The 288,358-nt window shown below is 46.8% G+C and overlaps 2 protein-coding genes across 4 annotated transcripts in view; one reads left to right on the top strand and one right to left on the bottom strand.

Moving 5' to 3' along the window:
• LOC138498066 (cytochrome P450 11B, mitochondrial-like) overlaps nt 1-21,053 on the top strand; it is a 187,871-nt gene extending 166,818 nt beyond the window's left edge. The window contains exons 8-9 of the mRNA XM_069621913.1: nt 18,706-18,897; nt 19,442-21,053. Of these exons, the coding sequence (XP_069478014.1) occupies nt 18,706-18,897; nt 19,442-19,552 (303 nt within the window). The 3' untranslated portion in view covers nt 19,553-21,053. The remainder of the gene's footprint in view (nt 1-18,705; nt 18,898-19,441) is intronic.
• A 24,018-nt stretch (nt 21,054-45,071) lies between these two features.
• LOC138498065 (TBC1 domain family member 20-like) lies at nt 45,072-287,486 on the bottom strand. 3 transcript variants are annotated; one of them, XM_069621911.1, is made up of 9 exons: nt 287,351-287,444; nt 243,329-243,493; nt 242,831-243,019; nt 204,289-204,369; nt 158,747-158,933; nt 158,372-158,473; nt 157,735-157,876; nt 72,039-72,223; nt 45,072-50,158 (listed from the first exon to the last, which is right to left on the bottom strand). In XM_069621911.1, exons 2-9 carry the CDS (start codon nt 243,336-243,338, stop codon nt 49,906-49,908), a joined length of 1,149 nt encoding a protein of 382 aa, XP_069478012.1. In that variant the 5' UTR covers nt 243,339-243,493; nt 287,351-287,444; the 3' UTR covers nt 45,072-49,905. The 3 variants fall into 3 exon arrangements, with proteins under 3 accessions (XP_069478012.1, XP_069478011.1, XP_069478013.1); XM_069621910.1 differs by lacking the exon at nt 243,329-243,493 and having other exon boundaries at nt 287,351-287,486; XM_069621912.1 differs by lacking the exons at nt 242,831-243,019; nt 243,329-243,493 and having other exon boundaries at nt 287,351-287,470.
• Between the last annotated feature and the right edge of the window lie 872 nt (nt 287,487-288,358).

The following is a 288,358-nucleotide window of genomic DNA, read 5'->3' as shown; positions in this document are numbered from 1 at the left end:
AATCTTTAGAGGGCAAATTAATATTTGATTTTCATAATGCATTAACTTACAAGTGGGCCGCTTCAAAGCACTTGCGTGACATATGAACAAAGAAGAGGAAGCATGGGATTTGGTTACACATCCAAGTAGCCTGCCTACTTACAGTCAGTATCCGATATTTGAGCTGGTAGTTAAACTTTATAGTATGGGTGACGCTTTTGGTAAGGCACAATGAGTAACAGAAATTCTGGCGTGTGAACGTTTTTCATGTTACAACAAACATAAAACAAGTGGATGTAGGTATACGTCTGTTAACCTTTTGCAGAGCCAAGAGAGGAAGAGTCAAGGTTGTCTGGTAATATCTTAATGTACTCTCTGGCAGAAGTTAGAGTCATAAGGTTAAATTGTGTTAGAATCAGGTTTAGGAGTGATGGGTGGGGAGGGAACATTTTTGGTTAATGTGTGCAGACATATCTTGGTTAGATTCTTATGTTCATGAAGTCAGTTTTTCATATTAGTTTTTAACCTCTTATGTTGTATTTTGCTGTTATGGAATTAGCAGAATATCAAGACTAGTTGCTTATTTTCAGAGAGAACATTTCAGGTAATTGCTGTGGCTTGTACCTTATTGAATCTTTTTGAATAGGTGAGAATTGTCTGTGTGCGCTGCTAAAATTCTTCTGAGCGGCACCCAGAAGGAAGCTGGGCAAGCGCACATGCGCACGGCTTAGAGGGAACATTGGTCGTAACTGCTAATTACTGAAAGATTAGCCGGAAGGCATTCGTATGGTGGACACCATCCCTCCCCTCAAGGTGCAATTAAGGTCCCAAAAGTCACAGAAGCAAAGGAGAGCAGAGACTTACAAACACTTTTCGCCTGAGAAGGCGCGCCTCCCCCGATCCTCTGGGAACACACAGCAGCACACCGCTGCGCTCCGCACCCTCAGGGAGTATTTCTCGCTTGTGCCGATACTGCCGCCTCCTCCTCCATGCAACAGCGAGTGAAAGCAGACTTGCGTACTCCAACAAAAAAACAGCACAGCAAGGAAAAGAAAGTCACAGGTCTCACGGTAACACACAGCAGCACACCACCTCTATTTTGCTGATACAACGGGATCCTGTTGATACGAGTCAAGAGACGTTTTGCAGCATCTGATTTACCCAAGATAATCCTGAATCTTATTCCTGGTCCCCCCCAATTGTTTCTTTTGATGACAGGAGATAATTCAACCTATCCTAGGTGCTATATCAACTTACAGATATATTTCACCCCTCCTCCTGTACTGTTGCTCTGACTTAGGTTGTAGCCCAGCTCTGTAGTTACTGTGAGAAACCTGAAGGGGTCTCACCCGCTAGCCCACGGGGATCTGTCACCGAGGTTCCCAGGACACAGACATCGCTTTTCTATCCGGTTCCTGGGGGTGGACCAGTGCGGGAGGATCACCTGGATGGGGGTGCTTCGGGAAGTGGAAGTGGAGCGCCGGACTGTGAGACATGGTATGCCCTTGCCTGTAACACCTTTTCCCCATCCTACCAGGTAGGATACCTAGGAACTCACCCCAGCCCCCTTTCCCAACACAAACACTTTCTCACAGACAGTTCACCGTGATCGACATCGGACTAACACCAATACCATGGGCAGGCAAGGTCAGGCAATTACTGATCATTACACACACCTGACTTCCATCACACTTCCCCACACGGATAAAAGGTGGAGCACAAAAGCACACTCTGAGCGAGGAAAAGCACACGAGGAAACAGCAGTTCCAAGATGGCAGTTTAATACAAGGAGAAAGACAGCGAGACCAGAGAGGGAAATTCCCTTGACCTTTAAAGACCGTTATGTTCACAAACCTTGGAAAGTAAGAAGCCTAAGACCGGGAACTAAAGCTGAATAAACCTACACTGTACACCGAAGGTATCCGGGGGTCTCCCGCGGCAATAACCAAGACAGCGAGGAGTGATTGCTGCCGTGGTACTGGCTCCTACAACAAAGCAGCGCCAGTAAAGACAGCACAGCCATTGAGGCGGAGAGACTGATACCAAACCAGCTTGTGTTTGAACCAAGGTTGCAAGCAGCAATATTGTATGAAGAAATCCAAAGAGGATGGTGTGTGAAACGCATGTGATGAGCGATGTGAATATAATTGGAAACCAAAGGAGTGAATGAACTTTGGGAGGCCAAGTAAGATACCGTATACAGAGTGGTCTGGTGCCACATGGGTGCTCATTCAAAGGTCTCTATTAGGTATCCAAATGAATAGCAAATGTATCAAAATGGTCCTGCAACGGGTCAAGCTAAATCCTGTGCACATTCAAAAGCCTTCAATAAACAAAGGTGAACTACAATTGGTCCGAGCCTGGCTGAGGGAGATTAATTGGAAAAGGGAAAGGATCTGAACCCGGCTGAGGAGGATTCGTGGTGAAGCGGGAGTCACCCGAGTAAACAAATATTCTCGGAACTTTGTAATATCAGCGATCTGAGCCCGGAAGAGGGGGATCCGCAGTAACAATTGTAAAATAACAGGGATCTGAGCCCAGCTGATGGGGCTCCAGGGTAGAGCACCAGAGTTAAATACTTGTAAGAAGAAAATAACTGTGTATCTTCATTTTTTTGTACATTAGGCCCTCTGAATCAAGAGACTTTGATGAGAAAAGAGACTTGGGCACAGAAAGCATTGTTGCTGGAAATCGAACTGTATCCTCGTGTCGAAGAAGCCAGAGTGTGTGCTTTGCTCAAGTGAACCGCTTTGCCCTGTGCTGAAAACATGGGGAAGGGAAGCCAACGGCCCGAACATCCTGACATATCATCTTGTGAACACTTCTTTCTTTTTCATGAACATTACCCTACACTATTTGTAAATCAGCGGTAAGGATTGGCAATATGTGTTTTTAGTATAGGCCCTTTTATTTTGACAAGACTCCACTGGGACTGTATTATTACTCTTTGGTGCTTCCATCTGTAGATTTAGGTTTAGATAGGCATTTATCATACCATTGTGAAAGTTCAATAAACACCCTTGAACTGTGTTCACTTGTGTGTGTCTTACTGTTGATATCATGCCTTCCTTACATTATTTAGTTAAGTAGCTTCATGAGTTACGCGCTCTCAGTTGAGGTCTGTGTGCAGCCTGTGGGTTTCAGGTTTGTAAGCTCCCAGGGCCACCTCCACCTTTCATCCTTCCTGGGTCCACACATTGAGTTCCATTAAACTGAGTAAAAGTATCATCTGTCATTGGCATGAATGTGAAATGCTGACTGTGATAGGAAGTGCTGTATCCTGTAAGGGTGTAGACGTATAAGACAGACCAAGAGGCTTAGGTTATAAACTTATACCGAGCTTTGCAAAAACCTATCTATCCTAACTCTATAAAGGGTTCCCTTGCCTCAACCTAAAACTAATGAAGTGTCAGAATGTCTGTCTAATATTCACCGTTCTTGTCCAAAACCCTACTTCTATCCCTTACAACTAAACCCAAGAATGCTAAATAAAGTAAAGTCGTCCACCAGGAGAATGTCTCCCTTCTCCTGGTACACTCCTGGAAAATGTATCTTTACAAAAAGGCACAAGCCAGGGGAATGACTCCCTTCCCCCAACATTCTGTTGACTTCTATTTTTATTCAGCTTTCGGATTTCTCTTTACAAAATGGGCAAGCTATTCACCTTTCAGATTTTGTTACCAGAAGAATGACTCCATTCTTCCTATGGATGTATCACAGTGTCCACACACTTTGGACCAGGGGGAATAACTCCCTTCCTGTGGTTCTCAATATATAACTTTTAATGTTCCGTTGGCCTCTGTTCACAGGCTTTTACAGTGCCCCTAGTCTTTCTATTAGTTTCATTGATGTCCCTCTGGTCACTGAATTGGGGAAGGTTTTCCTTATGCTGTATTGCACTTTGCTTTGGGTTCCAGAATCTTATCCAGTATTCTGTGGTCTTCCTCTGACCACTGGAATTAGGACGTTTTCCTCTGTTGCTTCTTTCAACTATTTTAGGAACCTGGCCCCTTCTCTGGTGGTCAGTGGTTTTGCTGTCTCCACTGAGACAAGGACGTTCTCCTCGGTTGCACTCGCTATTCGTTATAGGGTGCCCGATCCTTCTTGGCCCACTTTCAGGCTTTGCAACATTGATGGCTGGAACCTGAGGCCCCTCAACTCTTCCCTTGTCCCCACCGGACCGCCCATGCCTCCCGTTACCTGTTGGGAGCTGCTTGCACTTTGCCGGTTCTTCCACAACTGACGTCGGTCTCTTCCTGGCTTCCAGCGGGCTTTGGTGGTTTCGCAGCGTTTACATGTCTGTCGGCTCCCTGCAGTCTCAGCGTTGTTATAGAACTACATGGCCCACCCCCTGCGGGAGGTCATGCCACTGCATCGCTTTCTTCTGCCGGTCCTTGGATCTGCTGCCATCTGGCCCACTGGAGACGCTCTCTGCTTCCTGCTCATGTTCTCCAGTCTCTGGTCTTCACCACTTCTGGACTCCTGCGGTTGGAAGCTTCCTTGCCTCTTGCTACTCCTGGGCTGGCTTGACACAGCTGGGTTTGACAGTTTGTAAAGTCCTTTGTCTCTTCTTACACTTTGTTACCAGCTCCTCCCTGGCAGAAAGTCCTTTGTTCTTTATGCCTCCTCGGGGCCACCTTGTACCAATACTTGCCTGACCAGTACTTTTCACATCTTTTGTGATCTTACTCATCCTAGTCTTTTCTACTTGTGCTGTACTGAAGGTATTACAATAGTACATATGTTTATCCTCAAGAAAGGGGATTGTGATGGAGGAGGGGGCCAGAAAATGTTGGGATGTGACATCATTTGTGGGCCTATACCAACTTGGGTCCATCCTCTCTGCTATCTTTTTCTCCACATGTGGTGTTCCCCACGGGTCTAACCTCTCTGCCTGGCTGTTCAATCAATACCTGGCACTTCTTGCCCACCGCATTGCCTCCCTCTGCCCCAACTTTCAGTGCTATGCAGATGGCACTCAGCTCATTTTCAGGCTACTTTCGGCCACCTCTTTTCCGTCTCTCATCACTGACTGTCTGTCTGCTATCTAGGAGTGGTGGGCCGCCAACAACCTCTGCCTTAATGCCAGTAAGACTGAGATTCTCCTCATTGGCACCCCCACTCCCTCCTTTCCTGTCACTCTCTGGCCGGCCTCTCTTGGCCCTCTTCCTGCTCCCACCTGCGAGACTAAAAACCTCGGGCTCATCTTCGACTTCACACTCTCCTTCTTTCCTCACATCTCTGACATCTCTAAGAAGTCACACTACCAGCTGCACCTCCTCAGAGGTATTCTTCCTTTCCTCTCCTTGCCCCAGAAGCTCACTGTCTCCAGAGCTCTGGTTCTCTCTAGGCTGTATTATTGCAACTGCCTCTTTCTAAATCTGGCTGCCTCTACTCTCCGCCCTCTGCAACTCCTCCAGATCAGGACTGCGAGACTTGTCCTTGGCCTCAAGCTCAGGGATTGTATCTCTCCAGGACTGACATGGTTACCAGACATTTGGTCGAAAAAAATTGGTCAACCAGACAAATGGTCGAACCAATTTTGTCGAAAACCAAATGGTCGAATTTTTTTTTTATTTTTATTTTCACTCCTTTTTTTGGGGGGGTGGGTCCCCCCGGGTCCCCCCCCCAACCTCCTTTTTTTCTAAAAAAAAAACTTTTTTTTAAAAACGAAAACCCGAAAAATAAATATATAATTTAATAAAAAATTCAACCATTTGGTTTTCGACCAAATTGCGTCGACCAAATGTCATTCGACCAGTTTTAATTTGACCAAATGACTGGACACCGACTGACATGTCTCCCAGTGGCTGCAAGGAATTACTTCAAAGCCTTCTGCATTGTCCACAAGGCCTTCTGGGCCCTGGGGCCTCAATACCTTCAACTCTCTCTTCCTAAATATCTTCCTTCTCGATCTCTTCGCTCATCCACCTCCAACTCCCTCAGGGTCTGTCGCTTCTCCAAGCAACGAGTTGCTGGTAGATCTCTTTCTTTGGCTGCTGCCTCCCTCTGGAACAGCCTCCCTACCTCCCTGAAACTTGAGGAGAACCATCTCTGGTTCCGGAAGCACCTTAAAACCCTTCTCTTTGCTTCCGCTTTTTCTCCTCTTCTCCCCAGCTGACCTCCTGGCTGATCTGAAACTGCACCGGTTACCTGGTCACTCTCTGATCTCGGGCCCAGGTCCCTTCCCGGCCAGTCTCACACACCTGCGCTGCCTGCCTGGCAATCCCCGCACTTGAGGACTGTTCCTGTATCCCAACAGTCCCACTACCAGCACTTGACACCTGATTTCTGCACTTCCCTTTGCACTTGCCACTTGCTGGCCGTTACTTGTTGTTATTATCTATTCCCATGTACTGCACTCTCCCTTCCCCCCTTCCCATGCACTTGCGTGATCTGTATGACACTTGGCCGAGTGGGATCGTTCTCTGCTCTCCCTTCGCCCCCCCATCTTGCCTCGCCGCGCCTTGAAACACTTGTGTATAGGCGTGTTACAAATGCCATATCATATATCATATCATATACTAGGTGTCATACTTGTCCCCAGGTGGGGTGTTCATTCCCATGAGGTCCTCCTGCATTAAAACACCCCAAGGGTGAGTATTGGGTAGCGGCCTTACCTCCCTAGCCTCATGGGAAGGGGCCCCTCCTGGGGAGAAGGGACAACATCTAGTGAATCATCACAATACACTATTGTATTATTATTATTATATTTTTTTATTTATTGGGTGTTTATAATGCGCCTATAAAGCAAACATATTTTAGGGCAGAGGAGGGGCCCCTGGGTTAGGCGAGTGCTTATGTTATGTTAGGATTTTTCATACCGAGGTACAGCGCAACCAACACCCAAAGTCAACCTGGCGCTAAGACTGAGTAAGTGCTATTAAAAGAAGAAAAAGGGCTCAGAAGAGTAGAGTTTTCAGAGCCTTTCTGAATTGCAAATGGGCAGCCAAAGAACGGAGAGCAATGGGTAGGGCATTCCACAACATAGCAGCCTTAACAGAAAATGAACAGCCTCCAATTCTAGCATGACGAAACCTAGGGACAGCAAGAAGGAAGCGATCTTTAGAATGTAGCACACAGGCGGGAATGTAAGGTCGAAACTTCGACTGCAAATACTCAGGGCTAGCTGCATAAAAAGCCCTATGCACCAACAAAGAGATTGGAAATTCACATGTTTAGCCACTGGCAGCCAATGCAAAGCATTGAGAACTGGAGAGATAGTGCTCCCGGATAGGAAGCACCAGTGGCAAAACGGGCGGATGAACTTGGAAGAATTTGAAGGCGGCATAACAGGTAGATAGGTAGAGCCAGATAAAGAGAATTAAAATAATCGATCCGACTAAGGACCAGAGCGGAGACCACCGAAGCCCACAAATGAAAAGGAATAAACTGTAAAACCTTTCTGGGTATCTTCAGCTGAAAGTGACCAGCCTGACAAACTGTGGTTATCTGCGAAGTCACAGAAAGGGAAGCAGGCAGCGTCAGACCCAAATTCTTGATCACAGGGAGTTCAACAGGAAAAGAGCCAAAGGAAGAGGACCAGAAAGACGAAGTCCAAGGAGACGTGACAGCAGTAGAACCCACAACCATAACCTCAGACTTATCCCCATTCAATTTGAACCAACTGTCGCTCATCCAGCACCCCACAGCAGACAGACAATCTCGCAGTTGAGTGGAATGGGCCAGATGGAAAAGGTCCAGCTGAACAAGGATCTGAGTATCATCAGCGTACTGGGAACATCTGAACCCATGGGAGCGGATAGGAGCGACCAGAGGATGGATGTAAATATTGCAAAGAGTGGGAGATAAGGCAGAGCCTTGAGGAACCCTGCACCCCAGGGCAGAAATAGCAGAGAGAAAGGGCTGGAGTGAAAGCAGCTGCAAACGATCAGAGAGAAAAGAATGGAACCATGAAAGAATGGAGCCAGACACTTCAGCCGCTGATCAGGATGGTTGTCATCGCCAGAATCAAAAGCGGCAGAGATTTAAGACGGGGATATTGGAGGAGAAGGATGTAATAGAAGGATTACTAATATGACCCAATTTTTTTAGATTAGTGACAACTCTGCTGGTCAAGGGATTGTATGGGACAGTTTTAAAGCAACGATCAAAGGTCACATGATTGATTGGACCTCTCACCTTAGGAAGGAACCCTTGAATGATTTCAGTATGTTGAAGGTGAAATTCAGAATTGCAACAAAATATGCTCGATTAGGAAGAGCTAAGGATTGGTCTGAGATGAATCTTGTTCGAAAAAATCTGGCAAATGCAACCGACTTGATGGCAGAAAGGGGTCTTTTTTCACATAACAAAAGTATTGGGAAACTGGTGACAAAAGCGATGATTATTGGGGAATAGGTTGAAGAATATGAATGGTAGATCTTTTGTTCAGGGAATTGAGGACGAAAATAATCAATTAGTATGGAAGAATACTGAGATTTGTGCAGGCTTTAAGAATTATTATAAAACTTTATATATGGAAGAAGAATCAGTATCACAACAAGATCTGGAGAGCCTGTTTGAACATATTGATATTAAGAAACTATCATCGGATGATAATAGGGTGTTGGAAGCAGTTATTGAAATTGATGAGGTTTTATTAGCAATCAGGCAACTCCAGTTGGGAAAATCTCTGGGTTTAGATGGTTTGCAAGTGGAGTTTTATAGGAAATGCGATATTTTTTTTGCCCCAATTTTATGTAAACTGTTTAATTCATTTTTACGAGGGGAGGGTCTGTGCCAATCAATGACTGAGGCCATGATTACATTAATACTAAAAGAAGGGAGAGACAGTAAAAAGTGTAAGAGTTATAAACCGATATCTTTGTTAAATGTAGATATCAAACGTTTTACCAAAATAATGGCAACTAGACTGAGTGGCTGTATTGGGAAAATAATTCATGAAGGATAGATTTGGATATGACAATATTAGGACATTAGTGGACATAATAGGTCTCCACCGAAATGAACCTGTCAATGCCGATGTGGTCTTTATAGATGCTGAGAAGGCATTTGACAGGGTAAACTGGGCCTCTCTGAAAATTTACAATGAAGAAAATGGGTTTTGGTAATAGATTTGTGGGGATGGTTCATTGTTTGCAGAGCTCATGTCTTGGTGAATAATGAGTTGTCGGATGCTTTTAGTCTTGCTAGGGGAACGAGACAAGGCTGTGTTCTGTCGCCATTTCTATTTAATATAGCCTTGGAACCATTGGTGGCCCTGATACGGAATGAGCAGAGGACCAGTGGACTGAATTTTGCGGCAGATGAAGTAAAAATTGCTTTCTTACGCTGATGATATGGTACTGGTACTCTCAGATCCAGAAAGCGGCAGTGTTGTTCTTAAAGAACTCCTTGAAACGGTGGGCAGGTTTTCAGGTTATAACATCAGCTGGGATAAGACAGTGGTGTACCCGCTTTCGGCAGCTGTTTTGCTGAATGGAATTGTAGGTGGTCTGAGACGCATGTAAAATATCTGGGGATCTTCCTTATTAAGAACATACAAAAGATGGTTAATTTAATGTGACTAAATTGGTAGAAATTCTTAGGAGAGATATTAGGAAATGGTCAATGTTGGTCTAGGGATCTGGGCAAAGATTAATACAATTAAAATGTCACTCTTACCAAAGGTCTTACATATAATGCAATCAATACCCCTTAGCTTCTCAAAGAAATTACTTAAGGAAATTGATCAGGTTTTTCAAGATTTTCTCTGGGGAGAGAAAAAGACTTCTAAGATTCCAAAGTTTATTTTACTACGAGACACTAAAGAGGGGGGTTTTGGATATCCAAAATTGGAAAATTACTACAGGGGATTTATTCTGAAGAAGGCGGCCCTATATGTGACAGCACGGACAGAACAGGAACCAATCTGGTTGGCAATTGAGGGAGATGCTTTGTTACAATTTCGATTGGACAGTATCTTTTCAATGGAAAAGCTATCTAGAGGGACTGTTAAATTACCAGCTGTTCAGGTGACTAAAAACTTGTTGACATGGTGGCTAATTAATTTTATTGGGAATATGTTTTTAAACCACAAATCGTCTATTTGGCATAACCCTGAGTTGCAGCTGGGGAACAAGATTCTGGATTTCAAAGGGGATTTTGTCAGTAGGGGATTTAATGCGTGATGGATGCTTGATGTCTTTTGAGGAGCTTCAAAGGTTGTTCCATTTAGGTAGGAGGGAAAGGAGTAGGTTTGGGGAATTGGAATGTCTCTTGACCCGGGTTTTCAGAATGTTATCTGCACCAATGGAGAAGGAACCTGCAGGATGGACCATATTTTGTTTGTTGCCGCGCAGAGTCCCTACGTACTTGAATCTCCTGCCAGAGAATGAGTCAGTGTTAGAATCATGGAATAACCTGAAACGGAAGTGGGAAGTGGAAGGTTTTGTTATCATGGATGAAGTTTGGAGGCATTTGTGGCGGATTGGGCACGGTAGTAAACTGGATCTCAAACTACGACTTATTCACCAAACATTTTTGGGACGATTGTATTGGACACCTGAGCGCATGTGCAAATTAGGGATAGTAGTTGATGATATGTGTGAAAGAGAAGGGGACGTTACTCCATATGCTGTGGTATTGCCCCCAAGTCCTATCCTTTTGGTGTGAGGTGTTAGACAGACTGGATATGTTCTTGTCTATCAAATTCCCAAGAAGAGCGTTACAGGTCTTAATGTTAGCAAATAGTGGACATTGTTTAACGGCTCGTCTGTATGGGTCTTGGATAGCTAGAATCCTAGTAATAGCAGTGAAACAGATATTGAAAGTGTGGAAACCCAAGAAGAAACCACAAGTTGAGGATTAGATTAATGATATACTGATATTATCTGATTTTGAGCTGGTCATGTTTCAGAGAAAGGGCAAGGAGGAAGCTTATTGGATCTTATGGGAACCTTCTATTGATTTGTATGGCAGTGGAACATTAGAATGAATAACTCATTAATCTAGGTGGTCAGGTAATGACAAAGGTGAGGTATAGTATTTGTTGTTGTTAATGTGTGTGTTGGTTTTCTGTGCTTTTTTCTTTTGTCTAAATGTTTAGAAATACGGACAATCCTTTTGTAGTTGAATTAATGTTATTAGGATTTGTTATTATTGTCCCAAAAAGTATGTATACAATTAGTTTATGAATACATTTTGGGGCTTGGTTGACTTTTAATAGTTATTAATGCTAAGATAAGCATTTTTTTGAAAAATAGATGTTACTTTGTATTGTAATATCTTGCATATACTTGTTGGAAAATGACAAATAAAGATGTTAAAAAAAAAGCGGCAGAGCGATCCAGCAGGATCAATGCCGCCACTCCACCCTGATCAGCAATGAGTGCCAGGTCATCAAGCACCGAGACCAGAACAGTCTCGGTACCCTGTCCTGACAGAAAACCCAACTGAAAAGCATCAAACAAGGGCGATTTTTCACAGAACTGCCCAAGCACCGGGTAGACTAAGGATTCCAGCACCTTCATAAAAAACAGCAGAAGTGAAATGGGGCAAAAGTTTGCAAGGACTAAAGGGTCCATGGAGGATTTCTTTAGCAGGGGCCCATTTTAGAACAGGGAAAATGATCCTCGTCGAGCAGCCATGATGTTAGGCATAATCAGAGGCAGAATGGCTTTCACCATTCACAAAGGAATGGCATCAGTAGGAGAAGCCAAATTCATTCTCTAAACTGCTGAAGTGATATCCGCAGCTGTGAAGAGCGGAAAAGAGTCCCAGATGGCACCAGAAGGTAAAATAGGCTCCGGGAACAAAGCAGAGGATAAACCTGGCGTCACCACAGCCGATTGCGGGTGGCGGAAATATGATCCCGAATATTGTCTATTTTACGGACAAAGAAATCGGCCAGAGAATCACAACGTTCTTAAGTCATCATCGGAGTAGAGTCATTAGAAGACTCTTTGGCAGACAGAGAACACACTACCCTAAAACGCTCTTTAGGCTGACTGATGAAGTTCTCAATTTGGGAGGTGAAGAACATTTGTTTTGCCTGTTTGATGGCCAAATGATAAGAAGAGGTGATGGCACAGAAAGCAGTCCTATCCCCGCAGAGTAAGAGGACCGCCATTTACGTTCTGCTTGTCTGCGTTTGAGAGAGAGAGCCTTGAGGTAGTCACTAAAACAAGGCTCAGACGGCCGACCACGTACCCGAATCTCCACCAGGAGGGCCAGTAAATCAGCTGCAATGGTAAATATTTTGCAAAGAGCACCAAGATCCAACCAAGAAACAGCACTGCAGCAAACATTAATTTGGACTGCAAGCAGAGAAGGATCGAATGATCCTGGCGTGCGATCGAACAAACGAATGCCAGCTGCTCCAAAAAGGAGTGGAAACAACCATCAGGTCATGTTTAGCAAATACCAAATCCAGACGATTGCCAAGGATATGTGTCGGCTCAGTGACAAGATATCATCCATAACGGCAATGAACTTGGCAGTAGCTTTATCAGAAGGGTAATTGCACCTATTGTTAAAGTTGCCAGCAACAATCATATTCGTTTATTGAAGCTGTAATTAAGCTACAAAATCAGCAAACCTATCAATGAAAGTGGAGTCAGAGCCTGGAGGGCGATAAGCCACTAGAACGTGAACAGTCCTAGATGCAGAAAGAACCATGCGCTCCAAAAGTGCTTCAATCTTACTGTGAACAAAGGAATTGCAGTAGATGCACATCTGTATTTAAAAAAAATGGCAACGATACCCTCAGGGCTACTGGCAACGCAATCAGATCTCAGGATATTATAACCGTCAGGGAGCATTGCTACCACCGCTGGTCCTGAAGACTCAGAGAGCTAGGTTTCACTCACCAATAAACTATCTGGTTTGGAGTCAGATAAATCAAAACAGTCCGCAGCATGGGCCACCAAAGACCTGGCATTGCATAACAGACAGGTTAGCCGATAGGGATTAGGTACTGGCCCAGTAATAGTAGCTGCTAATTTGACGGCCAGAGTGTCGGGCGGGGCCAGGGCAATACGCTGTACCTGTCTGTCAATAGTGGAAGAACCAGAAACAGCCTTACCAATTAAGGGGGAGGAGCCCTGACCCAGCCCGAACCCGGGGATAAGGGCAGGCCAGGTGGACAAGTCACAGGAGAAAGCAGAGAGTGCAAGGGAAAGAAGGTCCACATGCTAAGCGCGAGGGACGGGGCTGGAAGGACTCAATGGGGAGCAGGCCCAGCCAGGCTAGTGCATGGGAAGGGAGCCCGGAAGGGCAACTGCAGGTTAGGAGGTGAGGGCATAAGGGGAGACCAAGTGCTGGGGTAGACTGGTCGAGGAGGGCCTGGTGTCCTATACGAATCAGAAGGAACCAGACACCCAGTCAAAAGAAGGCAGAGGGGATATTAGTAGGGGAGGGGGAGAGGGAAGGAGGTTCTTGAGAAGCTTCTGGAACTTAAGGAGATCCAGCTCAAGTCTGAGAGGGGCAGGAAGGCCAATCCAGAGGGAGGCACGTGCAGAGGAGAGAGATCTACCCCCCACTCTCTGCTTGGAAAAGCGTCTGATCTGCGGAGAGGTGAAGCCAGAAGACCGAAGGGCTCTACCAAGGAGGTATTTAGGGAGAGTTGGATGTAGCGGAGTCCTAGGCCCCAGAAAGCCTTGTGGATAATGCAGAGGGTCTTGAACTTGATCCTTGCAGAAACTGGGAGCCAGTGGAGGGATTTTAGGGCTGGAGAGATGCAGTCCCTGGGCTTGAGGCCAAGGATAAGTCTCGCAGTCCAATTCTGGATTAGTTAAAGGGTGCAAAGGCAGGAATTAGGCACATTGAGTAAGAGGCTGTTGCGGTAGTCCAGCCTGGAGAGGACCAGAGCTTTGGAGACATTGAGTTTCGGGGGGAAGGTGAGTAAAGGGAGAAAGCCTCTGAGGAGGTGCAGCTGAAAGTGGGCCTTCCTGGCAAGGTCTGTGACGTTGACACAAAGGTTTTTTGCCTCACAGGAGGTGAGGGGAGGGGGGCCCAAGGAGGGCGGCCAGAGAGTAGGAGGGAACTGGGGTCCCAATGATAAGGATCTCAATCTTACTGGCAATAACGATTGTTAGCAGTTCACCATGCCTGAATAGCAGTCAGACAGTCAGGAATGAGAGAGGAAGAAGAGGAGGCAATGGAGGGATGCTTGAAGGAGAGCTATGTGCCATCCGCATAACACTGGAAGCTAAGAGAGAAGGTGGAGATCAAATGGGCTAGAAGGGCATGGTAGATGGTGAAGAGTCACAGTGAGAGGATAGAGCCCTGAGGGACACTACAGGTGGAGAGTGTGATGGAGGAAAGAAAATGGCCCAGTTGAACCTCGGTCAGAGGAAGCAGGTCAACTAGTCCAGAGTCTGGTCCGTGATGCCTAGGGTATCACGGAGTCGAATTATAAGGGTTACATGATCGACTGTATCAAAGGCAGAGGAAAGGTCAAAAAGGATGAGAATGGAAGGAGATTTGGAATCGAGATTAGAGAGCAAGTCTTCACGGGTGTTTAGGAATGCAGTTTCCGTGCCTCTGGCTGCTCTGAAGCCAGACTGGTGGTTGTGGAGACAACAAACGGCTTCAGTGTGATGGATAAGCTGGAAGAGGGCCAGCTTCTCCAGAGTTTGCCCAGGAAGGGGGTAATGGAGATAGGGCGGTAGTTAGCTAGACAGGAGGGGTCGGCAGAAGGTTTTTTTGAGGAGAGGGTGCACAAGGGAGTGCTTGAGTAGTAGCCGGGAAGTAGCCAGTGGCAAAGTAGTGATTGAAGAAATCAGCCTAGACTGGCGCAAGGGAGGCAATGTTGTTCTTGATAGTTCTGTCAGCGAGGATGGGGGTCAACCAGTGCGGCACAAAATAGATGTCTATTATCTCCCCCTCATCCAATCAGTTTTGTGGAGTGCAATTTAATGAGTGCATGGTACTCTGAGAGCTTGCAGAGGAAAAGTCTTCATGACTTAATTTTACTGTTAAGTTTTATTTAAGTTCCCTTCTAGGGTCTGCCAACACATTACAGAACCCCCTGTAAAGAACTCATGGTGGACACAGTAAAGACAGACAGAAGTGATCACAGTTCAAGGGTGTTTATTAAACTGCAAAGGTAGGTTGAAAAAACACATAATCTAAACCTATCTCTAAAATGGGAGAAAGATTTGCCCATCAAAAGAAAATTAAGGCAGTCCTAGTGGCGTTGTGTCAAAATAAAAAGGCCTATACTAAGAAGAAACCTATTGCCAAACCTTACTCTAAATACAAAAAGAAGTGTGGGATAATGTTCTTAAGAAAGAAGGAAGTGTTTGCAAATGATAAGTCAGGATGCAGTACTTGAGGTCTCCCTTCCCCATGTTTTCAGCACAGGACAATGAGGGACTTTGGAGCACGGCACACGCACAGGCTTTCCCAGCACGAGCTAACAGTTCCGTACTAGCTATCAGGTTCTTCGATGGTTAAATCTCGTTTAACAAGAGTCTCTTGCCTTCGAGGGCCTGATGTTTTCAACAAACAAACACAAAGTTCTGTTCCACATATACTTTGGGCGTGATGGCTTCAGCCCTGGGACCCCCTCTTCCGGGGGCAGGCCCCCTGGATCTCCCCCTTTTGGGCTCAGACCCCTTTTAAACATCAGCCTCCCTACTTCGGGTTCACTAAGGCTTTTCTTTCATTCACGTATCACAATGTCCTTTCAAACAATTCTTCAGGCTTTCTCAAGCGATTAGCTTCGGGGTGATGACTTTCCACCCCTGGATCTCCCTCGTTCGGCTCGGACCCCATTCAGACATCAGCCTCCCTCCGCCAGGTTCACGCTTGCCAACTTCTGTAATGCACTGTTCATTCGCCAATTTCACCTAACGGGATTAATTTCCCTTCGCTTCACAATCATCTGTCAGCCAAAGCCTTTCGACTGCACAGTGGATTTTCAAGACCTCTCTATGACCACTTTGACCATCTCTTTGCCTTCTTCCAAGCCCTTCTAATTATCGTAGTTTCAATAATCGGGTAATCGTGAGAGTTTCCTGAGTGAGCACCCACCTGGTGCCGGACTCCACTGTTGCTGGTTTTCTCCCCCTCTAGCTTCAATAGCTCTTTATGCTTTCACAGTTCAATTTGCCGCTTTTCACCAGCTGTGATTACCCGCTTGGCTTTCTTTTTCTTTGGAGTCAAGGTCAGTACTCCGGAGACCAGCATCTCTCCCTGGCTTGGTTATCAGCGGAAGAGGGTCTTGTGTACCGTTGACCTCTGCTGCAACATACACTAGCTATTGCTCGTGGTCTTACGCTTCCTTCTTGTGGAGGTTTCACAGGCCTTCGACAGAAAGGGCAAGGTCACTTCTCTCTTTGTCACCCTTTCGGTATGCGCCGTCTTTCTCCTCCTCTTGAACTGCCGTGTTGAGTTAGCTCTCACGTCGTGTGATCTGTCTTGCTTGTTCTATGCTCTCACGCTCCACCTTATATCCCAGTGGGGAAGGGAAAGGGCCGCCAGGTGTGTGTGATTTTGGTCAATTGCCTGGCCCTTGTATTGAGACATGTCAGGTAAAATGGCTCTGGTGTTAGTACGTCGTCTTTTGTGTTGTGTGAAAGTGTTTGTGTCAGAAAAGAGGGGGGGGCAGTGTTTTGGAATATCTTAAATGGTAGGATAAAGAAAAGGTATTCAAAGAAGGGGGAAACCGCATCTCACCCGTCAGTGTCCCACTCCCACTCCCCAAGGACCCCCCATCCAGGTGATTCTCTCTCATTGGTCGACCCCCAGGAACTGGATCCAACAGAGATGGCCGTGTCCTGCCGACCTGGATGATAGATCCCCATGGACTAGTTAGGGAGACACCTTCAGATTTCTCACACCCCTGACATATTCCCAATTTTACTGTTCATAAATACAAAACTCATTTTCCAGTTTCCTTTTACTACAGTGTGATTCATATAATATTAATACCAATTTAACACAATTCATTAACATATGTCATACCTAGACAGTTTAGCTGCCAAGTTGGGCAACCACAGAGGCTTCAGGGCATGAAGTCCTTTGGCATCACCAAGGCCACTGTGCACTTTTGAAATGAACAAAACCACACCAACAGGATGAACATAGTCTTTCAGACGCTCAACCTTTTGTGACCCCCATTAACCCTACAATCTAGACACTATGAAATTCTTGAAGGATTCTGGGACCTATTTATTTAGTTTTTATTAATTCATATACAGGAGGCTCAATGCTCTTGATCACAAAAGAACATAAAATAGATGAGAAATCAGATTTGACTGGAAGTGGGCAGGGGTGCATTTGAAGGACATTCTGATCAGGTTGTGGAGGGAAGTAAATGAAACAGTCACCAGGGACAATACATGGGTGGACATACATAGATTAAGGACAATCAACATTGGACATTTTTAAGTGCAGGTAGGTGGTACGGCCAGCTGTGCTCGGGAAGTGGCCATGATGGGTGAAGGGCTAGAGTCGAGGAAGTGAGGGACAAGTAATTTGAGGTCTGTGACTTTGCAACCTCAATGAAATGTCTTCTGGTGAAACAGAATAAACTGGTATTTGCACTTTCGACCATGTCATAACGCACACATTCCTCAAACTATCAAAAAATTGCAAATCTCCAAAGAACGGTCAAACAGCTTCACAATTTGCCCAAACAGTTTATGTGAAGGTGTTGAGAGAGAGAGAGAGAGAGAGAGAGAGAGAGAGTGTGTGTTATGGGATTGGTTGCTGCCCACACTAACTCAGCCTGCATTAGTCTATTATATGATATGATAGTTCATTTATATAGTGCCCCTACACAATGTGTTTCAAAGCACTTCAAGGCAAAGGAATTGAAAAAGGGAAAATACAATGACATTTTTACAGGCCATGAACAGTAAGGATGTGAAATTAACTATCGTACTCGGTCTGACGACATTTCAGATAGTGCAAGACATAGATAAGGAAGGGAGGGAGAGAGTGGGAAGGAAATGGAAACAGACAGGCGACTACCATACTAGACCTGATGACATTTCTGGTAGAGCTGGAGGAAAACAAAAGGTGAGGGAGAGGGGTGCATAAAGGGAGGGGTGGAACAAAACAAGCGACTATCTTACTAGGCCTGACAACATTTCAGACAGTGCTGGATGGTGGGTGAGGGTGACAGTAAGGGGAGGTGGGAGGAGACAGACGAGGTTGCTATCATACTAGGTCCAGGGACAATTCTGATAGAGTAAGTGCATAGAAGAAAGTAAGGGGAGGAGATAGGAGAAGGGAGAGGAGGGGGGAACAGAGAGTAAGCAGTCAAAAAGAGTGGAGAAGCAAGAGGGGAGAGCGAATACAATTGCAGAAGTCAGTAGTAACACATCATGTTGCAAACCAGGATACAAGATGATGACGGGAACAGCATGATTCTGGGCCACCATGAGTACAAGATGCAAAGGAAGTCCAGCATGAGAGTTGAGAAAGGGTGACGCACCGTGAATCAATGAAGTCCATAAAAGTCAAATCCAGCATTGGCCACAAGACGGTGATGGTGAAACCAGAATGTATCAGGACAGACTCCTGCAGAAGTAGGCTGGAGAGGGCCAGGGGGGGAAGCCGGGTAGAAGAATAAAGCAAAACAGGCAACATCCGTGTGTGAGAAGGGGGGGGCACAAGGGAATGATGGGGGGGTGTGTGTGTGTGTGTGTGTGTGCGTGTGCGTGTGCGTGTGTGTGTGTGTGTGCAGGTCTGACTCAGAGGTGAGCACGACCAGATCTAGGGTGGCGTCATCCTCCAAATGGTCACTTCCTGTTTCCGCCATTCCCTTAGACGTTGGTGCAAGTCGGCCTTTACGCAATGGGCCGGAGTCCAGAGGTTTTCACCAAGCCTGAACGCTATGACCCTGAGCGGTGGCTGAAAAAGGATGACAACGGCTTCAAAGCACTGGCTTTCGGATTTGGCTCACGTCAGTGCATCGGGCGCCGAATCGCAGAAATGGAGATGATGCTCTTCCTGGTCCATGTGAGTCCCTTGAGGGCAGGAGCATTGGTTTTGCAGTGTGGGGGGTAGGACGTCTAAATATCAATAAAAGGAAAGCTCCACGGATAACCCATAACAAGGGAACTCAACACTATTATTTCATCATACGATTCTAAAAACACATATTCATTATCATAAAATGAATTTTATTAAAGACATATGCACACAATCATAGAAGACATAAGCGCAGTACACGTAATGTCCACATTTTTGCTCCTTCACTAGCCCATAAGGTAGGGAGGCTATATTCTCCCAAGTGGGGCAGCCGTTTTTTTCCTGTTGGGGGTAGGACGTCTTACATGGTAGCCCATGTATGGAATTACTGGCCATCAGGGTGGCAGTGAGTATCTTGGCCTCCAATGGGGATCGGGCAGATATTGTCTTCTAGGATTGGGTATTGCTATGACAATGCGATTGTGCTGGTTGAGGGCTGGAGGGGGGCAGGGTGTATGCTGAGATGACTACTGTGTTTCCCTCCCATGGGTTGGTATATTTACTCACCAGTTTTCTTATTACTTCATTTCAGGTTTTGAGGAACTTTAAGATTGAAACAGCTTCGAAGGCGGACGTAAAGACTGTTTTCAGATTCATCCTCATGCCGGAGAAACCCCCACTGCTCACCTTTCGACCCATCTGACCATATTGACCGCAGGCGGTCTGTTCTCCAGACCTTTCTTCCAACTCTCAGCTCATCTGTTGACACACAGTTTTACTAGGTTTCCTCTCACAGTCCATGTACTAACCTGTCAACCTCACCTAGCCAGTCAATCCACTAACGTTATCCACTGCACACGGCCTGGTCTCCAGGTTTGTCCATCCCCACCTCCAATCTACTAACTCCATCATCTACATCCAGGTGTTTCATCTACGAACACCATCGTTTAGATCCAGGGAATCCATCATCCAACCCTATCAGCTACACCCAGGCGGCCCATCACCCAACACTACCATCTACACCCTGGGTATCCATTGACCAACCTTATCATCTACACCCAGGCGGTCCATCACCCAACATTACCATCTACACCCTGGGTGTCCATCGGCCAACCTTATCATCTGCACCCAGGAGGTCCATCACCCAACACTACTATCTACACACAGGGTGTCTATCGCCCCACAAGACCATCTGCACCCAGGCGGTCCATCGCCCAACACTACCATTTACACCCTGGGTGTCCATCGCCCAACCTTATCATCTGCACCCAGGAGGTCCATCGCCCAACACTACCATCTGCACCCAGGTAGTCCATCGCTCAACACTACCATGCACACCCAAGGTGTCCTTCGCCCATCACTACCATCTACACCCAGGGTGTCCTTCGACCCAATGCTACCATCTGCATCCAGGCAGTCCATCTCCCAACACAACCATCTACACCCAACGTGTCCATCGCCCCAACGCTACCATCTGCATCTGGGCAGTCCATCGCCCAACACAACCATCTGCATCCAGGCAGTCCATCACCCAACACTACCATCTGCATCCAGGCAGTCCATCACCCAACACTACCATCTACACCCAGGGTGTCCATCGCCCAACCCTATCATCGTCACCCAGGTGGTGCATCTACTAATACTTCCATCTGCACCTGTGCAGCCCATCTAATAACCATCTGTCATTTACATCCAGTCAACCTAACTATTAACCTAACATCTACACTGAGGTCACCCATCACTTAACCCCATCATCTACACCCAGGCAATCCATCTGCTAACCTTGCCATGTTCACCCATACACCACATCTACTAACCCCATCATCTACACAGTCTATTTACTAAATGTATTATCGACACCCTATCACTTACACCCAGGCAATCTATTGTGTAATCAGGATTACCTATCTTCTACACCCAGTCCATCCATCTACACACAGCCTGTTCTCCAGATGTGAATATCATCGAGTTGTGGGGCAAAAGGCTAGTGTAGCCTTTATTCCTTCAGTACATGATGTTTTTTAATGCCACTGAGATGTACCTGTAAGACTGTCATACTGCTTGAATGCAGTGTCCTCCGCACTCCTCTCCCTGGTGGGTCTGCTGGTCTTACTCCCAGGGATCCATCCTTCCCTCTCATCCCGGCTATAACAACACGGGAGTGTTTTACGAGTGACATTAAAAAACATTTTTTATATCTCCTTCTTGTGCCCTATTTCTTTCAGAGTCAGTAAATTGGTGGGAACATGATCGGGTTCCAGTGCTCATATTAGTTCTACCTTTCCTACTATGGCGGCAACTCTGGCTTCGCACAGTCGCAGAGCAGACGCGGCACCTGTGTCTCCGTCCAATCAGAGATCGAGCCAGGAAGTGTGCCTTGGTACAACCACTATTGCTCTCCCGCATAGGAGTGAATGGACACTACTAATTCCATTTATTATGATGCTGTAGCGGAGAATTGACTTCATCCAAATCTTCCCCTTCCACCATCCTCTCCTCCAATCACACTCCGATCAGGATAACTGACCGCATTCAACAACAAATGGACATATGGTTCCTCATGCAACACTCGGCAACAACTCTCACCATTCTTCAACAGTCTTATGCCAAAACCTGGCAGTTCCCTTTGATACCTGCAATGCGCTCAATCACACCAAGCGCTTCCACTTCCTGAGGACCAGCATCTACCCAACTACTCACGCTGTGTGTGTGTGTGTATACGCGCAGTTACAAAAGGGCGGGAACGGAGCCCCTGCGCGTTCACCTCACGCTGTGTGTGTGTATATGCGCAGTCACAAAAGGGCGGGAACGGAGACCCTGTGCGTTCACCTCACGTTTACCTCAGGGCGTTTACCTCAGGCCTACGTGACCCACAGCTCAAATACATACCAACATGTTGCAGCACCAGGAGGAAGATTCTGCTACAGAAACAAGGAGAATTGAATTCTCCCATTCGATTGCATTGCGGTACTACTTATTTTAGGCTGGAGAAAGTAAATGCATTTGTGATATAAAAAAAAAATCAGGAGTCTGCTGCTTAAATACGAGGGTTGGCGATGTATCTGGATCTTAGTATTGAATTGTGCGGAAATTCCTTATCCTGCCCCTTTGTAAAAAAGCATGTGGTAGGCATAGCTCTCAACTCACCCGCTTTTTGGCGGGTGTCACCCGCCTTGCAAAGGGCTGACTCACCCGCCAAACCTCCTGCACGCCCTTTCATTCCAATGGGCGTCTCACCCGCCAAAAACAAAATCGGGTGATTTCAACCGCCGTTGTGAGACAAATGGTTGAGAGCTACGTGGTAGGGGTGGGGGTAGAGTAAAGGAGCCACTCGTAAGCAATGTTTTGGGAATCACATAGCTCTCAACTCACACGCTTTTGTTGGGTGTCACCCGCCTTGTCAAGGGATGACTCACCCGCCAATCCTCCTATACGCCAATTCATTTCAATGGCCCTCTCACCCGCCAAAATTAAAATCAGGTGTTTTCACCCGCCTTTGTGACACAAATGGTTGAGAGCTATGGAATCAAGAATGACTGTCAGTCACCACCTTCCCCAATAGATGGAGTAGATGGTGATCTGGAATTTCCCACTAGGCTGCCAGCTGGAGGCACATATGGCAAGCAGAGACACATAAAAACGTGTCCACAGGCCATGGGCCCACGTCACAATACCTTAATGGGAAATAATTATTAAAAGCAAGCTAAATGGCACTGTCTCACATACATAATACCCGGATGGCTCGGGGATTCTTTTATGTTCCCCGGTGCTCATTCGGCACACAGCCAATTCTTGCTGTGACACTCCTGTCAGTGGTCTGCCTTTACGAGAAGCCCCTCTGGCTTTCAGCAGGAGGGAATCCACTACAATTATTTGGTTATTATCCCCACAATTTCTAGGAACTCTTGAGCACTTCTCAAGGCTATCGTGTATCCCCCAAAATGACAAAACGTAATATCGTCATCTCATTTGGAAATGTCTCAATGAAGGTTCTTGCGGCTCAATAAGGGAAGCACTGGCACCTTCTTTTCATTACAATTTCCTCTGGGCAAAACACTAAACTATATTTTCTCCCAATGACCACTATCTCTTATACTTATGTTTTCATCTCCCTACATGTTGTGAGTTAAGTCTGTTTTTTTTCTCCCTCAATTCTCCCATTTTGCCCCCTTCCTATTCTCTTTGACACTGTTTTCTTTTCACCCCACAGTCTGACTGCCACCCTGGGCCGGTCCACAATTTGCTCTAAGCAAGAAAGTTTCAGTACTTTAAGACCACCATGGTCATAAAATAACTTACTTGTGATCTAAACTGCAGTGAGTCTTACTGTTCCTCGTCACAGCCTTAATTTTGTGAGGTGCTTCCACCTTCGGATTACACCCTTTTAAAGCTAATAGAAGATCATATGTTTCTTGGAAGCACCAACTAAAGATGCCTCCCGATGGAAGGTACAAGTATCACACCTCCTGCTTCCAGAAATCTGTATGCACAGGCGTCCACCCTTGTCATAAACTGGTGCCAAGGCTGGCAATGCTACAGGAGGGTAGGGTCGAAGGAGAAGTATGACAATAAAAATAGGGACTCAGTGAAATAAAGGTTACTGCAAACCCCCCCATCAGCTATTATTCATGTCCTGGTCTCGACTACATGAGGATGTATCAGGCACTCAGGCATTGTGCCAATTGAGACAGACACTGTGTATGTCTGTCTTAAATGTCTGCACTGAAAATGCTGTAAACGTCTATTTAATAAAGTCTTAATTGACAGTGCTCAAGATTGCTGAGCTGAAATTAGGCTCAACCAGAATCTAGGGCCTCCAGTCTGTAATGGTAATTGGATATCGAGGTCCATGCCTAGCCAACAGCCTCGCACATTTCAGCCATTGAGACACATCTCAACTATGCCCAGGAGGCCTCAGTGGCCTTATTGACAGGCCCTTTGATTTTCTTGGGGTGGGGAACTTGCTGTTTAGAGAACTAAAACGAATGTCTGCCTGACCAATCTACTAAGATTAGCAGTGGCATGCTTCTTGGTTTTATGCTCTGAACCAAAAGCTACTAAAGGAGTGTCAGCACAGCAAAAAGGCATTCAAATCAATACAGACTCCCCCTTCCCACATCCAACAAATGAACCAACTCATCATAAGGGTGGTCTGCTGGACAGAAAGTAGCAAGAATAAGCTCCTTAAGTTAGACATTATCTTGTGTCATGATTCCTGCCCCTCATGTCCCCAGCCCTCCAAGATGTCAGGCTGGAGCCAGGCCACGATCTCCTACATGGCCCTCAAGGGCCTCTCCATCCCTCCACAGACACACTTGGAGTCAGACTTGGCGCTTGTGGCACCAGACTCACTCACTCCCATAGGATAACATTAGGGTTTGGACTTGTAGTGCATTGATTGGGACAAGATGGATGCCCTCACATATTTCGGTTCCCAGAACTGCATGTGCAGTCTAGTCTTTTGGGTGTGGTTCAGCCCAGAGACACCTGGCGTGTAGGGCCTTGCTGCGAGTGGAGCTCTGTGCGTGTATGCGTAGTCACAAAAGGGCGGGAACGGAGCCCCTGCGCGTTCACCTCACGCTGTGTGTGTGTGTGTATGTGCGTAGTCACAAAAGGGCGGGAACGGAGCCCCTGCGCGTTCACCTCACGCTGTGTCTGTACCTGCCCAGTCACAAAAGGGTGGGAACGGAGCCCCTGCGCGTTCACCTCACGCTGTGTCTGTACCTGCCCAGTCACAAAAGGGCGGGAACGGAGCCCCTGCGCGTTCACCTCACGCTGTGTGTGTGTGTGTGTATATGCGCAGTCACAAAAGGGCGGGAACGGAGCCCCTGCGTGTTCACCTCACGCTGTGTGTGTGTGTGTATGTGCGCAGTCACAAAAGGGCAGGAACGGAGCCCCTGCGCCTTCACCTCACGCTGTGTGTGTGTATATGCGTAGTCACAAAAGGGCAGGAACAGAGCCCCTGCGCCTTCACCTCACGCTGTGTGTGTGTATATGCGTAGTCACAAAAGGGCAGGAACGGAGCCCCTGCGCGTTCACCTCACGCTGTGTGTGTGTATATGCGTAGTCACAAAAGGGCGGGAACCGAGCCCCTGCGCGTTCACCTCACGCTGTGTGTGTGTATATGCGCAGTCACAAAAGGGCGGGAACCGAGCCCCTGCGCGTTCACCTCACGCTGTGTCTGTACCTGCCCAGTCACAAAAGGGTGGGAACGGAGCCCCTGCGCGTTCACCTCACGCTGTGTCTGTACCTGCCCAGTCACAAAAGGGCGGGAACGGAGCCCCTGCGCGTTCACCTCACGCTGTGTGTGTGTGTGTGTATATGCGCAGTCACAAAAGGGCGGGAACGGAGCCCCTGCGTGTTCACCTCACGCTGTGTGTGTGTGTGTATGTGCGCAGTCACAAAAGGGCAGGAACGGAGCCCCTGCGCCTTCACCTCACGCTGTGTGTGTGTATATGCGTAGTCACAAAAGGGCAGGAACGGAGCCCCTGCGCCTTCACCTCACGCTGTGTGTGTGTATATGCGTAGTCACAAAAGGGCAGGAACGGAGCCCCTGCGCGTTCACCTCACGCTGTGTGTGTGTATATGCGTAGTCACAAAAGGGCGGGAACCGAGCCCCTGCGCGTTCACCTCACGCTGTGTGTGTGTATATGCGCAGTCACAAAAGGGCGGGAACCGAGCCCCTGCGCGTTCACCTCACGCTGTGTCTGTACCTGCCCAGTCACAAAAGGGTGGGAACGGAGCCCCTGCGCGTTCACCTCACGCTGTGTCTGTACCTGCCCAGTCACAAAAGGGCGGGAACGGAGCCCCTGCGCGTTCACCTCACGCTGTGTGTGTGTGTGTGTATATGCGCAGTCACAAAAGGGCGGGAACGGAGCCCCTGCGTGTTCACCTCACGCTGTGTGTGTGTGTGTATGTGCGCAGTCACAAAAGGGCAGGAACGGAGCCCCTGCGCCTTCACCTCACGCTGTGTGTGTGTATATGCGTAGTCACAAAAGGGCAGGAACGGAGCCCCTGCGCCTTCACCTCACGCTGTGTGTGTGTATATGCGTAGTCACAAAAGGGCAGGAACGGAGCCCCTGCGCGTTCACCTCACGCTGTGTGTGTGTATATGCCCAGTCACAAAAGGGTGGGAACGGAGCCCCTGCGCGTTCACCTCACGCTGTGTCTGTACCTGCCCAGTCACAAAAGGGTGGGAACGGAGCCCCTGCGCGTTCACCTCACGCTGTGTCTGTACCTGCCCAGTCACAAAAGGGTGGGAACGGAGCCCCTGCGCGTTCACCTCACGCTGTGTCTGTACCTGCCCAGTCACAAAAGGGCGGGAACGGAGCCCCTGCGCGTTCACCTCACGCTGTGTGTGTGTATATGCGCAGTCACAAAAGGGCGGGAACGGAGCCCCTGCGCGTTCACCTCACGCTGTGTGTGTGTGTGTATGTGCGCAGTCACAAAAGGGCAGGAACGGAGCCCCTGCGCCTTCACCTCACGCTGTGTGTGTGTATATGCGTAGTCACAAAAGGGCAGGAATGGAGCCCCTGCGCCTTCACCTCACGCTGTGTGTGTGTATATGCGTAGTCACAAAAGGGCAGGAACGGAGCCCCTGCGCGTTCACCTCACGCTGTGTGTGTATATGCGCAGTCACAAAAGGGCGGGAACGGAGCCCCTGCGCGTTCACCTCACGCTGTGTGTGTATATGCGCAGTCACAAAAGGGCGGGAACGGAGCCCCTGCACGTTCACCTCACGCTGTGTGTGTGTATATGCACAGTCACAAAAGGGCGGGAACTGAGCCCCTGCGCGTTCACCTCACGCTGTGTCTGTACCTGCCCAGTCACAAAAGGGCGGAAACGGAGCCCCTGCGTGTTCACCTCACGCCGTGTCTGTACCTGCCCAGTCACAAAAGGGCGGGAACGGAGCCCCTGCGCGTTCACCTCACGCTGTGTGTGTATATGCGTAGTCACAAAAGGGCGGGAACGGAGCCCTGCGCGTTCACCTCACGCTGTGTGTGTGTATATGCACAGTCACAAAAGGGCGGGAACGGAGCCCCTGCGCGTTCACCTCACGCTGTGTCTGTACCTGCCCAGTCACAAAAGGGCGGGAACGGAGCCCCTGCGCGTTCACCTCATGCCGTGTCTGTACCTGCCCAGTCACAAAAGGGCGGGAACGGAGCCCCTGCGCGTTCACCTCACGCCGTGTCTGTACCTGCCCAGTCACAAAAGGGTGGGAACGGAGCCCCTGCGCGTTCACCTCACGCCGTGTCTGTACCTGCCCAGTCACAAAAGGGCGGGAACGGAGCCCCTGCGCGTTCACCTCACGCCGTGTCTGTACCTGCCCAGTCACAAAAGGGCGGGAACGGAGCCCCTGCGCGTTCACCTCACGCTGTGTGTGTGTATATGCGCAGTCACAAAAGGGCGGGAACGGAGCCCCTGCGCGTTCACCTCACGCTGTGTGTGTGTATATGCGCAGTCACAAAAGGGCGGGAAGGGAGCCCCTGCGCGTTCACCTCACGCCGTGTCTGTACCTGCCCAGTCACAAAAGGGCGGGAACGGAGCCCCTGCGCGTTCACCTCACGCTGTGTCTGTACCTGCCCAGTCACAAAAGGGCGGGAACGGAGCCCCTGCGCGTTCACCTCACGCTGTGTGTGTGTATATGCGCAGTCACAAAAGGGCGGGAACGGAGCCCCTGCGCGTTCACCTCACGCTGTGTCTGTACCTGCCCAGTCACAAAAGGGCGGGAACGGAGCCCCTGCGCGTTCACCTCACGCTGTGTGTGTGTATATGCGCAGTCACAAAAGGGCGGGAACGGAGCCCCTGCGCGTTCACCTCACGCTGTGTCTGTACCTGCCCAGTCACAAAAGGGCAGGAACGGAGCCCCTGCGCGTTCACCTCACGCCGTGTCTGTACCTGCCCAGTCACAAAAGGGCGGGAACGGAGCCCCTGCGCGTTCACCTCACGCCGTGTCTGTACCTGCCCAGTTTTCTAGGCTTTATCCTTACTCCCGGAGGCATGAGGATGGACCTGCACAAAATTGACAGCATTCTGAAGTGGCCATCACCAACGTCAGTAATAGGAGTGCAAAGTATGTTGGACTTTGCGAACTTCTATCGCCGGTTCATACCAGACTTCTTCTAAGTTGTACACCCGATCACCGTATTATTACGAAAAAATAACAAAAAATGTGCCTGGACCGAAGAGGCAGAAAAAGCTTTTCAGAAACTTAAGAAAAGGTTCATCTCAGCGCCAATCCTGATACATTCACGTCCAGATCTTCCTTATATCGTGGAAACGGACGCTTCCAGTATAGCAATGGGAGCTGTCCTCTCACAAAGAGATCCTGACACCGGCCAGCTACATCCAGTGGCCTTCTGGTCGAAGAAGTTTTCACCTCCAGAAGTAAATTACGCCATCACGGACAAAGAACTCTTGGCAATCAAATCCGCCTTTAAAGCTTGGCGACACTACCTTCTGGGGGCCAGACACACCATTACAGTTACCACTGACCACCGAAATCTGCAATATCTTAAAACAGCTAAAGCCCAGTCTTCACGCCAGTTGCGGTGGGCTCTTTTCTTCACCGAATATGATTATGTCATTACATTTCGACCAGGGGTCAAGAATGGAAAAGCTGACGCACTCTCTCGTACTGGCACTGATGACATAGTTTATACAGCCCCAGACCCAGTCCCCATCATACCCGAAGACAAACTCTTAGGCCTCACTACGGCCTTAACCCAAATGGAACTGGGAAAAGAAATTCAACAAACCATGAATCCGGATACCCTCCTTACATGGCAAGCGCAGGGGGAACAATATTTCATCAAAGATCACTTACCCTTTTTTAAGGGTCGTCTGTACATACCCACCAAGGACTTAAACAAATCATTTCATCTTATCACGATTCTTTGATCAAAGGGTACCCTGGAATTACCAAGACCTTAGCCAAGGTAAAACAGAACTTCTGGTGGCCTACCTGGCATAGAGATGTCATCCAATACATTCAGTCTTGTGGAGTCTGCACACAAAACAAGTCGCAAAAACAAAAATCATCTGGCCTTTTGAAACCTTTGGACATTCCTCCTGCACCATGGTACACTCTTTCCCTCGACTTCATCACTGACCTACCTTCCAGTCAAGGGTTTAACACCATTCTTGTAGTCGTAGACCTATTCTCAAAGATGGCGCCCTTTATTCCGCTCAAAGGCCTCCCTGACGCATCCACTCTAGCCAAGGTATTTCTGGACGGTATTGTTAAACTACATGGCTTCCCAACAGTCCTGATCTCCGATCGAGGTAGCCAGTTTGTCTCTAACTTTTGGAGAAAGTGTTGTGCAATGGCGCAAACTGACGCCCAGCTATCCACTAGCAATCACCCCCAAACGGACGGTCAGACCGAGAGAACCAACCAGACCTTTGAGCAATACCTACGATGCATGTTGGACCATGAATTAAGAGACTGGAAGGACTTACTATGGATAGCCGAGTACGCATATAACAACTCCTTGCATTCCAGTACCGGACAAACACCCTTTTACACCCTATATGGTAGACACCCACGTACCTCAGAACTGGATCTCCCAACCAGCTTGGAAATGCCAGTAGTAAAAACCCTTCACACCAACATCACTCAGGCTTTCAAAAAGGCCAAAGAACATCTAATTCGCGCCAAAGACAAGCAAAAACAATTTGCCGACCAACACAGGAAAAAGGCCCCAGACTATCAAGTACCGGACAAGGTTTGGCTGGCCGCCAGGTTTATACCCATCAAAGGAACCCGAACCTTTCAACTCAGGTACTTAGGACCCTACACCATCAAGGCGATTATTAATCCAGCAGCCGTCAAATTAGATTTACCATCCAATCTACACATCCACCCGGTATTTCATGTGTCCCTTTTAAAACCAATGCAGCCTGGTACACGGATTGGAACACCACCGAAACCCATTCTTGTTGACGGAAAACCAGAATTCGAAGTTAAAGGCATACTGGATTCTAAGTACTCAAGGTGGAAGCTATACTATCTAATTGATTGGAAAGGATTTGGACCCCAAGATAGATCCTGGGAACTCTGTGAAAACATTCATGCACCACATCTGATCAAAAACTATCATCAAAACTTCCCAACTAAACCCGGGCCAGACAGGAGGAACACCTTGAGAGGGGCATTGGGGGGGGGGGGGTAAGTGCTGACACAACCCCCATCCAGAAGACCCCCTGGCAAGCCCATGGGCCAGGAAGGGTTTTGACTCGGGTCTCCACTAAAACCAGGCATCCTTGGCCTAGGCCTTCTTGGGGCCAGTCCTGGCGCCATTGGCGCCAGGCTCATACTTGATAAAGGACTTGTATCGGGAACTACTTTATTTCAGTGCCAATCAACATGGAGGCATCCACATAGCTTGGCTCCTTGGAACCAAGTTATGCGGTATAGTATTTTTGGGTGTGGTACCATAGGAACTATTTTACCTGGACTACTTTCTTGAAGCTATTTAAACCACACCCGACTGGGATAACACGCTTCGCGTTACTTTGCAATTCTGCAACGTGACGCTCACCGTGGTCAGCTGCACCCGCGAACCTCGGAAGAACAGCATCTGATAAGGAGTAAAAGGACATTGTTAGCAGCAGCAGCTTACCTGTAATTTCATCGTTAGCTGTCCACGGCTCTTGCGATCAGCATCCCGGAAACAGCGCTCCTCCCGAACCGACAGGTCTGCAACAAAGGAAGAAACAAGTCATTGGACATTTTTACAATTTAACGAACGGTGCCGAAAAGCTTACCGCGCAAGCTGCTCCTCGACCAGCCTCGCCTCAGGAATTCCATGCACTGGGTGAGCACCGCGACCTGTGGGGAAGACAAGAGAACAGGTTAGCAAAAGGCAAGGCATCATAGCGCTGCACTTAGCGCCTACTCACTGCATCAAGGCGCTCTAAAAACGCCATTACTTACCGGCGAGACCCAATTCAGTCTATGCCAAATATTGGACTTCTGTGCACCTAAGGAAGAGAAAAGACATTAGTTAAACCAAAAATGCATGCCAGGACAACAATATACCACAGCAATAAGACCTACCTGAAAGACTAAAAGCGGGCCGGCATCAGTGAAGTAACTTGATCGCAATCGCCCACCAAGCACAATGCGCCCCTGCCAAGAAGGTAGGATGGAGAACACACTTGCATTAAAAACAAGGTGAGGAGAGGTCCAGAGAGGCCGCGGGTATATGGGGTGGTAGGGGGCTGTTTACCCCAGTTGCCCAGTCTTGAACATTGCCCACCTGTATTCCAGGCAGAACCCTCCTGCTGGTCACACCTGGGAACCGCAGAGAAGGATACCTGAGTCCCAACTGCTGGGTGGCGTCCTCGTGGAACCAGGTGAGCGTAACAGGCGACTTTCATTTAGACAGAGTAATGGATGGGGATTTGGGAGAGGGCTTACCTGCTTCAAGCTTCCCCTTCCTTTCCCGCAAGGCCTTGACAGTCATGGATTGACACAAGCCACTGTTGTCCACCTTGTGGCCAATCCGCAAACACACAGACAGACACAGTGCGGGTCAGTGATGGACATTTTTGCCCGACAGTCTGCACACTGCTTCAATAAAGTCTTCGATGTTGATGACATGTCAAGTAAATATCGAATCGACTTGATTTGTAGTGAAAACGCAATCGAAATTTCGCTGAGACAATAGCTCCGAAACGCACGCTAGTATGCAGGAAAAAGCCAGAACCGGGTTAACGGTCACTGCGCGTGCTTCATATACCAGCGTCGACGTCACAGCGAGGGACGATAAGGAGGCCGTCAAGGGTGATGACTCGACGCCGCACGACGCTCGAACCGATGAAAAAATAATTCCGAAGCAAGCTGCAAGCAGGCTTGGATACATCAAAGATGAGAAATACATTGGAAGACACAATCTACTCGAACTATGATTTTCAATTAAATTGAAACGCTTTCTTAGATCTGAAAATGTACATTCAGAATAATCAATTGCAACAAAACTATTTCATAAACAAATCTCAACAAACACAGTGTTCAATGCAACAAGTGGTCGCAGAAAGAGCACTGTTGTGAAGATCTGCCAATGGGATTGATAAGTGTGAACAGGACCAGGGATTTGGACTCTAACTAGGACACTGTGTTTTCTTAGAGTAGGTCCTCACACTTGTTTTGCTACACTTCCAACCTGACCCCATAATACAAAGCCGCATCCCTCTTGTGTTCTAGTTGCAACTCCTAGTCCCTGCTGGAATTCATCAAAGACATAATACTGAAGCCCAAGGTGTGAGAGTAACCGATTGGCTGAGCTCTTGATAACGCACATAAAGTATTACCTGGGGTAGTCCAATCCTCTGTATGATAACGGGTCAATCACAATGTATTAAGATTACAGCAAACACACCTGCTGCTTAAATGTGCTTCACTTAGCCACCCCATACTGAACAGGTCCTAATTATTTGTAGAAATCCCAGGGAATGGTGCTAAATCAACCCTCTATTTTAGAGGTAAAAGTCTATGATGCGTATCTCGGCAACAGGGTTTCCTGTAAGCTTTCCACAGCTCATCCAGTGGTAGTGGTGGCTGAGCAGAGAAGGTTGACTACTAGTAGGGGAGCAAGGGGTTTCCAATATACAGTATAACATATAATCTGAAATAAGAGACGGTCCACACAAGTCATCTTCTGTGAAGGTAAACAAAATGAAGTCCAGGTTACAGGTAAGTAGACAGTGGTTAAGTGATTTTTAGAATGCAGGGGTGTATTGCTGGCCAAGAGTGCACAGACAGTTATTTATCACCAGTACATTTGCAGAGCAAATACCTTGAATGCAGGTAGACGAAGCAATGCCTCACACCCACACGCGCAATTAGAGGATAAGGAGCACTTATACGGCTATTTATTCATAGTTAAATATACATAAGCAATAAGTGATAACACAGAAATAAATCACAGAAAAGATAGTAAGTTAGCAAGAATACATCACCATGGGCGTAACTGAATTCCTCATCTCGCCAGAAGCGGCTGAAAGACCCCAGTAACAGCCAGGCCAAGAGCATAACAACCCACAGGGATTTCGGAACAAGGTGTCCCCCATCCAACTGAGGTCCTTGGGCTTTTCCCACCTGACCTTTCCAGAGCTCTGCATAAATGCATTCCTCAAAAGGGGTGGCAATTTCTCGAACCTTCTGGCATTAGCGCTTGCGCATTGATGAGTGACCGCTGGTTGCCGGCCAGGTCAACCGACAGTAACCCCAAGTAGAAAAGCACTTCCCTCTCCTAAAGCACCACGGAAAACAATTCCATAACTCATCTTCAAACTTGGCACCTGTGGATCCTAGCTTTCCCAGTGCTGTGTCCTTGGATGAGGCATGCATACCAGTTTAAGCAACGAATAACGTTGAAAACATGTTTTTCAGCAAGTGCAGCTTCCACTGAGGCATGGAATAAATATCCAATATGGCTCTGAGTGCCCCCAGAATGCACTGCACACCAGCGCCATGTTTTAGCTCAAGCATCACAATCCACCCTTGGATATTTACTTTCCATAGCCCAGTGGTAGAGGAGCCGGTCTCTGAAATCGACGAAACATCAGAACCAAGTTGGGAATACATTGAATAAAACAACAACCAGCTACTCCCTCGACCAACGCCTAGGAGGGCCCATCCGCGCATCCTGCACCGCTGCATGAGCAGCCCGACACACCTCAGCTGAGCTAACAGCTTGGATGTAAAAATCCCATGATCTCAGACCGAGAGATGCAAAGTTTGGAATTTCAAAATCCACTCATGAAGATTTTCAGCCTACTCCCTGCAACACTTATGGCCTTCTAAATACCACAGAGCACACCAATACCTGTTTTGCACGTTTTTCCCTATTTTCCACGTGTGCCAATACGAAAATCCTATGCAGCTCGAAATCACCGCCGAGTAACGTGTAAGCCTCTGTTGCCTGCGTTACCCCGACAACATCATCTGCCTTCCTATTGGCTGCTGCATCCGGCTTAATAGCCAATCGAATCGAATGCACCGACAGGCGCAAGCCGGCACCAGCAAAGGCACCAGATAAGGCTCCTGTCCTGAGCCTGTCCAGACCTGCCAGACGCCGTCGCCAGGAACCGCTGCTCAGACTCGCAACAGTAACGATGCTCTGTGGTTTCCCCGCACCACAAGGTCAGTCTGGCTGCAGTTTGAACACCACGCTCAAAGCCTCTGCCAAACCCACTTAACAATCAACGTCAGCCCCATCCACTATACGAGTCAGACGCTCCAATATTGCTGTGGCATTATGGAACTCTAGCACCATAGTGCCCACCCAACACACCCGTCCAGAACTTGTTACGTGCTCCATAAGATCGCTGCCTACACTCCCATGACCACAATGTCAATAACTCATCTGGCGCTATAGGACTATGCATACTGCTTGCTGTAACCCTAAATGTTTTCCTTGTTTATGTTTTTCTGCTGAAACCTACTCCGTTTAAACCCCGCCAAAGCACAACGTGCCCACCCTCCATTTAGGTCCCGGTACCAGCGCAACTGTTCCCCACCATGTGTGACCATACTCGCCCGCCATAGCATAACAGGCTGTACCAGCCTCCTTGGTATGCCCTACACATGTACCCAATCCCTCACGTGCATACTGGTCCTATTGTATGCTCCTAGCCTACTGTAATGCTTAATATATGATATCACTGCTAACAGGCATACTGCCCAGGTTATGTATACCTAGCCCACTGTCGTGCCTAATAAGCTTACTGGCCCTGCTGTGTGTACTTAGCCTACTGTAGTGCCTATTATGCTTACTGGCCCTGTTCTGTGTACCTAGCCTACTGTAGTGCCTAATATATGCTATCACTCCTAACGTGCATACTACCCATGTTATGTATACCTAGCCTACTGTAGTGCCTATTATGCTTACTGGCCCTGTTGTGTGTACCTAGCCTACTGTAATGCCTAATATATGCCTACTGGTTGTGCCCACATTTGTGTTTACCCTAATAGACAGATTGCTTATCTCAAAGTGCTCTTTACCCACTTCCGAACCTTACCACCAGGCTACATCATCCTTCGCAAAGACAGAACCTCTAGTAACGGGGGAGGGGTTGCCAAATTCTCAAGGCGTCTCTAAATGCCAGCCAGCTAAAAAACGCTGAGGCTGACAACTTTGACATGCTCTCAGTAAAAATATCTCCTACACCAATGGACACCATAACATTATACACTGTCTACCGGCCTCCAGGCCCAACCCACGACTTCCAATCTAACCTCACCCATATCCTAGGGGACAACCTCAAAACCAACACTAGAGCCATCCTCTTGGGTGACCTCAATTTAGGATTCAAAGACCCTAAAGACAAAAAAGGCAAAACCCTTGCCAAAGCAATTCAAGACTTAGGCTTTACACAACTAAGTAACGACCCGACCCACACGAAAGGTCGTATACTAGACTGGATTGCAGACCACAACTGCGTGGTTGACATTAGCTCCAACACCCCACGCCCATGCACTGACCACCATCTACTGCACTTCTTCATACCCTGAAAAACAGGAGGGAACCCCAACACACCCGCACCACCCACCCAAGCTAGATCCAAAACACTACTCACCGCCGAAAGAATCCTCCCTCAGCTTGAAGCCTCAGCGCTCGCCCATCCCACATCTAACAACCCCAAAGAGCTGGTAGAGATCTACAACTCCACTCTGAAAGAGTTTCTAGACGCAGTAGCCCCACTAGAATTAAAAAAAGCCAAACATATATTTCATGCCAACTCATGGTTCACACAGGAACTCAACGATGCTCGAACAGCAAAAAAAGCAGCATTGAAATCTTGGCAAACTAACCCCTCCACCACCACTAGAGACACTTACCTCACAGATGCCAAACAATACAAGCTGGCCATCACCAAAGCCAAAGCCGCCACCTACAACTCCAGAATTGAAAAAACAAACTCCCAATCGAAAGAACTGGTTGCCATCTATAACGAACTAACAATCCCCCCTACTTCCACACAACCCACCGAGAAAGACGAAACATGGTGTAACAACATCCAGCACACTATGCTAAACAAAATCAAAACACTTCAGACCAAAATCAAGTCCCAGAGTTTGACAAACTGCCCAAAGCGCCACCACCCACACCAAAACCTCCTCTAATATAACGAACTCTAGACACCCCGCCGGACGTAAACAAACCCACACTGTTTGCTTTCAGACAAGTCACCATCCCTGAAGTCCTAAAGATCATGAAACAGACTAAACCGTCTCTATGTAAAGGGGATACATGCCCAGCTAATACAGTCAAAGACTGTGCCTCCGCCCTAGCCCCTTTCATCACTACCTTCATCAACGCCTCCTTCGCCAACAGACCAGTCCCGCTTGCCCTCAAGGAAGCTTGGGTACGACCGCTACTGAAGAAACCTACCCTCGACCCTGACAACTACCATCCAATCACAACTGTACCATTTTTGTTGAAAATTCTTGACAAGGCAGCCTACCCACGGATCCAATCCTACCTGAAATCTCATAACATCCTAGGTAAAAGGCAATCCGGCTTCCGCCCCCGTCACGGTACGGATTCAGCCTTATTAGTTCTCAAGAACCAACTACTTGCAGCCATGGACAAAGGCAAAAATCACTCCTATTACTCTTGGATCTATCGGCAGCCTTTGACTTGGTTGACCATAAGATCCTGTGTAAACACCTCATTGACACTGCCCACTTCTCACAAGAAGCAACTGCATGGATGACCTTGTTCCTAGAGGGCAGAGCCATGAGGGTATTCTCCGACCAGGCCTCAGCCTCAGCATCACCCATTGAATGCGGAGTTATACCTCCCTAACTCTCTACAACCTATTCACCCTTCCTTTGTTCAGTGACTTAGAAGATTTCGGCATAGCTTTTACCAACTATGCCGACGACACTCAAATTCTTCTCCCACTAACAAGAATCTATGAACAAGATCTTGACACCCTCCAGAAGACTTATGCCCACATCCAGGCCTGGATGGCAGCTAATGGTCTCTGTCTAAATGGGGAAAAGAAAAAAATATTACTGGTAGGCCCAAAAGAATTCCTAAAAAAAATAGACGTCAAATATAGTTCCTTCACTATTGAGAACTCTATCATCAGAGCCGTCACTGCAGTGCAAACTCTTGGTGTTTATTTAGATTCCACCTTATCTATGGACAGACAAACTAGTGCCATCTCATCCTCAGCCGCACTTACTACCAAAATCATAAATGCAGTAAAACCTCACCCATCACCAAAAAACTGCCTTAACATAGCGAGAGCTACCATTGGCGCAAAACTCGACTACTGTAACATCTTACTCCTAGGCACTTCTGCAAATTACATCAATAGACTACAAATGGCACAAAACAGCATCCCGAGGCGAGAGCACATCACAGGCAAGGAAAGACGCCCACTGGCTCCCTATAAAGGAACGCATTACATTTAAGGCCCTCACTATCACCCACAGATGCCTTGCCCCGACAGCCCCGGCATTCCTAGCAGAAAGAATTCACCAAGCCCCGGTACACAGACCAAAACGTAACCAATACGCTCATCTGCTCTCCGTCCCAGCTTTCAACAGAGCCAAAGCTGGCGGCACCAGCTTTGAAGTCTTAGCACGAAAAGCTTGGAATGCGCTCCCACGCAACCTAAGAAATGAACAATCCCTCACAACCTTTAGGAAGGTGCTTAAAACTAATCTCTTCAACTAGTCTATTGCCAAATGTACTGCCTCTACCGTTCCTATGTAACCTTGGAACGCTGTCGTGTTTTTACCTGTAGCACTGCCTATGAATTATCTGTACCGTGTCATAAGTGAATATCCTGTAACAGCGCCACAATGCCCTCGGGCCGCTGGGCGCTTTATAAATCCAAATAAATAAATGATAATAGCTAATATAATACAAATGCAAGCAAAGGCGTAACTCAGTGTACCCCCAATATCAGGAATCCATGAAAACAACCAATCCCACCAATTCCCAGTATGATCTTGAGACACCTGGGAAATGATGTCCCTCAAACCTCTAATATGACTTTCAATGGATTGTGAATGGTCACTTAGGTTGAAACAACACATACCTTCAACTGCGTTACAACCCAAATTATGTTTCAGCAATAGATAATCAACGGCAGCCCTGTTTTGCAAAGCTGCTTTTCTAATAACTTTGCTATCAAGGAGCAACTCTTCTAATGCTTGAGAAGTATGATTAAGTCCTTTTACAACTAAACATGATAGTTTAATTAAAGATTTGTAACCCCCAGCAGCTAAACCCCAAATTCCCACTAATGAAAGGGCTAATGCTAAAACCTCAGTCTCTGATAGCAAATGCAAATCTGAATCACAATCTGGAGATAGACCCACAGATTCGAAAGTTGAACTTTTGCTTCGAGACATTGCTGGGTGTAAAGGGAACATCATTAGTCCTAATCGAGTTAAGGCACATGGACCTCCGGAAATGTTAGCTGGAATGTAAGTGTATGTGATGTTGCCACATGAGAAGAGCCATCCTGTTGGAAGCTTCACATGATTTAGATTACTGGCAGCTATCACTGTATGATTGCATCGTGTGTTTGATGCGGTGCAAGTGCTAAACAATAGGCCTGTGAATAATCATGAGACTCCATTGTTGCGACTAATGACTCCTGCTTTACAGATTCAAACCAACTCAGTTAGAGAAACTCTATTGTACTGGGAAATTATCCCGGGTTCTTTAACTCCCTATCGGGCAACTCTAGAGTCAGCAGGGGTAGACTTGCATTCTCATGAAGAAATCAGATTAGACCCGAGAGGGATTGTTGTGATTGAAACAGGGATTGGAGTACAAATTCCTCCAGAGCATATGGGATGGATTGCCCCTAGGTCTGGATTAGCATTGAAGGGAGTTGAATTGCGGGGAGGGGTCCTTGATGTCGATTATCAAGGCGAGATCAATGTCATCTTAATGAATAGTGGGGACCAAGTGTTACCGATTCATAAAGGTGGATAGTATTGTTCACACTGGTACATGTGCTTGGAACTTGTGAACACAACCTTTTCTCAAATGCAGTTTGATTTTCCTTTTTTCGTTAAATTCAACTGTTGGCATTTGCCAATTTCACTCGGTCGACAGGTCATAAAATAAAAGACATCTCCTTGAGTCACATTTTAAGTTATAATATGAGTCAGGTTTCTCCATTTGCGATCTGTTTCCTGGCAAAACCTACAGTACTCGTAGACAGAAAAGGACTGTCTGACGTCGGAATCTTGTACCGCAGAATCATGGTGCATGACGCCAAAAATGTGCTTTAGAACCAGAACTGGCGTCGGCACCACTACCAAACAAGTTGTCGGCAAAGCTTCAACATTGGGCACGTCAGTAAGGCAAAAGTGCATAATGTTCAGTACTTGTTGTGCCAAATATGTCCACATATTCTCCATTTGGGTAATCATCGGGGAATATCTTCACTGTCCTAAAGACATCTCTTGCATAGCTGGCATCAACGTTGTTTGCGCTTGCACCTTACATGTTTGCCGCATTCCACAAATCCATTTGTTCGGTCTGGCTGGCTTTTCGGCATCGGCATAGGGCTGCTTTCAGACATCAATGCTCATCATCATCGGTTTCCCATGGATCGCTGGCACAGATGTGACATTTCTCAAGGGTAACAGCATGCCTTTTGACACTCTTAAACTGAGTCTATTTAGTCCCACAATTACACCAGCCAGACACAGGATCTACAAGGCAAACCCAGAAAAGAGATATCAGTGTTGCAAATCACTCTCTTAGGTAACATTTGTCTGCGAGCACATACTGCCATTTCTCTTTGCCGGGTCCATTACTAAGACTACCTGGTCTTTGCCTGATGCAATAACATCTGCGGGCACCGGTGGGCCACTTGGCCTTTCGACCCACACCTTTGCACCCGGTACCATACTGTCTGAAGAGCCAAAACTACGATTCCCACGAGTAGTTAACACTGTGGGAGGCTTCCCCTTTTTGACCATGGACAACTTAACAGGAACAATAATCAACTGGGCCACTCGATCGCCCTTATGAATTGGTAACACTTGGTCCCCACTATTCATTAAGATGACTTTGATCTCGCCTTGATAATCGACATCAATGACCCCTCCCAGCACTTTAACTCCTTTCAATGCTAATCCAGACCTAGGGGCAATCCATCCCATATGCTCTGGAGGAATTTGTACTCCAATCCCTGTTTCAATCACAACAATCCCTCTCGGGTCGAATCTGATTTCTTCATGAGAATGCAAGTCTACCCCTGCTGACTCTGGAGTCACCCGATAGGGACCTCAAGAACCCGGGGTAATTTCCCAGTACAATAGAGTTTCTCTAACTGAGTTGGTTTGAATCTGTAAAGCAGGAGTCATTAGTCGCAACAATGGAGTCTCATGATTATTCACAGGCCTATTGTTTAGCACTTGTACAGCATCAAACACACGATCATGCCAGCCTGCTACTGCCATTTCCAGATTTGCGCAGCTGTTCTTTCAACAAACCATTGATCCTTTCAATTAATCCTGACACTTTGGGGCGATAGGGGACATGGTAGAGCCACTCAATACTCTTTTCCTGACAATATTCCTGAATTAATTTGCCTTTGAAGTGTGACCCATTGTCACTTTGGATTTGCAAAGGCACTCCGTAATGCAACGGGATCTGATATAACAACTTAATGGTGGTCAGTTGTGTAGCACGTTTGCATGGCAGAACCATCATATAGCCAGAGTATTTATCCACAATGGTGCATGCATACTGACAGCCTTTGCTGATTGGCAGAGGACCGATGTAATCAATCTGCCAAATTTGAATTTGGTAACTTTCCTCTCTGCAACGTGCCTTGGGCAATCTGAGGGATAGGCCTATGCTGTTGGCACACCGGACATTGCAAAATGATGGTTTTCACTACCACTAAAGGAATACTGATTCCTCGAGCTTGTGCCAACCTGATAGTAGCCTTTTCTCCAAGGTGCCCACATTTCTGGTGAGCCCTTTTGGCCAAACCCTCCAAATAGTCTTCCTGGCCTCCGCATCCACAGATGAAATCTTGGTGTGTTCATCTGCAACAGAATTAAACCAACGTTCTAATGAATCTGTAGCACAATGCGCATCCACATGATACACAGTGACTTCACTTTGTGTTAACATTTCTGCAATATCTTGCCACAGTTCTTTTCCCTGAATGAATCTTCCACCCAATCTTTTGCCAGGTTGGCAGCCACACCACCAATCCATTCACCACTGACCATGAATCTGTGTACAAATGACATCGACCAGGGGTCTCCCGTTTCAATGCTTGGTAAACTGCGTAAAGTTCTGCAAACTGACTGCTCTTCCCTTTCCCTGACGTTGTCAAAATCTTTTTAGTCTTTGGATTGTGTGACACTGCTTTCCAGTATCGCTCGGTTTCCACATATCGAGTCGAGCCATCTGTTAACCAGGCATGCTCTGTCTGCTCTACGGTCAGATCGCCATAAAGTACTCCCCATTTCATGGGAGACTCGCGTTCTTCAGACACTTCCGGTGGTATGTAATCTGAGGGTGGTATGTTGGCTACTTGTTCATGTCATTTTGTAACCCCACCCTTGCCTGATTTAGCTCTGTCTTGAATGTACCATTTCCATTTAATTATACTGGCTTCTTGAGCGTGTCCTATTCTGTATGTTTTAGGAGAGCTCAACACCCATTGCATAATCGGGATTTCCGGCCTCATCAATACATCATATCCCACTGTCATTTGCTCAGTATCGACAAGGGCCCAGTAACATGCCAGCAATTGCTTCTCGAACGGAGTGTGTGAATTAACAGCATCGGGCAACTTACGACTCCAGAGCCTCAATGGTACACGTTTCTTGTCCTGTTTCTGCCACACACTCCAGTTAGTGTAATTGTCTTGCACAGACACATTCAATTTCACTTCGCCTTCCTTCAATGGCCATCAATCAAGCACCTGCTGCATGGTGTCTTTCGCCAAATCAAATGCTTTTTGCTGCTCCTCCCCCCACTGAAACTCATATTTCTTTCGTGTCACTTTGTAGAGGAGGGCCAGTATCTGCCCTAAATGGGGAATGTGCTGTCTCTAAAACCGATACAGCCCTGTGAACTGCTGAGCTTGCTTTTTGTTCATTGGAGTGGTGAACTCAAGTATTTTCTGTCAGGCCTTCGGCACCATCTATCGATGCCCATTATGCCACTGAATCCCTAGGAATATCACTGTCTCAGCTGGCCCTTGAATTTTGTTCAGGTTAATCTCCCACCCTTCCTTCTTCAATCCTTCCATAATAACTTCTAACTGGTTTTGCACACTTTGCTCATCCCTGCCCTTTATCAAAATATCATCAATATAGTGAGAGATTTGTATGTCAGGTTTACACGGTATCTTGTCTAAGTGCTCTGCCAACAGCCGGTGACAGATGGTCGGGCTATGTATGTACCCCATAGGTAACCTCGTGAAGGTGTACTGACGCCCGCTCCAAGAAAATGCGAACTGCTCTTGGCACTCTTCAGCAATTGGCACAGAGAAAAATGCATTGGCTAAATCTACCACTGCATAACAGGTCCCCTCAAACTTTTGGACATTCTCAATCAAGGTAATGGCATCTGGGACTGCGGGCACGAAGCGAGGAGTGTATTTATTTAACTTGCGGTAATCCACGGTCATCCTCCAAGACCCGTCCCCTTTTTTGACAGGCCAGAGAGGGTTGTTCCACACTGTAGTAATAAGGCGTAACACCCCCCGCCTCCATGTACCCTTTCATGGTGTCTGAAATTTCCTTGTGCCCCCCCCGTGAATGCGGTATTGTTTCATCGCTACCTGCATGGTTGCCACAGGCACCTGCACTGGGGGCATCTTCAATTTGCCTACGGTAATGGGTGTGCAGGTCAATGCACTCACCCCAAACTGATATGTTTTACCTCCAAGTCCCAAAGTCAATCCTTCTAGAATGTCAAAGCCAATTATGTACTCAGGTATTGGGACAATCAACACTTGGTATTTCTGCCTGGTCAAATTGCCTATTTTCATCTCCACCTCAGTTTGTACTGCAGGGGTCTCCTTCCCCCCTAGCCCTGTAATGGTAAAGTGTCTGCCTTTGAATGGTGTTGGATTTCCATGAATCAGAGAGGCCTCCGCTCCGGTGTCTATCAATACTCGCACCCCTTACGTATTTCCCAGCCCCCAAAAAATCTTAACATTAACATGGGGCTGCCGATCAACTTGTTTGCATAGCAGACGCTGCCGGAGCTTGGCCGTAACCCTAGTCAAATTTTTAATGAGTGTAACGTGACTCTGCCTCTAACATTGCACTCACCACCTTCCTTAAATCAGCATACGTTAACTGGTATGGGGAAGGTGTCCCATAGGCCCTTCTTCCTGTTCTTCCTCAGGAGGGGCGTAAGGTGAGGTGTCCCTCTGTGGCTTAGTCACCACCTGCTTCTGTTTATAGCGCTCTTCGGCTGCAAGCCCTCTCTTTACGTACAGTTCATACATTACCCTGGTTTCAATGCTATCAATTTCTTCTCGTGGCACACCATCTTTTAATAAGGCCAAAAACATGTCCTTCCTGGACACTCGGGAGTCTCTACTATCTTGCCTCCTGCCTTCAGTTCTTCTCTCACTATGCCCCTCTCTCTCCCATGGCTTGTCTTCACTCTTGTCCCACTCCCCTAAGTCTGCCAGTTGCCGAATGGCATCCACTACTTCATCAGTGGGTTTGCCCATCATACCTACAAGCAAAGTCATAATGACACTTTTGTATGCGGCGGGGCAGTTCTTATCACCATATTACTGCTTGAAACTGAAAGCGGCACGACCCCCATGTGTCCTGGTTCATCTACATGAATTGCCTCCTTCACGGCATGCTCTCTGACCTTTTGTATTGCCTCTTTCAAAGTGCACACTTCTTTTCCTTGCTAGGCCAATCTGTGGTAATAGGATACTTGCGGTTACATGCCTGGGCTGCTAGGTGCAACAAAGACACCTGTGAAGCTTGCTCATTATCGTCAGGGGGCGGCCCTACCCTTAAGACCTCCTGTACATTGGTGTCAGTTGACAAAGGCAAAAAGCACAGTGAGTCTGTGGCATCTACCAACAACCCCGTGGCGCCCCCATCTAGCAATCTCACCATCCATGTCAGTAAAGGTTCCCCTGAATTCTGCCTCAAACGAGTAATGATTTCCCCAACCTCCTGCTGAGTGTACTCTTCCAGCGTGGTTAAATCCACAACCCCGCCTGCAGGATTCTGCGGGTGGGGTCCGGCACGGCATCTTCTAACTGGCTTAGCCGCCACTGTCTTTTGATTAAGTTCTGCTTTGGAATCTGATTCATTTGCTGAGCTGCTCTCTGGGCTTGTTGAGTCAAAAATGTCTCCATCCCACTTATCAGGGTCCCAAGCCACACCTACGGTAGCGATTACAGCTGCCACTTTTCTTTGGTTGACCCCCACTCGTCTTTTCCTATATTTGTATCAGGCCACTCTAACTGCTGCCCTCTCTGCAACAGCCTGATATTTATCAGCCTTGTCTTTAAAAAGCTTCATTTGTAATTGCTGCATTAATGCAATCTGCCGTTCAGCAGACAACTCTTTGTCTAATTGCAAAATATGCTCTTTCATTTCCACATTTTTCTGATGTACTATTCTGTAGGCATGCAAAAGAACCCAACCCCACCTTCCTACTGTGGCACATTCCTTTCCTCTCTCTACTGAAATCTGTTGTAAACAAAACATTACTTCTGACAGAGCAGCTTCTCCTAAGCCATTGTCCCATTTTTCACTCAAGCCAGCGCCACATGCCCACACTTGGGCCAACTTATCATATGGGTCCTTAGCCCACCCTGGAATCAGAACATCGGGACATTCATCGCCAGCGGGAATGCTCTTTTTCCTGAACAAACTATTCATCATTACAGTAATTTACAAAACCTCTTTTTCTTTCCTCTGCAGTCACTCCTTCACTCGCGCAAGCATGCACATAGAAAACGCAGATTAATACAGTCTGACACTCACTGCCAAAATGAAAACAAACTTTTGCTTGCAATGTGAGTGGAGCCTATCTTCGTTCAAACAGATTATTTAATATTTGGAACAATTCATCACAAATATCCCATCCTCGTCGCCAAATTATGTATTGCTCGCCAAGAGTGCATGGACAGTTATTTATCACCAGTACATTTGCAGAGCAAATACTTTGAACGCAGGTAGACGAAGCAATGACTCACACCCACACGTACAATTAGAGGATAAGGAGCACTTATACGGCTATTTATTCATAGTTAAGCATACATAAGCAATAAGTGATAACACAGAAATAAATCACAGAAAAGATAGTAAGTTAGCAAGAATACATCACCATGGGCATAACTGAATTCCTCATCTCGCCAGAAGCGGCTGAAAGACCCCGGTAACAGCCAGGCCGAGAGCACAACCACCCACGTGGATTTCGGAAACAAGGCGTCCCCCCACCGACTGAGGTCTTTGTGCTTTTCCCACCTGACCTTTCCAGAGCTTTGCATAAATGCCCTCTTCAAAAGGGGTGGCAATTTCTCAAACCTTTTGGCATTAGCGCTTGCCCATTGATGAGTGACCGCTGGTTGCCGGCCAGGTCAACCGACAGTGACACCAAGGAGCAAAGCGCTTCCCTCTCCTAAAGCACCATGGAAGACAATTCCATAACTCATCTACAACCTTGACACGGGAATAACATACCTTCTTATCGGGTACCAGCCGGCACCTGTGGATCCTAGCTTTTCCAGCGCTGTGTCCTTGGCTGAGGCGTGCATACCAGTCTCAGCAACGACTAACGTTGAAAACATGTTTTTCAGCAAGTGCAGCTTCTGCTGAGGCATGGAATAAATATCCATTATGGCTCTGAGTGCCCCCAGAATGCAATGCGCACCAGCGTCATGTTTTAGCTCAAGCATCACAAGGGACCATAATGCTCAACCGGGAATTCCAGGCTGGTAGGAATTACTGGAAGAGACACATCACTTCTAATTATCTTATTGGGATAATATACTGATGCTGCGCTACTCAAACTCTGAAATTAAATAAAGAGCTTAATCCCAAAGGTTTGGCTTGGCAGTCAGTAATGTGTGGATACTTCTGACCACGGATTGTCCAAAGGTCAACAGTGGTTGACTCCATCACCTGTTAGTGAGTGACCATACCTGTAGCAATGATGAACCACTATGGACGATGTTAAGGCAGCCAGATTACAAACTGCTGAAACTGGGGTATGGTGCAGCTGTGCTGTTTACAGGGGTACAGTTTCAGTTGATGTAGTCAGTGTCCATCGATTGCAGCTCAGGTACGTTTATGGAGTAAAGTAATACTTTCAATGTTCTTCGGTGTTGAAGTACATATGTAAAAGGCCACCGGCTTTGTTAATTACCAGTGCTATGTGTGTCCAGTGCTCCTACCACTTCATGACAGTTTTGCACAGGGACGAGGAGCAAGACTCCTTCAGGGAGCAGTGGATCCTTCAGGCTTACCCGACTGTAGCTACTGGATAAAGTGGAAGTTAGTGCCAGTTGATTAGTCCCCTCTAGGTGAGGAAAAAGTTAATTGTACTCGGACAGTGGCAGAGCTTGAACATCAAATCTGTCTTCGCAATGTGCAGGCAGAGCTCTCTCACAGTCTTCTTCAGGTAGGCTCAGCCCTAAAGATAAGGTGTGTATCATCCACTTTTACTCCCTAGAAATAGGCACATACTCCCAAAAAATAAAAATGGGTAGTACAAATACTCCCAACAAAAAATGGCAAACAGACATATATGACCTTGTGCCCCTGCTTTCACCCACACAGCTCCATGAATATGTTTGAACCAGTAGTTCACGTAGTACTACAGGAAGAAACTTATTATTACTGCATTATTAGAAGAAGTAAACATGTATTTTTATGGGTTTACATAACCAGGTGCAAAGAAGTTATCATCACAAAAACATTTTTACCCACTTATAAAATACTCTCATTGGGAATTGGACTTACATTTTATACTCCCTAAAAAATAATTTTACTCCCAACTTTCACCATCCTTTCCCCTCTCTCTCTCTAGTCCGCCTCCCTTGGCCCTCCTCCTACCCCTACCTGCGAGGCTAAGAATCACGGCGTCATCTTTGACTCTGCACTTTCCTTCTCCGCACACATCTCTGACATCTCTAAAAAGAAACATTTCTTACTGCACCTCCTTAGAGGTACTCTGCCTTTCCTCTCCTTCCCTCAGAAGCTCACTGTCTCTCAAGCTCTGGTCTTCTCTAGGTTGCACTACTGTAGCAGCCTCTTTCTAAATCTACCTGCCTCCACTCTCCGCCCTTTACAACTAATCCAGAACAGGACTGCGAGACTTGTCCTTGGCCTCAAGCCCTGGGAACGTATCTCTCCAGCTCTGAAATCCCTTCATTGGCTCCCAGTGGATGCAAGAATTAAATTTGAAACCCTCTGCATTGTCCACAAGGCTTTCTGGGGCCTGGCTCCAAAATACCTTCAACTATTCCTCTGTAAATACCTCCCCTCTCGAGCCCTTTGCTCCTCTACTTCTAACTCCCTTAGGGTCAGTCGTTGTTCAAAGAAACGAGCTGGGGGTAGATCTCTGTCCTCCGCTGAGGCCTCCCTTTGGAACTGCCTCCCTGCCACCTTGAAACTTGAGGAGAATCATCTCCGGTTCCGGAAGCACCTCAAGACCTTCCTCTTCGCTTCTGCCTTTGCCCCTCTTCTCCCCGGCTGATCTGTGTTCTCTCTTGGCACCGTGCACCTGGCCACCCTCTGTCCTTCGGGCCCAGGTCTTGCCTCCCTCCTGCACTGCCTCCGGGCCACCCCTTGCACTGGGATCTGTATTGGTACCCATACAGTCCACCACTTTTTTTCTGTGCTTATCAGATATACCCTATCTGACTAATTCATGCACTTACCACTTGCTGGCTGCACTACCACTTTTTCATTGCCTGTATTTATTTATTTCACTTACTATTTCTTTTTTCTCCTCTGTTCCGCACTTTCCACTTCTCCCTCTTCCATGCACTTCCCCATTTACCATGCACTTGCATGTTCTTAATGTCACTTGGCCTAGTAAGATCGTTGTTTTTGTTTTCCCTTGTTCCCCTCACTTGTGTACCAGCAAAATATAAATAAAATATCATAGCATAGCATAACTTTGAAAAATAGGGAGTAAAATACTCCCACTTCAAAATGTTATCTGGATCACTGGATAGGCTTCATCTTTTTGCCGTCTGTACTGACCGCCAGTCTTTCATCTACAACATCCATGGTTCAACCAGGTAAGAATGCAGACTTGTGTTTTAAAGAGGCAATATAACAGTTGGATGAGCACATGGAGGCCTCCTTCCAAACACTTGGCAGCCAACCAATCACTTAGGGGTTGCCACATTGAAACATTCCCAAACTTCACCCTGGGATATCACAGAGGATGTGTATTTCAGCAAGGACTCAATCCAGACATCCATTATCTGGTTTTGGTCTCCACACCACTCACTTTCTGAGGCAAGAAGAGGCAGTGGCCATATGTGACAGCATCTGTATACCATTCATTAAGAGAGAACAAAGTGTTACTCAGTACTGGCCTCAAGGGCACCCCAGGGGTACATCAGGATGTACCCTGAAATAATCTGGTACCAGGTAATGGAGCCTACACAATGAACTGTGCAAGATTACCCACACAGGACACAGGGTGGCTTTGGGGCACCCAAACACAGAACCTTACGGTCTTTCAATGGGCACGGTACAGAATTGCTTCCCTGATAAGGCCTTGGCTATGCTAGTTCAGGGAAAAGGTCAAAAGTGCAAGGGCCTTTCACCAGATGCACAGTTCAGAACCTTTGACTTCACAACGGGCACAACATTTGACTGAAGTAGATATGAAATAAGTTTTCTTTAAAAAAAGCCTAAGAAAGCTGACCAGATATAATCCGAAACTCCTGCTATGAATAGTAAGTGTAGATGTGTGGACCCAATAACAAAGTTCCTTGTAAATAAAGGAGTCCTTTTTACAATCAGGCCGCCTTATTTGGCACGGTTGTCCACATATTGAAATCCAGCTATTTTCAGGTTTATACTGTACATTTTCAGAATGTTTCTATTGTCTGTAATCAATATGCTCTCAAATATATAGGTTCAGATGACTGATTTGTAGCTTTGGATAAAGTTCCTGGTAGTACTCACAAGACGGTGCTACTCCCACTGCTGGTGAATGAAGGAGGCAACATGTATTCCAGCAGAGCAGAATAGCGAGCATCCAGGGCCCCTCGTAGTAGAACACAACAAATGTTGCACACATCTTTAATTCGTATTCTATTTACGTGCAATGGATTACACATTCTGTAGCTGTGCTCACATTCTACTTTCCCAGGGACCCCAGCCAAAACATCCAGACTTTCTCCCAAATTCTGAGGCTGTCGGGATCCCATCCACACCCAAAAGAAGGTTCTGTCACACTAAAAAGGCAGGATAAGGATAGCGTCAATTAGTGCAGTAACGCCAAGTATTAGCAAAAGGATCTCCCATACTAGCAAGAACATACAACATCAGCTACATGCAGGCAGTGACAATACAAAAAACATATCTCAATGAGTGTATCCTTTAAAAAAAATTCAAGTAAATTTCATGTAATGCCTCCACAGCGCTCTAAATACTTCACCTCCCCCAAAAGGTTTGTTGGAGCACCTTGCGTAGCCTCATATCTGGAAGAGTTGGAGAAGGACATCTGGCACCCGCCCCAAGGCAGTTTAGGTCAGTGCCAGTGCTCTGCCAATATGGCAGAGATTTCCATGCCTAGAGAGATGGAGCTGGAGGTGTGGCACCTACTCCCAAGGAGGCTAGTTCTGCAGCCAGTGCGGTTAGTCTCATCCTGGTGAAGATTCCGGTGTCTAGCACACCTGGAACTGAAAGGTCGGAGGCCGTGTGGGACAGTCGGCACCAACAACGGCCCCAGGGCCACCAAGCTGCCAGGGCGTCTTGTCTCTAGGACAGCTACAGTAATCACTCAGATGTCCACTCTAGGGTTGTTTGTGGCACCACTAGTGATGCAGTACCCACCATGGCACATATTCAAGTATCTAGAAGAGTTGAAGCAGGAAATCTGGTGCCCACTCCAAAGCTGTCTGTGTCACAGCCAGTGCTGCAGCACCCAAAGTGGCAGAGATACCCCACACAGCCATTTTGATGAGTTGATTGCTTCCTGTGGCAGGAATGGCAGGGTTTCCGTTTTCAAGATGCAAGTGCCCGTGGAGATGCTGCTCCCGTAGAATGGAATCGGGGCGCTGGTGCAAAGTGGCCTGCTGGAGCTCTTGGAAGGAGGCTATAGCAATACTGCGGATAGAAGAGAGGGTGAATGATAATGGGTTAGAAGGGTTTCTTTGCTGCATCCACATATACACATATATATATATATATACACATATACACACACTCACACACACTCAGCTACAGTTCAGGAGTGATCATTGTCCTGCACACACATGCACATTCATGCACAACTTGTGGGAACAACAACAAGGGGCCTGGGGATCTCTCCAAGCTGCCCCAGAGTGGTATGGAAAAGATCACCATGTCAGCCTCAATTAAGACTCTGTAATTGGAAACAGTCCTAAGCGTGATAAAGATACCAATTAACAACCCCCGGGACCTGGCAGCCCTCAACAAGAGTTTGGCTGCTAACGAGGATCTGCTGCATGCATGGACAGGCAGGAACAAGGACTTCTAAACGGTGGACCCGCCTCTACACCAATCCTGTGCATGGATATACACTACACCTGAGGTAGGACAGCAACAGTAATAATGATACACATGTACAGGCCCGTTCCAATGGAAGAGTTGCTAGAATATGAAAAAGGAGGGGAAGTGGGGTTGTTGGAGAAGAAGGATGTGGTGGAAGCTTGGTGTGAATTGGCAGTTCTTGAAGGGGGCAGTGGCAGGAGTCTGGTGAGACTGGCTATGAGAGGGGGATTAGAGTCATCAGATGAAGCGTAGAAGTCATTAGGAGGTAGATGGTGAAAGTTGACAGGAGAAGGCTGGTAGACGAAAGGAAATACAGGAGTAGTGAGGTAGTAGCTATCAAGAGTAGGAAGGAATGAAGGGGCACATTTATCCCAAGGTGAAGGTACGGTTGAGATGGCGAACATAAGGAGTTAAACCCACACTGCGGTGAGGAACACACAAGAGTGATGTCAAGGAGGAGAAGGACCAGATAAGTAGAGAGGGAGTGGAGAGTTAGGATATACGGCCCCTAAAATAGGTGAGCTAATAAGGCCCTCTTAAGCACAGTTATGGAAGCTGGGGCGGGCAAACTCCATTGGGACACAGCAATGTCTACAGGACTCACAAGGAGGAGCAGTGGTGGAAGTATCCCACCATACACAGACAACCTGGAAGAATCTCAGAGAGAAAACCCGAGTAGTGGGAGTGCTGCAAAAAACCTTGACACTATTACAGGGAGCCCCAGAGTGTTGGAATTGTTGAAAAGAGATTAGTCTGACATTTTGTCCTTTGGGTGTTACCTAGGTTTTGTGGTAAATAAAATCATGTCTAACCTGATATTGTGATCTGACACTTTGTGGACTCCACCCAGCTATGATGTCAGAATTAGGATCCACAAAGGCTGTTGTGAAGTCTACCCAGGAAATTCAGTGCTCAGAGTATGGGTGGTCTGTACATCTAAGATGGGCCAAGAACCTATGTAGCCCCTCGTATCAGCTGGGGTGGATATGTATAGTATCACAAATGTGAACACTCCACTGTAAGGGAAGGCCCTAGTTTCCAAATGCCTGAAGTGACTCATGGGAGGATCACTCGCACGTCAGTCCTAGCAATTAAATACGTTTCTGATGTGGGAGCTAGAGTAATGGATAGGGATTATAGTTTGGTTATAAAGTACTTTGTGTAACCATAGCTCTGAGACAGTCATAGTCCTAGAGGCAGTAAGCTAATTAGTGAAATCTACACCCAACCTGAAGAAATAGAAGAGCTAGGTGAAGTCAGGTTTTGGTCTTCATATTTTCCACAAAGATCCCTGTGACAGGGTCAGAGGCTTGACAGGGACCCCACTACAACTACATATACCAGAGTTGATCCTATTCCACAGGTGGTCGGAGGGAGTTGGAAGGTCCCCTGTGTAGTGACCCCCCTGAGTGTGACCCCCCCGCTGAATGTGCCTTGAATGATACCGTTGGTAGCACTGTCTATCACCTAATGCCTTACAAGCCCATATCTGTCTGGCATAGTCTCTTATTTGATCCAGGGCAGTATGTTCTAAATTGCTGTGTGGCAGCGAGAGAACAGAATGCGTTGTTTTACAAATATATATCACTGATGTCTGCAAAGGCAGACAAGCATGCTGAACCAACACCAAGCAGAAAGAATTGCAGGGGCTACGCGAATACCCAGACGCAAAGAGGCGGCGTGGCAAAAAGTTTATAAGAAATTGCCCTGTGCTGACCCGCCCCAGGGGATAAGTGCAAGATAAGATTGGCTTTTAGACACAGGCGAGTCACAGAACCAACAGAAAGGGGCATTATTGAAGGAAACAGGAAAACAGGGATATAAATGACCCACAGAGACAGAATCGAGTGAAAGGTGTTTGGTTGAGATTAGGAGGTGTGGACGCGGACCGAGAGACCAGGAGCAGGTCAGAAGGTGATGCAGAGTGCTGAGGAGTCTGAAACAGTGATGGACAGTAGCGCAGGAAGTGGTGAAAATGAGTGTGGCACCAATGGAACAACTGAAAATGTGACTATACGAGTGTGTGTGGGAGTAAGTGTTTGAGGTAAGTGTGTGGGAGAGTAAGTGTTTATGAGGGAAAATAATGAAAGAGTGAGAAGGGGAGAGAAAGAGAGAGTATCTAATGCAGGCACCATCTCCAGATCTTGGAAGAAACATTATGAAATGCCAGCGGGAGTAAGACAGAAAATGCCTCTGCCTTTAGTCCCTCAACTCAAGCTTAGGTTAAACTAGATAGTGGGGATTACCAATCTCTAGCCTGAAAACCACACTTGGTGTTAGGGAAGCCTAGGTTAGGGTCTAGTGGAGGGAGCACACAGGAGGTCGAGGGACAAGACCGGGAAACCAACTAATTTGGCCAACCGGCAATCTAAAAGGATCATTAAAAGAAATTTGAGTTGTCAATAAAAACCATTGATTTTTAGATGGTTATTTGATGCAATCTGTGAAATGCCTATGCCTCTGGGAAGAAAGCAGAAACAGTGAGACTCTTAATGGAGTGGATACCTGTCCCAATGTGGGTCAGAGAGACCTCCTTCAGATCCTGAATTTCCTCTGGCCCAGATGAATGACCTCCTCTCCCTCTATTGGTGCCACCATATTCGCAGAAGATGGTGAGTGACCATGTCCTATTTTCTAGCGTAGAGGGGTCTTTTATACAGCGTAGTGAATAATGTGAAGTGTGATAAGAAGGGTAGGTATCAGTTGTTGGTTGTGATGTCCCAGCAAATGAATTCCACAAAAGCTGCTAGCCCCACAAAACCCAGTCAGTCTCTAGCTGGCTTGTAACACAGCCCTCCTGTAACATCTGACCCCTTACCGGCATTCCTATTAACCCATTGTAGTAGAGCATTCTGTTACTTCTTAAAGTTAGGACTGTGCCCAATACATTCCCAAAATAAAGTGCTAGATAAATGCACTTCCACCAAGCAGCACTATCGTCTCTTCTCATACTCTCCACTTCGAGCGTGGAAATTGCACCATCAGATTTTAGGTAAAGGACTAGCAGCCCTTTTTTCTTCCCATATAAAACTCTTAAAATGGCCTTACGGGCCATATTCTCCAACCCTTTTGGCGCAAGCGATGAGATGCGCTAGCACATCTCCTCACTTGTTCTCAAAATATGAACAGCAAAATTCACAAAGTGCATCTGAAGGGGCGCATCTTGGACGCACTCATTTGGATGTCCTTCCCCACACTGCGTGTTTTGGAACGAACGCAGGCAGGGGGTGGCGCAAATCATGACAGGGTCATTTATGATTTGAAATGTGACAGCCATTGTTAAATCTGCGGAAGTCACACAATTTCCATCCCCCAAACAGGGATAGAAATACTTTTTTTTCTCTGGCATGTCACAGAGATGGGCAATTTAACGTCCCATCTCAGTAAAAAGTGCTCCCGGAAACTGAGTTGTTTCTAGGAGTCTCTCATACATTAGCGTCAGGAGCGCAATCCTGTCACTAATGTATGCAAGGGGGCAGGACTGCAAGTCCATGCGCTACTGTCCAGCCCCTCCTGAAATGATCAGGTCACTTTTGTGACTAAGGTGACGTGAGCATTTCAGCAATAGTGCAAATGAAACAAGGGCATTCACTGCACTCCTTTCATTTGCGCTCATTATTGAACATCTGACCCAATGTCTCCTTCTAAACCCCAACTATCAATAACTATTGCAAATTAAGAAATCAATTCTAATCTCCAGTTTGAGCCCCCTCATGGGTCACATGGATGCCCACCTTTACTCCAACAGTCCAGTTTCCTTTTGGAGTCTTTCAGTTGTTACGCTTGATTCCACAGTTAACTAGAGAGGGATTTAAATTCTCCCACATTGTCTTTCTCTAATACTATATAAGAGAAGACTTCTGCTTTATTCAGCTCTCTTCTCAGAGTGTTTTATTAATCTTGTTCCTGGAGATGGTTGGTTTCTCTTTTAGATCCTCGTGCCTCCTACATTTTTGTGCACTGGCGGCTACACATCTTTGCCTTTAATCTCTTTGTGCAGGAACATTTATTTCTCACTACTGTTTGTACACTGAAATGCACACTAAAAGAACGGCAAAGACTGGCTAAAAAGAGACATTAACCTCTTGCTGCAAATAACTACTTCTCCCTACTGCTCCTACTGAATAAATACCCACCCTTCGAAGGGCCAACCCCAATCATCTTGCACTCTTATTGATCTGTTTGCTCCTCAAACGTTCATAGATTTAGGGCCTCATTACAGGTTTGACAGTATTCCAGCGGTAAATCCACTGGAATACCACCAAATGAAATGACTGTCACCGCCACTTGGTCTGACGGAATTACCATCAGATTACAAGTGGTGGTAGGCAGTGTTATTCCCATTTATTAAAGTCCATAGGACTCCAGGGGGATTTCATGGAATCACCGCCGGTGGCAATTCTGATGATTGTTGGCAATAAAGTGGTGGTGAATCCTTCACTTCATCACCTAACTTGCAGTACAGCGGTGCAGTAATGTGGCGGTAACGGAGGTACCAATCCGTTACCTACAATTTTTACTGCACTGCCGTACTCCTAATGAGCCCCTTAGTTTCAATCATCTACCAGTATCTCTGTGAGGTCTTTAAACTCTAGCTCCACAGCCTCCTTGAAATCTGCAACTGATTTGCCCCTTTTAAAGAAACCCTCTGCTGACCCAAATGTCCCTGCAAACTATCGCCAAGTTTTCCTTCGTCCCCATTATTCAATGGTCCTTGAGTGGGTGGTCTTAAACTAGATGACGAATGGCCTTGAAGATATACTTCAGTCTGGCTTCTGCAGAAAGCACTCTACAGAGAATGGAGCCCACCACTCCAAACTCTCTCGTCAGTACCCATCCTTTTGACCGCTACCCCGCTTTGCACACTGTGAACCACTTATCTTTCTTCCTCAGTCTCAAGGACCGTTAGTTTTTCAAATCTGCGCTTACCTGGATCGCCTCCTACTTGGAAGTTTGCACCTTCCTAGAACTTGCAAACCTCTAACCATCACATCTTTCTATGTCGGCTTCCCCCAAGTAACAGCCCTTCAACCTCTGCTGTTCACCCTTTATACCTGGAAGACTTATCCTGTCCTTTATTTAGCTTTCACTACAACCTCTTCGTGGACAACACTCAAATCTATTCCTCCTTTCCTCATCGCAGCCGGAATATATTTTCAAATATCTGCTTCTTCTGCCTAACGCCCCGGGAGGATAGCTCAGCGGCAACATGCACGCCTTGGAAGCAAGACGACATGAAGCAACACAGGTTCGATCCCTGTGTCGGCGCTTAAAAACCTCTGGGTGTTTAAGCGCGTTATAAATACACAACTAAGACAAAAACAATTATGCAACTAAAAAACAAACAATTCCTGTAAGAGCGCCTCGATGCCTGCGGGCTGTGTGAGCGCTTTAAAAATGTAAATTAAATAAAATCAATAAATAATGCTGAAATCTTAAAAAATGGAAGTCATCTTTCTTCCAACTTCCAAAGCCATCCCACTCTTCCCCTCCTATCTACTTTCTGTTTCTCTGCTTTAAGCTCACCCATTTGAGGCCCCTTTTGTGGCTGCCTTTTTTTTCCTTTCAATTAGTGGTGTGTCCTCTCGCCAAACTTCTTGCCACCAACCCCACCCAATCTTGCTTGTTTGCCCAAGGCTTGCAACCCTGGGGTCCTTTTTAATAGCGACCTTTGACTGCAACAATCCATCACCACCACCTCTGTTGCTCTTATTAACTTCCCCACCATTCAGAAAATCTGTCAATTTCTTACACACCACTCTGAAACGTTTAATCTCAACCCACATACTCAGAAAACAAGACAACTGCTCAAACCTACTCTTTGGCCTTCCTCTCTACTCCTTCAACCCTCTAGTCAAAGTCCTCAGCTTCGCCACCTGCACTCACTACAACCTACCCAGATCATTCCCCACTTTTACCTACCAACACCAAGCTGTTGGCTCTCCTGGCACAACTGCTCCCTTTTGAAGGTCCTTATCATAGTTTACAAATGCATCCAGGGTATTGCTCTACCATTCCCTGTCTGACTGTATCTCTATCTACTCACCATCTCCTTCCCTCTGCTCCTCACACACTTAACCTAATTGTCCCATGCCCCCTTCCGCTCTTTCTCCCTACTCACCCCACTCCATTGGAACAAGCTGCCCATCACAATCAAAACCAGCCTGAATGTGGCTCTCTCCAAATCTCAACTTAAACTTCACTTACTTGCCAAGAGTAGAAAAAAGTTAGCAGGCGCCCCTCTCTAGAAAGTACATGGCATAATAACCTGTTCTGTGGTTTTTCCCACTTTGAGAGACCGTAGCCATTGCTTTTTGCTCACTGTACTTTTCACAAAGGAGAAATATCCATTTGCATATCAGTCTTTGTCCTTTGTCCTGCCCACAAGGTCAGTCCAGCACCGAAATGCCAGGCAAACCTCCTCTGAACAAGATTACCATATATAAATGTATATAAGCAGAAACGCATGGTAGATGAGACATATAGAAGCTTGCTGCAGAGGAAAACATAACATGGCTAGAGCGGCCATGATGGAAAGATGTACGTCGGACACGTACTAAAACAAACTAGGGCTGCAGAGTCAGGAGACACTGGAAAAACAGCTTTGTGTTATTAGGCAGAATCCATCCTGTGCAGTTCCCTTAGGGAGCACTACAGAAGATTAGGACTACAGGTGAATGCAATAAATCCCCTTTGGTATCAGTCTGTACCACAAAGATTTAGTTGGTAGCTGTGGCTGAGCAGTCAGACTTATCTCAAGAGGGAGATTAGCAGTATTCAGAGTGTACACAATAGGCCTACAGTACTATGGCACAAGAAAACACTGACCAAAGCTTTGTATTAAAAAATATATATATATTTATTTTATACACTTCTAGTTAAACACATCTATCACAGTTCTTAAAGTTAAATTCAGTCTAAGAAAGTATACACAACTCCCTAGTTAAATTGTAGACAAGTTTGAGCAAGAGTGAAAACTGAGCAAAACACCAGTGTAAACCAAACACAAATGGCGCTCTAGCAATTTCTCACAAGGGAGGGAAAACACAAGTTATACAGAAATATCTTCTTACACACCCTAGCAACACTTTCCATACGTTTGTGAACCAGATTAAGCAAGGTAGTGCATCAGTATAGAAAATACTTAAATGAAAACAGAGCAAAATGGCATTTCACAGGGTTTAAAAGTGGGAAGGAAAGGGTGGTTATAAGAAGTAGGTGCACCAACACATTTCCAGTTGAGAAGCAATCTAGAGAAGGCAGTTCTAACAAATTTAACCAGACTCAGTAGGCCTGTGCCAGAGTCAGTGGTACAGGGTAAGGGCCCAGGAGCAAAATGTTCTTGTAGCTGCAGTCAAGTCTTTGGTTAACGAATTGAAAAGGTGGATGCAGAAGTTGAAAGACAATGTTAAGAGAGAGGGGCGGCCAACCCAACAGGTAGGTAAAGGATTTAAAACACCTTTAGTGCTACCGCGAAGAAAGGGCTTCCTGGTGGAACAATGTACCTTTAAAATGAAGAAGTGGCTCCTGCAGTGGCGGTTGTTGCTGGTAGTTCCTGCAGTTCGTGGGATCCAGCAGAGGAAGAGAGGCTCTGGTCGTGGAGGATGGTTCGAGTTACTGCACTACCCACGGATGAAACCAGCGCGGTGTTGCCCGACGAATAAAAGGTACGCTCCTTTAAAAAGCGGCACCCGGCCTGGCTATCCGGTCTCCAAGTACAGAGTACTGGCGATTCAACCAAGGCAGGTCCGGGAAGGCGATTGGCAAACTGGTTGGGCCCACCAGCTCAAGGGAAGAAGGCTCTTGCAGATGAAGATCTTCTCTCGTTGTGTGGTGAAAAGTGGTGAGACGCTGCAGCAGGGCTTCACCGGTGGTTCAGTCGTTGCAGATGTCTTTGGCTTCTCTCCTCTTCGGCTTCTTAGTTCCAGTGGCGAAGTCTTGCTCTTCCAGTCCTCAGGACCCTGCTTTTATGCCAAAAGTCCCCCATTCATACAGCCTAGCTGTCACTCATACAGTGGAGTGGTCCTTCTTGGCGGGAGACCCTCCAGCCTATCAGGATAGAATGCGACATGGGTTGCTGAGGCAATCCTGTCCAGGGGTCCTACTGCCCCTCCCACACAATGGTCCCACCCCAGACTCAGTGGCGCCGAAAGGAGGGCTTCTCGGCAGAAGCCCGCCAAAAGGACGAACAAAGGATCCCCGACCTGTGTTAGGAGTTTAGAGAAAGACACGAGAAAGAAGTTGTATTAAAGTTCTGGCAAATAAAACCTACCAGAGTAAAGTTAACATTAAAATACACCGGCGGTATGTTAGAGGATGTCAGAAAATGTGGTAGCCTCGAACAATGGGAAAATCCCATAGGGAAATATTTGCGATCGAATATTTAGGGTAGTAACCACTGCCACCAGCCAGAAACATTTGAGAGAGGTACTGTATGGTACCCCCTCGAAAATGAACATAAGGGAAAACTATTAACCCTTCCCAGTACTTCCATAGTAAGATGGGCTGTAATGGTTTAGTTCACAAAAATTGACTAGTAAAGTCAATGGGGACTTCACATGCCCTGGGAGACAGTAGTGAGTCCCAGGGTATGGAGTCTATGTTTGGGGGTCGTTACAACACCCCTGTGTCACTGCATGTGAATAAAGCTGGTTCCTATGGAGGGAAGAGAAACTCCATAGGCATTACACACAAAAATAGCCTAGAACACACATAGCAAGAATGCCTAAGAGTGGGAAAAAGAGTCTCACTCTGAGCAGGAGAAAAAAAAAACCTTCAAATCCAGCAAAGCTGCTGGGGGACTCTATAGGTAAGGGAAAATAGCCATAAGATGATAATTCCCCCTAACATGTGTAAAGTCTATTGGCCTGGGTTCAACGATGCTACTTCAAGGAATAATTTCACGTCACAAGGGAAGTCAAATGGATAAGCCATGTACGTAGACTAAGTGAAGGAGAAAACATTTGCAAGAGTCAAGTGTTAGACAATTAAAGATGCGGAAAACCTATGTAAGATGGAGTGAGCAAGTCCCTAGAGGCCAAGACGGATAATGACACCCAATTCACTTGAATCAAATAGCAGTAAATAGAAGGTCGAGATGGAGACATTTGTGGTGTCCTCACAAGTGATTCTGAAGTTGAAAACAAGGGCTATTCATTAAGCCCAAACCAAGAGAATAGTGTGCCTACATTTCCTTTAATGTCCCAAAACAGAGAGCAGGCTTCGAGGTCAACGACAAAGGAGAAACCTTGGCTTGGGTACTGACCGATGAGAGACAATGGACTAATTGGGAAAGTGGGGAGTAGGTGGACGTTGCTTGCAGCAATTGAGTTTTGTTTTGCTTACGTGCTGCTAACGAACCGAAAGTCCAAGGTTGGGAAAGCATGCCAACCAATCAGAGCAGCAACATGTAGCGAAATGCTATACAGTGTTGTAAAGACCAACCCGCTGCAACATATCCGCTATAATCCATATTATACGTAATTAGAGGTGGTTTGAGGTGTGCCTACCAGATAAGGGGCAGCCAATGAAGTTATTAATATATATATAGTTTAGGTACGTATGTTCCCTTAACCAATCCCTCCCTTCAATAGGTTTTAGTTTGCCACGTAGGGTGACATCATAGATGACACACATCGAGGTATAAAACCTTTGAAGAATCACATTTGGGTGCGAGTTCGTGAATTACTGCCTGTTATTCGCCAGATAACCTTACTTTATTGTTATGCTGATAATAAAGTAGTAATTTGCCATATTCTTTGAGTCTGTCCGGTTATTTGCGACCAGGATCATTATTGGTAATTCCATCTAGCACATGAGATGCTTCAAGGTGCTAGAGCACACTTTATAATATACAGAAAAGTGGTACCAGGAGATAAGGAAACACTATAGAAAGAGGGTAAATGGATGCATGAAACAATTTATCATTTTCATTTTATTTAGAATACATAAAACACAATGTTACAAATACATTTAGATCATTATAAAAAACCTTTTGCTACTCAGACATTCAAAAACATTCATTCAACTAATTTGCACATCTAAAAGTTTATATAAATATACTAAAGTGCCCTAAGAAATGTCATTTATTTCATTGGTGATTTCTTTTCATTGTGAACATAATAATTCAAAAAACAAAAAAAAATTTTCAAAAAAAACGCAAATAACAAAATTGTAGTTCATTCCAGAAAAATATATCGACTATTGGTGCCTTAACAAATCGTTCTTCTTTACGAAAAAGCTTCCCAGTTGGTAAAATAGTTTCGACTTGACAGATAGTGTGTGTCTTCATCAGGATTGGATGAACATTTAACAAATATTTCTAAAAGCAAACAAACATACAATAGATAAATATGTTTTGTTTAAAATTGCATACCATAATCACCCCTCTCAGTGTTTCCTCTCAACAATATTATATACAACATCCGAATTTAAAGCATCCATATGGATTTAACTCCAAGGTAGACATCTCATTTATCCACCATTTCGTAAACATAATGGAATAAATCTAACCAATTTAGACTGAAACTCTATACTGACCTAATCAGTCTAGTGTTATGTGAACCTCTAATTGTAAGATTCAGAAAAACTTGAAAAGAAACAAATCTTCACTTTCTCATTAGTGCTGAAAACAGCCCACTCCCGTCACACTCCCCTCCGGAGTGTGACGGGAGTGGGCTGTTCCCGTCACACTCCCCTCCGGAGTGTGACGGGAGTGGGCTGTTTTCAGCACTAATGAGAAAGTGAAGATTTGTTTCTTTTCAAGTTTTTCTGAATCTTACAATTAGAGGTTCACATAACACTAGACTGATTAGGTCAGTATAGAGTTTCTGTCTAAATTGGTTAGATTTATTCCATTATGTTTACGAAATGGTGGATAAATGAGATGTCTACCTTGGAGTTAAATCCATATGGATGCTTTAAATTCGGATGTTGTATATAATATTGTTGAGAGGAAACACTGAGAGGGGTGATTATGGTATGCAATTTTAAACAAAACATATTTATCTATTGTATGTTTGTTTGCTTTTAGAAATATTTGTTAAATGTTCATCCAATCCTGATGAAGACACACACTATCTGTCAAGTCGAAACTATTTTACCAACTGGGAAGCTTTTTCGTAAAGAAGAACGATTTGTTAAGGCACCAATAGTCGATATATTTTTCTGGAATGAACTACAATTTTGTTATTTGCGTTTTTTTTAAAAACATTTTTTTGTTTTTTGAATTATTATGTTCACAATGAAAAGAAATCACCAATGAAATAAATGACATTTCTTAGGGCACTTTAGTATATTTATATAAACTTTTAGATGTGCAAATTAGTTGAATGAATGTTTTTGAATGTCTGAGTAGCAAAAGGTTTTTTATAATGATCTAAATGTATTTGTAACATTGTGTTTTATGTATTCTAAATAAAATGAAAATGATAAATTGTTTCATGCATCCATTTACCCTCTTTCTATAGTGTTTCCTTATCTCCTGGTACCACTTTTCTGTATATTATTATATGTCTCAACCTCAAGGTACCAGTGATTGTTGAGGTTCCCACTTCTTTTGGGTTTGTTTGCTAGAGCACACTTTGCCAAAGACAGGGGGTAGGGATGAGATCCCAATATAAAGAAGTTAAACCAATGAAGGAAGAAGCATGTGGAAAGACGTTTAGGAGGAGCATGATCAGAGGAATGTGAAGGAAATCTGGATCCTAAGAGATGGAGATGAAGTCCCTCTTAAAGACCCCACCTTGCTCGGTCTTAGAGTTGAAAAGAAGCTCCAGTTATACCTACAGCTCGTGGTGGAGATACATTTACATCTGCAGGACCTACAAGGAAACCAGAGTTGGTTGCATCCGAATATCAACGAGACAAGCCGGAAGAATCTCATAAAGCCGTAGAGACTGACGAACGTGGGGCGTACTCTGCAAACCTCATGAACTATATAAGGGACTCCAAACTGTTCACACTGTTGAAAATACTGCCCTGACATTGTGTGTTTTGAATTTGACACAGAAGGAACTTTTATGTTAAATAAAACCTGTTTTGACCAGAGATGGTGTTTGGCTGATTTATGGACCCCCCCCCCCAAGCTACTAGAAGGCTCAAGAGAAGCAATAAACACTCACCTCTGGAACAGACTCACCTCAAACAAACAGGTAACGTAGCACCCTTGGCCGACTCAGGCTCCTCCCTGGAATCCCTGTCGATGCAGTAGAACCTAGTGAAGGTATGCATGGACCTCCACGTAGCAGCCCTGCAGATGTAGAACAGGGGCGCACCAGAGAGAAACACCACCGTTGCTGCAATGGCTCTGGTGGAATGAGCTTACAGTGGGTCTAGTAGCAGCCTGCTAGCCAGTGGAAAAACAAGTAAGGCTGCTTGCAAGACAGGACCTAAATCTCCCTGACCCGTCTGGCTGAGGAAAGCCGTCTTCCACAAAAGGAAATTTGAGCGGAGCCTGATGCATAGGTTTGAAGGGCGCTCCCATGAGCTAAGTTAGTACAACATTGACCTCACAGGCCAGGGCAGGAGCCTTCACTAGCAGGAAAGTCCTGAAGAGCCCTTTGAGGAACTCCTTGACGAGCCTGTGAGACCACAGCAAAGGTCTGCCTGACAACCTGGTGTACCTGGATATGGTGGCGAGATGCACCTTGATAGAGGGGTAAGCCAGTCCCACTTTTGCCAAGGAAAGCAAGTATGGTGGAAGTTGCGGGACCATGACACGCGGAGGGGCAATTTTATGAGTCTGGCACAACACGGAGAAGCGTTTCCCTTTATGCCGGTAGGACTTCAACATTGACGATGCTCTGGTCCAGGCCAGGATGTCCTTATCTTCTGCGGGTAAAGCATTGCCTCCAAACTCTAGGGCTGCAAAAGCCATGCCCTCAGGTTCAGAGACTGAGTCGTGATGCAGAATCACCCCCCCCGTACCTTCTCTGGATACCAGAACTGCCTCGGCCACGTCAGAGCAACGAGTATCATCATGCAGTGGCACTGTCTGAGTGTGTTGATCACACGTAAGAGAAGTGGACACAGTGGGAAAGCGTATAGGAACTGACCCTCCCACAGGAACGAGAACACGCCCCCAGGCTCCTCGGTTGAGGGAAACTGCAGGCGAACCACTGGCACTTGGTGTTCGCCTGCCATTGCGAAGAGATTAATCTTGGGTCCTCCCCATTTGTCAAACAGCAGATTCACCTGGTCTTGGCGAAGCTCCTATTCGTGGCAAGAACGCAGTTCCCTGATGAACAAGTCCACAATGGTGTTCTCGACTCCCGCAGGTGAAACGGAACAAGGAACATGCCTGATGAATGGCCTACTGCCACAAGTCCTGAGCCTCTTTGGAGAGTGCCGGAGACCAGGTTGCCCCCATGTTTCCGGATGTAGAAATTAGTTGTGGTTTTGTCCGTGAAGATCCTTACCACCTTGTCCTTCAATTACGGCGGAAAATACTTGAGGGCCCAGAAGATGTCCTGCAGATCCAGGACGTTGATTTGTAGGTCCTTTTCCTGTGGTTGCCAGTAGCCTCTAGCGTGCAACTGTCATGTGTGGGCTCCCCACCCCTCTAGAGAGGCGTCCGTGGTGACCGTCTTCTGGTAAGGAGGAACCTGAAACGGAGCTCCCTGGACCAGGTGTTGTCGCACACCCCACCATCGAATCACACGTCGGTATTCTTCATTGAAGGCGATCTTGTCCGTAAAGTTCCCCGACACTTGCATCCACCTCGCATCCAGGAACTCCTGGAGAGGTATCATGTGCAATCTCCAGAGGTGAACGAGGTTGATGCAGGAGGACAACATTCCCAGAAGTGATTGATGGATCACACCGTCGCCACCTGGGCCGACAACAAGCGCTGCACCTTGCCTTGTATGGCCTCCACCCTCTCCACTGAGGGGGATGTCAAGCACATCACTGTATTGAGTCGTGTGCCCAAAAATAGAGCATCCTGAGATGGCTTCAAGCAAGACTTTGGATAGTTTATGGAGAACCCCAGCTCTGTCAGCAGACGTACACTTTTGCCTGTGTGCTTGCTTGCCAGAGACTGTGAGCGGGAATGCACCAGCCAGTCGTCCAGTTAGGGGTATTCGTGGATACCTTGCAGACGAAGATGTGCCGCCACTGGAGCCAGGCACTTTGGAAATACCCTTAGGGCTGACTTCAGGCAAAAAGGCAGAGCCTTGAACTGGTAATGCTGACCCTGAACTATCAATCGCAGGAACCTGCAGTGCTTTTTGTGAATGGGGATGTGGAAGTAGGCATCCTCCAGATCTAGCGACATCAGAAAATCTCCCTGTTCCAGCTGACCAAGCATGTGCTGTAATGTGACCATCCATAATTTTTGTGATTTTAAGTACTTGTCGAGACGACGAAGATCCAGAATCGGCATCCAACCCTCTGCCTTTTTTCGAACTAGAAATCATCTGGAATATACTCCAGAGCCCCAGATCCACTGGGTGACGGGCTCTATCGCCTGATTCTGTAACATGGACCGCACCTCCTGCAGAAGCTGTGAGATTGGAGGGATACGAGGACACTTGTGTTGGAACTCCAAGGTGAGCCCCTGTCCGAGAGCATCCAGCACCCATCTGTCTGTGGTGATCTTTTCCCATGTGCTGACAAACTTCGCCAGCCGACTCCCACTGGAGTTCTTAAGTGGGGGCGCTGAGTCGCAACTGGTTCAGGCCTGCTTGGGAGGGAGGCGTTCTGCCTTACGGGCAGCCCCGCGCTGACCTTCGCTGCCTTGAGAGTGCCCCCTGTACACTTCCTGAGAGGAAGAGCATGAAGGCTGCTTGTCGGGGGTACTCTAACCCTTTCAAGATCTTCCTGGCTTCCCTCTGGAGGAGCGAAAGGACGAGGATCGACGCTGTTGCAAAGTTCTGAGGGAACGTGCTTTCTCTGTGTCAGTCTTTATTGCCTGTAAAGACTCATCAATCGCCTTTCTGAAGAGGTTCTCCCCATTGAAGGGCATATTCAGCATCTTGGTCTGAACGTCCTGACGGAAATTTGTAGCCTTCAACCAACTTGACGGTACAGAGAAACACTTATCCCCATCTGGCAAAAACCCATGTCTGCGATGTCTACCGTGATGGCGTGATCCGAGGCCACTTCCCCTTCCTGAAAGAGTGCCAGTGCCTCAACGTTCTTGTCTTCGGGCAGGAAGTCCAGGATAGGGCCCAGCTTGCACCAGAGTTCGCGGTCAAAACGGCACAAAATGGTTAGAGCGTTTGCTGCATTGATGGTAGACGTTGCCGTGTAAATTATCTTCCTGCCCATAGCATTCAGCTTTTCCCCCTCCTGATCCAGAGGTACCATGGCTGCCGATGACGGGTTCGCAGAGCACTTCCTAGCTGCGGCCAAGACCACTGAATCCGGCAAGGTCTGAGACCTTCAGCACCTGGGAGCCAAAACGGGTAACCTGTACTTCTTTTCCAATCCGTCCCGCTTGGTCGGGCCATACTTGGATTCTTCCTTAGGGCTAGGCCATCCTCCCATATGTCGTCCAAGAAGGGAATAGACATGATGGTCTTCCTCCTCCACTCGCGCCTTTGGTACAGGAAGCCGGCCTTCTTCGTCTACTCGGGAACCAACTGAAACAGTTCTGAGGCCCTCGAGATGACCGAATTAAAAGATTCAACTTCGTCCAGAGGGAAGGTCCTATGGGGCTCATTCGCGTGCAGAGTCTCCCCGTCCGCTGCAATGAAATAGTCGTCCTCGTCGGTGCAGTAGCCGTGGTAGCTGTGTCCGTGCCTGTGTCCGTGTGTGGATCTGGAACTTCGGCAGGAATCTTGTCACGATGAGGTGGTGGCGGCAGGGGTGTCGGATGACGCTGAGGACCCGTACCCGCCTTGGACTTTCTTTTCTGCAGGGGAGAGTTTATCCTCAGAAGTTCTGGAGGTGCCAGGCCCGATTGGTGGCATCGTTTGCTCGATTTCTGTGACCAGTATGTGCAAGGTTGATAGAATGTCCAGAGACACGTCCCTAGGTCTAGGGGTAAACAGAGCCAACAGCGTAGGATCCAGGCTAATGAGTCTCCTCTACTGTACAGGGGACTGGGGCCCTCTCTCAGGCCCTACCCCTCTGTGGTCTGAGCAGCACCCATTGTGTGGATCATTGTCCTCATCAGTACTTGAGTAGATCTGCTCTGGTCTATCCTCAATATTCTGTCAATCCACATAAGTGGGAGGCTCCCCAGGTGGGCACTTTCCCTCTTCCTCTCAGGAGGCTGTTGGGTCGGAGCGCATGGTCTTTCCATGGCCCTGGTTCCTTCGCTGCTGCGTCCACTGCTGTATCTCGCCTTCAGCAGCTGCCACTTCTTTCCTGGAACAGCTCTCTTTCAGAGCCATGGTGGACATTGTTGACTTAGACGGTTGATCTTGTGGCTTGTGGCTGCCTTCGTCAATGGTGCTGTCATCGACTCTATTGACTTGGTCTTGGTGGAAGCCTTAGCTGGCTCCGATGAGTCCTCCCTGGACTTTTCCCTTGTCGGAATATCCAGGGACACACAGAGTTTTGACAGGGTCATCGATTTTCTCTTTGAAGAGGCTCCCTTCGTTGGTAGGCTCACTGTGGAGGATGATGGTGATGACCAACGCCTTATGTCGCATCCAGCAGAGCTAAGGTCGCAGAGCTTCGCCTTCTCTTGGACCCCCGCAAGCGGGGCGTCCAAAAAGGATCTCAACCTCCTCCCAGAGGGAGAACGTTCTCGGAACGGCCGGTCCTGGATGAGACTTGACCCTTGACCCTTGGGGCCTTGCTCGCCTTGACCCACGCCAACAGTCTGCTGCATCAGCCTTTTTTGGTTTTCTTCGAGAAACCACGGCACACCTTGCATCCCTCTGTGGTTCGGATGCAGGCAGTACAAGCATTTATGGTGTCAATCTTCCACGAAGATGTTTAAGCCACACATCGTGCAGAATTTGAAGAGGCTGCAGCCTTCCCTCTTCTCCTCCGCCATGCTGAAAGGGCGCGTAGTAGGCCCAAAGTCTGGGCCTTCACGAAACTTCGATGATCCGATGGTGGATGAAGATCTTCGCTGGTAACGGAGCCCGGCTGCCGGTCTCTATCCTTCCTTGAAGAAGATAAAGCAAAAATCGGTAATTTGCAAAAAGTTTATGAAAAAACACAAAATTAGCATGCAGACCAACTTCAGGACTCCCAACACTGAAGCATGCTGTAAATATCTGAAGATGGCACCCGGGGTGGAGCTTAGAAAGAGGACTGTCATTGGATGGGGGCAGTATGAACCAGAAGACAGTGATAAGTTTGGAGGAGAAATACAGTTTTAAAGTGAAGTGAAACTGTTTTTCTTTTTCCGAGGATTCCCAGCCTGACAACGGGGAATATTCATGAGCATGTGAATCCATGCCACACCCCATGCTAGAAAACCTGTATTGCATGTGGCAATCACCAGAGTGTAATCAAAAACACCAGTGTGTTTCTTGTTATGCCAGATGAAATACTTAAACTTGAAGTTGTGAAGCAAGAAACATTATCAACTTGTTGAAGACGCTAACCTTTAACACAGAAGCACGTGCAGTTTCTGTCCTAGCAGGACAGTACACCAGAGCAGAGAACTTTGTAGTAGTAGGCCTGGCAGGTGAGTGGACCAGGTGAAAGTTATTGAAGTACTGTGGTGTGGTTAAATGTTTTGAAGAAGTAGTGACAGACCCAAAAAGATGTTTTGCTGAATTGCTACAGAATCATCCTGACAAATTAATATTATTGAAGCAAGTGTGGTGTAAACTGCTGCAGAATTATCTGCGATTGTCAAACACGTGTTTTTATGAACTTCTGCCGAATTATCCTGACCAAGACATTTTTGTTGATCCTAATGAACTATGGAAGTATTCTTGGTTTAGGAGAAAAGGAGATCAAGGGGAAAACCTTGTTGATATGAGAAGAAGTAGCCTTGAGCTCTTTTCTCACAAGGAAAAGAGGAAAACCTTGTTGATTACTTTTGAACTGTTGCTAGAATTCAAGTTGGAACAAACAAAACTATATTGGAATCTTTTGTTGTCAAGTGGAACCAAAAGACACGATTTGTAACTTTATTGTAAAACAGAATTTCCCTATCTTTTTGGAAATGTTAAATAGAATCCTGCTTGAATCTGGAGAAGGGGAATTCACCCAGATCAAAAGGAGAGACAGTTACCAGATTGTGAATTTAACTTATATTTGTTATATTCGATCTGCCAAAGAGGGCGCTAGAGAGCCATCCAAGATGGCGGCTCACTAGAGAGCTCCGTTCAGTGCCCAGACATATCCTGAAATAGCAGTGCCATTGAGATCCTCTACACTCGTGAAACCAACAGAATGTACAGTCAGCCATCCCAGAGAAACCCCGAGAACAGCCGGCGGCAGCCAGAATATAAGCTACCAGCACCCTCGTCACGGTGAGCGTAGCGCCACGCGGCCCAGCACCTCAGTTGCACCAAGGCAGCGGTCGGGAAGGAAGGCGGAGCCCCTCAGCAGTCCGGTCGTGTACCCAATTCCGGCCGCGCTTCAGGGGTCTTTCTGCACCGGAGGGGAGGAGCGTTGGCATCCCGACCGGGAACGGACTGTGTGCTGGGGCCGCCAGACCCCGGAGGCGGTTTGGAGCCCGTCCCGCAACGTCCGGTGGGCCGCCGCCCGGACCTACATGCACCCTGCCTCACAGCCACGTCAGACTTCGGAGCAGCTGACAGCGGACCCGGGGGGCATCGGCGGTCCGCCAGCGAGGATAAGCAGCACCAGCGCACCAAGGAAGAGCACGATCTGCAGGCTCGGCTGGCCCCGCAGGCCTGACAGACTGAGACTGCGAGCCTCTGACCTCTGGCTTGGCATCCTCCCACCTGCGGCCAGAGCAGGAAGAAGCACAAGGAGCCCAGCAGATCCCAGGTTTAGCGGGGACCCCATGAAACACCCCTGCGGGATCCCATCCTCTGGAGCCACGTCAATCTACCTTGGTGACCGCTACAGCAGCCCACACCCCTCTTTTTCCATCGGAGGTGGCGGTCGCTAACTCCGTTTCAGAATACAGACAGGGGGAGTCCCCTGGCCTCCCGGGGGCCGTCCCATCCAACCTCACAGTGTGCCTTTTCCACTGTTATGGACGCTCTCAGGGGCCTGGGGCTTTGTTAGACATCTCCAGCAACTTCTGGTGCCCATCTGACCTGCTTGGAAGCATTTGTGACCTCCCCACTAGCCCCAGAAGCCAGCTTTGCCCAAAAGACATACCCGAGTGACATACCGGCAGGCCCTTACAGGCTCAAGGCTAACACATCAGAGTGTTCCGGAAGAACCCCCCCACAGTTGCATATTTTTCACCCTGGGGCGAACCCATCCCCTCAGCTCGATACAGCGCCTCCCCCCTTCGGGCAAACTCGTCTCAAGCATCTGCAAAGAATTACTTGCAACAACACAACCCCCGCCAGCCCCTAAATCCAGGTGGGAAATAACCCTAGCAGATACCATAACGAAGACTGGCTCTACATACAAAAACAAACGCAAAAAGTTGCCCTTAACTCGAGATTCAAGCTGGTCCATTTCCACTTTCTCCATCAGACTTACCTTACCCCGAGCAAACTCCATCGGCACCACGAATCTATATCCCCAGCTTGTGAGAGATGTAACACAGTCCCGGTAACCTTCTTTCATCTGGCCTGGGAGTGCCCTCCTTTCAGCCATTACTGGGATGAGATCCTGACCACGACCTCAGCGATCATAGGTGAACAGATCCCGAAGGGCCCCATGGTAACCATGCTGGGGTGTACACATAATCTACCTTCCGCAATAAGGAAACTTACGAACCTACTGCTGGTGTTAGCACGACGCCGAGTCGCAATGTCCTGGGGCAGAGGCCTGCCACCATCACAGAGACAATGGCTACAAGACGTGACTTACTGCCATGATGTTTAAACAAACTTCATTAAAACTCTGCCGCTCCATGCCGGCCCTCCAGATATTTGGGGCACATACGTAAATTACCTGCTGACCCAGGTTGACTAGAGGGGGAGGACCGGGCCTAGACCAGTGACTATGAGAACAGGGCCAGCCCTGAGGCCCCACATCTACTAACTGGAAGCATCAGGGGGCATAGATAACTCAAGTTGTGATGCATTGGGGTAGGATAGAAAAGAGGCGGGGTGGCGGGTCAGGGTGAGTCGATTTTCCATGCTGTAACTTCTTTTGTGGTTGGTTTATGGTTCTTTGTTTAACCTGGTTATTTGTTTTGGCAAAAGAATTAAAAATAAAGTTTAAAATAAAAAAAAAATCGATTTGCCATATATTACTTTATTGAGTTGTTGTATGTATAGGTGTGAGAGACAGAGACCTTTTGTTACAGTGTTTCCTTTACTTTATTTTAGGCAGAGAAGTCTCGTCATGATAGGGACAGAGGCGTTCATCCAAACCTTTGAGTTAAAAAAATGGCATCTTTTGAAAAATCTTCACGAAGTTGTCCACCCCACATTTTGCACCCCTCACACAATGTAGATAAGACTGGACCGAGCCATCCTACACTTTTGAAAGGACCTTAAGACTGTAACCTTCAAAGAACATCTCATCAATCGCTTCATTCACCCCTATTCTCTCATCGACAGTCCCTCTCGTGCCTGATCCCCCTACCCATCCCAGCTCCTTTGCTGCCCCTGTAACTTAAATGTAACCCCCTATTTGAGTCCCCTGTGTAGAGTTCTCTGTTGGTGCTCAGCTAGGTTGCACATTATAAACCACCGACATACATACACGCACATTTGCCCTTTCTGTTTTTCTTGCCTCTTAGACTCCAGTGAGCAGGTCCTTCTGAAAGCAGATCCCCACTCATGCACTCTTTATGACTACGACTAAGGTTTTCTAAAGTTGGTGGGAATGGTGAAAGCCTCATGCCAAGAATGGGACTTCTCATGGCTGCTGCTGCAAAAAAAAGGTTCTGCTGAGACTTGCCTATTATTTTCAGGCCAAAATTTGCTATTAGAAAACCGGTTGTCCCTTTTAGAACTACAGATACTGAAGTCAATCTACTTTTTCTTGGGTCCCATAATGTTCTATTCTGGGGTAAACTCCCTGAAAACTGTTATCCGTTATAAAGAAGCCTTGTGCCCGTTCTGTTACCATGGCATGTATGCAAAAATGTGGCTACCAAAAGATAGCAAATGTTCTGAGCATGAGTCAGGATTGCGGTCTGGTCTGTAGAGACAAAAGAGCCCCTCATGCCATTTAGCTCTAAGAAAAGTTGTTGCAACGCCAACATGCGCACACAAAGGAAAAGCTCATGATGAACGGTTACAGAAACAATAACTCTTTCACAAAATGCACATGCACACATGAATGTGTGGCTCACACCATACTTATGCATATAGAAAAGCAAACTCGTCACACGTACAATGACATGCTTGACTCACACAAGCATGAGTGCCAAATACCCCCAGTTCCAACTCTGAAAACACACTGCCCTGCACGAATAGAGATATCCATCTTAACATGCACCCAGTCTCACCTCTTTCTATGCTGCAGGGCTGCTTGCTTGGCCAACACTGATGGAGGGTGCTGTAAGAACAAACAGTCTGCCCGTGAGATGAGAGCCTCGTATGGCAGGTCTTGAGGGATGCCCGACAGCAGTTGGTGGATACTGGGCATGTCACAGTCACACTGCAGCACTTCCTCGCGTCGGTGCAACACAATCTGCAAGGAGAGGACATGAGTGGAACAAGGCAACATGTCGCATCTTCATCCATCAGCCCACTAGCAGCACTGGGATGGATCCCATTTCTGTGTGCATCTTTCTATGCTGGTCAGAGCAGCTTGTGCAGGCAGGAGAAGCACTCTCTCATGCATTTCACTTGATATGATTTGATATTTTATTTGTATCACGCTCGTACACATGTGTTCAGAGTGCAACGAGGCAAGGGAGGGGAACAAGGGAGTGCAAAAATAACGATCTTACTATGCCCCGTGACATCGAGAACGTGCAAGTGCATGGGAGACGGAAAGGGGAAAGTGCATTGGAGGGGAGGAGAAGTGGAAAAAGCTGAGCAAAGGAATACAGATAAATAATAAATAAATAGTAAAAGGCAATCAACAGTGGTAGTGCAGCCAGAAAGTGCTAGGTATAAGGCAACAGACAGGGTGTGGCTGGTGAGTGCAGAAAAAAGGGGGGTGGAGGGACTGTATGGTTACAGATACAGACCCCAGTGCAAGGGATTGACAGGAAGCAGTGCGGGTGGGTGGCAGGGTGAGTAGGTACCTGGGCCCGAAAGTCAGTGGGTAAGCCAGGTGCACGGTGCCAAGACCGAGCAGATCAGCAGGGGAGATGAGGAGCAAATGCAGAAGCAAAGAGGAAGGTCTTGAGGTGCTTCCAGAACCAGAGATGTTTTTCCTCAAGTTTCAGAGTGGCAGGGAGGCTGTTCCAGAAGGAGGCCCCAGCCGTAGACAGAGATCTACCCCCAGCTTGTTTCTTTGAAAAACGACTGACCCTGAGGGTGTTAGAGGTAAAGGAGCGAAGAGCTCGGGAGGGAAGGTATTTATGGAGGAACAGCTGAAGGTATTTTGGACCTAGGCCCCAGAAAGCTTTCTGGACAATGCAAAGGGTTTTGAATTTAATCCTTGCAGTCACTGGGAGCGATTTCAGAGCTGGAAACATACGATCCCAGAGTTTGAGGCCAAGGACAAGTCTTGCAGTCCTGTTCTGGATAAGTTGCGAAGGGTGGAAGGTAGAAGCAGTTAGATTTAGATAGAGGTTGTTACAATAATCCAGCCTAGAGTGAAAAACCAGGGCGCGAGAGACAGTGAGCTTCTGGGGGAAGGAGAGGAAGGGCAGAATACCTCTGAGGAGGTGCAGTAGGAAGTTTGACTTTTTTGAGACATCAGAGATGTGGGCAAAGAAGGAGAGCGTGGAGTCAAAGATGACACAGGTTCTTAGTCTCGCAGGTGGGAGTAGGAGGAGGGCCAAGGGAGGCCGGCTAGAGAATGACAGGAAAGGAGGGTGAAGGTGTGCCGATGAGGAGAATCTCTGTTTTGCTGGCATTCAGGCAGAGATTGTTGGCAGCACACCAATCCTGAATGGCAGATAGGCAGTCAGAGATGAGAGAAGGAGGGGAGGTGGCTCAGGGGAGCCTGAAAATGAGTTGAGTGTCATCGGCATAGCACTGAAAGTTGGAGCAGAAAATAGCAATGCGATGGGCGAGAGTTGCCAGATATTGGTTGTAGAGCCAGGGTGAGAGATTAGACCCCTGGGGAACGTTGCAGGTAGAAAGGGAGATTGTAAACATACCAGGAATCAGAAACAATGTCCAGGAAAAGATAAACAGATATTTTCCATGCATTCTCGCCTCTGGCAGTATAGATTGTCTGTGTCTTAGGTATAAAATGGCAAGTTGGCACTCACACTCCCTCGCTTGTTCCTTTAGTATGGTATTCATAAGTGAAAATATGCGATTGAAATGGGGTTGATTTATCACGTGTTTGATGACCTGCATGGCACTGAATCCGCTCTATATAAAACCTGCTCCCATCGCTTCCGACTTATCATTGAATCCTTGCATTTTAATGTATAGATCTGACCAAATAAAAAGGGACGCTCAGTCAAATATTTGCTTTCAGGCAACCTAGGAACTAATCCCTTAGTTCGAAGCTCATGAGAAGGGGTTGAATGGAGAGTCCAAAAATTCCTTCTATGCCAGGTACTGAACAAGCTAGAGACACAATCCCCACGATTACTTGCAAGAAGGATACACCTAAATCTAATGGGAGCGGGGCTCCTGCAGAGGTTCTTCACGGTCCACGCAAGCATGCGTTCATTGAAAGAGCAGAGCAGCACAGTGGCAATGAAACAGAAGAAACATGCTAGATCCACACTTTCCCTATGCTATCCCTTCACACATGCCAACCCAGCACATCGCCCAAAAAAGACCCATAAATAGTATCTATGTAAATAATGGCCACAGACACCAAATGTTAAATCTTATTTTTTTAATCTTGTTTGCCTAGTGTCTATCTCCGGTCTGTGTTCCGGATAGAGACCCTATACCACCTAGCCTAATTCATCTATACAACTAGTGAAACTTGTAAAGGCACTCTAATTGCGTTTTAATGAAAGACAGAATGCCCTATTGTCCATCACTTCTTTTATTTTTAAATTGCACCACAGTGAAACTTGAAAAAAAGGGGATTTCTCAAATAACCCTGTGCAAATTATTAAAACTAAGACTGCCTATATATCACATCCATGTGCTGGATTTCCCCTCTCTGCTCCCCATTATTACAGCGTTCCCTCGCCATTCTGTGTTCCTAGTCGTCGTACTGCTGCCGGACTTATGAAACGATGTTTTGTGAATGGCTAATTAATTGCATCAGTCTAACCAAAACACAAAGACACGTAGTCTAACCAAAACACAAAGACACGTAGTCCAACCAAAACACAAAGACACGTAGTCTAACCAAAACACAAAGACACGTAGTCTAACCAAAAGTCTAACCAAAACACAAAGACACGTAGTCTAACCAAAACACAAAGACACGTCCTTGTCAAAACATTTCTTAGTTTCTTAATCAATTAGCCTTTGTTTCTGAAAGCAATCAATTTTGTTAACATGAAACATTGATTTCAATGGGAAAGAGGGCAATAAAAAAAATCCTACAGCATACTCTTAGTACAGGAGCATATATATAAAAAGCTTGCTCTGCAGGATTTTAGTGAAGAAAAGGTGGGGCTACTATTGTGTCATTAGAAACTAGCTATAGATTGAACATTTCCATGGTGTTACTCTATGCTACGTGTTATGTAGTACTGACATCATCAAGAGGTCTGCCAATGAAGTACATCAAATCTACAATATCGCCATACTTTACGGACAGATTCTAATTTCAATTTTTCAGGTCTAAAGAAGTGGTCCTTATAACATTTACTCTGAAGTCAATGGGGTCTACAAATGGTGATAGGTATAATAACAGCACCAGTGTTATACGTCCAGTTGTTGAATTTTATTATCGATTTCATTTCACCAAAGTTATGGGAGGTGAAATGCAGATAGATCAACCACCATCATCTAAACCCAAGCGCTCCAGTGGTATATGCTCATTTGCGTATTTTGTGCCAATACGAACAAAAGGATGCTTTAGTTAGACTAAAAACGACTCGATGCTGTAAGACTTTGACACGCGTGCAGTGATTGTAAACCTAACGCATAAAACTCTTGAGAAAACTGCAGAAGAAATAAATCAGTATAATGCAAGATGGCATCTCTCCTGTTACAATAAGTGCACACACACAAATGCAATCTTGATATACTACCGGCCAGATGCAAAGAACAACTGCCAGAACAAGAAGATGCTGGCGAGAAGAGGTATGGGGCGTGAAAATAACCAATGGCAACTGGAGCGGAGTGGGTGCAGGCATCCAAAAGATGTTCATGTATATGAGACAGTATGCAATGCCTTGCAAAGTGCAGAAAAAGCTTTCTGAAAGACAGCCGAATGTGCCAAAACGTGCAAGTCGGACAGAAATCAAAGACTGTTTGTTAGAGGCCCTTCTGGAATATAAGGTTGTCACATTAGCAGATGAGTGACATTCCAGTGACATTCCAAGAAAATGGGTAACTCACAAGGTGTTAAAGAGCAAGATGGGACAGAGCAAATACCTGGATAAGTATTATTCAGCAATTCTGCCTCGAAGAACCATTCCCATCGTATTTCTCTGAAATCAGTTAACGGTGCTGACCTTCCACATGAAGAAGCAAGTTCCAACATAAACTCAAATATTAAGGGGCTCTAGATCAGGCTGCTAAGTTACTGTGGAACCCCACCTGGGCAGAGGAGAGGGGGAAATTCACAGGTTCCATCAAACGGGACAAAGTTACTACAAACAGAGCGATGCTTTCTCCAGCGGTGTACAGCTAGGAGATAATGTTTGATAGCTTACAGGCCGGAAATACACATCTGCCCAAGACAAGTGCTTTGCTACAAACTCTTATGTATGAACGTACGTTTAACAGAAAGACAAGCATTATTATATGGTTCCTAAAACCTCAGTAAAGGTAAGACACACATGTGAACCTCCGCTTCTGGCTGCTTTTGGCCTAACTCTCAGCAAGTTATTGGTGCAGCTTATGCATGGCTGCGGCTTGACACAATCATAGGTTATGCAGTTCTACGCCCCATGGAAGATAACCGAGGAGTACATGTACCACTAAACCTTGTGAAAAGGAAATGTATATACTGTACTGCAGATTATTTCATTTACTTATTTATTTTGCGTTTTTAAAGCGCTCACACAGCCCAGGGGCATCGAGACGTTTTTACAGGAATATGTCTTAGTTGCGTATTTATAACGCACTTAATACCCAGAGGTTTCTAAGAGCAGACTCGGTGATCGAACCTGTGTTGCTTCGTGTCGTCTTGTTTCCAAGGCGAGCACGTTGCCGCTGAGCTATCCTCCTGGGACAATATGGAATTCCTTTAGGGCCCGCCTGATGGAAAGAGAACCCTTTGTGCAGCTTTGATTCCTTGTTTTCAAGAAGGTCATGAAAAGGATGAATCACAGTCCATAGCATTGTAGGGCACACACCTGCTGAATCATTCACTATAGAAACTACCCCTGTTACACGACAGACATCTCTTCCTACAATAAGTTTATCATGGATAAGTAGATTTGGCATGATTTCTATGCCAAACTGGAAGCATAGCAAACTCCTTGATTCACAGCACAGAATCTGCAAGCAGGACAATTGGCGCAATGGTTACAAACGCCTACATTAAACATAGGAAACCATGCATGGCTGTGTTCCAACCTGGACGTTTTTTCAATGCAACATTGCAAGAAGTGGCAAAGTAAATAACTTGCACATTTGTCCTGCCAGCCTTTGCCAGCTGCCCCAAATGAATGTTTAATTCAGTGGACGTTCTTGGCATATCTTGGAAGTTTAACAAAACATATTTGTGGAACGGATTCAGGTCTATATTGTCCTTTTCATCAAGTAATGCTATATCAACAGCGTCTTAATAAACGATTGGTCTTACTGTTACAATGGTATTCGAGAATCTGGCCTGGTGGACACATTTTAGGGGGCCACCCTAGTTATAGTGAACAGGGAACTCGGAGAGGTTAGCCATAACCCAAACAAAGTAAACGTGGAGAGCAGTCAAGGCTATTCTCAGGAGAGTGAAAGTGGGGTCCGGGATCCACAATGAGTCCACACAGTATGGCACAGAATAATTCAATTTAGACAGGAATGTATACAAATACAAATATTTATCCTAGGCCTTAAGCACACACTAAAAAAATTAAACAAGCAGGTGATATTATCACACAATACTCAATGATAAACATATAGGATCTTAAATCGACACAGGAGGTAAGTAAAGTGATGCAGTAAAGATGAAACCAAGCCACAAGTGAATTCCCCTAGCTTCAGCAGTCCAATCCCCAAGAAGAATGGGTCCTTGTGCCAAAAAGTCACAGGAGCCACAATGCTTCTCCCCAGAATGCATCTGTAGCAGGTAAATTACTTGTGTTGGTGATAGCTCAAAGGACGAGATGTAATAAAGTTACTAGGTAAGTAAAATGTATTCTTATGTTTCACATGGTACCACCCAGGTTCCACAACCAAAAGGCAGTGGAATGGAATGGCACGATACAAAAAGACTGGCTCTCAATGTTATCCTATGGAAGACAGGGGGAGACAAATGCTTTGCTTTTACTTATGCCTCCCTGCCACTCCCGATTTTGCCACAACATAAAGTGTTGACAGGAGGTCGGATTTACTGCTGTTGGTTCTGTTGAGAGGTGCCCAGGAGCTGCGGGTGCAAGGATTTTTCCACAGGTCCAAATGCAGGATGCAACCCCTCGTGATGAAGAAATGCAAGGTTCACTTGATGCAGGCCTCTTCAGGACACTTCACAAGATGCGGGAAGGCAAGTTTCAGTGACAGCCACCGCACACAGACGACAGCAGGTGTGGTTGAAGAAGCTTTTTTCAGGACAGACGCCTTGAGACTGGGAGGCTGAAATTCACAGGGAATGCGACTTATACCAGGAGCTGGCGACCACCAAAGTTCTGGGTGCAAACACAGAACAGTGACGCTTCTGGCAAGGCAGCCCACGAGAGAGCTGATCAGTCCACTGGGTGGGCCGGGACACTTCCGAAGGCTGGATCCTCGAGAGCTTGTCGAGGCTAGTTGGCCCCGGTAGTCCAGGGCGGAATCACTGCTCAGAGCCTTCGGAGATCAGGGAGTCCAACAGGGCTTCACCGTGTCAGAAGCAGGAAGGAATGCCAGGCTGCTTCAGGAGTCTTATTCAGATCTTCTGCCGGCTGTTCGTCTACGAGGGATTCTTGGTTCCAAAGCGGTTCTGAAGAAATGGCTGCAGGAGTCCTCTTCCTATCCAAAATCCAGGCTAAAACCAAGTCCAAGCCCACCAATGGTAAGGATCTGCACCATTCAACACTAGTGATCCAATCAGGGACAATTATTGGTTTCACTCATGCCCCACACCCAGACTCTCTGGCACCTGTAACGAATCCCTCCGTGCCGTCACTTCTGCCCGGGAGGGGCACCCTTCCCAGGGGGCAAGGAAGGGGAGATATATACAAATGACTCCGAGTCAGAGACTTCCTTCTCCTGTCTTCGCCTGACTGCTTTTTAACACCATTTAGACAGAAACAATGTATTCAAATTACTTAATCCTATGGTATGAGTCCCTATGTCTAACTAAATGCCCCTATATTCGCTAATTGGCCCTCTCTACAGGTCAGGGGCTCACCCTCGGTGGTTACTAATATTACACCTGTCAAGGGTACACAAAAGCAAGTGAAGGCTATCCCTATCCTTGTTCACTACTTTCCTGTCTGCTAAATGTTGCACACATCATCAAGGTCAATATTTTTACTTTATTGTCATCTCCTTGGATCTGTGTGGCTTATAATACTCAAAGCCTTGATTTTACTAATCAAGGAATTTCTAAAAACCAAAAAACAGCTACCAATCTTGTTGGGGCTGCTTATCTTAAAAAGATGCTACTGCTACTATGTCTGTGCCGTGTCTACCACTTCCGTTTGTATCAAACGCGGGATCTACGTCATCACTCCTGGATCTGTTGTCTACCGGTTTCAGCGGTATCTTATTACTTCCCGCTTTCTTCAGGACATATACTGATTTTAGCGTTACTCGTCCCAATTATTAATAACAGAACAGCAGAGCAGAAGCTGCTAGGTGGACTTTAAGAGAATTGAAGGCCAACCCTGAATCCAACAGGTTGAGCATGTAAGTAAGAATGTGTGAAGGCATACACTCTATGGGGTTGATCTGTTTAGATTGGCACCAAATGACGAATCTCTTCCACTTGTGGAAATAGCAGTGTCTGGTGTTTGGTTTCCTTGCTTCTTTTAGGATGTCCATACACCGTTGTGGAAGATTGAGGTGTCCGAACTCTATGACTTCAGGAGCCATGCTGCCAAGGTCAAAGAGTGGGGTTGTGGGTGTATCGTCGTCCCCCCGTGTTGAGTCAACAGGTTGAACTGGTATGGGAGCTTGATAGGATCACACATTGCAGCTTGCACCGATGTGGAAACCATGGTTGTCTCGCCTACATAAGAGCAACCATGATGAGTGTCATCTGTTCCCTGTGTATTTTGTTCACTATCCTGCTGATTAATGGAGTCAGGGAAAAGCGTAAGCAAATATCCCTGACCAGTTCATCCATAGGGCGTTCCCCTTGGAGTGGTCTGGGCATTGCTTGTTTTCTTTTGTAGCGATCAAGTCTAGAGAGGGGTATCCCCAAAGAGAGAAAATGTGGTATACAACGTCTGTGTGTAGTTTCCACTCATGCTCTTCTGGTAGATGGTCTCTGCTGAGAGAGTCGGCTAGTGTATTCAGTATTCCTGGAACATGTAGGGAGGATGGGACATCCCTCGTCTGAGTGCCCACTTCCATATTTACTGTGCCAGTTTGGACAGTTTTGGAGAGTGTGTACCTACCTGTTTGTTGAGATAGAACATTGCGGTGGTGCTGCTGTCTGTTAGGACTTGTACCGACAGGTTCGTCAGGTGTTCCTCGAAGGCTTGTAGGGCCTTGAGGACTGCCAATAACTCCAGAACATTTATGTGTTTCTGTGCAGTCACTTGTGACCACAGGCCGTGTGCTGTGTGGTGAAGGTAGTGGGCGCCCCCACCCAGAAAGGGACGCGTCCATTGTGACGACCGCTTGTGCTTCCGGTTCGTGGAAAGGTTTCCCCTTGAGTAGATTTTCCTTTGAACACCAGCGTAAGTTCTGACTAGATCGTCCCACTGACCACTTGCCTGAGACATTGTTTAGCCAACCATTCCTGCATTGGTCACATGCGCAGGCGCGCGTGGTGGACTAGGTAAATGCTGTGTACGCTTATCCGGAGACCGGCTTGATACTGGGGTATTTGTCAAAGCATATTTTGCACTCTTTCCATGGATGGGTAGGCTACGCCTGTCTTTGTATCTAATACAGCTCCTAGGAACTGTTTTGATGTGTTTGGTATCAGACTTGACTTTTTCTCGTTTATTGAGAAGCCCAATTGGAAGAGAAGGTCTATTGTCCTTTGCGTGTTTACATTGCAAAGATGGTAGTTTTCACCCATGATCAGGCAGTCGTCCAGGTAGGGATACACTGGGATTGACTCCCTGCGTAGGTGCGCTGCCACCCCTACCTAAGGGTTTGGTGCGCATTATTAAATAAATAAACAAAAACAAACAAACAAACCACCGCCAGTACTTTGGTGAACACCCTTGGAGCCGAGGCTATTCCAAAGGGCAGCACCTTGAACCGATAGTGTTGGTCTGCTACTTTGAATCGCAGGAATCTTCTGTGCGCTGGGAACATTGAGATATGAAAATAGGAATCTTTCATGTCCAATGTTGCCATGTAAACCCCCTTTTTTAACAGAGGGATTACTTCTTGTAGCATTGTCATGTGAATTTTTTGTGGTTTTACAAATTTGTTTGCAGGGCGCAGGTCTAGTACCGGGCACATGGTCAGATCTTTTTTTGGAACAAGGAAGTACGTTGAATAAATACCCTTGTTTACCTCTTTGTGTGGCACGACGTCGATGGCGTCCTTGAGGAGTAGAGCTTTCACCTCTTCCAGCAGGATAAGTTGTTCCTCCTGCGATGGTTTCTTTTGGCGCGGGGGGAGGTTTGACAGTCTTCTTGAAGCTCTATACAATAACCCCCTGTTACCGTTGATCCTGTTCCTCTCTGCGTGCTTTGTCCTCGAAAGCGACGAAAATTATTACCACCTCTTTGTGGTTGTCTATTAGTCAGTTGGCCAAGGGATTTGAGGGTCTCATATTCATCTTTGGCGGACTTGAGTGCGTCTTCAACTGCTTTCCCAAATAATATGTTTTGCTCAACTGGCATATTTAGTAGGGTAGCTTGAGTTTCAAGTTTAAAACCCGACTGTCTGAGCCAGGCATGGCGTTTTAAAATGGTGGCTTCTGCAATAACGTGGCCAGTGTTGTCAGCTACGTCAAAGTTATTTTTTAAGAGGACACATGCTGTAGCTCTGCCTTCAGCAGCCAGAAGGGAGAGTTTAGCCTTCAGTGGCTCTGGCGCTGACTCTGCTAGTACCTTAACCTCATCCCACTGTGTGCAGGCATAGCTGGATAGTAAGGTGGAATTGTTTTCTATACGCGCCTGGTATGCTGCAGTGGACGCTATCTTCCTGCCCATGGCATATCATTTTTTGCTCTTCTTGTCCGGTCGGGCTTCGGAGGAGGACAAGGGGGTACCAGCTCTCTTGCAGGTGGTGGTAACGACCAGAGAGTCAGGTCGAAGATGGCCCTTTATATATAGGGGGTCAGAAGGTGCAGGTCTGAAGAGCTTCTCGATCCTAGGGTTTACCGCCCTGGTATCGTTAGGTTGTTCTAGAGAAGGTTGGATCCTTCTTTGGACCGATTGAGCAGGGGGATAAACTGGGCTGCCGGCTTTTTATCGGCTAACATACTCTGTGCAAAATTTTTGCCCTGTTGGACCTCTTGTGTCTCGAAGCCAAAATGCTCTACAGCCCTTATCAGTATATCATTGAAAAGTAGCTGGTTATTTACAGGGGAGTCTGGTAAAACAGGGTCTTGCGGGACTGGAGAGTCCATTGCAAAGACTATAGACTCAGAGTCTTCCTGGTCTTGGTCGTCTTATCCCCCATCGTCGTAACCCACGATATCCCCATAAGAGGGTTCCCCTTCCTCTAGGTATGCATCATCCTTTACATCCTGGTCGTAAAGGTCATAGGAGATACATGGAGTCTTGTGTGGTGGTTCAGTGTCCCAGTGAGTCCCTCTCTGTAGAGGAACTGGATTTGTCTCTCTCCCCATGGTCCCTGCTCTTTGAAGATGATTTTTTGGAGCATGGGGCCGAAGAGGGGGTTAAGGAGGACTCTCTGGGCTTGTCCCCGGATGTAGGCCCAACTTCGACTGCTTGGCGACTTTCGCCGTCGCGTGGCCAGGCAGGGGAGTATCGAGTCGGGTGACTTTGGTCTTAACGGGTTTGTCATGTGGCGGCAGCTCGGAGCACCCAGAGGACACTTGATCTGAAGATCTGCTTTTCACAGTTGATTCTTGGTGTGCGACCTTACTCCATCGCCGTGGGGTGCGTGTTTGTGGGGGAGTGTGGTGCCCTTGCCGCCGAGTGTCTTACCCATAACAGGGCCGCTGGCCTGTCTGTTAGGGTCGGGGGCTGGCACTGGGGAACGCTGGGGTTCCCGTCACCCTCGCCGTCCGAAGGGAAGGTGTCGCTGCCATTGTTGGATGCCTCTTCGACATCTATGGAGGCCTCAGCCTGCATGGCGTGATGGGCCCAACGTTTAGTTCGCCTGTCCTTAGGGTTTTCGGTCGGAGTAGTTTACACGCCGACAATGCACCTCGTTGTGGTCTCTATTCAAGTAGAGGTTACAGACCCTATGCTTGTCGACCCACGTTAACTTCCTATTACAAGAGGGGTAGAACTTAAAAGGAGTACACTCCATAATGTGTGAAGGCAGCGGGGCGACTATGGTAAAGGGTGGGAATATACATGTTTATGACCACCCCCCACTCTCCCTACTGTAAGGCCAAGGCCGAAAGGGCCTTCCAAGGCTAGACCTTCCAAGGCCGGGTGGTGCCGTCGAAGTCTCCGTCCGACGGTCAACTCCAAAGTCTTCTTCAGTCTTTACCACGTCAAGTCACGGCTTCGACAAAAGGACAGGAAGAAACACTAACTTAATTAATAAAGTTCAACGGCATACCCGGAAAATGGACTCTGCTTATATTTAGCGACCGCTCACGATGGAGGAAAAAAAACAATCTGGGGGACACACACGCATGAGGGATCTTGGGTACAGGGGACGTCACAATAGGGATAGTATTACTGGCACGCCCTATTTCGACGCCCATTTTCGAGTTTCGAAAAACAACTGTAATACTCTGCAGCTCCACTAGATGTCGGCTGATGCATAGCATGTGATCTAAGCAGATTAGACAAGCATCAGAATTGTATGTATCAGGCCACTAACACTATGATGACGAAGAGTGAATATGGATAACTTCAAAAGCACTGCCATGGGGAAGAGCAGGGTGATGTAGAGCCCTACGCGGAACCAACATGAACGTGCTAGCTATTGGATGCTAGAAAGAAGTCAAGACATAAAAACTGATGAGGAACTCCCCTCAGAGTCTATTCTGCCCCAGACCAGCTTCCCGGCAGGGAGCAGAACGCCGAGGAGAGGTCCTGCCACAGACCCGACCACCTGAAACAGAGGGAGGTGGAGAACAACAAGGCAGGAAAGCACCACGACTTACCTGGATGTGGGATCCTTCATCTGGTGGCAGAATCAAAGCCATCTGAGTGGTCCAGGTGAGACCCAACGCATAGAGGGAAACCAGCGTGGTACAGATACAGAGCGCCGAACAAAGACCGCGAGAGACCAGGGGAAGACAGCAGACACCATCTGGTGTTGCCGAGGACCGGGACCCTCGCAGACTAAGTACAAAGGTACGCGGAGGGGGACCGGGAAGGCACAGGGATACCCCAGAGGCTGTGGTTGGAAGTAAGTGCAGAGCCATCTTCCTCGTCCCAGTGGGACTGATGAGAGAGACAAGTGGAGAAGAGAGGGGTTGAAAGAGCACCCCAAAGAGACTGAAAGAGAGACCTGGCAGGAGAGTGAACCTGGCCCAGTTAAGAGACATTACAGAATTGGAAAAGGGGTCTGCAACCCAAAGAACGAGATGGAAGTCTAGGGGAAGAGAACCTTTGGCATAAAGCACGAGAAGTCCATGGGAAGAGAACCTTTGCCATAAAATACGAGAAGTCCAAGGGAAGAGGACTTTTGGCATAAGGCAAAAGAAGTCCAGGGGAACAGAACCTTTAGCATAAAGCACAAGAAGTCCAGGGGAAGAGAACCTTTGGCATTAAGTACAAGAAGTCCAGGGGAAGAGGACATTTGGCACAAAGCACGAGAAGTCCAGGGAAAGAGAACCTTTGGCATAAAATATGAGAAGTCCAAGGGAAGAGGACATTTGGCATACAGCACGAAATGTCCAGGGGAAGAGAACCTTTGGCATAAATACGAGAAGTCCAAGGGAAGAGGATCTTTGGCATACAGCACAAGAAGTCCAGGGGAAGAGAACCTTTGGCACCTTTGGCGTACGAGAAGTCCAAGGGAAGGGGACCTTTGGCATAAAGCACAAGAGGTCCAGGGGAAGAGACCCTTTGGCATATGAGGGAAGAGGACCTTTAGCATAAAGCACGAGAAGTCCAGGGGAAGAGGACCTTTGGCATAAAATACGAGAAGTCAAAGAGAAGAGAACTTTTGGCATAAAGCACGAGAAGTCCAAGGGAAGAGAACCATTGTCATAAAATAAGAGAAGTTCAAGGGAAGAGAACCTTTGGCATAAGGCACAAGAAGTCCAGGGGAAGAGAACCCTTGTCATAAAATAAGAGAAGTTCAAGGGAAGAGAACCTTTGGCATAAGGCATAAGAAGTCCAGGGGAAGAGAACCGTTGTCATAAATAACAGAAGTTCAAGGGTAGAGAACCTTTGGCATGAAGTACGAGAAATTCAGGGGAAGATAATCATTGGCATAAAGTACGAGAAGTACAAAGGAAGAGAACCTTTGGCATAAAGTACGAGAAGTCCAGGGGAAGAGAACCTTTGGCATAAAGTATGAGAAGTCCAAGTGAAGAGAACCTTTGGCATAAAGCATGAGAAGTCCAAGGGAAGAGAACCTTTGGCATAAAGTATGAGTAGTCCAAAGGAAGAGAACCTGTGAAACAAAGCACGAGAAATCCAGGGGAAGAAAACCTTTGGTGTAAGTTACGAGAAGACCAGGAGCAAAGAACCTTTGGCACAGGACACAGAAAGTCCAAGGGGGAAAGAAAGATCCCTTTGGCACAGATCACGAGAAGACCAGAAGAAAGGAGTCATATCCTTTAGCAGAAGACAGAATTGTGATAAAGAGAACCTAAGGAATGCTTGGGGGAGGGAGACTCCTTCTCAATACTGTAAAGAACGTGAGGAATACTTAGGGAAGGGAGACACCTTCCCAATGTTGGTTTTGGAACTTGGAACTTTGAACTGCCTAAAGCATCCCAAAGAAGGGAGTCATCCTGTTCTAAGCAGGGTGCAGTTTAGGTTTAGTTCTGTTGAGGTGTAAGGAATGGAAATAGGCTTAGGACATAGGAAAGTGGACTTTATATTTTTGACGGACATTCTGACATTATCCTTTGTTTTGACTGAGGAAACCCCTCTTAGTCATAGGGGCAGGAAGGGTTCTTCCCTATTTTCAGTTCAATAAAAGTCTATACCAACAAGCACACCACATTTGTGTCCTGACTCTGCTTCTGCACCCTTACACACCACAAATGTGGAGTGGCAAGTGACAGTCTCACCCACTTCCTGGGCCACACACACACACACTCAAAGGCAACCCTAGTCTGCAAAAGCAGCAGCTTTCCCAGGCGTGCTTATGATCTTATATGGGATTTCCTAACCTGGCAGGGTAGGAAGAAGGCCAAACTGCAATATGGCGAAATTACATGCATTTGTGCTATTGTACCTGGTATTCCTAAAATGTGAGATGGCTGGTACAGTAAAAGCACTGTACAACAAGTCATCATGGGCATACATATGTGACATGCCAAGCACCACACAAACAAACAGTTGTTACACTGCATGCCTGCTACCTCGAAGGGTTCTTCAAGAAGCATCAATTTGCAGCAATTCTAAGAGCTCAGGATAGTGAAGGCCCCAGGCTAAGCAAGGAGAAATGCAATCTGCCAGAAAACATGGAGGCGTTTGAAAATGGTCAAGGACAGTCTTAGCCTACATTTAAAATGATGCAGGATTGCATGGCAGCAGTGATATGGTGGTTGCAAATATAAAGGTCTGTAAGAGGTGGTGACTGGAATACACATGGTCAATCAGTGGATGGACTCATCAGGTATTTCTCTGTATTCAATTTACAGAATTATATGTAGAAATGTGTGTTTAAAAAAAGTCATTTTCTGCAATATGGCAAGCATTTAAGAAAGGAAACTGGTTGTGCGGAAAACTAATATTCCAATGTGTGTTCTTGGAGCCAATGAAATGATTGAACAACCAAACAGAGCTTTGAAGTTTACTGTAATTTAACTAGGCATAACACAACAGCAAGGGACACTTGCACACTAACTAACATGGTAGGGAGACCAGAGCAAGCAGAATCCTGCAAACATTACGACTCCAAAGAAGCAGTAAACAGCAAGGACATGGCCATAAACAAATAATCATAATAATCCATCATAATTGTTCTTTTATAGCGCGCTTACTACTGGAGACCAGTTTCTAAGCGCAATACCGGGATTCAAACCTGTGCTGCTATGCGAAGACTTGCTTCCAAGACAAGCACGTTGTCCCTGAGCTAACCTCCCAGCCTTTCATTGAACTTGGATGGATTGGACATCCGTTTTCATGCGATGCATCTGAACGTGTGAAATACACTGCTGGGGTTAAAACGCCATACTCCCATTAATGGAGTAAAAAGAGATAGCAAAGAACCCTGCCAGAATGATCAGCCGACAACAAGGTATAGAGCAACCAGAAAAATGAAACACAAAGGCTGATCACTTCCCAGAATGCAACTTCACATACCTCCAACAAGTGGCTGAGAGCGAGTGAAATATTGGAATTGTGGCACTGTGGTATACTCAACTTAGAGCATTCATGAAAGCTAGGTTTGCCTAATTCCCTGCACACGATGCACCACGTCGTGACTAGCAGAAAGCAAACAATTTATTTATTTGGATTTGTAAAGCGCACTGCAGCCCGCGGGCATCGAGGCGCTAAAGGTGAGCAAAAGAAGGCTTGATTCAGGGTTATACGAATGCTGCCCAAAGTTTCGTTAATAGTGAGTACAAGATAAAGTTACAGGTACTTACAATGGATACAGAGACGGTTACACTACTGACACAGCACAGAGTATAGTATACATAATACAGAGTAGTGCAGAAAACTTTTTAGACAAAGAGCCTCATCGAGTTGGCCGGTAACCCTTAAATCCGGCGGTAACGCTATTACCGCCGCATTTAAGGGTCAGCCGGATCACGTGTACAAATACCACCGGCACTATTACAGCTGGCGCACGTACAGCCGACTGTAATAGCGCCGGCTGTAATAGCGCCAGTATCCATTTGCGTTATTACAGAGCAATCACGAATCCGGCGTAGGCGCTATTAGCCCCAGAAAAGCGGCAGAAAATACGCCGAAAATACCCCTACCCAAATGCTGGAGGTAAAAGAACACAGGACACAGCAAAAAGTGCCCAGGTGAAACCAATGCAAATCAGAGGCCTACAAAGGAGCCACCCATGCACAACACACCCTCCCCAACACCATTACACCAGCAGGAGCAGGTAGGAGACAGCAATAAGGGCCCTGGTGAAACCAATGCAAATCAGAGGCCTACAAAAGACCCACCCATACCCAACACACACTTTCAAACACCATGCTGCCATTTGGAGCCGAGAGCCTAGAGGTGGACATCTATCTGCTGCGCCTGGAGCTACAGAGGCCAGCCAACCAGGCCAGGGCCCTGGGAGCGCAGGAGGTGGTGGGGATGAGGAGAAGGAGGAGGAGAGCAGCACCAGCAAGGCGGCCAGCCATCCCCAGGCCCAGGCCAACACCCTGTGCCCTGACTGATGGCCAGTTGGTGACTGAGTATAGGCTGGACAGGGCAACCATCACCCAGTTGCTGGACACAATCCAGGCTGACATCGGCAGCCATATGGCTATCAGCACTGCAGTGCCCCCGCTCGTGAAGCTTGTGTCCGTGCTACAATTCTTCGTGACTGGCAGCTACCAACACACCGTTGCCATGATGCATGGCATGGTCCAGTAACCTTCAGTGCCATGCTGGGACAGGTGCTGGATGCACGGCTGCTCCATGTGAATGAGCACATTGCATTACCAGCCACACAGGCACAGGTGAACCAGCTGAAGGGTCAATTCCATGCCGTTGCCTAAGTTCCGAATGTAATAGCAGCCCTGAACTGCACACATGCAGCACTCGTACCACCTCAGGCACATGAGGCAGCGTACAGAAACAGGAAAAATTAACATTCCATGAATGTGCAGATGACATGTAGCCCTGACCTGACCATCAGCTACTGCTGCGCCCGCTATCCAGGATCCACCCACGACTCCATGGTATTGCGCAACAGTACCCTGCCAGCGTACATGGAAAGGCACCGAGGCCAAAACACATGGATGCTGGGTGAGTACAAATGTAGTCCGTAATGCATGTTAAATGACATCTGATGAGGCTGGACATACACAGTGAAATCCCTGCATGCCAGCAGGAGACATAGGCAGCACCAGCACTGCAACATTCCCATGCATGTACCTCACACGATATGTGGAACACAGCCAGTCTTAATGGCAAAGACATGTGGGAGCACAGTTGCACGTGTACACAGGAATGGGGTGAGGGAGGGGAGGTTGACCAGACAAGGCTTGATTGAGAATTATTTTTGATACAGGTGATGGCTACATTTGACACATATCACTTGAACATTAAAGAGCACTTTATCACAATCATGACTGTCCATGCTTTGTATGAATTATGAAAGTGGTTTATTAAATGTTTGACAATCCCCCCTACCCCAAGTGAACACCCAGCACACAATATCCCCCCCAGTGAACACCCAGCACACAATCCCCCCTGCCCCCAGTGCACTCCCCAAAACAGTGCATGTAGGTGCATGTCCTCAGGGCACATACAACAATGCCATGTCCATCTGTGATGGCTGCGGGCACTTTCCAGGTTCTGGGCCCTCTGGTGTGTGGGATCTCAGGTGGCGCGATGAACGGCGCCTAGGTGAAGGCTCCAGGGTCCCTCTGTGAGTGTAGTGGATGTCGATGGGACTGACCCAGTGACCTGCAGCTGCTGGCGGAGAAGGTTATTAGATTCCCTCGTCTGCTCTGCATGTGCAGATACTGCCTCACACAACTCCCGTACCCTTTGGCCGAAACCTGTCAGGGCCGCAGTGCATTTCTCCACCACTTTCCAGGTGCGTGCATTGTCTCAGCCATGTACTTGCAGCCATGCCATATGGCTCCACTGATGGCCTTGATGTGCCGGCTGTGCACTTTGGCCATGGACTCCACTTTTGCCTGTTTGGCCTCTATTATGTCCAGCCGTCCATCACAGCAGCTCCAGTGACGAAAGGTACACCGGGTGCGGCTGGTACCGTGCTGGCAGCTGTGCGCTGCCTGGGGGGGGGGGGCTGCATGGGGACATGTTGCCAGCTGCGGTGGGGCTGCTGCGGTCCGAGTGCCTATCATCTGGGGTGCCTTATGATGGTGTGTCGATGTCAGGCTCGGGTGTGCGGACACGACGCACATGCACACATGGGGTGTGTGCTACTGGTGTGACTGGCTCCGGGCTCGCATGAGGTGTGGACATCCCTTCGCTCTTGCTGAATTTGGGCGAACACAACAGTCCTGAATGAGGTGCAGCTGTAGGTGAGTCTCCCTCATTGGGCTCTGCCCCACAGGTGGCTCCCTCCACATCGCGTGTCTGCATGATGGGTTGGGGTGAGGTAGGCGCTGACCCCCTGCGGAGATGTGGGTGCTGTAGCCGTCTGGTTGGGCTGCGGTGTGGTGAGGTGGGATGGGTCCGGCGTCGGTGTGCTTCCGGGTGGCCTCTTTGCGGGGTGGTGGTGCTGGTCAAGGAGCGCTGCCTCGAGGGCTGTGATGCGGTGGCCACTTCACCGTCACTGTCATCGTGTGGTGATCGCTGGGTGCCTGTGGGGGACATAGGGTGTGGATTGAGTTGAGGGCGGTCTACATTGGTATCATGCATTTCATGCCATAAAGTGGGATTGTAGACAGTAGCAATCATGCATTGCACTTGCATTGTGTTCTATCCCCATGTTGTGATTGGTGGAATGTGTCAGTGTGGAGGGACACTGCACGGACATGTTTGTGTCTCATCATCACATGCATCATGGGGATGCACCGTGCACATGGTGCTGGGGGTTGATTCATGCACACTCACACTCCACGTAGCAATGCCCTGGCCATGGATGTCTGTCCCCTGGCCCTTGTATTGATGTAGTGCACGTACAGGGGTGTCTAGGGGGTGCTAAGGTACGGTGGTACTAAGGCTCAGTTATGGATGTCTGCAGTGCCTCACACTCATTCCATGCACATTAATTCACTCAGGGTCTGCATGTGTGGTCCTTTCAGATTCATGCATTGGGGGGGGGCTCACCTGCAGCCTGCTGGATTCCGGTGCCAGTCTCCGCTCCGCCAACTCCCTCTATGGTGCCCATGTCGATGAACGCTGTCATCTTCTCCTCCCAGGGCGTGAACTCGGGTGGTGGTGGCCCTCCTCCAGTGCCCATGCTTGCACTCCTGTGCTGAGATGCCACATACTCTCACACGCAGGTCATTGAGCTGCTTCCGACAGTCCTCCCCATCCCGGGGCACGTGCCTCACTGCAGACACCCGCTGGCTGATGTCCCGCCGGATCTGTGCACGACGCTGCCCGCTTGTCTTGCGCTGCTGTGCACCATGTAGTTCATCATGGTGGGTCACTGCCTCCTCCACAAGTACAGCCAGCTCCTGGTCACTGAATTTAGGTTTCCGGACCCTGTCCAGGGCGGACTTGCCCCTAGTGCGCTCCTGTGACATTTTTCACTCTTCCCAGGGGTGGATGGCTTGCAGGAGCTGTGATATTCGACGGATTGTGATTTTCAAGATGGGCGCCGCTTTATTTCCTGTTCTGCTGGTGCCACATTTCTTGCACGGGTGTCGTGCGTCCTACTTATCACATCGGCCGTCGGAGGAGGTCCTCTAGGACGAAGCATCGACGCAGGACGCAGACACCGAAAATTTTCCGAAGCAGCACAGCTGTGGTGATTACTGTTATAGATATGGAATACATCACTGGACCATCCCATCGAAAGAACGTTACCAGGCAAGAGAGTAACTTGTTCTATTTGACTACTTGTCACTGTGAATCTCTATGTTGCATCTCCAAAGTGGCCATCTTCCCATAGAAGGAGTTATTTGACTTTTTTCCATCTGAATACAGGTCTCTCACTTCTGGCAAATCTTGAAATAGTTGGCGTTTACATTTTAAGTAGTGAGGGTAATCCAGGTGCAAACTCCTTACTGTCTGTGTCTGGAGAGACACAGCACCACAATGACACTTCGCTGATTATGCCCAGCATGGCAGAAACACATGTCTGGGAATGTTGTTGGCACTCTTGTTAAGTGGAACATTCTTCGGTGCTGGAATGTCCTTGTGGGTGGGACCAGACTGATATGTGTGATGAATCCAATGGAGTCATTACTAATTCCTCTGTGACAATCTCCTCCCACGTGGCCAGGGGACGGCAGCCGCTACCTGATCCAGACCCTGGTGGTGGTATTATGAGGGAGGATCATGTGGGAGGGATGACTCGGAGAGGAAGTGAGAACTCCATTTGAAGAGATTCAGTATGTCCCCCTCTCGTATGAAAAAAACCTGTGATGCCTAAAATTCTGATGGCATACTATCACTCTAATCAAGATACCATTCATACTTCACACACATATTACACAAACCTAACCTCTCCTGTTTCCAATGTTTTCTTAAGCGAAAGTTCTGAACATTATCACTGTAGAAATCTTCGACATTATGGGAACTCCAACTCCCATAAGGCCTCAGGTACTAAGAGGAAGAAGAGGAGTGAGGAGTTGATGCAGATAGAAGAAAACCCCAATCTGAATGAGCAGACTAGCTATTTTGGAAGATCACAAGTGTGCGGGATATTTAAAAAAGTTTGCACTCGAACTGCAGGAGATGGAAGCGATATACGAAAGGACTGCACCGTAGAAGAGCAAGAAGGCAGCTTCCAATTACGCAAGCTACTTACTGGCGTGGCGCGAGACCAGGAGAGACACTGCAGGTATTGCTGGAGGCCCATCAGAACACCGGCAGCCACAACAGAGCTACCGGAAATACGGTCACACTGAGAGGCAGCAGTCTTTGATCCCGGTCGTGGAAAGAAGCCAGTGGGTCAGCTGCGGGCAGAGCCGGAGGAAGGTCTGCAGAGTAACAGAGGCTTTCCCAGAGAGGAAGCTTCGTTGCGATGACGTGGCACAGGTCGGGAACGCTACGAAACACTGGTGAGTCCACCCAAAACCATAGGGGACGCTGTGGCGTACCGACAAAACAGCTAAGAATATTTAAATACAGAGCAAATGAAGTACAAAAGCAGAACTTGAAAAAGTCCCCATACATGGGATATCAGTGTGTGGAAAGTTGGAACAAGTCATACCTAAAGCAAATAGAAAAACTGTGAAGTGATACAACTGTGTTGTGTTAAAAGATATTGAAGTCCTGATAAAAGGAATATATCGGGTAATGAATATTTGGTAGCAAGATACCCGACGGGCGTATACCAAGGGATCTGAAGAGTCTACTAGAGGAGTCCTGGCAGGGGCGTATACCAAGTGATCTGAAAAGTCTACTAGAGGAGTCCTGGCATGGGTGTAAACCAAGGGATCTGAAGAGTCTACTAGAGGAGTCCTGGAAGGGGCGTATACCAAGTGATCTGAAAAGTCCACTAGAGGAGTCCTGGCAGGGGCGTATACCAAGGGATCTGAAGAGTCTACTAGAGGAGTCCTGGTAGGGGCATATACCAAGGGATCTGAAGAGTCTACTGGAGGAGTCCTGGCAGGGGCGTATACCAAGGGATCTGAAGAGTCTACTGGAGGAGTCCTGGCAGGGGCGTATACCAAGGGATCTGAAGAGTCTATTAGAGGAGTCCTGGCAGAGGCGTATACCAAGGGATCTGAAGAGTCTACTAGAGGAGTCCTGGCAGGGGCGTATACCAAGGGATCTGAAGAGGCTACTGGAGGAGTCCTGGCAGGGGAGTAAACCAAGTGATCTGAAGAGTCTACTGGAGGAATCCTGGCAGGGGCGTATACCAAGGGATCTGAAGAGTCTACTGGAGGAGTCCTGGTAGGGGCGTATACCAAGGGATTTGAAGAGTCTACTGGAAGAGTCCTGGCAGGGGCGTATACCAAGTGATCTGAAAAGTCTACTAGAGGAGTCCTGGCATGGGTGTAAACCAAGGGATCTGAAGAGTCTACTAGAGGAGTCCTGGCAGGGGCGTATACCAAGTGATCTGAAAAGTCCACTAGAGGAGTCCTGGCAGGGGCGTATACCAAGGGATCTGAAGAGTCTACTAGAGGAGTCCTGGTAGGGGCATATACCAAGGGATCTGAAGAGTCTACTGGAGGAGTCCTGGCAGGGGCGTATACCAAGGGATCTGAAGAGTCTACTGGAGGAGTCCTGGCAGGGGCGTATACCAAGGGATCTGAAGAGTCTACTAGAGGAGTCCTGGCAGGGGCGTATACCAAGGAACCTAAGAGTCTACTAGAGGAGTCCTGGCAGGGGCGTATACCAAGTGATCTGAAAAGTCCACTAGAGGAGTCCTGGCAGGGGCGTATACCAAGGGATCTGAAGAGTCTACTAGAGGAGTCCTGGTAGGGGCATATACCAAGGGATCTGAAGAGTCTACTGGAGGAGTCCTGGCAGGGGCGTATACCAAGGGATCTGAAGAGTCTACTGGAGGAGTCCTGGCAGGGGCGTATACCAAGGGATCTGAAGAGTCTACTAGAGGAGTCCTGGCAGGGGCGTATACCAAGGAACCTAAGAGTCTACTAGAGGAGTCCTTGCAGGGGCGTATACCGGGAAGTTCATCAAAGTTGTAAAAAGAAAGTTACTTATTTTACAAAGCACATGGTAAAGGAGTATACCAAAGACAATCTCTCCATCCGAAAGGAACTGTTGTTTGAAAGACACTTTTTGCCAACCTCAAGAAATTGTTGTTTGGAAGAGACACTTTCGCCATCCTACCTAAATCCAGGGGAAGGGAGCCACCCACTGGATCCAAATAGTTCTCCTTGAGGAAAATTGCTTTTATTGGATGTATTTATTTGTTTTGGTTATGAACACTTTTTGCCAAGGATAAGTTTAAGATATTTCTCCCACCCTTATTTGACATTTCCTACTTTGAGGGTCAGATTAGTATGTTTTGGACACAGGACAGACAGTTCATAAGTTTTGACGACTTGACACAATCTGATCTTTAGTTTTAGTTTCCTAGGTAGGGAAACTCTTTTTAGGATAGGGACAGGGAGGCCTTAATCCAACCTTTTTGTTTTAATAAAGATGTCTGATGTTGAGAATATTACAACTTTGTGTCTGCCTCTCATGTCTGACCCCTCACAAAAGTAAAGGGATATTTCTCGTCTAGTAAGGCACAATGCTCTCAAACGTGGAGTGCGTACCAAGTAAGTCTTGACTCTTACAATGGTGGTGTGACTACAAAGTCTGGATTTACTCTGTGGAATAGAACAGGGTGTGGTACTAAGATACATTTAGTCACACATTAACAAACAATAAAGGAAGGTCTACCACAGTAGATTTACTAAAGAATTACCTTTTTTTTATAATAAAGCTAAGAATCAATAACTATCTACTGTCCGGATAAATACACAGAGTAGGTAAAAGTGCCATAAAGACAGGAAAGTGCCTAGATGTGTCGCGTAGCCTCAGTTGTAATTTTTTCCCAGAACGTGTGCCACCAGTCTTCTGCCAGTCTGACACACAAAGCCTTGCGGAAATGTAAACTGCAATCGCATAAGAAATTCTGTAGCGGGGAAGGTAGGGAGGGAGCGATATGGAATACGTCGTCGGATCATCCTATCGAAAGAACGTTACCAGGTAAAAGAGTAACTTGTTCTTTGAGGGGATTGGGTCCTCCAACGTATTCCATATCTATGACAGACTCCCAAAGCAGTACTAATGCAAGGAGGTGGGAAAAGAATTTAGAAAACAGAAATTTAGCATGCCCAATCAAATTGCGGAGTAAAGGACCGCCTTGCCAAAGGCCAGATTCAGCCCTCGGATGGAATCGATGGAATAGTGACGTACAAAAGTATGTACCGAAGCCCAGGTGGCTGCATCACAGATGTTGCGAATAGGAACACCCCTCTGCAGGGCAGTAGAGGCAGCCATACCCCTGGTAGAATGGGCCCGCAAGCCGACCGGGGGGTCCTTACCCGCCAAGCGGTAACACTCAGAGATAGCCAAAATAATCCAAAATGTCCCAAACGCTTTCCAGCGTAACCAATAAAGAGCTGATCGTCCACTCTGACCCGGGACATGCGTGAAATATAAAAGCTTAACGCTCTCCTAGGATCAAGCCTATAGAGCCTCTCCTCTTCCTTACCAGGATGTGGAGGAGGATAAAATGCCGGAAGAACAACCTTCTGGCCTAAATGAAATTCCGACACCACTTTCGGAAGAAAAGAAGGACGAACTCTAAGGACAACCCTGTCCTTATGAAACACAGTGAAGGGTGGTGTCATGATGCCTACCTCCAAGGAGCCAGGTCCGACCCAGCAACCCCAGAGGCAGGCATCATTTCCCCCAGGGGAGTGCCAGCGGGCCCAAGCTGGGGCCCTTTGGACGCCGTCCTGGCGCCTTAGGCGCCAGGCTCATGTTGGACCTCTGTCCTGGCGCCTTAGGCGCCAGGCTCATAAAGCTAGACATGTGTTCAAGTGTTTTAATGTGCACTTACCTGATGCAGACCATGCTGCCACATCCAGGCCCTCTTGAGGCCTGAATGGAACTACTTTATCTGTGGGACTACTTTCCACCCGGGTGTGGTCGGGGAAGGATACATACCTGATCGGAGGAAGGATACACACTTGGGACTTCGTCCAAAGCTATTTAAACCACACCCGATCAGCAACTCACGCTTCGCGTTGTTCTGCTCCTCGCAGCTGGACACTCACCGTGTCAGCTCCTGCATCTGGACTTCAGCCACGCCTGTCAGCATCCTGGGTCACCTGCAAAGGGAGACAAGAGACCTTACCAGCTAAATCTGCACCACGGAGACATCACCGACGATCTTGAAAAGGAAGACATTATTTTTAAAAGCATTTCGTTACGATCGCTGCAGCGCTGCATTTCACTCACCTTTCCTGGGTTCCTCCATCTTCAGCAGCGATCATCCGGATACACAGCCACTTCCCAGAGCCTAGAGAAAAAGACAAGAATAAGAGGTGAGAGAAGGAAGGGAATAAGACTTACCTGTTGGGTCATTCCCATTTCATTTCGGGTCTTGCCGCTTCCAGGCATTTTCCGGACCCCGGCCCCTATGGGGAAAAAAGACAAAGGGCCTCATTACGAGTCCGGCGTTAACCGAGGCGGTAAAACCGCCTGGTTAACGCCGGACTTGTATTACCATTCCGCCTCCGTGATTCCCGGAATTACCGGGGCATCACAACCCCGGTTTTCCGGGAATCACGGAGGCGGAATGGTGTAAATCCCCATTCCCATTGAGTCCTATGGGACTCAATGGGAATCGGGATCATGGAAACACCGGCAGCATCTTGTAATGCTGCCGGTGTTTCCTCGTCCGCCTGCAGGCGGGCGGTGTTAAACCCGCCAGGTCAGACCTGGCGGGAACATCACCTCCCGCCTGCAGGGGTCGGGATCAGGCGGTCCGGAAACAACGGTGGCGGCGGGTTTACCGCCACCGTTATTTCCGGACCGCCACGGTCGTAATGAGGCCCAAAGACATTGAATGAGCGTATGCAAAGACAGTTCCCGAGCACTCATCCAGAACTAACCTGCCATTTACTGGAACTGGAACTGCACGTTTCACTTCGAGGTCGGTGCCATATCTCCGGCATTCCGAACCCCGGCCCCTAAGGGGAAAAAAGACATAAGCATTAGCGCTTGCTGCAAAAAGACAATGAACATTATTATTAAGCTTGGACTTTTGAACTTGCAACAGAACTTTTACAGAGCCTTACCTGAATAGTCAAGCTTACCTGAACTCCCATCAATCCTCAATCCAGTGAAGTAACTGGGTTTCAACGCGCCCCTGCATCAGAAGCAGGATGGAGAGCTCATCCTTCCTGACCCTAAGGTGAGACTTCACGGGGAATCGTGGAAGGGTATCGTGGAGGGTTGGAAGAGAGTGGGAGGCTTGAGCATAACTCAGTCAGTAGGTAATACTCCCTTTTCACGCACAGGGGAATATTCCTGCGAGCCGGAGAAGCCAGAGTAGAGGGCCCTTCCTGTTCATCTTCAGAGTCCTGCGCTTCACCATTGAAGAGGCATCAGCACTCGAAGCCAGACCTGCGCCTCCGTGGGAATCAGGTGAGCGTTACAGAACGCGAAGCCTACCCACAATTTCCCACCCGGGCGCTATGGAGACTTCCGAGACTGACCAGCTGGCCCAGCTTTTGGGGGAATTACGGGCAGAGGTGCACTCAGCCCGCCAGGAGACTAACGCTCTCAAAAGAGAACTGATCTTATCCAAGGAAAGAACAGATGACCTAGCCAAAAGGTTATTACAGGCCCAGGCAGGGCACACTCCTTTACCTAATTCCGGAGACATTTCCACATCAATGGGTTTGAGTAACCCGGTACAAATTAATCTACCTGGACACATGCCTTTGGCCCCGCCTGAACGTTTTGCGGGGGATCCCAAGAAATATGCCGTCTTTATGAACCAATGTCGTTTACACTTTCTATGCAGACCCGGAGCCTTCCCTAACGACCAGACCAAGGTAGCCTTTATACTATCTTACCTCAGTGGCAGTGCTGCCGATTGGTCTATTCCATTGGTAAATCAGGATGATCCCATTCTCCAGAATTTTCAGGGCTTCCAGGCCAGCATGGAAAGATTGTTCGCTCGACACTCTCAAGGACAGGCCCTTGATAATGAACTGCTATCCTTACGACAAGGTAATCAGGATCTTCTGCCCTACATGGCCACCTTTAATAGACTGGTTGTGGAAACTGGATGGCCAGAAAACAAAAGGATCACATTGTTTCATCGAGGCCTGTGCGGAGAGCTTAAGGATGTTCTAGCTCAAATAGTAAACCCACCCCAGGTCTGCGCAGACTACATTGACTTGGTGGTTCAGCTTGATCACAGACTTCAAAATAGAAAAGCAGATCGGTACAAGTATGAAAACCGAGCACCGATCAAAACCCACTCTAACTCCAAGAGTACCGACGTATCTGAACCTATGCAAATCGGTGGTGTTAAAGGACCATTAACGCAGAAAAAACGAGAGAGAAGGCGGCAAATGCAACTTTGTCTGTATTGCAGGACTTCCGGTCACTTTCTTCGAAATTGTCCAGTTAAACCACTTAAGAAGGTGGTTGGAGCTACTGATAACGAATTAGTGACACCTGATTCGGGAAACGACCTAGCCCGGCAAGCGTAGGGGTCCGCTTGCCGAGCTTGAAAACTAACTCTTTGACCTCGCATTTTGTCATGCCAATGGTGCTCGTGGACCCAAAACAGCCTCAGCAGTTGCATGCTATAAAAGCATACATCGACAGTGGAGCTATTGGAAATTACATAGACCGTGAATTGGCTTCCAGGATTAAGCTTCCTCTCCGCCCGAAAGTAACCCAAGATGTCATTACTACAGTAGATGGAACCGAAATAGCCTCAGGGCCTGTAACGCATTCCACTGTTGAAGTGACACTGGTGGGTCAGGATGGTCATAGGGAAGCAATCGTGTTTGATGTGATCAAGGCCCCACAATTTCAAGTAATTCTTGGAATTCCTTGGTTAGAAACACATAATCCCAGAATTGACTGGCGAGCAAAGAAGATAAGTTTTCCTGATTGTGAACCAACTTGTTATCCAAGAAATCCAGCTATGGGTCTAGCCTCAGCAACTTCCACCCCTGTACAGCTACCGTCAGAATACCAAGAATTCCAAGACGTGTTTCAGAAAGAACAGGCTAACACGTTACCTCCCCATCGGTCTTATGATTGCCAAATCGATCTGGTACCCAATGCTCAACTACCTTGTAGTAGGATTTATGCTCTTACGGAACCTGAGAACCTGGATTTGCGTCAATATTTAGATCAGTACCTAGCCAATGGTTTTATTCGCCCGTCCAAGTCTCCTGTCTCTTCAGCTCTGTTCTTCGTGCCGAAAAAAGAAGGCGACCTTAGAACGTGTATAGACTATCGCGCCCTAAATCAAATAACGATTAAGAATCGTTATCCTCTGCCCTTGATCCCTGAGCTTATCAACCAGGTGAAAGACGCTTGTGTGTACACCAAGTTAGATCTCCGAGGAGCTTATCACCTGGTGCGCATAAAAGAAGGAGACGAATGGAAGACTGCATTCCGCACCAAGTTTGGGCTCTTCGAATATCAGGTGATGCCCTTCGGTTCGTGCAATGCACCTGCCGCCTTTCAGAATTTTATGAATGATGTTCTTCGGGAACTTATCGATGTCTGTGTCATTGTTTACATTGACGACATCCTGGTGTACTCTTCTTCAGAATCTGATCACAGAAAACATGTTAGGGCAGTTCTTGAGAAACTGCGCCAGCACAGACTATTTGCAAAACTCGAAAAATGCATTTTTCATACCACAGAAGTTGAGTTTCTCGGATTCATCCTGACACCTCAAGGAGTCCGAATGGACTCACGAAAGGTGGATACCATCCTCAAATGGCCATCTCCAAGCTCGGTGAAGGGAGTTGAGAGCATGCTTGGCTTTGCCAATTTCTATCGAAGATTCATCCCGGAATTTTCCCGAACAGTCCAACCCATCACCGCTCTCCTAAAGAAAAACAAACGCTTCGAATGGACTCTTGAGGCCGAACAAGCCTTCCAGGACCTGAAAACCAAATTCACCTCTGCACCTGTATTGAAGCACCCGCACCCAGATCTCCCGTACATAGTGGAAACCGATGCATCCAGTTCGGCCATGGGAGCTGTCCTGTCGCAAAGAGACCCAAAAACTAACCAACCAACTACACCCAGTGGCCTTTTGGTCCAGAAAATGTTCTCCTCCTGAAATCAACTACGCAATTACTGATAAAGAGTTACTGGCCATCAAATCTGCTTTCAAGGCTTGGCGTCACTACCTTCTCGGGGCAAGACACACCATCACCGTAATTACGGACCACAGAAACTTACAGTATTTAAAGACGGCCAAAGCTCAATCTTCACGACAACTCCGATGGGCTCTATTCTTTGCGGAATTTAATTTTGTAATTACCTATCGCCCTGGCTGCAAGAATGGAAAAGCGGACGCCTTATCCCGGATTGGCATGGAAGAACCTAATTCGAGCTTAGAACCTGTGCCCATCATACCTGAGCAAAGAATCTTAGGCTTAACTTCATTGCAAACTATTAAGGATATCCAAACGCAAGTAAAACAACTTCTAGACTCTTCAACCTTACTGGAATGGAGTCAAAAGGGTCCTCATTACACCGTTAAGGATGACTTACCCTACTTCCAGGAGCGGTTGTTTCTGCCAAGTAAAGAATTGCAAGAACTTGTTATTGCCCATCATCATGAATCTTTAATGGAAGGACACCCTGGTATCGCTAAAACGGAGGAAAAAATCAAACGCCACTTCTGGTGGCCTTCTTGGAGAAAAGACATAAAGTCTTTTGTACTGTCTTGTGGAATTTGCGCCCAAAACAAGGCTCAAAAGAAAAGGCCAGCCGGCCTACTTCAACCCTTGGATATTCCACCGGCACCATGGCACACCCTGTCAATGGACTTTATAACAGATCTGCCTCCTTGTGCTGGTTACAACACAATCCTTGTAATTGTGGACCTATTCTCCAAAATGGCCCACTTTATCCCTTTAAAGGGTTTGCCTTCAGCTTCCACCTTGGCCAAGGAATTCCTGGAGAATATAGTTCGCATACATGGTTTCCCTTCCATATTAGTCTCGGATCGTGGAAGTCAATTTATCTCACATTTTTGGAAGAAGTGTTGCCAACTAGCACAAATAGATGTGCGGTTATCCACCAGCCACCACCCCCAGACCGACGGACAAACCGAGAGAACCAATCAGACTCTCGAGCAATATCTTCGGTGCATGGTACACCAATCCGAGTTAAATTGGAAAGACATCCTTTGGATCGCAGAATATGCATACAACAATTCAGTGCATTCTGGAACCGGACAAACCCCCTTTTATACTTTGTATGGTCACCATCCTCGGACCTCTGACCTAGATCCACCTCTGACCCTGGAAATGCCCGCAGTAAATCATCTGCATTCCACAATAACCCGAGCCTTCAAAGAAGCTGCAACTCATTTACAGCAAGCCAAGAAAAAGTATAAAGAAAACGCTGATTTGCACTGAAGTAAAACTCCTCCTTACCAAGTAGGAGACCAGGTATGGCTAGCAACTAAACATTTACCCCTCAAGGGCCCGCGAACCTTCAATCCCAGATTCATATCCCAGATTCATAGGACCTTATCCCATCAAAGCTATAATCAACCCAGTGGCCTTTAAACTGGATCTACCGTCCAACATGCGTATTCATCCAGTTTTTCATGCATCACTTTTGAAGCCAGTACAACCAGGAACCCGATTATCCAAGCCTCCAGATCCTGTTCAAATTGAAGGGGAATTAGAATTCAAAGTTATTTTTATTTTAGACTCCAAGGTGGTAAAGTCTAAACTCTTCTATCTTGTTGACTGGAAGGAATATGGGCCTCAGGAGAGATCGTGGGAGCCTAGTAACCATGTCCACGCACCTCGATTAGTACAAAGGTTTCACCGGAGATTTCCGAACAAGCCCAAACCCCCGGAGGGAAGAACCTTGGGAGGGGCCTTGAGGGGGGGGTACTGTCATGATGCCTACCTCCAAGGAGCCAGGTCCGACCCAGCAATCCCAGAGGCAGGCATCATTTCCCCCAGGGGAGTGCCAGCGGGCCCAAGCTGGGGCCCTTTGGACGCAGTCCTGGCGCCTTAGGCGCCAGGCTCATGTTGGACCTCTGTCCTGGCGCCTTAGGCGCCAGGCTCATAAAGCTAGACATGTGTTCAAGTGTTTTAATGTGCACTTACCTGATGCAGACCATGCTGCCACATCCAGGCCCTCTTGAGGCCTGAATGGAACTACTTTATCTGTGGGACTACTTTCCACCCGGGTGTGGTCGGGGAAGGATACACACCTGATCGCAGGAAGGATACACACTTGGGACTTCTTCCAAAGCTATTTAAACCACACCCGATCAGCAACTCACGCTTCGCGTTGTTCTGCTCCTCGCAGCTGGACGCTCACCGTGTCAGCTCCTGCATCTGGACTTCAGCCACGCCTGTCAGCATCCTGGGTCACCTGCAAAGGGAGACAAGAGACCTTACCAGCTAAATCTGCACCACGGAGACATCACCGACGATCTTGAAAGGGAAGACATTATTTTTAAAAGCATTTCGTTACGATCGCTGCAGCGCTGCATTTCACTCACCTTTCCTGGGTTCCTCCATCTTCAGCAGCGATCATCCGGATACACAGCCACTTCCCAGAGCCTAGAGAAAAAGACAAGAATAAGAGGTGAGAGAAGGAAGGGAATAAGACTTACCTGTTGGGTCATTCCCATTTCATTTCGGGTCTTGCCACTTCCGGGCATTTTCCGGACCCCGGCCCGTATGGGGAAAAAAGACAAAGACATTGAATGAGCGTATGCAAAGACAGTTCCCGAGCGCTCATCCAGAACTAACCTGCCATTTACTGGAACTGGAACTGCACGTTTCACTTCGGGTCGGCGCCATATCTCCGGCATTCCGAACCCCGGCCCCTAAGGGGAAAAAAGACATAAGCATTAGCGCTTTCTGCAAAAAGACAATGAACATTATTATTAAGCTTGGACTTTTGAACTTGCAACAGAACTTTTACAGAGCCTTACCTGAATAGTCAAGCTTACCTGAACTCCCATCAATCCTCAATCCAGTGAAGTAACTGGGTTTCAACGCGCCCCTGCATCAGAAGCAGGATGGAGAGCTCATCCTTCCTGACCCTAAGTTGAGACTTCACGGGGAATCGTGGAAGGGTATCGTGGAGGGTTGGAAGAGAGTGGGAGGCTTGAGCATAACTCAGTCAGTAGGTAATACTCCCTTTTCACGCACAGGGGAATATTCCTGCGAGCCGGAGAAGCCAGAGTAGAGGGCCCTTCCTGTTCATCTTCAGAGTCCTGCGCTTCACCATTGAAGAGGCATCAGCACTCGAAGCCAGACCTGCGCCTCCGTGGGAATCAGGTGAGCGTTACAGGTGGTTTAACTGAAAGTGCCTGTAACTCACTCACTCTGCGAGTGGAAGTGACCGCAACTAAAAATACAGTTTTCAGAGTTAACAGTCTCAAAGGGCATGAATGTAAAGGCTCAAACGGAGCACCCATCAGGAACTTGAGAACAAGGTTCAAATCCCACCCGGGCACCTGTATGTATGTATGTATATATATATATATATATATATATATATATATATATATATATTATTTTTTTTATTTTTTATAAAGCGCCGGTAGCCCGAGGGCATCAGGGCGCTTGAACATTACAACATAGAAGAGAAGAAAGCAGGCATAAAGAGACGCGAAACAGTTGGCATGGAAGACCTGACAGCCACTAGCGCTAGAGATCTTATCTGAAGAGGAGTATTTGTATTTGTATTTTATTTATTTCTATAGCGCACCAGGCCCAGGGGCAACCGGGCGCTTAACTTAGTTACAACAAGATGAAAGCATGACAAGGCAATGTGACAGAGTATTACAAGATTATTACAGGAAGATTTACAAAATTTACATAATATACATTCAAATGAATATCGATAAGGCAGTGATTTACAGGATAGTTAATAAGGGATGCAGAGTAGGTCAAAGTGCAAGTAGGGCAGTAAGCTGGTGTTAGCAGTCTTGGGCGGATAGCCATGCTTTGGTAAGGTATTTGAATTTCAGGAAGGAAGGTTCTGCTCTAAGGTCATTGGGGAGTGAGTTCCAAAGTTTGGCTGCCAGGATGGGGAAGCTGGTTCCACCAGATCTTTGGAGATTAAAACGCGGGATGTCAAGGCAGTTGGCTTGGGCCGCTCTGCGAGGTCTGGTGGAATTGTGGAAAGAGAATCTGTTTGCCAGGTAGCGAGGGGCTTGGTTGTGGAGGCATTTGTGTGTGAGAGCCAAGGACTTCAAGGAGATGCGCTGTGGGATAGAGAGCCAGTGCAGGTTGCGCCTGGTGTCAGATATATGCTGGCGCCTAGGAATGTTAAGGGCCGCTCTGATCGCATTGTTTTGGACAATTTGTAGCTTGTTTAAGTTGCGGAGATTAGTACCTAGATAGAGGGCATTACAGTAGTCGACCTTGGATAGTACAAGGGTCCTGGTCAAGGTTACGCAGTTGGCAGTGGTTAGGAACGGGCGACAGGCGGTGATGAGCTTGCAAGTATGCGCTGCTGCAGATGAGACTGCGTTGGATTGTCTAGTCAAGGATAGGGTTGAGTCGATGTAAATCCCTAGGGTTTTCGTGTCCTTAGCAATCGGGATGGTGTTCCCATCAATGGTGAGAGACTTGAAGGCAGGGTCAAGTTTAGTGAGTTTTTGTGGTGAACCAAGAATGAGGAGCTCTGTCTTTTCATCATTTAGGCAGAGGCCGTGCTGGGCCATCCACGCTTGGATGACCTGGTAGATGGTGTTGATGGCAAGGGAGTCAGTTGTGTAGTCTCCTGTGATGGGGATTAGTATCTGTGTGTCGTCAGCGTAATTGGTATACGTGACGCCCAAATGGTCCAAAATATCAAAAAGGGGTTTGGTAAACACGTTATATAACGTGGGCGAGACACAGGACCCTTGAGGCACACCACAAGAGACCGGAGCGGGTGGTGCGGCCGCAAGTGGGGAGAACACACGCATAGATCTATTATCCAGGAAGGATCTGATCCAAGTGGCGGCATTTTCTGAGAAGTGTGCGGCTGATTTGAGGTGATGGCAGAGAATTTTGTGATTGACAAGATCAAAAGCAGCAGAGAGGTCCAGGAGAAGTAATAACGCCAGTTTGCCTTTGTCTTTGAGATCTTCGATCTGCGTTTTTAAGTCAATAAGGGCGGTCTCAGTGCCATGGCGAGGCCGGAAGCCTGATTGCCTGAGTCCCAGAAGTTTATTTGATTCAAGGTATTCCTGAATTTGTAGGTAGGCCGCGCGGTCAAGGATTTTTAGTAAAAAAGGTACAGTGGTAATTGGTCTGTAGTTTGTGGGTATACTGGGATCCAGGGTAGGTTTTTTCAGAAGCGGGATGACCCATGCATCCTTAAGATTGTCCGGTACAATCCCAGAGCTAAAGGAGGAGTTGATGAGCGTAGTGATGAAAGGTGCTAGGTCGTGAGCAGCTTCCTTAATAATAGGTGCAGGACAAAGGTCACCCTGACAATTGGACGGTTTAAGGCTAGTGATGATCTTTTCCACTTCGAGAATGGAGAGTGGAGAGAAGCTAAAAGGAGTCAGAGAGTCTGTGATAGAGGGGTTTATGGTAGGTATAGGGATCTGTAGAGGGTTGGATTGAAGGCTAGATTGTTTGTTGTTGATTTTAATTTGGAGAGTGGCAATCTTACCTAGGAGAGCTTCTTGGATTTTGGAGCACCAGGTGCTATCTTTGGTACATGTGTCAGGTGGGGTAACAGGAGTTTCAAGTTCTTTTAGGATTTTAAACAATTCTTTGGTGTTAGATTTGGCTTGCTCGATGCGTTTGTTATATGTGTCTTTTTTTGCCTGGAATATAGCTTCCTTGTAGTTAAGGGTGGCCAGGAGTACGCGTGATTTGTTAGCTAGAGAGTGATTGCTTCTCCAGTGGGATTCTGCAATTCGTTTTTCTTTGCGTAGTGCTCTGAGATGGGGTGTAAACCAGGAGTTTAGGTGGGCTCGAGGTTTAGATTTTCTCAGTTTCGAGGGTGCAATGGTGTCTAAGGCTGTAAGCATGGCCCGGTTGAAAGTGTCGACCAGGGCCGTAGGGTCAGAGCATGATGGATCCCGAACATTAAGAGCTGGAAGGAGGAGGGGGAGGAGTCTATCGCAGGTAATGTTGCGTTTGTTACGGGTGGCCATAGCCGGGGCAATGTTGTGAGGAAGGCTGATAGGTTTGGACTCAATATTGAATGTAATTAAGTTGTGGTCTGTCCAGGCGCACTGTTGGTTAGAGGTGATGTTGATGGGACAGTTGAGGGCGGCTAGCCAGTCAAGGGTTCTGCCCTTGTTGTGGGTAGGTTGGTTTAGGAACTGAGTGAATCCAGCATTAGTGAGGATGTTGTCAATAGACGAAGCAGCGGTGTCCTTGGGGTCGTGGAGGCCTAAATTGAAATCCCCCAGTATCATGACCTGGGAGGTAGCTTTGGTGTTGTGTGTGAAGATGTTGGAGAGGTCCTCCGCGAAGGTAGATAGTGGGCCGGGTGGCCGGTAGAGTAGATGAAAGGTGATAGAATGGTTGGGTGTGAGAGCTAGTTTAGCTGTCAGTGCTTCCAGAGTGGAGGAGTGATGTGTGGCTGAGAGGTGGAAGTTCAGAGCGTTTTTGTGGATGATGGCGATGCCACCTCCTTTAGATTGGATGGAATTACGGTCATGTCTGATAATGTTGTAGTCTGGAGGGATAGCGAGGGAGAGAAGAGGACCTGAAGCTGGGTGGAGCCAGGTTTCAGTGATTGCTATAAAGTCGAGGTCAAGGTTGAGGATCAAGTCAGCTACTTCTAGGGCGTGAGCCGGGAGTGATCTGGCGTTGATTAGCGCGCCTTTGATGTTGTTTAAGTTAGGGGAGTTGGAAGATGGTGGTAGATTAGGTGAAAGTGTAGGTGGTGACAGAGGGAGAGGCAGTTTGATGCGGTGAGCTAAATGATGGGAAGCGTGGGTGAGACGCGAGCCAAGTCTAGCATTTCTCAAGGAGATAGAGCAGGGTAGGTTAGGTAAAGGTCTGGTGGCGAAGTGCTGGATCCAGAGGGCTGGGTTGTTAAGATAAGGGTTGGTGTGGTGAGCGTGGGATGGCATAGTTGAGGTATGATGCAAGTAAGAGTGGTAGATAGAGGTGGTGGTATGGTATAGTGCAGTGCAGCCAGGGTGCAGTATAAGGATGAGAAGGGTAGGCAGCAGTCTGGTAAGTAGGGTACTGAAAGAGTACAGTGGTGAGTTTGCAGTAGTTAGACTGTTGGTGGGGGCATGTTGACCTGGTAGAGTCTAAACGCGCGTAGTCTGGTAAGGAATGCGAGGGCGACCATATGACATTTACACAGTAGCACTAGTCTGTTAGTGACCAGGGGCACAACACAGTTGCAGTGGTCAGTTAACGACCATAAGGCACGACACAATTGCAGTGGTCAGTTAGTGACCATAAGGGACAACACAATTGCAGTGGTCAGTTAGTGACCATAAGGCACAGCACAATTGCAGTGGTCAGTTAACGACCATAAGGCACAACACAATTGCAGTGGTCAGTTAACGACCATAAGGCACAACACAATTGCAGTGGTCAGTTAGTGACCATAAGGCACAACACAATAGCAGTGGTTGGTTAACGGCCAAAGGGCACAGCCAGTAGCAGTCATGAGGCATACCACATTAGGGGCAGAAAGTGACTGTACTATTGAGAGGTGGCAGTAACGCAAAGAGGCAACAGAGTTGGAGGCATAAGTGTATGTAGCAAACAGTTATCGAGGGTGAAGAAAAACCGAGTTTAAATGTTTGTGATTGCGGAGTAGCAGAAGACATACCAGAAAGCACAATAGTGTAGACTGAGGGTAACCCCTCTACTCACAATGGATTAGAGGTCCAAGTAGACACTGGCTCCAAGGCTCCGGAGGCGAACAGGGGGCAAACAGGGGCCTTAGTGCGGGCCTTTGTTGAGAGGCCGGCGTTCCCGCCTGCCGGCGGAGGGGATAATTATGAATGGGGAGGTCAACAGCTGATTCGTGCGGCCAGAGTCTTCATCCGTTTCCTAAATACAAGGTGGTTTGCTTATGACCTCAGTGAATCGGGAAGGCTGTTCCACAATTTAGGTGCCAGTACCAGAAAAGATCTACCCAACCCCGATTTCAACTTGAACCTGGAAAGGTGACGGAGGGAAAACATTAGTGAGCCCTTTCAGAAACTGAGAAATTAAAGGAATTTTAAAATAGGAACACTCTTCAGACCAGCGCTTAAATATGGACAGCGCCACCAGGTAACCTTTAATGGTACCCACTTGAAGGCCCCTGTGGGCCAAAGAAAGCAAAAAAGACAGAACCATGGGAATTTCACATGCAAAAGGATCCACATTCTTAACCCTACACCAGTCGCAGAACTTACGGCAACGGTACAGGGACTTTGTTGCGGGCCTTCTGGCCGAAAGCAACACCTCCATCACGTCTTCAGGGAGGTCCCAATCCTTATACCTCAACCTTTCAGAAACCAAGTGTGAAGGTTGAGGAACCTAATCTCTGGATGGAGAACCTGACCCTCCTCCCGTGAGAGCAGATAGTCTCGGTAGGGAAGACGACGTGGAGGACAGATGGACAAGTCGAGAAGGTCCGGGTACCACGTCCTCCGGGCCCACGCCGGAGCAATGAGGATCATCCGGGAACCGAACCTCCGTAACCTCCGTAGTACTTGCGGGATGACGGGGACTGGAGGAAACGCGGACAGCAGTGGGAATGACCACTCCACCACGAACGTGTCTCCTAAGGCTCCGTTTGGAGGAAATTCCCGCGAGCAGAACCTCTCGCACTTCCAGTTGACACTGGAGGCGAAGAGATCCACTTGAGGAGTCCCCCAAAGGGCGAAGATCTCCAGGAGAATCTCCTGAGCCAACTCTCACTCGTGAGAGATCACGCTCTGCCTGCTCAGAGCATTCGCCGTCTCGTTTTCGTCTCCTGCCAGATGAACTGCCGAGATCGAACCTTCCTGCTGAATTGCCCAGAACCAGAGCTGCGTCGCCTCCCTGCACAGAGGAAGTGACCCTGCCCCCCCTTTTTGTTGAGGTAGTGCATGGCCACCGTGTTGTCCGTCAGGATCAGGACATTCTTTCCTCGCACAGTCGGCAGAAAAGCCTTCAGGGCTAGCCTGATGGCCCTCAGCTCCAACAGATTGATATGGAGTCTGGACTCTGATGGAGACCAACGACCGCTGACTGTCAACTCGTTGACATGAGCTCCCCATCCCTTGAGGGATGCGTCCGTCACGATCGTCACCTCCGGCCAGGGCAGCCAAAATGGAGCCCCCCTCATCAGATTGCCTTCGTCGGCCCACCACAGAAGGTCCTGGGCGACCGAAGACGGCACCTGAACAGGGTCCGACATCCTGCCGGAGGACTGAGACCACTGGAGCTTGAGTGCCCATTGCAAAGATCTCATCCGCAACCTGGCCTCTGGCACCAGAAGAATGCAGGATGCCATGAGGCCAAGCAGTCTCAAGAACTCGAACGCTGGGAGAGTCTGGGCAAGTTGAAACTTGTGCACCATTTGCTGAATGTGATGAGCCCTCACCTGGGGAGGAAAACACTGCCTCAGGGACGTGTCGAGCACTGCTCTGATGTACTGGAGCCTCTGAGTTGATGTCAAATGGGACTTCTTTAAGTTGAGGGAGAAGCCCAGCTTGTGGAGGGAGTGGCAGGCGACTGACAGATGATCCAGGACTTGCTCGGGAGAGCGCGCCCTGATCAACCAATCGTCCAGGTAGGGGTAGACGTGAATCCCCCCTTTCCTGAGGTGCGCTGTCACCACTACCATGAGCTTGGTGAAGACCCTCGGGGCGGAGGTCAAGCCGAACGGCAGGACCCGAAACTGAAAGTGCGAGTCACCAACCGCAAACCTCAGGTACTTCTTGTGCTTTGGATGGATAGGCACATGAAAATAAGCGTCCTTGAGGTCGAGAGACACCAACCAGTCCTGAAGTTGAAGGGCCTGGAGGACTTGAGAAAGAGTAACCATCTTGAACTTGTCCTTCCTTTTGTTCAAACCGCGCAAGTCCATGATGGGTCTCAATCCCCCGTCTTTCTTGGAAATCAAAAAATAAGGGGAATACCATCCCTTGTTCCTCTCTGCTACAGGCACCAGTTCTATGGCGCCTTTCTCCACAAGGAGCGGATCCGGACTCTTCAAAGAGAGATTCCCCGGTGGATTCTCTTGAGGCCTCTGCCGGAAAGGAAGACAGTAGCCGTGGGTTATGATCTCCAGAACCCACACATCCGAAGTAATGGCGCGCCACTCTGCAAGATGCTGCGCCAGCCTTCCCCCAACCGGCGAACCATGGGACATGGCCTCATGACTGAGCTGAAGCGGCTGCGGCGGTGCCTGAGGGCAAAGAGGCAACAGCCCGAGCGGCCTTGGCACCTCGAGTACCTTGTTTTCCACCTCTGGCACTCCTACGGTGGCCCCTTTGACTGGCAGCTCCTCTCGCTTTACCAAAGGAGGAGTAATAACGAAAGGAACCTCCCCTCGATTGCTGTCCCCTAGGACGAAAAAGCAGAGGTTGTCGAACTGCAGTGCCCAACGATTTCGCTGCAGCTTTGGAGGTCTGCAACCTCTCAAGGCTCTCGTCAGCCTTGCTGCCAAAAAGATGTTCCCCGTCAAAGGGCATGTTGAGGAGCCAGGCCTGCATATCAGGAGCAAACACCCTGACTTCCGCAACCACGCAAACCTGCGTATCATGGTGCTCGCCGCCATGGACCGGCTGACACAATCTGCCATGTCCAAACCCGACTGAACGGCCTCACACATAGCATCCTTGCCATCCTGAACCATGGCAAGGAAACCATCCCGTTCATCCCCTTCGGGAATATGTTCAGCCGCCAAGGAAACACAGTTCCACAGAGTGTGCGTGAAATGAGACAAGGCACAAATGGAGTTGGCCGTCTGAAGCGTCATACCCCCTGCAGAAAACACTTTCTTCGCCCAGCCGTCAAAACGCTTGTCGTCCCTATCAGCAGGGATTGTAGGGTATGACGCCTGCTTTGCCGGGGCCGTAGACGCCTGCACCACCAAACTCTCCGGAGTAGGGTGCTTGGACAAGTAGCAGGGGTCACTACTGGCTGGGCGGTATTTTCGCGGCAAAGACTTGCTCACTACCGGGAGACTCTCCGGAGCAGTCCAAGCCGCTGCCACCCTTCTTTGCAGAGCCATATGGAATGGCAGTACCGGGTCAGTCGGTGGACCAATGTGGAGGATATCCGTAAGGTCACCCTGAACAAACTCCCCTGGGGGAGCAGACCATCTTAAGTACTCAGAGACCTGTGACATAAGTCGCCGGTACGAAGAATCGGCATGATGCCAGGCTCAGGCCTACAGAACTCCACCTCCGGAGAGGTGTCCAGCCCACTAGCATCATGTAGGGACTGCCTCAGGTCCTCAAACTGGCTATGGCCCGAGAGAATCTCGTCAGCCACCTTGTCAGGCACCATGCCATCATCAGAGCCCTCATCCACCTCTGAAATGAATTCCAGATGGCGGTAAGAAGGCACAGAACTGGAACCAAAGCCATGCTTGACCTTGGCCAGAGCCTTCCTGGGTGGTTCCCCCGAGCCACGGGGTACCCCCGTAGACACAGCCCTGAAAAGCGTTGAGGGCGTCGAGCTAATCGGCGTCGTCGACAGCATCGACAGAGTCGACACAGGCCTCGAAGGCGGAGCCCCGAGCGTGTCCCTCGACATCCTGGGCGTCGACGTCTTCCTCGAAGACTTCACAGGTTCATGCGGTCTCGAGCGCGTTAAGGACCGGGACCTGGACCGGGCATGCCGAGAACGATTCCCCTTGTCCGAGCGGGACCTTTCCCGCGAATCGCGACAACCACCCGAGCCCGAAGGTGTGCGAGCGGCATCTCTCGGCTGATCACGACCGACCCCACTCAGAGGTGCGGACGGACCAGTGCCCTGCGATTCGAGAATCGCCAACATTTTCTTCCCGAAGGAAGCCCATTCCTCCGGTGTCGCATGCTTGGTGGGGTAAGCGACCCGCCGACGGGCGGAGTCCTCGGATGAGGACGGGGAAGGCGACCGATGACTGCGCTTCCGGGAGTGCCTCGAAGAGGCAGAGAAGTGGCGAGACCGACTCCGGGACCAAGACCCACTGGACTTCCGACGACGACACGGAGAGTCTCCCCTCGAGTCATCCGTCGAAAGCCCCGAAGACCTCGACTTCCGGGGCTTGGACACCTTACCTACAGATAACTTCTTCTTGCACTCCTGCAAGGCTTTCGTCGTGAGCGACTGGCAGTCGACACAGTCACCCGTGTCATGGGCCTCCCCGAGGCACCAGAGGCAGGCGTTGTGCGAGTCCGTGACCCGCATCTTGGACCCACAGTCCCCACACTTCTTAAAGCCCGGACGCGGTGTGGAAGACGAGGAAGACATCTTCACGAAGGAATCGTACACAAACAGGTTCGAAGAACCGAGATGAACAACAGAAACTCCAAAGAGTCGAGGCGTACCGAGATTCATGAAGCTAACACGTTCGCGGAAAAAACGGAACTGAGGCTACGGGCGTTGTGCGTCCTACTTATCACATCGGGTGACGTCGGCTGTCGGAGGAGGTCCTCAAGGACGGCGCATTGGCATCATCGACGCAGACGCCACATTTTTTTCCAAAGCAGCACAGCTGTGGTGATTACTGTCATAGATATGGAATACGTCGGCGGACCCAATCCCCTCGAAATATTTATACTCAAGGTTTCTTGTTAAAATCATTATTTATTCATTTACCAGTCAGTTTTAGAATAGGCTTTCTTTAGACAGGGCAAGTTGCAACAATAAAATACACTTCAAAAATACACTCCTTCAGTTTCACTTAAGTAAGTAGATACCCTTTTTGGATGACACACAGACACTTCATACACCCTCAGGTGACTTCAATAGCTATGACACCGTGGACATTGATATATCACGTTGATACTTAAATGCAATACTTGAGTTATGGAAAAAGGAAAAGGTTAGGGAAGGAAACAAAGGTTAACAAGTTCTCTGAACAGGTAAGCACTTTTACAATCCCCCAATGAAATATAGGTTCACCCTTTCCCAGCAATGCAAGTAACTGATGTATGACTTTTTGAGGGACAGATAAACACAAAGTCAAAGGGTCAGAAGAGTCTGCAGGGAGCCTGGACAGCCAATGTCAATTGAGCAAAATCTAGGGGAGCTGAGGCACATCTGGAAGATATGATATGATATGATATGGCATTTGTAACACGCCTATACACAAGTGTTTCAAGGCGCGACGAGGCAGGGAGGGGGGAACAAGGGGAAGACAGACAACGATCCTACTAGGCCAGGTGTCACTCAGACCGCGCAAGTGCAGGGGTAGGGGGAAGGGAAAAAGTGCAGGGGGAGGGGGGAGTGCAGTACAAATAAGTAGAATAGAAATAAAATAATAAATAAATAGGGCCAGCTGGTGGCAAGTGCAAGGTAAGTGCTGGGGGGGGCTGTAGTGATACAGAGACAGTCCCGCAGTGCAGGGGTTGCCAGGGAGGCAGTGCAAGTGAAGAGTGACTGGGCCCAGGACCGAGGTCGGTGAGAGTGCCCCAGTTGCAGAATCAGTGCAGTTCTGGTGAAGAATTTAGCAGGGGAGAGGGAGAGAGAAAGCAGAAGTGAAGAGGAAGGTTTTGAGGTGCTTCCGGAACCGGAGATGGTTCTCCTCAAGTTTCAGGGAGGCAGGAAGGCTGTTCCAGAGGGAGGCCCCTGCCGCGGAGAGAGATCTACCCCCAGCTCGTTGCTTCGAGAAGCGACTGACCCTGAGGGAGTTGGAGACGGATGAGCGTAGGGCTCGGGAAGGAAGATATTTAGGAAGAGAGAGTTGAAGGTATTTAGGCCCCAGGCCCCAGAAGGCCTTGTGGACAATGCAGAGGGTTTTGAACTTAATCCTCGCAGCCACTGGGAGCCAGTGTAGAGATTTCAGTCCTGGAGAGATACGGTCCCTGGGCTTGAGGCCAAGGACAAGTCTCGCAGTTCTGTTCTGGATGAGTTGCAGAGGGCGGAGAGTGGAGGCAGGCAGATTAAGATAGAGGCTGTTACAGTAGTCCAGCTTCGAGAGAACCAGGGCTCGGGAGACAGTGAGCTTCTGGGGGAAGGAGAGGAAGGGAAGAATACCTCTGAGAAGGTGCAGCTGGTAATGTGACTTCTTAGAGACGTCAGATATATGAGGAGAGAAGGAGAGTGTGGAGTCGAAGATGACCCCGAGGTTTTTTGCCTTGCAGGTAGGAGCAGGAAGAGGGCCAAGAGAGGCCGGCCAGAGAGCTGCAGGGAAGGAGGGAGTGGGTGTGCCGATGAGTAGGATCTCAGTCTTACTAGCATTAAGGCAGAGGTCATTGGCAGCACACCATTCCTGGATAGCAGACAGACAGTCAGAGATGAGGGAGGGAGAGGAGGAGGCCGAGGGTAGCCTGAAAATGAGCTGGGTATCGTCCGCATAGCACTGAAAGTTGGGGCAGAGGGCGGCGATGCAGTGGGCAAGGAGTGCCAGATACTGGTTGAACAGCCAGGGAGAGAGATTAGATCCCTGGGGAACGCCACAGGTGGAGAAAAAGATGTCAGAGAGGAAGGACCCAAGTTGGACCTGGGAGGGTCGATTGGAAAGGAAAGAGGTCAGCCACGCCAGAGCCTGACCAGTGATACCCAGGTTATCACGGAGACGGTTGAGCAGGATGGCATGGTTGACAGTGTCAAAGGCAGAAGAGAGATTGAGCAGAATGAGAACACACGGAGTGTTGGAGTCGAGGTTCAAGAGCAGGTCCTCACGGATGTCCAGGAGAGCAGTTTCCGTGCTTCTGGCCGCTCTGAAGCCAGATTGATGGTCATGGAGACCATAGCACAAGATAGCACAACAGTCTTGCACAATGTTGTAAAGAGAGTTTGTAGAAAAGAATCACTGTTGGGCCACAAGCTGTAAGACCTGTGAAGAAGCAAAGATGCAAGCAACTCTGCAAAAGGCAGCTAATGCAAGTCTCCAGTGAGAACAAGCAAGCTACCAACAACAAGAGGTAAGTACCCTTAGTTAGACAGTACCTTAAGTCTGAAGAAAAGGGTCCAGCTGTCTTCTGTTCCTGTTGCAGTCCTGCAGATCCTGAGTTCCTGGGCCTCAGTCATGGGGACAAGAGAGAGGATGCAGCAATGGGCTCACTCCAGATCAGCGACACTTCGTAGTTTCAGCTACCGGTCAATAGCACCACTGCAGTTCTTGGACACCTTGTGGGCTCCCCTTGCATCTCTCATCCAGCACTCTGTTGAGGGGGCTCAGGATTGGGTAGTCCTGCTTCGAGGGAGTCCTTAAGATCTTCCTAGGTATAGGGTCCAGCTTAAAGACGATGCACTAGTTTCTGGTGTTTCTGACCCCTGGCACTCAGTTCCAGCAGCAGCAAGGAAGTACAGCCAGCAGGGAGAGGGGTTCTAGGTAAATTTGTCTTGGGGTCGATAGATCCCACCAGCCCAAGGGGAGAAGTCGTCCTTGTTAAGATGGGTTTTTAAACTCTGACCTGGTGGGCAGAGGTTCAGAAGGCCAGCCTAGATTCTTGGAACAGGGTAACCTTCTGGACAAGCCAGACAAATCAAGATAGCATTGGCAGCAGTCAAGACTAGATCTCAGGAGGGGCGAGGGTGACTGAAAGACCTCAATGAGCACACACAGTAAAGGACAAATCACTCCCAGACAGGTGTATATATATATATTAGAAATATAGAGTGTGGAGGTAGAGTGTGGAGTCTGCTGGAGTCAAGTCTGTTTTCCGTGTCTATTGCTGGAGGAGGCAAAAGAGAACTGTATAACTGCCACTCCTGACCGCGGAGCAGGCCACGGAGTGTGGAGGTAGAGTGTGGAGTCTGCTGGAGTCCGCGGGATCAGCGGATCGGAGGACACAACCCACTCAGGTAAGATCAGCCCGCTGCGCATATTCAACTTGAAATATATGGTGCGCACATAAGCCCACGTGTTAAACGTGAAAATCGAACACTGATAGAAACTCTATTAGGTGAAACAATATAAATACAAGCTGAAATGAGAACACGTCCTTGTACTTTACACCAGCAAATGTGTTAAAGAGTTCAGCTGACTGAGTATAACAGACGTTACCAGACATTGCCAGGGAAATTTAAGACCACGGAAGCCCGGTAAATCTGTGAAAAGCGCAGCGTGGGGGGACTGCGGGAACTGTCCTTTGACCCCCGCGCTGCAAAACTGAGGAAACCTCGAATACAACGCAGCCGAGAAAAGAGCACCATAGTGTTTCCTTCGCGCCTTGTTTTATTGTTTTTGAAACAAATTCGCTGTACAAAGCGAGTATTATAGATCTCGCACCCAAGATACGGTGTGGATCGCATAACAGTAGGAAAACTGTGCGGGGGGACTGCGGGAGTAAGTCCTTTGACCCCCACACGTATAGAGAAACTACAATCATCCCTCGCCCCCGACCCTGACGCCGACCTACCTAGTACTGAAGCTGCCGAGACCATTCACGGCACGGACGCGCCTGCGGGGAGAGCGAGCTCCTGTACCGAAGGAGAGGTGGGGAACGTGAGCGGTGACCGCGGCGCGCTAATAGCGTGTGCTGAACGCGGAGTGGCAGCAGCCAGAGGGAGAACGGAAAGTGAGAACGGCGAGAAACGGGGCAAGTAAAATCTGCTCCAAGGAAAAACAAAGTGAATCACGGAAAAATGACAACCGTATCAGAAGAAACCAAAGCAACATTAACCCAACAATTATCACGGAGAAATACGAGACAAAAAACTAAATTGATGTCAGAAAATTTGATGAAACAAGATGACAGCAATAGCAGCATCATGGAAGAGGGGCACAACCTGAGCCAGTTGGAACTACCAGACAGCACACCACCTAAAGAGAAAATAACCGCAAAGGGAGGAGACAACAACATAAACAGGAAAAAACATGATCTATTGCTACCCTTAAAAGACAAACCAGGTGATACACAGGAAGGAGAAACCATTCAACAAAATTGCGACCAACAGTGCAATAAATGTACAAACCTTAAAGCTACAAATGCCGAAGAAAAAATTAACCCTCAGAGGAAAGGGGAAAAGGATCAAGAGACAAAAACAGGCAATAGACAAATCAAAGAATTGGAAACAGCTATTGACCAAAAGCTCTGTTCTAAAACTATAACACAGGAAAGCGATACCAGTAAATATGATCACCCATTACTATCGCAGAAAGAAAAGGTCATAAAGGCAAAAGAACAATGGAAATTGTACTATCAAAGAGCGACCAAATCAGAAAGATTCATAAAAGAAACTGCTCCAATCAGTCAATGTCGAATGGAACGCCTATCGCTGGATTTAACAGAAATTGAAACACTGATGGAATTACAACAAACAAATAGGAAAAACAAAAAACAAGCTAATTTAGCTGAAAGATCATTGGAAACAAGCAATGAAACTAATAAGTGGCAAAACTATGCTGACTCAAGCTATACAACTGTAAATAAGACGCAATTAGCAAACATGGAAACAAATGGCAAAGAAACAGCCCATAAGTCAGAGGAAACTGTTGGCGACTGTCCACCTAAGCCAGGAAACAACCAGGAGTCAGTTGCCACATCAATGCTGGATCTACAGAATATGCTGATAGCTGTGACAACGCAAACAATGATACCCTACATAAAGCTACAAGAAGCAGGCAATGAAACAATGAAAGAATATACTACGATACTTAATTCCATATTCACCAAACAAAAGAATCTAGAACAACTGATACATAAAATACAAGAACGGCTCAGCATAGAAGCAGAAAACAGTTATATATGGCAACAACGTCTTGCAGAGATAGCAAGACAGGACAGAATGGATAAAGCAACACTCATGGAAGCCTTAATCTCGTTTACAAAGACATCTTTAACGAGGAATAACAGCGAAGGAAAAAAACAAAAGGAGAAAGAACAAAAAGAACTAAAGCGCTCATTGCAAATGAACAAAGGAGAACGACTCAAAATAAATTTACCCAATCTGACGCTATCAAATAGAATGAATCGCTTGAGAATTCCACATAACAGATTAAATGAAATCACAGAAACATTAACAAATTCAAAGAAAGAAGATTCCAATAAAATTAATTATGGATGGTTAACCAACCAATTCCAAATGAAGCAGCGATTGAATCATTACTCAAAGCCAGAACGAAAATATATTTATAACAAAGTTATCGCAGAAAAGAAAAAGGAAAAAAAAGCGATCATTAAAAGAACAAAAGGAATCTCCACAAACCAAAAAAAGAATAATTGGCCAAGCAAAACAAAAATTCAAAAACTGGCATAAAAATGCTAAAATGATGCAAGATCAAGAAAACGCTGAATCTATGATGGCTTCCCTTAAAAATTGTAACACCAGACGTTTATGGGAACTCTTGAAATCGAATAAAAACTCAGAGGATGCAATGATAGTGGATGTCCCAGAAACCGCGTGGGTAGAGTACTCTACAGCACTCTACGAAGAAAGACCAACAGTAACGAATAAAATTCAGCAACACACGCAAAAGTCATGGAACATAAGATACGATATTGATGAAATTACTAACAGAATGAAAAAAAACTAAATACATCAAGGGCCCCGGGGCCGGACGGCATGTCAAATGCCACATTAAAACAAAACCCTGAAGTTTGGGCACAATTCTGTGGTAAAATTATAGACCCGATTAACCGTACGAAAAATGTCCCTGATTCCTGGAAAATGGCAACACTAATCCCAATATATAAACAAGGATCATCTAAGGAGCCAAAGAACTACCGACTGTTGGCGCTCCTGGACCCGTTAGGGAAAATTTTTGCCAACCTTATACTGACAAGATTAAACATTTGGGCTAAACAAACAAAACATCAAGCAGTGCGACAAACAGGATTTGTGCGTAATGTCGGTACAAATATAAATCTTATGATCTTAAATCTGATGAAACAGGAAGCAGAAAGAACAAAAACGAATACAATAGCAGCGTATGTCGACCTGAGCCTAGCCTATGATAAAATCAATAGAGACTTGCTTTGGAACAAACTTGAACAATGGAGATGTCCTAGCGACATCCTAGAGCCAATAAAACTCTTGTACACTAACACAAAAATACAAGTGAGAATGACATCGGACGGAATAATAACAAAGCAAATTAACACCTGGCATGGCTTAAAGCAAGGGTGCCCGCTAGCAGCTGCACTGTTCAGTCTGTTCACGTCGGATTTTGAAGAGTCCATATGTACACCGAGCATTAATCCGCCGAAATTAAATGCGACTGCAGTACCTTGTTTGATATATGCAGATGATATTATTCGATTAGCAAAAACACTGTGCGGATTACAAAAAGCCCTAAACAAAACTCATGAATACATGGAAAAAAATGAACTAACAATAAACATCAAGAAAACAAGAATTATGCATCTGACAAAGAAGAAATCAAAAGGGAATAAAACCTTTAATTATTACCTCCAGGAAGAAAAATTGATCCAGGTCACAACTTATAAATATCTAGGGATATGGATCAATCAATCACTGACAGAAGCGCCATGGGCAGAACAGTTAAAAGCTAAAACCAGAATGCTGGCCAGACAAGGTCTGTCAATAAATAAGAAATTCGGGAAATTTTCTCTCATACCAGTTGTAACATTTTACAAGCAAAAGGTGACAGCGATCCTTGCATATGGTGCTGAAACTATGATCAACCATGACAGAACCATATGGATGAAACGGGAGACGATTTATTGGCGGAAAGTACTAAGTCTACCCCAGAACATGCCAATGACCCGTATTCGTTATGAACTGGGCCTCCAATCACTAGAATCAATAATAGAATGAAAAATATTAGATCTATTCAGGAAAATGAACAGCGAAGAAAAGATACCGGCATTGGAAATACTAAGAACTTCACAAGAACACGTTAATGATGCTACACTAAACAAATGGAAAGAAGCGTCTATGAGTATATGTAACAAAAAAGGAATTACATTGGAGACGTTGACGAAAATGCCTCAAATCGCAAAAAAGAAGCTGTGCCGAACTGATTGGATCGAAACTCAAGAGCAGAAAGACCGATATAAAATGACACTGAAATGCGAGGGAGAGGCAAGATCACTCAACCAACTTCCATACTACCTACAATTATACCCGGATCGAAGAATTAGAGACATGTTTTTAAGATTCAGACTGAACCTACTTCCAACAAGAGAAGTTCAGGGGAAATGGAGCCAAAATAGAAGAACAAATAGCGACTGCAGATTCTGTCAAACAATAGGAAAAACAGAAACTCTCTATCATGTGATTATGGAATGCGAGGCACTAAATCAAAAAAGACTGCTCTTCAGCGACAAATATCTTAGTGCCACAGTAGAAATGGAAAAAGAAGAATAATGAAGAAGTATAAAAGACAAAGATGTTGCCGTTTTTTATAAGGAAAACAATGTAAATTGAATGTGAATGATAAATGAAAGGTTTAAGATGTAAACCAAATGCATTTTAATAAAAAAAAGTACATTTATTCAAGCCTTTGAACTTCAACACAAAGCAATTAGCAAGAGCAATACACCAAACCAACAGAACACTACTATAACACATATATACAATACAAAGTGGCCTAAAGGGTTAAAAGCACAGAATGGGTCCACAACCTAAAAGGGAAGGAAACGAGCAGTGCAAATAGTCTTTAGGCAGTTCTTCATAAAATAAACCCTAACTGGGAGGCAGTCCAGTCCCTACGAAGAGAGGAGCCTAGCGCTCAATGTACTATCAAATGCTGGTGCACGCGATAGTGCAGAAGGGAGGAAAAAATGGTCTCTTGCAGGGTCTGTAGCAGCTCAAGAAGGTGGGTGAAGCAATGAAGAACAAGTTCCCACTGTTCGTGGAGGGTCTCTCCAAACGGGCAGAACAGGTTCCAGGAGTTGGAAAAGGGACGGTGGCTCAGGCTACCTGTGCAAAGGTGAGTGGCCCTCAGGGGACACTCATGCGTAAAAGTGGACGGATGCGCTAGGGCCCACCAGTAAGGGTTGCACTCACCGATCCCCGGCGCACTCCGGACTAACCTTCGGCAGTCAAGTTCACTTTGGTTGCAGGTTCAAATGCAGCAATTGTGCGGCTTCGCGGCTTTCAGCGGCGAAGTTACAGAGATGATTCCCTGGTGGGACATTGGCGATTTCTCCGCTCCTGGTGGATGGATCAGGCCAGTTGCACTGTAGCAGGCCTCAGGGCACAGAGGCAAGGCACCTGCGAAGTTAGTCACCACGGCTGGGTGACACGGTAACCGCATGTACTCCGGTTCGGTCGCTCTCTCTTTATTCCAGACCTGAGAATGCCAAGTGTACGAAATTCGGTGCGAGAGTGCCGTCAACACAGAGCTTGCGATATACCAAGGTTCTCCTCGAAACGGCAGCGGTTTCAGAGCAAAGGTCCTGGGGAAGCTGGTCAGCCCACTGGTTGACCGAGGGACACTTCCGAAAAGGCTTATTTGCAGGTTTAGATGAAGGTGCCGTGAATAGTTGGTCCCACTATTGAAATGAGTTGAAGCGCTTTTGCAGACCTTCTGATTCAATCAAATGCAAAGGGGTACAGCTGGACAACAGCGGGCTCAAGGTGGCAAACCTTCCTGCGGGTGTCCAGCGGTTCCTTGACTCGGCTTCTTAGTTTCAGGATACTTGGATCCTATCCTAGGCTCAGTGAGAACTCAAGAGATCGAACTGGTGTGGGTGTTTGGGGCCTTCTCCTATCCAGAATCTCCTTCGCGCCAAAACAAAGAGGACCCAATGGGAGATCTGCTCACATGCAACCACGCCAGACGTGGACCAATCACGGACCACGGTGGTCTCAGCCATTTCCAGCACACCAGACTCTCTGGCACACAGGATGTGTATTGGAAGTAGACAGACCAGCCCACATCCTGGAGGCACACACACAAGCCTTGCAGAAGACCGCGAAAGCTTGGCATTTCGCAGGGAAATGTATACCCAAATAAGGACTGACCCGGGTCGGCTCGACCTGGGGAAGGCACAGGGTCAAGATGGCCAAAGGACAGGACAAAGAACCTTCTGGCATGGACATTTTGGAGCCAGGCCACCTTTCTGTGCCAACTGCGGTAAACGCGCTTTGGATGGCAAGAAAGGGTTAAAAATACACTATAAGATAAGCTGCCACCAGCCCTGTCCAAGGCACATACGCACTTCTCCTAAAAAAAGTTACATGAGAAAGTAGACACTAAGTAACCCCCCAGAACTCCACATAAGTTGGTGTGTGCTGGGTCTACAAAGAGAAAAAGGTATGTTAAGTCAATTTCACTTTACTACTCTTGGAAACAGTCGTTTATCCAAGAGAAGGTATTTAAACCTTAAGAGAAATCCAAAGGACTTCTCTGTGATACTGCACTGAAGGTGCTGTGAGTCACAATACAAAAGGTGATGCCTATGGAGTTTGTCGGACTCCAAAATCATAGAAACACAGAGTTCAAAACAAAATTACATGAGAGAGTGAGAAAAAGGGCTCACTCTCTCCATGATAAAAAATGTAAAAGTCCTAGAGTCCAGCAAAAGAGCTGGGGGTCTCCAAGGTTGAAGGGAATTTACACAGAAATGAGAATTCTCCCGAACAAAGGAGGAATAGAGTTAGCCACATAATTCATTAAAAGCCTTCCATATGACATGCATTACTCACTGTAATAGCATTTCTGATGATTGTATCTGCTTAGATTAACATGCTCTGCATATAGTCTGACATCTAGTGGTAATAGAGGAGTATTGCATCTTTCTTTCAAAGATCGAAAGGGGACGTCGACATGGGCGTGACTGTAACACTATCCCTAACGTGACATGTAGTGTACCCAAAATCCCTCACGCACTCGAAGCAAGTACTGATTAAGTACTGCTTGGTGCCTTGTTGTCCCACTGCCTCCCTCCTTGCGTGTGACTTTGCCGTGCTGTGCTTTGTGGACGTGGCGTCGGAAAACAGCGTGGACCCTTTAAGAAGGTGAAGCCATGGCACTACTGCACTACGAACTTTGTGCAAAACTTTGTGGACTTTGTGTGGACTTTGTTGTTTTTGAACTCATTCCCCTTCTTTTTTTTAGAGTCCCACCTCTGCATTGACCAGATCGGTCAATTGTATCTAGGCATTGTGCACGCGCACCCGCGCGCGCACTCGAAGCAAGTACTGATTAAGTACTGCTTGGCTGCTTAGCTGTGCAGCCAGCGGTCCAGGCGACCGTTTTATTTTGGTTTCTTTTTTTTTTTGTTTTTTTTTTTTTGTTCCCTCTTTCACTTTGATTGGTAAGCAAAACTGAAGGACTACTATTACAATCTTCGTTCCAGTTTGGCTGGTCAGTACATAATTGTTTTACTGTTTGCATATTAAGATTTTCTCCTTTTCTCAGGCAGTGATGTTGCCCACGCCTTCATGGCATATTCTTTAAAAACGGGTATGCCTGTTTCCCTCCGGCCAAATGCTATGGCTACACCGCTTGCACGTGCTTCATGCTCCTCTTACAAATCATGCTCTTCTTACAAATCTATTACCTTGTCCCCTGCTACCATGACACCTTCTACAAAGGGAGTGACTACACCAACCTTGTCACATCTAAATGATGGTCCCCTAAATACACCCAGAGTGTTTTTTCCATGTACCCCAGTAGCCCACAGTGCACCTGGGCACCACTCTAACTTTTCAGCTTTGTCCCTTTCAGATAACACCATGCTTCACACTCCTCTGCCACATCTCCCTCATCCAAGGCAAGGGTCTACCAATGCCGCGGTGCCCCAAACGTCCTCCCCCTGTTCCGACCCTGACCTTTCCCTATATGCTAGCCAATGTGAGTCACCAACTTCCATGTTTATTGGCTCAAATGGCGTCGCAGAAATTACTTCAGGCTCAGCATCCTCTTCAGATTCTCCAACGGTATCCTTTGTGTATCCTACACCCAGGAGGGCGCGTGCCCCAGTTCCACATGTACCTATTCCCCCAGTTTCCCATTCTCCTTCTACCCCTCCCACACTCGATGTCACTTTGGCTGCCATGCAATTGAATATGCTGACTTTGTCTAAGTTATATGATGGGCTTGATACCAAAATCATGGAGCAATCCACCCAAAACCAACAAGTGCTTTCTTTTCTTGAATTGTTGTTACGGCACTTTAGGTTAAGCCCTCAAAATCTCTCGAATTTGGATCATGCTCCGGCAGATGATGTTTCAATTATCACCATTGGCTCTGTCTGGTCTCCTGATCCTTCCCATGTTCCGACACTCCCAACGTTTTCAAATATTATCATCCCGGAAGTAGAGAGTGGCTTTGCCATTGGTTTGCCAGCGTCACATGAGTCGTGGCTTAGCCTTCCTCCAACGCCTGCCGCCAATACTTCTCCCTCATTCGCTGTTCCCCCACCGGCCTTGGCATCCACTGTGGAGGACCTCTACCCCCTATATGCTCTGTCCCTACAAAGAAAAAACTACTCCCAATGTGCCTCGCCCGCCTATCCAAGAAAAACCAAAATCGTCTCACTTTGAGGCTTCCAAAACAAACAATGAAATCTTTCTTTAACACACTGAGCTCTAAGGCAGACAAAGGTACATCTGCCAAAGTAATAACTGGTGCACTTCCAGTACCTCCAAGAGCTTCCAGTACCTCCAAGAGTACCTTTGGCTATTTCGTCCTCTGGACCGGTCACGCAAGAGCCTACTCAATCACCACATGATCTGGCTGTGCCTCCGATACTCCCACTTGTGGTCCCCTCCAAGGAAATCTCGATCACCTTGCCTCCCAGTCATGCTCTCCAAGAACCCACAACTGTGCCGCAAATTCTGGCGGCCCCTCCAGTGACTATACCTCTTCCACCCACGTCTTATCCCCCACTAGATGCAAATCCGGGAATTGGACTTTGCAAATTCACAGAGAGTACCGGAGCATGTCAACAATATACTTGCACTGGTACCTAAACAGACCAATGTGGTCCATTCCACCAAAATAAGCCCCAACGAGGCCTGTGATCTCACCACTGTTCAGATACGCAAGGCTGTGGATTCTTACCTAGTGTCACGTACTATAGTTCCTGCATTTACACCCTCGCAAAAACCCCAAGAACAGAACTCTAACTTGCTCGAATGGCTCCTTCTGAGTACTGCCGTCCCAAACGTAGATGGTTCATGTTATTCCAACCTACTTAACAGCACTGTCCATCCTTTGCCCTCTCGGCACATGGACATTTCCTCCCTTCCACGGAAATCTAATGAGCCAATTGTTAATTCTAACCGACAAGGTGACCCTGCACTGAATTCTAGACATAGAGCCTCTGACACTCGAAAATGCCATTCTCTCATTCTAAAATGTCGAGGAGGCAATTTCGACACCTATGATCTGAATAGACGGAGTGTGTTGAATATTTTCTCAGAATTAGTGGAACTTGAAGATATTTGCTCTAGTGATATTGAACAGATATAGTTCATCTCTGAGTCTACTTGTTCAGTTGTGCGTTTGTGGATTCCCTCGGGGATTGTGTTGAATACTGTTTGGAAAGCAAAAATGCAATTGTTCAACATGGGATTTCTCTTAGCGCAAGATCCAGCGCGCATGCATGCAGGAAATGATGTAAAGCATTCAATGTCAATCACACAGAATAATGAAATGGCAGTGAGAAGTTCCCATTCTGATCATCCCCATACGTCATTACCACCAGCAACCTCCATAGAATGTCCTTGCACCATCGTAAGCTGGAATACGCAAGGCCATTCCCATTTGCAAACTTCCATTGCCTGCTTTCAAGGTGTACGACATCATAGCACTGCAGGAAACCTGGCTTTTACTTTCACCAGCATGGAACAACTATGAGATTGTACTATTACCAGTTATTGCAGGCACCATGGGCCGTCCCTCCTCGGGCCTCTTGGTACGGGTTAACATGTCAAAGGGCTTCTCAGTCCAGTCCTGGGACTCTGTGTCACCCTATATATAACTTGTGAAAATCTCAAAGCCATCTCACACACTAGCCTTGATTAATGTCTACCGTAACCCTCTTGGGCTAACAGATACAGCCTTCAATGGTGGTATGTCCAGACTTCTTGACCTCATAACTGTTACTCCAGACATCACAGATACCATAATTGTTGGTGACCTTAACCTCAATTGTTTACATCCCAAAGGCAAAAACATCATTGCCAAAGTCAAGCGCTGGTCCGCATTCATGGTAGAACGAGATTTTCATATGACCAATGGTTCTATATGAGGTGACATACCGTCCCACCCGACGTGGCAAAGGGAATCCATATCTAGCACCATTGACTATATGTATACTCATACCAACTTGAAGGGTCACATACAATCTTTTGAAGTCATCCCGCAGATACATAGCGACCATCATCTTCTAGTACTAACAATAAATTGGGTTTGTGTACCATTAATTCAATCATTCTTGCAGCAAAATCTAATTGTCAATACTGCTAAATCCCGTTTTCGTTGGTCCGAGCCCAACCTCCTAGCCTTTTCCGAGCTGGTTACCTGCAATAATAAATCTTCTAATCCAACGCAGTACACAAACCTCTTGTTCACCTTGAAATACCCAATAAAGTCTGTAAATCTTCGAGGAGCTTCTCACAAACACTCATTTAATCCCCTGGTCAAAGCCAGGAATACCGAATATCAGCGTGAGAAAAGATCAATCTGCAAGCTAAATTTGCCCTTTCGCAATCAGCAACTGAAATCTGTCAAATGTAAATATCGCAATTGGATACGGCAACAGCAAGCCCATATTCTGCAGCATGATAGTGAACATTTGCTTAGATTAATAGCAACAAAAAAAACACTGCAGAAACATGGGCCGTCTTCAATCAGTGTGTCCATCAGACCCAACCGTATATGCAAATCCTTAGTGTGTCTGAGGCACAGTGGACGCAGCACCATACCCATCTATATGCGGACCCTAACTTCTCTAATTCCGCCTTCAGAAATGAGGGACTAGGCAAATGGTTCCTGGAATGCTCTCTGTCCATTCTCGAGGGATATATTAAGCACATCAGTCCCCCAAGAGCTAGGGGCCCGGATGGTCTCAATAACTTTATGTTTAAATCAAATCCCTCCATGTGAGCGAAAATCTTAAATGATCTATTCCAGCAGATCATTGCATCACGCTGCATTCCTATTGCACTGCTAGATGCGCCGGGGAAGCTTTTTGCTAAACTCATTCTCCGTGATTTCAACAGCTGGACAAAAGCTACCCTTAAAAGAGATCCCCTTCAGACGGGCTTCTTTAGCAATTCCTACTACCCGTGGCCTCAAATAAGGCTGCCTACTCACTTAGGCCATCTTTAACTATTTCATGCACAATGTACGCCAGGTCTTTGAGGCAATACCATCAGACTCTCCCAAATTAAATCATGTTCAAATCCAGATTCTTATGTACGCCGATGATCTGGTACTACTTTCAAGAACTCTGAGTGGTCTTCAAAACCTACTTAATGCATTTAATAGCTACATGGTAAAAAATGAATTGCGAATCAATACCTCTAAAACCCAAATTGTCATCTATAGACCGAATGATTCTTTGAGACACAAATCTTCATGGACAATAAACCAAATTCCTCTGCTCGCAGTCCCAAATTATGTCTATTTGGGAATGATATTTGATGGTAATGCCTCAGCTTCTGGTCATTTAGATGTTGTCAAGCAAAAACTGAACACAACTATCTCCCAGGTCAAGGTTACTACACACTGTTACGGTGCTTTCACCATGAAGCCAGCTGTTCTGTATTGGAAACAAAAAGCCATTCCATGCATCCTATATGGCCTCGAATCCCAACTACCTTGGTCGCCAAAAATCTTCGACAAATTGGAAGGCAAGTTCTGGAAAGCGATTCTCCAGCTTCCCCAATGCATTCCAGTGGTCTATTTGCGTTATGAACTAGGTTTAACCTCCTTATATGCACAACACTCTTGGAGGGCTTGCGCGCTACTCCGCAAATGTTTGTTGTGAAAGGGTAAGAATAACATCTTGAAATTTCTTTCTGATTATATATTTAAAACCAATCATACGTTTATTAAATGCTGGTTGCAAGCCGCATATACCATCTTAGCCCAAGCTGAAGTAACTCTTGAGATGCTGCTCACCAACCCCAACAAAGTTAAGAATCTAATTTATCGCTACGACTGGATAAGTACCAGAGCCAAATGTCTCCAATACAAAACGGCCTTCCTGAAAAATGTAAACATAAATGTCTAGGTTCCATAGAAGCATATCTTCTCTAGTTTCCATGTAAAAAAAACACGTTCTGGAATCTTAAGGATGCGCCTTAATTTGTGGCCCACTCATGAATTACTTGCTCAACACAATCACATCAAATCGGATCTAGACTTTTGCCGATTTTGTCGAGACACAAAAGTTATGGAAACTCTAGAACACATACTATCTTTGTGTCCAGCTTTAATTTGTGAGTGATTGAAATTTTGCTCGATCCAGTACAAAGATTGTCCTTCTTATTATGTACTACAAATATTTCCCTTCAAATTGCAATAGTCAATTTTCTACATGCAGTGAATTTAACTTTCTAAATATTTTAATGTTGTGCTTTGTTTTAATAATTTTGCTCTCTCCTTGAGTTCTATTCTTTGTCACATAGTAACTGTACTGTAATATACTGTATTGTATCATATTGTACTGTTGTTCTCTTCTTAAAATTGTAAAGTTTTGTATTGAAAAGTTGATTCAATTCAACTTTATTTTCTGTTTCCATTTGCTGGAGTAGCAATGTTAGGTTTCCGTGCTTCCCAGAGTATTTCCATACATCTTTGAGGGAGTTTGAGGTGCCCGAAGTCTAGTCTATGACCTCAGGAGCCAGGCTGCTAAGTGGACAGTTTGAGGGCATGGATGTAGTGTCTACCCCTGGTCTTGCAACAGCATGTTGTAAGGGGATGGCAGCTTCCTGGGCTGGGAGAACGACATTGCCATGATATGGGAGAACCACGGTTGCCACCAGAATCATTCTGACTGGCTCTTGGTGCATCTTGTGCACTATCCTGTTGAGCAGGGGAATGGGGGGAAAACCTTAGACACATTTCCCTGACCATGTTATCTAGAGACCGTTCCTCTTGAAGCGGTTCTGAGGGTATCTGGAGGCGTAATCTTGGCATTGTGCATTCTCCAGAGTTGCAAACAAGTCGCTCTCTGGGAAAACCCCAGTCTGCGAAGATGTTGAGTACAATGTCCTCGTGTAGTTGCCACTCGTGCTCTACGGGTAGGGGGAAGTCTCGGCTGAGTACATCCGCCAGAAGATTGAGTTCCCCTGGAACATGTTGTGACAGGAGGAACATCTTGTGTTTGAGAGGCCATTTCCATATGTTCTGGGACAGTTTGGACAGCCCTAGAGAGTGAGTGCCCCCTTGTTTATTCAGGTAATACATGGCCGGAGTACTGTCCGTGAGGACTAGAACTCTCTTCCCCTGGAGGTGAGTTTGGAAAGCCTTCAGGGCCTTGAACATCGCTAGCAGTTCCTACAAGTTTATGTGGGTGGATGCTACTGCTGAGGACCATGTGCCATGTGCTGTCTGATGAAGAAGGTGAGCCCCCACCTTGTCAGAGATGAGTCTGCAGTGAGAGTGGCTTCTACTGTGTTGGTGGTGAAGGTTTTCCCTTGCTGGAGGTTTTCCCTTGACCACCACTGCAGAAACTGATAGGGCTGCTGAGACAACCACTAGATCGTCCCATTGTCCACTGGCCTGACACCATTGGCTCGAGAGCCACTCTCGCATAGGGGGCGTGCGCAGGCGTGCCTGTGGGACAAGGTAGATGCAGGAGGCCATCATCCCTAACAGCCGCATGGCCTTGCGTACAGTCACCTTGTGACTAGCTACATAGTGAGGGATCTGGAACAGTATGTTTTAAACCCTCTCGTTGGAGGGAAAGACCAGGCCGTCTTTGGTCCAAATTAGAGCTCCCAGGAACTGTTTGACTTGGCTGGGGTCTAGGCTGGACTTTTTCTTGTTGATCGAGAACCCTTGGCTGAAGAGGAGATCTACCATCTTTTGGGTATTTGATAGGGATGTTCCATATGAATCCCCCGTTATAAGCCAATCATCGAGGGAAGTATAGACTGGGATGGACTACCTGCGCAGGTGAGCAGCTGCTACCACCAGTACCTTTGTGAATGAATACCCTTGGAGCCGAGGCAATGCCAAAGGGAAGAACCTTGAACTGATAGTGGGTGCCCTCTATCATGAACATTAGGTACTTTCTGTGCGCTGGCAACCCTGAAATATGAAAGTATGCATCTTTCATATCCAATGTGGCCATGTAATACCCCTGCCGCAACAGCGGGATTACTTCTGTAATCTTGTCATTCTGAATTTTTGCAGTTTGATATACTTGTTCGCTGGGTGTGAGTCTAATACAGAGCGCATGGTGAGATCCATTTTGGCTCTTCGGTGGGTGGTATCGAGGTGGCTAGTGGAACTCGATGCAGTAACCGTGGTCTTTTACACCCACTGGTCTGATGTGATCCCCTCCCATGCGTGGATGAATGATGACAGACGTCCCCGACCGGGGACGCATGGGAGGGGACCCGAACCAGCAATTCACTTTGCGGTGGAGGCCGAGGAGCCTCTTGGAGTAGAGTTCCTGCCTCTACCCTTGCCTCTGTGTTGACCTCTCTTTTGGTATTGGCTGTTTCCAGGTGAGCCTTGGCCTGGAGGACCATGGGGTACTTCCAGAGTCATATTGGTAATGGGGAGACCGTGAGAAAGATTGATCGCGAAAGGAACAGCGAGAATTAGAGGCTCCTCGCTGGTTGAAGTGCTTGCCCATGATTTGGCTGAGAGACTACATTGTCTCATGCTCTTTCTTAGAAGTCTCCAGAGCCTCATCAACAGCCTTGCCAAATAAATTGGAGTCTTCGACAGTTTTGTTAATCAGAGAGGCGGGAGTCTCTGGTTTGAAGATTGAGTTGTTCAGCCAAGCGTGCCTTTTAAGAAGAGTCCCCTGGGCCAGAGTATGTCTAGCAGTCTCAGCCACATCTAGAGTGTTCTTTAAAATATTATGGGTGACCTGCCTGCCCTCAGTCATGACTGCCAGAAAGCGTGATCACGAGGGCTCTGGGACCTCTTGAAGGCCTTCCTGGAGCAGGCCCCAATGGACGTCCCTGTAACTAGCGAGGAGAGTTGTATTATTAGCTATTCGGTTAGAATAGGCTGCAGATGTAGTAATGCGCTTCCCAAGAGCATAACGTTTTTTGCAATTTTTATCAGGAGGGAGTTTCCGCTGTGGATAGTGGAACCCCTGCCCTCTTTCTAGTGGTTGTAACAACCAGGGAGCCAGAGTGGCGTGACCTCAAATATACATCAGGTCAGATGGAGCGTGGCGAAACAATTTCTCAACCTGAGGGTTGACTGCCCTTGTGAGGGAGAAGGTCAATAAAGAAAGAACAAGACGTTTCGTATTGAATTCAGTAGCCGAATAGCCTGGCTAGTGGGAGGCTTCTCCTTGAGAACATTCTCTACAAAGTCACCATCAAGGGCTGTCTCCTGTGTAGCGATCTCAAAATGATCTGCAGCTATTTTTAGGATGGCATTAAATAGCATTTGATCATCCACATGTGATGACAGTCTTTGCTGAGGTGAAGATGGTGGGTCGAGACACATAATGTCAGGGTCAGGGGAATGTGTGGGTGAAAGCCAAGGCCCCTGATCTGCTGGCTGATCCTGCTCCCAGTCCTGGTCCTGGTCAGTTGTGTCCTGATCAAAAGTATTGTCCTCATATGTATCCTCCTGTTCTGAGTAATAACAGGCCTCCTCTTGGTGGACTTGTGTAGGAATGGGAAGCTTTTGCAGCTTTTGTGGGATGGGGCAGGAGTCTTCCTCCCTATGTCTCTTGGGAGTAATGTATTTATCAGAGAAATCTATAAATTGGGCCATCTTGTCCATGTTATTCTCAAATCTTTGCCTGGTGTGACAGGGAAGATGCAGTGGGGTCTAGAGGTGGAAAGGGCTGTTCAGGAGGGGGATAATTTCCAGACAAAGAATTTGTGAGAGTCTGGGGGGCCTCTGAATACTCCTCTCGACGAGAGGGGGTGCCCCTTTGTACTCCTGCTGCCGAAACAATAGCCACAAGACTCTTGTGTTTTTTCGGCGGTTGAATACTGGGTTTCAACGTTCCTTGCAGCGCCGTAGAGGTTGATGACTCTAACGAAGCCTAAGGTGCTAAAGCGCCCTTGGACAGCGTGTTGGTGACCGTGTGCTTTTAGAGGGCAATGCCCTTGTGAGAAGAAAGCCCAGTCGCATGGCGAGAAGAGGGTTGCGCCGAGGGTGCCGAACCGCGAGGTTCAGAAGACACCGAAGTTGGCGTTACACGCTTCTTTGACGTGTCCGTCAGGCCTTAGGGGATGTGTGTTTGGGCTTCGGTGGTGCATGGGTGCCCCTGTCACCGGGTTGTGCACTCCCCATAACAGTGCCGGTGGCCTGTCTGTCGGGGTAGGGGACGGGCATCTGGGAACCAGAGGGTTCCGCCTAAAGTCCATAGCTTCCAGGTCAGAGCCATCGTCATGCAAAGCAAAGGGTGAACAATTTTCAGCCTGCATTGCGTAGGCCGCCCACCGTTTTGTCCGCTTGTTCTTTAACGTCTTGGGATGAAAGACTTTGCAGGATTTACAAGAACGCTTGTCATGGTCACGAGGTAGATAGACACCTATTGCAACAGCGATGGATGTCCTTCCGCAGGAATTTGCCGTTACACGACGGACAAAATTTAAAGGGCGTCCTCTCCATAGCAGAGGTAGACGGCAGCCAGACCAAATAGGGAAAGAGAAGGGAAAAGGAAATCCATTCTCGAAAAAGAATGAACCCAGGGCATCAATCTCCCTACTGTAAGGGCCTGGCCGGTTGGCCGAGGCCACGTGGTCAACAGACGTTGATCAGTACACCAGTCGCCAAGCAGTGCTGGATGTCTTCAGCGGCAAGAAGTCCACGAAGCAGTCAACGAAAATAAGTAGTCAGGAGACTAGACGACCGTAGGTCGTGGGACAAAGTGACAATATTGAGCAATATAAACTCTTGCGAGTTCCGCATAAGGCGACCAACTAGTTGGGTGGAAAAAAACAATCTGAGGGTCCTCGACGCGTGAGGGATTTTTGGTACACTGCACATAACGTTAGGGATAGTGTTACAGTCACGCCCATGTCGATGTCCCCTTTTGATCTTTGAAAAAAAGATGCAATACTCTGCGATTACCACTAGATGTCGTACTATATGCAGAGCATGTGATTCTAAGCAGATTAACAAGCATCAGAAATCTTAATATTTTCCATTTTGTATTTTAAACTGGAAAGATACGTTTTCTCTAACGGAGAGACTTGACAGGCTGTCTAGTCATTCAGCAACAGTGGGTTTAATATCACTCTTCCAGTTTCTCAAAATGTGCTTTTTGGCCACCACAAGAGCTCTATAAACAAAGAACATCTTACCAATTGGAAAGTTTAAATCAACCGGGTGCAATCCCAATACACATGCAAAGGGTGTGCTAGAAAAGGGGAACCCAATACAAGGTCTATACGCTGGGAAACATCTTCCCAAAACAGCTTGACTTCTTTGCACAACCAGAACATATGTACAGTGCTACCCACCTCTCATTTACAGTTCCAACTAATATTGTTTTGACTCAACCTGCAGGACCACATTTTCTTTGGGGAGCAATAAATATAATGAATGATCCTTTGATGTGTGTAACGTAAATCGTAGTCAATCTTAAACATATTGGGACCAGCACATATACAAGACCACTCAGCATCTGATAGCTTACAGACTAAGAGCCTCATCACGAGTTGGGCTGTATTCCCGGCTGTAATACAGCCGACTGTAATAGCCCTAACACCGACCAGTCCAGTGGTATTACCACCGGATCACGAGTTGGGCCTTAACGGTAAATCCCCATCCCTGATTGGGTCCACTGGATCCAATGGGGAATTTTCGGTGCTAATTATGCGGGCTAATACAGCCAGCTGTAATACAGCCGAAAACAGGGATTTTCATCTCCAGAAAAAAAGCTGGAGGTAAAACAGTCGATTTAGCGCCCAACTCGTGATAGGGCCAGCCCTTAAATGCGGCTGTAATACCGTTACCACCGCATTTAAGGGCTACAACCAAACTCGTGATGAGGCCCTAAATCAAGATACCAGCAGTGTCTTCTGTAGGGAAGGCATGGTATCACAAGTAGGGCACTGACACAATGGATACAATTTGTAAAAACTTTATTGAAAATGTTGGGGTCGGAGAAACTCCTATGTTGCCCTATAACTAAGATGGGAGTAGTCTCGACCATCAAACGATAAACAAAACAGTCCTAGTTGTGAGAAACCAGAAGGTGTCTTGCCCACTATCTGTCATTGAGGTGGCCAGGACACAGCCATATCTTTTGGATCCAGTTCCTGTAGGAGGACCAGTGTGGGAGGATCACTTGTGTGAGGGGTCTTCGGGGAGTGGGAGTGGAACACCGGATGGTGAGACACGGTATCCCCTTCCCTATAACACCTTCACCCCATCCTACCAGGTAGGATATGTAGGAACTCTAACACCCGCCCACCCCCTTTCACAACACAAACACTTTTCACAGACAGCCCGCTATGAGAGAAAAAAAGACTATCACCGGAGTTGTATACCTGATGTGTCCCAATACTATTATCAGGCAAGGTCAGGCAATAACTGACCATCACACACACCCGACTTCCATTAAGCTTCCCCACATGGATAAAAGGCGAAGCACAAGCGCACACTCTGAGCGAGGCAAGGCACACAAGGAAACAGCAGGTACAAGATGGCTGGTTAACGAGAGAAGAAGACGGCAAAACAGAAGGGGGTCGCAAGGAGGGAATTTCCCTTGACCTTTTCGACAAGGAACCATTACTTTCCTGAAACCTCGAGAATAGGAAGCATAAAACCAGGAAACCAGGCTGAAGAATCTTGCATTGTGTGTCTGCGGTACCCGGGGCCGTCCCACATTAACAATGAAGGCAGAGGGGCGCTGTTGTGCGCCGGACAAGATGGCCGCCTGATCTACGAGCTCCGTGGCAGGCAGATCACTCGATCCGGATTTCTTGCCTTTGCGACTAGCAACCGGAACCAAGCTGTGATGATTTGCGTACTGCTGGCTCAGAGATCATCTGGCCCGAATCCCGACGGAAAATGGTGTCGGGATCCCTGCCAACGGGTACTGCTGCGACCTTCCCCCGACGGCTGTAGAACTGCACGCCAAAATCTGGCGCTGGAGAAGTGACGGATCGAGCCGCCCCACATAGCCGGGACACCCCGCTGCCCTTCGCGGTGACCCGCCGGGCAACGGAACACCTCCACACTCCCACATCAGAGCAGAGACCGGGAGCGGATACTGCGGCACATGCCAACGGTGCGGAGCCCTGCAGCCGGACGGTCTCTGGCCCCTGTGCGCTCGGCCGGCGCTCTTGCTTGGAGGTGGGCTGCTCCTGCATCGGCCTTGCCCTGCACGCCAAAATCTGGCGCTGGAGAGGTGACGGATCGAGCCGCCCCACATAGCCGGGATGCCCCGCCGCCCTTCGCGGAGACCCGCCAGGCGGCGGAACACCTCCACACCCCCACATCGGAGCGGAGACCGGGAGCGGACACTATGGCACACACCAACGGTGCGGAGCCCTGCAGCCGGACGGGCTCTGGTCCTTGTGCGCTGGGACGGCGCCCTTGCTTGGAGGCGGGTTGCTCCTGCATCGGCCTTGCTCTGCCCGCCCCCTCGGAGACTGTATGACAACATGGGGGCGGCTTGGTGGTAGGCCCCCCCGTCGGCGAGACTCCAGCACACGGGGTAGAGCTGCGGCGCACCAGCGGACACCAGGCGCCGTGCTCCCCTGACTACATGGGCTAAGACACCAGACCCCTGGTTGTCACAAGGTACGTGGGGGATTGGAGTCCTCGAACGCCCCCATTGAAGAACACTGACTTACACACTCCCCAAAGGTGCCCTACAGATTGATTGCCAGCAGTTTCATAACTGTGGGCTGCATTCCCTCGGGGGAAACATCACTCGCTCATGCTCAATAAAGAACGCCCTGGGGCCCTGCAGCTCGCGCCCGAAAACGTACTGTGGCCCTGACCCCTCTCCTCCTCCCCTCAGGGTGCCCCCCTGTGACGTGGATCCACCTCAATCCTCCCGCTCCATCTGCAAGCAGCACAGACGGCACTAGACTCCTGCACTGTACCTTGAGGGGTCCTGGCCTCTGGCTGCTCTGCTGTGGCCTCCTGGCTACCCTAGATGTGCGCCCCATGCATGGACTGAGATCACCCACAAACCATACCATCTTTCCGGGATAACGTGCGGGGACCCGCTAACAGTTGAATACACATCCTGACGTTCCTATAAATAATGCAGAGAGGCGGGGAGGTAGACTTTCTCACCCCCCTGCAAATACAACGGGACACCTGAGCTTTAGTGGCCGACTTCATCCCTAACCCACCCGTTATCGACCGAGATCCCACAGGCTACACTAGTAGTCATCTCTATGGTGTGGAAGTGTATGCAAAATCTGTACAACGAATTCCTGTAGGTCAAGCATTGTAAACCCATGTGTAGTCGGATCAGAGTAAATGTCAGATAAAAAACCATCAGCCCCCTTGATCACTTGTTCGATCCTCCGAGCCCCCTCCCCCCCGGGGGTATAATAAGCAAATAGGGCGGCCTGCCGTGGTGCACCAACTCAACTGTCTGCACAACTTTGGAGACCTTCAACTCACTAGAAGCGCAAATACTATATTGTACTGTCATCCCGGGTGACCATCGCCGGCAGAGACACGCGGCTAGGTCTCCCAGCGCACTCTCCCAGCGCACTGTATCCTACTGGACCCCCTCCCACGTTGACCAAGGTGCCGTTAGTCCTCCCTCAGTCTGCTTAAACCTTATCGACACAATGAGCAAGGGGGTGGGAAAAAGCAGAGCTCCATTAATATGTTCACGAAGACCCCACAGAGATCGTCTGAGGCGCCAGAGCAGGCCCCCATTAACTAATCATCCCTTGCCCCCTCGTACTGCCAGGACATGATGGAATTGATCCAGGAGGGCTTTACCACACTCCATTCTAAATTAGACGGCATGAATGGCACCATATCCTCCATCAAGGCCCATATAGAGAGGACCGACAGCCGGGTGTCGGAGGTTGAGACAAGGGTGAGCTCCGCTGAGGATGGTCTGGGTGCCCTACGGGCCGAGGTGTCCTCTCTTTCCACCCCGGTCCTTGAAGTGGAGAAGAAAAATGAGGACCTCGAATCCCGATCGAGACGGAACAACCTCTGCATTATTGGTGTTCCCGAGGATGGTATCAATGAACCGATGGAGGACTATGTCGAACATACACTACTATCACTCCTCGACTCACCAAAGCTCTCCCCGCAGTTTGCCATAGAGCGGGCGCACCGCGCCCTGACAGCTAAACCCAAGCCGGGTGCGCCTCCAAGGCCTATTATAGCTAGGGTTCTGAACTTCCGAGACCGAGATGCCCTCCTCAGAGCCGCAAGAATTAAGGGGGAACTCCCGTTGGGAGGAGCACGGATACATCTTTACCCCGACTTCTCGGTGGCTGTCCAACGGGAGCGCAAGACTTTCCTGGCGGTAAAGAGAAGGCTAAGAGATCACGGAGTCAAATACTCTATGCTATATCCCGCCAAACTGCGTGTATAGCATGCTAACCAGGTGTATTTTTTCACAATCCCAGAGGAAGCCTCCAGATTCATCGACGAACACTTCCCAGGCTGAACCTCCCCCCTCACCTTGTTTTTACAGCCATTACGTTGCCCCGTGGGTTGGTCGCCAACTCCGACTACCTCTCTGCGCCAGGAATATATTAGTCTTTGCCTCCTTGACAAGTTCAGTTTGGTTCACCACTACACGTCAGTGTCAGAATAATGTGTGCAAAACCTTCTTCAAGTTACGTACGATGCTTCTTTTTTAGGCACTATGTTTTATCCTGATCTGCCATTGGCCCGGAGCGATGTCACCAGTCCGGCTCACAGGCCCCCAGGCGTTGATGCCGCTAGTTTGGATATGGTTAATGGGTTTTGGGACTATCATTCCTCTAATAGGGGGGAGGGTTGTGGGTGGGGGAGGGACACGTTGGGTGTTATGTTATAAAAAGCTTGGTGTTGGCAGCATGGGAGGCGCACGGGATAACAATGACCGATTGGGGCTACAGGGCTGCTAAACCGGCCCATTGGACACCAACACGTTCTTGATTCGAACACTGCTACATCGTTGTCTGAAAATAATTTGACGTTTATGAACTGGAATGTGCGTGGATTGGGCAATTTTAAGAAAATGAGACAACTCCAGCTACAAGCCGAACGTCATGGGACCAAGATACTTTTTTTGCAAGAGACACATGCCTGCGCCGAACAATGTGCTAGATTTGCCAAAATGTAGGGCCCCCAGAGATACTTCACTAACTTCTCTACCCAAAGTCGCGGGGTCATGACCCTTATCCATAAGAGTCTTAAATTCACACTTATATCCTCACAGATAGACCCCCAGGGCAGATATGTGCTACTCCATGCCATGCTTCCGATAAGAGAGGTGGTCCTACTGAATATCTACAGCCCTAACATAGACGACCCAGAAAACTATACACATCTCACATCCCTTCTCGATGGCTTCCCTCTAGTCCCAATCCTTTGGGGTGGCGCCTTCAACACAATTTTTGATGTAAACCTCGACAGATCTGGGACCAGGCCCCGCCAACTCACCAAGGCAGCCTATGCCGCACTGTCATCCCTTCCTCGCCTCGCCATGGTTGACGCATGGAGACTCCTCTACCCTGACTCCCGCTCCTACTCCTTCTGCTCCTCGGTGCACGACTCCTACTCCCGAATTGATAGATGGGTTATCTCCGATGTACTGATTAAAAATGTCACACAACTGACAATTCTTCCTAGAACCCTATCTGACCACTCACCAGTGACCATCACCCTGGGTTGGGGCCCGGATCGCGACCGTACCAGACACTGGAGGATGAAACCCCACTCTCTCCTCTACCCCTTGTTTAGCTCTGAGCTGGAGGTGGCTATCGAAGAGTTCTTTGAAATAAATACGGGCTTGGTACCTTCACAGGCCACTCTGTGGGAATCCTTTAAGGTATACATTAGGGGTATAGCGCTTTCCAAGGAAAATGGCATTCTCAGAACAATCCGGAGGGACATAGCCGAGAGCGAATCCAAACTATCGATCCTGGAAGCCCAATGCTCACTGCTTCCAACCCCTGAGACCCTGGCATCTATAGGAGAGGAACTCGACACATTCCGGTCCCTGGCTGAACGTGAACAAAAATTCCTGGATGGCCCTGGCCTGGCGAGGAAATATGGAGAGGGCGAGCGTCCTGGCCGCTTACTTGCTAGGCTTATTCGCCGCGTGCTAGGTGCCCCGCATATCCCTGAGGTTGAGCGGTCTGATGGCTCTTTGGCTATCTCACCCCAGTATATCAACTCAGAATTTTACACGTTTTATGAAGCCCTGTACTCCAACGTAGATGATGCCTCCATAGCTGAAGTCGACTCTTACCTCAATGCCCTCCCCCTATCGGCCCTCTCCTCTGAGACTGCTGGGTTCCTCGACTCTCCGCTCACTCCTGAGGAGTTCTCGGATGCAGTGGACTCACTCTCCTCTGGGAAGGCTCCCGGCTCTGATGGCATCCCGATTGAATTCTACAAATGCTATAAATCTCTTCTGCTCTCTGGGAGGAATCGGTAGAGGTAGGCAAATTTCCCCCATCACTTCGAGAAGCCACGATAACGGTATTACTCAAGCCTAGTAAATCCCCCACACAGTGCGGCTCGTATCGCCCACTCTAGCTCATAAACTGCGATGTCAAAATATACGCCAAATAGTTAGCAATAAGACTAGCCCCCTGTATGCCATCCGTCATCCACCCAGATCAAGCGGGCTACATCCCAGGATGCTCCACCTCCTTGAACCTAAGATACCTCTTTAACATCATTAGCAGAATAAGCCCCAATGTACACGCGGTGGCCGCCACACTCGACATGCAAAAAGCGTTTGATTCGGTTTCGTGGAAGTATCTCTGGCGGGTCCTTGAAAAGTGCACATTTGGTCCCACCTTTCTCTCCTGGGTCAGACTACTCTACACGGATCTGGTGGCTAGGGTCCGTACTGAAGACCGATGCTCCCCTCTCATTACGATCGCCAGGGGGACGAGACAGGGCTGTCCATTCTCTCCTCTGATCTTCGCCATAGCAATTGAGCCTTTTGCTGATATGTTACACCAGTCCCACGCACATAGAGGGCTACGAACTGCGGGCCAGGCTGATATAGTGTCCTTGTATGCCGATGACGCACTTCTATTCATTCACTCCCCCTCCATTAATTTATCCCCGATATTGGAAGACGTCGTCCACTTCGGGCACATCTCGACCTTAAGGTCAACTGCTCAAAATCTACACTTTTCCCACTCACAGACAGTACCATACCTCTTCCCGATACTCTGGGGTTCACGTGGGCTCAGTCGAAATTCACCTACCTTGGGATAGAGGTAACTCGGCAGTTCGAGTCGATCTTTGAGGTGAACTATCAAAATTATCTTACGCACCTGACGACCAGGACCCTAGCCTGGAGCAAGCTACCGATCTCCCTTGCAAACAGAATAGGGATATTGAAGATGATAGTATTGCCTCAATTACTCTACAGGTTCACCAACATCCCCCTATGGCCAGGCGAGGGTTTCTTTCGCACACTAACTCGCACAATCAACTCCTTCTTGTGGCACTCGAGGGCGGTGCGACTTAAACTTGGAACCTTGGCTGCCCTGATGGCTAGTGGCGGGTTTGGGGCCCCGGATTTTCTTAAATATTGGCTGGTTTCTCAAATCCAATACACGTCATACTGGTTTAACATGACAGACCCCCCTCCACATGTCAGACTCAAAAAATGAATGGTTAGTGACCGAGATATCCGCTCCCTGGTGATACAACCCATCTCTTCAGCCCTAGACTCACTTGACCCAGTGGCGTGCACGTCCCTGGCATTAACGAAAACATGGAAACTATTTGGCACGGTCCACCCGTTCCATGGCAATCTCCCGCTTTGGAACTTCTTACCAGGGGTCCCATGAGTACCGCCGCCAATGGTGCGCCGTTGGGCCGAGGCGGGATACGAGCTGATCCGAGACATCTTCGAGCAGGGCAGCTTTATTGAATGGCCGGACCTCCCATTGTCTCTGAGACGAGGCCTGTGTGCATGGATCCAATACTCGTCCCTCCGAGAAACACTCAAACAAAAATACCCCATGTTCCCAGCGATACCGCCAGATGATCCTGCTATTGAAGAACTGACTTCCCCTACACCCACTAGAGGTAAAATATCCAGACTGTACACTATGACTCAATCCAGATCTACCCCGGAATTCACTAAACTTAGGAGAGCATGGGGGGACGACCTCGGGGTGGAGGTGACAGACGAGCACTGGGCGTCCTTTAACTCCCGCTTCAAATTGATTCAGCTTAAGGTACTACATAGATTCCATCATACCCCGAGCAGACTGCATCGCATGCTCAATGACCACTCCCCGCGATGCCCTAGATGTGGCCAGGATATTGCCAACTATATCCACATGATGTGGTCCTGTCCCCGCCTTACCCAATTCTGGAGTATGGTGTGCTCAACCATGTCCACGGTCCTCAGTCAGCCTATCGACCCTTTTCCGATAAAGTGCTTTTTCCACGATTTCCACGGACTCCCCCGAGACTCCAAAAAACTGGCTGGACTTTGCATGCTTCTCGCTGTACGATCCATCCTACTTTGTTGGCTACGCCCCACACTTCCCACCCATGCACAGTGGCTTAAAGCAATTACATGGGCCTCAGACACTGAGGAAACCTGGTCTTTGCTACAACCCACTCACTCGAGACCCAGAGATGTCTGGCTCAAATTCCGATCTTATATCTCTGATTTAAAGGCGACATCAGATGCATCATCCCCAGCTGTTACCCCCACTCGCCCTAGTTCCCCGTCCTGAACCACAGCTCCCCCAACCTTGCACTCACTTTGCATGTGCGCCTAAGGATTCGACTACTCTCTTAGCAGTTGCTGTGTGGCCATACTGTTAACATTGTAATTATACTGTACTTGCCTTGTGTATTTCCCGCCTATGTTGTGCTGCCAAGCTAAATAAATAAAAGTTTTTAAAAAATATATATAATGAAGGCAGGAAGAAGCATCAGCCGCCGTGGTACTGTCCTTGGCTCCAAGAACAAAGCAGTGTCAATTAAATCAACAAAGCCAGTGAGTTGGGGAGACCGATACAAGACCGTTCTGTGTTGCAAGCGGCAACACTGTATAGCGAGTGCTGGAACGAACATTGTTAAAACGCATGTGATAAAAGACGCAAGTAAAGTTGAACTGCTGATGAGTGATTGAACTTTCAAAGCAAGATACAATACCTTTAACAGAGTGGTCCGGCACCGCGTGGGTTTTCAATAGAAGGTCTCAGTAAGGTTTTCAGCTCAGAAGTGGTGAAGTGAAAAAAAGGTTATATCAAGAAGAGAGCAAGTAATTGTGAATTGAAGTGGTCCTGCGACAGGTTGACGAAAATCCTGCACAGTCGAAAGTCTTTGATTTTTGAAGTAAAGAAAGCTTGGCAAAGTAGCTAAAGTTGGTCCGAGCCCGGCAGAGGGAGATCAATTAAAAGCTTTGTGTTAAAGTGGGTCTGAGCACGGCGGATGGGGACCCGAGGTGAACAGAAAATCACCCAAGACTTTGTACATGTAAAATCCTAAGAAGAAAGGAACTTTGATGTTTGTTGTGTTGCATCAGAACCTATGAAATAAGAGACTTTGAATGGCAAAGAGACTTTGGCACAGAAGGCCATGATGTTGAAGTTTTGAACTGTATCCTCATGCTAGAGAAGCCAGAGACTGTGCTAAGCTCGAGTGTTCCGACTTGTCCCTCGCTGGAAACGTGGGCAAGGAAAGCCAATGGCTTAAATTTCCTGACATATAATTTCTTGAACTTTTTCTTTTGTATACAATTATTTTCTTCACTATTTGTATTCAGAAGTAAGGATTGGCAATAGGTTTATTAGTATATTCCCTTTTATTTTGGCAGACTCGACTAGGACTGTGTTATTTTTACTTTGATGGTTGTAGCTTGCTCCCATCTTTAGGTTTAGTATTAGATCAGCGTTGTTCAAACCCAATTAAAGTTTAATAAACATCCTTGAACTGTGATCACTTGTGTTTGTCTTACTGTTTGTTAACATGCCTTCCTTACATAGTGGAGTCCGTCAAATCAAAATGGCCTATGCTAACAAAACCTAATGCCTGCCCTATCTCTTGTACAAAAAGTGTAAACAGGAGGAATGTATGCTAAGGAAAAATCTGTGTTCAAAAGAATAAAGGTAGTTGAACCAGCTCTCCTCCTCATGTTAAACCGCACAGAGTAAGGCTCTCCTTGTAGGCACGATGACACTCTCTGGCTCAGTCTCTGACATTCTAAGCAGTTCCAAACCGTGGATTGAGGACCGTCTGACCTTCCACAATAAAGTCTCTTTCTTGACTTTCAAAATTATATTCCAACGTAAAGTTCACAAAATTCCCCCTCTGCCGGGCCCAGACCTTATAGCACACAGATCATGTAAGACCCCTTTTGTCAGGCTCAGACCTCTCAAATCACAGTTCAACACAAACATGCCGGGGCACCCTTCCCAAGTTTATTGTACTTTGGGTCTCCTTCAATCGGGCTCAGACCTTTTCCGGATGTCAAAGACTTTCAAATGTGCGTGTCTCTCTTTACAGACCACTACAGGACTTCTTCGACTCAAAGTTCATGTTTACTCTCATTACAATTCACTTTTGCTGTTTGTTTGCTTTATAGCTTCAAACAATGTACCTTTCACAGAGACTTTCAAATGGACTACTTCCTTTTGCTGGACCACTCTGTTACTTGGTATCACTGATCTCTCAGCTGCCTTTTACTCCAAAGTTCATTCACAGGTTTGCCTATCTTCGCGTCTCATCCACACGCATTCAGCCTTCACTTGTGATATAATGTTGCTACTTCATCCGCTTTAACACACATCAGTCTCTCAGGTCTCTTGCCAACTCACCGGCTGGGTAGGCTTCTTTCTTGTTTTGCTATTGTCAATGTACGAGTCAAGGATAGTATCACAGGCTTGGCCTCGCTTCCCCAACTGTGTGGGATCTGGCCTTCTCCACGCGTCTCTCACGGTCTGTCAGAGGCAACGACCTCCAGTAGGGAACCGTTTGGGTTTTCGGCCCGCTGCTCTCGTCCCTTGGTCTGCTGCTCTACTCCAGTAGGTGTGCCTTCGTCACATAAGTTCTGCTCGTACTCGTGTTCCGCCCTGCTCATAGTGTGTCTTTAGGTGTAGCCTTTTATTCGTGTGAGGAGAGCTAACTTGTATCAGGTGTGTTCACTTAGTGTAAAGTGCCTGACTTTGCCTGCCCGATTAACGGGACATGTCCAGTACGATGTGAGAGAGTTAGTCTGGTTACTCTCAGTCACCCTCTTCCTCAGCCCAGTGTTTATGTAAAAAGAGGGCAGGGGGGAGTTGGGACTTTGGAAAATCCTACAAAATAGGATGGGGTAGATAAACAAAAAAGGGGGAAATACCACGTCTCACCATCGGCTGTCTCACACCCACTCCCCAAAGACCCCTCACCTAGGTGATCCTCCCGCACTGGTCCACAACCAGGGGCAAGATCCAAGGCGATAGCCGTGCCCTGGCTACCTGAGAGAGAGATCCCCGTGGACAAGCGGCGAGTGAGACAATTTGGTTTCTCACACTTCCCTTTGGAGGGGCCGATTTTAGCTCACATGGAGTTAGCAACTTATAAGCAAAGAGGCAGAGAGCGGCATAGACTTGGCTAGATTGATGATCATGGGCAAGCCATGTAAACTAGTATTAGGGGGAGAGAATAATGCCACAAAAAGATTCTTCAACAACAAGTAGCGATGTATCTCGGATAATTGCAACCTGTATTTAAAACACAAACATTCGAAATCAAGCATGGATTGACCATCATGGACTTGTCCAATTTCCCCGAAAGCCTGCTCTCTGCCAAGAAACCCAAGCGACAATCCGATTGACCATTTAAACAGCTCAGTTTTTCCATAAACAAGAGTCTGAACTAAGCAGAAACGTTTTCCTGCAAAACACATTACTCTCCTTCCATTCCTTGATGACATGTTTTATAAACAGGGCAGTGGAGTCATCTGGGAGCCTTCCTTCCATATAAAGCAAACAGTCAAGTTGGGTGGGAGGGACAGAAAACTTCTCAATAGAAACCCAAAGTGCGTAGTGTGAAAGCAGAGGGATATTGCCTTACCCTTGGAAAACCAAAACGCTCCTGGCCTTAGAAGAATGTTCATTGGGATCTTCAATTTCCTGCCCTCCCCCCATAGGAACCCGTTAAACAATTTGTTTATTTCCGACAACAACTTACTCGAAAGTGGAAGGGAAACCATACTAAAGACATATAGCAATTTGGAGAGCAGAGTCATCTCAATAACGCTTATTCTACCCCAGAGAGTTAAGTTCATTCTCTCCCAGCACATTGCTGTTATTTCCGTATGTTTAGGTCTAACATTTAAGTCAAGAAGCAAACCAACTTCTCTAGTCACTTGGATCCCTGAATACCTGAAACCATCTGCAGCACAAGCACTCTGTCCTACGTCAAAAAGGCTCCTATGATACGACAATGAGATTGGGAAAATCAATGTCTTAGAAACATCAACATTCTAATCGGAGACCTCACCAAGCAGCACACTAAAGGAACTTTGCAGATCTGAAATCAAAACCAAGAGGTCATCAGCTTATAAAAGCACTTTGGAAAAACAGTTACCTAGTAGAATACCTCTTATATCCTGGTGTGTCCTAATCACTGCATCCAGCAGCTCTATAAATAGGTCGAACAACAAGGATGATAAAGGGAAGCCCTGACACGTTCCTTTGCTTATAGAAAACCGTTCAGAGATATTACCATTAACAGGCACTAAAGCCTCAGTCTTACTATATAAGGCAGCAAAACGTTGCAAGAATCTCAGGCCACAATTTACCTTCAAGAGAACCTGACGGAGATACGCCCAATTCACCCTGCCAAACGTCTTTTACGTATCTACAATGAGCCCAGCAAAAGCATCCATATCATTCCTTTTAAGGTGCATGATATTCAGTAATACCCTCAAATGATCATAACTATTTCTACCATAAACAAACCCTGTCTGATTTTTATGAACCAGTTTCGGCAGTAAAGTATTAAGTCTTCTTGAAAAAATGTTTGCCAAGAGTTGAACACTTGCATTCAACAGGGATATCGGACGGAGATTAGCACAGTCCGAGTGATCTTTACCAGACTTAGGAATTACAGTGATCAGTGCGGCTTGAATTGAATTCATAACAGCCTCATTGCTAACCATGTCCTCATACAGCGTCACCAAGAAAGGGGAACGAGACAATGCAAAGATTTTTTATAAAATTCAATCTGGAATCCATCCGGTCCTGGGCATTTCCCAGATGTCATGGCCTCCATTGAATTCAGATTATCCTAAGGGGTGATTTTGCATCTCAGTAAAGTTTATCTTGATCATCTAGGCTAGGAATATCTTATCAATCGGATTTAAATACTCTAATATCTGCGGCTCCATAATATGGCCATCATCGCTATGTAAGGATTTGAACAATCTCTGAAAAGCCCCACAAAAATCCTCGTTCTTCCTTAAAATAGAACCATCTTCATTTTTAATGAAGAGCACTTGTCTCCACTTATCTGCGGTCTTCATGCAATTAGCCAGCATAGTACCAGTCTTTTCTGCCCAATCCCAAAAAGCCTGCCTAGTGTAGAACAAGCCCCTTTCAGCTCTGGAATACAATGTACAATCAAGAGAACGCTTAGCATCCAACATAGAAGACATATTCACAGCAGTCGGAAGGTAATTATACTTCTCTTCCACTTTCTTATAAACATCCTCTAGTGCATCAAGTTCCAATGCATTTTGTCTCTTCTTATAGGATGTGTAGCGAATAATTCGACCTGTATTAAGGCTTTTAGAGCATCCAAACCACAGACAGACTTTCAACAGATCCCACATTTCTTGCAGAAATCACAGTCAATTTGTTTAATAAAATCGGGATCTAATAGTAAATTGGTGCTCAATCTCAACTGCCTGCTCCCTCTCAACCCATCTGTCGATCTATTAACAGCCAATTTAACATAAGCATTATTTAAGGTCACAGCTCTTCCCACAGAAGCGTCACAATCTCCCCACAAATTCCCCTGCTAACCAAAATAAAATCAATGCGTGAGGAAGTCCCATTCCCTTCGTTTCCTTATTGAGTTCATGCCACACATCACATCATACAGGTCCCATTTGTCCTTAAGCCTCTAGTAGCTTTTCCTGGCTCTAGCATCTGCACAGGAACGAGACCTGTTGGATTTATCCATCACTGCATTAAGCGTTGTATTAAAGTCACCCCCGATTATAAGGTTTGTGTCACCTATGCTCTTCAGGATCTACTTGTACTACATTGGACGCATAAACATTCAAAATTGTAAAACACTTATTTTCAACTTGCAGCTTGATTGCAACATATCTACCCTCTGCATCAATCTCTCCTCTATGCACCGTATACTTCAGGTTCCTTCTAAATAAAATAGACACACCCCCTATAATTACTGGCAAATTCTTTTGCATAAAACGTATGCAAAATGTAATCAGTCTGTTTTACTTGCAAGTGCGTTTTTTTGTTATACAAAAGGTTAAGTACCTTCTTCCTTTTTATAGGATTAATAACACCCTTATTATTCCAGCTAACAAATTTAACCAGCTAGATATTAAAGTTGGTCAAATAGAAATCACCTTAGACCCAGCACGTCCACCACACCAGAGCAAACAAAAACAATTCAATCACGCCAACCCCCACCATTCCACACAATAGCCTATACAAAGTAACAACTCTGGGAGAGAGAAGAAAATACAAATGTAGAAAAAGAAAAAAGGGGTTTCCGGGCAACACACACGCAACTTGAAACTGGGAAGACATTAGGAAGTAGACACAGACAACAGAGTAACGTTTGGGCTATACACTTTTATTAAAATCATGGTGAAGTGGGGATAAGGCCAACCTTGCCCTATGCTAAGGGGGGATTTCTCTACCTAAATAAAACTAAGGATAGTCTGTGTCAGGAAGTCCAAAGTAAATATCTGTCTGTGTCCAAAACCTAGACTTTCCCTCGCATCTATTTGTTCAAACTGTGTAGAGATGTCAGCTTCAAATGAATAAGTGTTCAAACAAAGGTTTAGAACTTCTTCCAGCTCTTGGTCGGAAAGGGGCTCTCCCTTCCCAATATTCCAAATAGCTCAATGTCAATCAAAAGGGGTTCCCTTTCCTAAGCTTTCAAGTCTCTCACTGTTTTCACAACAACACAATTCCTTTGGATTCTCCCCGGATTTCAGGCTCTTGGCTCTTTCATCAAAACCATAAAGTTCACCTCTTTAAGTTCACAAAGCACCAGCTTTTCTGTATGTTCAACCACAGGCTTATAAGTGCTTCAATTGGCTTTTCATGAGTGGGGTATATTTGGTCTAGGCGCCAAGGCATTAAATAAGCGGTATCGCATCGCTATTGGCGATGCAATACATTTGAATTGCTTGTCATATTATGAAGTTTGTCGCTGCAACTGCGACATGAATTTAAGGCATTAAGCTGGACTGAAAATAATGGGCACTGCTCGGGAGAGAATAGGAGACTGAAACTGAGGTGGCACGCATGGAGGCCAGGTTGCTACATCACTAACAATTAAGCCCGGGAACTTTGTACATGTGCGCCCTGTCCTTAATTATTTTGGCAGAGAGGAATTGCATGATACAAGCTCAGTGCTTTGTCGTGTTTTCATCATTTTCCACTCATGCAGCTGCACGGTGGGAGTAGAAGGGGCTGGTGATTTTCTGAAGGTGTGTGAAATGCTTGCCCGGATGGGCGCCCTCCCACACACTCCCTATCTGTCGTATGTGTTAAGGTAAGGGGATGCAGAATTAATGCTGTCCCTGCCGGGAAGGCCGATTTGTTTCGTGTGGGGGATCCAATTTATTCTATCAATGCCGGGAGAGGGTATCTCATTACATTCTAGCTGTGCCCGTGATGGCCCCCTTTCATTGGCGTGGGGCCTACTTTTTTCAGTAAGTGTTTAATTCGGGTGGAGTTAAGAGTGAGTAGGTGGGACGCTAAATGCGTCCTGGCCTTGTTCTAGAGTTTCATGGCCATGCTAGCGAGGTGGCCTGTGTATTATTATTGCACTGAATGTTGTCCTAGGCAGAGTTTGCAATCCTCTGAGGGGAGAGAACCTTGTTTGCATTAAAGAAACACTGTTAAAAAAGCACTGTCAATGAAATGAAGTTGCACTCCTTTAAATCCCACCATTTTGGTGTACTCGAATGTTGTTATGTATGTACTTGGGTTTCTGCATATATGCCAACATATTCCATTTGGGAGACACTAACCCAGTCCTGGTTTTAAGTTTGGATTCTGGAACTTGTAGTCCTAGATTTCTCCATTATAAACACATGACTACAAATCACAGAATGCAAAGTTAAAAGCAGAACTGGATTAGTCTCCTCTAAATGGAAGAGTGAGTGTTTTGTGTTCATCAAAAGAGCTTTTAATCCTAAATTACAAATCCCTAACATTATGTTCTCAATTCCACCCGTGCAGCTCTTTTGCTTTGTTTTCAAGTGAGGTCGTTATGCACAAAGGTACCGGGTGGCGCGAGGCTGGGCGGGGAGATGCGTGTGGTTCCAAGCGGAATTCGGTGGCTACTGTGTCATCACACGTGAACTAACACAAACCACACTGATGTCTAAAGGATCTACCTTCGCAGTTATAGCTACTACTTGAGTATTTTTTGGAAGAGCTGCAAATCAATTGGTAAGATCCCAAAAATGCAATTTGCAGCATTAGCTGACTAAAATTAGTTTTCGCTCTTCTCCGATTGGTCCCCAAGGAGTAGTGGCTCAATTAATTTGTGGATATAAAGGTAAGTGCCTCAGATGAAATCATAGTGGGGCGGGAGGGCTGATTTCATGTACAGACAGCCCCAATGCCTGCTGGGCTCAATGTTTCTTAATTGGCATAGTTAGCATTTGTTTTTCTGAAGGGCTATATGCGCCTCGCCCATGTTTTTTTTCAATAAGCCTTTTTTCCATCTTGATTGGTAACATCACAAAAAACAAGCATAGACTAGCACTACCAATAAAGCCCATTTGGGCTGTTTGCCCATTAATTAAATATGACATGGTAATAAGAATAATGCCCCTGTACCTGAGTCCATAGTGCTTTCCTCACTATCCAAATAGTTTTCATAATGTTTTCCAAAATGAAACGAGGCATTTCGAGTGCATTTTTTATGTTTAAGTATAAACATCACTCCTTAGCAGAATGGAAGAAGCTGGGGGCTGGCCATTCCTATCCTACTCTTAGCAGCCCACATGCTGGGTGTGAGAGCCAGCACTCCTTACCTGTACTAATCTGTGCATTGAGCTTCTCAACTTTATGGACGCTTGGGTGGCTGTGGCTAAGTGCACTCATGCACCCACCATATGATCTGTTAGCCCTCATGGCCATAGGTTCAAATAAGTTGGGTGCACTCTGCCCTTCATCCTTCCTAGGCTGATAAAAAAGTGCCATTGAGTTGGCTAATGGACATGAAATTCTGCTGCTAGAGACATCAGGGTCACAGTGAATGTATACCTTTTACGTCTGCCACCACCATAGAAATGAGGGTAATCGGATCACAAGTGACTCCACTGCTGTTTAGTATGAGGTCCTCAGGGGCGGGATTGATAATGACAGACATGATGGTAGTTTGGTACAGCCTGGAGGAGAGGAATCCTGCAGGGTACTCTGGTCATTTTGTCACAGTGAACAAGCACAATCTTCTCCCATTTTTTAGGACTTGATCACCTTGTGTGGTTGAGGCACCTGGCGTAGGTGGCTTCCTTTCATGTTGGGGGACGAGTTCCTTAACGGTTTGTGAGCAGAGTCACAGACTTTGTCTCTGTGACGAGAACCAGCTACCTCAGCCTCCATGTCTGTGGCAGGTACTGCAGAAGCAGCCCTGCATTTTTTTTCATGATGAACCCAAATGTCTGCAACACAATCCGAGCCCCAAACATACACAAGAGGAAGTGGATTTTACAATTGATTTATATTCTGTTGGCACAATTGATTGAATATCAGGGATCAAAATTAAAGGATGCAATTTAGCTCCCCTTCTAGCCTAGAACAGTCTGGTTAACTTAACATCACAAGCCTCCAGGAGCTACATTTGGGTGCCAATGTCAACTGTTACCTCACATGATCACTTGTGACAGTAATGTTTGGGAATCTGTATAAGGAGCCTCACAGCAAATAGAAGAAAATCATGACATAACAGGTCATTTACGGGACAAAGCAGTTTGCTTCTGATGTGGAAGTTGGCCCACTAGCGCCACAATTAGTGGTACATCTACTGCGTGATGCAACGCAACTGATTAGTATTTATTGATTAATTGTTGCAATTAACTTTGTGCCCTACTGAAAACATACAAGAAGAACTGCTAAACATTTGCTAATAAAAAATCTTTTCATTAACAATTTTGACTTATCAATTTTATTTATGCCTTGAGGCGCAGTTGTCGGACCACACGGTCCACCCATTACAGGTCACGCAACCAACACACAGATTGGTTTCTTTTCCACAGTTGCACCACCATTGCTTCAGCTCAACAGTGGTATCAGACTTACATTCTGGCAGTCTTTTCCAAAACTTGTCTTGCCACTATTTACTTGTTGAAGTATCATAACATTTTCATAGTTTTGCCACAACTTTTATAATTCTTCTTTTCCTTCTGGCTATAGCCAATGATTGCTTTTTCTCAACTTCAACAGGTCATCATACTCATTACAAATACTTGCTTTCTTTATTTTATCCGATTCATAGTTCCTTTGTATCAGGGAACGTTTTCTTTGGCTTTTCATGCATGTGGCATTCACTCATTAACCTTTTTCTTTGGTACGGTATTCAAAATTGCTTTATATTCAAAACAAGGTAATGTCAAATTCCCAGTTCACTCTCCTGCTCGGAATTTGCACCTCTTTCACTTTCCACTTTACTAATTTCTTGGCCCGTAGGCGGCCTTTTTAATTGCTTTACAGTTCCGTATTCTTAAACCGCTGTTCAACCCCCACAACATCGTTTGCATCCAGCAGCTGTGTTTTACCTTTCCGAAGCAGCAATTACATTTCTTCTGCTTTCGCTCGTTCACTCGCGTGCGTTCAGAGCTTTTCTCAGCACGCATCTTGCACTGTAACGTCCGGCAGTCACACAGCCTCACTTGATTCCCCAGGAACGCTGTATTCAGGTGCCCTTCTCAGCTCTGACCGGTTCTTCGTGGCTGCTGCTCCCGACTTGGAGAAGGAGTCCTCTTGACTCCTGGAGGTCAGCAGCCTGCGCCTGCGCCTGCCACCAGAGACCTTCCGACAATGCCAGCCACAGTCTGCTTCCACTGCAACGACTCTGCAGCACCACGGCACTTCGGACACGCGTCTTATCCCACCCCTTTGGCTTCAGGTGCAGGCTATTCATGTTAATTACACAATACTCCTGGTACTCGGCATCTCTCTTCCTCGCCCCAGTACCAGAGTGGTGTTTGTATGTGTTTGAACTAATAAAGAATGGATGCTGTCCTGGACAAGATCTGCAAGGCCCGACAACTACCGTCATCCTGGAAAAAGGCAACCATTGTGCCGATTTACAAATGAGGCCAAAGGAACGACCCAAAAAATTATCGCCCCATCGCGTTATTAGGTGTCGTAGGAATAATCTTTGGAACCTTTCTTCTTTCAAAATTCAATAAATGGACAACCTTATATGGCTGGTACGACCCGTTCCAAAAAGGGTTCATCAAGAACATCGGTACATCGGCTAACATAGCAATGTTGAACATCCTCAAAGCGCAAAGTCATCAGTTGGGGACGAAGATCTACATCTCCTTTGTCGACATGGTCCAGGCATTTGACAGAGTAAATCGTAATAGATTATGGGAAAAGGAGACCGAAATTGCCCTGCTGGAATTTTGGACCAACTGATTCAATTAAACTCCAACACTTCGGTAAGAGTGCGCCTAAACAGAGAGGGACTACTAAGTCATCCTATCCCCACCTCAAGGGGGGTTAAACAGGGCTGTCCCCTTGGCCCAGCTATCTACAACTTTTTCATTGCAGACATCAAGGATCACAACCACCTACTTCGAATATTCCCACCTACAATAGGGAACTCCAAGATTAATAGATTACTTTACGCAGATCGTTTGATCATGATTGATCAGACACCAATAGGCCTGCAAAGGTAACTGGATAGCCTGCAACGTTACCTGCACCAAAACACATTGGAACTCAACGAAGGCAAAACTAAAATCATTTGCTCACAGAGAGCAAAAAGAAAGAAAAACCGGCCAAACTGGCTCCTTAATGGAAAAAAAGATTGAAGAACTGGACTCCATTAAATATCTGGGTGTTCAGTTCAATAACAGTTCGGTAGAGGTTCAAGCTCAAGACCTTCTGAAATCAAAAGTCAAGATCCTAACAGTTGAAGGGCACTTAATGGACAAGAGGTTTGGCTGATTTTCCATGGTAACCCTAGTGAACTTCTACAGAAGTAAGGTCATTCCCACATTAACATATGGTGCAGATGGCATGATTCACATGGCCACCAAATTATGGCCCACCACAGAAGGCTCATTTTGGCGAAAGGTACTAAACCTTCCAAATGCAGCAAGTACAATACGGATCAGAAACGAGCTTGGCCTTTCCTCCCTTGCTTCAATTGTGGAATGGAATGCCTTGAGCCTCTATAGCAAAGCAATTCCACCCTTCAGCGCGCCTATCTTCGAGATCATCTACGATGAAATCCGAAAAAACACCAACGACGTACTGAACAACTGGGTGGTAAACAGAAAATCAACACTGGTGGAAATCTGTAGCTCTGAAGAAAATCTGGTAGTGAATCCACTGAGGGTCACGAAAATTGGATTGGATCCGTACATCTGAAGAGGCCAATAAAAGTAGCCTAGCAAAAGACCTACCGCCTATTGACATAAGATTGAATCACTGCAGAGGATACCTGAAAGAATTCCCTGACAGATCCTTCAGGGATACCTTCCTTCGAAAGAGGCTGAATTTACTTAGAACAAACAAAGTGAACTACATCCGAGGAAGATCAACCTCTGGAGCATGCCGATTCTGCCAACCGACCAAAGAAACAGTCAATACAACATCTCTTGATGACCTGTCCCGAATGGAGCAATGCAAGAACAATATACCCGTCTACTTTAACAAAGAACTTCTTGGCTATGGACAGAGACTTTTTGGAAGATCCTTATTTGTGGAGAGAAAACAAATATTGTGATAGCGGCTGTCTCCATGATGAACCAAATCTTGAATGAGAATCTTGACCTCAAACAGAAGTTGGAGACTTGACTCACCAGAACCTTCTAACACCTCTTCATGGTCCTTCACCTTTTACCTTTTGACTGCCCATTTCGTGAATTTACCTTCAAGTTTCTCTTGCTCTCTGCTTTGGACTCCTTTCTGAGGTTTACCACAAAAATTCTTGATTGTATACCAACAAAATGAAATGAATGCAAGTAATTCTTAAATTCTATGGGTTGCTTTACGTAAAAATTGATAAATTCAATTAAATCAAATCAAATAAAAAAATAAAATAAAGAATGGATGCGTGTTCCTAGGTGGTTTCTTCCTTGTCTCAGTACCATAGTGGTATATATTGGAAGATGATTTTCTAACACAATGTGGAAGGGATTTGAAATACTCCACAAAAGCTTGGGTGACATCTGATTCCTGATGAAAGGTTAATGGAGGATGCCGCGTCTCATCCAAGAGCGCCTCAACCCCTCCATGCCCACGTCTCCTCCTCCCAGGTGATCCTCCCTCGCACATCCACCCCAGGTTCAGGATCCAAAAGCGATGGCCTTTCCCTGGTACCTGGGGGGGGTGGATAAATAAGGAAAGAAGTGAGTACACCCTCATATTCCTCACATAACGGAGCAAGGATGGGTAAAGAACAACCACCAACTGCCCTATTTCCGAGCATCTGGAACATGCAGGCAAAAACCAGTCGGCAGGGAAGCACCCAGCATAGCAAAATCTCCATATAAGGATACTAAAGATCAAAACACCTCTCATAATCTCTCATAACCTAAACAAAATGGAAGCATGCCCAGTGGAGAAACACCAACCCTCTGGGGCAAACACTGTTGTAAGAGGCATGGAACACGGGATAGCCATAGCATAATAAAGGTCACTGTTGACCCAACAGTGTTCCCCTTGCAGCTACCAACTCAAATCAACTCAGAATAGATAGATATAAAACAATCGTCCATATATGAGCATCCTTGTAGCGCATACACCGCAATAAAGTCTCGCCAAATGGTACTATTGGAATGCAGCTCAAAATACAGTACAGGAATTGTATTTCTTAAAATCCGCAAAGCTGGGAAAGGCTTCACACCAAGTTCATCACCACGGGTATCTTAAATGACTTCTTTTAAGGCAGATGTCGTCAGAGGCGCATTAAAATGACAGCGACAGTCACAGCGGGTAAATCAAGCAACGACGGTAGGATCTACGTGATTTTTCCATCGCGGAAACGTCAGCAACGCAAAAGTTTGCATGAGAAATGTACGCACCACAAAAGGTTTGTACATTTCCCATGCGAACATACATTTAAAACACCTACAAACCCACACTCCCACCCACAACACACACCCACCCACATCCCCAACATACCCCCACGCACACCCTACTTACCTAAGACGCGCTGTGTCCCTGTAGCGCCAGTTCCCTTTCACTTCCGTGATCGGGAACCGGCGCCTGAGGGGCGTTTTCTTTTTTTTGGGCAGCTGCAGGTGTTTCCCGCGCAACCCCCGCTCACTATTCTGTGTAGTATAGCGAGCAGGGTGTTGCGGGGGATACCCCCGCAGCTCCCGTTTTTTTATTTTGTTTTTTTTGTTTTTTCTCGGGTGTCCTGCAGGCGTGTCCTCTGCAACCCCCGCTCACTATACTGTACAGTGTAGTGAGTGGGGTGTTGCGGGGGACAACCCCGCAGCCCATGTTTTTGGGGAGGGGTTTCGCAGGTGTGCTGCTGGGGTGTTCCTCTCAACCCCCTGCTCACTATACTTTATAGGTCGGAACTTTTTATTGAGTAATTTCTTCCGATTCCACGACGGTACACCCGCACTCTCTATAAGAAGTCACCTCACATCCGTGTTCCAGCAACGTCAGGGAACTGTGACAGAAGCCGCAGCATTAGTCTGTTTTCTGTAGCCAATACATAAGATGGGAGAATTCTGCACCAAACCGCAAAATTGCGAAAAAAACATTCAAAAAGGAGTTTTTCCTAGAGGCTTTTTTTCACTGAAAATGCCCTCTGCTGTCGAAATTCAGCACTCCGCTTTCTGCTTTATTCTTCAACAAGTCTCACACATTTGAACATGCTACTCAAAACACTATATGCAACAAAAAACATTGGCAATTTCTTTGTGTCTTTTGTTGCAAGCTTCTTGTTTAGTGAAGTCAGCGTTGTATAGCTATCCAGACTTTTTTCCTATGAAATTTCCCAGGTGATTGTTTACCAAATTTTTCCTGCAAAATGCAGGGAGTGTTTGGTTGAGGCAATATAGAATCGTTAAAAGGGTAGCTCGTGGAGGGGGAGGTGATGGTTCTCCGCCCACATTTTGAGGCAAAAAAGAAAATCAGTAAAAAGTACATTGCTGTTAAATTTCTTCTGTAAAAATGCAAACAACCATTCTATGTAGCTAACTTGCTCCTTCAGACTCTGTCCTCCTCCTAAAGATAAGCAAACAAAAACTTACCACAGCAGCAAAGTACACAGGCATCAGCGGATGGGAGGCCAGGAAAAAGTCATAAAGTCGGAGGATATGGTGGAAGTTGTTCAAGACGTGCCCATACCAAGTGATGAGCCAACTGAGGGCAAATATAGTCCCCACTTCTGACCTGAAAGCACAAACGGTACATGAGCCAAGTTCATTACTCTTGTGAGATGAGCGGTTTGTAGCTTTTGCAACCTGTCATACCTGTCAAACCTATTACAGTAACACTGCACGTCCTACCAAACCTGCCAGAAAATAGGTCAGACTCACTGAGCAGACAGGAGGAATGTTCGAGCCGCTCAAGGAATATACCCATCAGTGCACATGACATGATGAAGGCTTGATTAGGGGGAAACCTAGGTATAGATGGAACAAAGGGTCCTGGGAACTGACATCAGAGCCTTACGAGTAAGCACCCGCATTCTATGTGCACACTAACTCCTTTTAAACAAGGGACACTGTTCACACTCTGAACAGACATTCACTTTCTGCAGTGCTCTGAAAAAGAGGTATTTGTCCATTTTACTTGTGTCCTGGGTGAGATTCTGACGTGCCCATTTTCTCATGTGACCAACCGCTGGATCCCTCTGCCCAGGGGAAGGAATCATTGTTAATCTACCTGTCCATATAGTCGTGCAGCTGCGGGCTCTCTCGCTTGATGATGGGCATAAGATAGTTCAGGATGTGCTTTGTGCTGTCAATGGTGGGATCCATGAAGTCTCTGAAAAGGGAGGAAGACAAGTAAAAATATACAAGAAGGAAGGCCCAACCCAAACCCTCCACCCCGACACCTACACTCCTAAACCCCACCAACCGTGCTCATCCCTCGGACCAACTAACATTAACTTTAAAAATGCAGTATTACGCAAATAGTGCTTTCAAGGGGCATTTCTTGCATGGCATTGGTAGTATACAAATAACCTATAACATTAAGTATAACAGCTGTATAGTAAACCTAAAGGAGGCGTTGACATGCAGGCATGCCATGACTTACCTGAGGTGGTGCGTAGAGAGCTTCTCCAGCAGGGCTATTCCCATCCGCTCCCCAACGACAAGCAGGAAAGTGACAGCTATGTCATGAAATCCCTGGTAGTAATGTAGTTCAGGGTGGACCTTCAGGATGTACAGCATCGTATCTATCAGCTGCTCCTGCAGGACCTGTCGCTGGTCCTCTCGCATCCCTATGGAGCAGAGAAAAGAAAGCACGAGTGATGAGAACATTCTAGAACTTCCCTGCGACCAAAGTCACCACAATGCACTAAATAGATTGACGGCATTAACAAAAGGGAACATGGTTACCACCACCTACTATGGAGCTCAGAAAAAATAAGTCAGCAGGACTTCATCAATTCGTCTTTGCTACAAATTCATCCTTTTTTTAAACAAATTATTGATTTTCATAACAATCACACCAATCCTTTAATGATCCAAGTTGCTTGCATTCCCACACCTAAAGCAAAATTGCCTTCATAACACTATGGCTGACTTGAACATTCAAATAGTACATTACATTTTTGATAGTTGCATATAGTTTTTTTCACCACTAGTCCTTAACCTGCATCCTCATTTCACATTTTAGGCAGAGAATAATTAGAAAACAAATATGTGACACATGAATTCAAGAGCATGAATCACATTAATTCCATATTCTAGGGCGCAATTTATGGTAGCCGAGAAAGGTTCCATTCTTCCATGCATTCTAAACAAATGCAACAGCTGAAGCAGTCAATAAAACTTTGTGGGGCAGGCAGGTCACAGGTTTAAGCCCTGGCTGGTGCTCTATAAGCACAAGCTACCATGACTTTCTCAGGAAATCCATACTGTATTAAGTCTAATAATACCTTAATAATAAGTGTAGATAATTATTGGAGTGTGCTCAAAAAAGAAAGCTAGTTACTAGACAGTAATATACTTCAATTTCTTTTGTCTAAAACATTTTAATGGAGGCACAAGCACTCAATGTCAGGATGGTGAAAGTCCTAACTTGCCTTATAACTTTAGTGGGATTTTCCCTGCTTAATGAAACTAAGGAAAGTCAGAGTCTGTAAATCCAAATCAAAGTTCTGCCTGTGTCCAAAACCCATGCTTCCCTCACATCTAAAAATAAATTAAGTGTGGGATTCTTCATAACCAGAAAAGTGTTAAAAAATACATTCTCAGCTGCTCTGAGCTTCAGTGTAGGCTCAATACTGTTCCAATAGTTGTTGGTCTAACCAATGTTATGGCCAATCTTGAGGTTGCCTTCCCCAAGTTCAATTAAGCAAGGTTCACAAAAAAGGGTTTTTGAGGATCCCTTCCCCAAGACAGTGTTTCTCAGTTCTTTAAGTTCTCATGATTCCCTTACTCAAGATTGGCACTGTAGCACTTGTATGACTTGCCAAAAAAGTCTTGTGCTCATCAACATCTAGGGCTCCCTGGTCTAGGCGCAGTTCAGACCACACGGTACACCCATCACAGGTCACACAACCAGGAGCTCTGTGTTTCTCCTTGACTTGATTTGCACTATATGTGAATTTCACAGTGGGGAACTTCCGGTCTAGGCGCAGTTGTCAGACCACACAGTCCACCGATCACAGGTCGCGCAACCAAAAGTCCCCCTCTTGGCCTCTGCTGTCACCCTCTTGTACATCAGTATTTTGCAAGTCTTCTCCACCTTGGTTTGTCAACCTCTTTGCTTTAGTTCTGTTCAAATTGCTGCTTTCACTCAGTCGACACTTGTTGTCAGTTTATTTTCCAATGTTCATTCAGTGTTTAATATGCCGATATTTAATATGCCTTGGTTTTGCTTCAAACAACACTTTACATTCTGCTCTGCATTTAATATGCATATTTTCATTCACACTGTACTTCTCATTCAGTTCTGTATTCAAGATTGCATAACTGCATTCAAGCAGTATTGTTCGTTCAAGCTGTACTTCTCATTTAGTTCTGTACTCAAGATTGCGTTATTGCATTCAAGCGGTATTGTTCATTCACACTGTACGTCTCATTCAGTTCTGTATTCAAGATTGCGTAATTGCATTCAAGCGGTATTGTTCGTTCAGTTCGCTATTCAAGATTGAGTAATTGCAATCAAGCAGTGCTTTTCGTTTAGTTCAGTATTCAAGATTGAGTAAGTGCATTCAAGCAGTTTTATTCATTCAGTTCGGTTTTCAAGAATGTTCATATTTACTCATTTCCGTAAACAGCTACTTGCCTGAGGTTCTGTTGCAGCGCTCCGGCACTTCCGAGTCCTCTGACCCTCACTGGCTATTCGTGCTCCTCGGCAGCATTCCCTGCTTCTCCCGCTCACCTTCTTGCCAGCTGGGATGTAGACCGCCTTCACTTCGCTTCCTCGCTGGGCACATCTCTGCACACACCAGCGATCGGAGAGGCCGCGGTTTTCAGCCGTGCTGCATTTCAGTTGTTTGACAGCTCCAGCTGTCCTCCTTCACTTTCACACGTTCCCAGTCCTGCACCCGCAATGCGAATCACTCCCTTTGGGTTTTGTGGGTCCTCCGGGATGGTAGCCAGTCTCCCAACCTCCTGGTCTCCTTCCACCAATGCAACTCTCTCCTCTTCCACCAAGGCAGCTCTCTCTCTTTATACAACTGAGCCTTGTTAATGGGTCTCAGGTGTGTGTTGTTAACTGGTATTGCCTGACCTAACAACTCCGATTACTGGGACATGCCTGATCTTCAGTAGTGGATGCCTGCATACTCCTCCTCTTCGTCCCAGTACTATAGTGGTGTTTCACAAAGGAAGTGTGTATTACTCCAAGTCTCCACTTCTTCGTCTCGGTACCAGATAAGGGTGAAAGGGGAATTTGGTGATCATGGGGAATCATGAGTTGGGATCGCATGTAACCCATAAAAGCTGAGGAAGGGTGTTAGGAAAGGGAGGATACCATGTCTCGCCCTCAGGCACTCTCTCCCGATCCTCAAGGACCGTCCATCCAGGTGATCCTCCCTCGCATGTCCACCCCCATGGTCAGGATCCAGAAGCAATGCCCTTCCCTGGCCACCTGAACAGAAGATCCCTGGGGAGTAGATGTGAGAGTACCTTCAGGTTTCTCACACCAGGAGAATTACTCCCTTCTCCTGGTGCCGAGTTATTAGCTCCAGTCTCAGCACACAGTGTCAGGGGGGATAGCTCCCTTCCACTGATAGTTAAGTTCCACACAACACTTTCTTGGTGACCCTTCTCCTGACAGGAAGCCCAGGGAAATAGCTCCCGTCCTCAGGTCTTGTGGACCTTCTTGCTGGTCTGGGTTACCAGGAGAACGACTGGGATCTTCTTATCAGTTCCTTACAACCAGTGGGAATGACTCCCTTCCCCGGGTCTTCTTTTCATTAGGCTTCAAACCTACAACACCCACTCTGAATGTAAGGAGGGTCCGCAACCCTGGCTTCTCTTTTTCTTTGACCTGGCCCACTTGGTTCACTTTCTTGCCAAGTACTGCCACGAGGAAGATGACTCGTATTACTTTCTTACTTTAGGTCCCAGACCCTGGTTTCTCTTCTTCTTTGAACTGGCCCACTTGGTTCACTTCCCTGCAAAGTACTGACAAAAGGAAGATGACTCGTATCTTGTTTAGTAGGTTTATCCCTGCCACTGTTGTGAGGGACTCTCCCTCTCAAGTTCTCTTTATGGTACTTGGGGTACTCGACCCTTCCCTGGTGATCCACAGGCTTTGTTTCAATACGGCAATGAGGAGGAGAAGGTTGTTAAGCTTTCTGACACAGCCGTGCCACCCAAGCATTATTGTTGCAAAAGGGCCTAGGGATAACTGCATGTGCCTTCTTGGTAAGCCACCCTGCATCCCCTCCGGTTCTCCTGTGCCAATATTTAACCTGTTGAGGGTTTCAGCACATTGCCGGGGCATCTTGGGAATGGCGGGCATTCTGTTTGGTTTCTTCAGCATCTTGTTTTCCCTGCGGCTGTGCGGTGGCATTCCCAGCTGCCTTCTGCGTTCCTTCCCTCTCTCGACACTGCTGTGCACCAGTCTGCTCCTGTAGACCTCCTGATAATCAAATGCAGCAGTCTGCCAGCATCCTTCGAGTTCTCTCCCTCCTGATCAGAGACGCCTGTTTGAATCTCCTGCGTTCGGTTCGCAGCACACCTGCTCCGCGGCTGCGGACAAAGACACAGTGCTTAGTCCATTGTCGACTTTTATACAATGTTGCCAGCAGTGTCTGGGCCCATTGTGTAAGTCCTTCGCCTCTTTCACATGTTTCATATTCATTGCTCCGCAGTGCCAACTCGCCCCAGTCCTTGCATTACTTAGGTTCTTGATGTTCTTCTTTGTCTCAGTACTTTCCAAAACCTTAAAGTACTCTGCCTTACAACAGTACATAGATCTACTGTCTACAAAGAGGTTGGCAGAGGAAGCAGAGGCTAGAGTATGTGGGGGTGTGACGTTCTAATAAGGGCTGTTCTCTAGATGGCCGTCCTTATCCCTAGAGGGGGGAGTCCCTCCCCATGAAATCCTCCCGCATTATGCCACCCCCAGGGGGAATTTCGGGTAGTGGAATCACGTTCCTGGCCTCATGCGAAAGGTCTCCCCCTCAGGGATAAGTGGCGACATCTAGTGATTCATCACATTCCCTAGAGAGAAGAGGTTCTGCTCAGCACAAGGATGATGCCACGTTACACAGCCCATAACACACTGAATCATTTGCCAACCTTTTATAGGACCCAGACATGTAGTCTACGGAGGATCAGTGTCTTCAAACGGGACATGCACATAGAGCTCACCAAAGGTCATGCCTCTTGTCAATGTAAACAAATGCTATCCATGTTATAATGTACTAAGCCCATAGGACTTTACATTATACATGTGGCACAGCAATCAGCTGCTCTTTGTGACACAGTACCAAAGCCTCACCAACTGATATTACGATATTCCAGAAGGACAGATATTCCAGGCGTGAAGATGCGGGGGAAAGAACGGGACTAGGATGCATGCATGTCTAAATAAAGGGCACTAGATCTGAGAATGTGCTTCGGAGAGCAGGGGTATAAAGCAGGTATGGGGGCCTCCAAAAATATGAGGGCTTTGTCACGGCAATGTGGTTTATGGAGGGGGCAAGAGGAGGGCATGGGGTGGAACACCCCCAATAGTGGGGGGGCACCAAAAATCTGTAGGATTCTTCAAGATGAGGTAAGGGGTAGTAGATGCACTTTGTAGAGGGCGGGAGTGCCCAAAGAATAGCTCGAGGATTCATCCCAATTAGAGGGGGGGCACCCAATGAGCTGTGGCAAGGAAATGGGAGTGTGTGTACTTCCTAACACCACAAAATGAAAACGATTCAGTAATAAGAATGCCCCAAAAAAATACTGTATAGATCCTTGTTTGCTTTTCATTGTATTGAAGAATTAACGCTGTTTTAGGGGAGACCATTTAGGAATGTGTATTTATATAGAAAAGCCGAGATGAAACATGCAATTCATTTTACAAGAAGAACATAAAACTGGAGACAGAATAACTGGCTTACGACCAACGATAAATTCTGCTAAAAACTGCTTCACTTACATATAAGTGTCTAAACAAGGCTGCCCCACTCTATCTCATAGAAAGATTCAACAGACAATCTTTCAATCGGCCTACTAGAACTGCCAATTCTAATTGACTCACAGTACATAGGTCCAAACTTACCAAAGCCGGAGGGCGCAGCTTCCCAGTTGAAGCCGCACAGCTGTGGAACTCCTTACCCCCCTCCCTGAGGGTAGACCAGACATATCGGCATTTCAAACATAACATTATCGATTGGATTAAAGAAAATGACAGCTAAAACGTTGAGTTTAGACTCGCCGCCCACACCATTGGGTTCCTGTATTATATTGTATATGCTGTTACTTCTCTAACATACTGTAGTCAGTTTTCGTCTTGATTCATGCCTGTATATAATGCCTGTATATAACTCCTATTGCTCCTGACCTCTGTATGTATAGAACATGCTGACTTCATCTTGTTGCATATGCCTATACAGCTCTGTAACCCAAGATGAAAATATCCTTGTCCCTCCACCTTTTCTTGCGCCCTGATACCCCCGGGTCTGGTGCGCATTATAAATAATAAAACAAACATAAAACAAACACGTGAGCTTTAAAAAACGTTACATAATAACCAGTGTCACTGAGTATGCAGAGTGGGAAACAAGACTGAATAAGAGTTCATGTGAAAATGGAAACAGACTACTAATTTATTATACGGGGTGGAAAGTAGTGTGGGAAGTACAGTGTAGGGGAAATAACTAAGTGTAGGTAGGATCAAACAGGAAAGGTAGCCTGATGCAGTTTGTGGAGTCTTCCTGGGTCCACTTCTGAAAGGAGAAGAATGTTCCAGTCTGGATCACCAAAGGAAAACGGGAATGTGTATTTGCCAGTTGAGTATTTTTAAAGAAAGTAAACATGTAGCATAGAGTCTCTCACCAAGTTCCAGGGAGTGCCCTTGTCCTAGTGTTGGTGTGTGTATGGAAGAGGGCCCTGTTCTTTGTGTTCGGACTGTGTGTTTCCCAAACCCTTGTTGATGCAATAGGCTGTTCTTGGCATCCGCTGCCAACATGTCTTCGGTGGGGAGAGGATCTGAATAACTCCTCCAGGAGATGGAAGTTGTCTAAGTCTGTGGTACCTCCCCGCTCCCTCTCCTCACCTGAGTCTTCTTTAAAGATGTCCAATACCTTTTACTTTCGGTTCCTTTTAGTTTCTTTCGTCTTTCTTTTCTTTTTCTCGTGCACATAAGGGCGAGCTCCCTCGGAGGCCACCTTGATCTGCAGGGAAACAGGATCAGGGGGGACCCCAAGGAGCAAGCCCCCAAAATGTCCAGGGAAAAAGCCGATGTGGCAGAAAAAACCCTGGGTGTTAACAGAAGAGGTGATGCCTTTGATGTTTGAATTCTTAAGAACCAGGTGAGAAAGGTAAGCTTCCTTCCTCCTACAGTAGAGATTCCTCCAAAGTTCCTCCACTGAAACACAGTGGCAAGGAAATGTCCTCCGGTCTCTTAACTGAAGTAAGCACAGCTGTGCCAAAATCTCCCTTACAGATTCTTGTTGCAGGTGTAGGATCGTCAAGATTATGAACACAGGAAGTTGAATGAGGGAAGGTCAAAAATAGAATGAGTGTACGAAGGTGAGTACGAAGAAAAAGTACCTCAAGGGCAGGTGAAAATATAGACAAGACCAACAGGGCAAAGGCGAGAGTGCTTAAGAACGTGATTCCTAACCACCGTAAAGGAGATGACAGAAAACGTAGGAAATGGAGTCAAGATTGCCACAGGTAAGAAAAATAGGGAAAGACAGAGATGGCGTAAAGCTCTGTGATCAAAGTAGCATAGGGCAGATAGCTACGGTCAGAGACCAGAAAGAAACAATATACAAGAAAGAAGTCAGGTGGTGGATAGACAGAACCCGGAAGTACCGCAGAGCCGGTAAACACACGAAACAAAAGTAAAAATGTACCAGATACAATTCATAAGAACAGAAAGCAACAGATCAGAAAGAACGAGATCAGAAGTAGATGAAGTAGCAGAACGGACAGGGAGAAAGCAGCAAAAAAAGTATAAGCAAGCAAGATGAAGCAAAAAAGCGCTAGCACGAACAAGACACACAAGCAGCCAGGGTCTTTAGATGGATACAATGCAAAGCGTATCGGAAGTAACCGCCTATATCCTCGCGGCAGCCATTTTAGGGGTAAGCTAAACCGCTGCAGTCGGTTAGAGCGAACAATACCCCCCAGCCTCCACTGATGCCAACGCTTTCAGGGACAAAGCGTGACAGTATGCCCCATTCTTAAGCCAGCACCACCCGGGTTAGCGGGGTACAGAGCATGGAAACGTTGGATGAGACGGGGGGCATGAATGTTGCGGGCAGGTTCCCAGATCCTCTCGGACAACGAATAGCCCTCCGAATGCACAAGGTATTGGATTCCACCCCTCCTATATCTTGAAGCCACCAATCTATCCACCTCATATTCAGGATCTTGAACAATCGATTGCCTCACTGGGGGTATACTTCTTCCAAAAGGATCCTTGACATAAGTCTTGAGAACAGACGTATGAAAAACAGGGTGATCCTTCTTAAGGGAAGAAGGCAGTTTCAATTTGAAGATCACCAGGTTGATCTTGGAGAACACAGAGAATGGCCCTATGTACCTGGGAGAAAACTTTCCCCTGCAAACCCATCGAGGCAGATATTTAGTAGATAACCAAACCAAAGATCCAACCTTCCAGTCAGGATTCGGTCTGTCGTACTGATCAGCTTGCCTTTCGTAAGACCGGCGACTGTCCTTGATGGATTTCAGGGCATCCTTGTGAACTTGTCTGAGTGTGGTTAACAGGTTGTCAACTGAAGGAGAGTTGGTGGAAGAGAATCCACCCCAGGGCAAATGTTGGTGATTAAACCCATAAGTGCAGAAGAACGGACTCATATCAATGGCGGTATGTTTAGCAATGTTATAAGAGAATTCCGTCATAGGAAAGTATGTAGTCCAGTCATCCTGCTCAACATTGCAAAAACAACGGTTTGCTCAAGTGTAGCATTTAATCGCTCTGTTTGTCCATTGGTCTGTGGATGATATCCCGACGAGAGAGCTCTATGTATGCCCATCTGTTCACTGAGAGAAGCCCAGAAACTGTACACCTCGATCAGATGTTATGGTCTTGGGAATACCATGCAATCGAACCACAAACCCTGAGAAAAATCCTGGCCATCTCTGATGCCGAGGGAGCTCCAGTTAAAGCAGAAAAATGTGCCAATTTACTGTAGGTATCCACTGTCACCATTATGGCAGTATGATGATTGTAAATAGGTAAGTCCACAATAAAATCCATTGATATCTGTTCCCAGGGCCTAGACGCTAAATCCTTCTGTTGAAGTAGACCCATTGGCCTTTGTCTGGACACCTTACTCAAGGCACAGACGGGACAGGTCTCGACGTACAACTTGGCATCCTTTTGCATGGTAGGCCACCAGAATTCCCTAGAGAGCAATTCCACAGCAGCGTTTTGTCCCTTGTGTCCGGACATGGGGCTGTCGTGACACCATTGGAGTGCCTGTGTTTGTAATGCAGGGGTTGGCAAAAAGGGTGCTCCCTTATGTAGCATCAAACCGTTCTGTTACGCTCACCTGGTATCCACGGGGACGCCACCCAGCCCTGGTTGGATGATTTGCACTCTCAAACCCTCTCCCGGTCCCTTGGTAAGGCCTCTGGTTAAAGATGGGTCTGCAATATAGGAGAGCTGGATTCTATACCAGATTGTCTTTATGCTTTCCCACCTCCCTTGGCCTCAACTCCTTCCTCCCCCTTGGGCCCTCTCCTCACCTTAATATTGTAGAAGGTGGATTCTCCGTCCTGCTCCTCGTGGCAGGGGTGCATAGATGTGGGGGGTGAGCAGCGACCAAGTTACTTCACTGTTGCAAGCCCTCCCCCGGGAATCCAGGCCTGCTGCGACTCCGTAGGTTTGCTGCTTTACAGTCTTTATATGGAGTTCTTATGTTCCTCTTAGTTCGAATAATAATGTCTTGCTTCTTTCATTTTAGATATGGAAAGGTATTTTGGAGTTGTCATGCAGTTTGAAGATGAGCATGGGCCGGTAGGCGAAAGCGCGGTGTGCACGATGCTGTCCGGTGAGTAATGCGCGATGCTCAGCTCTGTTTCGCCTTTTATATTGCTAACCTGTGTCTTTTCTCTCCTTGCAGATTGCGATGTTCCTCGCCGAGCGCCGTAATGTTCCAGCAATGATACTGACCAGGAGATGACTACCCAGGTAAGACTACCCAGGTAAGAATTGTGTGGCTTTCTTCATTTGGAAGGAAACGTGAGTAAACGCTTACTAATGCTGTCTTTCTTTCTCCTCTTTCCAGGTTATGGTATTCCAGGATGCATGAGGTGCCGGATGATGGAGTTCGTACCTTCAGGTGAGTGGAACTGAAGTCGGCGATGGATTGAAGACAGGATACTGTTGCAGGTAAGTTTCGTAGTGTTCTTTCTCTTTCTGCAGGTCCTTGGTTTCAGGTAAGCTGGCATCAAAGAACTGGACACGGTGAGCGTTACGCTGCCCACAGCAGAAATACGCAAAGCATGTCCAGCTGTTTGGGTGTGGTTTAAATAGTCTCAGGTAAAGTAGTCCAGGTAAAATAGTCCCAGGCCTGCCACACCCAAAGTAGTCCAGGTAAAGTAGTCCCAGGCCTGCCACACCCAAAAGACTAGACCGCATAGCTCAGTTCCTTGTAACTGAGCTATGTGTGTGTCTCCATGTTGGCTGAACCCCCACCCAAGTTAAATAGTCCCAAGTAAATAGTCCCATTCTAATGTTGGTCTTCATGATGGTTATGAGCCTGGCGCCACAGGACTGACTCCAAGAGAGTCTTGGATGAGGTTTTACGGCCTTTGACCTGGCTGTAACTGGAAGGCTGACTTGCAAGTGAGGGCCAGGGGCAAGGGTCATGACAGCACTCCCCAACAAGGCCCCTCTCATGGTGGCACTTCTGCCTGTTCCTGGATGTATTCACTAGGTTCCCATGATCTTTCTTGAGGGCCGTATCCCTTCCAATCAACTAAGTAGTATAGTTTGGATCTAGTGTATTTCGATTCTGGGATATCCTTTACTTCAAACTCTGGTTCTCCGTCAACTAATACTGGTTTTGGTGGTGTTGTAAGCCGAGTACCGGGTTGTACCGGTTTCAGGAGTGATACGTGAAACAAAGGATGAATCTGCATAGTGGGTGGTATGGCTAATTTAACCGTCACTGGATTTATTATTGATTCAATAGAATAAGGTCTCAGATATCGGGACGAAAGGTCTGAGTCCCTTTTATGGGCACATATTTTGATGCTAACCAGACCTTGTCTCCAATTTGATAGTCGGGGGCTTTACTACAATGTTGGTCAGCAAATTTCTTTTGTCTGTTCTTGGCTTGGAGTAAATGTTCTGCTGCTTCTTTGAAGGCCTGGGAAATAGTCATGTGTAGGGTTTTAACCGCTGGCATTTCCAAAGGGGGTGGGAGATCCAATTCTGAAAAATGTGGATGTCTACCATATATAGTGTAGAAAGGGGTTTGTCCAGTGCTGGTGTGTAATGAATTATTATAGGCATATCCAGCTATCCATAACAAGTCCTTCCAATTTCTTTCCACTTGATGTAACATGCAACGTAAGTATTGCTCAAGGGTTTGGTTTGTTCTTTCTGTTTGGCCATCTGTTTGAGGATGGTGACTTGTGGATAGTCGAATGTCAATTTGGACCATTGAACAGCATTTCCTCCAGAAGCTGGATACGAACTGACTACCTCGATCTGAGATCAAGACCGATGGAAAGCCATGTAGCTGTACGATTTCCTCCAGGAATACTTTTGCTAAACTGCATGCATTTGGAAGACCCTTAAAAGGAATAAAGTGTGCCATTTTAGAGAACAAGTCTACAACTACTAAGATGGTGTTGAATCCTTGACTGGGAGGTAGATCTGTAATGAAATCAAGGGACAGTGTGTGCCATGGTGCGGGAGGAATTTCCAATGGTTGGAGAAGACCAGCTGGTTTCTGCTTTTGTGACTTGTTTTGTGCACATACAGCGCAAGATTGGATAAATTGTATGATGTCTTTACACCATGTAGGCCACCAATAGTTTTGTTTTACTTTAGCTAGAGTTTTGGCAATTCCAGGATGACCTTCAATCAGGGAGTCGTGATAACCTGAAATAACCTGCTCTTGTAAATCTTTACTTGGCAAGTATAGACGGTTCCTAAAATATGGTAACTGGTCTTTAATGGTGTATTGTTCTCCTTGAGTACACCACTCTTGTGAGAAAGTGGGATCCATTAAGAGTTGGATCTTGTTTTGGAGATCACCTTGTGTCAATGTTGTCGTAAGACCCAGGAGTTTGTCTTCTGGAATGATGGCTACTGGATCTGGAGTTATGTATACCTTTTCATCAACACCCATGCGGGACAAGGTGTCAGCCTTTCCGTTTCGGACTCCTGGCCGGTAGGTGATCACATAGTCTTATTCAGCGAAGAAAAGAGCCCACTGCAGTTGACGGGATAATTGAGCCTTTGCTGTTTTTAGGTATTGCAGGTTTCGGTGATCAGTTATGACTGTGACAGTCTGTCTAGCTCCAAGGAGATAGTGTTGCCATGCCTTGAAAGCTGATTTTATAGCCAGAGTTCTTTGTCTGCGATAGCATAGTTGAGTTCGGGAGGTGAGAATGTTCGTGACCAGAAGGCCACAGGGTTTAACTGGCCAGTTCCTGAGTCCCGTTGCGAGAGAACAGCTCCCATAGCCATTCTAGAGGTATCTGTTTCAACTATATAAGGGACGTCTGGGCGAGGATGCCGTAGAACTGGAGCAGAAGTGAATTTTTTCTTATGTTCTTGAAAGGCCTTTTCTGCTTCTTCGGTCCAATGGAACTTTTTATTGTTTTTTCTCAATAGTGATGTAATTGGATGCACTATTTGGGAAAAATCTGGGATGAATCGGCGGTAAAAGTTTGCAAAGCCCAACATACTCTGGATTCCTTTAAATGAAAGGTGACGGCCAGTTAAGAATGGCATCTACCTTGTGCTTATCCATTCTAATACCTTTTGGTGTGAGGATAAAACCGAGGAACTCCACTTCGGTGACATGAAAAGAGCATTTTTCGAGTTTAGCATACAGTTTATGTTGGCAGACTTTAGTAAGGACGGAGCGGATATGCCTGACATGGTCTTCTTTTGTAGCAGAATACACTAAGATTTCATCAATGTAAACCAGGGCTCAAACGTCGATGAACTCCTGCAAAACATCATTCATAAAGTACTGGAATGCAGCGGGAGCGTTGCAAAATCCAAAAGGCATTACCGGTATTCATACAAGCCGTATTTGGTACGGAAGGCGGTTTTCCATTCGTCTCCTTTCTTCACTCGAACAAAATGGTACGCCCCCGTAATGTCCAGTTTGGTATAGATTTCGGCGTCTTTGACTTGATCCAATAATTCGGGAATAAGGGGTAGTGGATAACGGTTTTTTACTGTAATCTGGTTTAATGCGCGATAGTCGATGCAAGTCCTCAAATCTCCTTCCTTCTTAGGTACGAAGAATAAGGGACTGGCTGCCAGGGATTTAGACGGGCGGATAAATCTATTTGCCAGGTACTGATCAAGATAAGATTTCAAATGGAGATTTTCTGGTTCAGTAAGTGCATAGATTCGGCCACAAGGAATTTGCGCACCAGGTATGAGGTCGATTTGACAATCGTAGGGCTGTGCGGTGGTAGAGTATTTGCTTGTTCTTTCTGAAACATGTCTTGAAAATCTTGGTATTCATTTGGTAGAGTACTAGTCACACCTAGTACAATCGCCGCCGTACTGGGAGTAGCAGATGTACATAAGTCTGTTTTCCCCTTTTCTTGGTAATAAGAGGTGCGAGCACAATCATCGGAAAAGGCCAATTTCTTGGCACGCCAATCTATTAGAGGGTTGTGAGCTACCAACCATGGCATCCCTAAGATTAGTCGAAACTGAGGAGCTTTGATGAGATTGAATGCAATAGATTCTCGGTGTCCATCCCGGCACAGTAGGGTTAGTGCTGCTGTACATTGGGTTACTGGTCCGGAAGCTATTTCTGTCCCATCAACAGTAGTAACTGTTTTAGTAGTCGACTTAGAGCATAAGGGAAGCCCCATCTCTGCTGCCAGATCTTGGTCTACATAATTCCCAACTGCTCCGCTGTCTATGTATGCTTCGACAGAATGCATCCGGGACGGTTGTTGGTGATTGATCAAAATTACTGGTAATGCAAAGTGTGAGGTCTGTGGCTCATCCTTCTCGCTCGACAAGCGGACCTCTACGGTTGCCGGGCTTGGTAGTTTTCAGACTCCTTGTTATTATCTTCCTTCTCTGTGGCTCCAACAGTTCTCCTTGGTGGTTTCACTGGACATTCTTTGAGGAAGTGGCCTGATTTTCTGCAATATAAGCATAATTGCTGTTGCCTTCTCTTGTCTCTTTCAGTTTTAGTTAAAGGGGGCCGTACACCTCCGATTTGCATGGGTTCTACCGTGTTTCCCAATGTACGTGGAACATTATCCTTTGACTGGACATACACAGCTCGAGTGTCTAACCTTATCCGGTCCGCTTTTCGGTCTTGTAATCTGTGATCTAATTGCACCACAAGGTTGATGAATTCCGCACAGTCTTTAGGTGGGTTAACCACTTGAGCAAGGACATCCTTTAGTTCCCCTCGTAGACCCCAATGAAATAGTGCGGTCCTTTTTTCCTCAGGCCACCCAGCTTCAACGACTAGTCTGTTAAATGTTGCTATATATGTAAGCAAGTCTTGACTTCCCTGACGGAGTGACAAAAGTTTGTTATCTAATGCTTGGCCTTGGGTATGACGAGCAAAGAGTTTTTCCATTTCCATCTGGAAACCCCCAAAGTCATGTAACAACGGGTCATCCTGACTTACCAATGGTACCGACCAATCCGCAGCACTGTCGCTCAGATATGGCAAAACAAAAGCAACCTGCGATTGGTCGTTAGGAAAAGCCCCAGGTCTGCAAAGGAAATGAAGACGACACTGGTTCATGAATGTTGCGTACTTCTTGGGGTCCCCTATAAATCGTTCAGGTGGAGCTAAAGGAACTGCCCCAGGAAGGGTTATTTGTACTGGATTGGTAGAAGTTGGTACAGGCGCTGACGGAATGTTACCAGGCAATGGGGTCTGTCCTGCCTGTGATTGGAGCAATTATTTACTTATTTTGTCGGTACGATCCTTAGTAACAATCAAATCTCTCCTAAGAGCATTGGTTTCTTGCCTGGCTGAATGTACTTCAGTGCGTAATTGTCCCAACAACTGAACTAACTGGTCAGTCTCTGAGGTCTCCATGACGCCCAGGTGGATAATATTATTGAGGCTTTGCGTTCTGTTACGCTCACCTGGTATCCACGGGGACGCCAGCCAGCCCTGGTTGGATGATTTGCACTCTCGAACCCTCTCCCGGTCACTTGGTAAGGCCTCTGGTTAAAGATGGGTCTGCAATATAGGAGAGCTGGATTCAATACCAGATTGTCTTTATGTTTTCCCACCTCCCTTGGCCTCAACTCCTTCCTCCCCCTTGGACCCTCTCGTCACCTTAATATTGTAGAAGGTGGATTCTCCATCCTGCTCCTCCTGGCAGGGGCGCGTAGATATGGGGGGTGAGCAGCGACCAAGTTACTTCACTGGTGCAAGCCCCCCCAAGGGAATCCAGGCCTGCTGCGACTCCGTAGGTTTTCTGCTTTACAGTCTTTATATGCAGTTCGTATGTTCCTCTTAGTTCGAATAATAATGTCTTGCTTCTTTCATTTTAGATATGGAAAGGTATTTTGGAGTTGTCATGCAGTTTGAAGATGAGCATGGGCCGGTAGACGAAAGCGTGGTGTGCGTGATGCTGTCCGGTGAGTAATGCACGATGCGCGGCGCTGTTTCGCCTTTTATATTGGTAACCTGTGTCTTTTCTCTCCTTGCAGGTTGCAATGTTCCTCGCCGAGCACCGTAATGTTCCAGCAATGATACTGACCAGGAGATGACTACCCAGCTAAGAATTGTGTGGCTTTCTTCATTTGGAAGGAAACGTGAGTAAAAGCTTACTAATGCTGTCTTTCTTTCTCCTCTTTCCAGGTTATGGTATTCCAGGATGCATGAGGTGCCGGATGATGGAGATCGTACCTTCAGGTGAGTGGAACTGAAGTCGGCGATGGATTGAAGACAGGATACTGTTCCAGGTAAGTTTTGTAGTGTTCATTCTCTCTCTGCAGGTCCTTGGTTTCAGGTAAACTGGCATCAAAGAACTGGACACGGTGAGCGTTACGCTGCCCACAGCAGAATAACGCAAAGCATGTTCTGCTGTTTGGGTGTGGTTTAAATAGTCTCAGGTAAAGTAGTCCAGGTAAAATAGTCCCAGGCCTGCCACACCCAAAGTAGTCCAGGTAAAGTAGTCCCAGGCCTGCCACACCCAAAAGACTAGACCACATAGCTCAGTTCCTTGTAACTGAGCTATGTGTGTGCCTCCATGTTGGCTGAACCCCCCCCACCAAGTTAAATAGTCCCAAGTAAATAGTCCCATTCTAATGTTGGTCTTCATGATGGTTATGAGCCTGGCGCCAAAGGCGCCAGGACTGACTCCAAGAAGAGTCTTGGATGAGGTTTTACGGCTTTTGACCTGGCCCTAACTGGAAGGCTGACTTGACAGTGAGGGCCAGGGGCAAGGGTCATGACACGCTCTCAAGTGGAGTCAAATCCTTATGGAAATCATTCTTCTTAATCCTCTTGGTGGCTTCTCGTATATCCTTAAGGAATGGAAACACGGCATCCAAAAATCTTGGATTAGGTAAAAGAGATTCGCTGTCACTATACGTGCCAGACCACTCTCCTAGACTCCTGGATAATGAGTCTGCAACAACATTTTTGGAACCGGGAACAGGCGATATTGAAATCGAAATGTGAAAAATAGTATGCCCACCGAGCATGGCGGAAATTCTTGCACTCCATTTCTTGAAGCACCTTTAGATTGCGGTGGTCAGTTCTTCCCAGGAATGGATGAGTGGCACCTTGGAGAAGATGACGCCATTCCTTGCAAGCTTGGCGAATGGCTAAACGTTCTCTTCCTAGAACTGAGTAGTTCCTTTCGCTGGTGGTTAATGTGCGGGAGTAGTAAGCAACTGGATGCTCTGTTCCGTCCTTCTCTTGGATCAACACTGCCCCAAGGGCGCCTCCTGACGCATCTGCCTCTAGTATGAAAGGTTGTGTTTGATCAGGCTGTATCAATATAGGAGCAGTGGTGAATAACTTCTTCAAATTCTGGAAGACTTCTTGAGCTGCAATAGAAAACAAAAACGGAACACCCCTCTTGAGTAATGAGGTTATAGGCAAGATGATATCTGAGAAATTAGGGATAAATCGCCTATAAACATTTGCCAGTCCCAAGAATTTCTGAACTTCTTTCACCGTTGTGGGTTGTTTCCATTCCAGAATGGCCTTTACCTTGTCCGGATCCATTTGGACACCTTCAGAGGTTAATATAAACCCTAAGTAAGAAACTTGAGAAGCTTCAAAGTACATTTCTCCGGTTTGGCATATAGTTGGTTGGCTTGAAGTCTGCATAACACCTCTTTTACATGTTTGCAATGCTCTTTCAATGTAGAGGAGAATATCAAGATATCGTCCAAGTACACTACCATGGACAAGAACAATAGATCAGCGAATATCTTGTCCATGAACCTTTGGAAGACTGCAGGGGCGTTTACCAGACCGAATGGCATAACCCTATATTCGTAGAGATCCAATGGCGTTTGAAAGGCGATCTTCCATTCATCGCCTGGTAGGCTGCGCGGCGGTCCAGCTTAGTAAAGAATCGAGCCCCACGGACTACCTCAAGTATATCCCATATGAGAGGCATCAGGTTTCGGTCTCTAATGGTCAAATGATTAAGACCCCTGTAATCAATACAGTGTCTTAATTCAGAAGACCCCTTCTTGGAAATGAAGAACAAGGATGCTCCTCCTGGGAACTTGGACTCTTGAATCAAACCGTTATGTAAGTTGGCATCCAGATACTCCCTGAGTGCCTGTTTCTCCGGAATGGAAAGAGGAAACATCCGACCAAACGGAATTTGAGCCCCTTCTTGGTGTTCGATACCGCAGTCTTCTGGTCTGTGTGGAGGTAACAACCAAGGGAGTCTGTCCTCAAACACCTCCTGATATTGTCTTGGTATCAAGGACACTGATAGTTTGGTCGGCGTGATTTGTTCACTTATCTGGGAGCAAGTCTCTGGAGTTGTGAGACATAACTGGGAACAGTAGCTGGAGGCAAGGCGAAGAGTATTAGCCTTCCAATCTATTTTGGAATTATGTAGTCTCAACCATGGTATTCCCAATATGACTGGGAGTTGTGCAGCTCTGATTATGTCGAATGTTAATTGCTTGGTGTGACTGCCCAACGTTAACTGGATAGGAAGAGTCTCCATAATTATGGGACCGGAAGACAAGGGTGTACCATCTACTTCTTCCACAGGAATAGGCTTCTTCTTCTCTCTGAGTGAAATCATATTGTTTTTGACCCAAGTGATCTCTATGAAGTTTCCAGCCGCTCGACAGTCCAGCATGGCATGAGTCTTGAGACTCTGTTGAGGGGAAACCTTCAACTGTATCGAAAACACCATTAGACGATTGTCTTCTTCCTCTTCTATTGATCTGGTGTTGTCGCAGGGGTTTGTGCAAAACTCCCCAATACCTCCCCTGTATAGGTACGGGTTTGGGCGTTACCCTGGCGCTTAAGTAGAATTTCTGGGCAGGAACTGAGTTGATGTTTAGCAGAACCACAGTAGGCACACATACCTTTCTCTCTTCTTCTTCTTCTTTCATCGGAGGACAACAGTCCTCTAGTAGCCCCTATCTGCACAGGCTAGTCAGAGGATCCACGATCTCTTGGGTTGGGTGAGAAGGCAGGTAACGGGGAATAGTACCGTTCTGTTCTTCTTTCCTTCTTCCTTTCATTGCACCGATATACGATCTGGAGTGCATCTGTGGCTAGCTCTTGAAAAGTGTTGGGTCTGGACATTCTTGCCAACTCATCTTTTATCTCCTCATGTAGTCCTCTGCGAAACAGAGTCTGTTGTGCCGAATCGGGCCATCTGATTGTGCAGAATAATGTTGGAATTGTGAAACATGAGTCTGAACATCCTGTGTTCCTTGTCTGATATCCACCATTGCTTCAAATGAGGAGAACTGTACCTCAGGCCGATCAAAACAGCTTTTAAAGTTTTGCCCTTTCTCCTGGGTGTGATGTTCCGTTTCCCACCAACTGATTATATCCCTCTTCAGCTTCTACCAGACTTTCCTTCTCTAATGGTTCCCCTCATCCTCTCTCTGCCAACTTCTATCCCCCCCTCTCCACCTTCTGGTAACACTCTTTTACCACTGCCTCCACTCTGTAACAACTCACCTCTATTTCACGGTACCCTTCTACTGCTCCAACCTTCTCAGGTCTCCAACAACTCTCCTCATTCTGATGATACATCTTGTCCTGGTTCGAAGTCCTCTCCCCAAAAACTTGCCTTCTCCTGATAACACCTCTCTCCTGATCCAATCTCCCACAGACCCTCCCTCCAAACTCCACCTCTCTTCTCCTGCTCTCCTCTCAGTGATCCTCTCTTGCCATTGTACCAAACTCCTTCCTATAACTCGAAACGCCCCACACCTCCAGGCTGAGGTAGCTGCATTATATAGCAAGGTCATTCCTCCCCTGGGCTGGGGCTCCCTGGTATTGTGGAAACCTGCATACCAATGGCTGTACTTGCTTGTGAATGGATCTTAGCCTGAGAGTAATGTGTGTTTGCAAGCTGGCCTAAGGTTACAAGAAAGCATGCCATCATTTTGGATCTCAAAAGCGCCATGGACTAGTCTGGAGTGTCCCTCTCTCTAGACACCTTATTGTGAGTGTTTGCTAAAGTCGGAGTTGCTGCACTCTGCTAGCGTGCAATTACTCAGTTAGAAAACCTCTTGGCAAACTGGGTGAAGCTGGCTGCTATATTCAATTTGCCATCATTGCAGGGAGCTTATAGGTTTGTAATTCTCATGACATAGGGAGAAAGCTGTGCGGTTACCTTTTTGCTTGCATGTTCTGCAGGAATAACGGTTGCATTATTCCAGTCTGACTTTGAGCCGAGTTGACCCCCGTTTATGAACAGCAGATGAAGATAAGTGGGACCACTGTGGACCACTCAAGCGTATGTCATCCTGTAATCTGATCTGGCCAGGATCCGCTATTTACAGGAGATTCTGTTTGCCCATTTGTCAGGGATTGTTCTTTCACAGAGGGAGGCATTCCTTCCTATGCTTGAGTTATGGGTCTGGAGCTAAGGAACTTGGAAGCATATACCTAAGGGGGAAGGATTTGCCATAGGTGTCCTGTGTGGTCCCGGTTCCTGATTCTGGTTAGTGTTAAGGTTAGCATAAATGAAGCGAGTTTCATGGTCCATCTCCTCCCCTCTTTCTTGCTCATGCATATCAGAAGGAGCTGTTAGGGGTTGCATATTCCCCTTGAGGCTTAGCCCTATAGTGTGACCTGGTCAGTTGTTGAGCCTTTCTGAGGCTACGTCCTTAGGGTTCCCGCTTACCTATCAGGGTGAAAAAAAGTAAAATATCCCTGTGAATGCCTGCTGCCTTAGTCTAGGGATGCAGGTAGCGTCGTCTTGGAATTCCTGTGTGTACCTCTTCTGGGACAAGCTTCCATCTGAACTATGCACAAGGTCGTGTTCACTAATCTAATAGCCTATAAATTGGTGCTGTAACATTGGGTGAGATGAAGGAGTTGGCAATCTTTGATCATGCTGGTGCAGAGACCTCTCAGACCCTGCTACTGCCCTGGGGAAGCTTCCCAAATCCTCCATTGCAGAGACTGGTGGAAGACACATGCTCCAGAGCTGCCCTGCCTTCTATTTCATATCAACTGAGTGGCCCTGTGTCAGCCCTTGGTCTCTCACTCTGTTGTCCCAATGGAGCTATATGACCTGAGCAGGTCTACATGGGTATCCTCCCTGCCTGACAGTCTGCCCATGTAATGAACCTTGCTGTTTGTGAGCCCCTAGTCTAGCTTTTCAGTCCAGGGAACCTTGTCTACCCTATGAGCTCTGCACCCATGATTAGAAGCCAGCTAGTCCCATTTCAACTGAGCCCACACAGCCACAACCCCAGAGCCGAATGGTGGCAACAGTAAGAGGGCCCAGCCCTTACCAAAAGACGACCATATAAGTGTCAAAGCAATTTAGAGGCACTAACAGTTGTAGTTGGCAGGCCCTGATGTATACCCTCCTTCCAGTTTTCACTGTACTTCATTTTGGAGTTATTTCTTTTGGTAATAGATGTTTTTATTCATTGATAACTAGGGTAAGAATACCTCACTTTATTCTTGCAGAATCTCACAACATTCACACATCCAAGCAATCATTAGAGGCTAGGGGGACCATTTGCTCAGCCATCTGTTGGCAAACCGTGGCACTTCACGCCACTTGCATGTCTGACTTATAAACCACGTACCTAGCCAGGAAGCAATGGATGCTATACATTGAAGATTCAACAGTGGGGTTACAGGTAGGGTGCAGGGATAACGGAGGTTGCTTGAATGGGCAGAGGGAGCAGGAAAGGAGAAGAGCTCCAGAGGGGGAGAAGTAGTTGCTGGTGTGGCAATGAAAGAATACCCTTCTTCTAATGTGCCCCCCTCTTCAAGAGCAATCCTGGTTTTACGCAGAAAGCAGTATGCCTCTCCGAGTGTTGGTGACTAGGCCAATTCCCACAAGTGCATGACCTGAATACTGCAATCTCCTCATATCCGGATATCATTGCATGGGAAGGGGTTAGGGCAATCCGCCATGGACTATCCTGCTTCATACACAAACAGGAAGGGGCCCAACGTTCACCTCATAGAGATGGTGGAGCTTCGGGGACTTGAGGGTTTCATTGCACATCTTCCCAATGAAAAAGGAAGGGCCACTAAGAGGCGAATCCCTCAGGGAGGGCAGAGTTGGCCCTTGTTTGTGCACAGCATCTGAAATTAAGTGTGGGCATACAGGTAGCTACAGTGAAAACTAAAATGGTGTCCTTCTTAGGAGTACATAAGGGGGCTTACTGGGTTGGGCATGGGGCTTTCCCCAGGGAACAAGCGCATCCAATGAAAACAAATATTGTATCCTTTATCTGGAAACAAGTTGGGGAGGGGGGTGAGAGAATTGAACTAACCCAGGATGAGGGAAGAAATTAGAAAAGGAGGAGAACGTTTAGGCCCTCGCCACCTAAATGGCTAAACTCGACCAGTAAAGATGGAGGTAATCCCAGGGAGATACATTCTCCACTGTGATGAATCTGGAGATTTTGAGACCACCCATTTGAGGCTAGAGAGGTGAGCCATCCAGGGGACAAGGACTCCCATTCCCATGGGGAACTCCCAATACCTAGAGGGTTATCTCCAATACAATATGCCCCTTTGAAGTCGTGGAGCGAGGACAAAGGGACAGACCCCTTGATTGGAGAGAGAGAGAAACCATACGCAGATGCGAACCTCTGACGTGGCGACATTGGCGAGGGGCGCAGCCGTGCTTAATAGCAGAGCCGCCTATGCACAGAAAGAAGCAGCCGGCCCGACACAGGCACGTGCAGGGCCTGAGGGAGGCATGGTATCAAAAGTATGACACGAGCACAAGAGATACAATTTCAAAACCTTTACTCAATTATCGGGGTTTGGAAAAACTCCTGCTTTGCCCTATAGCTATGATGAGAGTAGTCTGTACCATCAAATTATTAAAGAAACACAGTCCTAGTCAGTCTCTGTGAAATCAGAAATGGCCTATACTAACACAACCAAATGCCTGCCCTATCTTTTTTTTTTTTTAAATTCGATTTTATTTGATTTTCAAAGTTAACATTTGTCATCAAGGCAAAGCGAAGAAACATTTACATACAAGAATATGACAAAAAAAAAAAAAAGAATAAAAATATCACCATCGTTTGTTTCACGCAGTGCAGTATGATTAGTTTACAATGTGTAGAACTAGGAATGTAGGAACAGGGCAAGCAAACAATAGAGCAAAAATAAGGGCAAAAACCCTGGACATTCCTTACTAATGTTAACTATTTTTCCCCTCCCCCCTCCCCTGCCCCGGGAAAGAGAGACGTGTCGTGTTAGGAGTGAGGTGTTACGGTTGACAGCAAGGGTTAGGTCTTTGTCAGGCGCTTTTGCATTCAAGGGTTCCACATGTGGGGGAATCGCTCTAGGTATTTAGGTGGTGTTTATGTGGTGGTTGTGAGAGGGGGGCAAGTGCGTGTCAGGGAAGTGGAAAACAGCACATTCCGATCAAGAAAGAAAGTTCGTAGCATTCATGATGGGGGGTCGTCAGTGTCTGATGTTGGGTGTTCAGTAGATGTATGAGCTCTTAAAAAGTCTGACCATAGCAGTTCAGATTGTGTCGCTCTGCCATGGAGGGATGCAGTAATTTTCTCCATGGTACAAATGTTCAACACCACATTGATCCACTCTTGTTTGGACGGGGTCGTAGGCGATTTCCATTTTGCAGCAAGTAAGGCTCGCGCCGCGAGTAACAGGTGGGGGGCTAGGCCACTCACCTTTAACCATTCCTCCTCATTTTTTTCAAGACTGAACAAGACTAGGTATGGGTCAGCCGTTCTATGGATACCATCAGTGTGTCTGATCCATCCTAGGACCTCATCCCAAAAAATCTTTATCTTTGGACACCCCCACCACATATGCCAATAGTCTGCAACTTGCCCACACTCACGCCAGCAGGAGGGGGAGGAGGATTGGTACATCTTGGATAGTCTATGCGGGTCATATTGCCAGCGATGTAGAAGTTTAATGGAGTGGAGCTTATATTGGCATGATATTGAGGTACGTGAGGCCATGATACACATTTTGTCCCACACATCGTCATCTATTTCCGTTTCCATATCAGTTTCCCACCGTCGTCTGAGTTTAAGTATGGGTCCACTAGCCCCTTCCAGAAGTAATTTGTATATAAGGGAGATCAGTCCCTTCCTATCAGTCTTGGAGTCGAGCATTTTTTCGAAGGGGGTGAGATCTCTGGCTAGTTTTTCTTTCCACTCAGGTTTAGTCAGAACTCCTTTGATTTGCAAAAAATGGAAGGTGGAGAGGACTCCAATATTTAGGGCCTCTGTTAGCTCTGGGAGAGTAATGAATGAATCACTTCGGAGGAGTTGGCCCACTCTTTCTAAACCTGCGTCATACCACGTTTGGAACCTTTCGACATTGGGGATATGGTTGTTGATGCCCGGGGACCATAGGTGACTCAGTGGGGATGGCCACGTCGTGATTCCCATCATTGCCGGGCCCTCTCGCCATATATCCCATATGGTGGCAAAGAGCGGATGGTCTCTCGTCCTTCTCAATACCCGGTTTCGTGGGGCCCATAACCATTCCCCAAGTGTTGCCGGGGCCAGATAATGATTGTCCATCTCTATCCACTGCGGCTCTTTATGATTGCGCAAATGGGGGACGAACACACGTAATTGAGCAGAGGTATAATACTTTCGGAGATCGGGGAGGCCTACCCCGCCTTTATCCTTGGGGAGTGTCAATAAAGAGTAGGCTATCCTGGGCCTTTTCCCCTTCCACAAGAATTTCGAGATTTCTCTCTTGATCTGTGTAAAGTATTGGTCCGGTATTTTGATTGGGAGCATCTGAAAGGGGTAGAGAAACCTTGGGAGAGTGGTCATTTTGACGGCATTAACCCGGCCAAGCCACGAAATCGTCAATTTGTCCCACCTGGTCAAGTCCATACGGAGCTTAGTAAGAAGCTGTGGGAAATTTGCGTCAAATAGGGAACCCAATTGTTTAGTTATCTGGACCCCTAAGTATTGCATCTTGTCGTGTTCGATCGACAGTCCCAGGGAGGAGTATTTCGCTGCGTTTACGTCAGCGTCTCCTTGAAGGGGAAAAAGCGTAGATTTAGCACGATTAATCTTGAAGCCTGAAAGGCGACCATATTCCTCCAGGAGTAAAATGGCTCGGGGGACGGACCTCTCAGGGTTCACTACATGTAAGAGGATGTCGTCGGCATACAGGGCCAACTTGTATTCCGTTTGTCCCAGGTGGATCCCCTCTATAGCATCGTCCACCCTAATCTTGTGTGCGAGCGGTTCGAGGGACAGAGCGAACAAAATGGCAGAAAGGGGACAGCCCTGTCTAGTGCCCCGCTTCAGTTGAAACCACCTGGAATGCTCTCCATTGACAAATACCGAAGCAGTGGGTGATGAGTATATTGCTCGAATTCCCCTTATAAGATTTGGGCCTAGTCCGAACTTCTTAAGGACCTCCATTAAGAAATCCCAGTCTACTCTGTCAAACGCTTTTTCCGCGTCGATGGAAAGCAGTGCAGGATTGGTGTCTAGGTTGTGGGAAGCGTGCACCAAGTGGAGTGTCTTGCGCATGGTATCCGCCCCCTGACGTCCTAGTATAAAACCCACCTGGTCGGGGTGGATGAGGCGGGGCATGAAGGATTCAATCCTAGCCGCCAGGACCCTGGAGTATATTTTGGCGTCTATGTTGAGTAGGGAGATGGGACGGTACGATCCGCACTTTTTGGGATCCCTCCCCTCCTTTGGAATAACCGCTATGAGTGCTTTGACGAATGAGTCTGGGGGATTCCCTGTTTCCAGAATTCGGTTGAACAAACCAACAAGGAAAGGTGTGAGTTGCGGGGCGAACGTTTTGTAAAAACCGGCTGTGTACCCATCCTCTCCCGGGGATTTGCCCAACGTGAGTCTCTTAATGGCCTCTTGAATCTCTTCTCCTGTAATAGGGGTATCAAGCGTTTCTGATTCAGCTCGTGTCAGTTTGGGCATATTGACGTCTTCTGAATAGGATCTAATGCTAGGGGTATCTGGTTCTTGCTCCGGAGAATAGAGAGTCTCATAGAAATCTGCGAAGGATTCTGGGATATTAGGGGGGGGCGTTCCCAAATCAGGTCCCTCATTCAATATCTCCTGAACCCTACGTTCTGCCTGTTGGGCACGGAGTCTGGCCGCCAATAACGCGTCGGCCTTGTCCCCTTTCTCATAAAATTTCTGTTTCAAGAGGAGGAGCTTGCGGGTTATTCGCTCATGATCTAAGAGGCGTAACTCTTCTCGTTTTTTCCTGGCTTCTAGGACTTTGACGGAGTCAGTAGTGTCTCCTTTATTCGCATTCTTCTCTAATTGGGTGATTTCCTTGCGGATTCGGTTTTCAATCAGGGCCCTCTCTCTTTTCTTCTTGGCTCCCTCCCGCATGAGGATACCCCTCCATGTTGCCTTACCAGCCTCCCAAACCCCCTGTTTCGAGACCTCCCCATTATCGTTTAATTGAAAATATTCCTCAATCTCGGTTTCCAACTCTAGCTTAAAAACGGGATCTTTCCATAGTGTCTCATTACACCTCCACTGTCCACCTCTGACGGGTAAGGACTCCCAGACTAAATCTGCTGACACCATGTCGTGATCGGACCATGATATGGTTGTGATTTGGGAGTGTGTGGCTGTGTGAAATAGATCGGTTGAGGAGTAAAGGTAATCAATACGGGTGAGTGTATTGTGCGGGGCCGAAAAAAAGGTGTACTCTCTCTCTGTAGGGTGCGTGCGACGCCATACGTCAATTAAACCATATAAATCCATCATTTTTTTGAATCGTGTGGGATCCCCACCGAGTGTGTCCCGTGTATCTGGGTTACCGGGGTGCCAGTCCAGGTCGGGGTCCGCCCAGGTGTTAAAGTCACCACCAAGGATGACGTGCCCTGTCGCCGCCTGCCCTATCTTTTATACAAAAATTGTGTAAAGGGGAATATGTATGCAAAGGAAAATCAGTGTCATAACAAAGAATCAATGTGGCTGAGTCAGCTCTCCTTCCCACGTGGGACAGCACGGAGTAAGGTGGTCCCCGTACACAGGATGACACACTCTGGCTCAGGTTCTCAAAACAAAGGCAGTTCAAAACATGGATTGAGGCCCGCTTGGCCTTCCACGTTAAAGTCACTTATTCCAGCTTTCAAAAGATCTTTCACAGTTCAACAAAAGTTCACCCAAGTCTTCCTCACTCAGGGGGTTAGAGCTCTCAAAGCAAAAAGTTCACACAGGTCTCCCTCGGTCAGGCTCGGACCTTTCAAAGCACAATGTTCACATAGGTCTGCCTCGGTTGGGCACAGACCTTTCAATCACAGCATTTGCAGGGGTTCCCTTCCACAGGTTTAATTCACATTCTTTAGGGGCTCCCTTCCCCTAATTTATCACACTTTCTGTCTCCCTCAATCGGGCTCGGACCTTTTCCTGATGTCGAATACTTTCAAATGTGCAAGGTTTTTACTATAGACCTTCACAGGACCACTTTGACTTTCCTTTAGCTCAGACTCTTGTTTTATTTGCACCAGTGTCTCTTGGTCTGGGTAGTTCAGTATCACACGCACAAAAGTTCAAAGTTCACCTTTTCGCTTCCCCTTTTGTCGGGGTTAATCTTGGCAATACAAACGCATTTTAGAGTTCATTCACTTTGTTGCTTCCGCCTTTTATCCGTATGGGGAGAACTAATGGGTATCAGATGTATGTAATTAAAGTCAATTGCCTGACTTTGCCTGACCCGATTACCGGGACATGTCCAATGAGATATGTAAAGGTAAGCCTCTTTACTCTTCCTCGGCCCAGTGTTTGTGTAGAAAAGGGGGAGGAGGAGTTGGGACGTTGGAGGATCCAATAAAATAGGATGGGCCATGGGCGGGGGTGAATACCGCATCTCACCATCGGCTGTCTCACCCCCCACTCTCCAAAGACCCCTCACCCAGGTGATCCTCCTGCACTGGTCCACCCACAGGGTCTGGATCCAAAGGCGATGGCCGTGCCCTGGCCACCTGAGAGAGAAATCCCCAGGGACTAGTCGGCGAGGCACCCTTTGGTTTCTCACAGAAACAAAGAGCACACAAAGCAAAGCTTACCTGGAGACACAACCATGCTGAGGACATGGTGTGCCCGTTTCCCACGGACTGACGGCGAAGTCAGGAACCAAGGGAGGAATTAATCCTCTGCTCTCAACGTGAGTTCAAACGAGCGAATGAATGCTGAGATGAGCGGAATCCGAGAACCATATGTTTCCAATCTGGAGGAACAGAAATCCTTGGAGACTGAAACTGCTGCTGAAGAGTCGCATCCTCCCTGGAGCAAACCCTGCAACATTGAAGGTACGTGGGTTGCCCAGGTCGGAGGAAGGCGAAGAGAGGAAAGAGCCAGTGGGCAAGAAGGAAGGATTGGCCTAAACCCATACAAGGGTCAAAGAGGCCCAGAGAGAGAGAAGGCACGAGAGAAGGTGAAGAGTTACGGAAGCACGAGAAACCCGATTAATATCAACCTCCAAAAGGTTCACAGGAACCCACAAGAGTGAAGCGAGCCACAAGAAAAGAGGGGTCATCAATAACCCAGAGTGGTACATGAGACATTGGAACAGAGGACCTTAGTTTAGTTTTGATAGGAAGGGAAAACCCGTTTAGCTGTAGCGCTAGTGAGGCATTTTCTTTAAGTTAGATGAAATTACTTTGAAAGCATATCCTCTGGTCCAAGTCCTTCTTTTGGCTTGCCACACCCTCTACAGGATTCCCAGGACTTCACTACTGATCAGACCAATGAATGAACAAATGAATAGAACAAATGCGGGGGGCATTTAGACTAGAACCAGCTGCGCGTTGCCAAAGATGTTTAGAAAATATAAATGCGTGAATAGATTGACTTTGCATGTTGCACACCCTGCACATTAGAGATATTAGGCACGCCCTTTCTGACAGTGGCCGATCAGTTAGCGCCAGCCAAACTATGCAAGAAAAGAGCCTGTATCTGAAACATGGTTTTCGGACGAACCTAGAACCTTAAAGCTTAAATGCAGACAGGCCGAATGAAAATGGCAGTCTAATTATACAGTTGCCAATAAAACTGTTTTTCGCCATGCTCCATCTGTCTATCAAAAAGCAATTTTGACGACAAAAAAATCTTTTTTTAGTGAAAAGATTGAGCATGCGGTCAATAAGCCTAAAGCTCTTTTTGAGTTAGTGCAATCCCTCTCCACCCAGACTAAGACAGGGAACTCTATTAGGCCCTCACAAGTTCTCTGCGATTCCCTTTTCTTTCTTACAGAAATTGCTGCTATCTGCAAAGATATTAGAGATAATCCTATAATCCTGCCTGGACTGCTTCCAAGCACACTGCCTCCGAGCTGCCGAGTGAAAAAATTCCATGGCTCTCTTTTCCTGTCTTCTCTGGACAGGACATCTCTAAAGTGATCCATGGTCTTAAATCGGCATCGCCTGCTGATGCTATTCCTTTGGATGTGCTTAAAAAGATCTCTACAGACTTGATCACTCACATTACATCGGCAGTGAATTTATCCTTCAAAGAGGGGTTCATAACTAGCTCTTTAGAGCAAGCCCGTGTGCTTCCGTTATTGAAGAAGCCCTCTCCGGATCCAGCTGTGCTGGCTAACTTTCGTCCCATCTCTCTTCTTCCATCTTTGATGAAGGTGCTTGAGGCTTTGGTCTCTCCTCTCCTGTCACCCTTTATGGAAACGTCTGGGTATTTTGACATCTTTCAGTCTGGTTTCAGACCAGGGAGAGGAACCGAATCTGTTCTGAACTCTGTATTTGATAACCTCACCCGCCAAGTTGACCAAGGCGGTGTGGGAGCTCTCCTCCTGCTCGATCTGTCAGCCGCGTTCGACAGAGTAGATCATTCTATCCTGATCTCCTGTCTGTCGGCATGGGCCTAGGAAGCGAGGTACTGAACTGGTTTGCAGCCTTCCTGGCTTACAGATCCCAGTCAGTTTTCATGCCACCTTTCTGTTCTGAAACTATTTCACTGTTTTGTGGAGTACCACATGGATCTGCACTCTCGCCTATTCTCTTTCATATCTATATTCGCCCTCTTCTTCTTCTTATCATGTCCCATGGTTTTCATTTTTATTCCTATGCGGACGATACACAAATTTTGGCCCGCCTAGATCTCTCGATCTGAGACGGCAACTCGGCTCAGGAGCTGCTTAGAGGACTTGGGTGCCTGGATGGCAAATAACTCTCTTAAACTTAATGGCAGTGAGACAGAGGTCCTCGTAGTGGGAACAACTAGTCAGCTCATTTATTGGACCCCTGATTTCTGGCCCATTTCTCTTGGCCCCTTCCCCTCTCCGTCCCTTGTAGTGAGAAATCTGGGGGTAAAGTTCTCCTCCTCCTTGGCTATGTCTGAGCAAGTGGGAGCAGTCTGCAAATCCGGTCACTTTAAGTTGCACACTCAGCCCAAGGTTCTTCCCTTTATTCCTGCTCACTCTCATGCTCCGGTGGTAGCAGCGCTGGCTCTCAGTACAGTTGATTACTGTAACCCCTTATATCTTGGCCAACCATGCTAACTAATAAGCCGCTTTCAAATGCTTCCGAATGCAGCAACAAGAGTAATCATGCGCCCCCCAGCAAGCATGCATATGGCACCGTTCTTGAGACAACTGCACTGGCTTCCAATCGAAAAGCGATTCTTGTTTAAATCCCTTTGCCTAGTGCATCGTGCTTTCTATAAACTAGGAGCTGAATATCTTAAAGAAAAATGTGTCCATTACGTTCCTGCCCTCCCCCTCCGGTCCCAGGCTGCCTTACTACTACTTGTCCCCCGTGTCAGACGGACCAGGACTGGCGGCCGTGCCTTCTCTGTGGCGGCCGCCACTGCCTGCAACCAATTGCCTTGGGCTCTGCGTGCGACCTCCAACCATCTGGCCTTTTGGCGTGCCCTGAAGACTATTTTATTCTGATGACTTTTCTTGATTTTGTTCCTGGCCACCCATTTCTGTCTAGCGCCAAGATGTCTAGCTACCGGATTGCCAGACAACTGAGCACTCTGCATTTATGTATCAATGTACACTGGTGGACCAAGGGTGCACTTTCTCATCCACCAACTGGTGAAACTGCCCACTGCTACCCTGCAGAATGTTCTGCCTGTGAGGAAGTATCCTCAGGAAATCCGTGGAAAGTTCCATCACTACTGGAAACCATGGTTGGGACTTCCATAAAGATACTACTAAAACTAGCTCCGCTAGCTCGCTGCTGACCTTTGCTAACACTCTCGTCAGCATGACAAACGGCGGAAACGTGTAGTGGAGGACTGCCCCTGTCCACTGCTGCAAGAAAGCGCCTGTCCCCGCTGCCCTCTGGTCTATCCTCCAGCTGAAGTACTTGGGACTTTTTGGGCGTTCAGCCTGGATGCAAACAGATCGATGTCTAGGGGACCCCAGATCTCCCAAATTTGTACGAAAATCTCTGGGTGTAGTCTCCAGTCGCTGGAATCTACTAGATTTCGAGAATTCCAATCTGCTACAACGTTCTGCAGATACTGTTATATGGTGTTGCAGGCTGTGATGCCAAAAGTCTTTAACCAATTCTGCCAGCATCCTAGAAGAGATCCCTCCCAACTTGTTTATGTACCATACGCAGATATATTGTCCATCTTGAGCAGGATGCAACAATTCTCTCTACCTTTGATGCAGGCTCGTACGGCAAAGGAACCTGTCAGGAGCTCCAAACTATTTATATCTAAGCAAAGCTCTTCTTCGGACCATTGCCCTCCTGTTTCTAAGCTTCAGCACCGAGCGCCCCAACCGGCTCTGCTCACGTCTGACTCTATGGCCAATTCTGGAGTATCCCTGAAAATTACTCGGCCATTCCAGGCTTCCATATTCCGCAGCCACCAATGCAGCTCTGTAAGAGCCTCTTGATCTAGCGTGACAAACTGATGATAGCCTAAGCCCCCTCTGAGGTGTTTGATTTTTAGTCTCTGAAGAGCCCTTTAATGAAGAGGCCTGGGAAAAGAAAGAAAATAAAAACCTTGAATTGGGGCTGCTAGGAGACCCACTATCCAGGCTAGATCGCGAAGCGAAATAACCTTCTTCGGAATTACTGCTCTTAGTTCTTTTTTGATTTACCTTGTGCATCAATGGCTCGAGTGAGGCTTTCCAGGTGTCTATAACGAACACTAAAAACCCTATCCTCTAAGCAGGATGAAGATCTGACTTTTCTACGTTTATGACAAAAATGAGGGAAGATACTAGGTTGCAAACCCATCTGGCCTGATCCTGCAGAATGGCCGTGCTCTGAGCTAGAATAAGGATATTGTCTAGGTAGACGATAATTGATAATTCTGATTCCTCTCTCCCGAATGGCCGCTGCTACTAGCATCATAATCTTAGTGAAGGCCCATGGAGCTGATGCCAGCCCGAAAGGTAGACACGTGAACCGCCAGATCTCCTTGTTCCACCGAAAACAAAGGAATCTCTGATGTTCTAGAGCTATCAGAATGGTAAGATACGCACCTTTGAGGTCTAGACGGACGAGCCAATCACCTGTCCTGAGAAGATCTTGTAGAAGGAGTATCCCCTCCATCTTGAAGTGTCTGTACATGATCCACTCGTTCAGACTCTTCACATTTTTCACTGGCCTCACCTTTTCCCCTCTGTTTACCAAGAACATATTGCTGAGATAACCTGGGCCCCTTTGCACTTCTCGCTCTATAGCTGCTTTTCTCGTTAGGCTGCGCAATTCGCTGTGGAGCCGGTCCCGTTCCTCTAGGGACATATACATTGCTCGGGGTTCCCGTGCTTGTGAGGGAATGCCTATAAACTCTAGGCGCATGCCTGATATCGCCTGAAACACCCATGCATTGCTGGGTAGCTCATGCCATTCGCACAAGAACAAGAGCATCCTTCCCCCCACTCTCAGGGTATCTGTGCTCTGGGTACTCACCGCCTTCTGCGCCTTGCTGTCTGTACACTCCTCTTCCTCTACAGATTCTGGGGAAACTAGCTGTGGCTGGGAATGTATCCTGTTGTCTATTCTCCCAGTACTGGGCTGGGGCCCTTGGGGTCTCCGCTGCATCCCACAACAACCAATCGACCCCAATGTCGTCCAGTCCCTGTGAAAAACACATCCTGGGAAGATCTTGCTGATGGAGCTTTGAGCCTTCTCTAAGGCGGAGTATGTTCCTACAAACTGAGCCATCTCCTTGGCGAATGCTTCTCCGAAGAGTAAACGCTTTGCTCCTTCCCCTGCTTCGTACAGAGACAAATCACTGAGTCTACCACCTATTTTTATAACAACACTCCTCTCCTCCTTTCTGACGAGAGAGCACAGTTAGCGTTGCCTAAAAGGCATATTGCCCGTTGTGCCCAGCTCCCTAGGGCTTGAACGTCTACTGGCGTTCCTGTATCTTTGGCCCTCTCAGCCAGATCCATGATCTTCGTGAGAGGACCTGCCAGATCTAGCAGCTTGTCTTGGCAGCCTCTCCAAGCCCTCTCTACCCCTTTTCTAATATCTTTAGCTGTTTTAGTGATGAAGGTTACAATTTTCGGGGTCCAGGTCTGGGGTATCCGTGACTTTGCCTGGGAGGTCAGGCCTAGTGCATTCTGCCCTCATTTCGGATCGGACATCTGTCCAATGGTTTCCTTATATGTTGGGATATATACTTCGACACTCTGGGCGACGTCACCGATTCGGTGGACTTGGGGTGCCTAATTGCCTCTGGGTCGAACATGTCACCCAAACGCTCCTCCTCTTCTGGAGGCGGCTCGTCGACATTGGGGTCAAGGAGGATTTCCTCTTCTTCTTCCCCTCCTTTGTCGTCCGGCGAGTAACCGGCATCATCTTGGTCCCCTTCACTGTTCACCCCTGTGGCAGCGGGGGGTTGAGAGAGTGTTGCTGTTGCCTTCAGCAGAAAGGCTTCCTTTAGCATACTGACAGGATTGACTGGCTCTTGGGGTCCAATGTCTAGCCCCTCTGGGTGGCTTGGGGGTGGGTCAAAGAGGGTGTCCTCTTGCAAGCCCTTTCACACCCCTCTTGGTCAACCCCGGTCAGGGGGTGTTTAGCTGAGGTTCCCTCTCCAGGCCTATCTGCCCTTCTCTTCCTGTATCTGTCTAGGTCTGCCTTCTGTTTACCTAGCAGAGCTTCCAAAAGATCGATTCTCTGTGCAAGGGGCTGCACACCCTGCGATACTGCTTGTGACATTGAGTTTCCCAGGACTCTCTTAAAACTAAGGGACAGGTCCTTTAGGGCCTACAAAGTGTACCATTCTGTATGCTCGAACTAGCGAGCTGCTAGGGAACTCAGCTGTGCAGCGGCCTCTAAAGTATCTCAATCTCTTATTTTATACTTTAAACGCTGTGATTCCATGCTGCGTGTACTCCGGAGTCGTATTCGTGAAGAATTGAGGGGTGGAGGCTGCCGGGATGTGTCGCTATGCGTCTTCCTCCCGCAGGGTCCCAGTGCCCCGCTGTATACACGACCTTGTTGTGGCCGCAGCAACAAACCATCTCTATGCAATCAAGTGTGAGAGAAGGCAGGGCTGGTTGCCAACTGCAAGTGTGTTTGCTCGCGGCTCTAGCCCCGTCCTCCTTGCAATTTCAACCGCTGACTACGAGCCACCTCTTAGTATAACGCACTTATGTTTATGCATCCTTTCTGAGGAACTCTCGATACTTTTTATGACTGAACATTAGCTGCTGAAAAGAGAGGATACAATTCTCGGCGCGAACGCTTTTATTGTAAATCGTGCATATGTCTACACACGCTCTCACGTAACATTACCACTGAAAGTGCAAAGACAAAGATTCACTTATCTGAGTGCACCAACAAAGAAAGAGGAATGGATCCGAGAGAGCGGTCTACTTATACAAAGGGACAGGTTCTGATAGGCTCAGGAGAGCAGCCAACGACTGCCAGAAGCTCAAGGATTATAGGGATTTGTAGTTTTATGGAACCTTTTTGAAACTCTGGGACCTTTTTGATTTTCTAAGATACGGAAGAGCTTCGGAGTAAACAAAAATGTGTTGAGTTTAAAAAGGTTATGAAAATTAAAAGTGCTGTGAGTAGCAGTACTAAAGAAAGAAAATCATAAAGCTTGCCTCCTGTCTTGACATAGAATAGAGTACTTAGTTCTAATTAGAATTGATCTAACTTCGTGTTTATGGCTCTCATCCCCCTACCCCTTGTTTTTCTTTTATTTATTATTTCTCACCATATATTTTTGCAATCCCTCCCTTCGGTTGTGCTTTGGGTCAGAATGGACCCATTGTAACTTTTGTCTAAATTGCTGTTCTTGATGGACTTTTCCAATCTATGCCTTATGCATATGGTTTCAATCCAACATAATTATGAATATGTGTATAGCTACATTGCACCTGTTTCATGTATCTCTGGGGCCATTGTGATGAAAATTGGTGCCCTTTTGATGCTAAGATGTGTTCTAGTACATGTTTATGTTGAACCAATGTTTCCTAATGTTTAAAAAACATCCTAGAAAAGGAATGTGAGGTCGAAACACATGTCGCTGTGCCTACCACATTAAAGAATGCACCACTTGCAGATGAAAAATCTCTATTGAACTATATTTTGTTTGATCTGTGCAATGTGGTTGTGTTTACAGTTGAATGTACAAAGGACTTTACCCTATTCACTATCTGCAGAGGGGCCTAGATGTCCAATAGCTCACTGGGATAAAAGAGGAATGGCAGAGTGTGATTAGTGATAGCTGTCCTGAGTAGGGTAGTCTTTTCTTGTGAGGTCCCCATATCAGCTGAGGTCAAACATTCCGACCGGGGGTTCGGAGGATACCTTGGCACAACCTCCTTTGGGAGTTTAGCAGAATGATCCCTGTGAAGCAATTTTGCGCATGTTTGGGCAATCCCCTGTCATTGTAAGTCACGAATCAGTAGATGTAACAACACTGTGGGTTATTAACCTGCTCTGGTGTACTCCAGGTGTTTCATGCACCATTGGGTGGTAGGAATTCAATGAACCTTGTTGTAAGATGTCCTGTCAAGGAGGCTTAAAAAAGCATTAAAAGGTCCTCACTCATAAGGACAGCAACAGATATGCCCGCTTTCATCTCAAGCCTCTTACTCTCTGCATCTGGAAGAGGCACAGATCCAGAATTATGTGATGAATCCCAGATAAGTCCCCCTGAGGGTGGTACTCAGCCGCAGGATCTCATTGCGAGGGAATCCCCCTATGGGACCAGTGACTACTATTGTGGGAGAATGCGGTATTCTTCGCACACTGCGCGGGCTTTCGAAGCTTCCTCCTCTCTCTTGCTGGTGGGCAAACTGGTCCACAGTCCCTTCTCAGCAAAGCAGCATCTTCCCTGTTCCAGGCTCCTCCAGGGAAGGTTTGACAATACTTCCTGGTTTCCCTCTCAATTTCAACTGAGATCAGACCAATAGGAGGTTGGTAACCACTACACCATTCACTATGGTTTGCCTTAGTGCTCTCTATGCTTCCGCACTTCTTCCTAGTCTCAGTGGTTGTTAGCAGTATATCTTTCAACATTTCCCTTTTTTCCCTCTTCTTAGTTTCCTCTACTCCATTGGTTTTACAGAAGTACATGGGATAGGAGGGTAGGGATGGAGAGTGTGGGGGTGAAGGGGATATGCCAGGAGAACCGAGAGGCTGGCTGGGAGAGTACCGGCAGCGCATCACTACAGGATGATGCGGTTCGGCTGGGAGGGACATGCCAAACAGGGTGACAAGCCGCAGAGCCACTGCCGCAAGCAGAGAAGAGCCCCATAGCACCAGAAAGCCATAGAGAGGAATGCAAAAGCCTGTGACCGACCAGTCGGATGCAGTCAAGACCCTAAAGGTATTTGGGTGGCTAAGTCTATGGTTGGTGGTCCCCTACGGGTACAAGGAACCATAAAGCAACAGTGCATGGAAAGTAGGGGAAAGAGGATAATGCCTATGGGACATTAAGAGAAACGTTATCAAGACACTGCAACAAGGGGAATAAGGTCTTGGACCCTTACAGGAGAAGGGCATACCACGTAACAAAGATACCTAATCTTCTTTGTGACAGTACTTGTAGGAGAGGCAGTGCAGTGCTGTCAAATAATAGAGAAGATAAAGAGAACTGTTAGAGTAATACATATGAAGTTAGTACTTGACAGGAGAGAAAACCAAGTCTGCATATGAGATTCAGAGACTGTGACAAGAACTGTGAAAGTAATACATAAGAACATAGGACTTGGCAGGCAAGTAAACCAAGTCTGTGTTTGAGACTAAGATAGAGACTAAGGTAGAGAAGGGAAGCAGTTCTGTCAACCAGGGTCAGGGACCCACCACAGTTTGCAGAAGCATCCAAGCCTCTCTTCTTCGTTGCAGTGCATGGTAGAAAGGAACCAGTACTGCCAACCAGGGTCAGGTACCCACCACATTTTGGAGAAGCATCCAAGCCTCTCTTCTTTGTCGCAGTGCATGGTAGAAAGGAACCAGTTCTGCCAACCATGGTCAGGGACCCACCACAGTTTGAGAAAAGCATCCAACCCCCTCTTCTTCATCACAGTGCCTAGTAGAAGGGAAAACAGGTCTGTCAACAAGGTCAGGGACCCACCACAGTTTGGAGAAGCATCCAAGCTACTACTCTTCGTCCCAGTACCTGATAACAAAAGGGACCAGGTTTGCCATCCAGACAGAAAAGAAACCTGGGGAAGGCCGGTTAGAGAAGGGAGACATTCCCAACCAATTGTTGAACTGTGTTATAAGCCTGAGGAAGGCTGGGAAAGGGAGACATTCCCCCAACACTTGAGGCAGAACTTTGAGAACTTTCAAACCAAGAACTGCCTTTTTGTCCAAGGGTAGTGAGTCCTGCCTCTGGACTAGGAAGATATCCTCTCTTTATTTAGTTTAGCGTAGAGTGTGAGGGACAGAGCTAGGATTCCGACATAGGACTGTGGACTCTTGCTTTTGACATCCTGACTGGGACATTAGTCATTTTGGTTGAGGCAGGGAAACCCCTCTTAGAGTTTGGGCAAGATAGGGTTTTCTTTTCATTTTCTCACTTGAATAAATGTTTATACCAACCACAATGACCCCTCTGTGCCAGAGTCTTAATTCTGCAGCCTTACGGTTAACTCCAACCAGCATTAATCACCTCTACTGCCTAGGAGTCTGGTGGTTGGTTGGTTTTCTAAAATCTAGGGTCACAGCCTTACATTTCCTCTAATGTATGACTTTAGCCGATGAAACTGTAAGGAGCACCTACATTTCTGTGACCAAAACCCCTGTACCGTAGGATTGAGTCATCGAGACCCGCCAAAGTATTGAACAAAAAGACAGTGCTGTCCTGCTCTATGCCTGGAGATGTTCATCACCCAACTGCCTTTTGTGTAAGGTCTGATAAAGGCTGTATATAACGCCAGGTGGGAAGCTTTCAATAGGATCTGGATTAGTTCACATGGTCAGCATTAGAAATGTGGCAATCGTTATTAATGTCTGGATCAGGATCACCTAAAGTGGAAGGTTTCTCACTAAACTGATCAGGATTCTCCCAGCCATGTCTGTATCAGGGTCAGCATGGCCATCAAGGTGGGAGTACCCATCTGGGTCAGCACGTATAACTGGACTTTTCAGTGCCAGGTCTCGGAGTTGTCCATTAAGGCCTGTGCTCAGAGTAGACAGAGCAACACAGAGTCATCCCTTACCACCTCTAGCTCGGTTGTGGACACTGAAATATAGCAACAACCAGCGTTTCTACATCAGCCACTGCTCATTGTAGAGAAGCGGGTAGCATGCTGTGCAGAGAATACCAGGGACAGGGGGGACCTACTGGTGGTGTCTGGGTAAGGACTCCCTTTCTGTCACTGAAAAGTGGGTGAGAACCCCAACTAAACCAAGATCTGCTGAATCTGCCCAAAACTGTCACGTTTTGCTTTTTGAAAAGCTATATAATTTTTAAAAAATCTGTTCAAAATCGATTTCGTATTGCTTTCAATGAAAAGAACAAACTGTTTGAAAAACATCTGTCATTCTACGTCTAGCCATCCAGTTTTGTTATCCGACACTGTTAGGTATACAACTGATGCTGAGTGTGTGAGAAAGAAATATTGGGATCGAAGTGTTCATGCAACGGGTCAAGCTAGACCCTGTGCACAATCGAAAGTCTTCGATAGTTTAATATACATCACAATTGGTCCGAGCCCAGCTGAGGGAGACTAACTGAACGAAAGAAAGGGATCTGAGACCGGCAGAGGCAGTGAGGGGTGAACAGTGAGTCACATGAAAAGAAAATCTCGGTCCCCTGTTGTGAAAGGGATCTGAGCCCGGAAGAGGGAGATCCAACGTTGAACTTTTGTTTTGAAAAGGATCGGAGACCGGCTGAGGGGGATCCAGGGTGAACACCCAAATTGAATACTGTTGAAAAGAAAAAGAACATTTGCGTGTTGTTTTTGTTACTGCATGACCTCTGCGTCAAGAGACTTGCAAGAAGTAAAGAGACTTAGACACAGAAGGTCCTGAACTGGGAAAATGGAACTGTATCCTGGTGCCGCAGAAGTGTGTGCTTTACTCGAGTGACCCGCCTTGGCCCACGCTGAAAACCTGGTGAAGGGAGGCCAACTGCCCGAGCATCCTGACCTATTATTTTGTGAATATTTCTTTCTTTTTCATTAACATTACCCCACATTATTTGTAAATTAGTGATAGGGATTTGCAATAGGTTTTTTAGTATAGGCTCTTATATTTTGACAAGACCCCACTGGGACTGCATTATTATTATTATTCGATGGTCGTAGCCTGCTCCCATCTGTAGCTTTAGGTTTAGATAGGCATTCATTTATTTAACACTCGTAAAGCGCACCTAACCCATAGGTATCTGGGCGCTGGTTGGATATTTACAGACATTATTACAATTGCATAGAAGTGATCGAACATATGATCTAATTTACAATATCCAATATTTACAGGTGTTGCAGATATTTAGAATGAGCCACGGTGTATGGGTACTACTGTTTGAACATGAGGAGCCGTTTTTGAGTATTCTATGGAAAGATATGTGAGACGGGTCAGATCTGATGGCTAGGGGGAGAGTGTTCCATTCTTTGGCGGCTATTACTGGAAAACTGAGTCTGCCGGACTTGTATCTTCTGAATATGGGAACTGTGAGGAGAAAGGCTGTGGAGGCGCGTGTATGTTTCGTAGTTTGTGTTGGAGTCAAGAGGTTAGTAAGATATTTGGGGGCTGTATTGATAAGGCATTTGTGTGTAGTTGCCAATATTTTCAATCTAATTCTGTCTTGTATCGGTAGCCAGTGAGCTTTGCGTCTAGTTTCTGAGATATGTTCTCTCCTGGGGATGTTTAGTGCAGCTCAAAGGGCGTCATTTTGGGTAACTTGGAATTTTTTGATGCTGTTGTTAGAGGTGCCGGCCATGAGGATGTTACAATAATCCAGTTTGGACAGGATTAGGGCTCTCTCTAAGGTCAAGCAGCTGTCAGGTGTGAGGTAAGGTCTGCAAGCATTAATGAGCTTGGCTGTATAGGAAGCTGACAAAATGGTAGTGTTGACTTGCTTTGATACCGTTAGTGAGGAGTCTAGGCATACCCCTAGGGTTTTGACCTCCTTTGAGATAGTGATGGTGTTCCCGTCTATTGGAAAAGCTTTATACTTCAGGTCGAGTATTTTTAGGCAGGTTTGTGTGCCAACTAGCAGGAGCTCAGTTTTGTTATAATTTAAACAGAGTTTGTGCTGAGCCATCCACGCTTGGATGATCAAATAGATATTATTGAGAGTAGCAGTATTTTGTCAGTCTCTTGAGATGTGCAGTAGGATCTGCGTGTCATCCGCGTAATTGGTGTATGACACACCAAGTTTGTCTAAGCGATCAAACAAGAGCTTGGTAAAGATGTCATATAGCGTGGGTGACACGCAGGGTCCTTGGGGCACTCCACAGAGAACTGCGGCCGGGGCAGCACTTGCTAGGTTAGAGAAGACTCACATTGTGTGCTCTGAGAGGAAGGATTCAATCCACGCAATGGCATTTGGGGAGAAATTGGCGGTGCTGGCTATGTGGTAGCAGAACATTTTGTGGTTCACTAAATCAAGGGCAGCAGAGAGGTCTAGAAGTAGTAGCATTGCTAGATTACCATTGTCAATGATGGTGTCCATCTGGATTTTCAGGTCCAAGAGTGCTGTTTCAGTACCATGTCTGGGTCTGAAAGCCAGATTAGGGTAGGCCCAAGAGGTTATTTGTTTACAGGTGCTCTTGGATATGTAGGTATGCTGTGCGGTCTAAGATTTTCAGGAGGAACGGTACCGTGGTAATGGGGCAGTAGTTCATAGGGATATTGGGGTCTAGTGTGGGTTTTTTTTAGGATTGGGAGAAACCATGCATGTTTTAGGTTCTTGGGGACCGTGCTTTCAGCGAAAGAATTGTTAATGAGGGAGGTGGTGAATGGGCTAGTTCAGTGGCACATTCTTTAAGGAGAGGTGTCGAGCATGTGTCACCCTGACATCGAGAAGGTTTCAAGGCTGGATACAATTTTAGTGACTTCCGCAATAGAGACAGGTCTACATTTGAAAGGTTTGCAGGATAGAAGGGCGTTGTGTGAGTTAGTGAGAGAGACTGGGGTGGCTAACTTGCCTTTTCTGTTGCTATTTTGGTTTGTAGCATACAGACTTTGTCTAAAAGTGCATTCTGGATGTTAGTACACCAGGTTTAGTCTTTATGACATTATTCAGCCAGGCTTGTTGGTGTCTCCAGTTCCCTTAGAATTGTAAAGAGTTCTTTGGACCCCGACTTGGCGATGGCAATTCTCTCATTGTAGGTGAGACTCTTTGCTTGGAGTATGGCATGTTTTTTATTTTTTAGCCGAGATGAGGAAGAGTTCTCTATTAGACTTGGTAGGTGCGTTTTGCCAGTGGGATTCTGCAATTTGTTTGTTTGTAGCTAGGTTTTTAAGGTTAGGAGTAAACCACAAATGAAGGTGAGCTTTTGGTTTGCGGTTCTTGAGTGGGGCAAATTTGTCCAGGGCTTGAAGTATGGTAATGTTATACAGGTCTATTGGAGTGGCTGAGTTGCCAGGCCAGTGCTTGTGCTGTGTGATAGGTCTTAGTAATGGGAGCAAGTTGGTGCTATTGATGTTACAGGTATTTCTGGTGAGGGAGGCTGGTGTCAGATGTGGTGCTGCTTTAGGGAGCGGTTGTCTGGGTAAAGTGAATGTAATGACATTATGGTCTGACCAAGGGCAAGGGAAGTGGTTGTTATGTTGGTCAACCCCTTCAGGTTGGCCAGCCAATCCAAGATTCGGCCTTTGTTATGTGTGACCAGGTCTATGCTCTGGGTGAAACCTTGGACAGCAATTGTGTTTTGTATGAACGCATCATTAGGTTCCAGTTTGTCGTGGAGGCCTAAGTTGAAATCGCCTAGAATGATGATTCTAGATGACGGTTTGGTGTCTCTGGAGAGGAGGAGTGCTGTGTCCTCGTCGAATGAGAGGAGAAGACTGGGGGTCTGTAGAGTATATGGAAGGCGATAGTAGTGGTGTTAGGGAGGGAGAGTTTGAGGGAGAGTCGTTCTCCTGATGGGAAAGGGTGCTGGGTGGATTCTCTGAAGGACAAGGAGGACTTCGCGATCAGGGCGACTCCACCTCCTTTGGCAGAGGTTCCGTCTTTCCTATAGATTGTAAAACCCTCAGGGATGGCTAGCGAGGGTACTGGACCGGCCATGGGGTGTAGCCAAGTTTCTGGCACCACTAGTAGGTCACGTTGGTTGGTGGTAATCAGGTCAGAGATGTTGAGGGCGTGGGCAAGTAAGGATCTGGCGTTGATGAGTCTGCCTTTGATGCTGGTTGACTTGGATGGAGTTGATGGTCTGGGAGGTGATTCAGTTAGGTTGGTTGCAGTAGATCTAAGGACTTTTGTACTTTGGGTTTGGTCAGTATCGATAGAGAAGCGTTTTGGAAGTTTGCGCTTGCAGTCATCGTGGGGTCGATTCTGCTATAGTCTAGAGAGGTGGAAGCTTCTTTGTGGTACTCATCTTGGCAGGCTAGGGCAAGGGAGGGAGACTCATTCAGGATGTGTACTCTAGAGCATTTGTTTGCAGCATGAGGCAGGATGCAGGTGGTGAAGTGAGTATTCGGTGCATGGGGAGGCATAATTGGGGCAGTAAACTGTGCATTTGGGTCGTAAGGCGCAGTTAGGGCGCTACCTGGAGGATTCAAAGCATGCAGCATACTTGGGGCACTACAAGCAACAATTGAGGCATGAGGTATAGTTGGAGCAATCAGGGCATGCGTCAAGCAACAATTTGAGCATGCGACTCATTTAAAGTGGTGTTCTGTGCATTTAAAGCATGCGGAATCACAGTTAAGGTATAATATAGTACAATTGTATCAGGTGACACCGTGAGAGCATTACATTGAGTATGCCGACAGTGCGTTGCAGAGGACGCAGTGCACAGAACCTTGAGGTGGAGAGACGCAAGTGGGGCAATACAGTGGTCGGGCGAGTGGGTCAGAAAGCTTGATAGGTAAGAGGCATCAGGCATTGTCAGAGTTAAGCGCATTGAGGCAGATCCTTTGTAGTTACAGTGCACGTGTGAAGTAAATATGTCACAATCGTACCGATACTTGGGGTATCGGACAAGGTAATCAGTATCCTCTGGATGGGAGAACCTTGTGATATTCCAAAAGGCGGACCACGCATTAAGGTAAACTGAATGTATGATTTGAGGGTTGGTGGCGGCCGAGCGCATAGTGCGCGGGTCACCCGTGGCGACAGAGATCTCATGGAACATATTGTAGGTAACTTTGGGGAGAATTTCAGGGCTGCTCGAGAGAGCGATTGAAAGCATTTTCATGGGCGGAGTCACTGGGTTTGTTTCAGGCAACGGAGATGAGTAGGCAGTCAATCTGTTCCGGTGTCGCTCGTGTGACACGGGTGTGCTTGGCCTTGTAACCTCTACGAACGTTTGTAGGTGCGTGGATAGAGGCGAGGTGGGGTTAAGCATGATAGTGTGCAGCTGTGCAAGTTCAATAACCACCCCTGAACTGTGGTCACTTGTGTCTGTCTTACTGTTGATACCATGCCTTCCTTGCAGGCCTCAAGTGAAGTGCTTGCTGCCATATCAAAGCACAATGATGCAGGCGCTGCCCAGGAACGAAGGAAGAGTTATTAAGCCACATGAGGGATTCCTGGCAATAGCAGTCTAGCATGGAAGGAAACCAAGACACGTTTTATGGACCAGTTGACAGATTTGGCCGGCCCGACGCTGCCAGAGGCTGTCTGGTGTTTCGGTGCTGCCAGAATGGAATTGCTCAGAGCTCTTCCTGATCGAGGAAACACCTCCAAGCACATTAACAGCAGCATGTATCTCAGTGTGTTTAAAACATGCAGGTAATGGCATGTATTTCTGTACCTACTGAGGCGAGAATGTAGACCACAGATGGGAGCAAGATGCTTGCGGTGGCACTCACGGAGGCAAGCACAGCTGCTGAGATTTCCCTCCACTCAGCTTCAGCACCGCCAACAGAGGGTGAATGCATTACAGCTGCGGCAGCAAAGTACAAATAAATGCAAACCCACAGATTCCTGCCGTGCTCGCCAAGTTGGAAAATCCAGCACCACCGGTGGCAGGTTCTTAAGGAGAAAGTGGGGTGCACAGCCGCACTTAAAGATGTAGAACAAGAAGCAATCATTTAGCACTTAAATAGTTCATCAAATACTTGTAAATCTATCCGTTAGTGGTAGAACAATAAAGGGACACACTTTAGACACTTGGTGGTTAGTAAGCTGACAGCATGCATAAAGAAAAAGAGCCTTCATTAAAAAGTGCAGTTGGAAAGAAGCACTCATAATATCAGGAAATGGAAGTGTTGGTAATAGAGAAAAGTGTACATACAAAGAAGTTGCTTTTAAACAATTTCTAGTTATGTCTCACACACAAACACAATTCCATCAGGTTTTAGAAGTGGTTTTAGGACTGTATTCAATTCACATGTGATTCACTTATAGTACACTACCATCAAGCGGTTGACACTGTGTCAGCACACACAGTGATATTGAACAACAGCTCTTAGAAACATTCAGTGTCTACAAGCCAAACCAACCCAATCAATCATGATCTCACTCCTCTTTGTTAAAGAGGCCCAGAGTGAGATGCTTGAAGCTGCCAGGCAATATACGATGGATTGCAGCCAAAGTGACTGTCATTAAATACTGCATTGCCAATTACAATAGGCAAGCGTTACACTGCACAGCCACATGTCTGAACACCATGAAAACATCACACTAACAGGACAGAGAGGTTTTATCTGAGCGTGCTCAATTAACATTTGCCCTCAGACTGAGCCTTCATATTATAGATTAGTGATGTAAGACATATCAAGCCCCCTGAAACATTACATTAATTTATAAAACTTGTAATCTTACATTGCAGAGGCATTTGGACTTGAGGCAAAGCCAATGAGGCAGTCCCTGGCTGCTTAGTTAGAATTAAAACTATTCCCGCCTGGGCGCCTGCCAGGCAGAGGTTGAGAGATGGAGAAAGGCTGACTGTTCCGAGAGAATGCTAAAAGAAATGTAACTTCTAGTAGAAGTCAGAGAGTTTCTGTGCATAAACAATGCCTTGTGGGTGGAGGGTATGCCTACAGCAGGCTTGATTTCAGAGGAGGTTGGAATGCACCGCTTGCAGCAAGACAGTAGGCCTCATTACGAGTCCGGCGATAACCGAGCCGGAAAAACCGGCAGGTTACCGCTGGACTCGTATTACCATTCTGACTCTGTGATTCCTGGAATTACCGGGGCATTACGACCCCGGTTACCCGGGAATTCCGGAGGCGGAAATGTGTAAGTCCCCATTCCCATGAAGCCCCATAGGACTCCATGGGGATGGGGACAATGGAAACACTGGTTCCGTCTATGACAGAGCTGGTGTTTCCATGTCTGCCTGCAGGCGGGTGGTGTTAAACCCGCCAGGTCAGACCTGGCGGGAGTGACACCTCCCGCCTGCAGGCCTCGGAACCAGCCGGTCCGGAAAGAACAGTGGCGGCGGTTTTACCACCACCGTTCTTTCTGGACCGGCAGGGTCGTAATGAGGCCCAATGACTCTCTACTCAGAGTGCAGAGGGCTTTATCCACAGCACACAACCATAAAGGAACCCGCCAGACGCAGAAATGCTAGTGAAACAGGACTCCATGACCCACCTTGCCCATAGGGTGACTGTGCTTACCGTCAGGGAAGCGCCGCAGGGATCGACGGACATCCAAGAGCACCTGGTTGTAGTCCTTGTGGGCCTTGCGGATCGCTTTGCCTAAAGAGAAAGCATGGTGCGGTTAGTGATGTACCCGTGTGTGGTGGAAAAACATCCTCCAGCCTGCTCCAAGAGAAATGTTCTTAAACTTCACTGGCGGGGTGCGTGAAGCTAGAGGCGTAAATACTACGATCATACGTCACAGTCTAAACATTTACAAGCAACAGACTCCTGCTCCTCGACATACAGGGTTCTTCTCACGCACCTGGCCAGGACAAGCCTTGTAAATTATCCTGGGGGGGCAGAGGGTGTCCTGTATTCCCCGGATGCCATCACCATACTCTGCAGAATGTATTCATGGTCACATTATACATAGAAACATATTTGCAGGCAGTCGGGTTCAGATCAGGCACTGCCTCTGCTTCTGTGATGTCCAGCAATCATCATCGCCATTTCCCATCAGTATAGCACCTTACACCATTCGCTGAAGGCTGAACGCCCTCGGGTGACTGAAGTCCAGGCATGGGAGATTCGTCAGAGGCGATTAGAATGCGTGTGTGCATTTTAGCCAATAATGAAAGTGCACCTCTGTTAGGCAGAATTACATGCAGTATTTGGGAACACTACACACAATTAAGACTACAGGTGTAAGCACAATCTCACCTTTGGTACAAGCCCATACTACACTGTTATGTGGTAGCAGTGGCTAAGCACCCAGACTTATCTCAAGAGTAATGTGAGCAGTACAAGATGTTACACAAATGACTTGCAATCGCAGTAGTTCAAACAAACACTATTCAAGGTTTCTTGGTAAAAGAATATACATTTATTTACACAGTCATTTGGAAAACATTCCACTCACAAGAGCAGCTCAATATCACACACTAACACAACCAATACGTTTCTGAACAAGTTAAGCTCCCCTGAAGTGGGAGCAAAATGGCACTTCAGTTACTTTCAAAACGGGTAGAAAGACAAGGTTAAATGAATTTAAAGCACAATGGGCCTCATTCCGAGTACGGCGCTAACCAATGGCGCTATTAACGCCTTGGTTGACGCCGTACCCGGACCGGCAGCGCCTTGGTGGTTGGCGGAATTACCGCCCCATTCCAAGGTTGGCGGGGCGGTAATTCCCCAATCCCCATTTACCCTTCCCCATTCCCATTCTCGCCCCATAGGGCATAATGGGAGTGGGGAAGGCGTCAATTACGCCACCGTAAATTACGGTGGCGTAATTAACATCAAGGTCCCTTAGCGCCATGGTATTTAACGCCTGCTAAAAGCAGGTGTTAAAAGCACCATGGCGCTAAGGGAACTCGGAGTATGGCGGTAAGGGATTACCGCCACCGCTCTCGTTAGCGGTGGCCGCTATCCCTTAACGCCATACTCGGAATGAGGCCCAATTACTTTCATAGGCAAATAGTTTCAGTTCACTACAACCAACAATTCAATTCATTAGGCCTGGGCCAAAGTCCATGGTTCAGAGTCTTGGATAGGATAGCACAGTTCTGGTAGTAAACGGTTAAGTCTTTGCCAATGTTCGAGGAAGTAGTTTGCCAGAAAAAGTTATACGTCGATTTACGAGCGAACAAGGCCCCAAAGTTGGGAAAGTTTCACAAACTTTCACCGCGGCTGAAAGGATTTCCACACCGCGTTTGCACAGTACCTTAATGATGAAGAAAAGCTGTAGCTGAGGCAGTTGTTCCTTGCAGTTCCTGCAGATCTCGCTGTTCCTGAGCTTCAGTCGTGGGGACAAGAAGGAGGACGTCGGGAGGTTCCTGCACTGCCCAGGGCAGAGGCCACAAGCTTGGCTAAGCATCGGTTTTAAGGTGTGAGTGCCTTAAAGTCCACAAACTCGTATCCTTCTCACTGGCTATCCAGTTTTCAACAGCACTCTGAAGAAAATTCGACCAGTATGGAGGCGGTGTCCAGGTGTCTTGCGAGTGGGTTGTTCCCACCAGCTCAAGGGAAGAAGTCGTCCTTGAAGGAGCTTCTCTGTCGATGGAGTTTCAGGCAATTTGGACCTGCAGCTGGGCTTCACCAGGCAAACCAATGGTCCAGGAGTTGCAGCAGTCATCTTCCTTCATCTCGTCTTCGTTTCTTTCGCTCCAGTGGCCGACTCTGCCTTTCAGTCCTGGAGACTCACCTTTTTAACAGTTTTCTCCCATTAATTCGAGCCTAGCTTTCACTCACCCAGCAGGGTGGCTGTCCTTGCAGGATAGTCAGCTAGCCAATCACGCCAGAGTGTATTCAGGTCTCCTAGGAGACTAAGCACCGGGAGTTTCGGGCATCTTCCTCACATCCTGTCCACCCCAGACACTCGGGCACCAGAGGAGGGCTTCAGCACTGAAGCCTGCCAAAGGGCATCGAACAAAGGGACCAAACCTGGTTTGGCGCGCAGAGTTAAACACAAGAAGGACCTTTCCTAAAATAAACGGCGAAAAAAGATGACCAGAGTCTGCTTTTACAAAGGGGTCATGGGCGCCATATTGAAAAACATGGCTAACCCGATTTTTAGCTACCGGTCTTCGCGGTCGGGAAAAATCATGGCAGTTCGTTATAAAACCACTGCCACCAGCCATTTCAATAGGAAAGGTTAACATTTCACTGTTACAAGAGTGTTTAGACATAGGGGATGCTAGGCAAACCCTCGAGCATCTATAGGAAGATAGTGTGTGCTGGGTTTATGAATTTAAAAAGACTAGTAAAGTCAATTTAACTTCACATGCTCTGGGAACAGTAGTCAGTCCCAGAGAAGGAATTTAAACCTTGGGGAGTCTGAAAGACACCCCTGTGCCACTGCACTGAAGGTGCTGTGTGACACACAGGAAAAAGATGATGCCTATGGAGTTGTTTTAAAACTCCATAACCAAAGAACACAAGAGTAAAATACATTAAAAATTAAAAGTTCTAAGTCCCAAAACATAGCAAAAGAGCTGGAGGGCTCTAAGGTAGAGGGAATTTTGCACTTGGGTGAGAATTCTCCCTAACAACCTCTGGCATGCATGCTGATCTTCAAAAAAAGACCAGCAAACATTACTTCTGCATACATTTACAAGTGGGAGTCACTTAAAGAGACTAGGGTTATATGTCGATAGTAGATGCCTATACTGCACTGCTACGCAGCACACTATGTAGAGTGAATTGTCTCAAAGTGCTCCAAGGGAGAAAGAAAAACATTATGAAATGTTCTAATGACAAAAATAAATAACGTAGCACCTGGTTACCACGTATAGAAGCATGGCAAGTAGTACAAGGAGGTACCTTGAATGTCAATGTTAAAATTTGCCAGGTGGCAAAGCCTCCCATTTCCGGTCTTAGTCCCGCCCCTTTGATATACATTTAAATGGCCCCAACATTTTTGATTCAAACCCAAAATATTTGATAAAAATCTGATAATAACCCCGATCATTTTGATATCAATTTATTGAACCCCACACTTTTGGATATTTGTATATCAATTATATATACATTTTATATAAAATTGGATATATGTTGTATATATTGTATAGATGACATCATGACACCCCTGATGTTTCAAGGCGTCCAAAAAAAACATATACAGTTGAATTTGCTTTATCAAGCAGTAAGATCAAACTTTGATATAAATGTAATATAAATTCTATGTATATAATAGATTCCGTGAGGACCACCCTAGACGTTTGATGGTGGCCAAAAATAACCCCATAATTTTGAATTTGTTTTATAGACAAAGTGTATTTCCCAGTGCCTACAAAAAAGCCAGAGTTTTGACAAGGCATGTTTCTTTTAAATAATTAAAACAACTCGCACCATGAAACTGTGCCTTCAACAGACCTACACAAAAGAAAAACAGCCCAAACCATCAGCTTTGGCAACACTTGTTCCTTAAGGATTGGCCCACAAGGCTCCTCCTGGCGTGCAGCGGTCCACATCCCCACCACCGCCCCAATTACCCCTTCACTTTAAAATGGAGTAGTGCTCCCACGTCTTTCACCCAAAAGCCTCCTGAGCCAGGACCAGGCAACCATCACAGCGGTATGTGATTCCCAACTTCACAGATTCTGCACTTAAACATACAGTGTGAGCTTGTGCAAAATCCCTGCATCTCCAGGGGATCGTCATGCTGCCCTCTTTCAAAACACAGCGAGCCAACAAGCCAGCTGTAAATTACCCCTATGCACTACATTAAGCCAGGGGTGGGCGCGTTGTTATCTTGGGCCAGACAGCTCAAAACCGACCAGCCTTTCAGAGACAGATACAAATACAAATGACAGCGCTCATCTGTTGCAGCCCAAGAAGTGTTTGCTTTTGAGGCAAAGATTCAGAAGCATGAGGTGGGCGGGGATGGAGGCAGTTTGGGCCGAAGCCTACCTTGCTCTGCATTATCTAGGGAATTCACAAGGAATTCATTTTTAACCTGTTATTTGTGGCCGCTGACGCAGAACATTATTCATGAAGCCAGATATTTCTGCTATTTCGGCATTTCTGCTTTTTCGCTGCGTAAGCATCAGATTGCCTTGGGTGGGCTGATCAGGGCTTTATTTTGCGGATTTAGCTCTGCATGACATGACTTCCGTGATGTGCAGCGCCAGCTGTGTAAATACTGGCTCCAAAAATACACACAGGGGCTGCTTATTTATACTTATCCAGGGTGACCGGGGTATTTGTATCTTCTGATACAATGCAGCCAGGGTCATATGAAGGAAAAAGGAAACAACTGTTTCAGAATCTGTGTTGATATAATGTGCATTTTTGATGCATGATTTCGCGCTCTGAAACACTTGTGTATGAGCGCAATATATATATATAAAAATATCAATATCATCGGGAAATACACAGGGTGCAGGATATCTGTGTTTTGTTGATAGATGTACAGGCATCGTGCTTCTGTATACAGGAATCAGAAGAGAATGAAATGCTGGCCTTTACCCTGATGCGCCATGGGTCTGCCAGTCTTTAGACTATTAAATCTGGTGTTTGAATTACATGTGCGACTTTCGTTTAAAATGTGTTTTGACTCGTGAAATATTTAGAATGCATTTATTGTAAAGGGCAAAGACATGAGTCATACTGCAAAGGGTTGTCAGACAGACATTTTTCCATACCCTTTTTGAGGCACTCTGGTTAAATATGTTTATTTGTTTAGAAGTCGGTCTCAGGAGCTACCCTGTGTTCAGCCGGTGGATTTTCATGTCGACTAGGATAACTCAGAGGTGATGAATAGGCACAGACAAAAATGGGTCTCCAAAAGGCAAAAGGGGTTGCTGACAGAGAGATGGATTGCATCTTTTTATTGTAGTGTGTGAGAGCTTATGTTCTAGAACGGTTTTGAGATTTTGACTGCAGCACTTGGGAACAGGTTGGAATTGTGTAGAGGTATTTGTAAGTGGTTATGGGCGGGTCACACAATCAATCAAACATTTAATAAAATGTTACATAACATGTTGAAAGAAAGCACTTAAAAGATGGCCAATCACTGTAGAACTTAAAACAATTAAAATCATACTTATGCAATTCTAAAATAGCAAGACAGGGCCCGTAAATAGAAAAAAAGGCTCTACAATTCAACACAGGTTCAATGTGCATTCTAAATTATATAACTGGCTTAAGAGGAAGTTGTTGGACAAGCCTCCACACACATGCTTGCTCTTTAATTGAGAGAACTCTATACCGAGCATGCCCTCTATCTGAAATCCGGAACTTAAATATTAAGGGCCTCATTACGACCCGGGTGGTAAGGGATTACCGGTGCTGGTAAGGGCACCGGTACCGGTAATCCCTTACTGCCCTACTACGAGTTCCCTTTGCGAGTCCTCCCTTAACGCCTGGATTTACCAGGCATTAAGGGGAGGACCCGCAAAGGGACCTCAGAGCTAATAACGGTACCGCAATTTGCGGTACCGTTATTAGCGCCTTCCCCATTCCCATTGAGCCCAATGGGGGCTCAAATGGGAATGGGGAAGGGCCCTGGTGAATGGGGAATTACCGCCCCCGCCAACCTTGGAATGGGGCAGTAATAGCTCCATTCACTAGGGCGGAGTCAGTAAGGATTTGCTACCTCCAACCTCGTAATGACGCCCTAAGGCTTGTAAAGGGCATATTTACAGAGTGGGTTAAAATACAAGCTTCAGTGTTTACCCAAAGTGTGCAATCCTGGGCAATTATTTAATCCTACTCTGATTTAATTGTAATAAACTGGGTTCTTATTTCAAATAGTGTGACTTTTTAAAAAAATGGAGGCCTTCCAAGTCTATAACCTCGCACCCCTGCAGAGATTACATTTTAGAGCAAAATGTCATCTCTGCAGGGGTCTAAAACCTCCCCAAATCAAGGAGTAAGATCCTTCGTCACACAAATGCACACATTCACACACACAAATACACACGTTTGCACACACTCACACACAAACGCAAACACACACAAGCACACATACACACACACAACATATTCTTGGGTGTATGCTTCTTCTAACTCTTGCGGTGCTATATACTGTAAACTATTTAAACTGTGCAAATATTTAACGTAGCAACTGCTTTTGGGTGGCCAGATTTAGTGAAGGAACTCTGAAGGATAAATGTGACCTGCGATAGGTTTATCACCACTAAAAACGCTTTGTCAATCAGGTCCAAGACATTATCACAGGGCCAAGCGCTGGGGTGTTACAGAGGATATACGATGCAGATGCTTACTGTTATATGTTGGGTTTATTGGTACGGATGGAACATTTTATTTGAATATTTCAAAGAGGTGATTGGCATTGTGTAAAAGCTGGCTTCTTTCTAGTTCCGATTACTGTTGCAATTAATGTTTTAGCTAGTGTCTAATGGGGTCTATTGGACTCATTTTGTATTTTCGAGTATGCATTACAATTTACATTATTTGTTATGTGTGAGCAAAGCGCTAAAAAGCTTATGCTGCTTTTGGCCCTATTTTCTGCATGCAAGAGAAGCTCAGAGTGTCAGGACTCATCTTAAACAGGTGGAAAAGGGTGCTTGGCGCACCGCACTCTCTTTATCTGTTAACTATGCGCTAGAAGTGAATACCACGTGATACCGATATACATATATTTGAGACTTTCTTTCACACATGCCATAGTGACGGATATCACAGGGGTTTATTATCATCGCTCACTTTAAATGTATAATTATAAGGAATGTGGAAGGGAACTGAAGCTTTGTGATGTTTGCCAGTCCAAAATATTCCAGCATGCTGAAACACATTAGTGCTTAAAAAGAAAGAAAAAACTCTCGGTATAACAGTCGCCTGTTAATATATCACCTTTAAATCCTTTTAGCTTAATGCAGATGCCTCTCAAAGACGCTCATTCATCACAGACTGATTCTGCCCCGATTTGACACCCGTGTTGCTATGTATGAAAGATGCAAGGTTTTGTGAAGTTTGCCCCATCCACTCTCTCATCCTTCTCTCTGCACGTTCTGAATGCTCACAAGGCATAGTAGGTCCGCCTCTCTCTTTCATGGTTAAATTTGCCTTTCATTCCCATGTTCCCTCCCTGTTGCCCTATGGGCGCTTTGAAACACAATTTACTTGATGGATAAAAGCCTTACAAATGCACAATAAATACAAACTCCCAATTTTGGCAGGCCGTGCAGGGTGGGATTACAGTATTTGTCAAAGATCACACATTTTGATTAAGCTGTGTAGTCGGGATTCCTTCACACCAACTAATTGAAATGTCGATTTCTTTAAATCCTGTGGGTATTGACCCTGTTCAGCTGAAACGGCCTGGATTCATTTCGCCGCATCTATGCCAACCCAAACACACTGCTTCAAAACCCCTAAATATGGTAGTGTCCTGCAAGATGACCTCCAGTTTCTGACATCTCACAATGAACAGTATTCTCCAGGACAATTAAACAGCACGGAGATGAGACCAACTCTCATGTCTGCAGTGCCTATATAGGCGTGGCACGGATTGCTACGTGTTCCCATGCCCCATATTGTGCTGCCGCCAACTACAGACATTGGGAAGCAACTGTGGCAATTTCTATCTTACGTTTAGCAAAGAGCTGCAAAACTGCACCATACTAAACTACATTTTGAAAGTGAACTATCTGCAACTTTGTGCTTCTGTAATACTATTTACAGGAAAATGAAAAATAATTTGTGCATCAAGTGTACATTTTGGTTGAAATTTAGAAAATATGAAAATGTAGCTGAAAATCCTGCACAGCATATTCTCAGGATTTCCCCAGCCCCTAAGTCTACCACCATATCTACCACCATACCGCTTTATTTATTGTCTGCCGCTTGGCAGAGTCATGGTGCTACGGTCTTGAAATACTGCAGCCTCAACAACTGGCCGTCCTAAAATGTTTACAAAAAAAAAGAAGGTGGCTATAGAGAGGACAGGTAAAGAGTTTATCAGTGACTAGTTGTTTCTTCTTACAAAAGTGGGATGATGGCTGCATTTCAGTGTTGAGCAAAGATCAAGTGCCAGGCTGGGTGCACTTGTTAAAAAGTCAGGGGAATGGTCAGCCCTCGCACTCCACACCTCATAGCAATGTATTGTAAGTGTGTTTTCTATGATGCATCGCCTGCGTCTGCATGCCTTCAACAGACTGTCCAGCGTCGTTTGCCACCACCATCGTTTGGCAACAGAGGCACACCTGAGCGAGTTAAGTTTCAGTGCTTTCATGGCACAAGCCATAGCACATATCGCTGCATTTGACATGTTTATCACAGTGGTGTAAAATGATCTCTCAACGCCTGTACCGCTCCGTGCGTCAGCAGGGAAAGGCTGGCAATGCTTTAAAAACATATATTGGGACATGGACAATGGACACGGACGAAGCCCATCGCAGGTGGCCCGGTAGGGTTTTAAAACATACAGTGGGCACCATTGAAGGCATACATGGCTAGTGGCCCATACAAAAAAACGATGGTATAACAAAACCCTTCAACTTCACTGAGAAAACCTTAGTGAAGGTGCAGTGAAGTTGCGCAGATTTAACGCAACAAAACCCTTGGAATTCAGTGGATGTGGGAAGTCGGGACCAGCTTAACTTGGTGCGTTCCTGTTGATACCCCCCATAATGCCATTTTGTACTGCATTGTACATTTCTTCTTCTCTTAGAATATATATGTGCTCTTGGGCTTTGCAATGGGAACGTGCTCAGTTAAGCTGGTCCTGAGTTTTCCAATGCGCTGAATTTCAAGGCTTTTGTTGCGTTAGGGTTTTGATATACCATTGTTTTTCTTCATGCCCACTGTATATTTTTCGGCACCAATGGCCATGGGCACGGCCTCAGCTGTGGCCAATGCATATTTTTCTGTGCCACTGGCCATGCCCGCAATGCATCATGGGAATATAGCTATCATTTTGGGAGAAGGTGGCACCCACCCCTTTCTCTGTCCAATATTAAAAACAATACTGGACAGAATAACACCAAGCCACAAAAGGAAAGCAATTCAACGCTTCATGCCCAAGTTGTTTTGGACCTGGTCCAAATCCGTCCAGCGGTTTGGGCTGTGCGTTGAAGCAAAAATTGTCTTTTTTGTCAATGGAAACATGAATGGGGAGTAGGCGGAAAGTGCTTTTTTGTTTTCTTAATAACATTTAGATTTTTTTACAATTCTTTCCCAAACTTTCCAGTCTGTGGGGGCCTGGGCGTACACAATTGTCTGCAGAATTCCAACCAAATCCATCACAAAAGTTATTAGCAATTCATTTTTTCTATTTGCTATGGAACTCACTACTCACCTTAACTACAGGGCGGCAACCCCGCCCTGATTCATGGGATCACATCACTTATCCCCAGTGGGGAGCCCTTCCCAGTGAGGCTAGGGATGTGAACCTGCTACGCAACATTTGCCCTAGGGGTGGCGGAAAGCAGGATCTCACAGGGAGAGGCTCATAGGGACAAGGTCTCCCATCCCGTAATGGAACTCCCTAACCCTCTTGCCCTTGTGTCCATGAAATCCATAATGTCTGCTGAGAAACAATCTCAATGCACTACTGTATGCTATTGCAATACTCCTTCTTCCTGTAAATATTGATACCACCAAAATCAGGAAGACTACAATGGGCATACAGTCTGCTCTCAAGTCATCTTCCAGGAGTACTGTGAAGAAGATTGATGGAGTTATACAAACGACTCCTTTGGTAAGTACAGAAGGTACTGGGAAGAGGTGGCCTCAAGAAGGCATGAAGAATACCCAATGGACACAAACAAAGGCCTGTGACACTCAGCTGGGGAGGAACCAGCTGAAGGAACTAAAAATAGAGAAAGAGAGAGAGGGGAGAACTGCGTGGAGGTGCAGTCTGGCAGTAATCTCTGTTTCCTAGCTGTAAGAAGCTAGTCTTTTTTCCCTGCCATTGAAGGGGAAGGAGTGCATAAAAACCCATTCCAGCCGCAGAGCGACCACGGAGAGCTGCGTGGAGGTGCAGTCTGGCAGTAATCTCTGTTTCCTAGCCGTGAGAAGCTAGTCTTTTTTCCCTGCCACTGAAGGGGAAGGAGGGCTTAAAAACCCATTCCAGCCACGAAGCGGCCGCAGAGAGCTGCGTGGAGGTGCAGTCTGGCAGTAATCTCCGTTTCCTAGCTGTGAGAAGCTAGTCTTTTTTCCCTGCCATTGAAGGGGAAGGAGGGCTTAAAAAAAAACCCATTCCAGATGTGGAGCGGCCGTTGAGAGCTGCATGGAGGTGCAGTCTGGCAGGCCAGCAGGATTGGAGCCCGGCCCGCCCTGCCTAACAACAAAGACACTATGACCAAACAGGAAAGGAAGACTGCTGCATCCATGAGAGAGACTACGAAGTAGAGGGTCACATCAGAAGACTTTTAGGACTTTCAGGTAACCCAGGAAGCAGAGGGACGTTTACTACGAAGCGGCCTCTGTACAGTGAAAGATCTGCTAGAAAGAGCGGATTGGAAAACATCCTCACATCACCCAAACTCCAGTTCACTCCCTCCCTTTTTGAATCCCCAGAAAGGATGAAGTCAAACATATAAAAGATCGGATTCACCGGAATTCTTTGTTACGTCTAGCACCAATGGAGAGAGATTCTTTCCCAAAGCAAAGTCAACCCAACCACTAGGTGAGGGGGGCCTCCAAGGAACAGAAACAAATGTCTTCAAAGAAAACACGAGGAATAGGACCTCAGAGAAAGAGAAGACCAACTCGGGGCAGTTCACTCAAGTCCCGACATCAAACTTCACAGCCTCTGATACAAAGGGTAGCAAAGAGGCTGAATCAGAAGAGGACTCCCTAAATCACAATGATTCTATAGCCTTAAAATAGAGAAAGGACCCAATGAGAGAGGAGGCAGGCGTACCAAGCGAAGTAAGCGTAAAGCCTGTGTTAGGCAGAATCCTGTGCAGTTCCCTCAGGGAGCACTACAGAAGATTAAGACTACAGGTATATGCAAACAATCCTTTTTTGGTATCAGTCTGTACCACAAAGATTTAGTTGGTAGCTGTGGCTAAGCAGTCAGACTTATTTCAAGAGGGAGATGAGCAGTATTCAGGGTTTACACATTAGGACCTCAGTACTATGGAACAAGAAAACACTGACCAAAGCTTTATATCAAAAAGTATATATATATTTATTTTACACACTCTGATGTTCACACACAAATCACTATTATTAAAAGTAAGTTAAAGCAGTCCAGAAAAGTATACACAACTCCCTATTTAAATTGTAGACAAGTTTGAGCAAGAGTGAAAACTGAGCAAAACGGTACAGTGAAAACCAAGCAGAAATGGCACTCTAACAATTTCTCAAAAGGGAGGGAAAGGACAAGTTATACAGGTTTAGACACACCAGAAACCCTTCCCAAGTAGATTGTGAACAAGGTAGGCAAGGCAGTACTTTAGCATATGCAATACTGAGGTGAAAACCGAGCAAAAGGGCACTTGACAAGTTTAAAAACGGGAAGGAAAAAGGTGGTTATAAGAGTTAAATGCACCAACACATTTCTAGGTGAGAAGCAATGTAGAAAAGGCAGTTGTAACAGATTTAGCCAGAGTCAATAGGCCTGTGCCAGTGTCAATGGTACAAGGCAATGTGCCCAGGATCAAACTGTTCTAGTAGCTGCAGTCAAGTCTTTGTTTAAGGATTCGAAAAGGCGGTTGCATAAGATGAAAGACAATGTTAGATGATAGGGGCGGCCAACCCAGTAGGTAAGTAAAGGATTTAAAAGACCTTTAGCTACACCCAACAAAATGGGAGGCCTGGCGGAACGATGTACCTTTAAAGTAGAAGAGGCTCCTGCCGTGGCGGTAGTTCCTGGCAGTCACTGCAGTTCGGGAGATCCAGCAGAGGAAGAGAGGCTCTCGTCGTGGAGGAAGGTTCGAGTTGCTGCACTACCCAGGGATGAAACCAGCCGCAGTGCTGCCAAACGAATAAAAGGTATGCTCCTTTAAATCGTGGTCCTGGTGGACGGGTGCCTGGCTATCCGATCTCGGAGTGCAGGGCACTGGCGATTCGACCAAGGCAGGTCCTGGAAGGTGATTGGTGAACTGGTTGGCCCCACCAGCTCAAGGGAAGAAGACTCTTGCAGATGAAGATCTTCTCAAGTCGTTGGAGAAAAGTGGTGAGGATCTGCAGCAGGGCTTCACCGGTGGTTCAGTCGTTGCAAAGGTCTTCAGCTTCTTTCCTCTTCAGTTTCTTAGTTCCAGTGGCGATGTCTTGTCCTCCAGTCCTCAGGACCCTGCTTCTATGCAGCATGCAGCAACCCTGCTTTTATGCAGCATGCAGCAAGACCCCCATTCATACAGCCTAGTTGTCACTCACACAATGGGTGGCTCTCCTGCCGAGAGAACCCCCTAGCCTATCAGGGCAGAGTGTGACTTGGGTTGCATAGACAACCCTGACCAGGGTGCCTATTCCCCCTCCCACGCATCCTGTCTACCCCAGACTCAGTGGCGCCGAGAGGAGGGCTTCTGTGCAGAAGCCCGCCAAAAGGACAAACAAAGGATCCCCGACCTGGGTTAGGATTACAGAGAAAGACAAGAGAAAGAAATCTTATCAAAGTTCTGGCAATAAAAACCTACCGGAGTAAAGTTAATATAAAAATAAACCGGCGGTATGTTAAGAGGCTGTCAGTAAAAATTGTAGCCTCGAACAATGGGAAAATCCTGTAGGGAAATATTTGCAGTCGTATATTTACGGTAGTAACCACTGCCACCAGCCAGAAACTTTTGAGAGAGGGACTGTACGGTACCCACTCGAAAATGAACCCAATGGAAAAACTATAAACCCTTTCCAGTACTTCCATTGTAAGATGGGTTGTACTGGTTTAGTTCATAAGTATTGACTAGTAAAGTCAATGGGGACTTTACATGCCTTGGGAGACAGTAGTCAGTCCCAGGGTATGGAGTCTATGTTTGGGGGTCGCTACGACACCCCTGTGGTAAGGCACGGAGGGGGCTGTGTACCACACATGTTAAAAAGATGATTCCTATGAGGGTGAAAAAAAAACCATAGACCATAAGCACACAAGATAGCGTAAAACACACACTAGCAATCTGTCTAAGAGTGAGAAAAAAGGGTCTCACTCTTAGCAGGAGAAAAAAATAAACCCTTCAAATACAGCAAAGCTGCTGGGGGACTCTAAAGGTAAGGGAAATTAGCCTTAGAAGAGAATTCTCCCTAACAGCCTGGCAAACCCGGGAAGTGCAAACCTGGGAGCAAGCAGCCACGTCAGGGAAGCAAACCTCCAGTCGGGAAGACGCTGACAGCAGATTGCAGTAGTCATTTGCAGGCTGGCCCAGAGCAGGCCTGACTGGAAGCTGGAAACCGACCAACAGTGGCGTGATGAGGAGGTACACCAAGCAGTCTATTAACTGCGCCAACACCGTATGGATGGGGACCCCGCGAAATCAAAGCACGTCAACGGGAAGCGCAAAGAGAAGCAGATAGAATGTTCCATGGGAACGTATCGACCCAACACTCCAGAAAGAAGCAGCAATGTGAATCCAACAAAGGAGAGGTAACGGGAGTCAGGGGAGACCTGGTAGGGGATTGGGGAAGGGCGATGAAGCTAAAGAAGGCATCAGGAGTATCTCCTTAGTCTGAGTCACTGTAGCAAAAGTACCAAATATAAAGAAGGTATCAGGAGTAAACTCCCTCATCACAGTAACTGTATCAACAATATCTCATGGGAAGAAAGCCTCGGGAGAAATCTCCCTCATCTCAGCAATTGCCTCAAAAGTACCAAAGGTAAAGACGGCAGCAGAGTAATCTCCCTCATCTCAATACTTATGCCAGAAGTACAGAATGGGAAGAAGATATCGGGAGTAATCTCCCTCATCTCAGTAAATGTATGAAGAGTATTGAAAGGAAAGAAAGCCTCTGGAGTAATCTCCCTCATCTCCAGAGTTGGGATAGAATTATCAAGTGTTAAGATTACATCATTAGTGATCTTCCCCGTCTCAGTTGTGTCAAAGATACTGAAAGAGAAGAACACATGGAAAGTACTCTCCCTCATCACTTTATCATCAAAAGAGACATTCAGGATAGACAGAGCCACAAGAACAGTCTCCTTTGTCAGAGTGTTAGAACAAATCAAGGACATTACAGGAACAGTTCCCTTTGTTTTCACCGAGAAAAGGACGGGAAAGAAAGACGAAAAATAACTGTGTGTTGAAATCAGCAGGAGGGTTTGACTTTTAAACAAGCCCTAAGAGAAGCCTGGAAAGAAGTGCAAAGGTTGATAAAAACACGGCTGCAGGAAATCGTCCAAAGTTAGCCAACGGCTGAACCAAATTAACCAGGAGAAGGGAATCACTCTCTGGTACTTTCACCTAAGTAGCTGAATCAGAAGCTAAGGCTAAAGTCTACTAAGCAGCAGCTTGGACGCTGACCAAGTCGACCAGAAGGAGATAGCAGTTGTTGAACAGTGGGACCAAGGGAAGGGAGTCATTCTCCTGGTATTCTCCACAAGTGCAGAACTAGAACGATTATAAGAGACTAATTGAAATACGCCCCAAGGGCTGATCCCATTGCACCAGGGGAAGGGAGTCATTCTCCTGGTATTCTCCACAAGTGCAGAACTAGAACGATTATAAAAGGCTAATTGAAATACGCCCCAAGGGTTGATCCCTTTGCACCAGGGGAAGGGAGTCATTCTCCTGGTATTCTCCACAGGTGCAGAACTAGAACGATTATAAAAGACTATTTGAAATACGCCCCAAGGGTTGATCCCATTGCACCAGGGGAAGGGAGTCGTTCTCCTGGTATTCTCCACAAGTGCAGAACTAGAACGATTATAAGAGACTAATTGAAATACGCCCCAAGGGCTGATCCCATTGCACCAGGGGAAGGGAGTCATTCTCCTGGTATTCTCCACAAGTGCAGAACTAGAACGATTATAAAAGACTAATTGAAATACGCCCCAAGGGTTGATCCCATTGCACCAGGGGAAGGGAGTCATTCTCCTGGTATTCTCCACAAGTGCAGAACTAGAACGATTATAAAAGACTAATTGAAATACGCCCCAAGGGTTGATCCCATTGCACCAGGGGAAGGGAGTCATTCTCCTGGTATTCTCCACAAGTGCAGAACTAGAACGATTATAAAAGTCTAATTGAAATAAGCCCCAAGGGTTGATCCCATTGCACCAGGGGAAGGGAGTCATTCTCCTGGTATTCTCCACAAGTGCAGAACTAGAACGATTATAAAAGACTAATTGAAATACGCCCCAAGGGCTGATCCCATTGCACCAGGGGAGGGAGTCATTCTCCTGGTATTCTCCACCAGTGCAGAACAAAAACGATTATAAAAGACTAATTGAAATACGTCCCAAGGGTTGATCCCATTACCCCAAGGGCTGATACGATTGCACCAGGGTAAGGGAGTCATTCTCCTGGTATTCTCCACAAGTGCAGAACTAGAACGATTATAAAAGACTAATTGAAATACGCCCCAAGGGTTGATCCCATTGCACCAGGGGAAGGGAGTCATTCTCCTGGTTTTCTCCACAAGTGCAGAACTAGAACGATTATAAAAGACTAATTGAAATACGCCCCAAGGGTTGATCCCATTGCACCAGGGGAAGGGAGTCATTCTCCTGGTATTCTCCACAAGTGCAGAACTAGAACGATTATAAAAGACTAATTGAAATACGCCCCAAGGGTTGATCCCATTGCACCAGGGGAAGGGAGTCATTCTCCTGGTATTCTCCACAAGTGCAGAACTAGAACGATTATAAAAGTCTAATTGAAATAAGCCCCAAGGGTTGATCCCATTGCACCAGGGGAAGGGAGTCATTCTCCTGGTATTCTCCACAAGTGCAGAACTAGAACGATTATAAAAGACTAATTGAAATATGCCCCAAGGGCTGATCCCATTGCACCAGGGGAGGGAGTCATTCTCCTGGTATTCTCCACCAGTGCAGAACAAAAACGATTATAAAAGACTAATTGAAATACGTCCCAAGGGTTGATCCCATTACCCCAAGGGCTGATACGATTGCACCAGGGTAAGGGAGTCATTCTCCTGGTATTCTCCACAAGTGCAGAACTAGAACGATTATAAAAGACTAATTGAAATACGCCCCAAGGGTTGATCCCATTGCACCAGGGGAAGGGAGTCATTCTCCTGGTTTTCTCCACAAGTGCAGAACTAGAACGACTATAAGAGACTAATTGAAATACGCTCCAAGGGTTGATCCCATTGCACCAGGGGAAGGGAGTCATTCTCCTGGTATTGTCCACAAGTGCAGAACTAGAACGACTATAAAAGACTAATTGAAATACGCCCCAAGGGTTGATCCCATTGCACCAGGGGAAGGGAGTCATTCTCCTGGTTTTCTCCACAAGTGCAGAACTAGAACGACTATAAGAGACTAATTGAAATACGCTCCAAGGGTTGATCCCATTGCACCAGGGGAAGGGAGTCATTCTCCTGGTATTGTCCACAAGTGCAGAACTAGAACGACTATAAAAGACTAATTGAAATACGCCCCAAGGGTTGATCCCATTGCACCAGGGGAAGGGAGCCATTCACCTGGTATTCTCCACAAGTGCAGGACTAGAACGATTTATAAAAGACTAATTGAAATACGCCCCAATGGCTGATCCCATTGCACCAGGGGAAGGGAGTCATTCTCCTGGTATTCTCCACAAGTGCAGAACTAGAACGATTATAAGAGACTAATTGAAATACGCCCCAAGGGCTGATCCCATTGCACCAGGGGAAGGGAGTCATTCTCCTGGTATTCTCCACAAGTGCAGAACTAGAACGATTAGAAGAGACTAATTGAAATACGCCCCAAGGGCTGATCCCATTGCACCAGGGGAAGGGAGTCATTCTCCTGGTTCTCCACAAGTGCAGAACTAGAACGATTATAAGAGACTAATTGAAATACGCCCCAAGGGCTGATCCCATTGCACCAGGGGAAGGGAGTCATTCTCCTGGAGCCGTTTATGTTAATGTCTTTTGTTAGTGGTAGGGCTAGTTTGGGCATAGGACGGATATTCAACCACCCTGGCCACGAGCACCCACCTTCTTTAGTCAGGTAGGGAAAACCCATGAGAGATAGGGGAAGATGGGCCTCTTTTATGATTATTTAAAGATTGTTGTAAAGATGCCACCCTTTTGTCCATCTCCTTACTCCAGTATATATCTATAGGGAGGGAGGGTGGCAGAAAATGACTTACGCGGTAATTGTCTTTATGTGGTTTATATCAGCTTAGAATCAGATGCTTTGCATAGGATTCGATCTAGCGGTTGAGTCGGTTTACTAAAGTTTGTTTTTCTTGAAATCAATAAAGGGCGTTGGCAGGGGCATTCCCATCACACAATCCCTACTCTACGTGTATGTACACATGCTCTCTGAGGATTTTCTGACATGATGTACCGCATGAGAGACTGCGTTTCAGATTCCACTTGGGGAAGCTGGGTTTGCGCATGTAATTCTAAGCAGATTCAAGCAACAGAAATATTATTACTGGGTAAATAATGCATGCCTTCTGAGGCTTGTGAATCTTCTTAGATGGACACGCTTTGCATAAACTAGTTAGCAGGACCTGAAGAAGGTGGACGTGAACAGTTCGAAAAAAAAAACAGTATTGCTTGGCCCATCTGTGAGTCTGTTAACGTTGTGTGAAAGTGTGAACTGAGCTCCATGTTTGTTGCAGCTTTTCAAATTGCATCTATTTGGAATGTTAGCAATGAAGGCTAGAGTTGCATCCGTATTACTTGGGGAGTGAGCAATGCAAGTCCAGGAATAGGTATATTAGCCAGTGTATAGCAGGATTGTATATAACAAAATCCACCTTGCTATGTTGGATTTTGTTTCCTGGGTCTCCTTCCCTTGCTGTTGCAAAAGACACAAAGAGCTGACCTGCTTCATGTAGTGTTTGAGTTATGCTTAGATGAACAAGTGACTTACTCCTAACGTTCTTATGACTGGATGTTCCTCCCACGTATTCCTCATCTTTTTTTTATCGACTTTATTTAATTTTAAACCAAAAATCATATTGAAACGTATAAGTGAGAGCCAACAAAAACAACAATGTACACAACATATTCCTTAAAAAGGTAAGTAACATTCAATTTAACTTTTATCTCTCATCTAAAACCCCAACCCCACACTCCAGATTCAAACACTTGACATCACAAACAACACTTGCAGACAACAAAACACAACATCAACCCCCACCCAATCTCTGTATTCTTACTATATCTAAAATCTAACCCTACACCTTATCCAAATAAATCATTAAACGATTGCCATTTCTCACAGTATTCAATCTCCCGATGAAGTTGCGATGCTCGAGACCTCTCGTACCTTGAAAGTGTACGCGTGTCTACTAACAAACTATCAGTATGTGGTTTCTTCCTTGATTTCCACACTTTCATAATATGCTTTATCGCCATTAACAATGCCCTGTCAATCCAATCAGATGCATCACAAATTACCACACTTCTACCTTCAGCTGAGAGGAAGACCACAGACATGAAAGTTGGAGGAAATAACCTGCCCACCACCAGATCTATTTGATCCAATACATCATTCCAGAAGTTCAGTACCCTGTCACACTCCCAGGGCACATGCAAAGAAGTCCCTCTTGAACAGTTGCACCCCCAGCACAAATCCGTATCCGCCAAACCCCTCTCTCTTTTTCACTGGCGTCCAATAAATACGACCTAAGCTTCGTTGGTGGATGTATCTCAAATTCAAATCCATTTTGGCTCTCATCGTCACCTTCCAAGCATTATCCCACACACTCACAGACAAATCCCTTCCCAGCTCTGTCACCCACTCCATTTGCAACTTCTCCCAAGAAATCTGCATGCATTCCTGCATAGGCATCAATTTGATATAGGTAGAAACAATGGTCGGAAGAGTACCAAACAACGTACACACTTGGGATTTGTCACTCAGTGGTTCACTTAACATCCGTTAAGCCTCTGACTTCAAATGTTCTAAAGACCTACATCTCTCAACCTCCCTATTACTCAATCCATATCGATTCACCAACTCCTCAAAGGTAACCATCCTACCCTCTTTCCAAACATCCTCCATCTTCAAAATACCCTTATTAGCCCAACCCCTCCAATGTAGCATTTTGTTCCCAATCTGCACATCCGGATTCGACCAAATAGAAGCAGAATCATAAAAAAATAAGTTCTGACTACACCCCTGAATCCATGATACTAAGGCAGACTTTGTAGCCACCAACGCCTCCAACTTTGCCCCGGAATTTGGAAACCTCCCATAAGAATACAAGCAATCTATGGGAAAGGGATTCAACTTCTCTCTTTCCATCAGAAGCCAGAAAGGATCTAAACCCCCACTCTCCCTAAAATAATAAGAAGCCTTTTTTAGTAGGAACCCCTTATAATAATTCTCCAACACAAGATAACCAAACCCCCCCATCCCTAACACTCGTACCAAGATAAATCGCGGAATTCTCTGCCTTTTGTCCACTCCCTACAAAAAATCCATAAAAATCCTATCAATGCGTTTGAGAACCTTCATTGTAAATTTTAGACGGAGAGATTGTATTTAATACAAAACCTTTGGGAAAAACATCATTTTAATGGCATTGATTTTAGCCCAAAGACTTCGAGTCAATCTATCCCATCTACGTATGTCCCTTAATAATGTTTCCTTCAATTTATCCACATTAAATTCCACTGTCCTTCAAATATTGTGCACCAAATAAACACCTAAATACTTTACTGACACATCTGCCCACTGACAGTCCCAATCCAACAACCTTCTACTTAATGGATTCATTTTCAGCGGAAAAAACACTGTTTTTCCCCAATTTACTTTATAGCCTGATACCTCCCCCACCTCTTGGAACATATTCCTAAGCAAGGTTCCCCCTTCAGCCGGATTCGTCAACACCATCGTTAGATCATCAGCATACGCTAGAACTTTTATCTCGTTATCCCTTAACTTCCACCCACATATGTTCCACTCCTGCCAAATATATGCCAGCAACGGCTCAAGGGCCAAATTGAACAAGAACGGTGAAAACAGACAGCGTTGTCTGGTTCCTCTAAACAGTTTGAAGGATTGAGACATAACATCATTGACCCATAATTTAGCCGAGATGTTGTATTGTAAGGCATCTATCACATTCAAGAATTGCGGGCCAAAACCCATTTTAAGTAACATATAATTTAAAAAAGACCAGTTCACACAAACACTTTTTCGGCATCAAAGAAGATAACCAAAATGTCCTCCATCCTTGCATTTGTGATGTCATCTTTGATGTCCTAGTGTTAGTATTAGCAGTGTACGGTGGTGGCGCGAGTTATGGTTGCTTAGCTTACCATAACTGGTGATATTCTGGGGGTTTTCGGTTTTACTTGTAATCATAGTATGGATAGGTTGTTGTTAGTGCAAAGTAACTAACGTTCCTGTAATAAAGGTTTTTGCACTGAAGTTGCTAGGGCGTTCTTATTGCAACTGAAGCATAACGTCCCTTCACCAACATTTTTTCAATGAATTTGATAGGTTTTTAGTAGGCCACTGTAACACGACCCTTCCTTTAGCATAGTTTTTTCAGGAAAGGGGATAGGTTTGTATTAGTGCAACTTAACCATAACATCCCTTTAACAATGTTTTTTGTTAGTGTATTTCATAGGTATTTAGTAGGGCACTGTAACCGGAACGTTACTTTAGCATAGTGTTTTCTGTAAAGATGATAGGTTTTTGGTACTGCAACTGAACCATAATGTCCCGTTAACAACGGGTTGTCACTGATTCCTTGGCTCCCCTCATGATGAACTTGTGGAAAGGCCGAATTCTCTGGTGTATACATCCATTTGTGCTACCCCTTCCTTTTCCTAACAGTGTTGGTGTACCTTAGCAATTACAGATGTACATGGTAAGTATTGGAGAGTGTTTGAGTGGTTAATCTTTTTGTGTTAACATTGCATGGTGAATCTGTGCTGCACAATACTGTCCGCGATGACTGCAGGTGAGCAATATGGACATTTCCTGAGGAGACTGCACCTGGGCGGCATATGTGCAATCATACTGCAGGTATGCATAGGACTCCATTAGTGCATCTTCTAATGCACTTTTAACTTGTTGTGGGAGCGCACGTGTATCCGTTGTACAGCTATACTCATGCGTAGGGCATGCTCTTTGTGCTGGTAACACCGCCCCTGTCGCCAGCCCTACGGATTCATATGGTAGGCTACCGTATTTCAAGTACTCCTGCTGACTATGTGGGTGGCTGTGCAAACCTACCAATGTATGGCTGCAGCATGCCTGGCTGTATGAGGCCCACTGGTAAACAAGGAACAGCAACCTCCAGTGTAACATGGGCGTGTTAAATGTTGCATTTATTTGATTGATGTGCTGCTTGCCTTTCCATGACCCGTGAAACGGACACTGTCTCTGCACTGAGCACTATGACAGAAAATGTCAAGGGGTCGCCTGCGGGTCGTACAGTTGAAGAAAACATGTAACTGCAGGTGTGACAGTTTGTAGTGAGTCTGGAAAATAGCAAAGCTGGTGCGGTTTGGCCACGCACATACTAGTGCATGTAAAGGCAAGTAAGCAAACAGCAGAATCTTCAGAGTGCAAACAATGTCAGTGGTGGTTAGAAAAGTACTGTAGCCGCATGGGTCGCGCTGAATAATTATCTTCCTGCTCCATGTAATGAAGCTGTGTTTCTCGTTGTTGTAAGCATTCTTGTATTTCAGAATGTATGCATCTCCGTGAATGCTAGTCCTACAGCAAATATCGTAGCATGAAGTGTTTGTACTGCATGTGACAACAACTGAAATGGAAGCACAAGGGACCAGTGGGCAGGGTACTGCCCTTCGAACAATGCAGGAGGGTAATTTCATATACAGCATTGTCCACATCTGCTGCAGCCAACAACAGGGGAACTCCTGTAGGGAGGCGGAGCTCTAAAACATCCTTGCAGAGCATATACCGCTCTACAGACCCTTACCCGGCAAAGGGCATTGCTTTGTGCATGTACTGCAACACACTACTCTACAGAGGGAAGTTACTCTGAAGTACCTGGGAAGGGTCCGTCCGGGAGCATGACAATGATTGGGGCCTATGTAGGTGAGGGCCACCCAATATTTCCCTCTCTCTGCACGTCCCCTATGTTATTCAAGCAGGTGCTGCCCCTTCCGTATCGGGCCTTGCTGCCATTCCTTCTGTGGCGTGTGTTAGAAGACCAAAATAGATAGAAAGGAACTGGGAAAAGAAAAAAGGGAAATAAAGAAATCTCCTTTCAAAAGGTGAAAAATGGAATGGCCAATGATCGAATGCAGGGCGCGGCGCACCGTATACACTCCACACAATTTGCGCAAAATAAGGGAGGCGTGGCACTGTGCAAAACACTGCAGTGGAATCGGGTAGAAAGGGGTTCGCCATAGAAAAAGGTTTCTTTACGTGTTGCAGAGCGTTTTGAAGAGTGTAAGTGCGCAACACTTACTTCAAAAATTCTTCCACTACTTTCAAGGAGGGCAGCAAGGCAATTTGGATATGGCGTGCAGAAATCAGGATGGCAGGAACAGTAAGATGAATGTTATTGGTGGGGAAAACTGTTCGTGCTGTGAAACGTCATATTCCCATGTGTGAAGAACGCCATAGGCACATGTCGTAGAAAGGCACAAATAGACTTCTTCACAATTTACTGCGTTTTCTCCATTTGCAGACCAAATGAAAAATAACGCAGTCACATCGGTGTCTGCGCAATGTGATAGAAAGTTATGCAGGAGATCGGAAACAGACACATGCCCTGGGCAAGTGCCTCCTTCATCGCAAACGGCACTGAAACTTGTGTAACATGCTGTGCAATTTTCCCTCCACAATGAAGAACAATAATGTCGGCATGATCGCGTATTACCAAAGTGTCACACAGAAACCAAAATCAGTCACTTCATTGTAAGTACTCCATAGCAGTACACATCCACATGACAGACTCCAGAATGAGCAGCCACTGCACTGTGTTTTCCATTCACTTTCAATCAATGTATTTAGAATTCCCCCAAAACCTGTACGCTGTGGCTCGTGAAATACACAGCCATAACCGCACCATCTGCATTTCTGTCAACAAGTACACCGTGTTCCAGTCTGTGCGTACACACCACACCCAGAAACCTTATTGACGAATCCCATAGCCTCTGCAGTCCAATTTCTATGGCCGTCACCTGTAAAAGGGGCATATGTAACACATGAAACCCTGCAACTATCGCAATGCCTGCAACCTTTTCGTGCTGTGTGCACGCAGAAGTGGGGGAATACATTTCAGCCAGGGTAGGGGGCGTTGTTAGTTGTGGCGGCTCTGAAAAGGGCCTTTTTTTTACGTGCTTCTATAGAAACACCTTTTTTCCGGTTTTTATACTTTTTTTGTGTTTTGTACATTAGCTCACATTCTTATAATAGGATCTTCAGTGCAGCCTGTAGATTGTGAAACAAAATATCATTGCCACTGGTCGACAAAGACATGCCATTTGCTTTGAAAAGGTGAATATATCGAGAACCAATGTTCTCATTCTCACAGGAGAACATCCTAGCAGCACTCAAGAAGTCACACATGCTTCTGTTGATGAGACCCCTTCCGACCTCTGGCTGGCGACAGGAATCATTGGAATAGTCCCATACTATTCTCGGTGGTATACATGAGAAAAGCACCTTGGCAGTGGGAAAAATATGCTGAACTACTTTCATCATCTTCTTCAGTTGACGGTACAAACGCGAGCAAGGCATGGAACCCAAAAAGAAGGCTCCAAAGTGCACGACCTCAACATGTACAGTTGCAGAAGTGGCCATGCGTCGACATTCTGCAGCACACTGCCGAAACAGCACACTTCCACACTGCACCACAAAGCCTCCACACCCTCCAAACCGAAATTGGCACAGAAGCCTTTTTGGAAGGCATACAGGAACAGATATTCCACACAGGCATCACCCATGGCGAAAACTGTCAATTTTACCATGTTTGCCAGCCACACTACACAAAGTAATGAAAAAAAGTATTGACGCCCTTTCCTGATTGGACAGTCCCCACAGTCCCATTTCCATTGACCAGCAAGGTGAGGAGCGCAAAATGTGGCACATGCTCTTCCCAAAGTACCACGAGGGCTGCACCCCATTAAAGCAGGAGGAGTCCTTCTTCATACTGCTGCCCTTTCCTGTGAGGCACACCCTGAGCACCTGATTGGACAATCCCCACAGTTCCATTTCCATTGGGCAACATGGTAAGAAGCGCAGAATGTGGCACGTGCCCTTCCCCAAGTACCGCGAGGGCCGCACCCCAGTGAAGCAGGAGGAGTCCTTCTTCCTATTGGTGCCCTTGCCTGAGACGCACACCCGGAGCACCTGATTGGGCAGTACCCGCAGTCCCATTTCCATTGGCCAGCATTGCGAGAAGCACAGAATGTGTCACGTACGCTTCCCCAAGTACCGCGAGGGTTGCGCCCCAGTAAAGCAGGAGGAGTCCTTCTTCCCTGTGCACCATTTCTTGTCCATCATTACCTCATTGGGGACTGTTAAATAGTCAGTCACGCATCCACCCATGGCATTCAAGACGTTAGCATCTTACACTGTCACTTCTGTACAACATATCATATGTACCGTTGCACATTTAGCCTCCAAGTGGCGTGTCATTGTAAAGCACGTCCAGTAGAACGTTCAGTAAAATAATGCAAAATAATTTGTGCATCAACATTCCTCTACATGAGCACCCATCACCACAAAATGTATGCATGAATATTATTTCTGTGAAATGTGTCCAACTCCGTTATAAGTACTTGTGCGCATTGTATGTGCCAATGAGCCTCCATTACGTTCGTAAAAATGTTACTGTTTTTCTCTCCCATCCACTGCCATGAAGTGACACATCAATTGCATATGCTTGCAACGTTTCCATTTACCTATATCACCCATTGTAATCTTGCAACAGGAACTCTCTTCTTTCCTTCTGAGAATAGTAGGAATATGTTTCCTCACTAACCCATGTTTTACAGAAATTGTAAAAATGTGGCTTCAAAACCAGCACTGAATGTATCTTAGCAAAGTAAAGCAAGGTCCGAAAACCTCACTGTCTCCACAGCTGTGGTTCTCTGTAAGCTGCACTATTGCAACAGCCTCGGTCGAAATTTGCCTACTTCTACTCTACGCCCTCTGCAACTGATCCAGGAGAGGACTGTGAACCTCGTCATTTGCCTCAAGCCCAGGGGTGGTATCTGTCATGGACTGAAATGTCTGTACTGGCTCCCAGTACCTGCGAGGAATAAGGTGAAAACCCTCTTCATTATGCACAAGGCCTACTGGACCCTGGGGCTTCAATACCTGCAACTGTGACTTTGTAAATATGTGCATGCTCAAGCTCTTCCCTCATCCTCCTGTAACTCCCTCAGGCTTCTGCAAGCAACCACTTGGTGGTAGATCTCTTTATTTGGCTGGGGCCTTCCTCTGCAATAGCCTCCCTGAAACTTGAGGAGAACCATCACTGGTTCTGGAAGCAACTGAAAATTTCTCTTTGCCTCTGCTTTTGCTCCTCATCTCCCCTGCTAACTTACTGCCTGATACTGATTCTGCACTGGTTACCTGGCCACCCTCTGATCTCTGCCCAGGTCCACCTCCCACTGCCAGTTGCACCCCTGTAATGCCTTTCTGGCAAACCCCTCACTTGGGAACTGTTTGCTGTATCCCTAACAGTTCCACCACCACCTGATGTCCGCACTTATCCTTGCACTTGCCACCATCAGGCCATATTTTCACTTCTTGTCATTTTTTCTTCTTCCCATGTACTGCACTTTCACGATCTGAGTGCCAACTGGCCTAGTAGGTTTGTTGTCTCTGTCTCCCCTCTGTTCCCCCTACCTTGCCTTGTTGTGCCTTGCACAAATAGTGTATAGGTGCATTGTAAATGCCATATCATACAATTTGACATCATATCATATCATACCCACATTGCATTCAAAGCAACAGGATGCCTGCCACTTACCTTGTGCACTTCATAGGTTTTGTTTCTCCGCAGTACCCCACTTACGGCGATCGTTTCAAACATTGTTGCACAAAGGCTCCACAGAATGCATGTTACTAACTTCAAACAAGTACATGCAGTGCATGCATACAGACAGGATGCCTGCCCCTTACCTTGCACAATTCCACTATAGGCTCCTGCACTTCTTTGTACAAAGAGACCTTCTGCCACAGTTTTTGCTTACACACCACAACCACAAACCTTTTTGAGCAATGCCTTAGCCTCCACAGTCCCATTTCCATGGCTCCCATCCTGCAAATGGCTAGATGTAATTCTGAAACTACCGCAGAATCCGCAGAGTGGGGGAGGGAGTGTGAAACAGGGTAGAGGTTTGGGTCTTTAGTAATGTGTCTAAAAAGAGGTGCTTTTTGTCCTGTTTTTGGTATGTACGTGCTTGCATATCTTTTTGATGCGTTTCTGTTTGCTTCTCCTCCTGACATTTCTACCGACTGAAGGTCATACATTTCTACAGGATTCTCTGCAACGTTTCGTGCATAGTGGAAAACAAAATAGCATTGTCAATGGAGGTCAATAAAATGCCATTTCCTTGAAACCTCTGCAAATCTTGCTCGTTAATGCTGTCATAGTCGGTGCAGAATATCCCAGCACTGCACATAAAGTCACACATGCTTCTGTTTATGAAACACCTCCCGACCTCTGGCTGTGGACAAATTACACCGGCATGGTCCCATGCTCCTCTTGGTGGTATGGCTGAGAAAATCACCTTGGAAGTGGGAAAAATCTGCATCACTGTTGTCATCAACTTCTTGAGGTGACGGAGCAAACGTGAGCACGACATGTACCCCAAATGTAGTGCTCCATAATGCACGACGACGATATCAACAGTACTGACAGAGGCCACACACATACAAAGGAGAACCATGGCACTGAAACCCCACTCAGACTGTGCCCCAAAAAGCCTCCACTCCTTCCAACTGAAAGTTAGCAGCAAAGCCTCTTTCCATGGCATACCTGTGCAGATCTTGCACTCTGCGTCTCTCCATCTCTACCAACCTCACTGCATCGACTTTTGGGGAATGATCTCACCGCCCTTCCTGTCAACCACACCCTCGACACCTGATTGGGTAAATCGCACTGTTCCATTTCCATGCCCACCATCCTTAAAAGTGCAGGATGTGGCACGTGCGCATTTCCAGCTACAGTAAGTGCTGTGCCCCAGTAAAGCAGGGACAGTCCTTTTTCCCTTTCCACTCCATGCATGCAAGGCGCTAGGCCCTCACCACAGAGAACACACCATAGTACACACTATGTTCAAATGCTCATGTCATGTGCACTGCACTCCCCATCTGCAAATGAGCCTGCCAGCATTCACCCTGGGCACATATTTACATACATGGCTGCATACCGTTGCATTGGGTGTGCTGAACGGTATGTAGGAGGCTGTGTACATTAGCCATAGTTTACATGTGTGCTGCTGAGCATGTTTTAGAGCACTTCCTAAAGCAAGGGCTCTACAAGGGCCAAACTGTTACGCTCACCTGGCTCCCACAGGGGCGTCGATCTGAACTGGACAGCTGCGGTCTCCACCAATGTGACGCGTAGTGACGAGATGACGGACTGGACTGGCCCACCTAGCTTCGTTTGCTTGGCCCGTAGGAATATTCTTCTGCAAATGGAGAAAGGGAATTAACCACCCGTGGAGTTGAGCGTTAACCCCCCCCCACTCCCGCTGTTCTCCCCACTGATCACCTTTGATGTCCCCTCTTGTAGTCTCACCTGATGGTTTGGAATGATGAGCTCACCATCCTGCATTGAACGCAGGGGCGCGTAGATAACCAGTTGCTTCACTGGCTCGAAGGAATTGGTAAGTTCCAGAACAATATTGACTCTGAGATTCCCGGCAAGACATCGTAAGTATGTAGTTCGTAAGAGTTCAAATGTCTGACTTTCACTCTTGTCCGATTCCTTGCAGGTTGCAGCTTGACCCTAGCGAAGAGTTCCTCGTGGCAACCGGTAATATTCAGGTAAGGATTTGTATTATCCAACACAGTTCGATAAAATAATGTCAATATGTAACCTGTTGCTTTCTCCCTTATTCAGGCGCTGAGAGAAAGTATGAAGTCTTGGGGAATAACGCCTCCGGCGGTAAAATCAGGTAAGTCTATTGTGGTGAGGAGGTTTCCCCTTGTGTGTCCCTTTGTTTCACCTTGCTGTCCTTTTTTTCCCATTCGGGGCCGGGGTTCGGCGAGAATGCAGTGGAAGCTTCGCCGACCCGTGAAGAGGAATAGTACCCCCAGTGGTAAAATCAGGTAAGTCTATGGGGGTAACTATATTGCCTCTGTGTATTCCCTTGGCTCACCTTGCTGTTCTTGTCTTCCCCTTAGACGCCGGAGTGCGATGGGAACATGCAGAAGGATGCGGTGGAATGTGAAGATGCTGCGAAGGCCGGTGAGTTCAGCGCGGTGCTGCAGCAGGCGAGGCGACTGTTACGCTCATCTGGACCCCACAGGGGTGTCGATCGGACCCGGACAGCAGCGGTCTCCGTCAACGTGACCCGAAGAAGTATTTTCCGGCAAGTGGAGACAGGGATTAGCCACCTGTGGGTTTTAGTGATGGCCTCCCAACTGTTCTCGCTCTCCCCCAATAATCACCTCCGATATCCCCTTAGTAACCTCACCTTATGTTTGTAAAAGATGAGCTCTCCATCCTGCGTGTCTTGCAGGAGCGCGTAGATACCAGTTACTTCACTGGTTTGATGGCGTTGGGAGAGTTCCGGTAAGCATTGACTCTGAAGTCCCAGGCGGGATTGGTAAGTATCAAGTTCAAAGAGTTCAATGTGCCCGATGTTCACTCTTGTCCCCTTCCTTCCTTAAGTTGCAACTGAGTTTGTGAGAAGAAGGTCTCGTAGCTGCTGCTGGCGTTCAGGTAAGAGTCTGTGTTACCCAACGCTGTCCGGTAACTATTGCATGCGTTAACGTGTTGTTTTTCTCCCTCTTTACAGATGCGGTATATGAAGATATGGAGAATAATACCACTGGTGGTAAATCAGGTAAGTCTATGGTGGTAAGAGGTATTTGTTGATTCCCTTGGCTCACCTTGTTATTCTTGTGCCCCTAGGGGCCGGAGTACGGTGAAGAAATGATGGAGAAAGTGCCGGATCGAAAGATGCTGTGAGAACTGGTGAGTATGGCGCCGTGCTGGAGCTGGCGAAGCGACGCGTGCAGGACTGATGTACTTTCCAGGTCGGGAGATGAAATGGATCTGGAATCAGGTGAGGAATTTGAAATAAGTTTGTTTTCTAACCTTGTCCTTTTCTTCCTCTTTATTCTAGGAGCTCCGGATTCGAGGCGGGCGTGGCAGAAGACTGGATGCTGGCTGCAGGCAAGCAGGCTTGGCAGAAGACTGGATGCTGGCTGCAGGCACGGTGAGAGTCACGCTGCTGGATGCAGAATAACACGAAGCATGTGTTGCTGTTCGGGCGTGGTTTAAATAGCCTCCAAAGTAGTCCCAGGAAAGAAGTTCCCCAGGACCACACCAGAGTAAAAAATAGTCCCTGTAGTAAAATAGTCCCATCCAGGCCTCACGTTGGCTTGTATTTATTTGCAGCATGGTCTGCATGAGGTAAGTAATGTCTATGAGCCTGGCGCCTATGGCGCCAGGACTGATTTTTATTATGAGCCTGGTGTCTACGGCGCCAGGACTGAACCCTGACAGCCCCTAGCTGGGGCTGCTGGGGTTTTTGTAAATGTCTGGATGCCTGCTCCCGGGGCTGATGGGCTTGATCCGAATGCCCGGGGGTAGGCATCATGACAGCACTCCCCCCCAAAGACCCTCCTAAAGTTGTTCTTCCCCTTGGCCCTGGTTTGTCTGGGAAGTTCTGGAGGAATTTCTTCACCAACTGAGGTGCATGAACTGGTCACTAGGCTCCCATGACCTTTCCTGTGGTCCGTAACCTTTCCAGTCGATTAAATAAAAAAGTCTTGATTTAACCAACTTAGAGTCCAGGATATTCTTTACCTCGAATTCATGTTCTCCATTTATTAGGACGGGGTCAGGTGGTTTGGAAAGTCTTGTCCCGGGTTGAACTGGTTTCAGAAGTGAAACATGAAAGACAGGATGGATCCGCATATTAGAGGGTAATTCCAACTTGACGGCCACCGGGTTGATAATGGCCTTAATGGTGTAAGGTCCCAAATACCTAGGATTAAAAGTCTGAGTTCCTTTTAGAGGTATGTGTTTTGTAGCCAGCCAAGCCTGATCCCCAATCTGATATCGTGGAGCATCGCTTCTATGTTGATCAGCATTTTTCTTATATTTCTCTTTCACTTGTTTCAAATGTTCTGTTGCCTCCTTAAAGGCTTGTGTAATAGTAGAGTGAAAATGACTAAAAGCAGGCATTTCTAAGTGCTGAGGCGAATCGGGTTATGAGGTTCGAGGGTGATTTCCGTATATGGTATAGAAGGGGCTTTGTCCGGTTCCAGAATTAGTTATTTTATGCATATTCGGAAAGCCATAAAATATCCTCCCAATTGCTTTCGGTCTGGTGCAGCATGCAACGTAGGTACTGTTCAAGGGTCTGGTTGGTCCTCTCCGTCTGACCATCGGTCTGGGGATGGTGACTGGTTGATAACCTCACGTCGATTTGCGCCAATTGACAACATTTCTTCCAAAATTGTGAAATGAATTGACTGCCTCGGTCAGAGACCAATACGGAAGGAAATCTGTGTATTCGAACAATGTTTTCGAGGAACTCCTTGGCCAAAATTGAAGCGGAAGGTAATCCTTTTAAAGGAATAAAGTGGGCCATCTTGGAAAAAAAATCCACAATAACTAGGATGGTGTTAAATCCATTACATGGAGGTAGATCTGTAATAAAGTCTAAAGACAAGGTGTGCCATGGTGTAGGTGGAATATCCAAAGGTTGTAAAAGGCCAGCAGGTTTTTTCTTCTGGCTTTTGTTTTGGGCGCAAATGCCACAAGACATCACAAATGACTTTACGTCTTTTCGCCAAGTGGGCCACCAGAACTGTCTCTTAATTTTCGCTTCAGTTTTTGCGATACCTGGGTGCCCTTCCATCAGGGTGTCATGGTAATTGGAGATGACTAGTTCTTGTATTTCCTTGTGTGGTAGAAATAGTCGTCCTTGATAGTAAGGTAGGTCATTGACGACTGAGTAGTCCGGGCATTTCTTTACCCAGTCCTGCAGGATTGCTGGATCGAAGAGTTGTTGGATTTTTGAATGAATATCTTCTAGTGTCTGTAGAGTAGTTATGCCAAGAATTCTTTGCTCGGGAATTATTGGCACCGGTTCAGGGTTTGCATATGCTTCTCCCATCCCTATTCGGGATAAGGCATCTGCTTTGCCATTTTTGCAGCCTGGTCGATAAGTGATCACGAAATCGAATTCGGCAAAGAACAATGCCCATCGAAGTTGTCGGAATGATTGGGCTTTGGCTGTTTTTAAATACTGCAGGTTCCGGTGATCAGTGATTACGGTAATGGTATGCCTGGCACCAAGAAGGTAGTGCCGCCGAGGCTTAAAGGCGGGTTTGAAAGCTAATAGCTCTTTATTGGTAATCGCATAGTTTAACTCAGGTGCTGAGAACTTTCTGGACCAAAACGCTACTGGGTGAAGTTGACCGGTTTCAGGATCCTTCTGGGACAGGACAGCTCCCATGGTTAACTGGATGCATCAGTTTCTACTATGTATGGAAGCTCAGGGCGTGGATGCTTTAAGACAGGTGCTGATGCGAATTTCGCTTTCAGCTCTTGGAAGGCCTTTTCAGCCTCTTCAGTCCACAAGAAGCGTTTGTTTTTTCGCAAAAGTGCTGTGATGGGGTGTACAACATGGGAGAAGTCCGGAATTAATCTGCGGTAGAAATTAGCAAATCCAAGCATGCTTTGTACCCCTTTGACTGAACTGGGTGATGGCCACTTGAGAATTGCGTCCACCTTTCGAGAGTCCATTCGGACTCCCTTTGCAGTCAGGATAAATCCAAGAAATTCAACTTCCGTAACATGAAAAACACATTTTTCCAATTTTGCATATAACTTGTGCTGGCGTAGTTTCTCAAGGACTGCACGCACGTGCTTAACATGGTCTGATTCTGAGGAGGAGTACACTAGAATATCAACTATGTATACAACGACACAGACGTCAATGAGTTCACGAAGGACATCGTTCATAAAATACTGGAAGGCTGCTGGTGCATTGCACAACCCGAAGGGCATCACCTGACATTCGAATAATCCATACTTGGTGCGAAAGGCAGTCTTCCATTCATCGCCTTTCTTGACACGTACCAGATGATATGCCCCTCGGAGATCTAACTTAGTGTAGATACAAGAATCCTTTACTTGGTCTAGTAATTCGGGGATCAGAGGCAATGGGTATCGGTTTTTTACCGTAATCTGATTTAATGCGAGGTAATCTATACACGTTCTAAGGTCACCTTCCTTTTTTGGCACGAAGAATAAAGCTGAGGATGCGGGAGACTTGGAAGGACGAATAAAGCCATTAGCAAGGTATTGGTCCAAGTATTGCCGTAGGTGAAGATTTTCAGGTTCTGTGAGGGCGTAGATTGTGATGCATGGGGGTTGTGCACCGGGTAGGAGGTCGATTTGGCAATCGTATGATCTGTGAGGAGGTGATGTATTGGCCTGTTCTTTTTGAAAAACATCCTGAAATTCTTGGTATTCCTGAGGTAACTGCACGATTGGGTTAACGACTGTAGCCAGGCCTTTGTTCAAAGTTGTCTCCGGGTAACAGGTGTGTGCACAATCCGGGAAGGTTATTCTCTTCTCTCGCCATTCTATACAAGGATTATGTGTTTCCAACCATGGCATCCCCAGTATTATCTGGAACTGTGGGGCTTTGATTAGATCAAACACAATAGTCTCTCAATGCCCATCTTGACTCAACAGTGTCATCTCTGTAGTGGAATGAGTTACAGGCCCCGATGCAATCTCAGTTCCATCAACTGTGGTGATGACATCCGAAGTAGTCTTTTTGCAAAGAGGTAGATTCATCCTTGACACCAATTCGTGGTCCATATAGTTTCCTACGGCCCCGCTATCTATGTATGCCCTTACGCGATGGCTGCCTTGGATCTACGAGGACCATTGGTTTGATGAAATGCAAGGTCTGAGTATCCTTCTTCAAGCTCGGCAAGCGGACCTCTACGCTTGTCGGGCGTGGTCGTTTCCCGAGTCTGACTCCATATGGCTTTTATCAGCAGCTCCTACCACCTTCTTGGGTGGTTTTACAGGGCAATCCCGTAGAAAATGCCCAGAAGTTCCACAATATAGACACAATTGCATTTGCTGTCTCCTTTCCCTTTCCTTCTGGGTTAAGGGTCCTTTAACCCCTCCGATCTGCATGGGTTCTGCTGAAACATCTGCTCCTTTGGGGTTAGCGTGGGTTTTGACCAACATCCGATTCTCAAACTTGGCTCGATCAGCCTTTGTGTTCTAAAGTCTGTGATCTAACTGGACCATTAAGTCTATATATTCAGCGCAGTCTTGAGGTGGGTTCACGACTTGAGCCAAGACATTTATTTATTTTATTTATTTATTTATATTTATATAGCGCGCAAGCAGCCCAAGGGCATTGAGGCGCTATTACTTGCATGAGCTTAGTTACAGAGGTGCAGACATGGTAGCAGTAAATGGCACATTGCATACAAACACAGACATAGGTATCATTACAGCTTATTTGATTGGTCAATACAGATTAAGCAGTGGGTCCTATGGTTGGTATTCATGACGCTACGAAGGACCTTATGAGAAGAGGATGGTTTTCATTGCTTTACGCAAAGCGAGGAGGGAGGCCTCACTTCGGATGGTGGGAGGTAATGCATTCCAGTGAGTAGGTGCGAGATATGGGAAGCTGTATCCACCCGCTCTAGCTCGTTTTACTAGTGGCACACAGAGCATGTTGGTATAGGGTGATCTGGTTGGTCTTGTACAGGCGACGGGGTGGATTCTTTGTGAGAGGTAGTCGGGAGCAGTGAGATGGATGCACTTGTGTGTCAGTGTCAGCACTTTGAACACAATTCTCTCTCTCTCATCCTTGAGTTCTCCTCGAAGCCCTCAATGAAATAACGTGATTCGTTTTACCTCAGGCCATCCAGTTACCACTATCAACCTATTAAAGGTTGTGATGTAGGATAGAAGGTCCTGGTTACCCTGTCGTAGGGACAAAAGTTCGTTATCCAGGGCCTGTCCTTGGGAGCGCCGGGCAAATAGTCTTTCCATGCTCATTTGAAAGCCCTGAAAATCCCGAAGAATTGGGTCATCCTGAGTAACTAGTGGAATTGACCAATCAGCTGCACTGCCGCTGAGATATGACAATACGAAGGCTACCTTGGCTTGATCGTTTGGGAAGGCTCCAGGTCTGCATAAAAAGTGCAAGCGGCATTGGTTCATAAACACGGCAAATCTTTTGGGTTCTCCGGCAAAGCGTTCGGGCGGAGATAATGGAATATTTCCTGGTAGGTTTATTTGCACAGGGTTACTCGATGACACAGGAGCTGGATTTCCCCCGGGACCTGGTAGGGGTGCTTGTCCAGCCTGGCTTTGCAGTAGTTGCCTAGCAAGGTCATCAGTTCGCTCCTTTGACAAAATCAGTTCTCTCCTAGGAGCATTGGTTTCTTGACGGGCGAATGCACTTCAGCCCTCAGTTCCCCTAGTAATTGGGCCCATTGGTCAGTTTCTGAGGTATCCATAACGCCCGGGTGGGAATTTGTGGGTAGGCTTCGCGTTCTGTTACGCTCACCTGGCTCCCACAGGGGCATCGATCTGAACTGGACAGCTGCGGTCTCCACCAATGTGACGCGTAGTGTCGAGATGACGGACTGGACTGGCCCACCTAGCTTCGTTTGCTTGGCCCGTAGGAATATTCTTCTGCAAATGGTGTAAGGGAATTATCCACCCGTGGAGTTGAGCGTTAACCCCCCCACTCCCGCTGTTCTCCCCACTGATCACCTTTGATGTCCCCTCTTATATTCTCACCTGATGGTTTGGAAAGATGAGCTCTCCATCCTGCATTGAGCGCAGGGGCGCGTACTTAACCAGTTGCTTCACTGGCTCGAAGGAATTGGTGAGTTCCAGAACAATATTGACTCTGAGATTCCCGGCAAGACGTCGTAAGTATGTAGTTCGTAAGAGTTCAAATGTCTGACTTTCACTGTTGTCCGATTCCTTGCAGGTTGCAGCTTGACCCTAGCGAAGAGTTCCTCGTGGCAACCGGTAATATTCAGGTAAGGCTTTGTATTATCCAACACAGTTCGATAAAATAATGTCAATATGTAACCTGTTGCTTTCTCCCTTATTCAGGCGCTAAGAGAAAGTATGAAGTCTCGGGGAATAATGCCTCCGGCGGTAAAATCAGGTAAGTCTATTGTGGTGAGGAGGTTTCCCCTTGTTTGTCCCTTTGTTTCACCTTGCTGTCATTTTGTTTCCCATTAGGGGCCGGGGTTCGGCGAGGATGCAGTGGAAGCTGCGCCGACCCGTGAAGAGGAATAGTACCCCCGGTGGTAAAATCAGAGAAGTCTATGGGGGGTAACTATATTGCCTCTGTGTACTCCCTTGGCTCACCTTGCTGTTCTTGTCTTCCCCTTAGGTGCCGGAGTGCGGCGGGAACATGCAGAAGGAGGCGGTGGAATGTGAAGATGCTGCGAAGGCCGGTGAGTTCACCGCGGCGCCGCAGCAGGCGAAGCGACGTGCATAAAATAACTTCTTTCTTCCAGCTCGAAGGCGCGATGGATCGGGAATTCAGGTAAGGATCAAAGGTATTGCTTGTTCTAACCTTTTCTCCTTCTTTCTCCCTTTTTCTAGGAGCTCCAGGCTCGAGACGGGCGTGGCAGAAGACTGGATGCAGACTTGCAGGCACGGTAAGCGTTACGCTGCTGGATGCAGAATAACGCGAAGCGTGTGCTGCTCTTCGGGCGTGGTTTAAATAGCCTCCAAAGTAGTCCCAGGTAAGTATTCCTCTCCAGCCCCACCCGAGTTAAAAAAATAGTCCCTAGGTAAAGTAGTCCCTTCCAAGCCTCTTTTGGTTGGGAGCTCTTGCAGCATGGACTGCATCAGGTAAGTTTGCAGCATGGTCTGCATCAGGTAAGTTTTAATCTATGAGCCTGGCGCCTATGGCGCCAGGACTGACTCTCCATATGAGCCTGGCGCCATAGACGTCAGGACTGCACCCAAATAGCTCCTAGCAGGGGTTGTTGGGCTTGCTTGGAATAACTTGATGCCTGCTTCCGGGGTTGCTGGACTTGGTCTGGGTTCCCGGGGGTAGGCATCATGACACAAACTGTAGGAAATGCAAATGGTGACATGTGGCTCCCTATTGTACAACAGGGGCAATGATGTACAGTGTATGCTAATGTACGCATAGCAGCTCACTTCTGCTGGTCTACCAAGTCTACAATGTCCTCCACAAACATCACATAAAAGCCAACAAACTCAAATGTATGCATAGTGACAACTGCATGGCTGCATTATGTTGTGGTGGCTGTGATGAAAGCCTAGGCTGTTGGGTGCATGGCCTAAAGCCTTCGGCCATGCACCCAACAGTCTAGGCCTTGCCCACACCCACCACAACATAACAGAGCCATGCAGGCGAACATATAGGCATTTGCCACAATTCAGAAAAGCAACACAGGCACCAGCACTTCTACGCAACTTCTGCACCCTAAAGTAGGGATGCAAGCACACATGTTCCACTTACCATAATGCACAAACATACCAGTGTTTGGCACCGCTACCCACTTCCATTCAGAAAGCATTGTAATAATGCCAACCAAACAACACAATCTTCACAACATTGGTCCTGCTCCCAACACTCTACTACGTGCATAGAAGCAATACTGCATAGTGCACTGCAACACTTACTAATCTGCGATAGGCAGACTACCCAATAACATATGAGAACCAGTTCACCCGTAACTTTGTCTATATGTACACTATTCCTATAGTGCACCTAGTAGAAACACTGCACGACTGCTCACTGCAGCATCTCCACCCATACACCTACAACAGTACAATGTGCTAGCAAATAGCAGATCCATGTAACCAACAATGTCTGCAATGCAGCCAAATGACACACACAAAGGAACAATTTAGCACCCACTTGCAACCAGTGGACATAGCTTTTCAACCAGTAGACATATTTTTCTGTGCCCGGACTCCAGCCAAGCATCGAAAGGGCTACGGATTTACCACACACAACACACCATATTACACGCTATGTTTAAAGGTTCATGTCATGTGGAATGTACTCCCCTTCTGAAATTTAGCCTGCCACCACTCATCACAGAAAGAGATCGCTGCTGGAGCCGTCATGCCATAACGAAGGCTGCCTGCAATCACCACACAAGGTTGTTGCTTGCTGAGGTAACGCCGAATTGGAGTAGTGTGCACAGAGACCGCTGGCACACCACCTTCTTCTTCTAATGAGATATAGCACATGAAGCACTTCTCACTCCCCCACCCTTTCCATCCCTTCTTCCCACCACCAGATGCCATAAACTATGTTTTCCAGGCCCTTTCGCCGCCGCATTGTCCTCAGATAAAACATCCCAGCGTTATCGACAACTATTGACGCACAACATGTCGCCGCACACTGCAGTGCAATCAAAATTTTGGCCGTGCGGCGAACAGGGAAATGGGACGCCGGAGCAGAGGCAGATATGACTACTTTTAGTTGCCACACTATTACATACAAGAGGCCCAGCCAGCACACACACCACAACACATATATCAGATAGAGTAATAGAGTAATGACTCAAATAGATCATATTTATATACAAGTGAACATGCAGGTATAATATTGCCATGTCAATTTAAATGTTGAACTGGTAGCCCCCCTACCTGTATGCTAATCGGTGTGTCCCCTTACTGTGTGCTCTGGTTTGCCTGAATGCTTGCGCATAGACCACCCCCTCCAGGCCCAACAAAGGGCTCTCTGAAAGACTTTGTCGATCATCCCCCCATGTACTCTGCTCCAACAGCCCACTCCATATCGCCCATGTGCTCTGGCTTGCCCTGCAGGTTGTGTAGCTGGATTCCTCAGTGTGCTCTGATCCTATAGCCCCCAATGTGTTCTGGCTCTTTTCAGTCTACCCTAGTTGCACCTGGTTTTGGAGGGAGGTTGAATACATTGACGCTGAGGAGCTTTGGCCACACTTTCCTGCGGATCTCATCAGTCAGCAAGCCACCCTCGCTCACAGCAGCTCGGCGCAGGCCATCAATGTCCACAGGGTCGCTGGTCAGAGCCTGATGGATATCCAGCAACTTCTGCTTCCTGCTTATCTTTGGCGGCCCTGCAGAGAGGAGGAACAAGTTCAGGCGACGGGTGAAAAGCTACAAGGCTTCCGAGCATTACTGGCAGTGGTTGGAGATAGAGCGAGAGACAGCATAATGTGACAACAGACCACAAGAAGCAAATATCACTGCAAGATTGCAATACCAAAAGAACAGATGTAGAGAAAGAGACAGCGCAGAGTGATCATCACAGGCCACGAGAGGCTGAAACACCTGCCACCTGACAAGGTCATAATAGTGTGACTGATAGCGAGCTATATTGTACAGAGAGATGAACAGTATACTCAGGCCTCAACATTTTCACTCACCACAAGCCATTGGCTAGCGATGAACGAACGACCCTTGACGAGTAAGAAACGGTGCTGTGTGCATGGAGAAAAGAGGGGGCAAGCGATTGTTTATGCCCGACTAGTGCTTTCAACTTGAAATATTTAGCCTTGGATTAATGCTGGAGCTGGAGAGGCTGCAAATGTCTACAGAAAAACACAAAGAGAGACTGTATGATTCACCCAGGACACAGAAGGTGTGTCCAATTTTCTTTAGTTGTTTTTATCAACATACAAGTCTTGTTGATAACACCTCACATCCTATTCACTGTCTCTAGATATAGAGGGACGTTGGTCATGATAATATATGTTTGAGTGCTGAACGGGAATATCCTCAGTGTATTACAATTCACAAAAAGGTCTGGGAGCCCTGCTTACGATAGCGAACATGGCCAAATAACCTGTTCTGTGGGAAGGTGCCCACTCAGGAGGGTCTACAACTATATTTTAGCTCACTGTACCTTTCACGGAGGAGAAATAGCCATTTGCAAATCAGTCTGCTCCCAACCACTTGGGCAGTTCAGCACCAAAATGAGTACCAATAGCAAACCAAGACACATGTGTTGGCCTAGTCAGGCCTCATCAGTGAGGTGAAGCTGTGCCTCTCTAGGCACAGTGAGCAAGGGGTCCATGTCTGGATTACCCTGGGTAAAGGGTAACTTAGGGTGAAACCCCAAGATTCTAATAATTCACAAAAAGTTCTCTGAGAGCCCCTCTAACGAGAACGAAAATGGACAAATAACCTGTTCTATGGGAAGGCACCCACTTGGGAGAGTCTACAACCATGTTTAAGTTCACTGTACCTTTCAAAGAGGAGAAATATCCATTTACATATCAGTTTGGTGCCACCCACTTGGGCAGTCCAGCACCAAAATGCTAGTCATTTTAAAAACAATTTTAGGAACTTGGACAGTCTAGTATCGAATTGATAAGCATTTTTTATTTATATTTGGGAACTTGGGAGTTCACCCTAAGTAGCCCTTGGTAATCCAGAGGTGGACCCCTTTCTCACAGTGCTTAGAGGCTCAGCTTCAACTCACTGAGGAGGCCCGACTAGGCCGAAACACGTGTCTGCGGTTGCTGTTGGTACTCTTGTTCAGAGGTGAATTGCATAGCATTTTGGTGCTGGACTGCCTAAGTGGGTTGGACCAGACTTATGTGCAAATTGATATTTCTCCTCTGTGAAACGTAGTGAGCTAAAACGTGGCTGTAGGCCCTCCCGAGTGGGCACCTTCCCATAGAACAGGTTATTTGGCCGTGTTTGTTCTCGGTAGAGGGGCTTCCAGAGTTTCTTTTTAACTCAGTATATTAAATGTTCACAGAATGTAACTGAAAATGTATCAATTTATATATATTGAGCGCAGACCTTGCTAGGAAAAAGAGCAGATAGCGTATAACAATGTGTTAATGGGGGGTGTGCACTGCAACGGGATGAAGAGGAGAACCCTGTGTGCTCAGAGTCTATCCCCTATAATCTGCCAAATAGATCCTGAACTTATGAATCAAGCCAGCAAATATTTCCAGATCCTTAAGTGACCCTCCCTGTGATGAAGCGGAAGCAGAATGAGCTCCTGGTAATGCCCCCACACTTCAGGGGCCGGCAGAGTTAGAAAAGGCTCATTTGCGCAGCGTATTGGCAGCCTACAAGATGTCAGCAGTCTGTGAGCAGTGAGCAGTGCTGATATGAGGGGTTGGTGCAGCATATTACGGTGGATTGTGCCATGACATCCAGACAAAACTGCCTCAAGACAGACCCATTTTTGAAGTGTGCTCTGAGTGTCAGGGACCAGGGGTGGTATGATGCTGGAATCAGGGGCGGGTATCATTATGTGCACTGCGCGCGTGTGCTTGGACGCCGGGGTGTTGGGTTTGGGTTGTCCAAAGGCACAGCGAGAGCTGGCTAGCTCTGTGCATCCTCCGCCTCTGGAGGAGGTCGAGATGTCCTATGTTGCAGGCCCATGTAGCCTCCAGGATGCCTACCCTCTGCGGGGAGCAAAACCATGAAGCTGAGTGGGTGTGACAGGTTTTCTACAGAGAGCGTTGAAAAATGTAGCCCTCCATAGAGATTTCCTCTGGGCATGGCATTTGCAGAGAACCAGCTCAGGGAACTCTACTCCTGGCAGGGAGAGAAAGTTGAGATTGTAGTGCATCGCTAAGGATATGCCTGAGGACCAGAGGGTTTCTTCCAATTCTGCCCCCTGCTCCCCTACTATGCACAACCTATGCTGTGCCGTTCTCCCAACATTGTCCACGTGAGTGGTGGGATGGGGCACGTCACTAAAGCGGAGCAAGACCACCTGCCTTTAAGATCCTCTACCAACAAACCATAATAAAGGGCAAAGATAAGTGTGATGAATCCTGTGGAGTCATCACCAAATCCCAGCCTAAAGTCTTCTCCCATGTGGCAGGGGAAAGAGAGCCGCTACCTGATCCTAACCCTAGGGTGGTATCAGGGGGAAGGATCACATGGGAGGTGAAACCACTAGAAGAGACGCAGTAATCATTTTCTTTTGAAGATGAGGAAGCCCTTCCCAGATCTTGGATGGCATGCTGTCAATGTACCAGTCCCTCTAATGTCAATGTTCAGAGAGCCCATTGTAAAAAGCCAGTTGAACAGAACCAAATTGGTATCTTAAAGACTCAAGAATTGAAGATAAAACCCTTAGTTGTCACAATTCTGTCTTGGTGCGAAATCCTTACTCTAATGTGAAATTACAGACGCGGTACCCAAGTTCCCCCTACTCTAGTAACTCTCAGTTTATAGGACAATACAATTTAATTGAGAATAAAATGGAACAACTTAATATTACACCCTCTCCTATGGACTTTGATTCCCATAATGCGAAAAAAGTATTGGGACGAAGAAGAGGAACTCAGAGGCAATGGGGATTCAGAAGTATGAGTATTCAAAGGTGCGGTCTAGTCATATTCCATTAAAGCACCTGAGCAGTATATTTAAACCCCAGGATGAGACCCAGCTGGGGAGTGAAGATGAAACAGAGGAAGAAGCAGTTCATGGCCATGTGGGAGGCTTAGCAGAGGGAGCTCAAGCCATCCCAGGTGCAGGACAGAGGTGCAGGAGCAGTCACAGAGGAAAGCCTGCTAGTAGAAGTCACCCCAACGGTTGAAAACCAGAAGAACTGCGGAATATGCGCAGCGGAAGACTGCATACTAAGAAGGAGCCCAGCTGTGATAGAGACGGGTTACTGAAGCAGTGTGAATCACACTGGGGAAGCCGCAGAAGATCTATGGAGCTGTCATAGCTCCAGGAAACTGCAGCGGGACTTACCCCGGGCTTGTCGGAGGGAAGGCAGACTGACTGCAGACACACCTCGGCGAGGCCCGACAGCCAGAAGGAGATACTGCGAAGAACCGGTGAGTTGGCAGAGAGGGAATGCTGACCCCGTGGTGTTCCGAACACAAAAGCTATAACAAACTAATGATTTTGAATACCGAAACATTTATAAATTTAAGCCGAATGCATCTGATGAATACCATTTAATTAAGGAAAATGAAGCTAAGTGGCAAAGAAGAAAGACTTTGGGCAAACCCAAGAGGACAAAGTTTGTAATCAACATTACCTACAGCCAACAGGATGTCAAAAGACTTTGGGCAAATTCCAAGAGGAGAAAGGTTGTAATCAGTATTACCTACAGCCAAGAGGCTGTCAACAGACTTTGGGCGAAATACCAGTGGGGAAAATCTCTAACCAACATTATCTACAGCCCAGAGGCTACAGGCAGAGCAGATACAGACAGCCCCTTGGAGAAGCTCATAACCAGTATTACCATCAGCCAAGAAGTTGTGAGAAACCCTTAATAAGGCATCCAAAGCATAAGTCCCCTCTTCAGAGATATAATTTTAGGAAAACATATATCTCACATTGGCAACAGTCAAGAAGTGTTTTGAATATTCCCCTCACCAGTCAAGAAGTTGTGAAATCACGCCGAAAGACTGGTTAGGGGAATATTGGATTCAAGCCATCAAGTTTGAAGTTAGTGGTAGGAGCTTTCATCCTGGCAGGCGAGTATACCAGGAAAGGGCTTATCGTGGTTAGTCCTGGCAGGCGAGGGGACCAGGAAAGAAGATGATGGTTTGAAATCTTTGTGGCAGAAAAATTTGTGCAAAGAACGTAATCCTGAGTTTTGTTGAAGGAAAAGAATGTACATGTTTTATAATTTGTTCGCAAAGAGTAACTTTAACCATATTTTCCTTGTATGAGTTTGTTGTATCTATCAGTGTAAGGGCCAGAGATATTTTGGACATTAGGTCCGTTTTCTTTAGTCTTAGTTTGTTAGGTAGGGGTCTCTGTTAGGTTAGGGAAAGTTAGGCGCTTATCAGAACCCCTTTTTGCTTTGAATAAATGGCTAACTTTGAGAAAATGTTCCCTTTGTGTCCGTCTCACATTTCGGATCCCTCACATAAGCCACTGAGGGCACAACAGAACATAATGGATTAATACATTATCTGGGCCACCGTGGGGGAAGGACTATCCCGGGAAGGAGGTGAGAACAGAAGAGCCACAGAGAAATCAAGAAGAGTTATTTACGGCAGTTCTGCTGACAGTGATCCAGGATTCAAAGGAAGTGTGGGAGGAAACAAATTGGTCATGTGTGGGATCGTTTATCACTTCTGACCATCACCATAGCATCGACAGCAGAAGCACACATATCAGAATTTGAAGCCGTCATATGAACAGTGCAGAAGCAACTAGTTGATCTGCAAGGAAACACACAGATTTTGGTGGAGTGAGATGAGGATGTGGACAGCAGAGCCTGCAGATATAATATTCCAATGGTGGGCCTCCCGACACAGAGGAAGAAAATGGATCCCAGAAGATCTCTGCCCGCAAGGTCAAACCAAGTTCTTTTAAACAGAAAGCTCACCCGGGTCCAACCTTCCCTGCCTGTGGTGCTGCTGTTAGGGCAGAATTCCATTTTGGGTGTTCCTCAGTTTTTATTAGCCCCCTTTAACGTTTTGCTTTTTCCTTTCTTTATTGTTTGGATCTCTGACCTATGTTGGTTTCAGAGAGTAGGCTGATAGCTGCTGTAAATTAGTTTTGGCTTCACCAGGGTTGCAAACAGATGTAGCACATTAGTAACCTACTAGTGTAAAAGTCAGTGTACACAGGCTTAAGTGCTTAAAGGCAGGAATGTTCAAAGTGTCAATATATTATTTGGTATATTTTAGCATGATTTATTTTTACAGATCTTTAAAGGATCTTGCTCCTTTTTTCGTGGAGGAGTAGTAACCTCAAACAAAATCTCTCTGAATCCGATGAAAGATCAACATAGTAAATACAGCAAATTGTTGCATCAGCTCCTTTGTCTTGGATTGCACTTATGGGTTTTTGGAATCAAATATATAATGTTGAGGGAAGTCAGAGTAATACAATTCACGTGCAGCATGAGTCTCTTCATTCAACTTGAAGTATGTTGTTAAAGTGGTATCCCTGTCTTGGGCCTTTTCTGCAGCTAACTGTATGTTATCATTATTGAAATACACATTTTGTTCGCCTTGAAGATGAACTTGAAGTCTTATCATTGTATGCATAAGGCAACAGCTCCCTCTAGCGGTGGTAACAGGCGAAGCGGGCAGTCCCTACTGCACATGACTGCACGGACAAACATACATCTGGCCTTTTATTATATAGATTATTACCTTTGTGGAAGCTTTTGAGATACAAATGTCTTTTTTCAAGTCCTGCTATCACCCATTTTGTTTTTGGGCCATCTACCTCTCTAGGGAACCCACAAGCTAGGACTAAAATGACCGTTGTGCACATATGGACTAACTTTGAGCCCAGTAAGCCAGATATAGGAGACAGACACGAGGACATGATCCAACCAGTTTTATTATGGACAAACTTATGGAATAACCTTCTCTAGTCCCTATAGCTAAGATGAATTCCCTATGCTACAAAACAATAAACAGGTGCTCGTCAGGATGTATGGCAGTGGTGGTGCCCATTTATGGACTTCATGGGGATTTCGGCAGAATTACCAGCTGCAGTAATTCTGCTGGCAGTAATTCCACCAATATTTGGCAGTAAGGCATTGGAATTACCTCCAGCATTTTGCTGGAGGGTTTTCTCCACCTTAACACCAAAATTTTAGTACAACTGCCTTACTTGTAATGAGGTTCATAGTCTTTCCAAATGAAAAGTATAACAAAAAAGTTCTCAACAGGCTCTCTGCGAGGTACCTTTGCTTTATCCTGTCTCCTGGGATAATGTAACTTGCACTGTGTAGTTGGAGTCAACTTCCAAGAAAGCTGGTCCCAGAGTCTTCCTGGACGCTCTGGCTTCCTGGTCTCGGATAGGTGGTGGTTTTCTCCAACCCAGTCCATGTAAGTGTCTTTCAGGCCACAGGCAACTCTCGCCTCAGTAGTTCATCGGTTATCCCCTTGTGGGATACAGGTGCATTCAACCCTTGTGGCTTGTCGGTTCGCGCCTTGTGGTCTATATGCTTCTCTCTTTTCGGCTTCGGGTAGGCAGTTGCCATCTCCAGCTCAGTTCGTGTAAGCCTTGCGTAGGCTACGGGCAACTGTGGTCCATGCAGTTCCTTGGTCGGCCTTTCGTGGGTTGCAGGTCGCTTATGGTTCCTCGGTTAGCGCTCGGAGGCTACAGGCATCTCCAGCGCTTGTGGTTTCTTGGTTAGCACGACGTGGGCGATAGGTATCTTCCGCCTCTGCGGTTCCTCATCTGGTTCCTTGCAAGCTATGGGCTCTTCTAGCCCCAGAAGTTCCTCAGTTTGCCCCTCGTGGGTTATGGGCGTGTCTTGCCCCTGTGGATCCTCGGTTGGCCCTTTGCAGGTTATGGGCTCCTCTAACCCTGATAGTTCCTCCGTTCGCCCCTCATGGGCTATGGGTGTCCCCCCCTGTGGTTCCTTGGTTCTCCACTCATGTGCTTTAGCCTTTGTTGGCTTCATATTGCGGGAAGCAGCAGCCTCTGCATTTCCAGACGCCCATTTCTTTCACTACTGGTGGTGTGGGTGCTCCATGCCTCAGCGGTCCTGTGGTGCTTTGGGACTCTGCCTTCATCAGAGCTCCGGCCTCTTTCTCTCACCTCGGTGTGTGTCTTGTGCAGGACTCCTGCCTTGCACGGCTCTGTCAGTCTGTGCTTCCTGCTGCCTGGCGGATGGTGCCCTCCTCTTCGGGTCAGCGGCTGGCTTGAAGTTCCTCAGTGGATTGGAAAAAACAATCCAGTTGGTACTAGCGTTCAGTGAAAGGCGGCATCATATCCAGATAAGAAACCCAGCCTCTCATTTTAAACGGGCCCGGTCCATAACAGTCCTGGGTCAGTCCCCATATACCCTGCAAACATGTCTGACCTTTGAGGAGGGGGTGGGATATTGCGGTCATTAGAGCATTCCTTGATCCCAAAGGTGGAGTCACCCCCAGTGGGATCCGCTTGCCTGTCCATTAGGGAGGATATCACATAGCAGGCTCACCTCCCTAATCCCAAAGAGGATGGCTCCCCCTAGGGTAGAAGGGACAAACTCCCTGGTTTCGTCACAACAGTCCTGCACCCTGTGTAATGGGCCAATCTGGTCTAAAACATTCCTTGTCCTGGGCTGGCGACTGCACAACTTATAGGGGTGGTTCTAGATGTGTGATGGTTCTCTGGGCCTACCTGATTAGTTGGCTGCCAAAGCCTCCGTTTTAAACCGGTTCGTGTGATTGGTGGCCTGGCTTAGGCATGCAAGGTTCCCAAGATCATCCAGAGTGGTGGCAATACTACCAAGAAATCGCTATCCTTCACCGTGTTTAGGAACAAAACAGAACACCAGCGAAGAGGCATGTTACTATCTTGGAGCACGCAGGATGGAAATTGCACCTCCATTGATGGTTATCCGTCACCCAGTTTGATCAGCGAAACATTGGACGAGGTACAGGTCCTGTTGGTAGATGCCCAATGGTGCTTAGTACTGGCAGTAATGCAGTTATAGATGACAAACACAATAGATCACAGGCTAACAGGAGGACTAGGAATAACCAATATACATTAGCAATGTTCCTTCAAGTGCTGGGCCTAAAGGATGCCTGGTGTTCCAGGAATACAGATAAGATTCAATATTCCTTCTACTCTGCGGCCCTTATGTCATTTTCAAGAATAGATCATGCCTTTTTACCTGTTCTGAACCAATTTAAAATTTCCAAAGCTAACTCCTGAGCTCTGGATATCTCAGACCTTTCCCCACTAGTGTTCACAATATTGCAACTAGTATTAAAGCAGGCAGGAATGTGGCAGTTGAATTCCTTGCATTTACTAAATGAGGAGGTGGTTGAAGTACTCAACAAAGTTACTGAGTATTGCTTTGAAATTAAGGAAGGCTGTGTTACCAGCTGGCAAACCCTCTGGGGAACCTACACAGCAGTGCTTAGTGGAAGGGCAATGAGCACAATCCGGAGGCATGAGAAGAAAAGGTTTAGCAGCCTGAAGATGAAATATGAAAGAATAAAAGCTGTTAATACTAGAACTAGAAAGGGGAATGACAGGGATCTCTAATGGAGCTGCAACATATAAGGGACGGGATCAAGGTGATGAAGATTGAAACAGCATACTAACTAAATCTGGGCATCGAGCTGTCGAGTGTACAAGCATGTAGACAAGATGTGGGAAATTGCTCATGTACTCAACTGTGAGAACTCACCGACTCCCTCGGGATCTTCCATTCAGGTGGCCATGGAAGGGCCATCTCTTTTGGATCCCGAGGGTAGACAAGCGAGGGAGGATCACCTGAGTGAGGGTCACAAGGGATTGGGAGGAGGATACCCAAGGGTGAGACATGGTATTTCCCCAGTCGCAAAAACACCCCAACCTACTCTCCCTCAGCCTTTATAGCACACAGGGTCAGGCATTCAATAGTAACCATTCACGCCCGACGCTACTTGACTGGTATTTTCACTATAAAAGGTGTGGTCTGACACAAATGTCTGAGCAAGTAGGAAAGCAAGCAGGAGAGCGAGTTGGGAGGTAAGCCGAGACGCCAGAGTTGCCCAGGATGAGAGGCCATAGAACGGGATGCCGAGATGCTGAGGAACTGCGGTGTTGAAGAGCTGTAACGTGGCGAGGGAGCCGTGTCTCCAGGGAGCCAAGAAGGGTTAGTGTATGGGAGCCGAGAGGCGTACAGGTACCCTACAGAACCTGTGTATGCGATTGCTTGTTCCCCTGGGACGGCGAGACAGCCCAGGAGTGTCCAAGGGGCAGGTGGCGAGTCCCTGACCTCGGGGCAAAGAGCCGATGTGAAGCGGCGGCGAGAAGTCAGCCCGGTGAGTTTGGAAGCATTGCAGAGCCGGGTTGTGAAGAGCGTGATACAGCGTAACGCCAGAAGCACGTCACAAAGAGGACCGCGTTTTGAATGGGGAAGTCTGTTTGAAGCCGATGGGAAGTCTTCCACAAATATACAAGTAACAGTGTAAAGGTGTAAGCGCAAGACGCACGAGTGTTTAGGACAATGAGACAATATGAATGATTAAGGGCCAGAAGCCCGTGGAAAAGGTGCTAGAGGCACGAAAGGAAAGATTAGTATAAAAAGGGCGCGAGTAACCCAAAAAGAGAGAGACAAGTTCAAGAGTGCACGAAAGAAGCGTGCCAAGAGGCAAAACCAAGATTAGGAATAAAGGACAGTGCAAGTGTGCACTGAAAAGAGGAAGGAATCTAGGAAAATGGTGCAGGAACCACCTCAAGATAAACAGTGCAAAAGGAAGTGAAAGTAAAGGATCAAGAGACGGCAAAGGGCCAGAGTGGTTGCGCTGAGGAATAGCAAAGAGCCTGGTGTTTTCCAAAGCCTCTGATTCTACCCCATAAGATGATATGCAGGAAAGATTGTGTCATGAGCCATCGGACGCGCCCCTTCTGGACTTCCTGATCCCTGACCCATAGGGGCTTGCACTCAGCAGTACTCCCAACATGGCCGTCAAACGCGGAACGCGGATTACCAGTTTCCGCGCCGCACGCACTACGTTCTATAAAGCGGACCCGCCCCGTGGCCCTGCGCGTCTCAATGCTATCGCTTGCCGTGGCTAGACGTGTGCTCCGTAGTTCGCTTTGCTAATCCTTTGATTCCTGGTTCCCGGTTCCCCTAAATTCCTCCTCCTCCATTCCTCCCCTTTGCTTTGTCCTCCATTACATCCCGGATCTCCGTGCACTTGTTTCCCCGAGTGCGCACTTCGCCGTTTTCCTGGACTTTTCCTGGACATCTGAACGTTCCCAGAAGACGGGACGCTAAACGCACGCTGGAACCCGAGGACCTACGCACAGGGTTATTCAAGACCCGAACTGTGCGAAAGAAGACTCCACCGAAGAACCCCAACAAACAACATAGACAGGTGAGAAGGGGGGAAACCTGTGATAGATTGTAAATAAGAAAAAGGCACATCCTGACCAAATGACTGTGTTTTGTGTTTCAAAAGCTGGAAGAGGCCTGAGCTTGGGGAAGGGAACCCTGAGAGGCCTATTAAGAAAAGCAGACTTTGTACTGAAAGCTGAAAGTGAACAAGTTGAAGCTTGTGAGAAGACCACCTGAAACCAACTTTGGTTTTGCTATTTTTGTTGAACCACTATTTTTCCTTTTCAAAAGACTACCTATAACAATTTTGTACAGCTTGAGGGCAAGCATAGGTTTAGACACAGATAGACTTTTATTTTGGACTACTAGACGACGATGGCCATTAGAAACATCAGTTAAAGGAAACATCCTTTTAAAGTTAGGGCCAGTCAGGCATTCTGTCATCTGCAGGCTGCGCTCTCGGGGGAAAGTCTCCCTGTGAAAGGAGAGCCCGGTTGTCACATGTGACTGGGGTTACCAAATTCAGACTTGATCCTGACAGCAGCCCAAGCAGGAGGGGGGTTCACACACTAGGGGCAAAAAGGAGGCAGGCACACGGGGTTCACACACAATAGAGGGGGCAACAAGTAAGTATACCACAGAACAAGAACACTGGAACCTTGTGAGGCCCAAGCATGAGTGGAGAAAACAGTGCAAACGAAAAAATGTACACTACAGTGGTGCTCAAGGATGTGAGAATGCTGGTACAATACATAGTACACAGCTGGTAGTACACAGCTGGTAGTCCTAGGGGATCTAAAGGGGAAGAAGAGAAATGCACACAATGCAGCACGTAAACAATACAATGGTAACATTACAAAATAAAATATGCAAACACTGGTAATCCAAGACCTGTAAGTGAAAGGAAAAAGCAAGCGATGCAGTGGAATGACAATACAATAGTCAGAGTACGAAAGGGTGTGGAATGCAGAGACACAAGCAGGGAACAACACACTATTCACGGCTCAGTTGAGCCTGAAGAGGAAGGACAGGAGGGAAGTGGGCATGGGTTGCGTGGGAGCAACTCGGAGAAGGATGTGCAAGGCCGAGAGAACAGGGACAAGTAACGGGGGGAGCAACGCTGAGAAGGATGTGCAAGGCCAGGGGAGCGGGGACAAGTTACGTGGGGAGCAACGCTGTGAAGGATGCGCAAGGCCATGTGTAAGGAACTCATGGTGGAAACGGTAAAGACAGACACAAGTGATTACAGTTCAAGCGTGTTTATTTAACCGTATAATGGGTGAGAAGAATGCCTAATCTAAACCTAAATCTAAGATGGGAGCAAGCTACGACTATCAAATAATAATAAAGCAGTCCTGGTGGCATCTTGTCAAATAAAAAGGGCCTATACTAAAATAAGCTATTGTAAATCCTTACAACTAAGTAACAAAATAGTGTGGGAAGAAAAGAAAGAAGAGTTCACCAAATGATAAGTCAGGATGGTATGGCTGGGTCTCCCTTCCCCATGTTTTTAGCAAGGGACAAGGCAGAACCTTTGAGCACAGCACACTCCTGGGCCTCGCCAGCACAAAGTTACAGTTCCTTTCAACGATGCCATGACCTTTCCGGGGCCAAGTCTCTTTCCAGCAAAAGTCTCTTGCCGTAGAAGGCCGGCTGTACCAAAACAATAAACAAACACATGTTCCTTTGGCAATCGTTAGACATTGGACGACTACTCTTCACCTCTTGGATCCCCCTCAGCCGGGCTCTGATCCTTCTTACAACGTTAGCCTCCCTCAGTCAGGTTCACTACAGCCTTTCACTCAAAATGTATCACTTAACGATCTTAATGTTCTTTTCACCAACTATCCATTCTGGACATCCCTCAGCCGGGTTCACACTTGTCGTCACAATGTTCTCGGGTACATCACTAGTTACTCTCAATTCACAGGCATCCTTCAGTCGGGTTCACATTTGTCAATTTTCACAGTTCACTCCGTTTTATCCAACGTGTCAAAGACTTTTGAGTGTACAAGGGTTTTTGCTCGACCCTCGTAGGACCACTTTGACACTCCACTCCAACCTCTCCTAAGACTTCTTGGTTCTCGTAGTTAAAAAAAAGAAAATCACAACCCAAAAAATATGGCCCAAGTCAGAGTCCTTCGTATGAGCGACCCCGTGGTGCTAGACCACTCTGCTACCCTTTTCCTAGGCTTTCTTTAAAGTTCAAAACATACAAGTTCTTTGTTTAACAATGTTGCTTCATGCAACCTTGGGCCCAGCACCGCTCGGTTTACTATCAGTCTTCTTCGAGTCACCGGCTGTGCTGAACTGTTGGAGTTTTCTTGCCTCTGGAGTCAAGCACGGCACCACGGCAGCAAGTGCTTCTCCCGCTTTGACTAACAGTGCGGGAGGGCCCTGTGTGCTGTTCACACTTCTCGCACCACACGCCAGCCGAGCTTCCCGGTCTTATGATTTCATTTCCAAAGGCTTTGCAGGTCTGAGATGAAAAGGGCAAGGACGAGTCCCTCCTTGTCGTCAGTCCAGGTCTCACTGCCTTTCTCCTGCGTTTGAACTGCTGGGCTGGAGTGTGAATAGTTATTGTTAATTGCCTGACTCTGCCTGACCCTTGTTCTGGGACATGTCAGGTAAACGGCCCTGGTGTGGGTCTGTTGTTGGTCTCAGTGTAGGAAAGCGTTTGTGTTGGAAAAGGGGGGTGGGTAGAACTTCTGTGTATCCTACAAAGTAGGAGGGGGAAAAGGTGTTAGAAGAAAGGTGGTAGCGCATCTCACCCGTCGGTGTGTCCCACTTCCACTCCCCGATGACCCCTCATCTAGGTGATCTTCCCGCACTGGTCCATCCCCAGGAACTGGATCCAATAGCGATGGCCGTGTGCTGGCCACCTGGATGACAGATCCCTGGGGACTAGTCAGGGAGACACCACACGTGGGAGCGTGGGTTGTTGCGTGGGGAGCAACGCAGAGAGGGATGCGCTAGGTCGGGGGAGAGGGGAGAGTTTGCGTGGGGACACGCGTGGCGCGATGACAGGGGAGCTGGGCCTAAGTTCCGAGGGAACGCTAGTGGCGGGAAGAATGGGGGGTGCTGGCCCTAAGTTGCGAGGGCACGCACGTGGCACGAAGATAGGGGGAGCTGGGCCTAGGTTGCGAGGGTACACACGTGGCACGAAGAATGGGGGGAGCTGGGTATAAGTTGCGAGGGAACGCACGTGGCACGCAAGACAGGGGGAGCGGGGCCTAAATTGCAAAGGAACCTAAGTGGGGAAAAGGGAGAGGGGACAGGTGCGCAGGTGAGGGATGCAAGGCCTAATTTGCGAAAGAAGCGAACAGTGGAGAAGGGAAAAGCGGGGAACAGTTGCAAGGGGGCGTGCACGTGGCAAGAGAGAGAAAGGGGGACCTGCGTGTGACAAGAGGGAGAACGGGACAGACGTGCAAGGTTAGGGAGTTGCGTGGAGTGCAGCGATGCTACTCCCCCTCCCCGCAACTTTACCTTGCAGACGCAAATGAAGGGTAAAACCGTTGGTGCTCACAATCTGCACCACTACCCCATCGCTGCCTAACACCTAGTTCACACAACACTGCAGCCTTGTCCTGCGAGGGCTTTTGATATTTCTGCAGCCTTTCGAGTTTGGTTACTTGTCACCAATTTAAAGTTCAGCTCATTAATCTAAATTCACATAGGCTTCCTCTATTTAATCACTCTCGTTTCACATAGGCTTCCTTTATTTAATCACAGTGTGGCTTTTCCTTAGGTGGGTGTATTGGGTCTAGGCGCAGTTGTCAGACCACGCGGTCCACCTATTACATGTCACGCAACGGATGCACCTTACGTTGTTCTATTTCATAAGTTTCTTGCCTCAGTTTCAGCTTCACCATGAGGCTTGACTCAGTGTTCTTTCAACTGGCTTTGAAGCTTTATTCTGACAGATTTCATTAACATTCACTTGTTCAGTAGCTTTCACTTGCAAAACCAACAGATGCTTCCCAGTACAACCAAGACATGCTTCCCAGTACACTCTCCTGCAAGGAAACACGGTTGCTGTTATATTTCAGGTTGCACGATCAATCATAAACTTCCCAGTACACACTCCTGCTAGAAAACGTATTCTCTTGCATACTAGCTTAGCTACTACATTAGTTCTCTTGTTTCATTATTCCTGACTCTTGGCAATGCTTGATCATCGAACTCCTAACAATGTTGGCAAATTTTGACTCTAAGTAATGCTGGCTTATTTGACTCTTGGCAATCGGCTTTCTTGCGCTCGGATTTGCCCGTTCAGCGGCTTTCTGGAGACTCGTCTCCGTTTACGGTCTGCTTGCGCTGGTTATCTCTGGTGTTTGGCGTCCTCCACGGCTTCCTCGCTTCCCAACTGCTTACGGCAGAGCTCCGGTCAGCGACAGTCAGCGGTACTTCACCAGTGAGCATTCGGGAGCCACTTCAATGCTCCTGGTACCTTTGCTCTGTATTCACTGCTTTCTCCGCTCTGCCTCAGACTGCAAGTGAGCCTCTCTCGCTCGTTGCACCGGATCTCGCTCCATAAACCTACCAGAATCTCGTGAAAGTGGCTTCTCACCGCCACATCTTCTGTCCTGGAACTCTCCTTCGCGCCTGCCGTGTTTACCCTGACACCTCTCAGCTGGGCCTGTTTTAAAGTTCCCAGCTCCATAGTAATGCACCCAACAACTAGACCGCTCATGTTTCTTTGTCTAGTATTTCCTCTACTTCAATGGTGGCCTCCTCGTCTCAGTACCTAACTGGTGTGTATTGGGAGTATGTTGTCTAGGAAAATAGGGAAGGGATTAATAATACCCTACAAAGACCTGGGGAATATTTATCCACCCCCAGGGTCAGGATCCGAGTGTGAAAGCCTTTTCCTGGCCACCTGGGGGAGGATATGTTACAGAAAGACGTGAGGACGCCCTCAGATTCCTCACAGAAGGGGTTTAAATACTTGGGGATAGAGGTGTGTGCAGAGCACAATATATCCCTAATGATTAAGCGCTTCACTGTAGATACAAATCATTGGCGAAAACTCCAATGTTCACTGAATGACAAGGTATCTCTCTAGAGGATAGTGTCCCTCACAAAACGTTGTGGTTCAAAACTCCCCACAGCAATAGAATTTCACAATATTGAGTCCGCCCTCTGTTCCATTCTGTGGTGAAAGAAGATGCAGCACATTTCGATTTCCATGCTTTATAACTGTTTGGAAAAGGGGCTCCCTAACTTGCAAATACACATATGAGCATCAATGTCGGTGATTGCTAATGACTGGAGATTCAAGTAAGGAATGGACACGTTGGTGGATCTAGAACTGAAGGGATTGGGCACCACAGGAATGGTATGGATCGTCAGCATGAAAGCTATCCCACACGTCACGCTGGCAGCAGGAGACGTTTGGGAAAGAGCTTGCTTGGGAGAATAGGTTTACTCCCCACTCACAGTTATGGGGTAACTGCTGAACGGAATCTCAAGGCTGACTGGCTTTCGGGAATGTGAAGTTAGGGACAATAAAACAGTGAATGACGTGCTGGACAATGGGAGAATGAAGGCTTTGCAAGAAAAGTTTGCTTTAAAAGGCAAACAACTTTTACAAATATTAAGAACTACGATACGCAATGTGGAGTCAGATTGATGTCGCTAACAAACCCTTTCGACCCTCAGAAATTGAGCTAAATGCATTTGTGGATAAGATAGAAACTAAGCAGGTATCCACATAAATCCTTCATCATGCTACAGTTGGGCAAATACGTTCGTCTTATGATATTCAGGAGAGCGGAAGTGTGTAAGCAATGAGAAATACTGGAAAATACTTGAAATGCATGGAAATTGAAGAGGATCGGTGGGACCAGATGGTTGGCCGTACCCTGAACGAACATTCTCCCCACTCTCTTATGAGCATGAGTATCATAGCAGCTCTGACATGGCAGTACAGAATCCCTGGAAACCCCCTAGAAGTACTGTGCTAAAATGCCCCGATCAGCTGGGAAGTTAGACTGAACATCGCCATGAGACAGGATGCCATTGCAGCAGGCAGGTGAGATGCACCAAGTGTGGACTGAAAGTTCAAGGAAATTTACTGGTGAGGAGGTGTTGGAGGTAGCCGACAAGGGAGCACCGAAACTCAAGCAACCTGGACTGCCGCGGGTGGAGTTATCCCTAGGTGCTGATGGGAGATGGAAAGCTGGCGCCCAGGTGCTGGAGATTATCTGGAAGCCTGTGGGTGAAATTCTCTTGGGAGATAAGACTGAAAGTTATTTTTGGAAAAATAACTTTCGCCCTTTTCTCCCTCAAACATTTCAGCCGCGGGCTCAACCCGAATCCATAATAGCACTGCAGAGATAGACTTGCTGTTCTCAGTAACTGGTGGCAGGGAAAAATAAATATTGGGATCCTCCAATCATTGGGCCATTGGGCTTACACATGAACAGAGTTTGGCACAGCTATCAAACTAAGCTGCTAACAGTGGACTCAACACCTACCAGCAACGAGCTAGCAACCTTGAAAAAGACAAGTAGCACACACTGTACATGCATCAAAGTAGCGAGAGGGACTGCCCTCCATAACCTGATGCTCCAGCCTACTCCTCCTGGCTAAGCAAACTGAAAGCCCCCTGGTCACAAAAAGTGATCTCACTGAAAGAATACACTGGCATCCCTCAATGAGCAGAAGAAGGAGGCAAGACGAGCAGAGCATCCCATGTGCTTTCACTACAAACAAAGCCAAGGAATATCTTTCTCCTAATGAAGGTTATGAGGCACTGGCGCCAAAGCACTCATATTGTGGGCAAAGGGGAGGAAGACCTAAAAGAAATGTCAATGTCGATGGAATGGAAACAACTAAATGTCTTGGAAAAGAGATTGCTTCTCCTGCAAAGTCAGCCCGCAAGAAGCATACACACAGTATTGATTAAATAGAGGCATGGGCGAGCACAGCGGAGGATCAGGTATAGCCGAAAGGCCCTATGGTCCAATCACTGGAGAAGCATGTAAAATCCATTCAGGCCACAAATGACAAATTGGTAACAGAGAACTTTATCTCAGATTTTCATATGGCCTAAAACTATCACAGCTGATAACAGAAAATTGATTGTCCCGCTTCAGGGCCTCCAGCACCACCTGGAGCAATTCCCCCCGCCTATCATAGCCGATGTCTGACAGGAGATACGATACTCTCAAGAATTTGTGAAAAGGTAGAGCTTCACGACCAAGATGCCAAAAGCTGGATATATCCCGATTTCACTACAGCAGTAAAATGGGCATGTAGACCTTCAAGAAATCAAAATGTGAGCAACGGATCATGCCCTATGCTTTGCCCAGTGAAACTGCAGGCAGTGTACTAAGGGAAGACGCATTTCTTTACTATCCCGGAACAAGCAATGAAATACACGGAGAACCGACTGACGGGCCAATCCCGACGAGTGGAGCACTCCAGGGAGACCTCCCGGTTGCACAAATGCAAGCGAAATCAGATAGGAGCCTCCTCTCTTCAACTCAATCAGTTGAGTGAACAGAGGAGGCCTTGCAGTCAGAATCTAAGGACGAACCATCGCAAGGAGGAGCTGGTATTCCCTCTGCCCAAGATACAATGGACACAATCACGTCAACAACTGGAAATTCCAAAGTATATCTTTGAGGTCCTGAACAGTAGTGTCTCAAAGATGTTCAGCGAGGCAGTACTGGCAGGTGGTCTTCTGGCACCATTTATGCGATTGTCTGGATAGTCCACGGGGTCAAAGTTCCCCATAGTGTCATAAAACCTATATGTATGTCCACGCCTTTGTTTGGTAGACGGAGCATTTGCATGTATTTGAGCTCCCGCTTTCTTCTCTACGTGGTGTTTCAGATGCAATCTTTCAATACTAAAGCCAAAAGATCCTGCACTGTGTGCTCGTGTGAAGCTGTGGGCACCTGGTGTTTCTGCTTTATGGTTGGAAATGCTGTAGAGGGGTCACATTGTCAAGTTACAAGCTGCAAGCCAGGCATAGAAAGTCACTAGCAAGCACCATTTTCCACATTCACACAGCACACTGTTTCCTACTCACCAGGAGACAATAAATTGCAGAAAGTGTTACTTGCGTGTTTCAATGTCATCAGCACTGCGATGGCCCTGATTTGGGAGACTAGTTTGCAGTAATCTCTGCCATGCAGTTGTTCTGCTTCCATTTAGGATGGAGCAATTAAGTGAGGGGGAACATTTAATGTGGCAAGGAATGCATTTATGTTTGGCCCCTTGAATCTTCTGCAGCTCATCATCATCGCCAGAGGTGTTAGGATGGATTACATATATCCAGATTTGGTCAGTTCATGTATTGACTGCAGCGATCATCAGGCCTCCTGGATTCTCTACTGTGTGCATCTTTGGGAGATTTGGGAGACTATCCCAGGAATTGGACTACTTGGTAGCAGTAGTTGGAGGCATTTCTTAATACTGCTTGGCATGGATTTGTTTTGTTCCAGAGTATTTTGTGTACTCTGTGTGGGGTCATCCTTATATTCCTGATAATAATATGTGTCAAATAGTGCTCTGTGTGTCTCCCCTTTATATTTCTGTGTGTGTTTGATAACCACAATAGCGCCCCCTGGTGTCAGCTGGGCCAGCTCAGAACTGCATTCCACACATATTTATTTATTTCATTTATAAAGCGTGCAAACAACCCAGAGGCATCGAGGCGCTGTTACAACCAGTTACTTGCAGTCAGAAGGTGAAAAAACAATTGGCATGAAAATAAAATACAGGATGCCGAGAGAGAGCAAGGTTTTGAGGGCTCTACGGAATGCCCAGTATGAAGGTTCAGCTCTCATGGAAGGTGGCATGGAATTCCATTGTTTAGCTGCTATGTATGGGAAGCTCAAAACTCTGGCTTTGGAGTGTTTGACTTTGGGTTCAGTGAGGCGGTGGGCCTATGGAGTGCGTGTTGGCCTGGATGAGTGGGCTCTTGAGATTTCTTGGGATAGGTATTGGGGGCTGTGTTGGCAGGGCACTTATGGGTAATGGAGAGGGTTTTGAATATGATACATTGCTGGATAGCGAGCCAGTGTGCTGCTCTTCTAGCTGCAATGATGTGATCCCTCTTAAGAATGTTGAGGGCAGCACAAAGGGCGTCGTTTTGTAGAACTTGAAGCCTCAGGAAGTTTTTTGGAGATGTGCCAGCGAAGACGACGTTACAGTAGTCAAGCCTCGAGCCAACTACCGCTCTTGCGATAGTTAGGCACCCGTCTATGGATAGATAGGCTCTTTAGACATTTATCAATTTTGTTGCATAGGCTGCAGAGGAGGCGATTGCGCTGACTTGTCAGGACATTGAGAGGGTGGCATCCAGGTAGACACCTAGTGTCTTCAATGAGGATGAGACGGGGACCCGGATGTTGACAATATGGAAGGCTGAGTATTGGTGGTTTCGATTTGATATAAGCGCACAGGACCCTACCAGTAGGAGCTCGGTCTTGTCCCCATTCAGGCAGAGGTGGTTTTCAGCCATCCATGCTGAAGTGGCATTGAGAGTATTGGAGTCCTCTCTGTAATTCCCAGCTAGTGGGATAAGGATTTGTGTGTCATCGGCATAGTTGGTGTTGGCTATGCCGATGGTATCAAGGATATCGAAGAGGGGTCTGGTGACTATGTTATAGAGCGTTGGGGATATACACAAACCCTGAGGTACCCCACATGTGGTTGGGGTTGGCGGGGCACTGGCGTTCTCTGCAAAGACTCTCATGACTCTGTCCTCTAGGAAGGAGGCCATCCAGTTTGTGGCTTTGGAGGAGAAGTTGGCTGAGGTTTTAAGGTGGTGACAGAGTATTTTATGGCCAACCAGGTCAAATGCGGCCGACAGATCCAGGAAGAGGAGGAAGGTGGACTTGTTCTTGTCCTTGATCTCCATCTTTTTTTTTAGATCCAGCAGTGCCGATTCTGTGCCATTGCCTGGGCGGAAGCCCGATTGGCACATTCCAAAAATATGGTTAGTTCTACGAAGTGTTGCACCTGTAGTTAGGCGGCTCTGTCTAGAATTTTCATAAGGAAGGGGACTGTAGTGATGGGCCTGTAGTTATTAGGGGCTGTGCGATCCAGGAAAGCTTTTTTTTAGTAATCAGCGTACCCATTGGTTGGTACCGTTCCTGCAGCGAATGATGCGTTCATGAAAGAAGAGATGAATGGTGCTAGAATTTACGAGCAATCTTTGATAATGGTGGTGGGGCAGACATCTCCTTTGCATATAGAAGGTTTTAAGCTCTTGAGGATGGTTAGTTTGTGGGGTTCTGATGAGAGGGGTTAGTTGTGGTGTCTGAGATGCACTGACCTGGGTGTAGGCTAGCTTGATTGGCGAGGATTTTCTTATTGAGCCTGTCTATTTTGTTGAGCATCGCTGATTGGATGTTGGTGCACCTTGGTCACTGGAGGGCGGTGGTGTGGCAGGGGTTTCGAGTTCCCTGAATATGGCAAAGATTGCTCTATTATCTGACTTAGCGTTAGTGATTCTAGCGTGGAAGGAAATGGATTGAGCAATGATGATTGCCTGCTATGTTGAAGTACGCCGCTTTCAGGGTGTCAGATGGAGGGGTCGAGGGGGGGGGGTTCAGGTGGATTCCACTATTCTTTTTTGTTTCCAGGTTCTAGGAGGCCTGGAGTGAACAACGAGTTTGAGTGTCTGACCGGTTTTGCTTTGCGAGGAGCTAGGGGGGCAATGGGGTCTACGGATGTGGTTAGGGTAGAGGCATAAAGGTCTGCCAGAATATTAGGATCCTTTGAGAACGGGGGTTTAAGCTTAGATGTGTCTAGCGGGGGCAGGAGGAGTTCTTAGCTTGCGTGAACTGCACGTGAGCGCTGATGGTAAGGGCAGATTAGAAGGATTGGCTTTCCTTTGCTGTGGAATGCTAAAGTCAAAGATGTGGTGGTCAGACCATGGGCATGGGGTGTTGGGTCAGTGCTGCACCCAACGAAGATTAAAGTGAAAAAAATAATTTTTCCTCCTCTATGAGAATCAATTGTCCAGGGTGGGTTTTTGTCACTCATTAGCTCTACAACTATTGATGAAGAGGTCTATGTGACTTAATTAAGGCTTTTCCATCTTTTAAAAAATATATATTATTTATTTATTTATAAAGTGCTGAAAGCCTGCAGGCATCAGAGCGCCAAAACTAAAAATATACTTACAAAATGAAACACCAAAAATAATATACAAAATGACAAAAAACACCTTATCACAATGAAAGTACCAGAACCGGATTCATCAATCCTGAGAAAAGCCTTCTCATCAAGAGAAACATGCTTTCAAGTTAGTCAACTATAGGTTTAAGATTTGAGGAACCTTTGGGAAAATAGTTACAGATATTGAGGTAGCTAGGTGAATTGCTGGACCCACATCCAACCAGAACACAGTCCATGTACGGAGCCAAGTCAGAGCCTTATTCCTTAAAGCTTCTCTGGGTTCTTTCCCAATTGGTTTTTCAATACTGGTAATGATGGAGTTCCTTTTTTCCATGACTAAATTTCAGGTGGTCTTATCGCCAGGCCGTGGCATAAAGGACTTCCTAACCTGAAGGTTGTTTTTAATGGATATTTAATGACCTTTCCCAGGGTGACCCACAATGCCGATGTCCAACATAGGTTTCCCGGGACCATCAGTGGAGGTGGGGGTAGATGGCTCGCCCTAACCTCTTCTCCGAGAGAGGGAACAACAGGTCCCGCTGAGGATCCAAGGTCAGTGATAGGAGCCGGGTCATCAGATGTCAGTAATGTGGAAGATCGAGCTCGGCCCCCCTCCCTTGATAAAGGAGCAAGCCGAGCCGAGCCGATATATCAAGAGGGGCCAGATACTGATGCATCAATGGGGAGGGCATGGGGTCAGTTGGACAAGATCTCTGCATAATATTTTTAGTTATTCTGATTGAAAACGTATCAGGATTTGGATTTCACATGATTTTGAAACTGGCTTAATACTGCGTCAAACGTGCCTAGAAACGTAAAAAGAACGAGAATCATGCCTTGTGTTGTGGTATGTAAGACAACAAATGCATCTTTAAAGTGGACAGTAAAGAAAGTGGAGTTGACATTACAAGGAAACATGAGAGTGTCACAATATTCCCTCTCCCAGTTCAGAGCCTGGGCTTTCGCAGTTGAGTGTTATTTCAATGGATAGTCAATAGTCCTACATTTATATCCAACCAGTCTACCTTTAACTAGTAAAGTACTGTGATGCTCAAACAAGTAATAAGAGTGCCCATATCTGTATTCTCAGCTTCTTAACATGTGTAAGAAACAGGAGTGAGACTCGGACAGAGGGGCATTGGGATGGTTGCTACAGACTATTATTAAATAAAAAAGGAGGGTTGGAGAAAGACCTATCTCGCCCTATCGCTACAAGGGGTTTCCCTACCTCAACGTAACTAAAGGATGTCAGTGTCAGAATGTCCAAAAGTAAAAAGCTCTCCGTCCTGTGTCAAAATCGAAACCTGACCCTTACATGCTAAACTCAAAATAAAGTGCAAACGGATATAGGGCCTCATCACGGCCTTGGCAGTATCCCGGCGGTAATACAGCTGGGATACCACCAACGCAAATAGCATTACCGCTACTTGGTCCAGCGCAATTTGCGCTGGATCACGAGTAGTGGTAAGGCTGTTATTCCCCATTTCTTTAAAAGTCCATAGGACTCTATGGGGATTTTCAGCGCTATTACCGCCGGCGGTAATAGCGCCGGGAATGGCCGAAAACGGGCAATAAGCTGGAGATTTACCTCCAGCAAAAAGCTGGTGGTAAAACTCCAAACTTTCCCCCAACTAATGATTGGGCCAAGCCTTAAATGCAGCGGTAATAGCGTTACCGCCACATTTAAGGGCTACCGTCCAACTCGTGAGGAGGCCCATAGTCTTTCAACTGGTCATCTGTAGCTTTTTCCAAAGTTCCAACACAAAGTAAAAAAAGGTGTAAGATTAAACAAATAATGAAAGTTCCACAATCCTCAGGAGGGGGTCCCGTTGCTCTTAGTTTCTCAGTCTCTTTACAGTTCACAACCACAGATATCTTTCCTAAAATATGCACTTTTCCAGCTGTGGGGGTAGGGCTCCCTTCCCTTGGATTTCACATAGTTAAGGGGTTCTCTTCCTCGCCCTGGATTTCACAATTTATTCAACTTTTCCGTCCTAGGTGTATGGTTCCTCTCCCCTGCATTTTGCACACCAGGAAGGTTGCCTTTCCTCTTCTTGACTCTCACAGTTCATTCGCCATTGGGGCGCGGGTCCCAGACTTGCAATCACATTGCCTGGTATACTCTCCTGCCAGGGCTTTCACAGTGTTCCCTTTATGATTGGGTGCAGGTTCCAGATTCGCAACAGGTTGCCTGGTATACACTCCTGCAAGGACTTCCTTCACATCTAACAGTCTGATTCATTCAGCCACCGGGTCTTCGACCCCCTTTCATTTGTTTAATTCCTTAATGCACTCAGCATTCCAGTCCCTTGCTCAGGTTTGCCTTGTGAAAATCACTGTCCCATCTCGGTATGCGGTACAAGCTGCCGCCCCAGTGTCCCAATCCCCTCTCTGGGCTCACCAGTTCTTGTGGTGGCTTCTGCGTTATCCGAAATCTTTGGTTTCTCCAGTGGGGCACCTCCTCCTTCTGTTGGCATCCCATCCGCTCTCCGGTACCTGCTAACGCTTCGCCTCCTCCCCACAGCATCTCCTGCTGCAGGCCTCTGTGCAGTCTCCCTTTGCCCTCTGAGCTTCACTTGACGGCACTGGTTGGAGCTCTCCTGCTCCCCACTTCAGCTAGCTTCTTCCTCGCTTCCTGACCCATGTCGGGTGTAGTGGTTCTCCATCTTCCTCGTAGTGCCTGGATTTTGAATGTCCCAGCATCTATCGGATCTATCCAATCACTAGAGCGCATCTCTAGTTCTGCAGCCTCAATATCTGCACTGCTTTCCTGCTCTTCCTTGACTCAGTCCTTTTGCAAAAAGTGCAGGAAAGAGTCCTACTGCCAGTGCAAAGTGGATGGACTGGATCTATATCACAATATGCCATACGGGTTTGGGAATTCAATGGGTTGGTGTCATACCCTGAGTGGGAAGGGGAATACCATGTTCTTGCCAGCGAGTCTCCTTCCCTACCCTGAGGGTTGTCTCCCCCATATGGTCCTCCTTCAGGCAGCCAGCGCTAGGGTCGGGATCAGGTAGCGGCTGCCCTTCCCTGGCAATACGGGAAGACAGTTTCCCCAGAGAGGGCGTGATGAAATCACTAGATTCACCACACATGACAGTAATGGTGCCTCATACTAAAAAGAAGATTCTCTAAAGATGTCATCAACATCTTCAGATGGGAATTTCTCAATAAAATGCTTCAGAAGGGGGACCTGTGAAAGCAAAATGCAGATCAGACCCTCAAAAGCAGTGTCACTTAGGGCTTAGATAATTATGTATTCTGTTGGATCCACAAGGATTAGCCTCCCTTCGATATAAGCAACTGCTCCAAATAAATATTAGCGAGCTGTTCACTCTCTGGTGGCTGTCTTGCAGGGTAAGCACTTGCATCTGTCACGGGGCAAGCCTGCACGTTGACTAAGTTCCTGCAGGGCCGACGCAACACTTTATCATTCCTATACCAACAAAGCACCATACAATGGGTTACAACAACAGGTATTATTACAACACAATGATCCGGCATGAAGCACATCTATTAAGCCGCCACCCCTTAATCTTCACCTTACTAAAAGCAGTGTTAAGGAAATGTCTTTGAGGTGGTCATTTTCCTGTGCAGAGCAGGAAGCACGATGGGGAAAAGGAGTGATTAGTTAGTATACTCGCCCTGAGCTCATTCAGCAGCATGTTTCATTGTTTTCCCTGTGAAGCCCTGTAGCATTTTCCTGTCATTCTACATTTCACTCTTTTTGTAATTGTATGGACCCGTTGGGCCCTGAGGACATTCTGTGGTGCAGGCTACCCACATGTTGGCACATTGGAGCATCCGTGTTGCCAGTGCCTGGGAACGTTTCCATCTGTTTGTGTTGACATAGAGTTTGTGGCCCTGTCTTGACACGTGCCTATTGAACATCGCAGCGAAAACGCATGCAAACAGCTGCAAAGTTGGCCTTTCACATTTTCCCTCTACTGTTTCGGAGCTCCAGGCTCTACTTGCTTACATCTCTGAGACTGCTCCATGTCGGTGTCTTCAGACGAAGGTCAGAAGAGCTGCGTATGTTCGAGGGGCACGGTGGCTGCATTTCCAGCACATCTCCAGCACACTAGATTTGCACACCCCATTGCACTTCGACGTGCCCACATCTAATCATCTGGGGCCCAAGTGGAAGGGATGGATTGAGGAATTTGACATTTTCATCTTTACCATGGCATCAATGGTGACAAAAGAAAGAGGGGACTTCTTATGCACTGCCTGGGAGCGGAAGTACATGATGATATTTTTGAATTTCTAGGTGACACTGTCACAATCTACCAGCACAGTCTAGCCCCTTATTTGATGTCTAAAAGGTGTGTTGATTACAAGCACTACATTTTCCACTTCAAGACATGGCGAATCAATGGTCAGTAGTTTTGTGATCAGATTGAAGGCGTGCAAGACCAACAAACTACAAATACGCCAACATGCCACGCAAAATCTACTACTCCACTCGCAAAGGTGAATCGATTTTATGAAGGTCGAGTACCATTTGAGAAGTAGTTGACCTTGCTGGCAAGTACAATGAAATTTCGGGACGTTTGAAACTTTTATTTTACATTTACTGCAACCAAACTGTGTTGTCAGAAAATTTCAAATTTACATTCACAGAAGTGGCTGTACTCTGGGTGGCAGCAGTACACCAACCATGAACTGGGCATTTGGTGACATACACCATTTTACAGAAAGCTCTGGTAAAATGTTTGTCATCTGTCACCATGGGCCTACTCCATTTTTCATTAGGTTTATGTATGTTATTCGACCTACAGGCCTAGCAGGATTTAAAATAATCTTTGAGTACTGAAAGAAGAGACTAATAAATCTCAGGCGGCATCCAGCTTTTCAAAAACCTTGCAGCATTGAGGACATTCTGGTAATGATAAGAACTGCTCATACAGCCGACATTAACAGGCAGATGCTATGAACAGATCAAAGATGCACCAAATCAACATAGAAACCATCTGCAGTGTCAAGCACTCTATTATTTACTCTATATAATATTAGGTTTGGTTTTGTTTACCCATACATAGGCAAATGTCTAGCCATCAAGGACGCCTGCAGACAGTGGTGCTGTGAAAATCACTTTCAATCTGTGTGCAGATCATGAAGCTGTAGACATACAAGAGTGACCAGCAGTTTGGAATCATTTTGAGCAACTGGAAAGTGAATAGGTTTACTATTCAAAAAGAAAGCAACAGGCCTAACTCCATTGAAACCAACGCCAAGCTAGACTCTAGTAAATGGACATACTGCCACATCTGAGATTGACACTGGTGCGACAGTCAATTTCACTTTAGTTTATTCAGCATGTCATAAAACCACATTTATACAATTGTTGATTCATCAAATATAAAATGCAAGATAAACTATGACGAGACATAAACAAGTTGCTAAACAAAAGAAATCAGTCATTATCACGATTCAAGGGATGCATCAGAACATGACAGCCTCCAGCTAGGAGACCTTCCACCACACTCATTAACCAGGAAGGATCAGGCAAAACCATAACTTACATAGGATGTTTCAAGCAAACTTGATGGCTTCCTTGATCCTGAACTTGATCCAGCAGCTCGCAATGAATTCCACCTCAGCTTCAAATCAGCAGTGCAGATGGGACTCATTCTTGTAACTACGGACAACACGGCTAATGATAGCAATGTGCAACAGTAGAACACTAATCTCGCCTCTATTTCAGTGCTCAGGCGAATATTGAAGGTGAGGTAGGCATTGCTGTGTATTGATTAGTATGTGAAGATCAGCATTATCTTGGTGTCAACATCAAGCAACAAGTAGAAAGAGAAGTGCAAGCACTAGGATAAGAGGTAATTTACTTGGTTGCCCACCTCAGTCCAAGAATGTCTCCCGCTGTAGCTGATAGATCTGCATGTGCTTTGACATTGACCCACCAAACATGATTAAGAAAAAGGCAAGACATTTAGTGATGAACCTCTCCAACATGATCCATTTACTGAACTGGGCAGTAGTTGTCTCCAAACTAGACATCAACAAGGAATATTGCCAACTGCGAGCGGTATCCAGATAAATTACATTCGTTACACACAATGTGTGCGGCTACAAGAGATTGTGCCTTGCCCAGCCACAAAGATGTTTCAAGAAGATATCAAAAGGAACATTCTTCACATATCGCACTGACTGAATTCAGTAAAAATCGTCTGGTTTTGGGGTCCTTGCAAACAGACAGGATACATTGATGCAATTATGTGGAAACCTGGAACAAGCTCAACCTGCTTGAATGCCTGATAATTATGAATTTAACAGGGGGGCATGGCTAACAGCCATGCAGTGAAGACGTTCCTTCTGCAGCTCCTGCACGATCCTGCATTGATCTGTAGAAAAAGGCTACTTGTATGAAGTATTGAAGGACGAGAACGAGCACCACAACAGAAGTAGCAGTGGAGAGCAACTTGTGAAGCGTACCGAGGCCCAGACTGTGAGAAAAGAAAAGTATTCCCCGGCCGTGATCGGTAGTGAAAGTGAAACAAGATGGCGGCTAGCAGAGCGAGGTAGCGTGGCAAGCGCAGCCGAGAAGAAGCCACTGGTCTGTTAGAAGACATGCGGACGTGGAAGAGGAGCCCTGCTCGCTGTGTCTGCCGGAGACAGTTGGAGACCCTGCTGTCGCACAGAGCGTGGAAGAGACCCCATGTAACTAAGAATAGAACCTGAAGCCAGGACCCAGAGACCTGCGACGAGGAGGGGTGGCGCTGCGGGTCCCAGCGAGGCATCGGAGCGGACAGCCAACCAGCTGCGGTCAGCTCCGAAAAAAATAAATACGACTGCCAAGGTTCGCAAGAAGGCTGCTAGCTAGCGTTAAGGAGCGCATGGACAGTGATATACGCAAGGGATCAATTGGTTCCTTGGGAAGTGTGATGCTGGAAATACATTGGAGGGACAGGGCTTCCCTGTCCTTGTCCTGTAGTCCTTTTTCATTTGTGTTCTGTATTGTTTTCTGCCCAGGAGTCCATGTGGGACTCCTGGCAGTGCAGCTCTTCCTGTTTTTGGTTTGGTGTACAGACCCCTGGGATACCCTTATGGCACCCATGGGTGGGGGTACAACCCTGTGCCCCTAGTGCATGTTTTTGAGCACCTGTGTGTGGCCCACAGAGCAGGGTATAGGCTGGTGGCAGCTCCATGCTAAAGTTGACAGGTGCTCTGAGTATCCTCCATTTTGGGATACCCAGGCCCTGCCATTGGAATCATTTCATTCCTGATAGGAACCAAGATGGCCCCTGTGGCCTCTTGCTTTCTATTGCCTGTTACCTTGTTTTCCCAAAGACCTGGGAAGCCCTGACTCTGTCCCTTCCCCCTAACTGGCTGTTGGGTGGAAGTTCCATATATGGTATTGTAGAGAAGTCCAGGCCAGACTGGCTGGAGCCTTCCCAGTGACTGTATGTTGTGGGTACACCCTGTGGGTGGGACCTGGGTGAATGTAGTGTGTGACCAATATGCACTTCTTGTTGTGGATGTCTGGTTTCTGGTATGAAACACAATGACTGAGACAGCCCTGTCCGAAACTGGTATGAATGCAGTGTGTAGTGTTGAATGGCTGGTTACTTGTCCCAATACACATTCCTTGTTGTGAGTGTCTGAGAGGGAGGAGAATGGCCTGAATGCACTGCATGCCTGATTGGCTGACTGACTGCTGAATGCCCTTCTGAGTGATTGGTTGCCCGAGTGTGACCCAGCAGAATGAATTTGAGATCAACTAGTATAACTGGGGGCCTCTCACTGCTAGAATTAGTTCAGAAGCTGAAGTAGAAACTGACATCGAAACTGACGCTGTTCAGAAACTTAAGTCGACCAGGGTTTGCAGGTTTACTATAACCGGTGGAGGCCCGTCGAAGCAGTGCTGCCCAGAAGCGGGGACCGCTTGACGCTGTGCCATCGACGACCAGAGCCGCAACGCTCCATTGATTAAGACACTTTTGATTCCAGGATGCGCTCGTCTGCACCACCAACCGCCTAATCCTGCCGGAGAAGGCCAGGCCGTAGACTCGCGCCGAAGAGAATCCGCCGGTGGCCTTCCCGCCACCCAAAGACCGTAGAGACGCCGGACTACTCGACGCCCTTGATGGGCCACAGTTCTTCACAAACTCTTTGCAGTCCTGAACTATCGACGTTGAGGTGCCCCGCACGCCTCTTCATTGCAGGACGTCTTCGAACTGTCGTCGACGAGCACCGCCAGGACCGAAGCTGCTGCCTCGACGCAGAGTTCACTTTCTTCGAGGGATCTCGACGATCTGCGGCTCCTGCTTTAAAGGGAGCTGCTCAAAAAGGATCCGTCGATGACCCGTCGTCGAACTCTGCTATTCCAGGTACATTGGGGTGGTAGAAACATTGTAGGAGGAAATAAGACTAATTGAACAATATATGGACTGGGCTTCTAGTATATCTTTATTTTACAGGTTGCCCAGGTGGGGGGATCTCCACACAGAGTTGTGACTTAGTAGCTAAGGTACTATTCTGCCAATTGTTCTAACTAACTGCTTTTCCTCCTATGTCTATTGTTGGTTACCTTTATTAAGTGATTTGTGTGACATTTAACCAGAGTACAGTTGATGCACTTTAATGAAATCTGATAATAATTGTGGTACCACTTAGAACTGTATATATTTGCCATTGTAGATTAACTGAGCACAAAGTGAGTTATTGTAATTGTGTACATAACCTTTAACTTAATCATATAAAGACAGTGTTTTAACTAATACAGTGTGCGGACATTCCTTTGTGGGTGCTTGGGGACTACACTGTACTTAAGAACCAGCTTGCATCACCTCCTGGGAAGCTAGGCCCTGATTGCTCGTCCATTGCTACCAACAATAGAGAATCTTGGCTGGGGTCCTCTGTGCCTCTCCTCTGCCATATAGAGACACCCCCTTCCAGTCTTTACAGGAAGCACGCAGGCAAACTGAATGCGGACAAATATGTGGGGGCCCACAGAAGCAGCTCCATATAGCACGCATGCTACAACACACTTAATAGTTCCTGGAAACAGAGACAGAGCAGACTGGAGTAGCACCTGTGGTGCCTGGCCAATAAGGAATAGGCACGCGAGGCAAAAGGCAGCAGAGCACACACAAACAAAGCGAAGTGGTGGATAGAGAAGCCGCCTGTACCAGTAACGGGTCTAACAGTAGCCCGGAGACTGGAAAAATAAAGACAATAAGCGGAAAGGCCCAGGTGATTCCGGCACAGAGGCAAGGTGGATATGCGTGTTGATGCAAGTAAACAGTAGAGACTAAGCTCAAGGATTGCCCATAAATACGGTACAGCCAGAGTGTCGGATTGAGATGTGTCAACTCTCGCATGGTAGTACAAACCAGAAGAGGGATAATCAGACACGTTATGCCGCGAACAAACTAACAGTCTTCCCAGTCATAAAGAACAAGGACACTGTGTGGAACGACCGGTGGCATGTTGTATAAGGCAGGTTCTGGCTGGGGGGAGCGGCCTTCACCTTAGATGCAAAACAAAGGCAATAAAGCAAAAAGTAAACAGACCACCATGGAATCATATAGCAAGGGACAAGAGGGCCTGAAGGGAGATACGACAGCTGAGCCTGCTGAAGGCACGACAAATGCACTGGACAGTGGGGAGCAGCAGATACTGGCTGTCATAGCTGCATTGAAGACAGTATTGGAAGCTAAAATAGACACAGTGATGGTGGAGGTGGGGTTGTTGAGGCAAGATGTGTGCTCATTAGCAGAACGCACAGGTAAAATTGAAGAACAAGTGAAGGATAACACCAAGGTTGTGACACAAGCAACAGTGGACGTCAAAGTACTGCAGCAAAAGGTAAAATGACTTGAAGACAGAGCTGATGATGCAGAAGGCCGGGCTCGAGGATTAACATCAGGGTCCCGGGCCTGCCGGACGGCATGGAGGGAGCAGATCCCACAAACTACACTGAAAATGTGCTCCTAAAGGAAATTGGCCCGGGTGAACTCACACAAGGCTTCACAGTAGAGTGTGCACACTGATCCCTAATCAGGAAGCCACCGCCGGGTGCTCTCCCGAGGCCAATCATTGCTAAAATACTGACCTACAAGGACAGGGAGAAGATATTGGCATTCTCGAGAACCGGGGGAACAATACAAAGAGCATCGGCCATCGGCCATCAATATACCCGGATTACACCTTCCAAGTGCAGAAATGTCGGGCCCAATTCATCCATACGAAGGAGTGATTGAGAAAAGTAGGTTTGAAATACATGTTAATTTACCCGGCTAGGCTGAAGATACTGCATAAGGGTTGTGCTTTGTTTTTTGATAATCCAGAGTAAGCGCAAGATTGGATGGACAGTGCGACAGTGGCAGCAACGGAGACGGACTGATCAGGACACAGGAATCAGTAATGAACTAAGTTCTCTAGGTTTGATCGTGGAAAGGGGGGGTGAATTGGAAGATGGTTGATACCCCCATAACAATGACTGGTTATTGTTGGGGAAGGGAAAGTTGGGAAATGGGGAAGGAGGGGTTTTGTTAAGTGGAACTGGGGTAGGGCCTGTCGCACATGGACACTCAACCTTGAGAAATAGAAAGCATGCAGTGATACAAAAGCAGATAACAACGAAACACGGATATAATGGCTGGTAGTATTAAGGTGATGACCTGGAACATCCGTGGTCTTAATAGTTTTGTGAAAAGATACAGAATAATGACCTACCTGCATAGGAACAAAATAGGCATTGCCCTATTACAAGAGACACACCTCACTAAGACTCGACAATATACACTTGCACAGAAATGGGGTGCTCCACATACTCAGCATATGCTAGAGGGGATCTTATTTGGGTAGCCCCGACAGCCCCACGGACTATCCTTCATACTAAGACGGATGACGACGGCAGAATGGTACTAATATATGGTACCGTGGAGAATAGGGAGGTATGTATGTTATGTCAGTTGGCATTTATATAGGGCCTTATGTATCATTGGTATGATATGATATGATATGGCATTTGTAACGCGCCTATACACAAGTGTTTCAAGGCGCGAGTATGATCTCAAAGCGCTGGTAGGTTGAACGCCCTTGGGAACCGTAGTTCAAGTCAGTAGAGAGAGAGAGTGTCGTAAAGTGCAGTCTGGAGGGTGGACACCCAGACTGAGTTCTGGCTGCGTTAGGCCTGAGGAGACGCCTAAGCTAGCTGGAGTGTGCTCAACTAGCTGTGTTTTATTAGAATGATTGGTAGTTTAAGGGGTCATGGTAGTATGAGAACAGCTATACCGAATGTGTCATAGTATCGCTGTGTTCTAGTTGAATGATGGTGTATAGGAGAGAGTAAGCGTAGTAGTGTGATACGGTGGTAATCAGTAAAGTGCATGCGACCAGGGATACCCAAAGATATCCTGAATACCTTCAAGATTCTACTTTAACACAGTAACGCTTTTAAGCATACTTTTAAGTTTAATTTTAACACAGTGAGGCTAATTAGGGCACACTCAATGATGTTGGGAGTACCTTCTCGATTCAATTTTAACACAGTAACGCTATTAGGTATACTTTCTTAATTCAACACTAGCACAATAACACTATTAGGGCATGCTCAATGATGTTAGGGATGTCATCTAGATTCAACTTTAACAGTGACGCTATTAGGCATACTTTCTAAGTTCAATTCTAACACAGTGACGCTGTTAGGGATACTTTCCAAGTTAAATTCTAACACAGTGACGTTAATAGGCATACTTTCTAAGTTCAATTCTAACACAGTGAAGCTGTTAGGGATACTTTCTAAGTTAAATTCTAACACAGTGACGTTAATAGGCATACTTTCTTAGTTCAATTCTAACACAGTGACGCTGTTAGGGATACTTGCTAAGTTAAATTCTAACACAGTGCCGTTAATAGGCATACTTTCTAATTTCAACTTTAATACAGTGCCGCTGTTCGGGGACACTCAATGATGTTGGGAGTACCTTCTTGATTCAACCTTAGCAGAGTAGCGCTATTAGGCATACATTCGGAATTCAACACTAGCACGGTGACGCCATTAGGGCAAGCTCAATGATGTTGGGGATGTCGGATCATGCCCCATTAAGTTTGAAGTGGGTTATAGCTGCACCCAGACCCGCAATACCAACTTGGAGACTCAGAAGCGAGTCCCTATTAGACACAGCATTTAAGGAACATATACACAAGCACACAAAATAATTTTTTACGCTCAATGAAGGGAATGTGTAATCAGTAGGCACGCTGTGGGAAACATTCAAAGTTGTGAGCAGGGGAGAGATGATTGCCAAATCAGGAGGTGTACACAAAGCCATCACTTCAGAATTAAACACAATTGCAGGGGAGTTAGCTGAGGTTCAGAAAAGAAATATCGCAGGAGAGGATAATTTACAGAAACAAATAGAGTTAAGACAAAATTGTCTATTGCAATGGAATAGACTAGGCAAATTTAATTATACAAAACACTTAGTGAAAATGCATGCAGAAGGGGATAAAACAAGCAAACCTTTTGCATGGATATACAAATGTGACCACAGGAAAACATCAATACACGCAGTACAGAATAAAGTGGGCAGCCCGTGCAACACGCAGGCAGAAGTGAACAGAGCAGTCTATGAATATTATACATTATACCTTATACATTTACCACGTTTAGACCTAGAGGAAGTGCAAATGCTAGAGGAACCTATTACAGTAGATGAGGTGCTAGCCATAATCAGAACATTGCCCTAAGGAAAAACACTGAGCATGGATGGACTGCCGGGCGAATTCTAAGGAATACGCAGATAGCCTTGCACCGGTCATGCTAGGAATGTTCATGGAAGTGTTTGACACAGGAATGCTTCCTAGTAACCTGAGCGGTGATAATACCCTTACCTAAGCCCCATAAAATAATAACAGACTGCGGCTCCTACAGGCCCCTGTCTCTATTGAATCGTGATAGTAAGATTCTTACAGCATTACTGGCGAACAGGCTTAGGAGAGTAATACCAGCGCTGATGCATCCTGACCAAACAGGATAAGTGCCTGGTAGGGACATCTCCTGGAATCTAAGGAGGTTACATCACCTTATTAGCAGTACTAAAGAATGGGACAATCACTTTGCGGTAGCCTCGCTCGATGCGGTGAAGGCATTTGACTCGGTCCATTGGGATAGGCTCTATGCGACAACTGAAAAACTTGGCTTTGGCCCAAAACATATACAATGGGTGGAACTGATCTATACTAAACCAATGGCTTGGGTAAAAACGGGCGGCATCATCTCTGATAAATGGGATTTACAGAAGGGCACCAGACAAGGTTGCCCGCTGTCCTCGATTCTCTTTATCCTGGCAATGGAGCCAAGAGCTGCATTTCTAAGAAGTCAGTACCAGGAAGGAGGAATCAGTACCAGGAAGGAGGAATCAGAATAGACGGTTTGTGGCATGTATGCTGATGACATGCTATTATATTTACAAAACCCTGAGGTGAGTCTGCAACACATATTAGATGTGCTGGATAACTTTAGCGTGCTATCAGGGATCATGATCAACAAAGAAAAATCCTGTTTATTCCCGCTAGCCATGCTTGCTGATGGGGGCGATAAGGAACTACCTGCCCTAGCTCCTCCGTGGGAGAAAGACACCTTTCGCTACCTGGGGCTGGATATTTATCATACTCAAAAGCAGGAGCACACACACAACACACTGAAGGCATTGGAGGGTATAGCGAATTCAATGACATTTTGGGGTAAGTTACCATTGTCTGTAATGGAGAGAGCAGCCCTATTAAAAATGGTGGCTCTGCCTAGATTGCTACATTGCTTTGGGAATATCCCCTATAACACCCCCAAACAAGTCTTTGTGAGTCTAGACAAAGAGTGTAGGGGTTTCCTGTGGCAGAGTGGTAGGCACAGAGTAGCGTTGAGTATACTTCAGAGGCCCTATGAGAAAGGAGGGCTGGGAATACCGAATTTTGAACTGTATTACCTCACATGCCAGCTTCAGTACGTTATAGGCTGGCTAGCGGATGATCCTACAATAGATACAGCTCTGCTACAGCCAACAATAAAACACCTAGGGCCTCATTACACGGAAGGCGGTAACCATGGCGCTATTAGCGCCATGGTTGCCGCCGGTAATTTACTGATCCCGCCATGGTGAATGGCGGAATTACCGCCCCATTCCAAGGTTGGTGGGGCGGTAATTCCCCATTCACCATTGGCCCTTCCCCATTCCCATTTGAGCACCCATAGGGCTCAATGGGGAAGGCAGCAATTACGGTACCGCAAATTGCAGTATCGTAATTGCCTCCAAGGTCCCTTTGCGGGTCCCGTCCTTAACGGCTGGTAAAACCAGTCGTTAAGGTAGGGACCAGCAAAGGGACCTCGTAATAGGGCGGTAAGGCATTACCGGTGCCCTTACCGGTGCCGGTAAGCCCTTACCGCCATCCGTGTAATGAGGCCCCTGTACTTAAAAGACCTATTATGGGTACCCCCACCAAAACCAAAGGAATACCCACCTTTGGTGATACTGGGCATGCAAATGGCGTAGAACCTGTAAGAAACTAAAGATTAAAGACCCGGTATCGCCACATAGACGCGTGGCTGCGATAATGACAGATGGCAGAGGCCTTAGGGCTAGTGTGCGAATCCAGTGGGAGGCATGTGTGATTGCTACAATTGGGGATCTAGGCTTGAATGGTTCCCTACTACGTTTTCGAGAGTTACAGGAGATATCAGGAATACATGTCGGACAATACCTTCTGCACCCCACTATTGTGGATACTGTAAAGAAAAGGTGGCCCTCAGTTGGTGGGGACATTGGGTATGATGCGATTGAAACGATAATAAATATATCAGAGGGTGGTCATGTTATATCAAGGTAATACGACGTGCTACTAGAAAATCGCTCAGGGGTGGAACCGCGAATTAGATTGAGATGGGAATCAGAGTTGGGAAAGGCCTTTAAGCACAAGGAATGGCTGAGGGTAAAAGACCGTACAATATCTCAGGTACCCTTTTATTTTGAAAATGGCTGAAGGTACTACATAATCATAAGCGTGTTTCCAGAAATGTGAGACTGCAACTGTATGTAACACATAGAGCTTACCTAACACCTAGAATAATAGCGGGATTAAAAGGCACAGATAGACAAATTTGCCCCAAATGTAATGCTGTAAATGCCGGAATGCTACATATGTTTTGGGAGTGCTCAACTATAAGGACGTTCTGGGAGGACATTGCCCAAAAGATGTCTATAGGTGAAATAGAATAGAATGTCATATCCCCGGCTGCCTGCATACTGGAACTCTTCCCAAGGAGCAAGAATAGGAGGGCTCTGGGGAAACTGAAGGAATTGGCATACGTGTTGGCCAAGCACTGCATAGCCATGGACTGGAAATCAAGAGCAGGCCCGCTTGTTGAGGTGTGGTGGAGGGATTTGCAAAAATGGACAGTAGCAGACACAGTGGTATGGAAACAGGCAATTAGTTGGCACCAACAAGACCCCGGAGAGGGTATGCTGCGGTGGACAATTTAAGCCAGGAAAAGTGGGAGAACGGCACCAGGAGACACATAAAAGGGTTGAGTACATGGACAAAAGTGACAGGTGGAAGAGGCAAGATACTATATTAAGGCAAGTTGGGTATGGGGGAGGGAAGTTATAAGGGAAGACACGTTAGAGCGATACAGTTGTCAAACACAGCTTGACATAAGAGGGAATCACGAAGAATCTTTTTTTTTTAAACATCTATTTATTAGCATGTCAACAAATACAAATCACATCAATATAATAGAAGGGTTTTTTAGATTTTAGCAGAAGCATAAACACATCGTTCAACTACATTCCAATAAGTACACAATGCAAAGCAAACATTACAATCCACACTAAATCACTTTCAGTGTATGTAAACAAGAAGAGTCTCAAAAAAATATAACCACCCCTCCCATCAGAAGACATACATAGACACAAGACTCCACGTAGACCAACACCAAACCAATACACTAAGAAAGAGAGCAAGAAGAAAGATAAGAAAAATTAGAAAGAAAAGAGGGAAGAGATGAGAGAGAGAGAGAAGAAGAGGAAAAGATAAAAAAAGAAGAAAAGAAAAAAATTTAAAAAAAGAGAGAAAAAAATTTAAATAACAATTTCCACTCCTCAATATCATCCATACCTTAACTATTAAGCCATATAAGGCATTGAATGGCCCCCACATTGAAATGTATTCCTCCTCCTTCTCTCTCGCTTCGAATGATATTTTGTCATAAGCAGACAGGGTCTGCAACTCCATTAACCAGTCCTCCACTGATGGCTTCTTCCTGGTTTTCCAAACCCGAAGAATCAGTCGCATTGCAACTAACAAAGCTTTATCAATCCAACTGTTATATTTCATAGAATCAGAACATCTACCCCTATGTAGAAGAAGGATTATATTAACTGCCGATCTCTGCAAAATTACTTTTAGCGTCAATTCAACTCTATCAATCACTTCATTCGAAAAAAAGCTACAAACTCTCGGACAACTCCAAAAAAGGTGTACCAATGTAACCCTGTCTGTCCCACACCCCCAGCATAAATCATCTGTCTGTAAGTTCAATTTATAAATCTTAACCGGCGTCCAGTATACTCTTCCTATTATCTTCTGTCTGATCATACGTAGATTTAAGTCAGCTCCTAGACCGTCACCTACTCTTAATATATCTCTCCAATCTCTATCCATAAAGTCCATATTCATATCCACTGACCATATCTCTCTCAATTTTTCCCAAGCTTCCACATGCCCAATTTCCAATTGCATAAAGTTCATATATGTACGAGCAGTATACTTTTGTCCCAAAAGTAACTGACACAATTCCGGTTTAGTCCCCAATCACGAAGAATCTTAAAGGAATATTTCTGTGGTCATCGGGGGGTTACTAACTATCTGTATGCTGTTGTTAATGAAAATAAATACATTTTTAAAAAATTTTGACTTTAAGAAAAAGGTACACCAAAATGACATGAGCATATTTTCTCAACTCAGGGAATGCAACTTGATCCTTTGACAACAACCCAATTGCTGAAATCATTTCTGTGGTTATGAATCTGCTGCGCACGATATCGGACTTTGCCCTACTACCATAAACCTGAGCTCAGACACCTGATGAAGAAAGGGCAGCAGATCATTTGGACTTAAAACTCCAGGTAACTCATAGCTCCATCATGATCTGCATGCTAACGAAGACCACATGTCCTGTTTTGACACCCGTTTACTTGTTGAACTTAATGTGGGTAGCCAAGTCGATCTAGGGACAGCGTGAAACGGTTCATGTCAACCCAAGAAAAAGATCATAACTTATACCAATCTGGCAGTCACCGAGCAAGCCTAATCTCAAGCAGCGAAAGAAAGCCAGGCAGTCATCTGGACATGTGAACATTTTATGTATTCCTATATGGAAACGGGTATACAGTCAGCACAGGCCAAAAGACCTGTGTGACCATACATGCTAACCACAAAGCCAAAATGTCTCCAAGGATCATGCCACCACCAACTGCTGTCTGCCCATCTGAAATGATAGATTCTGGATGAGGATGTAAACCGTGGCATTCATCATGCCAGACCCAGATCTGTAATGTGTAGATGACGTGAAAGCAACTAGAAAAGATGAAATCCTTAAAGAAGTTACACGAGTCATTGCAACAAAGAGATGGAGACAAATGATATTTCACTTAAACAGATCAACAGGAAGGAACTGAAGGCGTTCAAACAAATCCAAGAACTTTGTTGACTGAAGGAATGATTGAGATGCCTCTTACATTGCAATTCCCGATTCCATAAAATAATGCCTTGTCACTGGCACAAAACAGCTGAGAGAAAAAGCATGGATTCCCACATTGAACTGGTTAGCGGCGGAACCTGGGGTCATACCACAATGTATGCCAGGCCACCGGCAAACACGCTCAAAATGTCTGACACATGGAAAATAATGTTTTGTCTGTCCAATGCACATAGCACTCACAAACTAGGCGCATCTTTCCATATCTCTCCTTTCCCAACAGACTCTCCGCAGTCCAATCAATAGTTATATCAAGACTGGACTACGCAAACCCCCTCTACCTCGGAGTCCACGCGTACCAACTGAATAAACTTCAAAGAGCACAAAACGCTGCAGCCAAACTGCTACTAGCGCTCGGCCCGAGAGACTACATCTCCCCAGCCCTTAAAACTCTGCACTGGCTTCCAGTGGCCCGAAGGGTGACTTTCAAAACCTTATGCATGTTTCATCGAGCATTGCATAAAACTGAACCTCAATATCTTTAATAATAATAATAATAATAATTAGGCTTTTATATAGCGCTACAAACCCTCAGGTATCCGAGCGCTGCTTATTATTACCCACGGTATGTGGTGCTCATTTATCGACCTCGGAAGGATGAAAGGCTGAGTTTGGCCCCGCCGGGATTCGAACCTGCGTTAACAGGCTCTGCACGGGTGTCAAAGCGAGCGCTCTACTCGCTGTGCCACTTGTGTCACTTGTGTCGCTGTGTCACTTAAGACAAGCTAAAACCCTATCACCCTCCACGCACTCTAAGATCAAGCTCAGCCGGCCTCCTAGTCATACCTAAGACAAACTCAGTCAGGTTAGGCGGATCATCATTCTCAGCCTTGGCCCCCACGCTGTGGAACGCACTCCCACCCCACATCCCCCTAACTGAAGATCTAATGTTTTTCCGCAAACTACTGAAAACCTGGCTCTTCCCCTAAAACCAACCCGTACGCAAACTAACTCAAACAAAATATCACCATCTCATTGACACCAATCCAACAAACTACTAGATGCGAGAAATTAACATCCAATAACCACTAATATAGAATAAAAGGACAAACAGAATAGAACAAGTAAAGTAGATCAAAGCAGTGAAGTGGATAATAAGAATAAATCGTACGAAAACAGTAACATGATTTAAATTAATAAAATTGATGAAATGCATGATGAATGAACGAAGTGAATGGAGTGGATGAAATCGTTAGAATGGATGAAGCATGTGGAACGGATGAATGCGCTGAGCGGATGAATGCGTTGAACAGATGAGTGTGTAGATGGGATGAGTGTGTAGATCGGATGAGTGTATAGAACGGATGAGTATGTTGAGCGGATGAGTGTGTAGAGCGGACGAGTGTGTAGAGCGGATGAGTGTGTAAGTACAGAGAAGTGTGTAGAAGGCAGGAGTGCGTAATGCAAATGAAAGTGCAGAACGGATGAGTGTAGAGCGGATGAGTGTAGAGCAGATGAGTATGTAGAGCGGATGAGGGCTGAAATGCGGAAGAGTGTGTAGAACGCTGGAGTCGATTAATGTGGAGACCGTATGAGTGTATAGAGCGGAGGAGTGTAAAGAGCGGATGAGTGTATAGAGCGGATGAGTGTATAGAGCGGATGAGTGCGTATGAGCGAACGATTTAGTAGAGCTGATGAGTGCATATAGCAGCTGAATGCGTGGAAAGAACGAGTGCATAGAGCGGATGAGTGCGTGGAGCGGATGAGTGCGGCGAGCGGAAGAGTGCGCCGAGTGGAAGAGTGCGGCGAGCGGAAGAGTGCGCCGAGTGGAAGAGTGCGCCGAGTGGAAGAGTGCGCCGAGTGGAAGAGTGCGCCGAGTGGAAGAGTGCACCGAACAGATGATTTCGTAGAGCCAAAGACTGTATGGAGCAGACGAGTGCGTATGAGCGAATGAGTGCTTATGAGCGAGTGAGTGCGTAGAGCGGGTGAGTGCATAGAGCGGGTGAGTGCATAGAGCGGGTGAGTGCATAGAGCGGGTGAGTTGCGTAGAGCAGATGATTGCGTAGTGCGGATGAGTAGGTAGAACCGCTCAATGCGTAGAGAGGACGGAACGGGTGAAGCATGTATATGGAATGGGTGACATATATGGATAGAACGAGTGATGTACGTGAATAGAACGGATGACGTATGCGGATCGAACAGGTGACGTATGTGGATGAAACGGGTTGCGTATGTAGATTATGACGTATGTGGATGGAACGGGTGACATATGTGGATGGAACGGGTGACTTATGTGGATGGAACAGGCGACGTATGTGGATGGAACGGGCGACGTATGTGGATGGAACGGGCGACGTATGTGGATGAAACGGGTGAAATATGTGGATGAAGTGCATATAACAACCTAGAATACACGGAACTGATTGGAGTAAGTAGAACAGATTTGAATGCATGAAACGGATTGGAGTGCTTGGAACGGATTGGAGTGCTTGGAACGGACTGGAGTGCGTGGGGCGGACTGGAGTGCGTGGGGCGGACTGGGGTGCGTGGGGCAGACTGGAGTGCGTGGGGCGGACTGGAGTGCATGGAGCAGACTGGAGTGCATAGAATTGCGTGACTTACATGGAATGGTTTGGAGTGCATGGAACGTTTGAAAGAGCATGTAACCCATCATATCACATCACCACGCTTACTCTTTTCTTTACACCACCATTCAACTAGAACACAGAGATACTATGACACCATTCGCTATAACTGTTCTCATACCAACATCTGCCGCATACTCCCCATCACTCTAAGTAAACACTGCTGGTTACACACCCCAGCCAGGCGTTACCCTCAGGCCTAACGCAGCCACATTCGGTCTGGATAAATCCTGCCAGAACGAACACATACTCCTGATCTCTCAACCACCACACCTCCCGCTAAGAAGCAGCCATTACACGAATGCCACCACCAGCTGCACACATATCTGGTGCTTACACGCACCTTCGACTCTCTCTACTCTCTCTACTGACTTGAACTTCAATTCCCAAGGGCGTTCAACCTACCAGCGCCTTCTAACCATACCAATGCTACATAAGGCGCTATATAAATTCAACATAATATAACATAACATAAAATACAAAGTTTCTTTGAAGGATTCATTTTATCCTCTCTTTAATGCACCAAATGTTTACGCAATTGATTTGATCCAATCTAAGTATTCAATACAATGTGAAGATGATCTTGGACTTGTCGACACGTGTTTCGACCTTACAACAAATAGGTCTGCAGATTGCTGCAGTTATATACCAGGTCACTTGTGTCAGGCTAACAGAAGCATTACATAGGATTTTTCGGAAGCAGGAAAGTTGCAACAGTATTACTACTTCATATTCTTCAATGCTAACCTCCATTTACGAGGATTTGTGCATAAGGTACCATTCGGTAAAGAAAGAGTGACAACACTAATTTGAAAGGAGAGTCCAGTTCCATTGGACGTGCATATTATGTTTGAGCCAAGCCCTAATGAAGACCTATTTGTTGTAAGGTTGAAACACGTGTCGGCAAGGCAAAGACTATCATCACCTAGCATTAAATACTTAGATTGGACGAAATCAATTGCGTAAAAATGTGGTGCATTAAAGAGAGGACAGAATGAATCCTTCAAAGAAACTTTGCATTTTTGTTTTTGAGTGCTATGTGCATTGGACAGACAAAACATTATTCTTTTCCATGTATCAGGCTCGTCTTGGGACTTATTAGGTCGATGCAGCATTAACACACCAATGTATATACAGAGTATTCGTATATTGTCTAATAATTCACTTAATTGTTGAGTGGTTTGCGCCGAGGAGTATTGGTCCCTTGACACAATTACACTTCAAATGTCTACACTCCTGAGGAATGTCTGTGAGGAAATTGCCATTGCAAGCAGTCAAGCAAGCCATACAAGTACTTTGCTCTTATTAGGGTATTTATGAAGCGCTGACCGAGCTTTCAGAAGCAATGGGGCGCTTCACAATCATAGGGTGAAGAAGGTTAGCGAGCAGAGAAACAAGGAGTGGGATCTAACAACAGGGGGAGTGCAGCTGTCAGCAATGGAGAGGTACAGAAACTCGCCAAAATTACATGAAATAAATGTCCAGCAGAAATGAGATCAGGTTGTGTCATGAGCACACATCTGCCGCTCACACCACTTGTGGTTATCTAGGTAAAAGGCACCAACATGCAGATCATGTGCAACGTGTGATGCTCTTGGTATGCCACATGGCTACTAAGAACCTGCGGAGGAATCAGGTGGCAGATGAGTCTGACATCATGGTCTGCATTTGACCCTGGTGACAATGGCACCCTCCTCAACAGGAGCCAGCAAGGTTCTCCATGGAGGACCAGACAGGTCATATAAGTCGGTCTCGTAACCTGATCTGGAGAATACATTGTTTATGTTATCCAAAGGCTCATGGTAGTTGGGGATGGGAGGAGTAAGTCTGGGCCAAATGTCACTAGGGGGGAAAATAAAAGCAATTAAGCATTATTAGAGCTGTAGTTCTTCCTTATTTAATGACACTCTACCAGTAAGCTCTACTTGCCATCAGGATTTCCGTGGATGTGCTTCTCTACTACACAATGTCTTTGTGTTTTATGTAGTTACAACTTACACCCCCAATAGCATGGCACAGCACGCGGGTGTCAGGTGGCGTGAGTGTGGCGCATGCGCAGAACCCAATGCTGGAGGTTCAGCTCCCTGTACCAATTAAAAGGCGTCGGCGGGTCGCGGGCATCTCTGTGGCGCCCATACAAAACACGCATGCGCAGCTCATACAGCGCCTTCCTGGGTCGTAATATGATTGGTTGTGCCGCTCTCACCTGCCCGCCGGTCTCCACTCTCCCCCGCGGGTCTGTTCATGCCGCTGTCTTCAAGTTTCAGCTGCCATCTCCTTTCCTTCTGCTGCCACACCTGTCCAAAAATGGAAGTCCCGCCCCTCTGGCAACAGACAACGAATCACAGCGAAGACTCTTGGGCCAATCTCCTCCTTTCGCTACAATGATTGGTTGTGGCATGAGAAGCACGCACGCGATTGGTGGGTAGAACAGCCTCTCGAGTCGTAAATCAACATGTGCTACGAAGGGGCCTCTGGGAAAAGTAGTTCATGAAATGAAGAAGTGCTTAATGAGCCACGCTCTGCAATGCATAGACGATGATGCACGTGTACAATTCTCACTGTGGGGTGTGCCTCACAAACTGAGGGCTAAAAAAAAGACCTAAAGCAGATACAAAAAATGTTAAGTTCACATAATGCGCCAGCAGGGTGCGTAGTCTTGCTGTTTTCATTTGAATCTTTCACTAACTGTAACCAGGCGAAATCTGCTGTGGCATTCGTTGCTTTGCATGACTGTTGCAGGAATACGAGAGATCGGAATAACGTTACCACGCCGTCCTTTTTCCTCATTCCACTATTGGTTTAATATTGTCCCACCAATTAAATGTTTCCCCCCCCCCCGGCCCCACCCCTCACTGCCTAGTATATCATGTGGGAATCTTGATTCCTCCTCATCATCTTCCTCGTCACAGTACCAAGTGCTCTGCGGGACCGCCCTCGAAATGTGTATTACCCTTTTAAGATTGGTCATGACTGTGTAAGAATGTTGGTTTGTTGCATAGTTACATCTTCGTATAACATTCCAGAATGTTGATGGAAGGTTATACGAAGATGTGGCTCAGCTGAGAAGTCCGTTTCGGGGGCTCCTCCGAATAAACGTATGAAAGATTAGAAAAATATACATGCGTCACCTTGTAATTGTTTAAAGGAAAATCACTACAATTGGCGACGAGGAAACTGGTCAGTGGAGGGAGCCCCCGGACAGGATGAAAAG

The sequence above is a fragment of the Ambystoma mexicanum genome, chromosome 5q, assembly GCF_040938575.1.
Source record: "Ambystoma mexicanum isolate Mex_15411 chromosome 5q, UKY_AmexF1_1, whole genome shotgun sequence".
Lineage (NCBI taxonomy): Eukaryota > Metazoa > Chordata > Amphibia > Caudata > Ambystomatidae > Ambystoma > Ambystoma mexicanum.
The sequence above is the reverse complement of the archived record's forward strand: the minus strand, read 5'-3'. Positions and strand labels throughout refer to the sequence as shown.

What these genes read in the sequence shown, in the direction of transcription:
- LOC138498065 (XM_069621910.1), bottom strand. Translation starts at nt 287,390, where the DNA reads ATGAACAGACCCGCGGGGGAGAGTGGAGACCGGCGGGCAG. An exon ending in CAACCTCCCTCCAAAACCAG is followed by an intron (nt 204,370 to 242,830) that starts GTGCAACTAGGG and finishes CTTTCTCTTTAG; the next exon opens with GCAAAGCGATCCGCAAGGCC. An exon ending in CCTGCGGCGCTTCCCTGACG is followed by an intron (nt 158,934 to 204,288) that starts GTAAGCACAGTC and finishes TCTGCTCCATAG; the next exon opens with GGATGCGAGAGGACCAGCGA.